General features: G+C 42.6%; 1 protein-coding gene, 2 long non-coding RNA genes and 1 other non-coding gene across 10 annotated transcripts; 3 read left to right on the plus strand and 1 right to left on the minus strand.

Annotated features, from left to right (window-relative positions):
• Nucleotides 1–666: 666 nt before the first annotated feature.
• EVA1A (eva-1 homolog A, regulator of programmed cell death) lies at nucleotides 667–213,621 on the plus strand. 6 transcript variants are annotated; one of them, XM_064650679.1, is made up of 8 exons: nucleotides 667–894; nucleotides 63,160–63,374; nucleotides 75,290–75,413; nucleotides 92,052–92,204; nucleotides 108,344–108,487; nucleotides 201,020–201,184; nucleotides 204,844–205,017; nucleotides 212,156–213,621. In XM_064650679.1, exons 1-8 carry the CDS (start codon nucleotides 795–797, stop codon nucleotides 212,524–212,526), a joined length of 1,446 nt encoding a protein of 481 aa, XP_064506749.1. In that variant the 5' UTR covers nucleotides 667–794; the 3' UTR covers nucleotides 212,527–213,621. The 6 variants fall into 6 exon arrangements, with proteins under 6 accessions (XP_064506749.1, XP_064506754.1, XP_064506750.1 ...); XM_064650684.1 differs by lacking the exons at nucleotides 667–894; nucleotides 63,160–63,374; nucleotides 75,290–75,413; nucleotides 92,052–92,204; nucleotides 108,344–108,487 and adding an exon at nucleotides 138,020–138,095; XM_064650680.1 differs by lacking the exons at nucleotides 667–894; nucleotides 63,160–63,374; nucleotides 75,290–75,413; nucleotides 92,052–92,204; nucleotides 108,344–108,487 and adding an exon at nucleotides 146,845–147,125 and having other exon boundaries at nucleotides 204,847–205,017.
• Nucleotides 132,301–132,372, plus strand: TRNAC-GCA (transfer RNA cysteine (anticodon GCA)). The gene has a single exon. It is a non-coding gene; the product is annotated as a tRNA-Cys (tRNA).
• A 27,064-nt stretch (nucleotides 213,622–240,685) lies between the features above and the next one.
• On the minus strand, nucleotides 240,686–245,257 carry LOC135412178 (uncharacterized). Of its 2 annotated transcripts, none has more exons than XR_010429524.1 (3): nucleotides 245,186–245,257; nucleotides 243,708–243,931; nucleotides 240,686–241,062 (listed from the first exon to the last, which is right to left on the minus strand). It is a non-coding gene; the product is annotated as an uncharacterized LOC135412178 (long non-coding RNA). The 2 variants fall into 2 exon arrangements; XR_010429525.1 differs by lacking the exon at nucleotides 245,186–245,257 and adding an exon at nucleotides 244,954–245,178.
• Nucleotides 245,241–260,421, plus strand: LOC135412177 (uncharacterized). Its single transcript, XR_010429523.1, has 4 exons — nucleotides 245,241–245,421; nucleotides 253,567–253,629; nucleotides 257,602–257,777; nucleotides 260,084–260,421. It is a non-coding gene; the product is annotated as an uncharacterized LOC135412177 (long non-coding RNA).
• Nucleotides 260,422–288,358: the final 27,937 nt, after the last annotated feature.

A 288,358-nucleotide genomic window follows, 5' to 3' on the forward strand; every position in this document is an offset into this window, starting at 1 on the left:
AGGAAAACCACAGGTTTAGATCTGCATGAAAACCCTCTGTTCATTTTGATGGAGGGGAAAGGGGTCCAGTGGGATAAAGGGCACCTGGCATGGCTGTCTGCTGTCAAAAGAAAGGAGGATTTTTGGATACATGGCTGACACCAGTCCCAGTCCTGCAATGAGATCCAGGAGGGTTTAATCCCTGGGCCTATGCGAAGTCTCTTCCATTGTAGGATCACTCTCAACAGGGGACACAGAACAATTGTCCTGTCCCCAGTCTGGCAGGACACCACTGCTCACACTGATTTCAGCAGCAGTCCAAATACCCGTCATGCCAAAAACCCATGTGAATTCAGGTGCTTTGTTTTGGGCTCCCTCCTTTGAAAACTCTCCCATCTTTCTGTCTATTAGCAACACAGACAAGATCCCCGGATAACTAATCTAATAACACAACCGGGCTTCTCCAAACCAGCCCCCCCGGGCAACCCCCACCCCGACTGCCCCCCCAGCAGCTCCTCCGGACAGCTGCACAGGAACAGTCTGCAGCAAATTTGGGCGAAGAGGTGGCTTTTAGGACCCTGGGAACTCCGCCAGGGCTCAGGTAGGTCTGTCTCATTCGTCAGCCGGGATTCATTCACTCCATGTGTGTGTGTGAGTGTGTGTGTGTGTCGAGTGCTTTTTCTTCCCCGCCGCTGGCTGCGAGCCTTCCAAGTAGTGGGACTAGCACTGTTCTCCGGGCAATGAGGAGTGCCGGCTTGGGGCAGAAAACGCTTTCCTTTTCTCTGGAAGAAGACAAGCCGTGAGGACACTTAAGGATGTGCTGCCCAGACGTGTCTCCCACCTCCATCTTCCTCCTGGGACTCATGTGCTTGACAGCTTTCAGCAACTTTGCTAAGACTTCTGCAGACTTCTCAGGTAGGGAGAAACGCCGATCCTTTCATGTGCTGCTCGTGGATAGGAGCTCTTATTCCAGCGCTCAGGAGCAGCTCAAGGAAAGGGGGTGTGAGCAGATCTGGGGTAATTATGTGGGGAGTAATTTTAATCTTCTAAAAATAAGTGGATGAAAAGTGTCTTCTGTAAGGGGATTTTGAGTTTCTTAAAAGCATTTCTCAATAATTAGCAAAACTATTTCAGCAGAGTTAGTCTGAGTAACTTTGGGAACAAGGAAAGGAATACTCTTGTGAAAGTTTGTGGCAGGTTTTGTGCTGTTTTTCTCAGTGGAGTGAAAAGAGCTGGATTAGGAGACTATGAAGGTCTAGGACATAAATTAAAACTAATACAGCAAGCCTCAGTTATTTTGTAACGGGCCAGATTCCCTTCTCTTAACATACAGCTCCTGATGGCTGCAAAAAAGCCCCCCGAGCTGAGATAAAGGAGATGTTACATGCACAGAATGAATTATGTTCTCAGTTGCTGTTTTCTTAAGACAGGAGAAAAAGTGTCTCCTTTCTTAATAATTTCTAGGTCTACAATTTTATTTTGATTTGTGCACAGCAGAAAGTCTGGAGTCCTATATGACTTTTATAACTCTACAGCTGCGTCAGTCGCTTTAAAATTACATTTCTGCTGCTGTTCTCTCTGGATGTGCATGTGGATCTGAGAAAATATAACAGAGCTCGTTTTAAAACTACAGTGTTGATTAGTTTGCTTGGGAATTCCTGGTGAGGGTCACTTTGCTTTTAGGATATTAGTTCTAATTTTGGGTCTTAGTGTGAAGAACTAGTCTGGCATATTCTTTAGGGGTGTGTTGCAAAACTCTTGTAGCAGATAAGAGCTGCCAATTATAATTTGCTGATGAAAAAGTGTCATTTGCAAGGGCTGAATCTCACTGGACTTGCGTTTCAACACATCACAGCATTGCTGTTCACTGCCTGGGAGCACATGTGTCTGTGTGCTGTGAGAGATTTGTCTTAGAAAGAAGCAGCTTGTGCTGGAGTGGGGGGAAAATATATATAGTAGCTTGAAGTCTTAATGTGAATTGAAGGGGGCTGGATTGCCCATGATTCAGTCTTCTTTGGAGACAGATCAGTCCTGGGGGCTCCCCTTCAGGGCAGGTCTGCCTCTGAATGTAAAGGACTGAGGCATTTCCCTGTTTCTAGTGTGTTTTTATCCTTTTATTGGTGTTGGGCTTTCTCTATGCTCCTCCTTGCAAGCAAGTTGATGGAGAAGGGGTTCATGGAGTGGGAACGACAGGAGCTAAAGCTGCAATGGGGAAAGGACTCATCCTTCTGAAATACAGATAAAATTTTCCCAGTCAGGCCAAATTACTAAACATTAAAACATGTACAGATGTCCGAGGGCAATGGTACTTCACATTGTTTGTACAACATAGCCAGAGCAATGGAAGGAAATTCAATAGGCTTTGGTGGTGCTGTCCAGAGAAGATGCTGTCCTTTTAAAAAATGGATAAGAAGGTTGCAGATACCAAAATAATGTTTTTTGCAACATCCAACTGTACTGTCACACTTCGGGAGAAAAGGGGTGGCTTAAATCCCTGTGTATGTGTGTGGTGAGGCTGTACTCTGAAGCAGGGTCTGTAATTCCAACAGCACAGTCTCCACGAGTTTCTACAACTGTTGAAAACTTCTGCCGGGTCCAAGCTATGTTTGCTGATTAGAAGGCTTGGGAAATGTTCCCAGTCTTGTTGGACTGAGTGTACCTTGCAGGACAGGAAACATGGCTTGCTGCAGGAAAGGGCTGTGCCCAGTGTATAGCAGCTCGAATTTAGTTTTGTAAGTTCAGGAGCTGGGTAGCCACAAGATGAATGGGGTACAGCATTTCCCAAATCACACCTCATGCTTCCCTAATACATTTTCCAAATACTCCATTTATGTCCCTCCAGTGCATGAGGGCACGGACCACGTGCCTCTCTGAAGGAGCAGTGGCCCAGATAAACCTACCTCATGGAGCAGCTTGTTTGTCACTGTTACCCCTACATATGAATTGTCAGCTGGCATGAGGAATGGAAGGAAGGGGGGGATTTCTAACCTCTTATATACCTTTTCCATACTTCAGGATATTCTGTGTTCTTCTCTGTCATGGCTGGAATTGAGCAGGTGAATGTGTTTGGGGAAGCTTTATAGCTTTACTATATGCCATCACACCTAGAGGTGGTGCATCCAAAATGTAAATTTTCTGCATCCCAAGGAGATGAATGGATTTGTATTGGTTATTGCTGCTGAGGAATGCAAGGCTTGCTGTGATGCCACAGAGGTTTCTGCAGCAGTTTTGTGCTGCAGGGAGATGACACAGCTTGTTTGGATGTAAAGGCTCTTCCAGCTTGCAAATAAATAGCAGTACTGTCCAGAGAGAGCAGCTGACACTCTTTGGAGAAGAATGGCTTTTTTTTTTAACTCAGTCCTGTAGACCTTGTTTAGCAGAAAAGCTTCTTTGGCTTCTCTGCTTGGTTTGACTCAGCACTATCAGGGAGGTGCTGCTGTTTGTAATAGGTCATGGCCTTGTTGTGGTGGGCCAGACAAAGTGTGTGGATACAGCCCTGGAAAGCTCAGGGATGGCCAGTCTTGAGCTCTAAGCAAAGCACAAGCAGCACTGACCTGACTCTCATGCTGCAGCTCTGCAGTAGGACTCGCTAAAAGGCTTACCAAGAACTGCACACCCACTGCTCCCAGTACTCTCCCACTGGCTGGGTCTTCAAGGTGTGTGTCCCTTGGCTGCAGGAGGTTTTCATTTTTGTGTAGATCATAGCAAAGAACCCTGAGAGGTGCCTTATGATGAACTTGTGATGTGACGAACTGAGTTTGTCACAGGAAAGCACAGGCAGGGCTGGTGGGGATCTCCATTACCTGAGCACGTGGTCTCTTACTGTGGCTCCGTCCCTCCTGTTTGAACAGCTCACACTGCTACAACGGGAACATGATGAGTGCGTGTCCTGCTGGGGACTGGTGCAATCTGAGATGTAAGAATTCAAATTCCTTTTAAGTGAAGTATTTGAACTATGTGAAGAGTTTTGAAGTTGTTTTCTTTAGTAGTTCTTTAAACATTGATGTTTGCATTGGAGTGTGGGGGTAGGAAGCAGGTCCTGAGGGAGAGAGTGAAGTTATCAGGCACTTTGCAGCCACTTCTTAAGAAGGCCTGGACTTTTTCTCTGTGGCTGCTTGTAGAATGGGCTCTTGGTCTAATCTCATTCTGTGATCAGTTCTTCTGCTCAGGACTGTTTGAAGGCTTAGAACCCGGTGTCTTGATGTGTCGATTACCCCTTACGTTCAAGGTGACACTTGAGGACTACGATGAGGTGTGGTGTAAGAGTCTGATGTTTTGAATCCCTGTACTTTAACTGGAAGCCTCTAGTCCTGATCTAAGTCCCAGCAATGAACTCTCCGAAATCCCTGCTGGTTAATAAAACTTTGTTTTAGCCCCTTTTTATTTGCGGTGGGAGTTCAAGACAAAGCAAAGTCCTTGCCTTGCTGGAGGAAGCTATGCCACGGCTCCCCTGCATAGGCTCTGAGGAGCAGCGATCCATGTGCAGTGTACAGGCCTTGCTACTTAGAGGGACTAATGGGACCAAAATTAGGCTTTGGTGCTGACTTTAAATGCAGGCGTTGAAAGTCGACAGCTTAGTCAACAGCTATTGCTCATATCCGGTGTGCTGTCTCTGCTCCAGCCATGATGTTCCTGTCTCTGAAGCTCAATCATGCCAACACATGTTGAAATCTGCTTTGCCTGCTGTCAGCCAAGGTGACCATTTAACTTCCAGCTGCATACATGCAAGGAATTAGGATTATGTGATTATGATGTCGTGCTCCAATTCTCCTCAATAAATTTCCCCTTCTTCGAATTGGACTGGATTTCAGCAAAGCCTTTGACACCGTCTCCCACAGCATTCCCCCAAAAAAGCTGGCAGCCCACAGCTTGGACAGGGGCACTCTCTGCTGGGTTAAGAAGTGGCTGGAGGGCTGAGCCCAGAGAGTGGTGGTGAATGGTGCTGCATCCAGTTGGCAGCCAGTCACTAGTGGTGTCCCCCAGGGGTCAGTGCTGGGCCCAGTCCTGTTTAATATCTTTATCGATGATTTAGATGAGAGAATTGAGTCCATCATCAGCAAATTTGCAGATGACACCAAGCTGGGGGGGAATGTCGATCAGCTGGAAGGCAGGAGGGCTCTGCAGAGGGACCTGGACAGACTGGAGAGCTGGGCTGATTCCAACGGGATGAGGTTCAACAAGGCCAAGTGCCAGGTCCTGCACTTTGGCCACAACAACACCCCCTGCAGCGCTACAGGCTGGGGACAGAGTGGCTGGGGAGCAGCCAGGCAGAAAGCGACCCGGGAGTTTGGATTGACAGGAAGCTGAACATGAGCCAGCAGTGTGCCCAGGTGGCCAAGAAGGCCAATGGCATCCTGGCCTGTATCAGGAACAGCATGGCCAGCAGGACCAGGGAAGTGATTCTTCCCCTGTACTCAGCACTGGTGAGGCCACACCTGGAGTGCTGTGTCCAGTTCTGGGCCCCTCAGTTCAGGAAGGACATTGAGGGGCTGGAGCAGGTCCAGAGAAGAACAAGGCTGGTGAAGGGACTCGAGCACAAGTCCTATGAGGAGAGGCTGAGGGAGCTGGGGTTATTTAGCCTGGAGAAGAGGAGGCTCAGAGGAGACCTCATCACTCTCTACAACTACCTGAAAGGAGGCTGTAGCCAGGTGGGGGTTGGTCTCTTCTCCCAGGCAACTATCAGCAAGACAAGAGGGCATGGTCTTAAGCTCTGCCAGGGGAGGTTTAGGTTAGATATTAGGAAAATAGTCTTTGCAGAGAGGGTAATCAAGCATTGGAATGGGCTGCCCGGGGAAATGGAGGTTTTTAAGATGAGACTGGATGTGGCACTTAGTGCCATGGTCTGGTAACCATGGTGGTAGTGGATCAAGGGTTGGACTTGATAATCTCAGAGGTCCTTTCCAACTTGGCTGATTCTATGATTCTATGAAATGCCCTGTAATTTCAGGCATAGAAAGGTAGTGCCAGCAGATCTATGTGGTTGCCATGAGTTTTGTGTTGACGGAGACAGGTCCCTTCACTACTGCAGAAAGGGTTGTGCTGTGAACTCAGGCATTTGCAGACACCAGAGATTCCACTGCTAGGACCTAATCCAAAAATTTAGGTTTCTAGGCATGGAAATAGCTTGGCTAGGAGCTCATGCCTGTTTTGATACAGGAGAATGCAGCCAAAGGAAAAACAGCCCTGGTAGTGCTGCTCCCCTTAGGCCTGCTTTAATATTTACGTTCTTCGCATTATATTTGGCACAAGCTGGACGTGAGCAGCACAGTGCTTAAGGGAGCTGATCTGGCATCCAGCCAGATGAATACTGATAACTCCCATCCACACCCTGCAGGTGAGCCCTGGGTAGCTTTCAGGATCTCTCCCCGGAGGCTCTTCTTGGCTTTGAAAGTGCAAAGAGGTTTTTTTTGTTGTTGGTTTTTTTTCTTTTTTTTTTTTTTCTTTTCCCCAAGAATATCAGGTTTCAAGTGAAAGCTGCTTTTGCCACCTCCCTGCTAATTGGCTCAGTGTGTTTGTTTGAGCTGATGAAGACTGGGGTTGGGAGGGGAAAGGCACTCTCTGATTGCATTTAATCAGTCCTTAATAAAGGCAATTTGTTTGACAACTCTATTCATCAAATTATCACCAAAATCTACATAGTAACAGCTTCTGAATGTCTAACAGCCCCGAATGGATCCATGGTATCAAGGGTGGCCCTGTGTTGAAGATTGCAGGCTGTGAAAGTGGGATTTTCAAGAAAAAAGCAGAAAATTTCCGGTGTGGTGGTGTAACTCAGTAAGGAGCTTTTGGCCCCAGGGGCAAACAGATATGCTCTAGATTTTGTTTAAAGACTGGGCAAAACCCAGGCCACCTCCATACCTACTCTTGGGGAAGGGCTCTGAGTGATGAGGTTGTTGCTCAAAGAGGTCCTTGCCCCCCAGGTGATATTTTTATCCTCAGCTGGAAGCCTTATGTGCCAACCCATCCATCATAGCTGCAGTTTGGCTTACTGAGGGTCAGTTGTCTGTGCTGGAGTAGAGAAATTCTCCTTTGCAGAGGTGACAAAATCCAAAACCTCATCAAAGCTAGTTAAAAAACACTGTTGGCCTCTTCTGGTAACATTCTGGAGATGTGTCTGCAAGGGAAAGGAGCTGGAGGGTACGGCTGGGTCTGGGAGCCACGGCTGAGGGTTCTCACAGTGGGAAGCTGCAAGTGAGTTTTGTGTCATGTATGTCTGTCTGTCAGAGGAAAACAGTCTAAAGACCTGAGAGAGCTGAGAGGTGTTGGAGGAGGAAATCAGTGTAGGGATGAGTGCCAATTCCGCTGCTCTTGCAAGAGGAGGAGGAGCAGCAGAGAAGCTGGGGCTATTTTGGTGCCTTAGAGAGTTATTCCAGTTTATCATCAGGAGTGCAACTCTGTGGCATCAACATACCATGTTAAGCAAAGATACAGGTGTCTGTGCACCCCTGTCCTGAAGAGAAAACACCGTGGACTTCCCAACAGTTGTGATCAAAAAGGCCATGAGGGAGGACTCAATGCTTGCTGGCTCTAAAAAATATTCAGTGTTTACTTCTACTGACAGCTGAAGGGACCAAACTGAGCTCCAGGAAGAGAAACACGTGTTTCCAATTCCGTGTGTTTGTGGTCCTGGGCTGTGACCAGGGGTGCTGCTGTTACTGCTGTGAAAAACCAGCTGCAGGTCGGTACTTGCGGTGCCAGGGAAAGGAGACACTGTCAGTGAGGGATGGATGGGGCTGCTGTGGGTGCCAGGATGGCTCAAGAGAGGACTGTGTGAAACTTCATGTAGGCAATGACTTCAAGCTCAAGAGCCATATGTGTCCATCTGGCTCATGTCCCAGGGAAATCCACTGGTTTAGCCATCAGAGCTGTCAGCAAGAGCCAAGGGACCTCAGGGATCCTGACCTCTGTGTGATGACTGGCAATATTTATATAATATTTACTAATTGCAGGGGCCCAGAAACTGATCCACAGATGCAAACTTTTGTTAGTACCAGGAACACTTTATTTAATTAGTATTATTAGCAAAAAGAAAAATCCACTGTGGCAATTTTAATTACTTCAAAGTATCCCAGGTTATCAGCGCCCACTAGATGCACAGACTGTTTGAGGAAATTGTCCTTGCAGCATTTTGTGTCTTATTGGGGATACAAATGCTGCAGAATTAAAAAAGGCAACTGTTTATGTCCTCTGGTAAAAATTTTCCCTGATTTAAGATGCTATGAAAGCAGATTTTATATATCACAAAGAGTTTGGTCAATTAAAAAAAAAAAGTGTGAATTTTAACTTATCCCTTTTTCAGATTAGATACTTGGAAGCTAAAAGCACAATATAAGCTGTGAGGGTGGTGAGAATAAGCTTAGTCTCTGCAGGAAGAGGAAAACTATGTATTTATACTTGGCACTTTTGCCGATCCTTTTGTTGATGCTGATTTAAACATGGCCCGATCTCCCAAAGTGCTCGGTGTTCAGAATTGAAGATTGAGCTATACTGTGTTTAGGTGGGTGTGCAGTGATTTAGGTGGCCAACACCAGGACTGTTTACATGTCTTATTTGAGACTGGCTGCTTATGCTTGGCATGGTTGTGCAGGTACAGACTGTTCCAAGATAGCAACCCCAGAGTCTGGGGGAGACCATTGGAAGCAACTACCCCTGATTTGTTTTGGTTTTTTGTACTTCTTGTAATTTCTTTATATAGATACCCAAGACCTTCACAGATTCTGTTCCTTGAAAGGCGTGTGACTGCCTGCAGGAACAGACCCAGTGTGCTCCTCAAAATAGCCTAGAGGACTTTTGGTCAGGTTGGTTTTGTAAAATGCTACGATGTTCCTTGTGTCCTTGCCAGTGCTGTGCCTCACTGATCACTGATCCAGCACTGCTGTTGTCTGGGGGTTTTGTGCTCTTTCCAAAAGACAGGCAAGGGCCAAATTCCGCTCAGCTGAGAGGCAACTTTGCTGACTTGCCAAGAGCTGGATGAACAGAAGCACAGAACTCATTTTGCTGATTAAAACTAGTGTAGAAGTACTAACTGTGAACATCTTTAAGAGAGCTGCTTGGGTTACCTATTATTATTATTAATTTACTTAGCTGCTCCTTTTGCCTGAGGAAGGATGGTGAGTTGTGACTCTCAGCCTGGGTTTGGGCTGATCCAAGTGTGCCTGGCTCAGCTCACTAACTGAGGATATGAGCTCATTTGTAGTAATTAAACTATGAATGTCTGCTCTTTCAGGCATACTTAATGCCTGGCTGCCTGGAACCCAGTGTGTGTCTTCTTACATCAGAGAGACAATGATGGTTTGGTAGTTCTGAGTTGCACAGTAAAATAAATTTTGTCTGAGGTGTTTTAGATATACTTTGTGCTCTTGAACTTGGTTGGTAAATGCTGTGGTATCAGTGTTAATGGGGCTCCTGTGGATATTAAGGCTTGCTACTCAGTAATCACTCTTGGATCCATTTGGATCCTTGCATGAAGATGGAGCCTTGTGTGAGTGACCTGCAGTTTGGGCAAACTCTGAGTGGTCAGGTATCAGAAGTGTGAATGAACAGATGGATGTAGAATGCTGCTAAAGAGTTTGCAGTAGATGTTGTCCAAACACTTTAGTTGTAGTGGGCAGGGGAGGTCACATCCAGCTGCTGGCAAAGTATCCCACATCCTTAACAACAGAGAAAGAAAAATGTAAAAAAATAGTTCCTTTTTTAATTTTACATTAAGAGAAGAAGGCCTAGAGAGCCAGAGGAGATTAATCAGCCATTTGCAATCAAAGAACTTCACCATGTATTCTTGTGCACCAACTTCTGACCTGGTATCAACACACTAGTTGCCAGCAGACACATTTTTCACTCCTCCAGCAGCCCATAAAGGCACCAGAATCATCAGTGTTTGAGAGAGAGCTGACTTAGGTGAGATATACTCAACCCTTGACAGGCTGGGTCTGATGGTGCTGCTTGTCAAAAAGGGGCCATTCAGACCACCTACTCTGAGACCCCCTGTGTGCTTGTGTTATTTTATTTTCATCTGCTATCAGATGCCTGTGGTTTTGCTGCTATGATATTATCAACACGTGTTGTATTAGCCTCCAGGGTTTAAAGTGGGCTTTTACTCCAACAAATAAATATAAAAACAAATGCAGCAGTGGGGGGATTTTCTGCTAATGTTTCCTCTGTGCATTTTGTATCACACTGTGGGCTGGGGTGACCTGCCTCCTGTGCCTTGGACTTGTGGGCTCAGCTGTGATCATTTATTGATTGCTCCTCTGCATTTATATTAAAGTTGCTCTATGGCAGGTGCCATTCCTGACATTTATTTCCCATGTTTGCCGTATTTTGCAAAGGCTTTTGGCTCACACTTCCCTTAAAGTTGTATTGGACCAAGAGTGCAGACACTTAGTGCAATTATAGTGATAGGTCGTAACTTGAGCTGCTGTAGCTGGATTATGGATTATTATTTTGGGCCTCAGTCTTTGGGAAATCTCTTCTCCCTGTGGTCTGTGTGGGGTCTGTACATGCAGTGCTGCTGTGGCCCTGGCGAGGATGTGGGACAAAATTCTGCACTTTGGTTTTGAAGAAGTTTAGCTTTTGTGTGGAACATTCGAATAACAGAATTAGGCTTGCAAATCAAACATTTGGAAATTAAGAAATGTTAAACATAAAAGTAGTTTTACTTATTTAAATCCAGCTTTTTATGTTATGTGTTACTTTTTAATGAGAATATACTGTTTTTTCCACCTCTGTAGGACTCCTGTGTTGCCCATGGGACAGTTGCCTCACAATTGTTTTCTTTATTCTTCTGATCCTTATGGCCCTGGAGCATTATTTACTATGTGTTTAATGCTGTTTAAAACTTATTCTGTTATTTAAACCCCATTCTGCTTGTTGTAAGTGTCCAGCAAGCAGGGATGTACTTACCCTTCTGGAAGGAGAGTCTGAAATGTTACCTGCGTTGCACAGATGAGGATCTGAGGCAGAGATTGACATCATGAGCTCCAACTGTCCACTATTCCAGAGATAGTTCAGTATCTACCTTTTTCTCTAGGAGCAGCCCCTTACCCTTCTCTCAAGTTGTGAGTGGAAGAAATATGTGGTACTCAGTACACAATTTCTTCCGCAACACTATAATACCTGTATGAAAATAGATTGCACAGGTTAAAATGAACGTTATAGTTGCAAAGCCAATTGCACATAACTAAATGGTGTGGATCAGCACCCACAGGCAGCTAAGCACCACCCCTTCCCATCCCCAGTAGGACAGGAGAAAGGAAAGGGGAAGCGAAGAGTAAAAGCAAATAAACTCATGGGTTGAGCTGAAAGTAATGAAAGAAGAGAAGTGGAAGAAATAAAAAAGAAAGCAAAATAAGTGATGCAAAGGCAATCGCTCACTGCCTCCCACAGGCAGACTGATGCCCAGCCAGTTCCCAAGCATGGATGGCTGACTGATCTAAACCCTGCTCCACTCTTTTATTGCTGAACATGATGTTGTATGGCATAGAATATCTCTTTGGTTAGCTGAGGTCACCTGCCTGGTTGTGTTCCTTCCAACCCCTTGTGCAGACTCTCAATCTATTCACTGTGAGGAGGCAGAGAAATAGAGAAAGACTTAACGCTGTGCAAACACTGTCCACCAGTAGCTAAAGCATTAATATTTTATCAGTACTGTTTTGGTTACAGATCCAAAGCACAGCACTGTACAAGTTGCTACAATGAAAATTAACTCCATCACAGCCAGACACTGAGGAAACAGCAACATTATACTTGTATTTTATGTGTAATATGAGTGGGTGGATATTACAGGAAGCATAGTTTTTGTTGCCTTTTTTTGTTTGTTTGTTTGGTTTTTTTCCTCATGCTTTGAGGGTTACTTTATTTGGGATGAGATAGCAGTATTTAAAATTGGGTTGCAAATTTGGGGTCTGTCCTTGGAACATATTCTAAGAGATCTATAAAAATGAGTTTTGAAGACATTCTTCCTCCAAACTTTTTTTGTTTGCTTCTGTCACTTCATAGGAAAGGAAAAAAAAAAGTAAATGCGTCTATTCAAAGGCACAAATAAAGATCCTGCAGTGCAAGTGATATTGCTAAAAATAGAGCCCCTGGGATTTGTTCAGTTGATTTCTCCCTAGATTTTTATTGTGTGGGTAACCCCTTGGAAACCGAGGTTGTTGATCTGACTGTTTCCAAAGCACGTCCGTCTCCTCATGTGTCTTTTGTACAGAGGCTGCTTCTGTTGTGTTAACGCTGTTTGCTTCCTGGTTTATGTGCTCCTCTGAATTCCAGCTCAAAGAAGTTAAAGCTTTATAAAAGTGAGTGGAACAAGGAAGTGGCTCCACAGTTGATGATGAAGCGCACACATCTGTGACCCACGCTGTGCTCACATGTTAGTTTATTGTTGGCCTCACAATAAAGGAGAGCGCTGGGGTTTTGTTCAGCTAAACAACTTTGATGGAATGAATTGTATAGAAAAAAGAATAGATGAAGCCTGGCTGTTATTTGCCAAAATGTTCTTTGTTTTAGCTGCGTTGTGGGGGATGCAGAACTCCCAGAAGAGGATGGTCTCTATAGCAGCCAAGGGAGTGCTGATGGATTGGATGGGGACACAGAGACAGAGGGTCAGCACGAAGGGGTGAAAAATTTTTCTGATTCTGCCTGCTCTTTGGGTTTGCTTGTCTTTAGCTGACAGCCCCAGGCTTTTACTTTGGCTGTACTACAGGAGTAGAAACTCTGCTATACCTATAAGTTGCACTGTAAATGTGGATGGTGTCATTTGCCATGGGTTTGGTTCAGTTAATGTGCACAGATAGTAGTTAGTGCATTTTGGCAATGGTACAGCCAGTGGCTGGAGTGTAAAGGTCTATCAGCAGCTGCAGGAAACTGAATGCTTGGTGTTAGACAATACATTTTTCTTGCCAGATAAATGAAAATCACTTTATCTCTCTTTTCATAAACGTTGTCCATATAATTGGAGGGCAAGGTTCAAGTTCAAACTGATAAGATTATTTTGCTTCCCTAAGCTGCATGACAATAGTCCCCTTGGCAAATCAAGCCATGGACCTCCTTTTGCTGTAGTGGGAACCAATCTCATTAGAAACAGAGCTGGATTAGTGAAAGTCCAACCTACCATGCAGATCCACATTCTGACCCCAGCAGGCCTGAAGTGCCCTTTGTTCCCTCAGCCTCCTCTGAGCTTTCCCATCGCTCTACATCTGTGTGGTGGAGCTGGGGGTGATTACTTCTGCTCAAGCAAAGCCTGCTGAGGGGTGAAAAGGAAACTGATTGGCCAGTGTGGTATCACAATGTGAATGATAAAGTGTTTTTAAAATGTTTCTTTTGATTCAAGGCATGGCAGCACCAGAGCGACCGAGTTTTCTGTTGCACTGTTTTGAAGATTAAGGGCCAATTTTCACTCGTTTGACCTGTGAGACAGAAGTTGATCCTTTTCTGCCTCTCAGTGTTACTGTCTTCTACAGATCAGAAAATCGGGACCTGTCCACACCAGTCTTCACAACATTTAAACACAGGGGCAAAAGAAAGACAAACCTTTTCAACTGTGACCTGTTTGTCCTTCTTGGTGCTGGTTGTTGGTTCCTGGTGGGTTGCATGTGGACTGTCCAAGCTGCTTTATCAGGCAGTTGGGACTGAGAGCCCTGAGATGACTCTGTGCACACCAGTGCCAGCAAGAGAATAGCACAACTGTGCCTGCAACAGGATCTTTGGGAGATGTTGTGGCTCAGGAGCAGTGCTGAGCTGCGGGAGTGCTGCTTATGGATGCTCATGGGCCTGACTGTGTTGGTCCTAACTCAGTGCTGGTGTTGTACCTGCTGCTGTTGTCTGTTGTTTGCTTTCTTCCCTTTGCGTCCTCACATTCTGCTTTTGCCATCCACTCTATCTGTCTATTTGTCTACTTATTTGTATTATCTGCAATTTTTCTTCCTCCTGATTTCCCTCAGCTCTGAGAGATTAAAGGTACAGTCCTGGCTGATTCTAACTGCTGCCATGAGATGAAGCCATGCTAAGGATGCTAACAGGGGCAAATCCTACTTCTTCCTGGCTTAAAGTGCATTTTCTGATCCTTGAGGAAATCCTTGTGCCCTTGCAACTCTCCTATGTCTTCTCTGACTGGTCTTGGAGGTATTGCCTCAAGCTTGACTCCTGGCTTGGAAGTTTGTGCTTGAAGCAATCTGTCAAGGGAGGGCAGACTGTGGCCAGTGTTTGAAAGTGGCACCAATTAAAGAATGAGCCTGGCCAGTTATTGTAGTAATTTGTTGCAATTGATTAGCCTGGAGGCTGATGCTGAAGTGGTGAGGAGGCCTGACTTGGTGAGTAACTCAATATAAAGCAGTGGGGCTATTCACTTATACCCACTCCAGATGAATATGAAGTTGGTTTTCTTTAAATATGTGTCATAAGCGAGAACAAGGGTTAACCAGGGTAATTAGCACTGTTAAGATAGAGTCTGTCTCTCACCAGCCAGGCTGCAAATGGGCAGCCAAAGAAACAGATCTGTTTTCTGTTCTTGCTACATTTCTGGATGTATTTTAAGGTTTCTCAGAAAGACCAGAACAATGAAACACCCGTTGACAATAGCAATCTTTTTTCTTCATGGTGCAGTCTGAGCAAGCATTCAGACCCTTTCCTTCTGGGATTGCTCATATCCTTTTTTTTTTCTTCTCCTGAAATAAAAACAATACTCCCCCAAAAGCACAACTGCTGCAGTGCTGTGGCAGATCCAGCCCCTGTCACTCCATCAGGCAGACATCGGATGGGACATTGTCTTCTGTTTTCCCCCTCTAAGCTGCAACTCAGAGAAAACAAATCACAGCAAAAAACCCCAACCTCCTTTTCATATATTGTTTTAGTGCTGTCAAAAATAGTAACTAATGCCCACCCTGAACTTCTCTCAGTCATTTTTTCAAGGTTTCCATCCTTTATGTACACAGAAGGGAATGAGGCATATGGGAAAGAGTTCACATGTAGTGAAATGAAATATCATCAAGCCAATTGGAGCCACAGTCCTTGGGTGTCCTGAAGTCTGAGGCTGTAACCCCAAGCCTGGTTCAAGTGTGAAGGGAGCCTGTGATTAAAGAGACTGTCACAAACCTTCTGTGTGTCCCTGCCTACACAGCCCTGAAACTCACTGTGAGAGCTGGGGCCTATGGAACCCAGTTTCTGTTTTCATGCCTGTCTCTTCTCATTACATGTTCCCTGATTGTCTCCATGTGTCTTTTACTGTAACTTGAGTCCTTGCTGGTTTTCTTGGAGCCCAAATTTCACTGTTACCTGGATTGTGGTAACTTCTATAGTTTGGGAAGTTGAAGGGTGTGTACTCCTCCACTAATAGTGCTGCCTCCCTGAAGACTTTCTGGGACAAAAAGGTCTCCTAAAGTAGAGAGATAACTGAGCAGATGGTTGAGTAGACAGTCTGTCTATCTAGAAGGTCTATCTGCTGCTTTCAAGTGAATGATCCTGTCTGTGACTAGGTAGATGAAGTTAATCCTGGAAAGGATGCCTTTATTTGTATTGCTGCAGTCCAGAATATTGGAATAGGCTCAAAAGTAGCATACAGAGAGTTTGCCCACATCTGTGAAGTTTGCCCGCATTGTTTGTGATGAGACACTGCAGTAGCAAGTTGCCAGTCTCCAAGATCAATGCTGGCTGTCTGCCTATATCATGCAGATGTGGCTGGTAGGACCATTTTCTTTGTCAGCTGGGCCTGATGATGGACTCTGATATTACTTTCTCCAATATCTCCGTGTCTCTCTTGTGAAGGTGGTAGAGAACTAAACACTTCTACTGATTTTTTTTTCACCACTGAAGCTGTAGTCCATCCCCCTCTGCTCCCCGGTGCAGCATCAGAATTATCTGGGTCCAAACTTAATATGTTGTCTTGCAAAGGACCAAATCAGCCTGACCCAACTTGATCCCCAGGGGAGATCTTGTTGCAGCCTGTCAGTACTTTCTTTTAATAAGAAAGACAGAGATATATTTTTTACAAAGGCCTGCAGTGGTAGGACAAGAGGTAATGGTTTTAAACTGAAATGTTTAGACTAGACATAAGAAAGAAAATTTTTAATGGTGAGTGTAGTGAGACATTGGAACAGGTTGTTGTTGCTTAGAGAAGCTGTGGGTGCCCCATCCCTGAAAGCATTCAAGGTTATGGTGGAGAGCACTTTGGGCAACCTGATCTACTGAAAGGTGTTGGGGAGGTTGGACTGGATGATCTTTAAAGGTCCCTTCAAATCCAAACTGTTCTGTGGTTCTGAGATTTCAGAATTGTCTTTAAACTCAGACTTGTCCCTTTGTGCAAATATCTTCTACTGGTTGAAAACTACTTTTCTGCCATGGGGTTAGAGAGGGCTGCAGGATGCTGTTAGTGAGATTTACCCTAGTGTCCATGCCTGTTGGATGTGGAATTACCTTATAAAGCCCTTCTCAACCTTGTTGGTATTGGTGGATTAGTACAAAGTTGCATTTCTATGTCTGCTGGCCAAAGCAGCCCAAGCTACAGAATGCTGGATGGGGAGGGAGGCTGGCTGGATGCCTGATCCTTTGTTTCAGGACCTTTCTGACCCATTTCCTAGTATGGTTTTCTGGAGAACATCAGAGCTGCCTCCATCCCAGCTGTATGCCATTGGCATAATGGCAGCACTGATGAATGTGGAGAGATCAGGCTCTTCCCTGAACACTTGACCTGGTGATGGGGCAAATGTGAGGTCAACACCTTTTTCTGCTCTCAAAGGATTGGCTAACCAGGGCCAATAACTTTTCACTCAGGGTTTTTTCCATTGGTGACAATAAGCTTGATTTGCATTGTAGAGAAGCTGTCATGTAAATGGTGTCTGGCTCATGTGATAAGAGGGCTCAGCCGTGCTCCAGCCACTGTGGGATGTGCAATGAGGGTAAGAAGTTTTCTTAGACATCAGGCATATGGAGGGAACACATATCACAGAAATGTGGTGGGGAGAGATAGGGAAATACCTTTCAGATGGTGTATTTAAACAGAGACTGAGCATGCAGGAAATTGGTGGACTGAGGTGAAAATTTACTCTCCCAGGCTTTTCTCCACCTTAATCTTGCTTGGCTGTGTGAAGGGAGGATCCAGCCTTCCTAATGTCCATGCACAAGCAAAACTTGGTGTATTTTGAACAGTCTGAGGAAAGCTGTTTTATTCTCAGTCTGATGGCTTGTTTATGCTAGTACTTCAGGGGTAAATAATTTTTGGTGTCTAATGAGGCTTTTAAGATTGCTCTGGAAACTTTTAAACCTGCAATAGTAAAATGTAAGCCTGCAAATTAAACACCTTGGGGGCTTGGCCTTCAAGGCAAGGCAGGCCAGGTGCTTTTTGTTTGTTATTTAACTAAATTTTCTAGCTTTACTTTGTGAGTTGTAGTGTTTCTTCCCTCTTCTCCCTCTAGTTCTGAATTTCCAGCAGATCTCCAGCTAACAAACACATTCAATAAATCTTTCAGAAGTAACTCACAGTTGCAGGTCATTGATCATTCATGGCTGTAGAAGGATTTTGCTGTAGAGAATAAATACTGATAGCACTATTTTGCAGATGAAGAAACTGAGGCACAGATTGTACCATTGGCAGTGGAATTGTTTTCCTTAACTGTTCCAAAGACACCTTCATCTCACCTAAGTTGTCCCTTTGGATTTCTAGGGGATACTTCATCTGATTTGCCTTGCAGCTACATCTAGAGATCACTGGCAACCCAGGGTTGCTGGTTTCTCTCCATCAACTCAAAGAGGATCCACACAGCTCCTTTAGACTAGATGAATCCTGATCAAAACCTTACTAAAGTGGGGAGCAGCAAACCTGACAATCTGCCTTCTAGCCCATCTCCTGGCCTGTTTTAGGTCTTGGCATGTTGTTGAAATGCAAACGGATATAATGGGATTCTGTAACTCCTTCTGTCTTTCTTTTTAGGACTCTTTTTTTCAGGAAACTTCCTGTTGGGGGTATGAGGTATGGAACTGGACACTAACTCTGTGTCCTTACAAGTAATGTCTATACAGTGGATTGGTAGCCTTGCAGTTGCTCCCCTACCCCAAGAAATACCAGGTAAAACTTGTACTGTTTTGATGGAGCCAAACAAGCCCAAGGAGTGACACTGACCTCAGTGGTTTGGGATTAGTACATTTGGGTTTTCTAGTTTTCACTTTTCAGCCTAGGGATTTCCATTCATTGTTTTGATGTATGTGCCATCTCCTATTCTTAGAAATGTTGCACTTGTTTGAAGAACAGAATGATGTTTATTCACTCTGAAACAACCTGGGGATTTGTTTTCTTGGGTGTTGTAAAACAGACTAGGTGTAACTGCTGCAATTAGGAGGTGATGGGCTAATCTCATTAGTCAGTGGGAGGAAACACTGGGATCAGTGGGCTGGATAATGAAATATGAAGATAAATTTTGATGTGCCAGATGGCCTGGCACAGTGGGTCCACTAATTTGGGAGGAAGGAGAGCCAACAGTAGCTTTGAAGAACAAAAGCTGTAGCAAGAGGTGGCGTGTGATTTCTCTGAGCTAAAAACCTGTTTTTGTGATTTCTCAGTTGAGTGGAGGCCTGTGGGATCCATCCAGACCTGCTGTCTTCTTTTTTCTTTTTTTTTTTGCCTTTTTGGCCACTTTTGGGCAGCAACAGACAATCCTCCAGCAAAAGTTAATGAGGCACTGGCAGTATGTTGCTGTGCTTGTATGATCTGTGGCTCAGCAAGAGGAAATAGTCCTGACTGCTCATTCTTTTGGAAGTGGCTGGTTATTTAATTATCTTAGTAGGGAAGGTTGTGTTTATGGTGTCCCCTTATCCACAAATGGGTAATACTTAAGATTCAGAAATCCCAATATTTGTTTTTTGGGATGAGATTGTAGGCTCTTTCAGCATAATCATTTGTCTCGGCTCAGCTCTTCATTTTCTGGGATCAGTCCTTTCATCCTCGCAAAAATAGGCAAGAGATAGAGGTATGGAGGATAAAAAATAGAGTAGAAAAAAAATTGCAGTTTTCAAGAGTGATCTCTGAGGCAGGAACATCTCTGGCTTGGCCCAAGCTGAGATACCATCACCAGGTTTTGCTTTCACAGAGGACCCACTGACTCCTTTAATTTCCATTCAGTTTTTGTGTGCTTGGCACCAGCACACACTGAGGCACTTCCCATCCCGAGTTTCTCTGCAGGGTTGTGCCACAAGAGATACTCCAAAGGTAAGTGGGAAGAAGTTGTAGTCCTTTTGCACTTTGCTCCATGATCGATACAAGCACTCATTCCTTACCTCTCTTACCTACCCTCACCAACACTTTTCCAGGAAAAAAACCAATGAGAAGTGTTTGCCAAGCTTGGCTGTATTGCCTAAAACAAAAGCTGAGGAAATCCAATTGCACATGCTGGCGACTCTACCTGGCAGCGCCCCAGTGATATTTTCTTTTAGTGAGCATCCAGTGCAGGCAGAAGCTTGTCCTGGGCTCTGGGCCATTGCAGCAGCTCTACTGAGGAGTACCCAAACTTGGAACAGTCTGATAAGGGCTCTTAGTCCTTGAAGCAGCGTCCAGAATGGTGGCCAGTGAAATAATGAAAAGTGTATTTATGATAAGAAATCTTATTGAAAAATGTACTTGTAACTGGAACACAGCCAGTCAGCACCTGTATTTCCTGGCAGAAGGGAAAGGAGGAACTTTTTAGTGTGTTTTAGTTGAGTGTGTTTGGTATTATGAAAACTCTTGGGGCTGGATCTTCAGTGGGTGTACAATAAAGTAGGTCTGATGGCAGCGATGCTGCAGTGATAGTGATCTGTGTACAACCTGAGAGTGCCTGAGAGTGGGTTAAACATGCCAGTATCCTTTACCATCTCCAAAGAGTAATAAGGACTGTGGTTTCTTAGCCTCCATCTCGAGTCCTATTTACTTTATCATGGGGCAGAATTAGCAAATTTTTTAGCCATAAGTTCCTTGCACACTGCAGTACTTTGACACAATGCATATGGCTGAGCCACTTCCAACGCAACACCTTCCTAAGACCAGGCCATGTGCAGGAAGTAGAATTTATCATGGAAAACTTTAATCTGGTAAGTTATCTCCTGCAAAGGGTCTGGGTTCTGCTGTTGTAAGGGGACCTGACTGCCTGGCAGTCCAGTGAGTGGAGTCACTCAGCAGTGGCAGGGAAAGTCCCTGTGGAGACACAGCCTCGGGGGAGTTTGTTGTAAGTCACAGTGGCCCCAGATGTCAGGCAGAGCAGAGAGGAGATTGATGGGGTGGGTGGGGGAGCCGAGGCAAGGAGAGTTCAAGCATCACCCTGACCTGCGAGAAGGGAAAATAGCCCCAGCCCTCAGCAAGGTTTGATTGAAGCCTGCTGTTCCCCCGAAGTGGAAAGGTCAGGCTCTGCTCTGTCAGGCGCCCTCAAACAAAAAACCTGTTTATACAGGACCCACCCCTGTACCTTATGAGGTGGGGGTAAATGGGCTTGGAGACATTCAGTGCTCCTCTCTCTGGTAATGTTTGTGTCAAGTAACAGTGTTAATTCAGATTGGTCTGGTAGTAAAAGCCTGGAAGGAATTGATCAGGGTAAACCCCACATAAACATTAACTGGAGTTAGCCCCTATGAGCGCAGTATTGGTGGTCCAGGGACGATGCTGTTCAGCACTCTGGTTCCCTCACAGAGGGGGTGGGCTGTGTTTGGGGTGGTGGTTGTTGCCAGCATGTGCTTGAAACCATGCCTGAAGCAGGTCATGTCTTTACATACATACATACATAGGTACCCACACAGCCTGAGCGTGTGCAGGGGGCTGCTGCTCCTGGGCAGAGGAGGATTCTCACACTTCATTGCCAGCTCTGTGCCTGGGTACCCCAATGATCCAGCATAAGGTTCTGGCAGCCCCGATGGTTTAGCTGGAAGTCAGATGTAAATATGCTGTGTGCCTGGGGACTGTGGTCAGGAGGACAAGCATTTTGAGGTTTCCTGAATTTCCTGCAGTGGAGGTCTTTGCCAGAAAAATTGACCTTCTCTGCTCCCAGGCATCCTCTTTACTGAATCCCCTCAACATGTGGACAGGGAATAGCCTCTGGCCACCTGAACTGTTATTGTGACCTCTCCCTGTCACAGTCTTTCAGAGGGACTCTTTTGGTCCCATGTCACCTGGTAGGCACTTGTCCAAATGTTATATGATGCAAACACAAATGCCTCTGTCACTTGTATATGCACGATAGAAATGTGGATATTGGGATTCAGGTATGATTTTCATGTCCCGTCCTTCATCTGGTTTGTACTCACATTGTAAATAAAGCTGTTTGAAGTGAGCAGCCTGTTTGACTTGTCCTAGCCAAAGGTTGGGCACCTCTTCAACTAAACACAGTAAGAACTGGCAGTTCAGGAGCCAATTTGTGTTTGAATTTGATGTTTCCAACAAAGGAGAGGAGGCAGGAAAATAGCTTCAACCATCTGATTTTAATGTACCACCATCCGTCTTTTGGAGCCCTCCCAGCTGCTTTCCAACCTCTCCTCTCCCTTTTCACCCTTAGAAGAAACTGAAACAAGTACAGTTTAGCCAAGCATGGGCAGTCTGGAGCCTCTGCTCTGGTCCTGGATAGCTTTTATCTGTTTGAAAGTTACCGGTGTAGGATACATTGATTAATGGCCCAGTAAATTAATTGGCAGACTCTGTAGGCTGTTTTGCAGCTGATGGCTTGCAGGGAGCTGTTGGAGTGGAAAAGCCTAACAAAGTGCCAAGTTACTAGGCTGTGATGGTGCCCACTGTACGGCAGGCATTTTCCCAACAGGAAAGGAAACAAAGGCATTTCTCTGAGGAATGTTGCAGGCAGAGATTGACTCACAAGCAGGGTGAGGGAAAAGAGTTTTAAAAAGACTGAAACCAGGGGGAAACCCAAAATGTGTAGTTCAAACACAAAGTTGGCACTCTTCAGATAGTGAAGTCTTTGCCACAGGACTGTAGCTGAAAACTGACTTATTTTTTTACAGAGTTTGATTCTGTGGTGTTTCCTGTGTTGAAGGGAAGATCAAATCCTGCCTAAATTTGATGTTGTGAAGTTCTTCCTCCCGCTCTTTCTTTCCAAGGCAGCAAAGACATAACTGAAGAGGGAAGAACAGGCTGTTGCCTCTGCCAGCTGCTGCTGAGGCACTGGCTTTGGCTTTTCCCAGCTCTTCAGTCATTTCCTGATCAGTAAGCAGAGTAGAGACTGGGAAATATGACGTTTCAAAATACTCTCCACATGTGTCAAACAAACTGATATTAAATACAAAAGCAAAAGAGTTTCTGTTGTCCTGTAACAAACTGATATTCTGATTTGTGTAGGAAGAAAAAGGTGCCATCAAAAAAGAAAACAGATGTGACTTGTCGATGACACATGAAATAAAAGGTATTGCATCATTTTAAAATGTCATGGAGGGCATAATTGTTATGCCTGATGCATTAATTTATCTCTTTTGTGTGGGCCCCATTACTTTGTTACTCCAATTTTGTGTAAGAAGCTATCAAGGCTTATTTGAATTGTCTAGATATTACAGGACATAGAGCAAAATTGCCTTGCTCTGCTTTGGTCTGAGGTGGTGTCTTGTGTGAAAATACTGCTTTGCAATGAAGTCTCCTTACCTGGGGGGCTGGAATTTAGCTTCTTCCACATTCAGTGTTGTTATAGTTCCCTAATGGGCATCAAGGTGGGAAATGCAGTCCCAGAAATTAGTTCCTCTGAATGAGGAGGAACTGAGATTTAAGTAAGATCTAAACTAAGTAGGACCTTAGCTCCTGCTCAGGCTCCTGGCTTCTTGGTTGTTTTTTTTTGTGAAAAGTAAGGGTTTCAAGCAGGACCCAAGAGCTACATATTGTATTGAATCTGGGTCTGAGCTTTAAGTTGCTGGATTATTTGTCTTTGGAATAACGAATGGAACAAAACTTTGCTATGGGAGTCTAATCTTACCAAAAATGAAATCTGACTTTAGGGCTTCTGCAATCCAAATTCTGCAACATTGTAATGTAAGAATTTCCTCCGTGTGTTCAAAGTTGTTAAAACTGAGTTTGATGGGTTTAATTTTATATTAATTCAGAAGTGTGGTCTTGTTCTGCAGTTGGGATGGGGGAAAATGTGTACAGGAGCTGTGGAAAGGATTGCAGCACAGAGCAGATTTCCAACTGTTTCCTGGCTCCATGGCTTTTCCCCCACGATGTGGCTTGCTGTCCCTCTGCCTGCCACATGAGAAGGTTTGTGAATGGGGATGTAAGAATAGTCTGAACAAAATAAAATAGAGCACATGGCTTGGAGGTGAGAGCTAGAGATAATGGGGCAGGTCTGCTTGTTTGATGGGTGTACGGGTTCTTCAAAGAGTGAAAAAAGACCAGTAATATTCTGCCTTCAGAATATTACTTAAAGACCTCACCGTGATTTTCTGCATGTCATACATCCAAGGTGGTTGATTAATAGGATTCATTAGAGGAAATCAATATTAACTTTATTATTTGGTTTGTTCTGATTAGTCAGAGGTCAATAACCAGACTATTCCCTTGGCAAATGGCTTTGATTTGTCTGTTCAGAGATGTGCTTTGGCAGTGCTGGTTATGTGCTCGCTATTGGCAGGACTGATAAAATCTGCCTTCTATCCCCATGGGAAAGAGAAGAGCACCTGAGTGCTTCACCCAGCAGGAAGAAAGAGTGTTTACATTTTCTTTAAATGCTGATGCAGGCTCTTCGCCCTTGAGTAGTCCAGATTAAGGCAGAGTCAAGAGTTCTGGCGTAGGGCCACAAGGACAGATTATTCACTGTACTTTGAAAGGGTGTCGGGTTTCTGGATCTGACCTTTTGGGTGGATAAATGGGAGGATTAGCTGCGAAGGAAGCAATTATCCACTCTCTATAATTAATATCTCCTTCTTACTCTCTGGTGTTACTTGACCTGGAACCAGAACCTGTTGGTGTTGCCAGTTTTGTGTAATTACCACCTTTAAAACAAGGGCTGGAGTCCCCAACCTTTCGAAGTCAGCACAGTGGAAGAGGGGACAAAGAACACAAGGGTGAAGTTATTGAATCAAGCTCCAGTGCCCAAAACAATGGAGATCGGGATGATTAAAGACCGCAGTTTTGTCCCTGAGGTAACTCTCTACCCTTTAATGCCTCTGTGTCTTTTGACATGAAGATTAAATATGCCTGCTATTCTTCTGAAACAAAGCTCGCCCCGTCAATAAAGCAAACAGGTGCCTAATGCTTCTGCACATGCCTTTGGAAAGGTTGCCTTTCCCATCAATTCTGTGGTGTTTTCAGCTGTCACAGTTGAAAATGCTGTCTTGATCAGGTGCAGCTAGAGATTGTCATTCTGCACTATTGTTTCCCATTTATAAACCCATGCAGATGTAGCTGGAAGCCGATGCCAACTGACAGTTTTAGGAGGGGGATATATTCTTTTTGCTCTACTTTTAAAAGCAATCCTGGATTCCTCATTTATCCCTCTGTTAGTTTTGAGGTATCTGTAGCATATATTCCACTTGTAAAGAAGACTGAGACTCAAAAAATATTTAACAGTTCTATGGAAATGCTAAATTTTGGTGTGTATCTGGATTTTTAAAAAAACATATATATATTCAATTTGTATAGAGTTATAATATTTAAACATATTTAATTGTATCGTAAATAAATAAATATTTTCTATATAATTCTAAGAAGAACAGAGCAGCAGCACAGCCAAATCAAATTGGATTTCCCTATTTGGAAGCATTTCTCATTAAACTTTTACACACAAAACCCACTTTTGGAACAAAAATCCAAAGGAGAATAAACTTTTAAAACATGTAGATACAAGTTAAATATTAGCTTATTTTAAAACTTCTAACGGGGTTTACTAGTGCTTTTAAAATGTGCTTGTAAGTTAGAGATTCATTGCAGACTCTTATTTGATGCCGTTGCTGAAGAAGCAGCATAGGTGGAAGTTAGTTATTTTTCTCTTGCACTGTATTTTGAGAAAAAGGGAAATCAGAGTTAATAAATTAAGGACAATTAAACCTTTTATAGATATGTATTTTAGACTATGCTATCTGAATATCAAGAGTTATCAAAGGGATTGTCAGTTAAGTGAAGAGTCAGTGGGGAAATACTTCTGGGAATGATGAGGCTTGGAGCAGGTAAGGTGGGACTTGGTGCAGCACAGAGGTAAATGGGGAAATCACATATGTACACATAAACACATAGTGAGATTATGCACTGCAACCTGACTGTGGGATCATCTTCCTGTCTGCCACACGCTGAAAGCAAAAATAAGCAAAAAGGGTGAAGCATTTACAGGCTGGACAGGAGCATTTACTCATAGGAGACCTCTGGCATTGTCTTCTGGGATCACATCCAAGGAAGAGATAATCTATCAAATGGTTTTCTGCAGAGCTGTAACTCAGTAAAACAGCACCCAATAATCTGTTTACCATGCCTTGAGTAGAATTTTTTATTGAATAGTCAGAAGTAAAGCATAAATTTGCTATTTGTGTATAAGATCTTTTTCCAACTGAGCAGGGAAGGCTGAATTCCCAGGGAAAATACCTTCCATGATTACTGCAGACACTAGAAAATGTTATTTTATTGATAGAAGGGGGTGTCAACTGCTACTAATGGTGTGCAGTCCTTCTCAGGGTGGGTTTCCCCTGCCTGGGGTGGACCTGTTTGTCTGAGGTCAGTGGGAGATGGACTGAAGTGGCACAACTTAACCCTGTGTAGTGCAAGAACCTGAGGACTGTTACATTGCCCTTGAGGCAAATTGAACTGGGAGACAAACACTGACAGTGCAGATTCAGAAGAAGAAAAACATGTGAAGAATGTGAAAGCTGAAGGTCCTGAATGCTCTTGCAGATTAGTTGGTGCTGCCTTTTGTTAAATCAGGGAGGTCACTCTGTGTTATTGTAAAAGATGTTTGTCTTGGTTTTCAGAATCCACATGGACCAGCCTGCAGGGAAGTTTCAATTAGATTTCTGTTGTCTTCTTTTAAACTTACTAGTTCAAATCAAATAACACATTCAAATAATAGAGTAGCACAAGTCGTTTTCAGTTAATGGATTATCATTAAGTAGTAGCAGTGATATTTTATAGTAGTCATCATTTCTCAGCTACTGTGTAGGACTTGCCTGTCCTGTGCCACCACTTGCTTTTTAATATCAGAACAACTGTAGGATATACATCTACCTTGATGTGGTCGAATCAGGAGCATGATGGTTTTTCTGTGTCTCAGCTGATATTGCATATAGGTATAGAATCACAGAATGGTTTGGGTTGGAAGGGATCCTGAAGATCATCTGGTTCCAACCCCCCTCCCATGGGCAGGGACACCTATCACTAGACCTAGTTTCTCAAAGTCCTGTCCAACCTGGCCTTGAACACTTCCAGGGACAGGGAATCCACAGCTTCTTTGGGCAACCTGTTCCGGGACCTCATTGTAAAGAGTTTTTGTAGGTCTTCTTGGCCAGAGAAGATTTCCCTTGGCAAAGCAGTCTTCAGACTTTTCCAGTGATGAGAGTTGATACTTGATTTCCCAGAGTTGCCAGCAATATTGATGTGAGCTCCCTTGGTGCCTGCATCATTTCTGCTCGTGGTGACTGTTCAAACCTGAAAACTCATGGTCATCCCTTTTCCTCTCAGTCCCAGAAGGGCTTTTTGGTTTCCTTTGATATTCTCAGCCTTTAATTGTCTCAGAGATAACTGCAGTCTCTCTCTCTCCAAACACTCAACAGTGGCAAATCATGACATCTGCTATAGCAGTAATAATTACTTTAATGAGAAATAAGTAAAGTGATAATTAATTCAATCTGTCTTTGGTTGTACCCATACATCTGTTACAGTTACTCAAGGTACTTCTAGATTTTTCCATGGTGTCTAAAATATACTTTGAATGTAAGTAAAATAAGGATTCTCCCATAATCACCTGTCTCCAGGAGATGGAGCTCCAAGAAAAACACCAATTACTGTTAGGTTTGTAATTTAAATTATGAAGGTTAGAAACACTAATTCTATGTTCCTGGCCGGGAAGACTTGTCAACAGCTCAATTACCATGAGGGGATCTCATTTTGTATTCCAGAAGTATAGGGAAAGGAACTGAGAGGAGAAAAATACACTCATTTACCTCAGATAGAGAGCGCCTGGGCCTGTATCCAGTTGTGAGTAATTCTCGCTGGAAACGAGATGCGAGCATTTAACAAGGATGGTAATTAACTGTTAGTGTTGCTTATGAAGGTATGCCACAGATTTTTGCTTGTTTGGAGCTTTTCAATTCGAAATGCAAGGGTTTGCTCAGTGAATACTTCTTTTTGAAGTTATTGAACTTCAGTGAAAGGTTTGTCGTGTGAACACCTAAGACCTGTGTTATGGTGGAGGTCTGGCTAAACAGGCTTAATAGCCCTGCCTGGCTTTGAAATCTCCATAATTGGGTCGCACACAGGGACGTGGAGCTTGGATTTGGTTTTTACCGATTAAAAAAAAACTCATACCAAAGAGACCCTGTGTATTTGGAGCTTGAATAGACCACTCTTTTTTGGTTCTGACAGCTTTCAAAAGAAGGTCCTGAAAGAGGTGAACCCCCCGATCCATGGGCAGCAGAGCCCTTGCACCCCGCTGTGCCCCCTGCCCTGGCTGCTTCTCCTCCCTCCCGGGTTGGCCTGGATGTGCTCTCCTGTGGTGTTTGGGAAAGCAGGAGTTTGCCTGGAAAGTGCTCTGCTTCCAAAGAGACAGCTTGCTGTGCACAAATGCAGTACAGCAGATCCTGGGAGGAGGTTTTATGGGCAGGAATCCAGCCTATTCACCACTAGACTTCTTTGAAAATAGATTAATGGAAAATTTGGCTTCTTGAGAGGACGATGACTTCACCTCAGCCTTAACATACTACCAACCAAATAGTTCAAACAGTAGCAAATGACTACTCAAAAACGTCAATTATTATTGTAGTGGTGGAAAAAAATCTCACTTTAAAGTGTAACACCAAGGAATAGACAGTTTTAATTTTAAATAAAAAGGAAAACAAGTTCTACAAGTTTTTTTTCTATGAGTTTTTCCCCCCCAGTTTTTGAACCTGAAAATTCCAAATCAGATTGGAAATTTAAATGAAGAAAACAGACCAGACCCCCTTTTTTCTCAAGAAGATTTTTTTTTTAATTTGGGGGGAAAACTGATAAGAAAATAAAAATCAATAGTGAAGTGCACAGTCATGTTTTTTCATTTGTTTTTATTTTTAATAATCTAAGACAGGTAGGGCCTTTGGTCACAATGAATTTGTAAGTATTTTAGGCGTTTTTAAACCAACACTAAAATCAATAGTGAAGATTATAAAAGATGGCAGTTCAGCCTGAAAAATAGCTATTGCTTGTGCAGGCAAAAATGTTCACGTATACCCAGCTGGAGCCCTGAATTTGTTTTTATGAGTTTAGACCAAACACCTACCCCAATAATAGTCCATCTAAGTGATGAAATCAAATTATCACACAGCTTCATGCTGTTGGAAATGTTCAGAGCCCTTTTTCTGAAGCTGAATAATACAGAAATCAAGATGTCCCTTCAGACAAAGAAACAGAGACCTGCTTTTGTGAGTGCAATATCACCGTCCTTTAATCTTGTTTTCTGACATGTGGGAGTACTTTAATGTGCAGGTCTAGTGGGTTTCTGCAGCTGGGTTTTGGTAGTGGGGGGAGCTACAGAAGTGGCTTCTGCTGGAAGCTGCTGGAAGCTTCCCCTGTCCTGTGGAGCCAATGCCAGCCGGCTCCGGGATGGACTTCCTGCCACTGGCCAGGGCTGAGCCAACTAGGAGTAATAGTAACGACTCTGCGATAACATATTTAAGAAAAGAAGGTCTTTGCACAGAATAAATTCCAGCCAGGGAAGAGCGGAGTGAGAACATGGGAATAACAAGGTAGACACCAAGGTCAGTGCAGAAGGGCAGGAGGTGCTCCAGGCACCAGAGCTGTGGCCCCTGCGGCCCGTGGTGCAGAATGTGGTGGGGCAGCTGTGCCCCTGCAGCCCATGGAGGACCATCGGGGTGCAGAGACCCCGCTGCAGCCCATGGAGGAGCCCCTGCTGGAGCAGGTGGATGCATGAAGGAGACTGTGACCCCATGGGAGGCCCAGGATGGAGTGGGGTCCTGCTGGAGACCTGCGGCCCATGGAGAGGGAAGCCCATGTTGGAGCAGGGTTTTCCCGGGTAGGACTTGTGGCCCCTGTGGGGTTCCCATGTTGGTACAGCTCATTCATGAAGGACTGCACCCCATGGAGGAGTGATCCACAGGACAGAAGTTCAGGAAGAGCTGCTGCCTGAGGGATGGACTCACGCTGGAGAGGTCCATCAAGGACTGTCTCCCATGGAAGGGACCCCATGGGAGCAGGGAAAGGACTCCTCTCTCTGAGCAGCGGCAGAAACAACAACTCACCACAACCCCCATTCCCCCCCCACCAGCTGGGGTGGGGAGGAGGGAGAACATAGAAGGAGGGGTAGGGGGAAGGTGTTTTTAAGATTATTTTACTTCTTGCTCCATTGCTCTGATCCTGTTTGTAATAAATTCAATTTATATCCCCACTTTGAATCTTTTGCCTGTAGTGGTGATCAGTAACTGACCTCTCCCAGCTGTTATCTCAACTCGTGAATCTTTGGCTGATTTTTTTTTTCTCTTCTCTGTCCAGTTGCAGAGGGGAGTAAGATAGTGGCTTTAGTGGGTACTTGGCATCCAACCAGGGTCAGCCCATTATAGCAGGTGATATTTTGAAGTGCTGAGTTCTGTATTTTAACTCTCCCTGGGTTTTATTACTTGCCATAGATTTTGGAGAATGATTTCCTCCAGTCACTTTTAGGCCCTGCACAAAGTACAGTAACAACTGAATGGTGCTCCTGAGAGATTCCTGCTAGGCCCTAGATTTGGTGTTGACTATACTCTCTCTGTGCCTTGTTTTCCTTGTGATTTATAGAAGACATCATGGATCATGACCATAGTGCTGGGTATTTTGACAATCTCTCATACTGTCAGACAGTATGAGAGACAGTTCCCTGGTACTTTGCTAAATAGTTTGTGTGCAACTTCTGGAGTCAGAATGTGGGGTCCAGAGTGCTGGTTTGAAGGCTACAAGGGTTTAACCATATAGCCAAGGCCAGGCTGTGCCAGTTGTCTTGGGGCAAAAGAAGTAAACCCTCCAATAGTTATAATTTTTGAGGATGCACAAGAAAAATGGGCGATCAGGGCATTCTTTCTTGACATATCGCAACATGTGTGAAGCCCAAAGAGCTTAGGAAATCAGCTGGGTCAGATAAAGATGTTGGAGTCACTGGTAGGGCCCATATATATCCAAGCTGGGTGACTGTACGGTGTGGCACCTGGAGCACGTGCTGGATGTGCTGAAATCATGGTGATTGTGGATCTCTCCAGCTCTGGCAGAAGGCTGTTAGAGATCCATTTTAGGAAGATCTCCATGCAGTATCTATCATATACCATTACAGCAAAGGCAAATTGGACAGATAGTCAGAAGTGAAAAAGATGTGAGAGGCATGGCCTTGAGTGCAATTTAAGATTTAGGATGCTCTGGAGGCTGCCTTGAACCGCACAAGCTCCACTGGTGCTGCCAGTGCAGAAGGTCAGGTTCATTGGACAGCTTCAAATTTGGCCTCAAGCAGAGCAGCAAGGCTGATCTTGTGTAAAAGTGTAGACACAGATATTAATACCATTTTAATGATCATTAACATGTTGTTCTCTTCAGGAGCTGAGGGATTGGGTTAACTTTATGTAACCATCAGCTCTGATGGGCTTGTCCTTTTTGGAAGGAGGAACAGTCCCTCTGGCTCTTCTCTCATGGTCTAAGGGCAGCCTGAGGAAGAAATGTCCCAATTGTTGTAGAGCCAGACTGCTTAGAAAATAACTTGTTGTCACACAAAACTCAGACCAGGTGTCCCCAGAGAGTCAGAGGGTCCAATAGCTGCTATCCCTAGTCCCATGGTGTGAGTGTTGTAAGTATCAGCTTCAACTTAAAAAACTTCAGCTGTTTTAATGGTTGGCAAGAGGATGGTTTGTTTTGCCCCTTCTAATTTAGGTGCTAGTGCCTGACTCCTTGTGAATCACTGGTCTATATTGTTTATTATTGCTTAGAACTGTCAAAGGCTTGGGGATCTGGAAAAACAGTTGAAGTGCATTGCCTTTCTCCCTGATTTCCCATGGCAAATTCTACACAAGGTCCCTCAGTGATTGTCAGTGTGAAGTGAAGAACTGGGCTTTCTACAAACCCAGTGTTTCTTGGCAGCCTCTTTACATGGGCTGACTATGTCTGCAGGAAATAGATGTTGCTGCATGCAGATTTTCCCGGGATATTTCAGGGATGATTCAAAGAATCATGCTGGGGTTTCATTCCTCTCCCTATCAGACCCTCTCCCCTACTTCTCCCACCAAAGTGGCGGAGCTGCCGCTAATTGTCCTGACAAGTGGAACAGCTCCTTTCTGGGGGGACCCCACACTCAGTTGTGGAGAGGAATTTGCTTCGATGTTGTCTCCCTGCCCTGTGTTGTCTACACACCTTGCTTTGCGTGAATGTGATAAATGGAAATCAAACAATCTCAGACCAAGGAAATGAATGCAAAGTCCTGCCTCTCACTCCAGAACATTTGCCATGTTTATTACAAAGCTGTCAGAGTTGCACTGTACAGCCAAATTCAAAGCAGCCAAAATGCTGAGTAGCCAAATGCTGCTCTCCTCCCTTTGATTCATTTTTTTTGGTGTAAGAACACATCAAAGCTGATGGAAGTGGGTTGAAATGAGCTTGTTATTACTGATATCCATGTGTGACACAGTGTCAGAAACACTGTGACCTGGCACAGCTATATTGTTGTAGTAAGTAGCCCAAGACAAGGTTTGTGATTAGGATACTCAATTGGATTGTTCCCATTATTACTGCTTAGAGCTCTCAAACTCTACTCAGCCATGAAAAAAAGGAGATTTCATGGTCTAATGGTGAGATGAGTAGAGCAGTCTCAGGAAGGCACAGGGCTGGGCTTCTGTTCCCTGCTACTTGCACTGAATGGCAGTGTGAACTCCCTGAGTTTCATCTCTGTGTCTCTCTTCTTACCCTCTTCCTTTGCCTCTATCATCTGCTCTGAATTAGACCTTATACTTACAGGGGAAATAAATCCCTCCATTTTGTCTACTTAATGCATCTGGGTGTGGAAAAGACAGTGACTTTCCTTAAGGAAAAAAAAGGGGGAAGCACTCATTAAAAAAAAAAAAAAAGGTGTGGGTTTTCAGCTGCAACTCATAACAGCTAAAGTGCCTCTGTGGCTTGACAGGGAACCTGGGACAGAAGGGGGAAGGCATCATTTTTCAAAAAATGAGGCTGCACTACAGGCAAATCATGCCTGACAAATTTGGTGGCCTTCTACAATGGTGTTGTAGCAGCGGTGGACAAGGTAAGAGCAACAGGTGTCATCTACCCGGACTTGTGCAAATCATTTGACATTGTCCTGCATGACATCCTTATCTCCAAACTGGAAAGACATGGATTTGATAGATGGACCACTCAGTGGATATAAAATGAGCTGGATAGTCACACTCAGAGAATTGCAATCAATGGCTCAATGTCCATGTGGAGATCAGTGACAAGTGTCTTTCCTCAGGGGTTGGTATTGGGACTGACACTTTTTAACATCTTTTTTTAGCAACACTGACAGTGGCATTGAGTGCACCCTCAGAAGTTTGCCAATGACACCCAGTTGTGTGGTCCAGTTGACACGCTGGAGGGAAGTGATGCCATCCAGGGGGACCCTGGCAGGCTGGAGAAGTGGGACTGCTTGAACCTTGTGAAGTTCAACAAGGCCAAGTGCAAGGTCCTGCACCTGCATCAGAGCAATCCCCAGCACAAAAACAGGTTGGGCAAAGAATGAATTGAGAGTAGCCCAGGGGAGAAGGACTTGGGAATGCTGGTGGATGAAAAGCTCAACATGACCTGGCAATGTGTGTCTGCAGCCTGGAAAGCCAGCTGTGTCCTGGGCTGCATCAGAAGCAGTGTGGGCAACAGGGTGAGGGAGAGGATTCTTCCCCTTTACTCTGCTCTTTTGACACCCCACCTGGAGTGCTGCATCCAGCTCTGGGGTCCCCTACACAAGAAAAATGTGAACCTGTTGGAATGAGTCCAGAGGAGGTTTTATTTTGGTCACAAAGCTGGAGCACCTCTCCTATGAAGACAAGATGAGAGAGCTGGGTCTGACCAGTCTGTAGAAGAGAAGGCTCTGGAGAGAACTTAAAGCCCTTACCCGTGCCTAGAAGGACTCTAAGAGAGCTGGACAGGGACTTTTTGCAAAGGCATGTAGTGAATGGATGAGGGGAAGTGGCATATTGGCTCAGCAGAATTTTAGCTTCTCACCTAAGAGATTTCTCTTTCCCACCACAGAAGTAAAAGGTGTAAACTGGGAAGGGAGAGAAAGTATGCAGCTGTTCAGCCTCTCCTGCCACTCTGGAAGGGGCACTGGAGGATCTCTCCCAGCTGAAGAGCTGAGCTGTGTGGGGAGGGTGCCGTGGCTCTGAATGCCAGCAGGAATAGTTCTGTAATCCAAACTTTCTTGTTTCCTTAATAACCCAGCTTCTGGGCACAACTGGGCTTAAGTGATGTGGGAGTAATCTTATTAGGAGGCTGCAATGAGGAAAGAAGACTGGCTTTTGTAAGAGGAAAATGGAGTTGTTATTAAAAAGGAAGGACAAAGCTACCAAAAGCCTCATTCATGTTACAGGTTCAGGCATGGGACAGAAGAGAAATCCACAAAAATCTGCCTTTCAGCTTTTTCTATTGCTTGTGTTTGAATGGGAAATTGGATATCCCCAGGATCCTGGGAGACAGCACACATGAAAACAGCACCAAATTCCTTCAGGGGGATACAAGGAGGAAGGGACATCTGTTTTGCATCCAAACATTACTTGAAGTCTAGTTAAAACTGTTGTTGTGACAGGAGAGAGAAAAAACACAGAGAAAATCCTCCTTCTCTTTTGGTTGGGAATCAGTGCAACCAGGCAGGGGGAATACTAATGGAGGTCTCTTATCTTTCCTCCAATTACAAATCAGTGCTGTCCTCATTTTGAACAAGCCACTTAGTCACCCATGGTCGAGTCTTCAGTAAATGTGAAACAACTTGCTAGTGATAGATGGGGTCATTCACATTGGGCTAACTTGGCCTCTCTTTATGAGGAAAAGAACAGTATTAATCTAAGCAGATATTTATTCACTGTTCCTCAGTTAATTATCTTGACTTAATTTGATGTATGGAAAACAGTGGCTCATGTAAGTTAGGGCTGGTATTTCAAAGGCAACATGGGGATTTGAGATATTGAGACCTCTTGGATATGGATGGGCAGAAAACAAATCTGTATGTCATGGAATGTTTTGAGGCTTTTGGCTTTGAAGGTCCTTTAACTTTTTCACAGTCAGAGACACTAACTCTTTTCCCTTACTTCTTTTTCTAGAATGAACTTCTTTTTTTTCCTTTTCTTTTTTCACCTGGGAGCTGGAGAGCCACATTCAAGTGCCTGAAGGCCCAATCTGTAGAGTACATTTCTCTTTTAACCCCCAGCTGAAGCTCTTCTATCCTTTGGTGTATCCTTTTGGTGAATGGGATATTAGCTGGTTTTCACCATTTTCGAAAAAAGACTGGACATGGCACTCAGTCCCATGGTCCAGTTGACAAGGTGGTGATTGATCAAAGGTTGGACTCTGGATGGTCCTGTAGGTCTTTTCCAGTGTAAATAATTCTGTGATAAGACTGCAGTAGTTATGTCAGTTGTCCGAGAGAGAATTCATGGACAAGAAGCTGTCCCAATAGGACAGCCCAGGGACTTCCATATCACCTCATTTATCTGTCCTAAGGTTGTAACTGTTCTAGTGTCTTGCTTTGGGAGTCAGGAAATGTGCCCATCAAAATGAAATCATAATGAAAACAAGTTTGGAAGTGTGGAAATATTGAATTTTTCTTGGATCCTTACCGACAGAAATATCTTTGTTCTTTCAAAATGGGGTGTGGGTCTTCCAGCCCACAGCTACACAGGTAGGCACACCTGCCCTATAAAATATCCCCACATCTTGCATATGCCCTATGCTGTGGCTGCTGTTGAGCCTATGTGGAAGGCTGTGGTGAAAAAAGGGGACAACTGAAGGTTGCATGTGAATGGCTCCTCAGTTAGATTGTGCCAGAACCCTGTTTTGGGGCAGTTAGGGCATCACTTCTCTCAACCTGCTTGTGAGGGGGACTTGAGCTGCTGATCTCTGAATTGAGATGCTTCTAAGCACTCACATAAACAAGGCTGAGAGCTGAATTATTTGGTTTTTTGTTAGGCAGAAGGATCCAGCAGGCAAGTTTGGGCTGAAGATTACTCTGTTTGTGAGGCCACACAGCCAATCTCACCTGCTGTCTGCTAGACAAAACACAGAGCCTGGAGGTGGGAATAAATGCTGGAGGAGGCCAGAATGGGGAGGGACTGCTGAGATTCAAGCAGGGAGATTTTACCTGTGTGGTATGATAAGCAAGACAGCTGTGCTGGGTCTCCTTTTCTTCATACATGGAAATGAATAATCAGCATTATTATCTGTCTGGCATTTATCCTATGTCACATTCCAGTTTTGAATGCACTTTTGATTAGCAGAATATTGAAACAACCTCATGCTGTAAGACTAATCACGGGAACAGGTGTGCTTTCCCTGTTGGTCTGTGCCTAGGATGATATGTGGATTTGTCTGCTAACATCCTACTGTCTCCTTTCTTATTCTTGACACAGTTCCACAGTCTCCCCAGGCAACCTGGAACTCCTCGCTGTGGATGCAGAAAGGGAAGATAGAGCACCAGAGATATCCTGGCATGTGTGGGGCTGTGAGTGCCAACAGACAGATGATGTTAGTGTGAAATTTGAACTGAAGAAGGTGCTGCAGTGTAGTTATATTCAGCTGTGGAAAACTTTGCTAATTTTGTAGTAAAGCTGTGGCACTTTTGCTGAAGAACAGGTTCTGGATCTGAGCTCCTAAACTTTTTTTTTTTTCTGTAAAATTATGTACAGTATTCATATTAAGGATATGGTTAGAAGGTTAGACTTTAGTGTGGTGGTGGGGGTTAGTTTGACTCTTGTGGAATTGAAATGATGATGCCTTGCATGGCCATTCTTAGATTGAGACAGGCAGCAGATACATCTGCACAGACCCCTCTTTGGGATGTAGAAGCATCAGAATTCACCTTGCTTAGCATAGCAGAGATGGTAATTCAGTGCCTCAGATCTGCATAGACTAAGGCCCTGGTCTACTGAAGCAAAGGAGTGAATGCGTATTTGCTTTTTAAAAGCAGTTTATCTAGCCTGAATTGAAGGTCACATACATAAAATATTTGCCTGGACTTAGACCTAAATGGTGTCATAGCATTAGGTTCTGTCTGAGATAGTGTCCAGTGTCAGGAATGACACTGTCAAGTTTTGAACTTGACGCTTGATCAAACTCTGACTATTTCGACAATAGTACTTATAAAGCTCTGGAAGTAAATAGTTCTGTTAAGTTTTAGGTCCTCAAACTGCTCTGCTGTGGTTTTGTTCTCCCAGGGCGGCTCAAGAGGCCTGATGTACTCCAGTGGCTGTTCTTGCAAAGAGCTGGATTATAAAAGTCTCTTGATTCTTCCCTTGTTAGAAGCTTGTGGTTTATGAGGTTAGAAACCTTTCTGGGTTAAGCTTTCACTTTGTCATTATAAGCTGTTTTACAAGAGTGTAATTTATTTCTCTGAGATTAATTTCAACCAAATAGGCCTTTTCACTGTACCTACAGCAGAAGAGTCCATCTTTGGTGTTTTGAAACAAAATCTTGCAAGTGAGCAAGTCAAACAGTGGGCAGCTGTTAAACTTCCCCTGCACAGAAAAGCAGGGGAGGTCTATTGAAACCAAGAGACTTTTTTTTTTGAACTTGGGATTTGAACTGCAAATTTACTTGTTCTATTACCGTAACGGCTTTGCAAAGAAGGCAATGACTGGCACAGCCTTCCTGCAAAGAGTGGATGGATTGTGAGAGGCTGGATTACTCTGGGTGACTCCTCTAGCTCACATATTCTCCAAAACCTGTCTAATAGTTTTCAGAATCTAACTGTTAGTCTTCGTGTAGATGTGTGCTCTTTGTCCTGCAGACCATGAAGGCGACTGCAGCAGGGAGTGGATTTGAAAATTATCAGTGTTGGTGGTGAGGTATTGGTGCTCTAATACTGGGGGCAAAATGGGGGCTGTAGGAGCACCTGGTGACTCAGAGACTTCCAGGGACAAAATCTGCAGCATAAAGAGAGAGGACAGATGGGAAACAACTTGAAAAGAAAGAAGACTTCCAGAACACCACAGACTAGTTCAGTGATATGGCTAGAGCCCCAGAAACCCAGTCTAATTCTTTATCTCTTAGACAGTGGCCCATTCCTGGCACATTCATGTTAAGGTTGCAGCCGTCATATTTCTCTTAACAGCACTATATGTGATATGGTGTGAAGGGAGCTGTGTCCCAGCTGAAACTGGGATGGTCTCTTGTGCTCTCACAGTCTCTTTAATGACCATCCCTGTGCAGATCTTTGCATGGAAATGGCAGAGGTTGATCTTCACTTCTCCATCAGCCTCAAAATGTTCTTGCCCTGGGAGTGACCCAGAAGTGTTTTTTGCCCCTTAGACTCCTGACTAGATGGATGCATGGGCACATTCCCCTAGGGTTTCTTTTTCCCACCTTACTCATTCAGGCAATGTGTGGCCCTGCTGGACGCAGAAGGTCTGGCTTCTTTCTTCTGTCTCCCCAACACTCTCTGAAATTTGGTAGTGAAAGATATGAGCAAAAGAAAGCTAAATAATTAGGTATCCCAGCCCTAATTCCCTGGGCAGAAGTTCACTTTTCAGTAACTGAAACTGGCTTAATCCTAAACCCCTGCAAATCCCACTTCCTAAGAGTCTTTGTGAGGCTCCCTTATTGATAAGAACTTCCAAAAAGACCAGTGCTGCTTTTAGGCTGAATTTTCCTAAAGCCCCTAAATGTTGTACCTGCAGTGTGATATAATACAGGACAGTGAATCTCTGAAGCCACAAACCCCTTAACATGTGAGTGAGGTTACTCCTGCGCAAAACAAACTGGAAGAAGAGCTCTAGTGTTGCAGGCACAAGTCTTCTCCTCTCTGTTATTGCTATGAACCTCATTTCTTGGCTTTCCTGCAAGGTGGCCATTTTCTGGGAGAAGACTTTCTCTGAAACAGCTCCCATGGCCTCTTCTGCTTTGTTGACTGACAGTGGATATGAGGGGGTGCTCTGTGATAACTTGTCATTGCTGCCTAATTTAGCCAGTGAAGAGAGTTTCCCATAGCAGGTACATTTGGCACTTTTTTCTGTTGATCTTAGTGATGAGCTCTACTTCTCTGTGTTATCTGTGCAAGGAACCAGGTCCTGACTGCCCAGAGCAGCTCCTTGTGCTCTTGATGACCACCAGTCAGAGCACTGAGTTAGCCTGTCTGGATTGTAATTCATGGGCTGCAGGTCTCAGGCATGTATGGGAGTTAAAAAACGTGGAAATCTCAGCTATGAATCTGCCTTCATCTTCATGGGGAGGGGAGAGAGAGAGAAAATCAGATGTGTCCTGTCCATTGCCTGGAGTTGATAGTGAGTTTGCTCACTGCTGAGGAAACCTACAGCTTTCTTTTTGCAAACAAATGGGTCAGTTTCCCGTCTCTTCACATCGCTCCTTTACCTCTTAGTTCTCATCCCTATTTGCTCTTCCACTTTTCATCCTGAGAAAGGTCTGGGTGAAAGACTGAGTTGTACAGGTGCTGCCTACGCTTCCTCAGCTGTTGCCTTCTCTTTTCTCTGCCACAGGGATCAGGTGGGGCACACCTAGTCCAGAGGGAAAAGGACAGTTATTTATCATGACAACTTGGTAGGTGAGCACCCTTCTAGTGAATAGATATGCTAATTGAAGGCAGTCTATGTGCTAATTATGTTTTTTCCATTGTAGCCAAGAACTCTAGGAGACTTGCTTGTTTCAGCAATAAAACGAAGAGAGGTTGGTTTTGGGAAACCTATGGTCTAATGCTAAGTGAAACTTTCCTTTTTATCTCTATAGATTCAAGGGATAGTCTTTTTCTGCCGTCTGTTTTATTTGCTTCCTTCATAAACCTTTGGACTAATTAGCTCAGTCTGAAAAAGATTAAAGACCATGAGTAAGGAGATAAATGAACATTAAATGTGCATTTTGACAGTGTTGCTGATATTCTTTTTTTTCCTCCTTTTTCTTTTAAAATCCCAAATTGCATCCATCTCCTTTTCACTGTGCACATCTGATGAAGTGTCAGTGGTCTGATACAGTTCTGAAGCTTTATCCAGGCTTTGAGATTCCCCAGGCCTTGTGACAGCATTGTTTGGTAACTGCTTCTCCTCCATGAGCTCATCCCTCACCCCAGTTCTGCACATTCAGCTTCGAGGAGCAGGGACATGATGGCTTGTCTCAAACCAGGTCCTAGATCAGTGGCAGCTTCTTCAGAACACGTGGGTGGGATTTAAAACAGTCACGGCTCAGATCTCTAAAGGTGTTATTCAGACATGAACAAGATGTTGTTTCTTATCTTTAGAGGGACTTACATCTGTCAAAGGTTTAAACGGCACTGAGGGAAGTAACCTGCTCATTCCTATGTGTAAAAGTGATGTCTGTGTTAGGAATTGACGTCTGTGTACATGGCCTGGGCACACCCTGTGGTCCCTGGAGGGACACAGGTCACGTGAGGCTGATTTGTGTCCCAGGTTGGCTGAAAGACCCTGCTGTAGAGTCCTCCCATCTCCAGGGATGGCAGAGGGATCCTGGGGTGACACAACTCAGTAAATTGGCGGTATTAGGAAGGTGACCCTGAACACTCTGCTATAGCCTGGTCAGGTCTGCAGTGCTGGTTTTAGGGATGCTTTACAAATGCCTAAGTGTCTCTCCCTAACCTAAAATGAGCATGAATTTCTAGATTACAAACTGTCCATTGCAGTGCCAGGTGTGTTCCTGCTATTCCTGCCTTGCTCGTAGAGGAAAAGGCAGTCATTTCCAGGCTGGGATAGCCACTAACACCCCTTATTGCCAAGCTGCCTCATGGAAAGGGGACCATACTCAGCAGTTGGATGTGTCCATGCAAATGCAAATGGTCAGCTGAGTAAGAAGAGAGGGACCCAAATCACACTGGCTCGGATATCTTTGAGGACTTTCTAGATTACTGGCTTTTGCTGCTCTAGCTAAATCTACCAGCCCTTACTCTTGTGCAAAGTGTGCATTGGTAGAGGTTACTGCCCTAAGGTGAGGGAGTCCTGGCACTGGCTTTAATGAGGGAACAGAGTTCAGTGTACTGATGCGCAAACAAAGGCTTTGTGAGAGGACCAGTGTTTCTGAATCTAATCCTTTGTGGTTCACTGCTCCAGAGAATCACTTGTCTGGGGACTGGGAGAGCTGCATATTGTTATGCTTAATTTTTGGAGCTGTCTAGGAAATGACCTTCCCAGCCTCCAGGCTGAATGGGACTTAGACCAGACTCTCCTTGTGTCTGTGGGTCATTTGCATTTTATGGTTAAGGGACAGCATAGCTCAGATCACAGTGCTTTTCAGAGAAAGGTGATAGTTCCACTATCAGCTGAGATTTAATACTTCCACAGAAGGCAAAGCCTGTCGTATCAATTTGTTGTTCTGGCCCATTCCCAGGCAACATGCCATTCCCTGCTACAAAAGCTCCTATTGTTGCCACTGGGCTGGTTCCAATCTAACATGCTATATGCCTCCTTCCTCACAGAAGTGCAAAGTGCACTATGAAATGCAATTTTATAGATTAAAACTAATTCTCAGCAATTCAACAGAGCAGACTATTATAATTATGGAAGTTTTAGGAGCTGCCTGAAGACGAGCAGGAGATAGAATCTTACACCGTGTAGGATGGAGAAATTAGTCTAGTATTACAAGCTTTAATTCTCCCAATTAATCAAAACACATTTAATAAAACGTTCTATCTTTTGGCAAGAGCAACTTTGATTAAAATTGGTGAGGGAAAGAGGAGGTAAAGAAACAGGTCCCTGACTCAGGAAATCATACCTGTCCTGTAGATAGCAGCTGTACCATGTAGCCACATCTGTACAAGAGAGTTAAACACTTTCAAGGGACACCAAGGGACTCAATCAGAGAATCACAGATTAATTTAAAGTGAAAGGGACCATTGGAGGTCTTCTAGTTCAAACCTCTGCTTAAAGAAAGATGGACCTCAAAGTTTTCTTAGGGTGCTTGTGACCTTGCCCAATTGAGCCAGAAAGTATCCCAAGGATGTGGCTTCCACAGGCTCTATGGGCAATCTGTTTCAGGACTTACCCTCCCTGGTGGTGAAAAATTGTCATGTTTAGCTTGATTGGATTTTCTTTTGTTGCAACCTGTATCTTTGCCTCTTTGCCTCTGTGCACTTCTGTGAAGGATCTGGCTTTCTCTTTGATAACCAACCCCATTAGGAAAAGTAAGTCTGCAGTTAGTTCCTCCCTTTAATCTTTCCCAGGCTAAACAAACATACTTTCATTCTTTGTTATGTGCTCCAACCCTCTAATCATCTTGGTGGTCCTTTTGATGAACTCTCTCCAGTTGCTCAGCATCTCTGTTTTCTGTGAGTGCTGTGGAGATAGGAGCCATCAGCCCTTTGGCCACTGAAGTGAGGATGATTTCAGCATATGCTTAAAGTGCTTTCTTGAAGCTGGAACAAAGCTATAGCCACAGAGGTTTTGAAGTTGCTGAGGGTCTTGTTAAGCTGAGTTTTGAGTATCGCCAAGAACAGAGATTACACAATGACATGGTAAAAGGATCTTGGACAGCTCACAGATTGTCCCTGTGAGCTTGTCACCTTGAGGTGACTGTTTCTCACTGTTGACTTTAAAGAGATGCAAACTTTGGTAGTTCAGATTTTGATGTAAATTTAAATGCCCTATTACCAGGTGGATGCCTATCAGGTAAAGTCCTTACACAGTCTGTGCCAGTTTAGATCTGCCGTAGGGGTGGGTGGCCAGTCAGGTGGGAACAGGATAGAGCAGATATGCTCTCATCTGCTCAGTAGTGTGGCAGTTTGGGTTTGAATGAGGATGTTGTATGGGTATTGTAGCAGTAAATATGTTTAGTATTCAAGGCAGGGAAGGGAGAAGAGGGTAAACCTTGTATCACCCATATTAGAACTGGGCAAATTCTCATTTCCTGTGTTTACTCTGGAGAACACCCATTTTCAGGTGTATGGATGTTTTACCAGCTGACTAAAGCTTTTCTAGAAGCAATTTTGAGGAGTGTGATTTGGTGCTGATATATGGGGATTTTTGTCTTTTTTTAGAGCTCAAAGTCACCTGAAAACATAAAACTGGGTTTGAGTAATAAAGTTTTCCCAGCTTTGGGACTGAATTTAAGGTAAAGGGAACAAAAGGACAGTTGCACTGTTTTGAGCAGGCTGGCTGGACAAAGTTTTGTGGCACTGGTTTTGTTAGAAGAGACAGTCCCCAGGAAAACAGCTCTCTTTTGGTGCCATTTTAATCATACAGGTAACTGTTCTTCCTGGGACAGAGTGGATGTTGAACATGGAAGTTTTTTGTATTTGCAAGACTGCATGTAGTAGTTACTGGGATAGAGACCACTACTATATCATGTTCTTTCTTTAATCCCTCTGAAGTTAGATCCTTCCACAAGATTTCCCCCAACTCATGTTGGGAGCTCAGGGATCTGGAAAATGATATAATCAAGACCACCCTATGTTAAGAATGGGGATTTTGTTAATGCCTGGAGCATCTCTCTTTCCCTTGATTCATGTTGGTTCTGGTGGAAACAGAGTCAATATTACACTTTTCAGTGATGGGCATATTAGCTAAGCACTGCGGAAACTTCCAGCTTGCACAAGCCTTCCTTCTACTTTTGGAAAGATTGCTGTGGATCACCTACCTGCAGAACTTTTTGGGAAGACTGTGCCCTTCCATCTTCCCCTATGATTTTGGTTGAGAACTGGGTGAGAGATTGGAATGACCATGACAACCTGATGACAGCCATGTGTCCTGTCTGCACATGAGCTACTTGTACCTCAATATTAATGGTCCTGTCCCCCTCTGTCTCATCTGAAATACGTCTCGATACCAAGACTGGGCCAAGCCTGAATGAAGAATAATTCCATTGCACTGTTGTTAGATCTAATGTCTTGACAGAAAGAAACAGACTTTAAAATTCTTCCAACCAGCCCTTCTGCCTGGGTTGGTCAGGTTGTTGAAAGACTTTTTGCATTACTGTTGATTTTGGAATCATTGAGCAGATCAGTCTCTTTTAACTGGTGTTCCCAGAGGGATCTGCTGAATTAAGTATCCCAAGAGCCTCCCATTTTTGCATTTTCTGTGGGCAACAAGAAGTGCTGGGAGGAGTTGTCTCAGTCTCACGAGATCTTAGAGTCACTAAGCTCTGAAAGCTGCTCTTTGAAATTGGTAATTTGTTTTTAGTGATTTTTTCTTGCTGTCCTACTCTTTCCAGTCCTGAGGAAGATTTCCATCCCACTTAGATGCTCTGTTTTTCTTTGAAGACTAGTTCTGCTTGACCCCCCTGACTTTGAAAACAATATATGGAAGAGTTTTGGTGCTGTTTCCCCCTGCTTAGCCAAGATATAACAGTTCTGTTGTTTCTCAATGCATGGAAAGTAATGTCTACACTGAAATTTTATCCAATAAGTTTTTCTCCTCGTTACGGTGTATGTTGTGGAAACCCAAGCTTTGTACCCTTGGTTTATCCTGTGGGAGGGACAGTTCTGCTCTACAGAACCAGAGGCATTCTGCCAATTCCCCACTGCTGTTTTTGTGTCCTGACCTTTCTCCTGGCTTACTCCCCTCCTACCCCAAGGGTGAGAGACAGCGAATGGAAGATGGAGTTACAGCTTCCTAGACATTTGGCTGTTTTGTCTTTTGTACATCACGTTGTGGCTGACAGGACATTATTTTTTCTTCAGAAAAATACCTTGCATGCTAATCTCTGTGCATTAGCTGATCACAACATGAATGCTTGTCCATTAATCCAATGCCTTCCTGTGTGTCTTTCATCTCCATGCTCTCTGCTGTTCTCCTGTTTCACTTTTCTTCCTCTTTTGTCTTTAACTCGGCTTAATACAATCCACCTCAGTACCATAGCTCTGGGCAATGGAAACAGGGACAGATATTATAATCAGATGGATAAACTGAGTTAATAAACCTTCCACTCGATGCTGAAGTGCTCTGCAAAGGCCAGTCTTCAAGGGATTTTGACAAAGATATTCCTTTCTACTATTTCTTTATCTGCTAGTAAGGGAAGCCTGCTGACTTTTCTACTGCAGTAACAGTAGAATAAGCTCCAGCTTATTTCCAGAGATTTCAACTATTATTATTATTGGTGCTCTTTTACATTCTGATAGATTCGGTAGCTTGAGAGCAAAACTCAATGAAAAGTAGGGTTGAGATTACTCTGTCCTAACTTCTTCTAAGTCTACAATGCAGATTTCTATGTCTGAGATCCTCATCCTTGGCTCCCTGTATAGGTGCTGCAGAGATGTAGGCACTTTCAACATCATGTAAGAGCAGCTGTACCAGCTTGGACCAAAGGATCACCCATAACCACTCTGGACAACCTGTTCTAGTGTTTGACCACCCTCACAGCTCAAAAACTTCTTAAATCAAGAGCTGTGTGTGAGTTCACTGGTTCTTGATGGAGTTTTCTTCCATTCACTGATGTGGTGTTTTTACTCCGTGTGAATGTTTGAGACCTGCAGAAGTGCAGTGGCCATGAGTGCCACAGCCCAACTTCCAGGTGGTAATAAAATGGTTTCTTTTGTTTAACTCATTTGATGCCTCTACACCAACTTTTTTTTTCCTTTTTCTTTTTTTTTTCTTGGTTGAAAGAAGCAGCACTTTCAATCCCTTCATCTCGCCTCCACTTTCTGTGTGGTCTGTCGCACATCCCAGTTTTCTGTCTTCCAGGTAGAAGAGGACTAGTTGCAATTTAACACCTTTCTCTTAAATGTCTCTCAGTTCCGTGCATGATTTCTGAGTGGGGAGGAAGATGGGTGAAGAATCTAGAAATGCAGACAGTCTTCTGGATATTAGTCCTTGGATGGTTATACAGTGACACCTACTCCTTCCTAACAATTGCTAATATTTTTTTCCTGGTTATTAGTGAATATTGTTTTTTATATTTTCACAGAACTGTTACTACTCCAGAACTTCTATCATGTGTTACTTTGCATTTACTTACATTGACTTTTTTTCTGTGACTTATCACTAAACTTCAGTACCTGCAGCATACTGGACAGTACTTTCAGTGTGTGACACTCCAGACCTGGGTTAGATGTATGCTTTAGCATCAGACACTACAGGAATGCCTGCTTCTCTTCACTAGTCCTGAGGGGAGGCTGAACCTTCCTTCCTATGGAGCCCTTTTTGCTAGCAAGTGTGTGTGAGAATAGACCTCAAAGTGCAGAGTTTCTGTCAGCATAGAATTTGCTCACAAGCAGGTTGTCCTTCCTTTTGAAACTGTGTTTGGGGGATAACTGTCTTGGGAGGTCAAGGTGTCTTGCGTCTGCTGGAACATTTTCTGTAGCACTCTTAGCATGGAATTTTTTTCTGGACGTGGAAAGCAGCTCTCTCTGCAGAGGGTGAGGTTTCTTGTGGAAGCAGCAGTTGCTTCCCAGTGACTATGTCACATCATCTCTTCACTTGCCAGGTGATTTTTCTCCTCTTGCTGAGAGATTGTTTGTGATGATCCAAGAAAGCATTTGTTGAGTTTTGGAGAGCAAACTTCAGAAGGAGTAATCAAGCAGACTTGCTATTGGTTGTGTAACATCTGGGCACTAAATAATTTTGTAAAACTCATAACAAATTTTTCAAATTTCATTATCTAAAACTGTGTTGCTGTAGCACTCTCCATGTCTGCATCAGAGTAAATCTAATTAATAAACATAAATGTGAAGACTAAACAAATCCCAAAAGGTGATCTTGTTACAGTGCTTACTCAGCAGTCAGAGTGTCAAGTGCCATTTCCATTGTCTGGAGCAGCAGTTTGCTTGAATGATAATGCTTATAAAGGTCAGTAATGCTGCTTGTCCAGGAGATGTACCTGGGGAAGCCTTTTCTTGCTTCCATGAACTCTGTCGCAGGATAGTTCAAGTATAACTAATAGGCATCTGTGTGAGCAGAGCTGAGATAATGCTGAAATGCACCTGGAGTCATGACTAATGGAACTCCAACTTTAGATAAGGGTTTTTCCCAAGTTATTTTGAAGGAGACTGGGGCTTGTTCAATGCATCCTGAGAGGGGACTTGATATCACAGAATGTCTGGGCTCGGAAGATATTTGTGAAATCATAGAATTGTGAGATCATTTAGGTTGGAAAAGGCCTCTAAGATCATCTTGTTCAACATATCTGCTTAGAGTAGGGTCACCCACAGCAGGTTTCTCAGGGCTGTGTCTAGTTTGATTTTGAATATCTGCAAGTTTAGAGACTCTCTTGGCAACCCATTCCAATGTTTGACCACCCTCACAGTTATACACATATGTTTAAATGGAATTTCCTGTATTTGGTTCCCATTGCCTCTTGTTCACTCACTGGATACCATACAAGAGTCTGACTGTCTTCTTTACTCCCTGTCCCATCAGTTATTTATACATTGACAAGATCCCCCTGAACCTTCTCCAATTTAAACAGTCCCAGCTTCCTCAGCCTTTCTACATGTAACAGTTACTTCAGTCCCTTGATCTCTGTGGCCCTTTGCTGCACTTGCACTGGTATGTCCATGTCTCTTGCACTGGGGAATCCAGAACTGGGCACAACACTCCAGATGGGTCTCACCAGTGCTGATGGACAGGCTTTCCTCTCCTGAACTGCCGTGATACTCCTACCAATGTTGCCTTTGCTGTGAGGGCACCTCACTGGCTTGTGATCACCTTGGTGTCCATCAGCATGCCCTGGTCCTTTTCGACAAAGCTGCTTTCCAGCCTATTGTTCCCCAACATGGTACACAGGGATACTACTCGCCATGAGCAGACTTCCCATTTTCCCTTACTTAAAATTCATGAGGATCCTGTTTGCTCGTTTCTGCAGATTGTTAGGATTCCCTCTGACTGATGGAACAATCATCTGGTCCATCAACTGCTTCTACCAGTTCTGTTTCATCTGCGTATCACATACAGGTTCAGAAACGCTCCTTAGTGTAACAAAAAACTTATCATTAGTCTCAACAGCAGAAAAGCTGCTTGCAGTTCCCCGTCCTATCCCAAACCAGGACAATATAGGAGAGGATACTCATTGATTAAAGCTGTCTGAAGAGAAATAATCAATCAATCAATCAATCAATCAATCAATCACTTTTTCTGGGGAGGGATGATGTGTCTGCTTTCAGTATGAGGTTGGGACACAGCTAGGAAGTGCACTCAATTCCAACAACTGGGAAACAGTCCCAGGTCTTGCAGTTTAATCACAGCCTTTAGCTGTAACACTGTCCATATATGAGCACAATTCTCACTGAGTTTCGCAGCAGCCACCCCTGAAGGTGTTTGAGCCTGTGGTGTGTTTTGGTCCTGTAATACAATAGGTAGGGGGAAAAATGTGTGCTGTGGAAGGAGTTGCTGTTACAGCTGTGAGGCAAAGAGCCCTTCAAAGTGTTACTCTGCTAAAGAAATCCCCTTCTCCATCTTATTAGTCAAAACAACTGCTCTGTGTCAAAGCAGAACAAATACTTTTAGCCAAAAAGCTTTTCTAGCTGCTGTTTTGCTGGGGCCTTTTGGCCCTGCCTGATTGCTGTCCCATACAAGGGGTTAGTGCAGTATGTGCCTTCATAAATTCCACTGTTGGGTTTCTATTGTCCCTTTGTTATTTGTTGCCAAGGAAGCCAAATATTATTTCTATCCTTGAAAGAAGTTGCATATATGGGGAATGGCCTCAGTGAGAGGTGGGGAGAAATGGGACCTTGTGGAAAAATACCTTTTGTGTTCTCTCTTATTGGCTTTGTAGAGATGATTGTGGTGATGTGGTAGAATGGGGCTCTTCTGTCTTTTCTCTGTTAGTCAGATGTCTTCATTATTATTGTTATTAACTTATATTCCAGACTAAGCAGTTCCTTCTCTTTATGTAGCCTTTCATCCCTTTTGTCATATCTTGAAGTGCTACTGAGTGCTCCTGGATAAAAATCAGTATGCATTTACATCTTTTTATCCCCACGCTTTCTGTGACCCCTGTTACTTCACATTCTCAGGTCCTTATTTTTTTTTCCTGGCCTTCCCATGAATACAGAAATGGGATCATCTTCAACTGATATTTGGGAACTTTAACTGATATTTGAGATGCAGATGAAACTGATACCAGGTGAGGTGTGCTGGGAACTCTTCTCTGTCCTTCAGCTGGCAGACTGAGGTGTCAGTTCTTGATCATAGAATCATGGAATGGTTTGGGTTGGAAGTGACCTTAAAGATGATGCAGTTCCAACTTCCCTGCCATGGGCAGGGACATCTTCCACTAGACCAGGATGCTCAGAGCCCCATCCAATATGGCCTTGAACATTTCCAGGGATGGGGCATCTACAATTTCTCCACCATAACCTGTTCCAGTGCCTCACCATCCCCACAGTAAAGAATTTCTTCCTCATACCTAATCTAACCCTGCCCTCCTTCAGCTTGAATCCATTGATGGCAACAGGGAGGAGGTAGAAACTGTCTGAATGCCCCTTTGGTCCTGGGGAACTAAATTAGTATGGTTAAACCTTTATATTAGTAAACTAAATAGCATCAGGGGGATGTGCTGACCACTGCCACACAATTATTCTGTCCAAAGTTTTGTACATACAGGGTCACCATTTGGACCTGAACTAACTAGCAAGTTCCTAGTTGTTGTCAGGGCATGGCTCAAGGGAGAGTGCAGGCTATCCAAATAGACAACTTCACTTGTTTTGGGGACAAGGAGAAGAATGTTGTCATTTTAGCTTATCAGTCAAGCTAATGGTGTTTTGTCCTTCTCCCTCAGGGCTATGGATTGAGTCCGGGTATGTTTTATTTGTTTACATAAATGGAGTTTTTCTTCTGTTTTTGTGTGGGAACCACTTTAGGGTAATTTAAGGTTCTAAAGACAAAAGTTACAGTGGCAGCAAAACTTTAGGAATAGCAGAGACTGAAGAACACCAGAGTCTCTCCAAAGACTCTGTTCTAGCACAACAGCCACTGCACTGCTGTGCCATAAACCCTCCTTCATCTATGGGACCCCAGAGGGATCATGTTTGAGCTCATTAGGTTGGGCTTCCTCAGCAGAGAGGGGTAAACCAGTTTCAGATACAGTTTGAGTGACCTCTACTCCTTTTCTCAGTTCAACATCTACTTTGGAATAATATGTTTCACACCTGACAGTGCTTTCTTCTTTCTCCTGACTTCACAGAGAGAGCTCAAATGGTAGCTAAATCCCATACATGGTGGGCTCTAACGGGTAGTCTTCTAAATGGAAGTTTTCCTGCATGCTGTGGCTTTGCCCAGCTTGGAAGCAAAGCCACCTTCCCACAGATGCGAGAAAAAGAACAAGTCTGAGCACAATGATCTAATAGGTCTAGATAATGAAGCCTAAACTAGGATAAACTAATTTAGCCTGTAATTTTTAAAGCCCCAACAAGAACACTACAAGTTCTGTGGTCAAATGATGTGATTCTTCAGGAAAAATAGAACTGCAGTTAAATTGGTGAGATACTTTGAGACAGGCAAGGCTTTTCACCACGAAGGTATAGCTTGTTTAACAAGTGTAAAGGAAGCCCTGCATTAATGATCTTCAGCCCAAGGTAAAGAGACTATCCTGCCTTTACTCCCAAGTACTAATTTCCTGTCCATTCCTGCAATGTCTTTTCCAAGAGGAGTATGTGATAAATTGAGGTTAGTTGGCTTCAAGCTGGTTGGTCAGCCTGACAGCTCGAGTGGTGATGCTCAGGATGCCTGTCTTTTGTTAGTATTGTTTATATCAAACAATAAAAGAGCAATTTACCTCTGAAATCATCATTCCTGCTACCCTGACAACATTTACTGTGGCTTAAAGTTGTCCAGTTGCTGGTGAATAATAAATTCCCTCTTGGATGAAGTCAATGGCTTAAGCAGAAGATGCTGATCTGGCAGTTTTGCCTGGTGGCAGACAACTAGTTTGTTCTGTTAAGGCAATATTTGAGGGGTTTAGTCAAGTCACCAGAAATTATGGGAGACTTATGAAAACCTACTTTTTTTTTTTATTTCTTCTATTTTCACAGCCAGTCGGAGCTTCCTTTTTTTCCCGGATAATTTTTATCTCTGAGTAACACAGTCCTTTCTGCAAGCAGGTATGATTTGGAACTCGATCACATGGAGACATAAAGAGAGGTCACTTACGAAAGGATAATCTTGCTCAAAATCTTTATCTTTCTCCTTTCTACTATTTTGAGGCTGCTCTCTGTTCCTCCAGTTTCAAGTGACTCAGTCTCCACAATGCTTCCAGCTGATTCTTGCTGGTAGGATAAGCTGCTTGGACCACACTTCTAACTGACAAATGAGAAAGAGATTTTTTTATATGTGTACTATGGCCTGCATCTCCTTTTGTTTTTCCTTTTTAATTTCCTTCTTTTTCCCCTACTCTGCTTTATCCTTTCACTGTTTAGCCTTTTCTATCTTGTCTTCAGTCTCTCCTCATCTCCTTTCCTCTCTTGGGGTTCATAAAGCTGCCAAGGCCTGGCCAAAGCAAAGAGAAATATGCATTTCACAGGCAAAGGTCATGTGGAGGCCAGCTCCATAGTTCTTATTACAGGTCCTGGGGAAAAGGATGCAAGTTTATTTCGGAGCTGTTGTTTTCATTAAATTTGACAAATTGACCCTAAATAAGAGTAAATAAATAAAATATGGAATGTAAAGCAGAAGGAAAAGGGAGATGTTAAACTCCCAGTGCTGGAAATGAGCTTTTGCCTTATTTTTGAATTTTCTTGGAACATGAGTTCTAGGAGAATTAAATACAAGGTCTCTAGTCTAGAGGGAAATCACAAGTGTGGGTTCTCTGCAGTGTCTCAGCAGAGCTCATGCTGCTAGTCTGAGCAGTAGCTGTCCATCCCACCACAGGTAGCAATTTGTCTTTTCCCCCCCTCCAAATTTCCTTCTTCTTCAGTGGAAAAATTGCTAGGTGATAAAGCAACCCAGAGCGATTTGAACTCCTTGTGCATGGAGATTTGCCTATCCCCTACCCTCATTACACAGCAGCAAATGAGGGAGCCCTTGAATTTCACAGTTTGCAATGCAAAAATCTTTTAATAAAAATGACCATTGGAGCATTGAAGTGCTTGTTAAAATCAGAGAGGGAGACCAGAGCCTGATGGGAAGTATTTTCCTGTAGGAAAGCTTTTCACTGCCAAGTTGGTATTTGCATGTGTAAGTCACTCTGTATTATTTCATGCAAGGTAACAGGATTTCAGATTTGCTCTCTGGGATTACAGGAATTTTTCAACATTTTCACCTGCCAGTTGGAATCTGCTGTTTTTAGGGATGTGTGGTCACTCTGAGAGCCCCAGAGCTGGCTCCTGGCGCTGTGTGGAAAGCACTCAAATCTGTTTGTCATGGTTTTAGCAGCAGCTCCTGTGGGGTTATGCACTTTTGCCTTCCCTCCTACCATTTGCCCTAGTCTAAATAAAACTGCCATCTCTCTGTACTCATAGTCCTGCCAGAAGAATTTCTTGTGAATGGGCAGAAATCTGTTTATTTAGTGTTGGTGTCTTTTAGCCCTTGTCAGATTGTCGTGGCTTAATTCTTTATTTGCTAAAAGAATCGGTCAGTGCACATAAAGTCTTCTCTGTCACTTGTGTGGTCAAATAACCACTTTCTTTGTCCCAGAGTGATATGCTATGCAAAAGGTTTCTTTTAATTTGAGTGGTAACAGGATACTTTCCTGTGACTCCCAATAAAGCTCTGGGCAAAGGGCAGGGTGCTTTTAGCCATTTCTTCTGCTATAGCTCTGCTGAGGCTCATGGCTATAGCAAGGCTGATTTATAGTTCCCTTGCTCCATGTTTCCAGTACAGAAACAAACCTTTCCCTCTATGTTTGCAATGGTGAAAGTCTGTGTTTTGGTCAAATTGGGCCATTCCTAACCTTCCCAGGTTGGTGCTCTGTCACACTGTGTGGGGACATGAATGAGCTGTCACAGACATTACCAGAGATAGACAGCAGCTCCTTTCATGACAGATGCCGAGTGTTTCCTACTTCCAGAGAAGATTTGGGACTGGATTTTCTTCAGTTTATGGTGAACTGGTAAGCCTTATGTTTTCAGAATACTAGAGGAAAAAGCAGAAGGTGCATTCATTGGGCATGAGGGTGCACCAAGAAGCTGTTGTCAGGCATTATGCTCACCAGCATTGACTTCTCTGTGGGTGGGATTTGATGGAGATAGAGGTGCCTTGCAGAGACTTAGAGGGTGCTTCTTCTCTGGGTGAGGAGACAGTGATTGTTTGCAGATGGACAACACAGACCATGGAAGTGGAAATCCTGTGCTATGCTGTGCTATTCTACTTTATTCTATTCTATTTCATGGGTTACGTGATGGAGGAACATGTTGCTCCCCACAGAATGTTCTTTGCTGCTTGAATAAGTAGTGAGACCTTCAGTGAACTCAGAGCATGTCCTGAGGGAGGTGCATGGATTCAGCTCCCAACTCTTTTCCCTGTTACATAAGAATTTGTTAATCATGTGGGCAACACATGAGTAAGTTGGTCCATGGCCCTTGAGAAATGGCACAAATTTGATTTCAGAAATTTTAGTGACTGGACCAGAAGGTGAAGAACAGCTGTCAGTCTCTTGCCCTAAGACCCAGCGATGCTAGTAGGAATGCCTGAGTGTGGGGACAGATCCTGTTTGAGCTCTTGATCTTCACCGCAGGCAGTGCTGCTTTCTGCTGCAGGAGGGGGCAAAGCTTTGGGATTGTTTTTTCTTAGCTAGGTTCTTCCCATTTGCATCTCAGGTTTGTAATTATGTTGATTTTCAAGGTCAAATTTGTTTTCCACAAGAATGTTCACCAGAACGGGTGGGATCAAGTGGACTTTATTGTGAAAGTGCAAGTCCAAATGAGCACCAGTGAGACTCGTCTACACAAGAAAAGGTGCATTGGTAGTTATGCATGTACTGTAGAAAATTATATGGGTATCATTATGGCAGCCTAATTATATCACTGTAGTTTTGTTGTTAAAAATCTCTTATATATGAACCACCTAGAGAAAACTGTCCTTTGAAAAAAATAAGCCTTAATTTAGAAGAGCTACGTGACCCTGGTGTTGTGAGCACTTTATTGCTACTTAGAATGCAATGGCAAGGCCAGAGCAAGCAGTGCTGTGATTTATGTGTGAGATGACTGTGTTTTGGAAAGGACTTGGTTGAGAGCCAAGGAGAAAGAGCCAATTGATGCTGCTTAGGAAGTATCACCCGTGTAGTTCCTTCAGCTATAAAGTGATGACCTTAACACTTATTGCAGCTGTATCTCTAGAATGAAATAGTGCCCAGCTTGTCACAGAGCGTGGAATTGACCTTTAGGGGCTGTTAGAAGTATACTCTAAATCTCTCTCAAAATTACAGCTCTCATTCTCTGAGTACTGAACAAACCCCGTAAGGCTTCCTAAGGTGACCTGGCAATTATCTTTAGGTTATGCTATAAGATATATATTATAAATATGATTGTGCTACATGCAATATAGTTTATATGATTGATACATAATACATACTAATGCATGCTAAATTATACTTTTTTCCAATTAAAGTAAGACATTAATATTTATAAGGCTGTAACTTTAACATATTAATTACATAATGTATTAATATTTATAATGCTATAACACTATTTTAACAAAGCATTCTGAGAAATTTAGCACCGCAAAAAATGAACTCCACAGTTATTGTGGTGTTCAGTCTTCTTCTGCAACTTAAATTATGTAAAATATTCTGCAAGGTTGCTTGGTTGTTTTTTTTTTTTAACACACATGTGTATGTATATGTCTCCATATAAATATATTATATGTATAGAATAGAATAGAATTAGAGAATAGAATATGCTGAGTTGGAAGGGATGGATCAGGATAATTGAGTCCAACTCCTAACCCTATGCAGGACACCCCAAGAATCACACTATGTGCCTGAGAATGTTGTCCTAATGCTTCTTGGACTTATATATATACACATGTGCACACACATGGAATTTTTAGTGGGAAGTGTTAGGAGTTGCCAAATCTGGCAGCCTGATAGAGGCAGGGCAGCAACAGCCCTGTGTCCCCAGGTGTGGGCAGCTGGGATGCTGAGCTTCTGTTCCTGACAATGTGAGTCTGCCAGGCCACGCAGATCACAGGCAGAAACACTCGGGACTCATGCAAACACAAAAAGCACCAGCGGCCTCATCCTGTTCCCCTCTCCAGCTGAGCAGGATGAAAGCCTGTCAGTAGAAAATATGCACACATATGGTCATTGTGGATCCTTAGACAGTCCATGCGGCAGCTGGCACAGGGGTCTCTCATCCTTAGTCCCCTCACACACAGACGTGTGTGTGCAGATGGGTTTTCGTTTGACTTCCTGAGGCCTGGTCTTCTCTGGCCTGAACCTCCCGGCCTCTCCTGTCGACAACTCACATCCTCTCTGGTTTCTCCAGTATTTGACCCAGACTTTTGGCTTCTTTCATATCTGGCTCCCAAAGCTTTTATTCTCCTTGCCAGCTAGTCCATCTTGATAGTCACTGGTGATCACAGGTGGATGGACCTACATACTGCACACCCTCACTTGCTCTGGTGGCCCAACACAGTCATGGACCCTCTGACCTGTGGTCCAACTCTGGCTGGTGTCACCCCCATACATGCACATCAACATAGAACATTGGAACAGGCTTTTATCTGAAATAAGGGAGCAGGAATAAGTAGCTGGAAAGAGGATGGCAAGCTGGTAAAGTCCTGGTGCAGTGCCTTCCAGCCAAATTCTCTGTGCTGTCAAATTTCCTTCAACGTCATGGCTGCCTGCAACCATACAGATAGTGAAACAAGAGTTTTTTAAATATTCCATGAATCCAAAGGAAGTGAAGGGTCAGCCCCTTGAATTACAGGCCATGATACTGGTACATGATTATAAGAAAAACAAACTGTAGGGAGTCCAGGGGAGGGCCAGTAGGACAGTTTGGAGCTGAAGAAGATGGTGTAAGAGGGGATGGCGGAGAAGAGAAGGCTGAGCAGTATCCAGATGCTTCCTTCTGCATCCTAAAAATGGGTATAGATACACCAAATCTAGGCTCCTCTTGGAGGTGCAGACTAAAAAAGCAGAAGGCAAGAGATGTGAGTTGGTAGAGGGAAAATTCTGAGCACTTATTTGAAAATACATTTGAATGAGAAGGATAGTGAAACCCTGGCATGGGTGTTTCAGAGGCCGGAGGATCACTGTCCTTGGTAGCCCTTGTTTAGGGCTGAACACAGTCCTGAGCAGCTTGATCTCACTTTGATATTGGCCCTACTCCAAGCAGCAGTTTGGGCTAGGTGACCTGCAGGATAAATATTCCCTGATTCTAGAAAGACAAGCATTAAAAAAAATTAATTTTTTTTTAACTGCTCATTTCCCTTTTCAAAATATGGAAGATCAGAAAAAAAAAAAAAAACCCTTCCTAGCCATAAGGGCTTTTAAAATTTGTTTTGAAAACAAGTAAGTTCTCAAGAAACCATGGATTTAAGGGACATTTGAAGAAAATAATCTAAGATGATGTTCAAATAGCAAAAAAGATTTTTGTATTGAAGTTTTAGACCAATTGTTAAAAGTTATAGACCCCAAATACTTGCAGTTCAAGTTGCTTATTAAATTCTCCAGAGTAACTCCAACAGTTTGTGGAAAGGCTAAAGTGTTTTATTAAATTCTGTAGGAGTTTACAGTTAGGGAATTTAAGGGATTAATTAGCAATAATCCTCAGTAGTATCTGTGTAATATTCAAGCCTGCAGAGTTGAAAATGACCATAATTCATTCCTGTCACCCCTAGCCTTCACCAATCTAATTTCCAGTACCTTCTCATCCTTACACAAACCCAGGAGACCTATGAAATACTGCTCAGCATTTACAAAACCTTACCTTGTTTAGCCTTGAAATGCTGGCAGTCATCTGCAGTTCTAAATTCCCTCTTGTTTCAAAGCCATATTTATGAATTAGCACTGGATGCTATTTGGGGCCATAACTGCAGCACAAAATATCAGATAGCGGACAAGGAACTGTTCATTTAAAATAAGAATATTTTCCTAAATATGCTAACAACATGTTCAAGTTTATTCAGAGCTGTACTGTGTCTGAAAGGTGAAAGGGTTGGGGAGTAGCTGAAGTGAAAGCAAATCTCTCTGTAGAAGGTCTGTAATAGCAAGTTTTAATCTCCTGTATTAGTAACAAAGCAAAACAAACCCTATTTGTCCCTAGTAGTCTGCTCTGTGATTTGAGAGAGCTGCTTTTACTGCTGCAACCACAGGATTATCAGTAATGCCTGGTATGAAATGCATCCATTGAGTTCCCTGCTCTGGCTTCAAGCCTTGCCTGGGGTCACATTTCAGCCCTGTTGGCCCATCCTCGTGGCATGTCACTTGATTCCACTGCCTTAGCGCTGTTGCTGTGAGATGTTACGAGTATCAGTGCTCTGCATATAAAGAATAATCTGAAATTCTCCAATCCGTAGCCTACCTGAAAAACAGTGTGGTTTAGGGTCAGTCTGAGCTCCAGAAAGGTGTCCAATTAAGGTCTCACCTGGTAAAAAGTTCTATTTTGCATACAGTGTCTCTAAAACATGTACAAGAAAGCTGAGGAAACTAGAAGAAAATAGCAGTAGATACTGAAAAAACCAATATGGATTTGGAAAATAAGAGGATTAAAAATAAAAGAGTATGTGTCAACCAGCAACAAGAGAATACTTTATTGACTAGCACAGTTAATTACAGTGACTTCATGTGTTTCAGATAATAGAAAATAGCTAATTTCTAAGTATAATGTCTTTTTTCATGAGGTTGATTTTTCTCTATGATATGTATGCACTTCTGTATTTTTAACCACAAGAGCTCAAAATGGGATATTTTAAGAAGACATTGCAATAGCTTGGATATAGCTTGATGCAGATATTAATGAGGCTCTGGCTTTAATTATATGTAGTTGTTCATTAACCATTAGAATCCTTTGAGTTTTCTTGTAATTTATTAGAAGGTTTGGATCATATCCAAGCTGTAAAAAGAGTTGGTTTTATTGTGATTGTGATTGTTTCTATTCTTCCAGCATGTTCCCACAGAGATGTTTCCTGGGGAAGATGACATTTTTGTTCTGATGATTGGTGAGCTGGTCTGTTGCTATGTGCCTTGTCAAGCAAAACTGGAACTGTTTATAGTGGAAACAGGAGAAGAGGACTTACTGGTTTTAGACAACCAGTGTGGTTTATGGTTAAATAGGATATATGGATGAGTGTTTTTGTGCTCTACTATTATCACAGACTCTTAGAATCATAGACCTTAAAGGCTGTCTCATTTCAACCCCCCTGCCATGAGCAGGGACACTTTCCACTAGACCAGGTTACTCAGGGTCTGGGATGCTCCAGGGTTGTGGCATCTACAACCTCTCTGGGCAACCTGTTCCAGTGCCTCACCACCCTCACAGTAAAGAATTTCTTCCTAAGAGAAGACTCTTTCAGTTTAAAGCCATTCTGCCTTGTCCCATACCCTTGTGAAATGTCACTCCCTAGTCTTCTTGTAAGCCCCCTTTACATACTGGAAGGTATATTATCCTACTTCTGAATGGGGTGGACTCTCTTATACCATCTGTGCTTTTGTGAACCACTTCATCAGCTGCTTTGGTTTCAAAAAGGTAGGGCTGTAGCTCCATGAAAGTAAGTAAAGGATGATGTTTAGATTTACAGTTTCTGTAAAATGACAATATCCTGTATGAAGCTGTTATGTTTCTCTACCTTGCCTATGTGTTAAAGTGTAGAACTGACTGCTGGATGAGAACTGAGAAACAGTTTCCTGTAGAGGCAATAGTTCAAATCATTGTTGGGAGCTGACATTGCTGGGAGGGATAAAGTTACCATCAGCATTAAGCATTGTGTTTGGTGACTAGTGAAGAATAATTGCTGATGACTGATAGGAGGCAAACTCTGCACTTTGGAAAAATAAATTGCAAGTGGTGTTTAAAAGGAACATTTCCTTCTTGTTAGAGGGAAAAATGATCTATCATTTTTGTGATGTGTTTCTTTTGGTTGTTTATTCTGTCTTCAGAATGCAAATCCCCGCTTTGGTAGTGATACCAGTCTTCTGAATCAAGGAGATGTTTAGCTCTTGAGTCCTATACATTGACTTAATTTGGGAGTGAGAAAGCCTACCATCAAAGATTCCATGTCCTTGACACAGTCCTTAAAAAAAAGAGAAGTGCTAACCCCAAAATATTTTGTAATTGCTTTTGTTATCCCAGGTTTTCAAAACATGTAGCATTTGGAAAAGTTTTGGTGAGCTTAACGCATTAGATTTCTTTTACGCTTTTACCATATTTTAAAATGAAATATATGTTTTTAAAGAGAAGCTCAAATTACCTGTTGCTTTAATATTGTCTTCTCTAGACAGGCAGATTAGTGAATAAACAAAAAAAATCCTGATAAAATAATGAGAATTTATGTCACTTCCATTCCAAGATGACAATACAGAGTACATTTGTCTGTAGAAGTACAGATGGGATCTTAGAATCATAAAATATTTTTCTCAAATAATTCCTTGCCTTTGGGTCCTAGACCTGACAATGGTGATTTCACATTCCAGAATTTATGGATGAAGAAAGGAATAGCAATTGTCTTAGGTCATCTTTAAAAGCAGCCTACCTTATCTTTGTTAGGAGCAGACACTTATAAGACTGCAGCTTGTATCCCAGATAAGGATGCAGAGACATAAACTTGAGTGGGAACGATGACATCATCTGATAACACCTTTATCATCTCAGTTTCTTGACTGCCGTATTCTGTGGCCTATAAATAGCTACTGGTGATCTGCTCTATCATTTTACTGAACTAAAATAGGTTCTTGCAGCCATCTAAGAGATTTTTTCATGCTTTCCAGGAAAGAATCAAAGAGCTTTGTAAGCTTTTCCTTGCGTACTTATGGCGTGCTTCTTACCCTGGTATACGAGTGCCATTAAAGTCCTCAAGCACCTTCTTTCACCAAGGAGCATCCCAGTAATTCCCTCCCTGGTACTGCATGTAATGGTACAAAAGGTCGCTTGGAGACTTGTTACTGAAAAATCAGCAAGGGTCCTGAAAATAATTTGGATTTTGGGTTAGTGAACTGTGAATCAGCGGGTAATTAAATGCCAACGGCATTCAAAAGAACTACCAATGATATAGTACAAATCTGGCACACTTAAACAGGAAAAAAAAAGCATTAATTCTCTACAGGTACTTCCTTTTGCTCTTTGAAGAACATCATCTCCTCTCTGACCATGCCCATACCTGATCTAGTATCTTCTCTCTGACAGTGGTCAGTGCCAGATGTTTCAGACATTGTGCTTTGCTTATTATTAGTCAGTCACCATCAAAGCATTCAATCCCTTCAATGTCTTGAGCTTGAACAAACTCAAGTTATTTCAAGATTGCTGATGGAAGACGAAAGGAAGGAGCTGTTTCAACAAGTGATGTGCACTAATTGCAGGGGTTGGAACCTTCTCTGATCCTGAATTGGCAATATGAAAGGCATGCCCTAGGATGGCTGTTCTGACAGAGTAATTGAATATTCAAAGGAGCCAGTAGAGTCTTGACAGCACTTTGGTTGTATTTCTTTGGCTCCCTAATAGGTCAGCCTCAGGGAAAAGTCCTAATGCGCTGGAGTAACAGTGTGGAAAGTGGGTTTTAACGTTTTGTGTTATATTCTGAGTCTGCAGTTTTCTTTTTCTGATACCCATCTTGTATAGTTGCTTTACTTTTGAGGGAGAAGAGCTGATCTAAGTTTGGGACTAGGTGTGCAGTATCCCAGCATGTATTCTACTGACTGGGAAAGGAGATCCACCCCAGTAGTTCATTTTATCCCAGAGTGTTTCCTTGAACAAGTGAGATAAAGGTACTAAATTAAATAGTGCTCTTTCCTGATCTGATGCAGCCCTGTCACTTACTCTAATTATTCGGGCTGTGTCTCAGCCTTTTCCTTATGCTGCCCTGAGGACTTGGAATTTAATATGCTGATTTGAGTAAATATTTATTTGGCACAGACCTCGAGGCGCTGCAGCAACAGAACTGATAAATAAGAACTACAGGCTAAAATTTAGAGAAATCAGAGAACCCAGCCTTTGCAGTGGCAGCTTGGATGTTGAAGCTAAATTACTGTGTATTGGTTATCTCTAAGAACAGTGATTATAGTTGTTTTAGACATGTTGAAATTTGCTCAGACAAGTGTTCTTTCACAGAACTCCTGAGCTAGGTTTCAGTGTTGGTATGGAAGCAGATCTACTGCCAGTAAAACTCTGGATATAGGTCATACTATTTTGGATAGTAAGAGGAAGTTGCTGGATATGGTTTTAGAGACAAAGAAAAAACACCGCGACCGTTTATCTTACTGGGGAAAATATACTCTACAGGTGTGTCTACGAGGATAGCTAGTGTTGATGTGGGAGTGATTCTGAGCAAGCCACGTGAATTCTCTCAAACCACATGTGTTTCCCTGTGTGCATCATGTCTTGGAAGGCAGGATGGTGAGTGTGAGGAAGCAGGAATGAATGGTAACTCATACCAAGATGGGTCCTCAGTGTAGCCAAGGTGTTGAGAGTCTAGATAGAGTGTCTTTGGCTGCCAGGAAGGCAAGAGTACTGGAACACGTGATAAACAATGAGAAACTGAGGGAGCTGATCTGTTCATCTAGAAGTAAAGAATAAGGAAAGCGGGATCTAATTACTGTTTTATATTAACTTAAGGTATAGACAAAACGGAACCAGTCTTCTCCCTGAAAGGTACCAAAGGGTACAAAAATGCACCAATGAAAAAACCAGAGAGAACAAATAAAAAAAAAATCATAGCATGGGAAATTCCAATTGCATGGAATGAAAAAATTTTTCACTGTGGAAGTTGTTAAGCCTTGGCAGAGTTTGCTCAGAGAGGTTGTGGAGACCCCACTCTTGGGTATATCCAGAACTGGACAAAGCCTTGGGAAACCTGGACTAAATTGGCCCCGCTTTGAACAGAAGGCTGGACTAGATGACTTGCAGAGGTACCAACCTGAGTTATTCTGTGATTATGGGCCACCAATACTCTCTTATACGGATCTGAATCATGGGTCATCTACCGCCACCACCTGTGTCTCCTAGAACACTTCCATCAATGCTGTCTCCACGCAGTCCTAAACATCCACTGGTCAGATTATGTAACCAATACATCTGTTCTTGAACAAGCAGCAATCACAAGTATTGAGGCCATGTTGCTGAGAACACAACTGCGCTGGGCAGGGCACGTCTCAAGGATGAAGGACCACCGCCCCCCTAAGATCCTGCTTTATGGTGAACTTGCCACTGGCTGCTGCAAGAGAGGAGCCCCAAAGAGGAGATGCAGGGACTCCCTGAAACAACATCTCAGCCTTGGCCACATTGATCATCATAACTGGTCTACTCTGGCCTCCAATTGGAAGGTCTGGAGACACACCATCTATAACGCTGCTGATGCTTTTGAGAAAGCACACAGGATCACCCTTGAGGAGAAAAGACAACGCAGAAAGAACCGTGCCTTGCAGAATTTACCACCTAAGGAGTCTTTCTGCTGTGCCTTTTGCAACTTGTCATGCCTGTCTCGTATTGGCCTTTTTAGCCACCAACGCGCTTGTAACAAACATGGGTAGAGCCCTTCCCATAATTAAAAAAAAAAAAAAGAACTCTCAGGTTCCCTTTTAGGTATTTGTCCAGGGATTATTTGCTTCTCTTAATGGTTTTGCCTTTTCTCTCTACTCTGCCTCTTAGGAAACAGTCTACCAGCAACCATCCCACAATGCCCTGTCTCTGTCTTCCTCTACAGGTTCCATTTCCTCTGGATCTTTAGTTAATGTAAAACAGTAATTAGATTCCACTCTTCTTATTCCTCATTCTCTTAGATGAACAGACTAGCCCTTAGTTTCTCATTATTTATCATATTCTCTGCAGAGGAAGAGAAGGATAGGGACAGGGGATTGCATAGTGGCTGCTGATAGGCTTGTGTTGGTGGGAAGGGGACTTCCAAACCAATTGCAGAGCGAACTGTGGGGTTGAATGGGACTGTGGCTGACACTGACATGGAACATGCTGTAGTGTTCCCTCCACAGATCTTTCCAGATCAGCAACACAGTGGTTTCCCCTCATGCCTGAGTGTGGCAAAGTCAGAATTGCTTGGGAGTTTCCATGGCAACCTGACAGCAATCAGCCATTGTGACTCAAGTGTAATTTTAATGAGACTTTGTCCCCTGCTTTATCCTTGTCAACAACTTTATTACTGTGGATAACATAATCCTCTAAGAAACAAGGAGAGATTTAGTTCTGCATACTGTTTTCCTTCTAAAAAGATTGAAACTTTGCAAAACTGAAGAGAAAGCAAAGCTTTAGTGTCAAAGGCTTAGAACAGAAGGTGTAGCCAGAAGAATTTAAATGGTATATTGTGAAAGGAGATCAAAGATGTGACTGGTGTGCCAGGATGGAATGTGGCTCTGCATCTGGGCCTTTCTTGCCCATTATCATAATTTTATGGGAAGAGTGAGGTTGGAAGGGATTTCAGTTCTCTAGTTAAATCTCCTGCTCTAGAATGTCAGACCAGGTTGCTCAGGGCTTTATCCAGTAAGATCCTGAAAACCCCCAAGAATGTAGATTGCACAGCTTCTCTGGGCAACCTGCTTCACTGCTTGACTGCCCTCGCAGTGAAGGTGCTGCTCCATATATGCGGTCTGAAACTCTCTTCTTGTATTGTGCCATTGTAAATAAGTTGTATGATGGGACTAAGAGTTTGAAGTATCCAAATATTGCTTCCAATAAGGATTTGTAACATGGTTGAAGGTCAAATCACCAAGCCTCCCTAATCTCCATGTCACTGTGTCTCTTCTTCGCACGTATGTGAGATGAGTAATAAAATATGTGTCCCTCATTGCCTGTTAGTTTTGTGTTTGTTAGGCTGCATTGCTGTAAATCACCTCAGTATTAACTACCTTTCACTAATGATGTTTCTTTGTCATGGTTTTTGCAGGTTACATATCACAGGTACTAAAGAACTACACTGACCATGCCTGCGATGGAGAATATGTCTCCCTGAGATGTCCTCACAGAACCACCATCAGCATCCAGTCTTCTTTTTATGGCCGAATTGTACCAAGCCATCAGATGTGTCCTTCTCGCTATCCCCACTCCTATGCAACTTTAATTAAAGAAGATGTTGCCTGTTCAGTTGGCACTTCTCTTCAGGTATTGCATGTTAAAATGCATCTGTTCATTTTGGACTTCATCTTTCCTTGACCAAGCAGCAGCTCTCTATGCTGGTGCTGCACTGACCTGTATTAATCAGGGCTACCCAGCACGGGAGCTCTGACATCTCACACAGCTTCGTGGATAATTCATCTTTGTAGTTTAGACAGGACTGAATTAGATTTTCTGATGAATTTCCTAATTTTCCTGCATATCTACTCAGTAACAGTTCAGGAATGTGGTTGAAAAAGCATTACACTAAAAGCAAGACTACATTATGTTTTACTGAGTTTAAAGATTATTATTTTTATAGTTTTCCTTTCCAATGATTAGCTTTTTCAACACATTCAGAAACTGCTGTGGCATTCTTTTTGCTTCAGATCCTATTTCAAGAGGCTTTTACTTTGGTAACTTGAAACCCAGAGAGAATCCTTGGCTCTACTTCATGTGACTCATTTGGCTCTTAGGCCACTGTAAGTGATCATACATCACTTAAGCTGGTAACGTCCTCTAGTAGTTAATCGGCTCTGACCATTTGTGTAGGGAATGCTTTCTCCATGTATCCTCCCGAGAGCATGTGTGACGTCAGGAAATCAAAGGATTATTTGGAAGGTGCCAGTGTTACTCAGCTGTCAGTAGGAACAACTAAAATTAGAAACATGAGTTGGCTGATGTTGTTGAAATGAATGGGATCTGCTCATGGGTGTTGAAGTAAGCACAAGTCTTTCCAAGTGCAGGATTTGGGACTGTGAAAATTTTTGGGCAAAGATCTCAAGCATTCAGTGTGTTTATGGCTATGAATCAATAATAACTCATAATAAAAATTTATAGTAGACTAGATTAATGAACCTACAGGGCTAGTGAATAATTTCTTTTGTAATCTGGCTAAAGGCCAGACTTTCCCACATCACTTCTCACTCCAGGGTTTTGAAGAGACATTTACAGCATTTTTTTAAACATTGATGTGAGTGCTTTGGCTTCCAAATATCACTGGTAAGTTCTCAAGAATTTGCACAAGGTTGGTATTTGGCTGTAGTGGAACCCTTAAGGTGACAGATTTGCAGTTACCTTCCTGTCACTTGCACTGCACAGCAAATGACTGAGCTGTAGTGTGGGAGAACATGGTGCTTTATCAGTTTTCCCAGATACAGTATCGAAAGTCCATAATAAACAGACACAAGGTGGTTGTGTTGTTTGGGGTGGGAGAACATGGACTGAAAATTTTGGCAGAGGCTAGCCTTGCCTTCTTTCTTTTATTGATTTACTGAAAAATTTACTTGCAACATTTAGTTTACCAGGGTGATTGATGGCTTTGAGCATCGCCTCAACCCTTGTGGGAGAGTGGCCTACTTAAGGCATCTGGAAGAACTTGAGAACAGGGAAGATATTTCCCTAGGCTTTCCATGCCATGGTTTTATGAGTAGGAGGGATTTAAAAGAAATCCTTACCTGCCTGGCTTGGCTCTTTATGTCCTTAGAGCTGTTACCCATTAGCTTTACCTCCAATACTTATGCTGCTTGCAGTTCCTGCTCCTTATTTATCTGAGTGAGAATTATGTTCCCCGTAGGTAGCCTTGCAGCAGATCCCTTGTACAGTATATTTGTTACATGACTAAACACTTATTAACTGATTCTTGGTGATGCAGATGTGCTGAAAAAGTAGGTAATATTCTCTGTTCTGCCACAAATTTCTTGGGGGACCTTGAGTGAGTTCCTGAGTCTCTTTGGAGTGCTTTTTTGGTGGCCCCAGCTGTGGCTTTGATCCCTCAATGTGCTGTGCTTGCACAGGGTAGGGTGAGTCCAAATGCCAGAGACGAATCTCATCTTCTTTCTCAGTTCTAGGGGGGGTGGGCCTCTCTGAAGGGTAAGCCAGGAACTCCACAAGCTGAATGGCAAACTGCCTGCAGCTTGCTGGTAGGAAATGCATGTGTGTAGGAAAATTGGAAAGCTGTAGACAAGGAAATTGTGTGTATTTTTGTGGTTTTGCAACTCAGATATATGGCTGCTATAGGCAGAATCAATTGTGTGTGTATTCTGTTAGTCAGTAATTGAAAAAGTCAGCCAAACCAAACCTTTCAAAACTAAGTATATAAAATCACTGTGTCTAATCAAACCCATGACAGTATAAATTTGCTGCTTCTCTGGGGAGTGACCTGGAGGGAGTGTAAGCGGCATTTATTTATACTGTTCCCTGCAAACACTAGCTGTGAGTAACAGTAAATTCTCATTTAGAAGCTCTTTCCACTGTAAATGTCCAGTTCAGATATTATTACTATGTTGAAAAGGGAAAAGAAAGAGTTGATTACTCTGAGACAACCACTACTAATCCAGTTTTATGTGATTGGCTGCCAGGATTGCTTACTTTAGTCACTTGTTTTTGTTTGAAATGAAATACAGACCACCTGGGAGAGCCTGTCCAGGACGTTAAGGCAGTGACCCCAAACTACACATTTCTCTTACTCTAACACCGTAATGTCAGATTCAGTGTGAGATTTCCAAATGCACAAAGAATTTGGACATTGACAGAATCATCACAGACCCATAGAATGGTTTTGATTGGAAGGGACCTTAAAGATCACCTTGTTTCAATCCCCCTGCCATAAGCAGAGACACCTTCCACTAGACCAGGCTGCTCAAAGCCCCATCCAACCTGGACTTGAACACTCCCAGGGATGGGACATCCACAGCTTCTCTGGGAAACCTGTGCCAATGCCTCACTGCCCCTGAGTAATGAATTTATTCCTAATATCTAATCTAAACCTGCCCTCTTTCAGTTTAAAGCCCTTCCTCCTTGTCCTATCTCTACATGACCTTGTAGTCCCTCTCCAGCTCTGCTGTAGTCCTTTTAAGTAGTGAAAGGGGCTCTAAGGTCTCCCTGGAGCCTTCTCTCCATACAGCTGAACAGCCCCAACTCTCTCAGCCTGTCTTCACAGCAGAGGTTCTCCAGCCCTCTGAGCATCTTCATGGCCTCCTCTGGACTTGCTCCAACAGGCCCATGACACTTCTATGCTAAAGGCTCCATTGCTGGATGCAGCACTCCAGGTGCTGGATGCAGCACTCCCTCTCACGAGAGCAGAGAGGGAGAATGACCTCCCTTGATTAGGATTTCAGACTGGGATTTCACCTTTTATGTGGTTGGTCTCCTAATTTTTGGATCAAGTCACATGAATATGGAGGGATCAGAACAACAAAGTAATGTTGTGTTGAAAGCCAGACATTATTTGCTTTTTAAATGTCTCTCCCCCTGCTCCACTCAGGTTAACAGGGGAGCCCAGAGTTAGCACCAGGAGCGTGAGGTAAGTGACAGGAAGGAAAGAGTGTATTGTGCTGTATTCATGAAGCATCTTTGAGATATTTTGAAGATGGAAGTATAGAAAATTCTCATTCATCCTTTAACAACAGAAGCTAATTTGGGGCACTAGTGCTGATAATTAACAGTGTGGTCTGGTATTGGCTCTTCTGTACTTTCCCTGGGGAGCCCTGCAGAGGATATTCCTGACTGTGAAGTAATAGAAAGAAATGTCCTTGTCCCAGCCAGGAAAGCTTGACTGGGGACAGGGAAGAGGAATATCTGGAGCTTTGGCATCTCTGGTAAAAGGAACTCATGCAATGCAAACTGTCCTGCCTTGGCTGTGTTAACATGGTTCTGTGTATGTGTTTGGTGTCTTTGTGATGACCTGTAACACTCACAAACCTTTACTCCTTTGGAGCATTTGTGTAGGTGCTGTTGGCCTGAGTATGCAAACTAAAAATTTTGAGAGCCCGAAGATTTTTGGTAGGTCTGTGCATTGTGCTTTCACCATGGAGTTTTTCTCATGTCACCCAGATAGGGTTGGTCAAACACAGCTTTAATCCGCCCACTGTCTGATTTTTCAGTGTGAGAGTATGGAGAAAAGCTAAATTACATTGCTGCAAAGCAGAGGGTGACACAGGAACATCTGGAGACAGCTTTTATTCTGAGGAGATCTGTTGGGAACCATCCTCATCTGCTTTAGCCTCTCCCTTAAGCCATGGTTCTCTTGCCTGTCACTCTACTGCACACATTTGCACTTCCCCACTGTATGGACATTCCTGAGATCTTCCCCCTTGGGAAATAATGAATCTGATTAACAGACCCCGCAGCAGTGTATGTTTATTCGGATGAACACATAAATGTTGGCACAGAGGACTAAGGAGAAATAGAAGTGTTAAGTTTTCTGCATTGCTTGGTGATAAGTGTCTTGTGATAAGTGAATCCATCCAGTTAGAAGCCTAATCACTCCCAACCAAGCTCACGGTACCTGACTGTGCCTGCAAAAATACATGGAGCCACACTGATATAGGAAGGAAGTTTGGAGTTGCTTGCTTATAAAGCTTTCTACTGCTGCTCATGTATAGACTCATAGAATGGTTTTGGTTGGAAAGGACTTTAAAGACCCCCTTGTTTCAGTGCCCCTGCCATGGGCAGAGACACTTTCCACTGGACCAGGTTGCTCAGAGCCCCATCCAACCTGGTCTTGAACTACTCCCAGGAATGGGGCATCCACAGCTTCTCTGGGCAACCTATGGCCAGAGCCTCACCACCCTCACAGTAAAGAATTTCTTCCTAATATCTAATCTAAACTTGCCCCTTTTCAGCTTTAGGTTATTTCCCCTTGAAAAACATCCCTTTCCAGCCCTTTTGTAAGCCCTTTTGATGCACTGGAAGGCTGAATTCTGGATCAGTATTCCCGATGCCACTTGTTTTCAGCAATAAGCCACTCAAGGTCCGTATGGAAGAATGTCTAACGGTTTGCCTAAAATTATTGCTTATTACCAGATTACCTGCAATATTCTCATTCTGGTAAATTGACAGAAAATAAAACCACAGCTTATCTGGAAGGAAAACAGAAATCTCTGGAGAGGCGCTTAGTCTGTTGTGTTTCTGTTCCCCAGAAAATTGTCAAAGATGTTGTAGGCTAACTTCTCTTCATACACACAGGTACTGAAAATTGCACTTCCAAGTTTTACTGAGTGACTTGTTTCCCTAAGAGGGGCTGTGCTTGGAAAGTGCTCTGAAGTCAAGTCCTGCCTCTCTTCTCCTCTCCTCCCAAATTAGTAATTCGGGGAGGGAGTGTGGACACGGCCTGTGCCCTGGGTCTCTTTCAACACTCTCCAGGACAACCAGTCCTTGGTGACAAGAATCACTAGTGCTGCTGATGTGGTATTTCCTTTTGTCCTTTAGGTGAGATACAGGGCATCTTTGCTGCCACCATCTCCTGCTGTCACTCCAGCGGCCCTACAAAAGGGAGCAGATTCCTTGCATGCTATCCACAGGATTCCCTGAGCCCTTTTTCCTCCTTTTTCATTTGCACCTACCAGGAAGGTTTCTGTGACAGACAGCGAAGGGGACCTGACCTATTCACTGATGGAAAGATGAGATAAACTTTCCAGGAGGTGCTTGACTCTCAAAGCATGGACCAGCTGTTGATCACAGAAAGAGAGGGCTGGAAGATGTGTTTGGATGTTACTGTTTCCAAAGAGGTTTCTATTTTCTCCAATTATTATGGATTAAGAGTAAAATACAAAGTAGAAGGAAACAAACCAAACTTCTCTAGCTTTCTTGGCAGGCAAAGGACAATGGCTCCCGATGTGCCCAGTCACACTGGGCATGGTCCCACTGATGTCACAGCCATAAGTGGCCTCAATAGAAATAAGAAAGTACCATTTCTCATGGCTCTGAATGTCTGTAAAATAACAATGGTCAGGGGAAAAGAGGGAGGAGATTGATAGAAAGGAATAATAATGGTCATCAGTACCACTAGGAGAAGAACCCACTGTTTGTCATTTGGCTTATTAGATCTCCACAGCTTAAAGACTGTGTGAACAAAGAAAATTTCAATCTCAGAAATGTCAGTGAATCAAAGAGCAGTTCGGGCAACTCTTTGTCAGACTGTAATAATTACTTCGGAGGAGGATGGAGAACAGTGACCTCAGGGTCCAGAAGAGGTTACTGCAGTGCTGAAGTTGCTCTTAAAAATCACAGAACCAGTGCAGCTTCTTTCATGAATCTTGCCCAGGCTGAAAAAGAACTCTCTGGCAAGCATCTCCCCCAGCTAATTATTTGCAAGTAGAACTGTTGGATGCAGAGGTCATAGATAATCTCTAAATTGTCCTGTCTTTGAAATCTTTGGCTTGACTGAAATAGCTTTTCAGAGCAGTGTGATTATGTCCTGCAGAAGGAGAGGCACTGGAGGCAGAGGTGACCAGTGTAGCCTGTCTCCCTGATGAGGCAGGACTGCTCCCTGGGGTGTAAGCCACCTAATGCTTTGTTTACTCTAAATTTAAACTTTCCAGTCATGGGGCTTCCATCATTGCCGCTAAGACCCTACTTGACAGTGTAATGATTTGCTCTCAATGATTTTTTTCCACTTTGTGTTTTAAACTTTCCCTTTCTTTAATCCCATGACTTTTGGTTATGCATCCTTTTGTATTTCTTCAGCTTAGACCTCCTCTCCCTTTGAAGTTGACCCTGCATAGAGATTAAGTTTCCTACTGTTAGGAAATGTAGGTAATGTTAATTAGGTAATATTTGTAATGCAGCTTGTATCAGGTCATTCTGTTTCGTGCACAGGTTTTTGCTCTTTGGCTGTCTCTGGGCTCTTTCCAGGCCCTGCCAGAGGAGCTCTGGTGAACTCTGCTGTTATGTATTAACATCCCAGCCCAGGCTGCCTGCCCTGCTGCCCTGCTGGTGTTTACTACTCCCATAGCAGACGCTGGTGAGAGGGAATGGGTGTCCAGTTTTCAGCTCTTTATTTCACAGTCTGGTGTGTTAAATGTGAGTCACCAAATATCTGAGCATAGTTTCCTTCTGCTGACAGTGCTGAGAGCATTGCAAGGTCCATGGGAGAGTGATAAGAGATAGTAGAGTACTAAAACGTGCCATAGGTCAATGATCAGGATTCGGGGCCTTTGATCTGTTCTTCAAGTGATGCACAGATGGAATGCAGGTAGTTTGGGCAAAGCTGAACTACTTTCTAGTGAAGCAGGCTGGGAAGATTGCCTGATGAAGCCCTAGGCAGGTAACCTGTACCTCATCAACATGGATTTCACTTCCTCATGTGGTCTGTCCTTCCTTGTTGCTGATTCTTGGAAAATCTTGTTCCATGGACTTTAATAATTTGTGTGAATGAATAAAGATGAACACTCAATCTTCAGATAATTGTAAACAGGACCTGTAAGTAAGTCTGCAACTTGAAAGCACTAAGTTTATAGTGTGTTTTAAAGTATTACCAATGTTCAGGGGTATATAAAAGAGTACAAAAACTCAAATGAAAGGTGAAGCCATTATGAATGCATTGTGCTGTAAGAGAGAATTCATGCTGCCTTGATTGTTGTATTTATTTCCCATTGCAAAACCCATGGAGGTGCACCAGTATATATTGGTGTAACTCCACCATAATGGCCATGCCTGGATTGAATTTGACCAAAAAATGCTCAAAATTACTGGTATCTTCTTGCATAAAGTTCTTAGTACAAATATCTGCCCATCTTCATTTAATTGCACACAGCTCTGATCCATTCATGCAGTTTGTTCTCTGAGTTACTCTCAGCTAGACACAACTTGGGCAATTATTTAGTAGGGTTCCTCTGTGTAATTTCATGCATGACTGACATGCCCTGCAGTCATCCTTACGCTCCTTTGATGACGGAGGCTGTACAGAGAGCAGCCTTGTGGCAAAATCCTAGTTCCCATTGAATTTCACTATTGGCTTCTGTGGGCCCAAAGTTTCACCCTAAGTGTATTAAATATATGAACTGCTATGAGGGACCAAGAACTGAGATAAGTTTAATTGCCTTGGGTGTTAAGCTCAGTTGTGGTTTATTTTAAGCATGCAGGGGAAGTGCTTCTTGAAGAGTGATTTGAAGAGACAGACTAAAAACGAGCACACCCCTGGGAATGGCTGAGGACCCAGTTCCAGATTTAAATGGTTGTTATCTAATGAGCACAAGCAATTACTTGGCTAATGACCTCAACAAAATGAGCACAAGAAATGTGTTTCATCTGCAGTGGCCACTAGGAAGACATGGTTTTGAGCTTGAGGCTGCCCTTGCTTTAAGACCTGGGTCACTGCAGTGAGATTAATCCAGGGCATAAATCACAGGGGTTAGATTAGTGTTTGTTTTACTTGAATTCACATTTCTTGTTCTCTTATCTCCTCTAAATCTTGCAGCTTCTTAGCTCAGTCATGAACTAGGGAATGGATTGGGTTTAAACAGCTACAGCTTCCCTCCTGAGCACTGGCTGTCAGCCCTCAGGCCTGATTTACCACTGCAACGCAATTATAAATTGGCACAATGCAATTAATGTGTCTTCCCTCCCCTTTCATGCCAGACAGGAATTCCTCCTTCACCTTCTTTAGTTGGAGTGATTTTTTATAATATAATCTAAACCAACGTGACTTTATTTGGCATTAGTCATGGGTCTGCCAGATTTGGTGACATAAGGAGCTGATGGTACATCCCAGTTAGAGAGGGTTTTGTGTGTCTACTGCTATTCCTGTGCAAGTTCACGTTGTTTGTGGGCCTCTTTTTGTTTGATTTTCTGCTTTTGTTCTCCTGCCTTTACAGCTGACAGTGACAGCCAGAACAACAAGGCAAATGTAGAATGAATTCCCTACATTTTTCCAGCCATTATGCAAAAACCATGTGAGCTCAAGATATCCCCTCACTACCAAGTGAACTCACAGCCTTCCTGGTGTCAGTCTATCTGATCATCTGAGATACTTCAGAAACAACATCTGACATCTGCCAGAGCTCTGACACTGCCTAGAAGTATGATTTTTGAGAATAAGACCAGAAAGCCAAGGTTTTGGCTTGTAAGGAATCCTGTAAACACCAGAGCCACTGGACCTGCGAGGAACCCTACCTGTGGGAGGTCATCTGGTCAGGCATGTTCTGCATAGCTGTTGTGTTTCAGAGCATTTAAGGAGGTGCTGGTATATAGCACACACTGATGAAAGCAGTGGGGAAGAACATTTCTGTGCGTGGAAGGACAGGTGAAAATTACATGTGCAAGTTTTTAAGTTAACATTAGGGCCAGTGTAACAACTTTGTACTTTATTTTTAACATCCATTGCTAATTTTCTTTGCATTCTTCCTGATGTATTTCACTGAGGATTGCACACATTTTTTGATTTTACTCTTTATGGATATATTTCATTATGCCTAAGACTTTACTCATACAGTTTGTAGGAAATTAGAAATCTTAATGATTTTTTAATATTTTCAGGGAAATTGTTGCTCTTTAGGGGAGGCATAATAGAATTATGTGAATAAAAGGAAATATTGGTTTCTTTACCCCCATGAAACTTCTCGGAGTCATGGCAATTATCAAATTAAGTTGAAACTGTAGCTAAACACTAAAGCAAATTAGTAAAAGGCATATTCAGCCCCAAGAGCATTTCACTTTTTTCTGTGGTCTCACAATGGTTTAGATGACTTTTGCTCATTAATTTAATTACAAACTTCTTCCTAGGGTTTTTTGTTACTTTGTATGCCACAGGAAGTAAACTCAGGAGGTTTTGCTTATGTGGAATACATGGAGTAAGCAAGAGCTTCCAAAAGTTAGAGCAGAGCCAAGATGAAGTGGCAATACCTGTAAACTGCCTGTGTTCATTTACTCTGAGGCCAGTGAGTTGTTGCCTTCACTCCCGGTGATGAGCCTAAGGACAGATGAACAAGTGCTGCTCAGGTGTCTCAGCTGAGGTTTTCAAAGAGGTTTTCTTGCTGGCCTAACTCAGTCTTTGCTGAAACTCAGGATGGTTTTCCCAGTGATTTCAGTCGCACCTATTACACAGTGCTGAAGGCTCTCAAAAAGCCCATCCATCTGCCATGAACATGGACTAAAAACCCGAGTCTGCTGCCTTTGAGAGGAGACAGCTTTCCTTGTGGGAAAGTAAATACTCGGGGTGCTGCCTCTTTCCCTCTGTTCCATATTCTTAGTTCTAGTTGGGTGCAAACACAGCCGTGGCTCTCTAGTACCAGAAAACCCCTTCAGGTCCACAATGATTTGAGAGGATTGCTCTCCATACGTGTAGCACTCCAGAGTTGTTTCAGTTGTTCTTTGCCTTTTGAGATGAAAAGAGGTATCTGTGCTGGATCCTTGCTTAAATTCCTTTGCAACTCATTGGATTTTGCATTAAATTAAATTTCACATGCTGAGTGAGCAGCCAACCCTTATGAGCCTGGAGGAAAGAATATGCTGTTTCTATGCATTTTAACGTGACGGTCAAGCTGGGGCTAACGCTGCCAGGCACCTCCTTCAGCGTTCACCTTTCAGCCTTTCCATCCTCAAGCCTCTATTTTTAAATGAGATGCCTGCATTTTATTACTGCTGTAAGCGGAAAACAACAGCATATGTTCTCTGCCCTCTAGAAAAGGCTTGGATTGTTTTGGTTTGAACTTTAAAATAAAGGTCAGTCTTGAAACAGGCATGAATTCGTGCATGTGTCAGCCCAAAAGGTGAAAGCTTTAGGAAGTTATGAGCAACCGCAAATGAGGCAGTTTCAAATTGCACTTGAAACTGGAACAGCTGTTGTTCAGAGCGTGACATTCAGAGTTATAATGCTAAAGATTCTATATATTCAGGGAGAACTCAAAAATAGTAGTCAGTAGTCACTGAAGCGGAGAGAAAATTGATTTGCATGGCACATGATAGAGCAGGAACAGCCTTTATGTTAATGGCACAGGGAGGAGATTGTGGGAAAGCCCAAATATCAAGGTGGGTGTAAGAAAAGTGAACAGGGAGAAGACAAAAGAGACCAGGGGAGTCTAGGGGAATTTCTGAAGAAGGATTTTCCAGTGCCTCCTTGCAAGTGAAAATTAATTGTTTTGGGACTGGAATTCACAGCTCTGTATTGCAGGGACTTAACAAGGCTGGTGGATTACCTCGCTCTGTGGTCTCAAAATGCTCTGACAGGTTCATATGTGTCAGGCAAACATTATGGTAATTTTAGCACTTTAGGGGCTCTACAGGAGTACATAAATACCACCTAAGCCATCCAGCTGAATTTAAAACTTAATTACTACCCCACTTAATAATATTCTCTCCCACCACCACTGCTTTGGAGGATCATAGGGTTAAAAGAAATCATTAATCTTCCTTAATGAAGCTATTTTCTAGCAGGAGACAGAATGTCTTGCCCCTGTGGATTCTGAGATGGAGTTTTTGTGAGTGTTATGAATGGGGAAGTGGGGAGAGAGCGCTAGAGGAAAAGCAGTGCAGAAAAGGGGATAGGATCCAAAATGTCAGTGGTGGGAGGACCCTCTGACTCGCAGGCCCTTGATGAGTTTATCTAAAAGGAACATGATAGTCATGAAGAAAGAGGAGTGAACCCTATTAAAAACTGATTAAGTTGGCTGTACAACAATGTTCCCACCACAACTACTAATTATTGGAATACCATCAGTTTATATATATATATTTATATCAGCTTTTATGTAACTGAAACAAGAGCTCTCTTGAAACTGTGCATTTCCAGAGAAATCTAAAGCAGAATGGTGGTGGCAGACTTTGGGTCTCTGCTTCTAACTGTCAAAGTGGATCCATGTCCTCAAAGCTGCTTTTCTTGGGATTATATTGTCTTATACATGATTAAATTGCATGCAAATGTTCCAAAATCTCTGTGACTGTCCAAGTGCACATCCCTCCTTTTGCATCCATTCAGGGAAACTAAAACCTGCTCCTTAGAACAGTGCAAGGTTTAGTCCTCTCCTAGTCCATAGCTCCTGTAGTACACACTCCCTTGAGCACCATCATCTGCCTCATGCCAGGGCTGAGTGAGGAGGCTGGGATGGCTTTGTCCTTCTCCAGCTTGTCTTTGTTTGACCATCCCTTTGATGGAGATACTGAAGTGCTTTTGTTTCTCTGTTTCTTGTGTGTGTCCCTGGCTGCAGAAGATGCTGGATGAGTGCCAGGACAGGCGGAGCTGCCAGTTCCTCGTCAATAGCCGGCTCTTCGGGACAGATCCGTGCCCTGGAACCGGCAAGTACCTCATTGTGTGGTACAAGTGCAGGCCAAGTAAGTATCTCCCTATTGAATCTGTCTGCTCTTTCGAGACCGAAGCATTTTCATACTTAGTACTCACCAGAGAGGCCTTCTAGGACTTCTCATTCCATTCCACCTTTATTTTCAGTGTAACATAACCCCCCAGTGCGGAGCATTTCCCCTTTCCCCCTCACTTGCTGCCTTGCTAGGATGCTGCTGCTCCGTATCCTTCCTCCTTGCCAGCAGCCTGAGTTGCAGATTGTTTTTCCAGGTGCCAGTGAAGGCCTTTGCCAACGCTGAGCTCATGCTGTCAGCAGTGGGTGGGCTGCTCCCACTTCTCACTTCCATATGCAGCCAGTGGGGTAGTGGGGCTTGTCCCCTCTCTGCTGGTCCCTCCAGAGGCAGTGGGAGCTCCTTGCATGGGCGAAGACTTCCTTCAGGCCTGGGAGCCTAAGGCAGGCACTGGCAACGGTGGTGTGACACGAAGCTCACCTGCCCACGCCACACCATAATCCAGCTTTTAAGTGCTCCCAGACCAGGCTGGGAAATGTTAACCTATGTCTTGCATGATTTTATTAGCTGTGTTTAAATTAAATGGGGCTGGCACCTGGATACTGGGAGTGCAGTCATGAATACTGGGACTGAGTCATGTGCAGCTTTGACTCAGGACAATCAACACCCTCTTGGCCAGCTCCCGGCCCCAGCAGGGAAGTTAGCACAGCCTAGACACCATTCTCCACCAGTGCTTTGGAAGCAGACACAATAGTTTAGAGATAGATCAGGTTTGATGGAGGACAAACTGCCATTTGATGTCAGCTGGAAAACGGGATCTGTTTCTATTTGAGCATAAGTCTTATGAGGACCATCTGAGGGAGCTGGAGGTGTTTAGCCTGGAGAAGAGGAAGCTCGGGGGGAACCTTAGCACCTCTACTACTACCTGAAAGGAGGTTGTGGTGAGGGGGAGCTCAATCTCTTCTTCCAAGTAACAAGCAACAGGAAAAGAAGAAATGGCCTCAAGTTGTGCGAGGGGAGGTTTAACGTGAGTATGAGGAAAAATTTCTTCACTGAATGGTGGTCAACCATTGGAACAGGATGCCCTGTTCCACCCTTCCTAGGGAAGTGGTGGAATCACTGTCCTTAGGCATGTTCAAAAAACGTGTAGATTTGATGCTTAGAGGCATGGTTTAGTGGTGGACTTGCCAGTACTGGGTTAATGGCTGGACCTTTCCAACCTTTATGATTCTGTGATTCTATGACCTAAAGTCTGGACAAGGCATTTCAGACCAGCCTAATCGCAAGCTTTTTAGATGTCATAACTAACATGGTTCCAGCACCACATCAGCAAAATTTCTGGGGATGAAACAAGAAAGGAAAGTCTGCACAGGGAAGAAAAACAGATCTGACTTCAGAAAAGGTTTGAAACAAAAGGAAAAACATTCAGACTCTGTCAGAAACAGCACAGAATAAGACTTTATACCCCAGCAGGTAGAGACCTGTGCTAATGCAATGAAAGGATCTGGCAAGATCTGTGAGGAATTCAAATCAAAAGTAGGTAATGAAGCACCTGCATTTGTTGTGGGATTTTTTTGTGAGTGATTGTAATATCCCTTGTTGGGTGAGAAATGCACCTCTATGAGACAGGCGATTAACAGGGTGTTCTGGCAAGTCCTCCTGAACCTGCAGGTTTTGCATCAAAGCTCGCTTGAAAAATCTGACTGTTGAGGGCTGTGCTGAACTTACGAAGGTATTTCAGGACCCATCTGTGCATAAATATTTATGGCTTGGAATTCTTTGCTAATTACAGACATACTAGAAAAGAAGCAGTTTGTATGTATGGGGAGTAGGTAATTTTCCTGAAAGAGAGCAGGGGAAGATGCTTAAAAATATTTCCCCAAGACATTTTTCAGGCAGCTCCAACTTTGCAGGGTGAAACAGGGTAACCTGACAGAAATTATTTTCTCTTAGTGACAGGGCAAACTTTTAATCAGAACCCACTGGATTAATAACAATGTTTGAAATAAGTGAGGATTTTCTTTGCACAAAGATACCAGGACATGGTCTACCTTTCTTTCCTTGATGATTCGAAATGGTAATTTTGAGTCTCTCAAACAGAATCTAGTTCTTTTGTGGGTTCAAGCCTTTCCACCTTTCTGTAGGGAGAAGGTTAATGAGGGGATCGAGGAATAATGGATCCATAGAGTGCAAAATACAGCATCATGAGAGATTTTGATGGGCTTTTTGGGTTATTGACTATTTTAGTATTGATTATGAGATTTAAATGAATACATGCTTAAGAGCTGATCCCCAAAACTGTGGTCCTATGAAGTGCTGACCTGCTCCATAAAGTCTGAGCACACACAATTGTAACCAAAGAGCACCAGAGAATCCTTGTTGAGAACTCACTACCTGGCACAGGTTTTGATCCATAAGTTTGTCAAAAGACAAATGCAGTTCTGTTTCTGAATTTGTCTTTCTTAATAACAGACCTGACAGAAGTACTTTAATAGGAAGCTATTTAAGGTCTAAATTGTCCTCCTGGGATATCCATTTCTTTCTACTGCTTATTGAGGAAGCCTGTGGTGACCTTGCTACTGAAGTAGGTGTTTTGGTTAAGCATCTATATAGGTAGAACGAATGTGAATTTTCTTGCACACAGGTATTAGAGATGCTTTGGGAAGTAGCCTGCAGAGTTTGGACAGGACACTTTTAACATAAAATAAGGATGCCCAGGCCCTCCCACTGCCAGTCATGCTGGAGCCTCAAAAGGCCTCTGAACAGATCTAGTTATCTAAAAAGAAAGACTTCCTTGAAAGAAAGCAAAAGTGAAGTTAGTGGCATTTACTTGTACCTTTGCTGAAGAATAATGAGATGGTGCAGTCATCCCCTCTAGCCACTGTCACTGCAGTTATGTCTCTCTGACATTACATTGCATTTGAAATCTAGTGGTTTCGATGCTCACTGGCTGTGTGGGGTTCATGCACAAGGCAAGGTGCTATTTTGGTTTCTCATGGGCAGAATTTCAAGGAGATGGAGGACAGTAAATCATGCTGAAACTGAAAGACCCAGATTTTTCAAATGGTGGGGCTCTGGGGAGCAGGGCAATGGGGGATCTCTACTGCACTAACCCCCCTGGGACTGCTTTTGCTGGAAGCAGGGAAAACTCATGGAGGTGTTGTGGTTCACCTCCTCTGGAAATTACAGAAATAGTTCAGAGAAGTGCATGCTTAACTAGAAATAGTGAGAAATTCAATACCTTTTGTGGTTTTTTGGAAGTCTTATGCTAATCATGGTCCCCTCTGATCCAGTAGATGGGTCTAGGATCTAATGGACACTCATCTTGCATGCACAGGGCTCAGATATGGGCATGGAACTGCTTTTAAAAGTCAGGAGTTTGGCACTTCTGAGTATTCTCTGTGCCTCTAAATAAATAAATACACTATGTCTGTGTGTCCTTTTAATTTTAAGGTATAGGATGTTTAAGGAGATCAGAAATTATCCATAAAATGCTCTATTCTGTCTCAATTTGGGGGAAGTGAGATTTATTTATAGCTTCTATGTGATCTAAGGGCCAAGGTCCATTGAAAGTGTGCAGCGGCTTAGATTTTATTTTTAGTTGACATGGTGGTTTTGGCCAAAGGTTGGACTTGATGATCTTGGACTTTTCCAACCTTAATGATTCTACAATTTATTTTATTTTTCTATAGCATATATGCCTTAGTTTCTAATATACACCAACCTTTGGGAATATGCTCAAGGGCACAGCACAGGTCTCAGCAGAGCACAGCTACGGCTTGTGGTTCTAAACTTGGAGGTGCCTCTGCAAACCATCCTGCTATCTACAAACTGAGCAGTGAGCCCCCAGGAGGATCCCCCCAGGTCAAGGTGAGGATGTGTTGCTGTTGCACTCAAACCTGAAGTTGTTCTCTGCTGATGTAGATATATTCTACACTACATTTAGCACTGGCAGGAGTGGTTTCTAGTGGGAAGTCCAGATATGGTCACCCTGTTCTAGAGGCTAAAAAAATTGGTGAGAGTGGTGATGGGCTGTCCCATGCCACTGGGCCTCAGTGCCAGGGAACAGGCACATTTAATTTATCAGGGCCAGTGTAGCCTGAGATTCTCACCCAAAGCACACTGAAGCCTAGGATCAAGCCTTGAACACACACAGGATTACAGTCTCTAGGATATCTCTCAGGATCATTAAAAAATTGCACATAAATCCAATTATTTCTCAGGTAACATGCTGATTTGATTTAGATCCATTAAGTGTAATTACTGGGTAGGCTACAGGACCACATAATTAGAGGGAATTGACATACTATTTAATTGGTCTAACATGAATTCCCTCAACTGAAATCTGGATTCACCAATATTATTCAAACAATTCAGTGTTTGTTCATCCCCCTCACTTCAGAGGCAGAGAACTGTGTAAGATCATGTGTTATTGTAAGCTAGGAAATATTTGCTCTGTGTGCCAGACTTTCTGGAGGGGCTGTGTGATCTAATCCTGGATGGGAACAGGGTCTGTGCGGCTGCCCAAGTCATGCTGAAGAAATAACTTCACCTCTCTGCATCCCAGCAATACCATTGCAGCTGATTTTACTGGGGCTGGTTGCTGCTCTGGGATATTGTACCAGCAGGGATCCCTCTGCCCCTGCACAGCTGCTCCTTACTTGTAGTGGCTTTTTGGTTATTTGGTTATTTTTTTTGGCTTTGCTGTTTCAGAAGTGCCAATGCTCCTGAACAAAATGGGGCCAAAAGTGCTTGTCCTTCTCTGGAAAGGGAATATTTGGGATGAGATGTGTTGTCTGTGTGGCCATTTGCTGGCAGTGCTGTTGAGAGGAAAAGGCTCTTACTGTATTTATGTGACTTGCTCCATGAGTCCCCCACACAGTGCCCTTCTCTTGTCTCCTCCTTTGCCATTGCCATGCTGTCCTGCTGTCCTGGATGCACTGTCCCCTTCTCAGCTCTGAAGAACCTAAACTGTATCTTCCCATAATGAAATTTTCCCTTTTTTTCTGTTGGGCAGTTACTCCTTTAGCTTATGACTTCAAGGACTCTGGGAGGGATAATCTCCATCCAATGTTTTTTTTTTTAATTATTATTATTTTTATTTAATTTTAAAATACTGTGTGAAACAGCTGGATGTGATAATTGGAAGATGGTGGGCATGAAGCCTGCCTATGTTAATCATCCCAGTGATGTAAAAAAGTGTAAATTCAAACTTTACTGTTCTCTCTTCTATTCACAAATGTAAGCCTAAAGCCTTTGAAGTTTCAGAAAACCTGGATTGTGACCTGAGCTCCACATGCATCTCAAATCCTTCTGTAACAATACAAAAATATATTTAGAAAAGGCACATCAAGGCTCTGAGAAATGTATCAGGGAAGGAAACGTATGGTTGTTGGCAAAGGGTGAAGCGCCAAAAGTTTGTGAGGTGATAGGAGGAGGAAAGAGGGTGAAGGAGGTTGCTTTGTACTAGTTTGGAACCTGTAGCTTTGATTTATGGGAGAACTTTCAGGCTGAGAATCAACCTGGACACGTGTTTGAAGAGAACAGGCTTTCATTCTCTTTGCTACAGATCTAATTAGAATCTAAGGGACCCAGTTAATTCTCTTGAAAAGTCAAACACTTTTTTTCAAACATAAGAATGCTCATCCTAATGTCCTTGCCAGAATCTTACTCAGGTAACAGCCCTAGGCAATTTTGATTAGAAAGCAACTGAATTTAAAAGTCAATTAGGAATTAATTCCAATCAGATCACCTTCTGATGAAAATGTCGTCTTCAAATGTTATGCTCTCTATCATACAGTGATAGAGCTGTCATACTGTGCCCCAGGAGTGTCTGGCATTTGGTGAGGATGCTCAATTTTTTTTGCCAGTGGTACTTCAGAGCCTGTGTGAAGGCAGAATACCATTACTGGTGCCAGAGTTTTTCCATCTATCAAAGAACTGTGAGGAGTCATACTCTATGTTCTGATTCCATGTCTCAGTGAATTGCTCAGATCTGCTCGTCAGATTTCAGTTGAATTGTCCGAAGAGTATGAAAAGGCTGTTTTGGAAGGACCACATAGGCTTGCAGCCAATGCCTCTTGCTCACATTTTAATTTCCCTACAACCCATTCCTTCAGTATTGAATCTTGTGTGAGCTTTGCTGTTGAGTTTGATGGGTTAAGGATTGTATCTTTTCTGTTAAATTTACTAAACATGGCATGAAAATCCTCACGTCATCACACATCCTCAGGGCTTTCATTCCCTAGACAGAATTTGCAGAGCAGTGTGAGCCAGAGCAGAGGACTATAGAAAGAACAGAGGTTTTGTAGAAATTTCAGACAAGAGCAAAGAGGCACCTAAATGTATTCCTGGTTCCTTTAACTGGTGATTGATTTTAGTGCTAGGATAGACTGGTAATTCAGTAGTCATCAACCCTTTCAGAAAAGCATTCATCTCCCTTGTCAGACAGGTTTATTGGTGGCAAGAGAAGTTCACTGTATTGTTTGCTGCATTGCTTTTTGGTGGGCCAGGCTTTCCAAGGCAGCACGATGGAATCAGGGATGTTTAATGGGTACATCCTTCTGGTCCGGCCACCGAGGCAACAGAACAAGCCTTTTGCCTCCTGCATTCATCAGCTCACTCTTGCTTATCTGTATTATTTCAAAACTGTTAAGGTGGTGCAGGGAGTGGAAATTTATAAGGGCAATAAAACCTCGGGCAGCAACTGCTGTGGTGATGAAAAGGTGTAAATAAAGGAATGTTATAAATTACAGAGGACAGATCCATCAGCCCACAACCGGGGTCAGAGAAGCATTAATGCCAATGATTAATATTGTTTTAAGCTGTTGATGCACAGAGGTTCTCAGGAGCTGTCAAATAGCCCTATCTCTGTAACACACTAATCACTTGACTGTCAGGAGCAGGATTAAGAGGAACATGTGATTCTATTGTAGGCAAATGCAAAGATTATTGTCTGTTTAATTATACATATGATTATAATATTAATAGATTAACTAGTGCATCACATGAAATATTATTATAGCATAATAATGTAATTATATTATACTATTATTATTATTAGCATCATTATTTCCTGCCCCCATGGAGAAGGAAACTGCTACTGACCTGGGAGAGTTAAAAAAAAAAATTAAAAAAAAAAATTAAAAAATTCCATTTTTTCTTTCAAACCTAATCAGTCAGCTCTGCTTGACATAACAAAGAGCCAGTGAAGACCATGATGCTTCTTACTATGAAGGTGTAAGGATTCCCTTTGCTGGGTCAGGTGTCCAGTATCCAGATGTGAACCACTGAAAAAGACAAATTCTGAAATCTGCCTAAATTACATAAATTCTAGAGCTGTGACTTTTACAGATCCCCTTTGTCCAATGGCACTTAAGTTTTCCATGGGGTCCTGGAAAAAAAAACCAGGGATAAAAATATCTTTTTTTTTTAAGACATGAATTTTTAGAAAATGACAAGGAAGGGATAGACTACAATCTTTCAGTGCTGGGGTAGATGAGTCAATAGCTTTGCCAGAAGGAGCTGGGAGCTTTTACCCTCATGTACTTCAGGAGATCTAGCCCATCCTTAGGCATTCTGGGCACCTGGGACACCTTTCTGTGCTGATGATGGAGGCTGTGTGGTGGCTGGTGCTTCAGGTATTAGAAATTACCTTGGCTGCTGGTGATCTGCAACTTTTCAGAAGAGCAAGAGGTGTCCTTGGAGCAATTAATCAGAACACAAGGAAACCAAGCTTTTAAAAATGAAACCCATAAACCTAAATCTCAACACATTCCAATGTGGTAGAGGTTTGCAAGCTCTGAACAACAGATTTCAAAATTTTCTGGTGTACTGGTGAAGAACTGTGACAGGAAAAGCATATCCCAGAAACAATATGCTTATAAACCAGACTGAGATAAGGTCTACTTTTGTGAAAGGTTGGATCTCTTATATTGACTCCACAGTTTAAACCATGAGTGTAGGACTCACAGAACAGGGAAGTAAACTTACACAGTGCTTCTGCAGGGGATCCTGTAGATGGACTTATTCAAGACAGAAAATATAGATCAATTGCTCTCCTGAAATAAACGTCTTCAAAAAAAAAAAAAAGAAACAGAGAGGAGTGAATCTTCTCTGGGATGGAGGCACGGAAATAAACTCTTTCCAATACTGTGCATTTCTGCAATATTTTTTCAATATCAATCCTGCATTTGGTTTTCAAATTAACTACACATTTTTTAAAACAGGTATCTCCTGATATTTCAAGCTCTTCATCATACTAATTGTGCATCAAGCTTTTCTCACTTATGCAGTTATTTTTCTGACTATTTAAAAGACACTGGAGGTTGTCACCTAATTGTGTCTCTGGGAGCTGAGACTTCTAAAGCATCTGTGATGAATTTTGGGCATTTGCTTACTGTATTTCTCCCAGCTACATTTTTTTTCTTCTCAGGCAAAACCATTGAGGGAATACTGTGTGTTTAATTATTTAGGACTGTAGTGAACTAGCTTTTAATTTACTAGGCCTCATGTTCACATACCGTGTGTTCTAGGCAACCCAATGGATTATATGTAAAAATATCAATCAGGTATTCTTTAATGTTCCTGTGTCAGAATTATTATCACCATTGTTTTAACACTTGGAGAAGACTGTTTTAATGATATAAGACTGAATTTTCCCTTTCAGCTAGTTTAATAATAACTTTAAGCAGCATTACTCCTAGTTTACACCATCACTGGAAGAGCAGAACAAAAGTGCTGTGAACAGTGGTACTAATTAAGTCTTTTTGCTTATATATTTAAGTAACTTCTAGTGCATCTTTCCCATCTTTTCATTGCAGTAACAAAAGTTGTGGCCATGCTTCCTATGTTGCCTCCTATGGTGTAGCTATTCCAGATTCCATGCTAATCGACCAGTTAGTACATCCAGGCAGGTTAACTGGTGGGACAGTGCAATAATTACAACCAGCTTTGGCATTGATTTGGCTCTCTTCTGATATTGGCTAACAGTTCTCAAAAAATGACTACATTTATCATCTCAATGTTTCTGCTAAATTTCACTGACCTTTAGCCAGCAGGTTCTCAGGAAGCAGGACTAATAAATGGTGAGGCAGAGGCTCAGGCAGCAGAACAACAGTAAGTCACAGCTGCTTCAGAAAATCATCCCAATTTCATTAATAGAAAAAATAGGATGAGAATTAAATTTGTCTTGGGCTCCCAGGTGTTATGTTTAACTCTTGTCTCACAGTCTAGTGCACATATTTTGATATTGTTCCCTTTTTCCTCCTTAGATAACCGTGCACCTCTGTCCAACAGGAAAGTGCAACTAGGTGCATCTGAACACTGGAAATGAAATGTAGCAGTTAATTTGCAACACTGCCAGCCTTTTCACAGGAGAATATAAAAGGACAACTACTTCAGACTAATGAAAGTGACAGTGGGGAGAGGCGCCTTTTAAACACTGCAAATTGGATGGGTGCATCAGGAGTGTAATTTTAAAGGAATCTGACAAGGTTGTTGGCAAAGAACAATCTTCTTACTTGTCAAAAGGGTTTCAGACCTCCAAAACTTGGCACTCTTGAGTTTTCAGGGTACTTCTGAAGTTGGCAAGCTGCCTATTTGATATAACTCTGGACTGTCATCTGAGTTGTATCTTTCAGAGTTTCAGATTTGCTCCTGCAGAAGTGAGCAGTGCATGCCATTGAGGGCAGCAAACCTCAGTTTAAAAGTTAAATTAGAGCATCTTCACAAAACATTTCTGAAGGGAAAATTGAATTGAAATAATGTTAAAAGATATTTCCATGCAAATGTATGAATTTATAACACTTTCACTTTTTTATGCTCCAAATTAAAGGGATGATCTTTTTTACATCCCCTTGAAATGAGGGAATGACAAGGTAGCCCACAGTTAAATGCTTGTGGGGGAGTGAAAGGAAGGGCTGTACTCAAGGACTCTGGAGACCTTTTCCGTCCTGGAAAAGTTTCTTCCACCCAATCCTGCCTAAGGGAATGCTGACTGGATTGATATGGATTTATTCAAATCCTCATATGGAAGAAAGGTTCTCATTAGTAGCAGGTTCACATGGAGAAGAAGGAGGCTCTGGAACTCGGGAAGGGAGATGTGTGTTGTAAGTGAAATTGGACAAAACCCCAAAAAGCGAGGAGCCATAGCAATGTGCACTGGTCTAAATAGTAGGCATTTGCCACTGGGGAAAATTTCTGACCTATGTTGACTTGTCCACTGATAGGACAAGGGGCAATGGCTTTAAACTGAAAGAGGGTAGATTTAGATTATATATTAGGAAGAAATTCCTCACAGTGAGGGTTGTGAGGTCCTAGAACAGGTTGGCCAATGAAGCTGTAGATGTCCCATCTCTGGAAGTGTTCAAGGCCAGGTTGGACAGGGCTTGGAGCAACTTAGTCTAGTGGAAGGTGTCCCTGACCATGGCAGAGGGTTTGGAATGAGATCATCTTTGATGATCATTTTCCAACCCAAACCATTTTAGGATTCTATAAATCTATGATTTATATTTGGGGACTTGGAGGCCAGAATCCGATTATATCTTCTGAAGTGCAAAAGAGGATGCAATACTCAAACAACAAATGCTTTCTTGAAATGAAAAGTAAGTAAATATGTAACACAGGAATCGAAGCATTAGGAAAAAGTTCAAAGGGGTGAACTGACTGGAAAATATACCCATCTCTCACATGATTAACTGTGTCACAGGAACAATTTCCCCAAGGAAATTGTGGAGTTTCAATCCTTGAAGGTGTTAAAAACTTGAATGGACATGGCCTGCAGCTGCCTGCTGCTCTAGCTGACTCTGGTATAAACATGGGGGTTGGCCCAGACATTGTCCAAAGGTGTTTTCTGTTCTCTGTGACTCTGTGAATTGTGGTCTGGAGTGACTACACCTGTAGTAAAGAGTTTGTACTTCCCTGGTTAAGACTTGTTTTGGCTTTTCTCTCAGGCTGACACAAGAAATGGCTATATGGTGACTTTTGCACTCTAAGTATTCTGCCTAGGCATGTGCTGAAATTACCAAAATCTCACCACGAGTTACTATCATTTTTATTATTTGGGGATGGTTTCCGGTGTCCATAAAAGTTTATTGAATTTTAACTTGTGACTAAAAAGCTGCATATTCCACCTGTGCCACCTGGCCCACTGTGCATCTCAGAGTGGCTGAGTGAGGAGTGGGTGGTCCCTATGCCCTTTTTCACAGACCAACACTAACCACCATCCATGGTCATTTATCCTTTAATTAGGTGATGGTGGAATGGCTGGATATAATGAAGAATTATGAGTTTTGAGGTGAGAAATGTTCTTTGTTTTGGGTGATATGCAGCAGAACAGGTAACAAAGCTGGGATGAAGGTGAGCAAGGCAAAAATTTGGCTAAAGAGAAGTTATTGGCTAACATGGAGTTTAGTTCAGTTCTGAAGTGGCATCTCAGGTGCAGTCTGATTAATTTATTTATAAATAGTTATAACCTAGACAGGAAAGTTGTCTATGGGAAACAATCCTGATGTGAGAAGGAATTGGGCAAAACCATCTCTGTTTCCTACAAAATTACTTACTTTGCTCAGATCCTCAGTTCTAAGATTGAAATCCTTTAGGATTTTGTGAGGAAAACAGATTTCTCTTAACATGTATTACCATGTATTACCATTGATCTGGGAAATAGGGTCAGCTATTATGCACTGATTATGTGAAGTATGCATATTTTAATTAGCAAAATTTCATAATTTTTTCCACAAGTTCTCTTCAAAAATATAATTTTAGGCAAGGTAGAACTCTGGCAATAATGCATTCCATCACTTTGTTAGACACAAAATCTTTTGAGGATCTTTCATCTCTAAGGTCTTGAAGAGATTGAGGCAATTGACATTTTGTTTCAAGCTTCAAATCATGATCATTCAGAAAATTGTTGTGGACCGAAAACGAAAATGTTCTTAAAACACTGGGTAATTGTATTTACTATAGGTCATTTAGGTTAATATTATTGTATGCATCCTACGATTACAATGGGTCTTCTTATTCATTTTACTGTTTGAGAGAGCCCGTTTTTCTATTAGAAACATTTATATTTTTTCCCATAATTGTCCAAGCTATGTTATAATAGTGTCATATAATGACCTTTAAAAACGTGTCTAGAAAAGCCTGCAGCTGCTCCCTCCTTGGGTTCTCTCTACTCAGTTATATTTAAGCCAGTGTCTCTGAAACCAGGCAGTAATAAAAGGGATATTATCCTTAGCAAATATCTTAATCATGGTAAATCTCTGTTGCCCTACAAATGACTGCATGGGGGATTAGAGTGGAGTAAGCCATTTGCTGAATATCACTGCCACCTTTCAGAGGCCATTTAAGCGTGTTTAATTTTTCAGGGTGAAACATGAAACCCACTAATACAAATGTTTGCGTTTGGCCTGAGTTATATCCAGACTGTAACAGTTAGAGCAGGCTTAGGACCAGATTGTGAGTGATCTGTAGGAGGCCAGTTCTGCTTGGGAGAGTGAGAGAGAAAAATGCACATTCGTTCCCAGTCCCAGCTCTCTTATGTCACTTGCACTGCCTCGGTTCTTTTCAATATTTATGTCAGGTTGTTATCGGTGAAGTACCAGTGAATATATGGAGGATGCTTAGCTCTGTATTTTTTTAGTATCAGTCACAATCCTTACTGTTGTCCAGTGCCTGAGAGCCACCAGTGTCTGACTTTTGCTCACCCTGGTTAAATGGTAGTGGCAATGCTATGAAGTAGAAAATACTTTCAGAGACTCGTGTCCTCCATATCATCACATTCTTATCTGTTTGTTTATCCATATTTCTATCAGGTTGCCCAGAAACACCAAGACCGTCAGCTTTCCAGTGATCAAGCTTAAAGGAACGTTTTGGGAGACTGAAGTATTACTGTGTATTTCATTCTTCCTTTTTTTAAATTCTTTTTAAGAAATCAGTGCCTCACTCTGTGCCAGACCAGGCAGCTGCAGCCTAACCAGTTTGGGCTCAGCCAGAGCCTTGGGAACTGGCAGCTCCAATAAGTGTTTCCTGGGGCAGAATTTAGTGACTGCGAGGTGACATCTGCATCAAGTGGCACAGCCCTCTTACTTCACACTGCAGTGTCCTGGGAGCACATCACCCACAAACTGCCCTTGTTCCCAAGAAGTGTGCACTCAGGTTCACCTCCCCAGTCTGATTTTTGAGCCATCCATCAGGCAGCTTCCCCCATAAGCCCTGAATATGACTTCCCAGGGTGGCTACAAGACTAAGAACTGCAAATGCAAGAGGCAATGTTTTGTTGTTCATAGAATCATAGAATGGTTTGTGTTGGAAGGGGCCTTAAAGACCATCCAGTTCTAACCCCTCTGCCATAGACAGGGACACCTTCCACTAGACCAGGTTGCTTCAGGCCCCATCTAACCTGGCCTTGAACACTTCCAGGAATGAGGCATCCACAACTTCTCTGGGCCACCTGTTCCAGTGACTCACCACCCTCACAGTAAAGAATTTCTTCCTAATATCCAATGTAAACCTGCCCTTCTTCAGGTTCAGGCCATTCTCCCTTGTCCTATCACTCCATGCCCTTATGAAAAGTCCCTTTCCAGCTCTCTTGTAGCTTCTTTAGGAACTGGAAGGTGCTATAAGGACAAGTTGTTAACTGTCTCATAACTGCTGGACTGACCCTCAGTAGTGAATGCCTGTCCATCCCAGTGGGCTCAGTGCAATATTCACTGTGTTTAAATCCCAGTCAAGTTTCCAAATTACAAGCTCTGACTTTGAATGGTCAGCAGAATTTAATAAATATTCCAAAGACCTTAAATGAGTCCATAGAACATGTGGTTAAGCAATCAGTTATACTTGTTAATTGAGATATGTAGCTAATAATAACCAAATTGGAAGAGGAAATTGAGTTACTGCCTTGTAAGAAATAAGACCTTCACAGAGGACCCTCTCATTAGAGGCTTCAAAATTGCTCTTTTTTTAAAGTTAATCAACTATTTAATATTTCAACCACTTCAGCCAGTCACAAATATTCTTCTTTTCTGTAATATTGGTTTAACATTAACTATGTGTAGCTTGTCCTATTGGAGAGTTTTGTGCCCTTGTGCTTTTAGTTTTAATTTGTGTTTTTTTCGTAAAATAAAAAAAGGTCTAATAGGTCTATAAAGTTCTATTATACTCTGTTAAGTTTTATAGTTTATAGCAGGCTAAAGCTTTGACTTATTTTCCCTCACAGAAGAAACAAAAATCCTATGGGAGACATTTATAGGCGAAGATGAAACCTCTTAGTATGTTCAGTGTTGCATTCAGATGCTTTCATGTTGATTGTGGATGAAATACTTACATAGATAAGATGGTCATAGAATCATAGACTTATTTAATTTAGAAAAAATCTTCAAGATCATGAAGTCCAACCACTGACCTGACACTGTCAAGTCCATCGCTGATTCTTCACAGCTACATGAGGTTCTTCTCTTGTTACATACTCTGAAGTTTCAGAAAGCTTTTATTTCTGATTCCTGTCACTGTTTTACATACTCAGCTGGTCATGGGTTTATTTGTATAGTTATTGCTGAGGGATGTGTGTTCTTTGCACAGACTCTCCCATGAATGAATTAGGCCTTAATTGTGTCTTCATCTACAGCGATGGATAACAAAGTGTTTTCACATTCAATAAATATTTTAAAGCTTTGAAAGTTTCTCTGCAGTGGGAGAAAAACTAGGATCTTTCAGAGTTTCTTGCAAAAAAGTTGCAGAGTGAGAAGGAAGATTATGTACTGGAACAGGGTCTAGGGTTAAGATTCTCACCTGGACTGTGAAGGTTTGGACTAGGGTTTTCACATTCCAATTGATGATCTGAACACCAGGTAATAAGCTACTTTGAGGGGGCTATTTTTTGGCTTCAAGCAGGAATTTCCAAGTTGAGTATGAGGAATAATTTTGTTCTCAGATATTTCTTTTAAATCAGCATGTTCCTGTTTTGGTGTAATACATGTTTTCTCCATGTAGTTTCTTCTAAAAAAATCTAACCTAAAGTAGAAATTAACCCTTCTTCAAACATGGTTTAAGCTAGATGACCTCCTGAGGAGTCTTCCAGCCTAAATTCTTCTATGATTCAACTTTGGTGGAAGAATTACTTTCCATCACCAATAAGGAAAAACAATTCTTGAACCTAGAATTACACTACAGTAAAAAAATGTCACATTAAGTGTTAACTGCCAGGATTTAAAGAGTTGAATATCAAAATATAAAGTAATTATTATCTGGTGCTGTCAGTTACTGAATAGTTTGGTGCATATAGACTCTGTATAAGTTCTCATATATATATATATACACATGTATGTATATATATATGTATGTATATATATATGTATGTGTATATATATATATGTATGTGTGTGTGTCTGTGTGTATGTTTGTGATACTAGACACCGAAAATCAATGCCAGGGAGAGACAAAAATCACGTCTATGCTAGGAAATGATACAGGGCCAGGGGCAGCCTCAGGCACTGGCTGATGGTTATGTGTTTGGTTGCTTGTGTGCTCTTATGGCACAATTTTGACCTGGTACAACTAGAGGCATTCAAGATGAAATGACTGATCATGCCTGGGAGGTTATCAGGGGTCACAGGCCCTTCCCAATAAGCAATCTGGATGCTGTTGTGGCTACATTTATAATGGTAAATAACATAAGCAAGGTCACTCTATAGAGGCTGGGGAGGCTGAGGGTGTATTTCTGGCTGTGCCCTAAGTTGGCTGCAGTGTCCACAGACATGCCACTTCAGTTTTTTTAGTCTTTTTATGCCACTGCTTTTTTCTTAGTCTCTTTCTTTCACAGTTGTGGATGTCTAGCTGTAAAGGTTCAGCTCTTCAAAATAGTATTTGTTTTCATTGATGTGTTGGCAGACACACATGGGCAGGGCCTATTCTAGGTTGGGACCTCTAGAGGTTCCCATAATCCAAATAATAGAAGAGAAGGGAATGACATGCAGTTTCTTACGAAATGATTGTCCAGTCTTCTTGAGAGCTGTAAACTGAGTGACTGTTCTGTGTGTACCAACCTTACAAGAGCAAGAATGTATTTTGCATTCTTGAGCTGATCATTTTGAGAAGAATTTGGGGAGCAGCTTTTGTATATCTGTGTTTGCAACAGGTAGGAGCAGCTTCCATAATTAACCAATTTAGCATAGCTCCCATTGGATCTACCAAGGGAGAGCTGCTGTGAAAAAAAGGCTTTTAAGAATGATGGTTTGAATTTTAGCTTCTGTGATGTAGAATAAATGCTTGGCACATAGAGGGCTGATATGGATGAAGTAGGTTCCTAAAGATAGGCTTTCACCTTCCCTTGCCATAGCACCGTGTGGAAATCACTCAATTGCCATGCATCCTCACTTATTTTTCTGCAAAATGAAATTTTGGCTATTTAACAGAACTGACACGTGCTAGGCTAAATGTGCTGATACTGTCAAGGGAAAATGTATGATGGGAAAGATCCGTGCTCCTCTAGCAAATGCAGTGCTAAGGCTGGGGTTGTGCTGGCAGCTGATGTGCACCCCTGGGCGTGCGCCCAGAATTGCTGCTGAGCTCACACCACGGGGAGGTGAGAGGGCTCCCACCCTCCCTGATGGGTGCCCACCTCTGGATCAGCTGAGTAATTAAGTGTTTGTTTCCTTCCAGATGAATACAAGAGTAAAGTAGCCTGTGAAGATGACAAGCTGAGGCTAAGCTGTAAGAAGAGCATGGTGATAGCCATTTACTCTGCTATCTTTGGGAGGACACAAGGAGGCAGCCTGGAATGCCCATACCAAAACCTAGGGATGCCCATGATTGGTAAGCAGGGGGATGGATTGACAGAGCATGCTAAACTGGGCAGGGTGATTTCATTTACTGTCATCATGGTAGTGCTGGCACAAAACCTGATCAGAAAATTAAGACTGGGACATTAAACCTGCCATGGTAGTGCTCCTGATATGTGGTACCTTGGTGATACCTGGTGAGCTTCATCATGAGCACCAAACTGAGGTTCAGCTTGATGTCCCAGCCAAGTTATCAAGTCACAGGCTTTTAACGGATACATCAGATTATATGCTGGAAGGTGTTTGGGTTTCTTGTTCAATTTTCTGTCCTCTTGGTGGTTCATACACCAAACCTCTGCCTATAACATGAAGGAGCATATTGTCATGTGCCATCTGCGACACTGAAGCCTTGATATTGCATTTAATTTTTTACTGAAGTTAAAGCAAGGGAGCAAATTAAAATAGCAAGTTGTTAAGTTTCATCATGTTATGGTTGGCTTACGATATCTTCAAGTAGCTTCTTTACTCTTAGGTTATCATAGTCTCTTACAGTCAGGAGTGAAAGATAAATAATTGAAAAGCATTCACTAGAACTGTCTGTTCTTGAGCCAATGTGAAATGACTGAATATTTTAGGCTGTGGAAGAGAGAGCAACAGTCTGCAGTACAAAATCCTGTGTTCAGCATTCCTCATGATCCTTCTCTGCAGAGCTGAGAGGGAATTAAGTGATTTCCCAAAGGAATTGCCTCCAGAGGGGGAAAGACTTTAGTGGGAGTTGTACAGGGAAGCTTGATCTGCTGCTCTTGCCTGTGCTGGGATCTGTTCAGCTGTATGAGATCTTCGGCTTCAAGCTGCTGATCCAGTGCCCTTAAGGAGTTAAACGCTATTCAAATGGAAGCATGTGAAGTGACTGCTTGGAAAAATAATACACAGGTGATGGGTGTCAGTAGGAACTCACAGGTGGAATCAGGCCAGTCAAGTTATTTGTGCAGCGTGGGGAGTGCCTTAAATTTGTGTAGCTGTGAAACCCTGAGCACCTGCAGTACAACTGAGCAGTGCAGAGTCTCCTACCCAGTCCCATGGGTGAGGTGAGTGACAGCAGAGTCAACATCCTTTAACGAGTTATCTCCCATCTCTTGAGGTGACCAATGTCCCTGGATGTGTTTCTGTTGTCCCCCAGATACCAGGGTGCAGAAGCTGAAGCAGATACGTGAGGCAGCTTAGCTTAGACCACTTTCGACCGGCGTTTGGGAGGGGCTGTGCGCTGGTTTCTGTGGTGGTTGAACTGCTGAGTGAGGACTTGCTGAGTCATTAAACTGGATGGGTTTCTGAAGTAGACCCGAGCACCCCAGTCCTCTGTCCTTGCTGAGAGAGCAGGAACAGGCACGTACCAGTGACAAGGTACCAGCACAGGGACCTGCTCTTCAGTGTCAGTGTGAAGCAAAACCTTACGTGAAGCTGCAAAGTTTTACTCTTCTTTGCCCAGATGCTAAGTCACAAAACTTGTACTGTCTGGCATACGAGTATGTGACACCAGAAAGCGGGATGGGAGGCAGTGGAGCTGGGAGAACAAGCAGTGGGGTCTGACAACAGGGCTGCACGTGCCATAGCATCTCCAGCACCTGCATGCTCTGCTGCTTTCAAAGTGGCCTTGTGAGCTCTACAAATCGGGATGTTTGCCCAAGGAAATGAGGTGTCGGATCCCAGAGTGCAGCACCCAGTCTGCTGTTGGGATGAGGCAGAGCCTTCCTCCAGTGTGAGCTCTCTCTCTAGTTATGAGAGCTGGCTCAGTACAAGGCACTGTAACAACAAGCCAGGGATGGGAATGCTGAGGGAGCTTTACGATAAAATCCAACATGAGGTTTTAAGCTGTGAACTGATGCTAAAAATCACTGAGATGTTGGACACGAGCAGATATTCACATGTTTGGAATTGGTGAGGTCTCAAGTATCTGTGTTAAATCAGCCTGGAGCTGCTGGGGTGCCGAGGAGGTAGGTAGGTAGGTATGACAGCGGCTGGCTGAATGCCCTCCAGGGCTGGGGAGGAGAGATGAGGAACTCACCATGGAGCAGTGACTTCCCTGGGTCCTCCCAGACATTTGGGCACTGTGTGTGTAGGGTGAAAGACAGACTGTAGCTGTTGACACTGATGTTTCCCTGCATGCTGGAATCCTGAGTGAAGTGTGTGTGTGTGTGTGTGAGCTTAACTAAAAAAAACTGTGAGTGAGCAGGTGGTCTTTTGGCTCCCCATGGTTCAGCTCTCAAATTCCATACTTTTGGGAGTGGTTGTTCAGGTCTCTCCAGCACCAGCTCACAGATCCCCTCAGCATGATGCTGTCAATGTTACAGGCAGTCTCTGCTTATCATGACCTTCCCTTCATCCACCTGTGTGAGCTGACCCAATGGGACAGAGCTCCAGTGATGCAGGAACACAGGAAGGTGAGTTGTGGCTGTAATTAACACACCTTTGAGCCACAGGAGAAACTGGTGTAGGATCCATCTTCAGCCAAAATCAGCAAAAAGCATATTCACATCATACTTCCCCACAGCACACTGCAAGAAATCACAGTCCTGCCTGCAGTTACAGCAGAGAACTGAGTGGGTTGTGCTCCCAGCTGCCACTAGTAATTGTGGGAGCAGCACTCAGGGTCCTCCAACCTGTTCCAGAAGCTGTGATTCTGCCACAGGCCTGCCTTGCCCAGCAGGCAACTCTGTTCCTTTGGAGCAGGTGGAAACATCACAATTTATAAATCAAAGCTTTTGCTAGCTAGAGAACATTTCCCTGCACGTTCCCACGTTTCCACTGTGGGGAGGGCTGCTCCATGACAGCCTTTGATCCCAGACATTCACAGCAAGCTGATCTTACAAATATGACCATATGACTCAGACTTTGTGGCAGCATCTAGTTCCTGTAAGGCAGAACTGAGATATGTTCTGTCTATGGAAGATTTATTCTGTTTGAATTTCATGGGACTGATGATTTGTGTCAAGTCTGAGCCTTGGCAAAAGGCCTTTTGCTGGCAATTAGGTCCTGGACAAGTTTGCAGTGATTATTTATATCCAGGCAAAATGAGCTACTTGATGAGTGAAGGACTCATACTTGCCCCAAAGGTGGTGAAGGTTATCTTTTCTTCCTCTCCAAATGAAAAACAGTTCAGAAAATTTGATTCCTTTTTTTTTTTTTCCTGTGGAAGAAATGCACATTTGGATTGAATTTAGAAATCTACACCTTGTACAGGTGAGGCTTTTAAAGAACTGAGGTCTAAGATGGGGAGGAGAGATGGTCTAATAGAGCATTGCATATATAAGGTAAAAAAATAATTCAATTTGTGTCATTTCTGCTTTGAAAAACAAGACTTTGTACTCCTGTAGAAATGTTAAGGAAATAAACTCTACCAACAGTGAGTTTCCCAGATTCTCCAGAGGCATGAGAGACATCAGGTGCTCAGATGGGTCCTGAGGTATTGTGATGTTGCAGCCCTTTTAATCCAGCTATTGTTGTGCTGCTTTTGGGTGATGTAAGGTCCCCAAGTCAGACTTCACATGCCATGCCATGCCAGATGCATGCTTTCTCTTTGTCTAATGTCTGTATGAACGCACTTGTCATAGGTGCAGAGAAAGCTATTGCTAAGAACTCCATCCTGTCCCTGTCACATTAAAGAGAAAATCTACAAGATCCCCTTTTAGCTGGAAACATGCTAAAACTTGTGTCTCTGACCGTAATGGGAAACACCCGCAAACAGCTGGACCCCTCCTTGAATGCCTTGGGAACTTTGAAAAGCTCCTAAAGGAATTTGACCTTATTTGTAACTCTCTTAATAAAGCCTCCACTTTTCTGCCAGCATGTGCAGAGAGCATACACAGAGCATAGGGAAGTCTCTGGGGAAAGAGCTATTTACAAGCGATGAACCATTCATTTCCCTCAGCCTAGTGAGCCCTTTGCCCCTTTTTCATGCTGTTTACAGCTGCCTCTGCCTGCATCTCTAAGTTACTTGTTTCTATCAAGAGAAGCCAATTTAAAAAATGGCCTCTTCCTATGTGTATCTGAGTGAAAGGTAATGATCTAATTTGGAGGCTGAGAAGGAAGAACTTGTATGGAAAATGATTACCCTTTTTATCACTTAGTGTAGCAATATCTCTGATCATATTCAGGACACCAGACATTTTCGCATTATTTAGTTTTACAGTAGCTACCCCTCTGAACCACAGAGAGTGAGATGGACGTGTTCAGCTGACCTCTAACACAGGATCCAGGACTGCTTCTCAAGGACCCCTATCTCTCTCCATCACATATACAAAAAGCCCAAAGCAATTTAATTGCTCATCCTGGGTAGAAGGAATCCGGGCTTGGCTTTGGAGTCAGTGCAAGATCGTGGGAACTCTGGCTCCACAGCCCAGCTCTGGGTCGTGGTGTGTGGGTTAAGCTGAGTAGTCTGCTAAGAAGTGAAATGTCCTTGTCACTTAACATACAAGTTCTCTCCTGTGCCTCTATAAAGGGGAGAAACGGATGTGTTTACAAAGCCCCGAGGAAAGTCAGATGGTCAGTGGTGCTCTCTAATTCATGGAATCTGATAATGCAAGAGCAGCAAATGAGCCAGTCCTTTAGGTACTCATTCCCTGGCATTTTTCATTCTAATGCTTCTAGTGACAGAAGGTGATCCAACACAGTTTGTTTTGATTTCCTCCTCTTAATGCAGATGTATATGGGACTCGAAGCAGAGCCCTCATATAAATATTTATTACACCATATAAATAATGGACCCTTCTGGTTTGTTTATCTGTGATCAGACCTAGCATGTGAATAAGTATGAAATACATGCAGTAAAAAATCCATTTTATTCCATGGTACTTGTTCCTGCCAGCACAAGAGCTGGTTTTAAGAGACTGCTGCCCCTCCAGATGTGCATTTCTATCTCTTTTCTGCTTCACCACCCGTGACTGTTTTCCACCCTGTTTCCATCAGTACAAGTTTGTGGCTGTGCTCTAATCTAGGTCTTAATCAAATATTTAAAAATAAAAGGCCCCCAAACTGTGGAGCTGGACTGATGAGGAGTAGTAATCTCTGGCACTGAAGGGGGAAGTAGAGGGGGACTGGGATGGCAGGAAAGGATGGGATATCCACTGAAATCTGTGGGGATCAGATAATGCCATGTAGCATGGTCGACCTTTAGCAGATGCAAGTGCTTGCAGCTGGAATGCTCTCATGCTTCATCCTGATTTCACCATATGTCCTTTAAACCAACTGTAAAGCCAGGTCTGTGGGATAAGCAGCAGGTGTAGGAGCGTCAGACCATGTTGTTCCTCTCTAAGGTGCACACCAGGCTTCCAAAGCACCCCTGCTTGTAGATGTGACTCTATATATGCTTCATTTGCATTGAGTGCAGAAACTACATTATTATGTGTATAGCTCATGATTAAGAACATGTTTTTAGAGACCGATCTGCTTCTATGTAGTAAAACTCACAAGTATCCAAATTTGAAGGCTAAATAAATATCAGTTGCTGTTTAAATTAAATGCAATTCTCATTTAGAATGCTGAGTTAAAGGGGGACAAAGCCTGCTTTCAGAAAGTTGTTTTTCAATTTTAGATACTTTATGTGTTTCAATTTTTGCCTCAAAACACCAGGAGGTAATTAAAATCACTTTACAGCTGTTTCTAGAAAACTCAAACTATTGTTGGATTCCATAGAGTCATAAAAGTGATTTATATGAAGTTGTTTTTATATGCACACAATAGCTATTTAAAAAAAAGAAAGAAAGAAAAGAGAAAATCCTTTCAAATGTGAATCTGGGCAAGATCTTTCCCTAAGTTCAAGTTGGTTTTAAAACGCTCTTTACAGTGAAGTGACCCCATGCAGTGATTGTAAATAAAAATTCTGAAAGCAGTGATTTAAACAGCACTAGCAGTTTCTGTGATGCTATTGGTGTGATATTTGAAGAAGTAAAGCAGGCATGTGTATCAGTAGTATCAACTTCTTTAGTAGCTGATTTTATAAAAGATGCCTATTGTCCAACTATTAATAAAAACAAACCCAACAACATAAGGGCAGAACTTGAAAGATTTAAATCTACAGCATCTTAATTTATTTCCATGAATTTACTCTGAACGAAAACCAATGTAACTTGTTCAGGACTGATAAAGTTTGTCTTAAAATAATTCAGATGTCGCTCAGGAATACTGTAAAATTACTGTGATGGTTAATGCTGCACCTGAGAAACAAAGGTAACGTGAAACCTGTGAGCTTGCAGGCACGCCATGCTTTATTTTAGGAACCAAGGGCAAGAAGTGACTTGCAGGCTGTATTAGCTGGGTAATCTCTTTAAAAAATGGGCCAACCCCACAGCTTCTGAAGTTCGGACCTTGCTTCAGCCTAAATCTAGGCACTTGTTGACTGTCTCCATACTCAGGAAAAGACTTTTGTTGGGCTGTAATGAATAGAAAGGACAAATGAACTCAAGGACTCCACAGAGCAGTAGATGAATTGAATGCACCATCCCTATCCTGTACTGAGGGAGGTTGATGCTGTTGGCTTCTTTGCTTCTTATCTTGAATGCCTTACAGCCCATAATCAGCTCTGCTGCAAATGAAAAATTTTTGCTGTCATTGCCAGACCAAAACTTCTTTGTTCTCTGAGACTTCTTGGAAAGCATTAGAAGCTGTCCTCAGATTCTCACTTTAGCCCCCAAACCCCAGAAATGTTATTAATTTGCTCAACTTTACACACTCTGAGTCAGTCTCTGCCTCATATATTTTATATGAGTTCTGATTCCAGATACAAAGGTGATAAGATGATTTAAATTCACATTAATAAACCAAATGTTTCTAATTGTAACTATAGGATTTGTAATTAAACCTGTAATCGATCCATCAGTTGCAGTCTCTAAATATGATTGATTTCTTTTAAGATCATTTTGTCTTTTCCGGCCTGCTGCTGAAGTTTCCAAAGTGTTATGAAGTGTATGGTGACTAATTTTTCCTCTCTCTTTCTTTAAAATGTACTTTTTAATGTAAAGCTGGCCTTCTCTGCACATCCTTCTAATGTTTGGATATAGATTTCCTTTTTAGCCAGTTGTTTTCAGTGACATTGTGCTGCATCAATGTGAAGTTCTCTGCTGCTATTTGTAATAACGATGATGACAATTTATCATTATTACAAATAGCAGCAAGGAACTTCACTTTTTGATTGCTTTGGGTTTCTGCTTCTGAGCATTCCGCTTTAAACATCTGCTTCTGCACCTCTTTTTAAGGGCAGTCATTTGTTTCCATTGGTTGATTTTCACATTGTTTGGTCTTATGGATACATAAGTATTTACAGTTTGGTTTTCTGCCTCTTCCACACTTCCTGTGGATCTAGATCCAAGACACTTCTTGTGTTCTCTGCAGAGGCTTGTGTGCCTCCATGGCAAGGAAGAGAAATTCAGTGTATTTCAGTTCAGAAACCATGTGACAACACCACACTGATAAAGAAATTACCTTCCTAGGCTGCTTACTGAGAGAGAAAGTGGACAGAGTCCATCCTTATTAACAGTCTTCTGCACTGGCTTTTAAAGAGAACATCAAACTTGACGGGCATGGGCTGAGCTGAAAATGCCTGAAATTTGATATACTGCACAGAGTACAGACTGACTCATCAATGCTCTGTGGAGACATCCTTCATAGGCTGCTGGATGGCTAATTTTGGCTGAAGCAGAGGCTTAGACACCTCCAGCAGTTGTCGCTATATGAGGGAGCTGAACTTTGTATCCAACACAACTAATGGAGCATCTTTAAAATACATGAGAAACTGTCCAAAAGTAGGAGAGTTTCCCTCCCTCCTGTTTATGATAGAGATTCTCTTGCAGATTGGGGCAGTTTTGAGTCACTCCTAGGTAAAACATGGAAGGAATTAGGCAGCTGCCTCACCTGCAAGGTTGGAGTTACTTCCGCTTACATCTTTTTTTGCCATTCCATTGAAGTTTGCTTTCTCTTTTGGCAGACGAGTGGATACCACAGCACTGATTCAGGCATCTGCCAGCTTTCTTTGCAGGAACTAAATTTCTCTCCTCTTAGATCACTGACTCCCACATCTTCCGTTTTTCATTCTATCCTCTCTGCTTCACTGCTCCCAGCAAGTAACTTTTCCTCTTTAATTCTTTAGCAAGAAATCAGGCTGCGTGTTTTGGAGAAAAATCCTGTCCTCTGCTTGGGAGGAGTGTCCTCCAAGAGCTGTCAATTGTTTGTAAATGACTTACCTCAAGGGAATAGGTATCTTAGGTTGTTCCTTTCACCTGCTCCTCAAAAGACAGCATGGAAAGCTAGGGGTCTGCTGATTAAATTCGAGATGTAGGTCTGCTCCTGATGACTTTACACTAAGCCAAAGCTTGGCACAGAGTTCGTCTCTTAATCAGGTACCACCAGTCCTGTTCCAGTGCCTAATCACTTACCTCACATGCACTGCTGGAAATAGTATTTCAGGCAGTGATTCTCTTTCTGAAGCCTTTAACTACAGCCAATCATTTGGTCCTTTTGTTACTTCAAGGTCTTATACTTTGTTGGTTGGAAAAGTAGGCTGAGTGCTCCATTTCTTTTTCCCAAATTCACTGACTCAGAGAGTGCATCCTCTGGCCAGTGGGTGGAGTTTTCTTCTCAGGTTCTATTTTGCTTATTTTTAAGTGCACACATGTTAATATTGGGTTGTGCTCCGTGCTCTGCTGCCTTTCCAGATCCATGGAGAGCCTGTGGAAAACCACTACCTGACAGCTTTACAGCATATTCACATGTCCAGGTGTGCTTGGTCCTGCTTGCTCTGGACAGCCTGTCTCATCTGTGCAGGAATCTGCCTTTGCAGGCTCAACATGGCTGTGCCAGGTGAGTCTGATCACAAGGTTAAAAGATGCACAGATGCTCTCAAACATCTGTAATATGCCCAACTTCACTGTGGGATTAGTCACCCTTCTCAAAACTAGGTGTCTAAATCTATTTGTGCATCCATCTGTGATAGCTGATGCCTTGGAAGAGGCTCCAATCTCTACCAGAGCAACTCAGATTTACCAAAATGCAAAATTTAAACTGTTTGGAAGCATTCTTTCAAGCCCAGATAGGTTTTGCAACCACAAGCAGCAATGTGTGGCTTGGATTTCAGATTTAGATGTATCACCCATACCAGAGAAAAACAAGTAACACTGAGTAACCAAAGTTAAGGATGTGATTAATAGGCATTGGCTCCAGTTTCTTTTTTTTTACCAGGAAGAGGTAATAAAGAAATAGTCATGCTGGGAAGCAGCCTTAAACTGACTAAAATCCATTCATTGTGGTGAGCTTGATGATATGGACATTACATCACTGAGACCGACTCCAGTTTTAAAGCCAACTCTGCAAGCTGCAGCTGGTAAGACCCTCCATCATGGCTCTGCTGCCCTGATTTGGGTTTCTACCCTGAGAGAGGTTGGCCTAATAAAGAAAATAGACTAAGGCGTCATATCCTACTAGATGCAGCTGGTAAGATGAATTACCCACTGAGGGCTTGGACTAAGGGTTGTGAAATGAAACTCTCCAGCAATCTGCATTTGTGGAGTGATCCAGGAGCAAGGCTGGAGGGTCGTGCAACTTCTAGAAAGTGGGGCCAGAAATAAAGAGAATAAAGTAAGCTGATCTCACTCCCCCCAAATCCCCAACTTTAGTTTTAAAATACCATATTCCAAAAGCACAGCTGATGCCTTTAAACACTTTCACATGTGGAAGTTTCGCCATAGCCAGGATTCGTGTTTGCTCTCTGGCAGTGTACTGAAGCAAGCCAAGACTAATGAAAGCTGAGGGTAACTCTGGTCCAACCTCTCTAAGTGGGCTCTCTATCTATGAGGTCTTAAAGCAGTTTTTATTGCTCTACTGTGAGATTTGAGCTTTTTGAGCTTTTAAAGGTTCTTGGTAGGGGCCTGGCTCTGCTTAGCAGTACTTACCTCAGACTTAGTGATAGAGTGTTGGCATTTGTGAGTGTCCTTCCCACACCTCTGACACATGGGATCACTTTTATCTCACTGGTGCCAGGGTGGTGTCTCATACAACATTTGTAATTTGCATTTAGCAAGCAAACAAGCAGCAGAAGAAAGGAAATCATGGAACAGGGAATCGTTAAGGTTGGAAAAGACCTCTGAGATCTTAGAGTCCAACTGTAATGTTTCCCTGAATGAGCATGACATCTGGTACAAGAAGAGTGCCATGTCTACTTTCCCACTTCTGAAGACCTGAAGAAAAAAAATGAATTTGGCCAGCTGAAGGGGACCACAGCCCAGTTCTGCTGCTCCACATTGCTGGGCTTGGTTTCCTTGCACCTTTTTGACAGGCTAACTGCATGATTTATGGATAAGAGAACCTCTGTTTTATTCCCTCTCTGAGCTCTGAGAATGGGCACCTGGAGGTGAAGACTTCTGACCTGGAATCACCTCCAGAAGAGGTATTAATATACTTGGAACTCTCACTTGAACAAGTTCTCTATGGACTTATTTACATTTGGAAGTTAAATTACCTACATGCACTTCATAGCAGCCAACAGGAGTGATGTTCAGTGTTTCTATACTCCTGAGACATGGGGGTAGAAGAAAATACCATGTCACTTCTAGAGCTCCAAATGACATGGTGGTGACTGTGAAGTATGAGGGTGCTGTAGTCTCACCTATCACTCAGACACCTCTCAGATGTATTATTGACATCTTCAATTCTAGTCAGTGAGGGAATAAAGATGCTTGAATATGACATTTTGGCATCCAGCTAAATGAGCTCCTTATCACAAACCCTTTGAAGTGTGTAAGGAAGATGGTCACATGGAGGTTTTGATTGCTGCTCTTACATTTTTTAGTTCAATGTGGAGGACAAAGATATTGACAAACCAAGAAAAATCAGAAAGAGAGACAAAGCTGATTTCCATATTGGTGTAGTCTTCCCTCAAAACACTGGTGGTTGCTTGCCCTGGCATTTATGGGAATGCACAAGGCATTTTTGCTTAGAAACTGTGTGGAGGGAAAACCAGGAAAATTTCCCCTTTGTAACCAAAAGAAAATCTTTGAAGTAAATACTTGGTCAAAATTTGTTCCTAGAGCTGATTTTTTTTTTTCAGGGCTAGAAAAATATGACTTCTTCCAAGAGAATGGCTCAAGTCTTACCATGGGGAAAATGAGAAGAGTATTTGGATTTACCATATGGGTAAATGGTAAATGCCTGCTGTTGTCAGTAGAGTTTATCTGGATCTTCTAACATGGGTGCCTCAGATGACTTTCTGCCACTCCTGTATCCACCAGATTTTGGTGCTCGTTAGGATCTGGAGGTCAGTGAAAAGAGTAAGACTTGCCTAAATTGTGGCTGTTTGCTGCAAGAGCCAAGAAAATGGGGTACTAAAAGAAACCTCCACCATGCTATATTGAAGCCAAGCTGGCAGCCACCTAAAAGCAGTCAGAGACCAATATTGCTTAAAATCTTCAGTAACGACCTGGATAATGGGGCAGAGTTTGTAGGTGGTACCAATTGAGCAGGACCGTTGTTACAGTATAACTGGAATACCAAAGTGTCAAATTCAAGGTTCTCCAAGTAAAGTGATACCTCTCCAGGTGAAGGGCAAGTCCAGTGAAGGGCCACCACGCTGTTGAGGGGGCTGGAGCACATAGTATATGGGGGAATGCTGAGGGACCTGGCATTTTTCAGTCCCCGGAAGAGAAAGCTCAGGATTGGACCTTATGGCTGTTTTCTACTACTGCATGGGCTGCTCTGCAGAAGACTCTTCTTGGAAACACACAGAAAAAAACCAGCAAACTAACGCCAAAAGCAATGAACACGAGTTGCAGTAATAGAAAGCTGAGTAGATACAAGGATAAAATTCTTCATTCTTCACCTGGAGATGGGTTTGGGGAATATTTCTCTGTGGAAAACTTGCCTGGACAAATTCTGAGCAAACTGATGTAACATCAAAGCTGGCTGTGCTTTGGGCAGGAGGTTGGATGGGGTAGGCTCCATATATTACTTTCAGCTAAGTTATGGGATGGTTTATGTGCTGCTGTCACAACAGGTGCCTTTTTCCTTGTGTATGTTTCCTGGATATATTACAAGGTTTGTAAAAGGTCCATGTAAAAGAGGCTTTTACAATCTTGGTGCTCTGTTTTCTATGCTAGAGGCTTTCATCCCCATGTGTAATTGAAGCATAGACAGTCTCTTCTGCTTTACTGCTCATTTTGGCTGCTGCAGGTTGAGCTAGAGCAGCCTGGCAATTGGAGAGCTGAGGACTTCACTACTGATATTTGTGAATATGGAGGCCTGGTCTGTGCCCAAAGAAGTTGAGTATGAAGGGTTACATATAGACAGGTAAACTAGCAGTACCAGGGCCTGGGCACAGGTACTGGAAATAGATCTTCTGTACTGAGAAACAGTAGCATGATCCATGGCATAGTTTGTTGGCTTAGTCCAGCTAACACACTCCTAGTCTGTCCCAAAGATCATAGAATCCAAGGATGGTTTGGGTTGGAAGGACCTTAAAGATCATCTTGTTCCAACACCCCTGCTCATGGCACGTTTTACATTAAGCCCAAGTCGCTCAAAGCCCTGTCTATCCTGGCTTTGAATGCTTCCAGAGGTGTTTTGAGATTGGTTGTAGGACAGAGACTGAGTACCATCACTGTTTTGGAGGGTAAGAGTTTTTAATATCATGACTATGGGCTGTTCCACCACAGTTGGCCTCAGGGCCAGGGATGGTCCAGCGTAAGTTTTCATTTACCAGTGAACATGTACCAAAACAGTGTAGACTGGACCTGGGCAGTGATAAAATACCAGTAAGGATTGCAGTGTTAGGACCTGCTCTGGATGATGGAGCTACCTAGAAGAGGCTGAGTATCTAGGGCTATGTGGAAGAGGCTCTTACAACTTAAGCTACATTATTTGTGGGGCTGGTGAAGGGACTAGAGTAGGGTCCCACGGTTGCCTGTAGGTAGTAAGGCATGTTGTTTTCAGTGGATATAATGGGCAGGGCTGTCTTCTCTTGGGCCAAAAAAAATGCAGCTGCTGCCTGATAAAGTGGCATCAGGACTGTGCTCACCTGCCATGTACACATCAGCTGCTCTGGACTGGATATAGTGAAAAGAGCCTGCTACTGCCTGGCCCTGTGGCTGGGTGACCTTGTGTCCATGCTTTCCATCCAAAATACTGTGGGAGCCTTCTGTAAATTGATATTTGGGACTAGCCCTGTTAGATCTCAGGCTGTATTACCTGTTCGGGGTAGTGCTTGTTGGCAAAATCATTCTAAGGAATGGGCAGCAGCAAAACAAGCAGGATAAGAGTGTGTCCAGATTTAAGCTCTGTTTGATTTCCTAATGCAGATGCTTCTGCTAAAGTCAGCATGAATGGAGACCACGGCCTTCTCAGAACTGCATGGGAGGAAGGAAGTCATCAATACCAGGACATGACTACTGATAGCTAGAAAAGCTGCCAATGTTACTGTGAGGATATATGACAAATAAAACTCCTAGAAGTGTTTTCAGTGAGCTGAATCTACAGCTTTGACATCTGAAGAGTCAATCCAGTTCGTTAAGGTGGAGAGCAGAGTCTGTAGTTACTGCACATTCCTGCATGAGGAACATCCCAAAGGCTGATCATCTCTGGGGATGACATATGCAAAAGCCTTGTTGTGCCCCTCACAGGACAAATAATGGGTAATGTTCCTGTGCCAGGGGGCAAGGCCCCTGAGCAGACAGCTGTGGGATGTTCTCTGTTTTGTATGGGAACAATAACAAGTAAAAAGAATAGGCACCCTCCACGAAATCCTCTGCAGTGCTTAGATTTGATGAATTTCTCTAACTGGACATTTGCAAAAAGACAATGAATCAGGATTGCCGCATGCCAGATGTTTCCACTGGAACCTCTGACACTCATTGGATCAGAAATCCCCAAAGGAGGTTTGGGTGGTTCAGTATGAAAATGTTCACATGGAGCCTTGTTCTTTTGTCATTTGCATCATGCTGCCTTTGATTTGAGAAAAAAAACATGTTACCCTCTAGGCTTGGTTTTCTATGGCTTTCCCATGTCTCTCATGGCTTTTGTTGTTGTGCTTGTTCTAGCACTCAATACCTTTTGGGGTTCATTTTCCCTTTCCTTCCCTCCTAATTACTGACCTAAAGGGGTTTGTATGCCTTTCTCTGCAGCTGTCCTGTTGCTTTTAGCAACAATTTGATGTTGAAGAAATGTCTCCTTGTCAGCTTCCCCCTAAGCTTGATCCTGGCTGGATGGTGAAAGCAAACTATCAGTCTTGCACCTAAAAGCTCAAGACCTTATCTCTACAAATTGTTTTCACCCTAGCTGAGAAGACAGGCAAAAACATCTGACAGAAAATAGGACTTGTGAAAATACTTACTTTTGGGGCTTTCCATATTCTAAATTCCTGATATAAGAAATGTTTCTACTTGCATGGAATAAATGCGCTTAAAACAAATTTCTACTTGGTAGATGACAATATTATAATTATTCCACCTCACAGTAACTCATTAGATTTAGAAATGCAACATCTTCTAAGGGCAGACAGGGACACTGATCACATCTGTCTGTAGCTGGGGCCAGAGAGGGGCACTTGACACAGCTCTTATGGGTGTTACAAAGGCTAAAAAAGCCTATCCAAACTCTCCTCATCTCTTCCCCTCAAAATGAAACAAGCTATATTGGATTTGCCTGCTCACATTTTGGTAGCAGGGGCCTACAGGGGTGGCTTCTGTGAGAAGATGCCAGAGGCTTCCCCCATGTCTGACAGAGCCAATGCCAGGCGGCTCCAAGAGGAACCACCATGGGCCAAGGCTGAGCCCAGCAGAGATGGTGGAAGTGCCTCTGGGATAATGTATTTAAGAAGGGGAAAGAAGTTACTGTGCAACAGCAGTTGCATCCAGGAAAGAGAGAAGTGAAAATGTGTGAAAGCAACGGCCCTGCAGACACCCAGGTCAGTAAAGAAGTAGGGGCAGCAGCTGCTCTTCCTTCCCAGTCACAGGAGTTGAGATTCCCATAGTGCAGACCATGGTGAGGCAGCTGTGCCCCTGCAGCCCATGGGGGTCCATGGGGGAGTAGAGATCCACCTGCAGTCCATGGAGAAACCCACATCAGAGCAGAGGGATACCCAAAAGACATTGTGACCCTGTGGGAAGGCTGTGCTGGAGCAGGTTTCCTGGCTGGACCTGTGACTCTACGGGGGCCCAAGCTAGAGCAATCTGTTCCCACACTGGAGCAGGGGAAGAGTGTGAGGAGTCCTCCCCACAAAGAGAAAGGATTGGCTGAGACAACATGTGATGGACTGAATGCAGGCCCCATTCCCTGTCCCCCTGTGCCACAGGAGGGAAGGAGGCAGAGAAAATCAGGAGTGAAGGGTTTTGCTTGCATGGTGGGTGGACCCTGGCTGGACACCAGGTGCCCCCCAGCCAGAGTCCACCCACTACGCAAGCAAAACCTGGATAAACCCAACACATCCAAATCAAATCAGACTTTTACCCTTCCCCAACAAGGCCCCAGTGTCCAACTCCCCTACACTTGTGAGATGGGAATTTGTTAATAACTTTTCATGTTACTGTGATCCATGGCATTATTGGACAGCTAAATTAATCTGCATGAATTCCATATGAATATTATAATTGTATTGGCTTATTAACATATATTCTGTTGCTATGACAGTCTCTTAGTGCATGGGGAAGCTTGTAGTGTTTTTGGATAAATACACTGAAGTAAGACTCCAAAGGTCTGAGACCTTTCCCCATGTTCTGCATTGATTTGCTCTTGTTAGTCTTCTTACTTTTCTGTGAAGCTGTTTCTCTCCATCTATTAAAATGAAGATACTGATACCTGTCTTAGAGTCCTTTCAGATCTTTGTAGAATGATAAGTAATTATTTTTATTATAGATAGCCTTTTCCCTGTGAAAACAAGCCATCTTTTATTTGCAGCCTTCTTTCTGCAGATGCATGGGGGTTTCTGATTCTTCAGTGATCTTTTTGGTAATTTCCTTTCATCAATTTACAATTTATTAGAGGTGTGTTAGAGTCAGATACAACTTCCCATGTAAGCACAAACACTTTTAAATGTGGAAATCCCACATGTATGTGCTCTCAGTCTGCATCTGGTAAATTATTTCTAGGCAATTTCTGTTGTGAATGGACAAATATTCACAAAGAGGTATTGTTTTTCCCTTTTAGAGTGTCAGTCAGCTACTGCTCTCCAGCTCATGATCAAGCGCTGTCATGGGAAAAGAAGCTGCAGCATATATGCCAGCACCTATGAATTTGGAGATCCTTGTTACCCAGGCATCCAAAAGCATCTTAATGTCATCTACACCTGTGGTACGTCACAAAATTCTCTTACTTTAAACTCTCACAGGGGTGTATGTTTGATGAACAGTGGTATGTAGAGAACAACAAGACATTATCATACACAAAAAGTTGTTGAGCTTCCAGTTGGCTCACGGTGATTCTTGTTTAGTCAACAGGGGAAAGTTCTGTGGATCACCGGAGTGGTTTAATTCTGTCACTTTTTGTACTCATTGGCTTGACAGAAAAAGCAAAAAAGGTGGAAGTGATATCTTATGAACACATTCAGCTGTTTCTTCAAGGCAGGAAAATCTGGTGGTGGAATCAATCCACTCAGTGGAAGTTTACACCCTGAATGTTGGCACCCTGCAGCGAAGTTGTGGTTATCAGTAGGATCCTTATTACTTTGTTCTGTATTTCATTTTGTACCCTAGGATCAGATGAATACCAATCCATACTCATCCACTGTGCTAGTAGAAAGTCACTCCCAAAATCTTCAAGTGAAAATTGTAACATTTTTTCGAACAAAATACTGTTATTAAAAAAAAATAATAAAAAATAAACAGTTGGAGCTCTAAGTTGGGAGTTTAAGTCATTGTATTGAGCAGACACTGTGCTCCTACCTGACTAGTCATCTTATTTTGTAACACAAGAAAAATTCTGTTCCTGTCTGAGCCCCGTGGTATAAAAACAACATCAGGTCTGTTTTCTTACTGTGTGATGATATTTTGGTCATTTGTATCTGACATATTTAAAAATATTTTCTTCAGGGTTTTGCTTTCATAGTCGTTGCTAGGATCAGCTCGGTTTATCTCTCTGTTCCTTTCTGCATCCACTTGGAAGAGGAAATTCTGGTGCCACTTTGAATGTGGTGAGAGATGGCGGAGCCTGTGGTAGAGGAGGAATTTTGTGTCCTCAGACAACAGCTTTGTGTGTCACTCCCTGTGTGTAACTGCAGGAGGCTGAGTCTGATGCCATTTGAGATGGAGTCACCACAGCATTTTGTGCAATTGCTATAGCATGGTACATATTCAGAACCTTGCAGAGCAGAGACTTAAATGCAGAAGCAATGAGGCTCTGAGTTCGTCTGGCTGTTGTTTTGTTTGGCAGGAGAGGCAGGAAGATTGGGTTTTCTTTGAAATGATGTAGCAAGAAGTAGCAAGGCTATCCATGCAAAGCCCTGTGAGTTTTCTAGTCAGGAAGGTGAGGTTTTTATATCACTTTCCTCATAAAGAGACTGGAGAGAAGCTTATCCTCACAGGGATTTGACAGAAATGAAGGCAGTGCAGCAAAACAGGAGCTCCATCCCTCAAAAATCCAGGGAAAACAAATAGAGCCCCATGATGTATTTCCAAGAGGATTTCTTCTTCAAAGGCCTCAACAGCCTTATTCTGGCTTTGCGATCCTGGTCTCAAAGTCCACTACAAAAGACATTAATGATCTCTTAATCTGACCTTAGCTTTCCTAGTCCTAGCCTAACTGCATCAGGAAATGAGTCACGCTTGAGAGCACAAAATGGCATGTTTTGCTTTTCCGTGGGTGAAATCTGCCTCGTCCTTTGAAGGTGGCCATGACTCCTTTTCAAAATCATGATCTCAGACATGTCTCTGAGCTGGATTTTGTGATCAACAGACACATATTTCTCGCCTCAAACAGCAAAATCCTTCAAAATGTGAAAACCAAATAAACAAGAAATCAAATTCCAGTCCTGTCTGCTTGTGTCAGACAGAACTAAGTCCTGGCATTCTTTTAGAAGAAATGATAAAACCAAGCAGTTTGATATTCTTATGGTTTAGGGCATGGTAGTGTAGTGAACCTCCTGTTTGATATCTCTTTGTTTCAGGTTTCCATAAAGCTTCAGACATTATTGCTTCTAGTATGGTGCTCTCCTACTTTCACAAAACCTGTGGGAGTGAAAGGGGACAGGCTTTGATGAACAAATGTGATTGCACTTCCCTGTGGCCTTTATCTAGATACAGATACCTGTTCCCCCCCCTTGCAGTTGGAAACATGTGACCCCTGGAATGAAGGATGTGGCTTTGGTGAGCAGTGAAAAATGCAGAATGACCCTGGCATAGCTTGAGAAATGTGATGGGTGTAAAAATGGATTTTTTGAGCATCACTTCAACCCTTCTTCTTGCTGCTTCAAGTAGGTGACCTCATCACTCCCTGAGATCAGGCACTGCAATCGGTCTGGTCCTGTCTGTCACTCCCTGTCTGTCAGACTGTGGCAGAAATGTCCTGCCATTTTTCAGCAGCTTGGACCATGTCACTGGTCTTACCTGTGACAAAAATTGCAATGTGATCTTGATCAGTGCTGACCCACTGTGCTGCTTCAGAAGAGGTGGTGAGAGCAAGCACAGGGGGGGACATGGCAGTGTGGGTGAGACAACCTTGATACAGAGATTTCCCTTGTGAGAAACTACAGTAAGTATGGGGACAGGGCAGCTGGACTCTGCTCTTGCTGCTGAAGCATGGGGAGGGCTGTAAAGAGACTAATATGTCTTCTTCTGATAGCAACTCATAAAAAAAATCTGCTGAGGGAGTAACTTATGAGGTGACAAAAAGTAATATTAACTGAAAACTGGTGTTGTTAGCAGAAATCACAGCTCTTTTGCTGAGATGGACCCTGTGACAGGATTAATGCTGGTGTTGGCTGTGTGGACAGCCTAGGGATGAGCTGGTGAGGTGACTTATCTCCCAGTCCTGGCAGGAGAACATCTGCAAGGGTCTCTCAGGTCAGCAAGTCCAGACTGTTCTCCTCTAACTTGACAGCACAAGCTGAGCCCCGTTCCAGATCTCCAAGTGGTAAATGGATGAGGCAAAAGCTTTTCTTTCTTTAAGCCATATCTTTATTTCTTGGAGGTTTATTCCTCTAGCCTCCACGTTTTATTGGACATGAGAATGCCTGACATACATACACAGTTTTGTTGATGAATCTCATCTTAAATAAAGGTGTCAACTAACTTGTTACCCAGCTGTATAATTTTTAAAATATTTGCTGTAATTACTCCAGCCAGTGGGAATGTCTCAAGCCAGCAGTTCTCCATATCACATTATATCCTTTGCATCTTGGGCTCAACGCCTGTTGGCATCACTTGGCTGAGAGGGAAATGCCCCCAGTTACCGTATGTAACTGGTATGATCGAAACAAACAAGTAACAAACAAGTAAATGGCAGTGATCTCCCATGTGCAGTAGGGTCCCATTAGCCCAGCCAAGGAAAGAGATGAAAAATCTTCCAACATGAAAACATTCCAAACTTTAACCTTGGCAGGAGCTGAAGTACAAAATTTTGGCCCAAAGGCAGATTTAGCTAATGGGATGGTGTGGAAGGTGGGAATTTCCAGTATGTGGGTTCCATTACTGCACTAATAAATACATTAATTATTTTTTCAAAGGGAAAAGGCAAGTTAATTCTGAGAAGCTCATAAGGCATTGTGAGGTTGATCTCTGAGTGTAGCAACTCTAACTAGAGGCAAATATAAAAATTTAAGCTCTTCTTTTCCTTTAAAATGTCATGAAAATCTTAGAGGGTAAAAGGAAATAAAAAATTAATGCAAGTGAGAAAAATAGTGCAACAAAGACTAAACAGATTTTCTTGCCTGCTTGCTTGCTTTTCTTGCTTTTCTTTCTTTCTCTTCCACCAACCATCTTCCTGTCTCTCTGTCTTTCTTTGGTATAAAACATTGTATTTGTAATATCTGAGAGTAACTTGCTAGTGGCTTTGCACTTACTGATAAAAGTTACTGTGCTCTTGACTTTTTCCTTTTTCTTAATTGTCCACTTATTAACTTCAAAGGATCCCTTTAATTCTCTATACCTCTTTCCTCTCTAGTTTGCTAGACTTGTTTTTTTGGCATATGCTGAAGTCCTAACTCAGCACTGCACTAAAACCTGTAGAATTTTTTCACACATATAGTGCCACTTGGACTCAAGGAAGCATTGAAGTGCTTTATTTTAAGACCTATGGATAATTACCATGAAAGTTAAATATTTTCTCAAATCTTTCCTTGAGTGGGGATGAGGGACTTGTCTGTGTGTAAAGTGAAACCTTATTTTTAGCACTTGAAAGTCAGGGTGTCTACTGTCCCCACTGCCAGACCCGCCTCCTTGTGCAGTCCCTGAAGGCTGCTGATGTAAACCCTCTGGTAAGGACCTGCTGTTCTTTAAATACAGGCATTGGTCAGAAATGGTTCCATGAGAGTAAAAGAAAAGGATGGGGACTGTGAATTTCTTTGTATCTAGACATGTTTCAGTGGGTTGGATATGGGTCCTGATAACTGATGACTTTTTAGTGCCATTGTTAGATATATTCTGGACAAAATGGAGGAAAAATGGCCGTGGATGTGTTTTTGATGTGAATATCTGTGAATATCTGTGATACGTTCAGATGCGTGCGTGCCTCCTGCGTGATTCATGCTCGCCAGAAAGGGCTCATTGGGCTGAGAGCTAATGAACTGCCATGGTAACTCATAAATAGCCTGGAAAATCCTGCAGTTCTGCTACATTAATAATCCTGCCATCCTGCTTTATGAGGCAATAAGCTGAGTCCCAGGGGCCAAGCGCTTCACACCCCAGTGAGAGAACTGTGCAGGTAGAGAACAAAGGTTGAGCGTAGGAACAGCAGCTACTGTTGTTTTGGGGTGTCTGGTGCTGCTGGGAGACCAAAGAAGGTCAAGGAGAGGTGGTAGAGGTGCTCTGGGGCTGTGGGGGTGTGCTGACTTTTGCTTTCTCTGGTACTTGGGAAAGCAGTCTGTCTTTCTCCAAAATGTTTTGTTTAAATAAATTTTCTCTCAAGCTGGACTAGAGGCAGGGTCTGTGTTAGACAAGAGAGCTCTGACGTGGTTGCCCTCATGATGGTGATGAGGAGGGAGGCTAAAAAGCTGCACAAATTCTCTACTGTCATCTCAAAGGACTGTGCTCTGGTCCATTAGCTCCTGTGCAGTAAATCTATCAATGCCTCGGGCCGGATGAATGTAATGGTTCCTTCTGCTCTTAAAATGTATGAATTCATGAATGTAAAAAATGCATTTTTATCACTGCAAAACCTCTTTCTGTTGCTATAAAAAGCAATTCCAAGATCTGAAAAGGAGTAGGAAAGGAGCAATTCCAAACTTCTAAGAAAAAACAAAAGCCTTTTACATCTCTTTGAAATAGAGCAATGCAGACAGGGCCTTGCCAGAGAAAGAGAGACACAGAATGTGTAATGCAAACTTTCTTTCTTCAAAAATTGAAATAAAATTTACAAACAAGTAAACATTTTAAGCAGTCTAGGGATGTTACACTGAATGTATAATGTTTGATAATGTTTCTTTAACTGGACTTCTTGTATCATGCTGTGAAGCAGAACTCACAAATGTAGATTTGAAATTCAGAGCCACATAGGTTTGACCTACCAAATAAACAACAGAATAATGACATGATATAATCCCATTATGTGGCTACTTTTATTGTCAAGACATTACGTTCAGAGATGGTTTAGGACATCTGTTCAAATCCTTTGTCTTATTTTCCTAAGATAAGAGAAGTTTGTCCAGTAATTTTTGTATCAAGCCTGTGCTTCTCCTTAGCTATAGAGTATTTTTTAAAAAGCTATCCAGTCCTCATGTAATGACTACAAATAATGAAAAATTCATGAAGTGGGATTCATCTGATCATGTGTAGACACATAAGCCATAGAGATTTATAGTGTAGACATTCCCATCTGAGAAAAATACTTTTTACAGGTAATGGAGAGAAGCAGCTGCTTTTGAGGCACAAATCATCTCATCCTAAAGAAAGTGCCTGAAAGAGATGAACTGCATATTTGAAGTGACAGTTCTCCTGTAATGACTATAAAGGGAGCTTCTGGTGCTTAGCTGACACACTGTTGTCTACATGTGGATAACATTATCTACAATATCTATATCTATACCATCCCACCCCTAAAAGTGTTCAAGACCAAGTTGGATGGGGCTTTAAGCAACCCGGTCTAGATGATCTTTAAAGTCCCTTCTTACCCAACCCATTCTATGATTCCATGATCCTATGAACTGGTTAGATGGCTTCTTTTGGTCAAAATTTTCTTTGTCACATGATGATAATACCAGTGTTTTCTCCTTACATTTATCGGCTTCCACTCCCACTGTTTGACAGATCTCCAATTGTTATAGATTTATCTAAATAAGAGAGGAACATGATGCTTATTTTAGCTCTTGAGAAATTTCCTGTAGCCAGGAGTGTTAGTGTCAAAAAAGTTCTCAAATAGCAGCTCAGTCTCTTGCACCTCAGCTCAAGGTTATATCAGTCTCTACACTTGGGTGTGGAGAGGGATTTTCCTGTTAAATTGGTTTTGCGTGGGATTGAGGTCCACTTTCTACATTTCACCTTTATAAATTCTCTAAATGTTTCCAGGAGCTAGGATGGCATCAGTAGATTTGCTGACTTCTTCAGCTGATTTTCAGGTTGTTCTTCTTTTGGACTTCAGGCCAGATTTGTTGTCAGGGACTGCGCTGGTGATATGGGAGAGTGAGTAGAGTAGATACATTGGGGATGTAACATCTGTTCTAGTTTCTGCAATAGAATGGACCTGTTGAACATCCTTCCAGACTTCTGCATGTTTCCATCCAGGTAAAGGAAAAGTAAGGAGTTTGTTTCTCCTTTCAGAAACTTAGACCTCACTTTCAGAATTCATCACACTTCACAGAACCTGTTAAATAAGCAGTGGCAATGTAACTAATGACTGCACTGTGATGGGTGACCACATAGCTCAAGGCTGATGAAGCTTTATCATCTTCGGTGGTGTTGTATTAACATGCACAGGTCTGTTGGAGATCATGGATTACCTGAGGGCAAAGGCAAGATTTGCTGACCAGTGCTGATCTCTTTTGCTGACCAGTGCTGAAGTGAGTGGGGCACACACTTTACTGTGGGGTTGGAGGTACCTGCTAATAACAGGTACCATCCTACACCAAGAAGGAATATGCTACAGGGATAAAGAGCTTTTTACATTTAACATTAGTGATTGCACAAGAATGTGAAATGTGACATGGTGCAAACAGCCTCATTAATTTTAAGATGAAGCTTGGTAAATTATGTAATTGAAGGCTGTCATTGTGCTGCTCCTGTTTGTCTTTGCTTGCTGCACAACTCGCTGTGGCTTGATCTGAATCACACATCCAGGAGAGTCCGAACACGTTTGGCCTGGCTGGCCCAGACACAGCAACTCTTCATTACCAGGGCAGAACGAGCCTGTGTCTGACACAGATTAAGGTAGATAAATATTCTGAGGAAGGAGAACTTCTGCATCTCAGGTGGAGGAGGAGCAAGTAATGCTGTCACCTCAAGGGAAAGGCTTAAAAGCTCTTTGATTCTTGTAGAGAAGAAATGGAGACCTGGAGATAGAAATCATTGCCTTGGGGATGGGGAGGAAGGAAGATGGGGATGGAGGAAGCAGAGAGGGAGTTCAAAGGACACCTTTTATGATGATCCTAAGCAGAGTTAGCTATAAGGCAAGTGCAGCCTTACAATTAGGCAAGCTTTGCTAGTCTGTTGCTGTGGTCTTCCACCTCTGGGAGGCACACAGAGCTCCTGCTATGGAAAAAGAGTCCCATCAAGAGTTAGCTAAAGTACTGTGCAACTTCTGACCCCAACTGTTCACAAGGTGTGTGCACCTGAGGCCTTTATTCCTTTTATCTCTATCTTTAATATTTTTTTTTTGTTTTAGTCGGTAAGGACTATGGTCTAAAAGTTACAGGGTAAGACTGCAGGGAAGGGTGGTCAGTCTGTCATGGTGGAGTGAGTGATGGCAAGGGTGTGAAGGAGGCGGGCGGGACTTTTACTTGCATTATGGTATTTTCCATATGTTATATGAATTTAGAAATTTAAGAATGCTTTAGGATGGACCCAGAATTTCTACTGTAATAACTGTAACAAAAAACTGTAATATAACCGAGATTTTATGCTGACTTGCAAACCTTTGAGGTTTCTAAACAGATTTGTTCATTGAATGATTTCCTCTGGCATAAATACGCACATGTCCCTGAGGCTGAACAGCAATCTGCCATCTAGAGAAGGGATTTCAGGCCCGGGGTGGATCCAGAGGGCTGTGCCTGGCTGTCCTGAGACCTCCATGATTGAACAGGGAGGGTACAGCCTTGAAAGCACTTGTGATCCATCCATGATTTCACCCCAGAAAAGCAGATCTACCTGAGAATGATTGTGCAAGAAGACATCTGAATGCCATATACCTAAAGGAAATATTTCAGGAAGTCTGGAGAGGGGTAAGTGGAGCAGAATGAAAGCTACATGGGTTATCTATGTGGTGATTTTTTTTTTCTGTAAGCTTAACCCTGATGTACAAACTTTCTATTCTTTGACATACTGAAGCCATTAATGATGGTCTTTTAAAAATTCTGACCATGAGTAAGTAGTATTTATAATTTTATTACCACAGGTTACATTTTACCTGGGAATCTCACTAAATAGCCTCATAAATAGGTTTACTGCTGATTCTCCGTGCCTGTCAAGACCTGTACAGGTTTCAAATATAGTAATTAACAGTAATGCTGCCAGGTATGAGTCTTCTTTACTGGGGAGGTGGTAGGCAGACAGTCTGCCAGCCCCTTTCATGCAGGAGGCTGTAGGCTACAGCCATAGGAATGTCTCAGCAATGAATGACTGACCCTTCATTCAGTGATCACCCTAACTCCTCCTAATTGAGGTTAATGCCAGAAGCATTGACACCTTGATGTTAACTCATTAGTGCCTGGAGGCTACTGGAGATTGCTGACAGCTCAGTTAAACACTCATAAAATCAAATTTAAAGGGAGCGTTTGACACCACGACCAATTAAGATATATTTGCATGGATAACATATATATATATGTATGTATATATTTACCTTTGCTTTTTGAAAATGTATCAAGACAATGCCATTTCCTTGTACCCTTTATAACTTAAATGATTCTACGATCAAATGTGTATTTAATTGCTGGGAAGTGCACTAATGATTCTATGAGTGTTACCTGAGCAAGGGCTGGTTGTGCAATGCACTCGATTACTAAGAAATGGTTCCTGCCATGAGTAATTTAGTGGTTACACAGGCAGGGCCAGCCAAACTTTGGACAAAGTGTTAATCTCATTTTATGCGTGGAGACAACATTTACACAAGGGTTCTTGTCATGGGAGCTGAAACTAAGAACTATCAACTGTCTCATCAATGTATATTTTGTGGTGGCTTTGTCAGATGAGTAGATCCATGCTTTGTTCTCCAGGTGGAATTTTTACCATGCAGGATTTCCTGCCCAATCCTTTCTTATATGAAGTGAAAAGAAAGCACAGGATGTGGCAAGTTAGTTTCTAAGTTATTCCTGTTTTGAACCTGAGCTGTGGCTCTCTATGATCAAACCAACTAGTCCTGCATGGACTACACAGGAGGAGGATGCTGTGCCTTATATGAATTATATGATTTATTACAGCTGAATGATGGCCAACCCGTGTATCTTTAGCCATGTATCACTAAAAAGCATTTCTCCTGTTCCAGTTCAAGTTCTTGTCTGGAAGAGACCAAGTAGGGTTCAAGAGAAACCAAGTGGTAGGGCATAGAGGCTCACATTTTAATGCCTTCTCAGGCAACCTTCTGCAGGTTACCCCATTTCATCTTTAAGTGGTATAACAGAATTCCAGAGAACCACTCTTCCCATCCACTTTGGACATTTTTTTTCATTCCTGCTTGATCTCTGAGGCCCAAGGCATGAATATTTTTTCTTCTGGTTGTGTGGAGGTCCTGGAATGGGCTTTTATAGTCTTGGTGTCTGATCAACTCTACACTGTGCTTAGAGACAGGGATGCCAGTGAGACATTTAAGAGCAGACACCTCCCAGAAGTTCCCTGGGTAATGTCTGCTCAGTGCAGATGACCTTTTGTGGGGCACCTCACCCTACAGTGAGGAGTAGATTGCCATGGAAGTTACACCCCTGCTGCCTTATTCTTCAGGAAACTTCCCTAAACATTCATTTTTTTTTCATTTACTTTTCCTACCTCCTTTTTGTGACCTCCATTTATTTAAAGTATCCACACCCATACAGTTAATGCCCCTTCAGACAGTCACTTCAAATACTGTTGACAGTGGCTACTTTTCATGTCCTGTTTTAGTCACTGTTTAGCTAAGCCATTCATTTCAGCTCCTTTAATCTTTCCTCATAAATCAACCTCTCCAGTCACTCAATTGTCTTTTTTCCACAACTACCTGAATCTTTTAACAAACACTGAAAAGGCTTATGATTATTTACCCCACTCCCTGAGGTCCAGCAGAGACTTACAATTTCTTTGCCATATGTTAGCAATGACTGTTGCTTCAGCATCAAACAGGACCAGCACCATTACCTGTGAAGAAAAGTTGACTTTCTCTCTGGAGTTTCAGTCACAAGTATCCTGCTGCTCAGTATTTCACTTACTACCCCTCATCTGTGCGAACTGAGACAAAGAATATAGCAATTTCTGAATGTCAGAGTAGGGAAGCATTTCTGCATGGGGAAAACAGGATCATGGGGAACAGTATCAACATCCCTTACTGGCTGGTTGTGTTTCCAGCTTTACAGATACAGAGGCCTGGGGCCTTAAGGATTACTGATACTGCATAATATAAACAACAAAGCAAATCCTACTAGATCCCTGTCAAAGATATTTAACTAAATTCCTAACCCATGAGCCCACCCTGGGCCATCTCTTATCTATGAAAGCCATCTCACAGCTGCCTGCAAAGCCTCTGGAGGCTGGTTAATCCAAGAAGATGGACCCTTGGTGTCAGTGCCTTCAGGGGAAGGAGCAAAGGCAGGAGGGCAGAGTCTTGGAGGTCCCTTTGATGGGTGTCACTCCATTTCGGTGAAGCCTCAGGGAGGGGAAGAAGGCTGTTATGCAGCTCCATCTGGAGTCCAGCAAACTTGTTCCCTAGCTGGTCAAAAGTTGCCCCAGCCTGGATGCTCATAGCTTGCAGAGACCAGGAGATAACATATCAAAGACCAGTCTGTAGATGGGACTTGAAGACTTGGACTATTTAGTCCCCAGATCATATGTATTTGCTTCAAGATTTGATGAAATTCTTGCAGTATGCCTTTAGAATTAAAAAATATCTCTTGGAATGGGCAAGACATTACTTTTTTACAAGGGTACATGAAAAATTAGAAAAAAAATACCAGTTTGCGAAAGGGCAACCCCCTAATACATCTCTTTCTCCTTTTCCTTATCAGCAAGCATTGCCTCTATTTTTGGCCAAGCATGGCCCTGTGGAGGGGCAGTGGCCTAAGGCCAAGAGGCTTTCTGCTTAACCCTGATTAATCACCAGCTCTTTGGGCGTCACCGGGCTTCCTCCTGCCTTGTGTGGTTAGACCCCATGTCCTGGGGCTGTTTGCTCAGCATCTGGCAGGAGAGAACAGCAGCCTCACCACCTCCTGTGGGGTTTAGGTTTATGCATGAGTGCAGACATGATCACACAGATATGATGAGTCCTTGCTTTCAGTGCCTACAGTTGTTGTTGAACTTTATTGACATGAAGCTTCGGAAAGATCAGGTGTCAAGCTCCTGCCTGACATGTCCATTGTTGTCACTCAGTCATGAATTCAATGACTGTCTCATGTTTATCTTACTTTGTTTTGTTTCTTCTTATAATATAAGAAGAAATAATACTTATTACTGTGAAAAATAACTAATATTAAAGTCTTTTCCCCTCTACTTTTTTTTTTTTGTAGTGAAAAAAAATCATCTGGGGTTTATCCCAGGACTACATAGTAACACACATTTTTTAACGTGCTGTATATTGATCAAAGGTTCTGATTTCTGCTGTGTGAAAGCTGTACCTGATTCCCACAAGTTAAAAAGGCAGATTTTCTCCTCTGTGCTATTAGAAATGATCAAAACTTTCTGCAGATGCCTTGGGTATCAGTGAAGAATGAAGTATAGGATGTTGGTGTTGTGTTGTGGCTCTCTTTTGAGAGGATTGAGCCCCCTAGTAAATTGGACTTGGAACGCGTGTAATGTAAATTTTCTGTCAGATATTTCTTAGCCAGTTACAGTATTAACAAACAAACTGATTTTCTTTCATTCCTTACCTCATCATTCTTTGTCCTCCAAGTTGTGCTTAATTAAATATGAAGGTGCCTCTGACAGTAAAGAAAATTAAATGGGGAGGGCACAGATACTGGTTTGTACTTTCTGCTTTTCTTTCCTTCCTGTTCCCGTTCAGCCTTGTCAGGGTAGTGATTTTCTCTTAAGCAACACTTAGACATATGCATATGTTTGCATTTAATTTCCAGATGGGGAGGCAGGCCTCTAATAACTGTGTGAGCTGCTGCTTTACAGATCTGGATGGCTGACTGACTTACCTTCCTTTTGCAGCTGGCCAAGAAACTGTGCCCATACCTCGGGACGCCGACACACTCATGGCTGAGCCAGGCTTTTGGCCTCTAAAGCTAGACTGCTGCAAAAAATGATTTACCTCTCCCAGTCTGCAAAAAGCTTCACCTCCTCTTTACACATGTGAGGCTCTTGATTTCAGGTTCACACAAACTGCTTTGCTTTTTGGCATGACCACTCTTTGTAAATTTGTTTCCTGAAGTCTTGAGCAGATTTTATTCAAGGAAATGTATTTCATCATTAGCACTGACATTTTGGTTAGGGCAAAAATATTTTCCTGAGTGAAGGGGCTTGTAATGACTCCTCTCTGTTTCTCTGGAAGTGCTCCTCTGCAGACTTCCTGGAAAGGAACAGTGTGTCTCCAGCTGCGTCTCAGGTATCTTGTCCTGGCTTGGTGAGTTGTGTTTTCCTGAGGGACCTTACTGAGAAAGTTGTAGATCTCAGCATAGCTGGGTCGAACCTACTTTGAAGTTCAAGACTTAAAGGTTTGGACTAGCAAGCTGGAGCGTGAGTAGAGGGGTGGAGTATTGAGTGCACAGACGTATTGATCTGAATAGGAATGCATTTGCAAATAGGTATGTTATTAAACATTCTCTAATGCTGACCAGATGTAGCCGTCTACAGTATAATCAGCTACATATGGACTAGATACGTTGGCCTCCCTTTGTAGTCAGTATATGAAAAGAAAAAGACAATTTCTAGGTTGCAGTTCATCTCATTTTGAAGTAGATATCTCAGGTACCTTACAAGTGTTTGTCTCTGACTAGATCAGATGTGAATATCTGCATTGTTGACACCTAAAGTTAGGTTAGATAGTTCTTACCTTGAGTGTGTTTGCTACACACTGACATATTTTGAAAAACTATTTGTCATTACTTTCCTGAGTCTTCAAACCTCGTGATGCCTAAGTGAATTCTAGTGCCTTGTTGATTCTAAATTTACTAAATTGCTTCAAATCTTTTCTTTTTATGAAACTTATTAGTCTTTGACAGTTTCCTGTCTTATTACCAGAAAAGTAAAAAATTAGGTATGTAGTTCAATAATATTTGATTTGGGTAAATAATGTCTCTTCTGAAGAGTTCTTAGCTTTCTGTGGGTTTGAACCCAGTTTTGCAGGATGGGATTCAGCTTTTGATTGTGATACTGAATGTAGTTGTCCAGAGATATCAAAGCTCTTGGTGTAGCCAAGGAAACTTATTTTTGTACTGACTAGATATGTAGAGCTCAGTAGCCCATATATACACATATAGTGATATTTTAGACAATTGGGTTTATTTATAGATCCTGCCTAATATTTACACAATCTGCCTTTGATGTTTCAGCCTAAGGCCTTTCAAAAGCACTCAACAGTCATATTTAACCGGATCATGGGTATTTGACCAGCTGAATTATTCTTGGATCAGTGCTGACAATAATGGGAGCTCACACACCGAATACCCATGTGGACATTTATATGTTGACTCCCCAGCTTCTTGTTGCTGTGCAAAGAAAAAAACTCTGGGAAGGGTTTGTCTTTGAGGGACACAGTGGTCCTAATATAGTTTTCTTGCTCTGGCAGCTGTCTCTGTAGAGAACAGCAAGAATGCAAGAGAGAAGCTAGTGTTGCTATTTATTTCTTGTTTTTACCCATCTTTGAACACAACAGATCCCAAAAATGGACATGGCAGCGCTATCCTTCTTAACGCACAGAAAAACGTTTCTCTATTTTGAGACATCAGAAGATGTCCTTCTGAAGGGCATTTCCTTTTGCCAGTTAGTGTTAAAAGAAAATCTTTCCTAATCTTTTATTTCAGTGGAAACTTACCTATCTCAGAAGCAAGGGTTTGGCATTAGAGCTAGAGTCTACAACATTGAAAACATGATGATTTCCAGACAGAAATGCTTTAAACCAACACAAGAATAACAGCTTGTCTCAGAGTCAAAACTCCTGGTGATGTTTATGCACTCTAGTAATGGAGAATGCTCCCACAGGTCTGGTTCTATCAGCTCTGTATGGTGTTTGTCCACATGGAAGCAGCTGGGGTGACACGAGCAGAGCCGTGAGTACCTCCACACCCCTCCTGCCTTCTGACTGCCCAGCTATCCTGTGTGTACCCTGGCAGCCCAGTTCAAACACAGGAGGCCCTGCCTCATTTGGAGTACATGCTATGGCCAAGCCCACAAGGAGCTGCTTCCTTGGACAACCTGTGTCACCCGAGGAAGGGACAAGGGCCCCCTCAGTGGAGTGCACACCTCTAGTAACACAGGGAAACTCTCCTCTCCAGCAAAGTAGAGGGTTTAGTGCCTGCAGCTTCCAACTAGACCCCGTGGTTTGGGAGGCTCTCCAAGGACTACCCAGCCCTGATTTTGGCAAAAGCCTACACAGCCTAATTACAGCCTTTTCCAGCTGGCTCCAAACCCACCAGAACCATCTGCCAGTGGATGTGTTACAGCGTGCCATGCTTGGCTACTCCACTGTCCCTGCCCCACAGAGGTGTCCTGGGAGTTTCTGGTGTTGATTTAGTGCCCACTGGTAGGAAATCCCTGTGTCAGGGGAAACACCCCCAACTTGCAGATCCCAGCATGTTCTGCTCTCTTTGTGTCTCTCAGGCAGCACAGAGGGCAGGGGTTGAGTCTGAATATGTCAAGGAGGTAGCTATGACCTGAGGCATCCCTTGCACTTGACAGTCAGTTTGGACATTTAACTCTGTTCTGGAGAGAGTCCCCATGGGCTGCACTTGTGCAATGAAAACATTCCCTGGCCCTAAGGGCAAGTGGCAAGGCATGGCCCGCATCTGAATAGAGAAACTCTCTATACTCAAAGTAGCTACAGTGAAAAGTCCCTGGCTGTGCTGTCCCCTGGGCCATGCCAGGGTGGAGAACAGGCCAAAATATCTCTGGAAATTTTGTTAGTCACAACATGTGTGCAATTGCAAAGCAGTGCTTGGTCCCTTTATTTTATTAATATAGATGTGTCCTGGACTTGAACTTCAGATCAAGGAGTTTTATTGATCATTATTCTTCCAGTACCTCTTTGTTTATTCTTCAGTCTTTCTGGGATAACAGGATATGGCATTCATGAGCCTGGCATGCTTAGAAACATCCCTGCTCCAAATCAGCACAGCTTTCCTGCCAAAAAGGCCTATGGGACTGCAAAAAAGTCTGTTACAGGGGAAGTATTGAAGTATTGAGACTGTCTGGCTCTTGTGTGGTGGAGAGTGAGTCTGGCATTGGCCAGGGAATGGCCAGGGAACTCTGAAATTTGGCTGCCCTGATAGTAGGAGAGCAAGAGACGGACAGAGGAGAGGGCTGTACCCTGGCACTGCAGGGGAAGTTGCCCCATTTTTTTGGTCTTGGGCTGTTCTCAAATATTTTTGTCCAGTTATTTACCTTGTTTTTGTTGCAAAACAAAGCAAAACCAGCTAATACCATTTCCCTCCACACCCAGGACACTGTTGCTACATTTACCTCTGTCTGGTGCATTCAGGGCAGGGGGTTGTCTTCTCTCTGATACTAATGACTTTGTCCATGATTTCTCAGCTTATTTGGAAGGCTAAAAAGAAGTTGTTGGACAACATCCACCATTAATTAGATTGGCAGTGGAAACCAAGTTGGGCTAATTTGATAACTTTGAAAAATACAGACTCCTCAGACCAGTGTTTCCTTTGGACATGTACATTCTAGTAGCATTTAACTCATTTTTTTAATTACCCCGCCAACTTTTTATTAAATGTTCCCAGTTGAGTTTGAACTCTGATTTGCTTTGAAGGTGCTTGGGATCAGATCCCACAGCCAGAAAAGCTGGAGCATTTCTAATCATTAACAGAGAATGACTCTGAAAGGGGCTTTGGGACTCAGAAATATGGAGGTATTTGAGTAACCTTTCTAGTCAAGGTTTGAATCCCTTCATAGGTAACAGCTATTGCAGGGAGAAAGTCCAAACTCCCTGAACATGGTGGGCAGAGCAGGTCAGTAAGAGAGGATGTCTTGTCCAAGCGAGTCCTAGGACCTGCTGCAAACAGGTCAACAGGTTTTGAGTCAGGTCTCAGATGATTCTGTTCTGCAATAAACATAGAGGAACAGCAGTAATTGCAGACCATGGTGCTCATTTTGGTCACCATGATATTATTATAACTGATCCCCAATCCACAAACACACCCTTTTTCCTTTGCTTGCCCAGCAGCTCTTATGAATCAAACATGCTGTTGAAAGGGAGTTGCAGATAATGTGGTTTCCCTGAGCCTTTCAAACATGTTATGAAACCAGAGGAGCCAAAGTAATCATCATTATTAGTAAGCAGACTTGAGCCTGAGTCTGAATCTGCTGTGAGTATAAACAACTTGCATTCGTGTGTGCATCCTCCCTGCCTTTAGTGACGAGTGTTTCACTGTGAGATTAAGGGTTGAAGGCTCCAAGATAATAATTTCAGCTGTGTGCCTCTTAGTGCTTTAAAGCCCATAGAATATCAGAATATTTATTGCTGTGACTTAGTTGCAAACTCCCTGGAGTGGATAAGGGTTGCAGACCTCATGATAAATAGCACACGCTATTATTTAGCAAATGATAATGCAGACCACAGAAAAGTAGGGAGAGAGGAAAATATATTCCCAAGGGCTGATAACTAATGTAAAGAGCCAAGAAATAGTTTAGAGTGGGAGGGAATTTCCCCAGCTTCCCTCCTCCATGGATAAGTCACTGCCTTACGGATGCGCTGCACAGGGCCCATCACTGATCCCTCCAGCACCAAAGTTACTCCTGGCAGGAGTTCAGAACATACAGATTCACAAAGCCCTGTAGGCAGAGCAGACCTGATGTTTTCCAGCCCCAGCTGGAAGGTGATATAGCCTATATTCAAAGCAGATGAAAGGGCTTGTGGCTAAAGCTTAACTGGTTTTTTACAAGGCTTCTCTGATGCCTCTGTGCCATCTGCTCCGTACACAGGGCAGGTATTTTACCAGACTATTTCCCTTTCACCCCTTCCCAGTCAGTCCCTTTCCAGAGACCTAAAAAATCATCCATCTTTTTTCACCCAACCAACAAGGACATATCTGTGCTAGAAATCTCCCTTTACCTGGGATATGCCCTCCTGGAGGAGTCACATTCCCTGACCATAAGCAGAAATGTGCCATTGCAGAGGATGAGGCACATGGAACATGATGTCAGAGGGTGGTGGGTGAGCCCTACTGGAATCAGGATCACTCGGTGAGGTAATAAACACGAGTGTGTACAGACAGCACTGTTCTGATGAGTGTTGTGCCAAATTATGGCAGTCCTTGAGGCAGGAGGGTTTGTGCAGCTGGTAAGTGGTTGGGGTAAGCCAGGGGCTGGGGTGACCCACAGCCTCTTTTCCTTTTTATGGCCTTAGACAGAGGCAGTTGGAATGTGGATGATGCCAACCAGCTGTATCTGCCACTCACAGTCTGGGATGGGGAAAGGGATGGGCATAGTGAATTCCTGGTGAATGAGTAGTAAGGGATGAGAAGGAGGAATGAGAGGGGCAAGCCTTGAGACATGATGGGTCTGTAGTGGATGAGGCACCTTCCCTGCCATGCCTGCAGGAAATCTGTGCCTAATTCATCTCTGCATGACCTGCATTAGCGGTTGGTCTTTTTGATACAGAGAATCTGTTTATTCATCCCCAGTCCTGGCCCAGTGGAACACAAACTCGTGGTGTGTCGTGGGTCATTACAGGGTGATGTTGTCTGTCTTACGGTGATGGAAAATGCCCACCTCATGCAGGACCACTGTGGTTAGTCCACAGGTAAAATCTGGAGAGTCTGGAGACAGAGTGTGACAATGCCTAATGGCTTCAGATGTTACTTTGGGGTAGGAGGTAGAAAATTATGATCATGAAGGGTAAGGCTTTGCTTGCAATGGAATTTGATTTTTCTTTCAGTTGTGAGAAATACAGGCTGTCGAGGATCAGACATACAGTCATTACACTTCTGAAAGACAAGGATTAGAACTACAGCCTTGGGCTCATAGGGTGAGAATTAAAGTTTCCTGTGTGATTATATGGAAACTGCAGTAAAACACACATAAAACCAAATTACGGGTCATGCGTTTCAGATGCTGGAAAGGGAGAAATGATGGATAGCCTGTGGCAAAATCCAATGCATGTACGTGTGACTGCAAAAGATCAGAAGAAGGCATAAGCATCTGATTTAGAATACTTGTACTGCAGAGGCAGATTCGTAGCATATGTTGAGAGCTTATATGGAACAGACCATGCAATATGTGATACCACACGCAGAGAGCCAACACTCTGGAAACTTCCTTCTCCTGGGAAAAAGATCATGGAGCAACATTTATTTTTAAGAGGCACCCTCATGTTTTACATATTCATGCTTTCTGTCATGATATTTGATAGCATTGCATTTCATCACTTGGAGACACAATGCTTGGGAAGACAGGCTTGGAGAGTACCTGTGCTCTGCTCAAACCCATTTCTCTGCAGCTTTGTGCCATACTAGTCCCATTATTTGGCCACTGTGTGTTCTGAGAGCAAATTGTGTGTAGTTGGGCTAAGCTAATGAAGTATATCCTGAGAGAGGTGCACTGGAGGAGGATGTTGTGGATTCATAGACACAAGGAGCAGATCAGTGATGTGATCACAAATAGTAAGTCCAACCCTTCTTCCTGAGTTCAAAAATAAGTTTACATGAAAACTACACTTTTAACCTCCCATGTGCTCAAATCAGAGCAGCAATGCCATGATTAAACCTACTTCTCACCCTGATTCCTTACACATAACCCAGGGGACCTGGCTGTCCTGCCTGTGTCCTTCCTCTGCTCTTCCTGACAGCCCTTTTTATGAGCAGACTGGAGTGCTGTGCATCAGCCTCTGGCTGTGGGTGAGCAGGAGCCTCAGATAGTTACCTACCCTCTTGCTGCAGTGGAGGTGATTGGTGGAGGCACATCCCTACCAGCCAAGAATCTCTCATCTATGGGGACACACAGATCCTTCTGTCAACATCTCCTTCATGCTGAATAAAACATCATTTGGGTGAGGCCAGGGAGAGCAACCCTCCTTCTTCAGATCCTTTTTCCAATGACTAGGGGCTGCTTCCAGGTATTGAACATGCAGCCAAGGCTTCTTACTTCTCTCTGCTGACACCACCACTCATCATCCTCCTGAAGCATAGCTGGGGGAAACAGGGGTTTGCTGGCTACTTTCCAGCCAACAGATGCATGTTCCCCTCCAGAGAAGCAGCTCTGGTCCTAGGGAGATAGCCTGATGCAATGACATTTAGGGAAAGACCTAAGGCACAGCAGCAGAACTGTGAGGAAGGGATCATTGCTGGGATAAGAACAGTGAAGAGGCTACAGGAAGGGAAATGGCAATAGCAATGAGAGACATGATTGGCAATGAGAGGAAGGTGGGGCTGATGGAAAGAGAATGAAAGAGAGAACTCTAAGAGGAGCAGTTCAATCACTCTGTAGATAATATAGGATATTTGAGCCAGGATTTCATTTTTTTTTTATATTCTAGCTCTGATCCATGAGTTACTGCAGAAGAATTGTTTTATTGTTCTGTGGCTGACTTTCCCCATTTATGAACCAGATAATGGCCATTAGCAACCCTACAGCAGGTGAGGGTACCTTCAGATCCTAGCCTGGAAGTGTTGACACGACCATTATTGATAGACATGTGGAGACAGGCTGTCTCAGTGAATACTTCTGCAAAAATCTTCTTGAGTCTCTAAATTTGGCAGGTCCTAGAGCACTACACCAAACCTGAAGCACTTTCAAAAGGTCTGACACTGGTACTTGTGCCCTTAACTGTTCTGCCACCTCATGAAAAGTTTTGCAATGTCTGGTAACATAGAGGATGTTGTGAGGGAAGGGAGCAGGAGAGCTCTCAGCATATCCTTAAGGACCAACCACCCGTAAGATTTGTCTGCAGCTCCAAAAGTACAAGGGAGGTCTCTGCCTGCCTCAGTGTAGGAGACCTGGGCAGACCTTAGACAAGTCAATTTATGTCAATTGTTCTCTCTCTGCTTCAGCTCTGTATTTAAAAAATGAAATGTGAGGATACTTTGCAGAGGAGTGATGAAGGTAAATAAGGTAAAGAGCAGGATGTGATGAGGTGTATTGAGAGTTCATGTAAGTGCTCAGATAGAAATTCTCCAGAAAGGTGGATGCTGTAATCAGAACTCATCATGCCATTCACCTCGCTGCACTCCACCCTCAGTCACTGATCATTAATGTCACTCAGAGACCTGAAGTGATTTTAACAAATTGTCTGAGAAGTGCTGTTTCTCATTTTAATAGGTCTTAGGCAAGACAGCAGAAGAAAGTAATTCAGTGCCACAATGCTGATAGCAAAACAGTCACAGATGCTGATATCAAAAGACTTATTTAGTCCATTTTGATCCTTTTGTCTTGCTTTTCTCATCTCAAAAAACAAACGCTGGTGGACTCCACAACTGGGTCTCTCTGAGATCCTCTCTTAGGATCCACAGCCCAAGGTTGAAGCTCCCTAAAGGACTGGCCATTTTGAAGATCTTCACCATATATTCAGTTCTCTTTTCAGAACCCAAGTAAGTGATGAGGTTTTCAGATAGGAGTCTTACAGAGACAGTTGTGACTGTTGTATTTGTTGTAAGCTGCTTGGATATCATCATATCTGAGCTTGTGCTTCGCTTGCCTATGTGTGCAGTAGGTATGTGGACTGGTGGGATATAGTAGGGAGCCAGAAATGTTCAATAACCTGGTGTTCAGTTTCTTGAAAGTTTCACATCTTCTGAACCAAGGCAGTATTTGGCCTGTATTTTCTCCCCATATTGTTGTCCAGAGCTGCTCTGGCCAGATGCAATGTTCATGCCAGTCTGAGTCATAGGGCAGCTGGAACAAGCTGCTCTCTTCATCACTCTTTGGAGAAATTTGTTTGCTTTGAAAGGGTAGGGCCCTTGTAGAGGACACTTAATTTTCTCCAGTTTACATCATTTTCCTGCTCAGATGTTTGGTTGTTTTTTGGGGTGTGTGTGTCTCTAAACTTCAAGAACTCTGTTGAAACAACTATTTCATGTCTGCTGATGGAAATTCATATTTATGTTTAGTGGAATGACACAAAGAAATGAAGAGTTCTTTCTTCATGACCATGATCCCCCCCCTTAAATCACAAAAAGTTGATGATTCAGACATTAAACTGATCCAGAATCCTGTTCTTATTACTGGGGTCACCCCATATACGTGGTAGAAAAAGAGTTCTGGTCTTTGCCAAGGGTGTCAGTAGGCACTAACTTTTTTACGTGCCCATATACCTTACTGCACTTCCTGTGGGTTAGCTGGCTTTCACCAAGTTGGGAAACATCCATAAAGCGCTGTGAGTGGAAGTGACATATTTACCTCGCCTTGTCTCCTTTCATCCCATTTTAGACCTCAAACTGTCTGACAGCATTAGGAAGCCCCACAGAATGAGAACTTGAAGTACTCCTGGATTTATTGAATCTCTGTGATATCTCCTGATGCTAACATTAACTGAATACATTGGGAATGGGGCAGAATACAACCTCTGTGAGGCGACTTTCAGGGATATGGAAAACAGAAAAATGTTAGAAATGAAACTTGGGAAACCAGATCTGCCTGCTGGTTTTCTTGCAATTAGTCAAGGAACTGGCTCACATAGTTATCTCTGAAAAACAGAGGACAGAGGAAAACGTTGTATTGCTCTTTACAAATAAACAGCAGTCATTAAAAGAGCTAGTAACTATCCAATAAATTTGTCTTCTATCTCTAGTAAAAGAGTCTAAATAAGGAAAGAAGAATAATTTGCTGTGCCATGCATTCACATCAGCCATATGTATATTAACTAACTCTCAAGATAGTTGCCAAGACAGAATGTAAATGATGGAAAAAGGAAGGAGTGAATTTTGTTGGAATGGAATAATGGAGAAAAGACCAAACAAAGTAAATCTGTAAGCAGTTAAAGCAAACCTCTTCCCTGGTGAAGAAAAGTTTATTGAGGTTTCTGTGTGACTCAAAGAACACTTTAGTTATTAATTGGATTCCTTTAGTGACATGTGGGAAGTATGCAGACCCTCTACACATGTTAACTTCACCATTGAGAAGGAACATGAATGATATATACATAGATTTGTAAGAAGCAAATCCAGACATAATCACTTAGTTTGATCCAACTGCAGACCAAATAGATGAATAAAATGTGGTCATTTAATCCGTGTAAATAAGATGTCTGTTCATGTACTGAGACAATTAATATATTATTTCATGAAGACTGAGCTGAAAAATCAATTTAGATTGACTGGAGATGAAGATTATAAACCAGACTGAAAACAGGCTGGAGGCACTAGAAATGCATAGTGATGAATAAATGCCAACACTTGGTGGGAGATACCTCAGGGGAACAGCAGGGAACAATGTTAAATTGTTTTTGTTTAGGATCCTTATTAATGATTTGGAAGGAGGATTGGCTATGATATAAGCTCAGTGCTGGGATGGTGCTCATCATGAGAGAAATCATGCTTTCCAAAGCACTAACACTGACAACTTTTGACCTTACAAACTTTGGGTGAATCAAAATCCCAGAAAAAGATGTCAAAAAGTTCAGTTTGGGGGTCTTACCTAGAGAGTCCCAGTGAATGCACCCATCTGTAGATCCTTCACTTGGAAATCTCAGTCCATGAGGTTCATCATTTAGAGCAAAGTTTCCACTAGGATTCAGCCTCTCCTACTTATTTATCTAATGTTTGTCCAACTTCATTCACACTGGATTCTCTATACCAGAGGCTGACCCATGCTGTTTAATTGTCCTGGTATTTGAACATACATTGTGATTCTAGCAAGTATCTAGATACTATTAAATATTTCAGACAGAGGGGTGGTGAAGCAATAGGGAGCTGTGGGGTCTGTGTTTCCTTGCTAAATTTACTGTTTTCCAGTCTGTTTCCAGAGGCCTGGGATTTACTCAGGGAAAGCTGAACTTCAGGACTGTCCTTTGGAGAATATCACCACTGCCTTGACATGGAGATTCAGTCCCCAGAGTCACTGGGTTATCTTTACCTCTTGAGTTTGATTGTGAGTGTTCAGCTGTCCTGCTGAGGGGAGAAGGGCAGGTGCTGGCTAAGAAAAGGGATGGGGCAGTGCAGCTTGCCTCATTATGTGCATCTGGACAAAAGGAGCTGGACAGGTAACCACCTTCCATATCTGAAAAGAGGTGCAGGGAGAGAGTTATAGGAAATGCAGAGCAATTTTGCCATCATTTCACAATGCATTGGTTGGTACTGTCCAGTTATAAGGCTCAGCAGAAGTTATTAATCCATAAGGTGTTGTGGTGCTGCCCCCCATTCCTACACCACCAAGGCTCAGGAAGAAATACAGTGAGATGGTCTGTGCTGGACTCAGTTCACAGGCAATCAGCTTGACAAGGCTGGTTTATATTCCATGTTGTGAACTCCCTGGGGCAGTGAATGTCTTAATGAGTTTAATTTACACAGCAGAGCTTCTTAGTCAGGGGGTATAGCTCAGTGGTAGAGCATTTGACTGCAGATCAAGAGGTCCCTGGTTCAACTCCAGGTGCCCCCTCAGGAACTGCTTTTTAGATTAGATTTTAGAAAAAAAATCTTTACTTTGAGAGTAGTGGGGCACTGGAACAGGTTGCCCAGAGAAGTTTTGGATGCCCCATCCCTGGAAGTGTTCAAGGCCACACTGGATGGGGTTCTGAGCAACTTGGTCTAGTGGAAGGTGTTTCAGACCATGACAGGGGGGCTGGAATGAGATGATTTTTAAGGTCCCTTCCAGCCCAAACCATTCTATGATTCGTGGTTTTAAGGAAACATACTCAGTGCTTCGACACTGAATAGCAGGATTGACATTAGGAGGCACATTAAAGCATGAGTAACTAAAATAACAAGACACAGACAAAAAGCAAATGATGATGGAGAGGAGTGTTAACCATAGGAACACAATTTATTTCAGCCCCTGCAAGAATCTCAGTTTTCTCTGTGAAGTCTTCTGGTTTGGGTACAGATACCACAAAATATGGCAGTCTGAGGGTCACGAATGCCAAATCTCCTCCTTCTCCAGTGCTTGGCTGAAGGTAACATTCTTCACATATCCCTGTGCTTAAGTGAACATTGGTTTGGGTCTTGAGTAGGAGGAATGACTAAGAACTAAGAATTAATTACTTGATTAATTCTCTGATTATTCTTTGCAAGTATTAGAAAAGGTGTTATTATCTGCTGAAAGTTCATTATTTAAATTGTGCTTTGATGAGAACAGAAAACAAGGGAATCAGTTACTCAGAGTGGTCCATTAGTAGTGTATTAAAGATAAATGCAGAATTCCACGAAACTTTTCCCAAAGATGACATTTATAAGGTTGTAAAATAGCCTCCCACAGAAGCATCTGAAGCCCTGTCACTTCACTGATAGGTTACTGAGACCAAGAGGACGTAATACCTTCCTAAATTAATTGCTGTTTGAACTGGAGAGAAAATTTTAAAAAGTTGGTTTGAAGATTCACAGTGACTGTAAGTATCCCACAGCCCTTGCAAAACTGTCAAAGAAACTGGATTTATTTCTGTTTTGAATGTCTAGGTTTAACTTCTAGCTATTGGCCATTGCTGATCTTTTAAGGCTGAAGAAACCTCATTAGCTAATTCTAATTCTCTCTTAAAATACTTATAATCTGTGATTAAGAAATGTCTCAGTCTTTTCTTTGTAAAATTAAAGAGGTAAATCTTTGCATATCTTTCTCCAGAATGAAGTTTCCTGATTCTTCACTCATTCTTGTGTCTTTTCCCTCAATTCTTTTTAGTTCCATAGAACCTGAAGCCTCTGAAATAGGCTCCGAACATCAGCAGCAGTTGCGCCAATGCCAGGTTGGGATGTGATATAATTTCTTTGCTTCTTCTACTTGATATTACATCTCTAGTACATGCATTATGCTGCTGAAGACGTCTGTATTAAACCACTTAGATTCTATCCCTTGCTAGACTTTTACCAGTTTGCTTCTGGCCTCCTTTCTCATGTTTAAGAAACAAGATCTCTTAATTTTACCTTCAGAACTCTGTACATGTCTGTCCCAAAACACTGTTGTCTCTGTGCAGTTTATTGAATTCCTCTCTGGATTGTTTTGCTTTCTTGTCCTCTTTATTCCATACCACTTCCCAAAATTTCACAAACTTACTAAATAATAGTTTAACTTTTTCTCCCATGCCAGCAATAAAAATAATAAACAGCACCTGGTAAGCCAGCATCTGTATGGGATTGAAAGTTCAGTTGCTGAGTGAACATTTGCCATTTACTATTTAATTTGGAAAGGTATCAGCTGGTCTCCAATTCATCTACACTGTACTATGTTTATTTTAAACCAGCCAAGTTTATTATTCAATAATTCAACTCTGGTGCTCTTCAGAAGCCTGTTACATCAACCCTATTACTTTTTTTCAACCAGGCTCATCAAAACTAGGACTGGATTAATTAATAAGATTCCTTTTCCATTACACATTTTTGACGAATATTAATTGTTTATTGGTCGAGCTCTGCCACAGATGTTCTGTGTTCTTGCCCAGGACTGGTGTGCAGCAGACAAGCCTGTGATGATTACCCCCTTTTTAATGTATGTGATGTATGGAGAGCATCCACTTATTTACCTCCTTCTAAAATCTTCCCAAAGTTTCAGAAAAGCATTGTGTTGCAGTGAGCCGGGGGCATACATACAGCAGCTACTGGATTTCACTAAGGGCTTTTAATTTTTAATGCTATTCTAGATGTGTCTGTTGGTTTTTATTATTGTATCATACTCCCTTCTGAGCAGCAGTTTGCATACAGAATCTCTTGGGTATGTGCTTCTTGAGAGAAGAGGCAGGAGAAATCTTTGGGAAGATCACCTGACCCAGCCTGAACTGTTTTGTTTTCCATTCTTTTCCTGCACCTGTCAGACGAGCATTGGAATATCTTCCAGTAGTGCATTAGGCAAAATGATCATGCATCTTTCAACTGTTGTTTTTACAACCTCCCCTCTGGAGAGGAGTGTATTAAGTGCAGCATATTATTTTCATAGGATTTTAAGGTGGTCTGACTTCTGTGAAATGTGTATCCTCTTACATATTTTAGAATCGTAGAAACATTTAGGTTGGAAGAGACCTTGCAGAGTCCAGCCATTAACACAGCACTGCCAAGACCACCACTAAACCATGTACCTCAGCTCTTGCTGGCAACACTCTGTCTGATACCGGCCAGGATGCCATTGGCCTTCTTGGCCACCTGGACACATGGTGGCTCATGTTCAGCCACTGCTGACAGGCACCCCTGGGTCCTTTTTCAGAGGGCAGCTTTCCAGACACTGCCTCAAGCCTGTAAGGCTGCTGGGGGTTGTTGTGACCCAAGTATAGGACTCGGCACTTGGCCTCGTTGAACCTCATATAGGTCTCCTTGGCCCATCGATCGAGCCTGTCCAGATCCCTCTGCAGAGCCTTCCTACCCTCCCACACATCAACACTCCCACCCACCTTGATGTCAGCTGCAAACTGACTGAGGGTGAACTCGGTCCCCTCGTCCAGACTGTTGATAAAGATACTAAACAGAGCTGGCCCCAACTCTGAGCCCTGGGGAACCCCACTGGAGATTGCCCACCAGCTCGATGTATCTTCATTCACCATCACTCTGGGCTCGAACATCCAGACAGTTTTTACCCAGTGAACCGTGCACTCATCCAAGCCAAGAGCAGCCAGTTTCTCCAGGAGAATGCTGTAGGAGACACTGTTAAAGGCTTTACTAAAGTCCAGGTAAACAATATCCTTTCCCTCATCCACTAAGTGGGTAAACCTGTCACAGAAGGAGACCAGACTATCCAGGCAGGACCTGCCTTTCCTAAACCCATGCTGGCTGGCCTTGATCCCCTGATTGTCATGCAAGTGATTGCATCCAAGATGGGCTGTTCCATAACCTTGCCTGGCACCGAGGTTAGGCTGACAGGCCTGTAGTTGCCTAGATCATCCTTCTGGCCCTTCTGGAGATGGACATAACATTTGTCAACCTAAAATCTTCTGGGACCTCCCTGGTTAGCCAAGACCACTGATAAATGATGGAGAGTGGCTCAGTGAGCTTTTCCCACAGCTTCCTCAGTATCCTCAGGTGGATTGCTATAGACATGTATGTGTCAGTGGTATAGCAGATCACTGGCCATTTCCCCTTGGATTATGGAAGCTTCATTCTGCTCCCTGTCCCTGTATTCCAGCTCATGGGGCTGAGTACCCTGAGAACAACTGGTCTGGCTATTAAATACTGAGGCAATGAAGGCATTGAGTACCTCTGCCTTTTCCTCATTCTTTGCCTTTATGTTTTCCCCTGCTTCCAATAAAGGATGGAGATTCTCTTTGTCCCTCCCTTGGTTGGTAATATATTTATAGAAATGTTTTTTATTGTTTTTATGCAGCAGTAGCTGTACTTTTATTTCACATAGGAGATGCTTAAGAATTGAACCACGTACCTTTAGTGAAAGCAGATGACATTTGAAGTAGTCTGCACTTCCTGAACAAATACATTCCACCATTTTGATGAGACACTTTTTTCTATTTCCACTGATTCAGAGGATCACAGTTGCTAACCATTTTCTTCTTCTGGACCTTGACTATGTGTTGGAGATGTCCTGAGTGCAGACAACAAAGGTGAGGGCATAGAATTTCAGAGTTCTTCAGGAAACTGGAATAGACAGTGGAGGAGAGACTTGATGTGCCATGATGTTCTCAGCTGGATGAGATTCTTTTATCAGGTATCTCTATGTCCACACCTGTCCCATAGTTGTATTTATCTATCCAGCCCAACCTGACAGACATTGGTCAAAAATAGCAGGTATGGGAGCTTAGCACCAGCGTTCATTGTCAGCTCTTCTACTGCATATTGGAAAGAAAGATTCATTCTCTGAGGCACTGGAGATTTCAGGTTAAAATGTTACTGTACTCAAGTCAGGAAGAAGGGATATTTGATTCAGGAATCTTAGAGTCCAGGACATGTTGGCAAAGCTGAGTTCTGGGTATACAGATGGGCCAATGATTAATGGCTAAAACCCAAGAAGAGCTGTGTTATAAATGGAGGGATTCATGTTATTTCTCCCAGAGCATGACCATGCTTCTTTGCAATGACCAGTTTTGATGCCTGCTGGAGTTATGGAGAATAGTTTGTCATCCACTAACAAGTTGGGGCAAAACTTATAGGCTTCAGGTATGTCAGATAGGTTTTATTTGTCCTGGTTTTTTTTCCTGACATTTTTCTTATATAGTAAGCCTCTTGCTCAAATTCATCACCTTCCTAAGAGTAGAAATGCAACTCTGAAATACTGAAAACAATTAGCCCTTGACAAGACATGATCAGAAGCATCTAACTAAATCCCTTAAGAGCAGCAGTTACCAAAGTTTCCTATTTGTGAAGACCTTTTTGTTGCCACATTATGGTTTTCCTGTGCAATTCCAGGTCTGTGAGCATTTCTAGTTCTGGGCTCATGATGCAGCCTCATTTGGGAAACCTTGCTCCTGCCTTGTGGGTTCCCCACAGAGCAAACACTCCTTGTTGAGCCCCTTGAGTCAAGAAGTGTGTACCTCCATGGGACTCTGTTTCTCTCTCCTTTGTGATCTCTGTTAGAAATGAGAAAGCCTCAACAGTGCTACATAAGAGGGATGAAGGCTTTCATTCTTCCTCTGTGTATTATTACTTTTTTAATTTTTAAGAACAGAATCCTTGATCTCCTGTTTTCTTCTCTAGCACATGGGACACAGTCATTAATAAGTAGCTGAGTGGATTTGGGAACACATCTCTGTGCCAAGAATAGGGAGGTTTCCACAGAAGGTCTCCCAGTGCTTTAATTTAAATAACTGCTCATTGAAAATTTATGTCATTATCAACTTAGCGCAGCAAAGATGGTGTTGGTGTCAGTGGTGCAAACTGACCACAAAGCCATCCTATTAATAAACAGTGTCTGCAGCCACAGTGGGATTTTACTGTTTTAAAAAATTTGCCTACTTTTGGCTGTGCAGTGGAAAAATAATGCCTGCTGGAGTGTTTGTGTCTCTGTCTGTCTTCTGATTGTGACCTGGAATGAACTCACTTATGTAATGTTTCCTAGCAGCAGTGCTGCTGCTGGAGACAGGGCTGTTTCTGTGACCAGAGGTAGCTCCACCTTCAATTTTAAAGGTTTTTCTAGCTATTCAACTTAACAAATATCATGTCAGGAAAGAGAAGGTTTCTTCCCAGTCATCACATTACTGTCACTGGAAGCCAGTAGTGCTTTATCCAAGCCTCCTGTGCCAGGTGAGCTTGCTGTTCTTTTGTCTTGTTCTGTGTTGCCAAAGACTCCTCTTTTTCTTGTTTTGCAATTCCTCCCCTCCTGCAGGTAAGGAATTCTGGTTGAATATTGCAGTGAGGTGACTCCTGGTTAATATATGTTGTTTTTTTGATCTTGTGCTGAATGCAGACCAACCATGTGGTTTGGGAAGATTTTGATGTGTAGCTCAGGATGGTGGATTTTTGGTCAGATTTACAGGAACATTGCTATGGCAGTCCAAGGCTCTGTGGCAGACACTTAAAGGCTTTGGTGTCAGACCTTTGAAGGACTCAATCTCAATCTAACATAATAAACAATAATATTTAGTTTCAGGCCAGGAATTTTCTTCATAATTTATGATATTTGTGGAAGTCATGATTTCTTTAATGTAGCACAAATCTAACTATGCAAGGAGAGACACAAGAATAAACACCAGATGTGCTTCCAGGCCTAAATCCAGAGCTAGAAATCTATACCATACTTCATTCAAGAGCAATAGAAAGAGCGCTTGGATACCCCTTTATTTCTTTGAGCTGCCTTCATATTTCAAGAGCAGAGGCTTTGTAGCATGAAAGTGTAATTTAAGGATATTTCTATGCTGATTGCAAGCACTCAATTCTTTGCATTGTAAGAATTAAGTGCTCTTGGGATGGAAGTGATGAGTCTCAGCTGAAGTCTATCTTAAGATAGTCTGCTAGTGATCAGCTGTCTATAGCCAGACATCTGGCAAGGATCATATGGCAAGAATCAGATCTATAAGTCCAACATAACTCCCAGAGAGCAGTTAGACTGCTCCAGTGGAGTGTGCTCCCTGGGACAGTACTTCTGATACACATCTATGCCACAGACATGCATCCATATACAGCAGATCCCAGACTGCAACACTGAGTACCAGATATTCTGCTTTCTTTTTCTCAGATACTAGAGCTTATTTATAGGGCTTTCTGTTCCCCCTTCCCCTTCTCTTTTCTTTCCTCGTCTGTTGTTCTCAATTTTCCCTCCTCTCCACTCTTTTCTTTTCTAAATGGGTAAAATGACACATCTCAGCTTAGAATTTATGTTAACGTGTACTTGTCTCCTGTTCATGCCCATGATGGCTTATAAAGCCTGAAGGGAAATTGTGTAATTTAATGTCCATTCATGTGTGTTTTCAGTACTTCCCGTTAAACAGCTACATGCAGAAATGTTGGCAAGAACAGAAATAACAGAAATGCCATCCCTGCTATTTCATGGAGTACAAAGCAGTCATTACAGGGAAAAATTTGCCTTGTTTTCCTTGGGAATATCTGGTCGCTTCTAAGGATTTCTGCCCAATCCCCAGTTTATACTACAGTACACTATGGACGTGTTTGGGCTGGCTCCACACAGAGTAAGACAACACCCACAGTACATCCAAGCTAATGTGCCTCTGGATAGGGTTCATCAGTTCAACAAGCCATGTCCCTTGCATAATTTCACTGCATCTGGACCAAGCCGATGCATTTCCCTACCAAGTGCTGTCCTGCAGCATGACATAGCACAGCCAGCCTGGTAGGGCATCACCTTGGAGATCTCTCCATGTTGTGATACAAACCAATTAAAACCTACATGTGAAGCACTCAAATTTGTATTTCAGTTGAGTGTCCTCAGAGACATCCAGTGCACTTCTGTCCTTTCTCTCCTAGGTGTCTGGTACCCCTTTTTGTCTTTCATTGCTTAAGGCAAGTTTTCCCTTACTGGCAAGCTGCCTCATTTCAATAACCTTCTATTTTGAATTTGCAGTAAATAAGCATGGCTTTGGTTTTCTTCAGATGGCCAGAGCTGTATTCTGCAGTATAAAAACCACTAGTAGAAGGCAGAGAATAGAACTGATTAATCAGTAATAGCACCTCAAATGCATTTATTTACTTTTTAAGTGCTCTGGGAAATACTTTCCTTGAAAACTGCAAACTGTGATACATGTAGATTGATGGCTGGGTGGCTTTACTGAACATAGAAACCAACTCTGTATACAGAGTGACTGGAGGTGTAGAGACCTTGCTGACACCTCTGTGACATAGGATTAATCAAGCAGGATAAGGTCATACTAGAAAACTTGCTGGAATCTCAAAGCAGAATCTGACAAACCTTGAAAGGTCAAAACTATGAGCATTTTGCATGGATTCTCCTTTCCTGTCTCTGAAGCCTACTTCCTCAAAAAAAGTTAAAAGAAGAAATGTACTTTTAAGTTCCTCTTTGTAAATGAAATCATAATTGATGGAAAATAAAGGCAATTGATGTAATATAAACCTCCTGGTAACTGGAGAAGGTGCTGCAGAGGCTTCCCAGCAGTTATACATCGAGAAAAATTCTTAATCTCTTAGATAATGTGGAAAAGAAATGACATTTATTATCTACAAGTTCTCACAGGCTAAGGATGCAGTTTATAAAACTGTATTTGGCTTTCCCTCCTTTTCCTCCTTTATTGTAATCCTTCACCACGGATCATTTTACATCCAAACTCACCTTCATCTGTTATCATACTTCAGTGATTTATCAACATCACAAAGGTCTGATTAATAAGGCTAGAAGGACATCCATCAGAAGAACTGAGAATGTGTGATCATTTCCTCTCAGGCTCTCATTAGCTGTGCCTGTCCTTCAGGGAGTTTTATCTTTGTCTATTTCCAGACTTAATCGTACGAGGTTTAAAAATAATATCCTCAAATTAATCTTTTGTTTCTCTGGGTTTTTAAAACCTTTGGTCAAGATGGAATATGATCTCCATACTGTCAACTGAAATAAGTAGAAACAACCCAAACTGTCCATGTACACTTTTAATGAATGAGCAGGCAAGTCAGAATAATAGAGGGCTTGATTCAGCTTCCTTCATTCAAGATGAACAATACAAAGATCTACAGATAATCTTATGATCATATAACATATTTGTGGGGTAGGTAGGAATTACACTCTCAGTGTCTTTTCCAAAAGGATTTCCTTTTCCTTTACATTGCTTTGGTTTAAAATGAAATACATCTCTGGTATTTTCAGATTGCTACGATTAAGTGAAGCGGGGAAGGTTTTGTTTCAGTTTCTATACTAAGCTCTTTTTTTAATGAGACACTCCTAGGTTAAAAATACCTTTTGAAAGCAACTTCCCACGTCTTTCCTACATTAGTGACAGATTGGAGAAGAAAATGTGGAGTACGCCTGAAAGTGATAAGTTGAGGTTAGAGGTCTAGCCAAAGTCAAGTGCTAGGGAGTTTCAGCTGTAGAGAGCTGATGCTTTGAATTATAATCAAGTGATTAATGTTTCTAATGTAAGTGGGTTTGGGAGTTACAAGGACTTGCAGCAACAGCTTGGATAAGTATGGTGAAACCTGCTTTTAGAGATATTTTATTTATAGCACATTCATTAGGTCAGAGAGAATGGACAACATGTGCCTATGTGGTTAATGATAAATCCATCTGAGGACTAAACTAGTCTGCCGAGTTATGAGAAAGCCATTTGTAGGTCAGATTTTTGTGGAGAGAGACAGACTTGAGAGAAACAATTCCGATTTGTTTGGGGGTGGGGGTAGAGCAGGGAGAGGGGACAAGATGGAACCAGCTTTTCTCCTTTTGCAAAATACATAGGATGTAAATGTTACAGATCTTCATTAATTTTAAGAGGTCATTTGCCTGTGAGGTGCATGTAGTTGGCTTCATAAATACCAAAAATAGAATGGGAAGGAGCAGGCATGCCTGGAAAGGTATAATAATAATAATTTTTTTATAAAATATCAGATAATCTAATGTTAACATATGAAAACTGCAGTGATTTCTGAAATTGCAAAAGCCAGAAAAGAATACATCTCTGAGGCATTGTAGTTTTCCTTGTAGGATTCAGACATTCTAGTATGAAATGAAAGGTATTCAAGAAAAAAAAATTATGTAAGACTATTCCTTCTGTTTGAATTCACCACACCTTAATCCTGCTGCTGTAAGCAGTTTAAGATACTCTTTCAAATAGAAATAGTTTCGCCACGGTGAGAGCATAGTTAATAAACCCAGTATTTCGGCACATGATTCATGTTGTGGTTTTAGTTATAGGTCTACCAATAAGATAAAAAAAGACTGTCCCTATCCAGGGTTGTGCAGGTCCTTCTGCCACAGCTCCCACAGCTTTCCATCATGGACCATGATGCCATTTGGATTAAAAAAAAAAAAAAGGAAATGAAAGCAACACAAACAAGCAAAATAAATCCCTTATTAATTCCCTTTATACAGCAGCCAAATGCATAAGTGTGTTATTTCACTCTAAAATCTCAACAGTTTCACACTGCAAATCCTCATAAATAAACAGGCAAAACCTGTCCTTTTAAGACAAGCTTTTCCCTGCCACTACACTTATTTTTAGGTAAAAATGGAAATGTGATGTTCATTTTCAAGGAAGCTAATTGCAAAGTGACTACTCTCAAATGTGTTACCCATGCCTTTTCTGGGCATTGCTGCAGGTGTTGTTTGTGAATGAGTTTAGATTATCAGAACAAACTTTCAAAAAAAGCTGACTGATTATACTAAGCATTTTTATATAGAGAAAATGGCACCTAGTGCAGAAATACTTAGTTACACATGTATAAGTACAACAAAACCAAGTATAGAAATCTATTTCAGATTAAGTCACATTGAAAAGTCATTTATTACTCTCAGGATAATGAGTTAATGAAAGACATGGTGGCTTTGCTCCTCTCTTGACACTTTATAATCCAGACTGGACACCCTGCTGAGAAGATGTACTTCAGTGCCAGACAGGTTCTCAGGCTCCAGCAGTAACTGCATGAAACCTAATAGCCTAATCAGAGTCTACCTCATTCAGAGGCTACACAAGATAACTTGTTTCTGGCATCAAAAGGCATGACAATACTATTATGATATTTATTTTATAGATATGAAATATCGATTTTACTATTCCAGGTAAACACATATATTGTTTTTGGTCCTCACGTTAGACACTGAAAAATTTGGTGCAGAGACTGAAAGAGTTAGCTAGGCTCTCTCCATAATCCCTGGACTAGGAGGGGCAGCTCCAGAGGCAATTCACCTCACCTGTCTCAAACTGTGTTTGGATAGGACAAATTATCCTCTACAAGTGCCAGTCTCTCTTTACTAACTACAGAGACAGCACTTATTTAGTTCAGATCTACCTTTGAGGTGGCTCAGCTGAGTGGAGATATATCCACTCCCTGGATTTAAGGACCACACTTGTGCTTTGAATGACAAAGGCAGAGCTCTAGGGGTTGATATGCTCCTTGCCTTGGACAGTTTACAGACAAAAACCAGTATCTGAAGTGCAAGACATAAGGATATTAAAGCTGTGCAGAAAAGTCTGAGACTCACAAGGGCAAGCTTGCATTTATCCAAGGCTTCAGTCTTGTGGTCTTTTGGGCAACTTGTCATTCTGAAATGAGCTATATTTAGTTTATTGGTTAAGTTAATTAAATAGCACCAGGGCCCTGCAACTGGAAAGCTTTTATGGTGTTAAGTGTTATCTCAGTCCCTGTTTATCCCAGTCCATCAGCAGGTCTCTGGCATGGCTTGAACATTATCATGGACCAGAGCTTTTGGGGGTTTAAGGGCATTTAGCCTCCAATATGCACATGGCTGGGCTGTGTCTGATGGCCTCAAGGCCAAAGGCCAGCTCTGCCCCTGTTTAGTTCATTGAAAGGTACACCAGCAGTCTCTTCCTTTTCTGTTTTTATTTTACCTTGCCAAAATCAGAACAGTGGGGAAACACCTGTAGTATGCTGGGCTTGATACAGGGTTAGCCTTACTTTGAGGTACTCTGGTGCTATCTAATTCCCTTCTGCTGTTCTCTCTAATCTGTAAAGACCTCACAAATCTGATTTTGGCCTGGTTACCCTAATCTGCATCATGGGCTGTTTGTTGACTTCAGTGGGCCACACTGGAGTATGTCAGGTTTTGGAGCTGATTGGTTTTTTGAGCTGGTTGAGCAAACAGATCTGCAAGATCTCTTCCTGACAGTACATGAGCTCTGATCTGAAAGGAGACACAGCCTCAGACATCTGTTTTAAGGACACAACTATTCTGATCTTATTTGAACTCAATACAAGGCTCTGTTTATATTTCTTTGATTAATTGAAAATAACCTCTCGTTAAGGGAGTGACAACCGATACCTTACGATTGTGCTCAAGTCATTCACAGGAGTGAAAAAAATACACCAAAGGTTAGGCAGGTCAAAGCCCTTGTTTGGATCAAAGCATATGTTGAACACTGTATAAATGCCAAATCTTAAAGTGTTTTGTATTTAAGGTTGAAGTTTGGAGTAAAATGATACTATAACAATAAATCCCTAATTCAGCTTGTTAGCTCGCTACTGAATTCACAAAGGCACAGCAAAGACAGAGATGCTTCTGATGGAACAACTTCATAGGAGTCCAAGTGTGTTAAAAATTTACAGCATAAGTGAGGTAATACCACATTCAGTTCTGGTAGGCACATTTCAAAAAGGACTTTAATGCAATGGAAATGGATCTTGAAAGAGTGACAGGTACGATTTTGTGGTTTGTCCATAAATCTCTCTTACCGTGAGAGACTAAAAAAGCTCAGCTATTTTTATTTATTCAGGACAAGGTTACAAGATGACTTGTCTGTGGTTTTGTAAGGTTGAGCTTACAAGGTGAGGGAGCAGCAGGCTCCAGTTTCCACTCAGAGCTGCATGGCTTGGGTACTTTCAACCAAAATATTTGATTGAAAGTTATGCCTGGGCTTGAAATATTCCTGCTCTTCTTAGGGTAAACTGAGGTTGGGCTGTACCTTGGTGGGCTGCAGCTTTCTCTGCTTATGCTTGATCTGCAGCTTTCTGGAGTGACTGATGAATGATGGCAAGGGTTGAGGGTAGAGAGTGAGACCAGACAAATGCAGATGAAAAAAGCAGCTTTTTTTCTTGACAGCATGATACCCCCTGACATAACTTATCTAAGATGGCTCATCCTTCCCTGAAAGCCTCTGATTCAGGCTGGGATATCTCCTTGAACGATGTGCCATAATTTGTAATGATTCAGGTGTGGTTTTGGGACACCAGTCTGTGGCTTCAGCTACGGAGGTGATCAGACCAGGTGACTGAAATGATCAAATGAGTCATCTCCCTGGCTTTAAAATATCCCTATTAAATAGGATTATATAAAAATTCTGATTTTAATAGGGATATTATATTCCTATAAACTAACTGGGAAATAAAGAGGTCTCAGGGAGTCCCTCTTTAGCCCGAGAAAGCTCAATTTTTGGAAAAAAAATATAAATCTCTCACCACTTTCAAATTTGTGACCAGAATGACTATGTTCATATTCTCTTTCCAGGAAAGAATTGAATCTGAGCTTAGAATTGGGTTTCACAGTCCCTAAAGTTTACTGTATCTGGTAGGACATCTTTGAGCAGGATGAGGAGTGATACACCTTCTTCCAAGTGAAAAGTTTCCATTTGACCTGCTACTCAGTCTACAGTCTGGACACCTCATCTACCTTTCTTCAGTGGTGTGGGCATCAAATCAGGAAGACAAGAGGACCCCTCAGAAAGTCCTATCAAAGGGTTTATGGCACTGCCTACTGCAATGGCAGGTGGGATTTACAAAGAGCCTAAAGTCAAGCTAGGTCTGGGCTGCCTTTGAGGACACATATTTTGGGGGTTTATGACTAAAGTATGCTTTCAAAATGCCACTCAGTTCAATAGTTGTTGTTCCCTTGTACCCCGTATGTAGAGAGGTGTTCAGAGGATTTGCTTTGCTGGAAGGTTAGAGTGGATATTAGGAAAATATCCTAACAGATTAGGAATAATGCTATTAGGCAATCCACTAGATTGGATATCACGAAAAATTTCATTACTGAAAGGCTGGTCAGGCATTGGAACAGGTTACCTGGGGACATGGTAGAGTCATTATCCTTGAAAGTGTTAAAAATTGTGTGGATGTGGTAGTTGGGGCTATGACTTAGTGGTGAACATGGTGCTGCTCGTTGGACTCAGTGATCTTTGAGGTCTTTTTCAACCTTAATGACTTTATGACTGTGATTCTGAAGTATTCATCCAACTCTGTTCAATTAAGGCAGTTTCTTGCATCCTTCACAGCAAAGGTCTGTCTACATGCGCAGTGTGATTTTTTACGTCTGTGGGTCGTGCCATTGTCACATCTTGCCAGTGCCTGGGCTGCCACTTGCCTTGTCCCCGAGGCGTGTGGACCGTGTGCTCCTCACCAGGCTGGGCACAGGACCACAAGCAGCCCTGGCCCATCATCTCCTCCGCTGTCCCCTTGCACTGGGAGCCGCGGGCAGCGCTGCATTTCGGAGCGACCGCCCGCAGCCCCAGGTAGAATGTCCGGGCTCTTGCCGGCAGTAGCTGCCCCACGGAACGCAGGGAGGGGGACCTTGCTCCTGCTTGCTGCCCTCGGGCACACGACGGAGCATTCGAGGAGCTTAGAAAAGTCAGAAAACTGCTGAAAATGGCATTTTGCTCTCAATGTCTAACATCATCACACCACTGCTGCTCAAATAAATAAACTCTGATGGGAATCCCCCCCGCCCCCCCTTCATTCCTTGCTTTAATAAAACTTGTCACAGCGATGTTTTCTTTTCCAGTCAGCAGATTTTTACGCTGGTTAATGAGGGGGAAAAATTTCTCTCTTCCTCCCCCCCCACCCCCCTACCCAAATTGCCTCCCCTTTCTTTCATGTCAGGGGCCAAGTTTGGATTGGAGCCTGGTGAAGTTTCTGTGTCATTTCCTGTTGCTGCCCTGCTCGACACTCGCTCCCGCGCTCGCTCCGCTCTCCAATCCTCCCGCAGACGCACAGGGCGCCCGCCCTCCCGACCGCCGGCTTTTGGGGAGGATGTGAGAGGGCTGGGGCAAACCTCACGCTCCCGCCTGTCACGGCGCATTCCTGCTCTCACCGTCCCCACGGGCTCAGCTCCCGACCCCGCTGCCGGGAACGCCAAGAAAGCGAGCGCTGGAACAACTTTCTCCTCTCCAGGCAGCTCGCTGTACTTCCCAGGCGGCTGGGGAACCTGAGGCGGTGAGAGCAAAACCATCCTTCTCTTGCAAACTTCGCCACCGACGCCGTGGTCCTGTCCATGCAGGTCGGGATGCTGGCGTTGGGTGTTTCGGAGGTGGGTGGGCGACGGGCTGCGGTGCGGGAGGGACGGGAAGGGACGGGAGCCCGGCGTGCGCCTCGCTCCCCAGGAGAGCTCAGCATCTGCGAGGGCTGGCATTGATACTGTTTTTGCAGACGCTGGTGACTTGATGTGACTGATGGAAAAAAGAGCTGTTTAAGGGAGGGAGAAAGCAGTGTGAAGCTGTACAGAAACTGGGCAGGCAGTGAGTGAAGGTGAGGGAAAGAGCAGGGGCTGCTCAGCGTTTTCTCTTACGTGCTTGCCTTTATGCTTCAGTTTAGCGTTCACAGGTTTTTCCCAGGACTGGCTTGCGGCAGCGCTCACGGGGTTTGTGAGTGTGTACGGTCCCGGCGATTGCTTTTCTGATCAGAAAGAGCTGATACTTGCTGGAATTTGTGTTACACTCGCTCAGAGGAGTGGGCACAAATCAGCTGGCATCCGTAAAATCCCGCATGTGATGCCTTTCCTCTGCCATTGCCTTATTTGCTCGCTGAACACACATATATTTATTTGGTAGGAAAATGACACAAATGCTTGTGCTTTAAAGTGGAGCAACTGTGACTTCATGTACTATTTCTGTCATTTCTGGCTCGTTCAGTCTTGACTGTTTCTTGGACAAACAAGGCGTAACAAACTGACGGATAAATCCTGAAGCATGTGCTGGAGCCAGTTCCCGGAGCTTTCAGAGTTAAAAGGCTTTCTTGAACTCACTGACACAGGGCAGTAAATCTCAATGTGTCAGTAAGTGAGGGGAAAAAAAGCACTTGCAGAGCATTACACACCGGCAGATAGAGTGTGTGCTGCACAAGCCCAGGTCTTCACAGGCAGGATTAGCTCCCAACACCTCCAGCTACTCAGCAGCATTTAGAAAGGTCAATTGTATGTACAATATTTACCAGCTAATTATGAGTGAGGGAATAAAAGCCTTGGAGTTGGCCCCGGGAAAAATAATCCTAAGGCTTTGTGTACAGTGTGTTTACCTCCAAGTCATTGCTCAATTCACGTTGCTCCCTTAACTCCCCCTCATGCTAATTTTGAAGTAGAGTCCTCTGTTCCCTCCTCCCTAGAGGGAATGTGGTGGAAGAAGGTAGAAGATGGGAACATAGGAAGGGGGCTTTGGGCTCACCCTGAGCACAGCAGTCCTTCTCCCCAGCCTCTAAGAGGCACCTTCTCCCATGGCTGGGGAAAGTTCAAGCTCCCTGACCAGCCTTGGCATCCCTTGTCTTGCTGAGCAATGGGGGACCCAGGAGACCTTGCTGACAGCTTTGCCTGAAGCTGGTTTCTAAGTAAAAGCTCAGTTTGTTTCACAGTTCCTATATTGAAAGCCTTTTTTTTTTAAATGGAGTTGAGTAGGAAATCCTTTTTTGTGTCTTCCCATCTCCCAGACTCTTTCCAAGTACTTTGCTACTTCTTACTGATTTATTAAAAAGTATTCACTTTCAGTATTCATACAGCTGGCTTATATATGCACTGTTGAGTTGGTCTTGAGGGTCTGTGCTACCACGCTGGTGATACACATTAGCTGGTCTCAGATGACCTTTGGGTATTGTTGGGATTTAGGAAGGGCCAGGACGCTCCAAAAGGCAGTTTGGATTTGGCGACCTTGTTTGAGAGTGTAAGAGAGTTTAATAATACACAGGCGTAGGGCTGTGCCAGTTGGCTTCAGGGCTGAAGAATGGGCTCTGGCATGGGTTAGTTTACTAGCAGAGACATAGCCAAGAGAATAATGAGCTCATGTAACAGAGGGAGGAGAGAAGCTGTAGTAGGAGTTGCTCCCAGCACCTCTTAGGAGCCTAAGAAACAGTATTTTTATCTAGAGCTGTGCTCTGTATTTCTCAATATGAAAGGAAATGGCATGACAAACTGGCATTTTTAAAGGGATCCAGTAGTCAAGTCAGCTCTGAGGTGAATGGAATCATTGCCTGAACAAGGGGACTGAGGGGCTAACTGTGCTTCAGGGGCTGCTTTGGGTGCTTGAAGGGGGATTGGAACTGAAGTTCTCAGAAATCCACCCATATATATGTCTATACAGGTGTTGAGAGATGAGCCTCTGTCTCAAATGTGGTTTTTGGGAGTCTGTTTCTAAACTATCCTAAAACTTTACCTATGGGAGCTATAGTTGGAGATGAACATAATTTCATCCCTAATTTTTTTGGATTTAAATGTGAACACACTTCACTTTGAGATGGCATCACTCCACTGATTTCAGTGGAGTTACTCCTGATTTATGGCAGTGGAGGGCAGGTAAGAATCAGCCCCTTAATCCTATTTTTTTTCTACCACATGCAAAGGAGAAAACAAGATGAGAAAAACCCACTCAGGATGAGATCATGACAGGAACTGAAGGGTCTCAAATACCACCAAGACTTTCTTGGATTTCTGACTTGCCCTAAATCTCAGTATTTTGTTCTGTTAATGGAAACTTGTTCTATGTAAAAGCAAATGCTGGGTCCCTGCTTTTACATAAAACTGCTGTAAAAGCAAAGACAGGTCCCTGTCCCATTCCTCTCCTTGTGTGAGCGTGTTCTCCACACCACATGGTGCTAGTGTAGCCTTGACAGATGAGTCAAGGAATGGCAATTCCAGTTCTGCTCCTTACCTTGGGAAAGTGCTCTGGAGCCCAACAGACTTTACTGTCTGGAAATATTTCCTGTTGCACAACATAAATTGTCTGTTTCAGTTTAATCCTGTTGTCTTAGATTACCTCACCAAAGTACTACCTTGAGTGAAGCCTCTCTCTGCGGCCACTCCACTACAGTGGCGGAACCAGTATTGTGAGAGGCTGCAGGTTGTGAAGATTCTGCAAGAAGGTGGGATGAGCACGTGCTTCCCTTCCCCCTTTCCCTGTCTTGCACAAGGGCAGGGTGAACAAGTCCGGCTTTGTAACAGTGGGTTTGTGCTAAATTTAGACCCTGAGCCAGATCCCTCTGCAGCTCCGCAAGCCCATGATGGCCACTGAGACCTCTAGGAGAGATCTCTTAGCCCTGGTGACTTCTCATGGCTCTGGTGGTCCTTTTCTCTGAGCTGCTTCAGTGCTTGAGCTTGGCTCCTTGTTCTGCCTGAGGCTGCTCCAAGGATGCGCTGCTGCTGCCACCGAGCCATCAGCAGCATGTTGCCTGCCATCAGCTTTGCTTTCTGATGGAAGTCTCCCAGGGAACAGCAGCAGCATTTGGGGTAGCCTTGGCCCACTAATGCTTGTGGGTTCTTCCCGGCTCCCTGTGCTTCCCTGTCTCCCCAGGCTGAGTCAGACACACTGTGTTCATCTGCTTTGCTTATGCTGTAGCTCCAGCTCCAGTTCTTGTGGTATTTAAATGCTGATGCACAAATTAAGGTAACATTTACACGCTCTAGTGAGTCTTCAGCTCGCCTGCACAAATCTCCTGTTTTCCTTCTTCTAATGCAGTGCCACTACCTGAGGACAGTACTGCCTCCTTGCTCTGGGGAGCTGCTGATCCCTGCTCTGTTTATGGGACATTGCCATAGCAATGAGGATGTGTAGTGGGGATGGTCAGGATCAACCAGACTGTATCCCTGCTGCTGGCCAAACATAGCCAAAAAGGTGCCTGCCTCCTCCCCTCCCCAAACAGAACCCTGTTTGCTTTGGCTATTTTTAAACATGCTTGCTGCTGGAGCCTGAAGTTCACTATCAGTCTGAGCATTGCCGCTGTGAGACTCAAGCTGTTTAAAGTGGGTTATTGTGGGGATAGGAAGGACAGTTTTTGTTCTTCTGTCCACTGGCTTGGAGCTGCCTGACGTGATGGTGGTTGTGGCAGTCCCTTGCTTCCCAGTAAATTGGCTAAGGGCACAGAATTGCTCAAAGCCAGAGGCTTTGCCTTCTTCCTCCCAACTTTTGGAGTTGAACTGGTGAGAAGGAGGTGAGAGGCCTCTGTAGTCCATCAGCAATTCCCTCAGTCATGCTCTCCCTCCCTGAAAGTGTTATTTTTGGTTAATTCATACAAGTCTGGGCTTCCTTGGTCTATCCTGTGGGAGGAAGCTCGAGGCTGGAATTTTGTAATAAAAGCCAGATTTTTCTCTGGAGGCAGAGTGGAGGAGGCCACTCCTGTTGCTTCTCCAGTTCTTGTTAGTTCTTCATCTGCCTAATTTGGTGATTGTGAGAGGTTTCCTTTCCCTGCTGAGAATAAATTTGGCCTTTGAGGAAGGTCAGTGTTGTGGTGTTCACTCTAAGATGCTTGATTTCTGCAGAGCTGCTAGCAGGAATCACAGCTTGAGCTGTTTGGACCTCATCTTCCTGATGGAAATTCCCAGCAGTTTACTGGGGATGAATCTCTGAGTGTATCCCAGGCCATTGCAGAACCATGGCATTGCTAAAAACAAGGAGTCTTCTTCCAGTGTCCTTGACCAGAGTTAGTTTGCTCTTAAGCTGAGGAGCACAGAACAGTCTGTCCCCTTTCACACCAGCAGCAGCTGATTTTCACTGAAGCGAACACGTCTTTGTACCTGCAGTTTGGAGACTTCTCAGAGGTGTTCTGTGGTTATGAAAAAAACACAGATTTGGCCTCTGATTTCCTCTGTGACCACAGTATTTCAGCATTCTCTCTTCCACTGACCGTTGGCAATGGAAAGACCACCATTCTGTCTTTGAAGTGGAGGTTGTTTCTAGAGGGACTGGTGCAGTGGAAAGCTGAGAACATCTGAAATTGTCATAGTTTAAATATGCAGGCTGTACCTTAAATATATACAGGGAGCTTGCTAATTAAATCTGAGTTTCCTTCTTGGTCATCAGACACCATACTAAGGATGGAGATCTGATTTCTCATCCTCACTGGTACTTGACACACTACCTGTAAGAGTCTTCTGGCGTTTCCCAGCTGGACTTAATTCACTAACTTAATAAAATTTATCTTGTGCTCCTTTTATTTTACTAGTTTCTGTGATTCCCCTCTGACATAGCCTAAATTATGCTTGGATTACTTTTTTTTTTTCTTTTTTTAATGCTTCCATGGACCGTATAGTCTTCAGAGATTTATTTTTCTTTAATGAAATCAGCCTCATTTTCCTGGCTAGTGTACTTCATGAATGTCACATTTAAATATGTGCTTTCAAGTCCAGTCCTTTCCATCAGATATATTACACATAAATGTATTTACACTACATTTGCCTGTGTTAAGCTGCAGTGATGATTTACTATATCAGTGACTATGAAACACTCCACTTCCTCTGACTCCTGTTTTGTTGTATCTCATTGTTTACTATCCACAGTCTCCAATTTTTTTTTAATAATTCGCAGATTGTAAACTGAAATTTCTTAAATCTTTTCCTCTGATTACAATTAGATTAATATGTATTTAGTAGATTTGGATTACAGAGCAAGTACAAAAAGCTCTCCTGAGAGCCATGATGCCATGAATGACACAGCAGTGTGTGGTGCCAGGTGCCAGATGTGCACAGGAGTAAAAGGGTAAAGATATGCCTGAAGTGTAGGAAAGATCCCTTATCCCTCTTCCACAAGCAGGAGGTGGAAGCAGAGAGTGATCACCTGCTGGTGACCAGTCCTTCTTCCTTCCTTTCTTTTTCTTGAACAGGTCTGTAAGTGTTTTCTTTCTCTGCTCCAACTCAGAGGTCAGAAGGGTGCTCTTCAGCCTGCTAAGGAGGTTTGAACAGCATTGAGCCGGCAAGATTATGGTATGAGATTTGGTCAGCAGGAGTCTAAATAGCTTTCAGTCTTATTGTTTAAACATGCAAAATTGGGAATTCTCTCCATTCTGTTTGCTTACTTGAAGAAGCCTAGTCTAGGCAAACCTGCCAGGCATGCTAATGCTTCCTGACAAACTGCTTCAAAACAGGGGTTCTATGTAATGACAGTTAACAGTGGCAGCAGAAACCCTTCCCAGAGAAGGAGAAGTACACTGTGGCCTTATCCTCCATCTTCAGGTTGTGCTTCTCTGTGTGGTTCTGCATCACCTGTCCTTCAGGTGGATGCTGTGCCAGGTGGTGAATATCTCATGCACCACTAGTGAGAACTTTCAGATGATATTTAGGAAAGGCTTCTGTGCCATTTCAGCCAGCTTCTGAGAGTAGCAAGCCAGGAGGTAGCTGCCTATTCAGATATATCCCTGGGCTCAGTGTTTCCAGCTGGCTGGCTCTCAGCAGTTCCTCGCTGGGCACAAGGGAACACCTAATTGCCTTACACAGACACCCTGTCTCCCTGGACCTGCATGTACTCTCACAGGTTCTGAGTCACTCAGAAATTTGGTGCTCTCCTGGCTTATGTTGAATGCCTTAACACTTGAGATAGTTGCTCCAGGTCACACTGATGGGTGGGGTGGCTCCAGGTTTGTTATTGTGACACCCAGGTAAGCCTTTCATTAAATGTGGCCTCAAGTCAACTTTTCACAGCTCAGGTTTTGCAGGTGCAAAGGACAGGCTACAGTTCCAAGAAGGATTGCTGGCCTTAATCAGTACTTGCAAAACATTGTGCAAGGCAGTGCCTGTTGTTGTTCCTAAGAGAAGTGATGCATGTTAGAAGGGGGTCATATGGCTATCATGCCATGCAATCTGGCTTTATTTTCCAACAACACTAAATACTTGCTGATTCTACCCAGCCCTTGCCTGTTCTGTAGTTTTCTAGAGTTGTTTCTGAGGCAGGAGCTTGCTTGCAGTAAAAAAAAAAGAGAAAAAGTATGCATCAATGCCTTCGTTTGCTCTCTGCACAGCTTTGACTGTGCAGCTGGCTGCCAAGCATCACACAGCAAGGCAGAGCAGTGCTTGTGAATCACCATGGAACAACATCAGACGAGCCCAGCAGAACCATGTGATTTTAGGCAGGGCTCAAGAATTTTGTTCCTTTAGCTTCAACCCAGGGGGCAAATTTGTTCATTTTCTTGGCATTGCAACAATGGTAAAGCCTCTGCACCCATTTGCCCTGAACTAGTACGGTTTGTTCTCTGAAACATTTGCTGTTCCAATTTTGTGCGATAAAAGCAGTTAAAGGAAAGGTGGAGGTTTTGTGGGACCAATTTTCAGGTACACTAAGCTGCTTTTACCCCCTCTTGAGTATATAAAATGTCCTTAAAGCAAGTGTAAGTGGTGCTGTCAAACTAGTCCAAATGGATTCCAGAATCAGACAAATAGGTTCCCTACTCTGAAGTGAGTATGTTTTGCAAACATTTGTGGGGAGATGGATGTCAAACTGTGAATCGTCATCTGTCCCTCTGAGACAGGTGCTTAGGACAAAGTGCCGATGTCTGGTGGCCACAATGGATGTTTGGAGGGAAATTTTAGGAAGGTTGAGGCACCTGTGTCTGCAGACAGCGAGTGCTCCTGGTGTTCATCTTTCCCATGCACTTGACACATGCAGGTTGCAGAGCCTTATGTGAGTGGGTACCAGTAGGCTTGGACTAAAATCATGGAACCATAGAAACATGAAGTTTGGAAAAGACCTCTAAATTCACGGCGTCCAACCATTAACCCAGCACCACCGTTTTCATCACTTATCCATGTCCCTAAGCACCACATCTACACAATTTGGAATACTTCCAGGGATTGTTATTCCACCAGTTCCCCAGGCAGCCTATTCTAATGCTTGACCACAAATCATGTGAGATAGATGGTAAAGTTCCAGAACCTATGCTTGTGTCCTGAAATGTTCATTACTATAGAACTCACTACCACAGAAATACCACAAGAGCTTTCATGACCTTTGATTCTTTCCCCTCATGGCAGAGGTCATATAGTTTGAATCAGCTTGGGGATAAAATGAAAGCATACAGCAACCAGCAAAAGACACTGTGAACTGGAAAGAATGAAGGTATTTTCTGCAAAATAAAGGAATGCAGGCAAAGATATGAAGAAAACCACTTACTTGAGACAAGCACCCTGGAGAAGTGAACATAAAACTTCCTGTACTGCCTTTCCATGTCTCCTGGACAGCCTAGAGTTATTTCACAAAAGCACAGCATGAAGCAGGCACCCTAAATTATATCCCTATTGCAGTGGCTCCTTGGGACCTAATGTGCCCCACAGAACCACTATAGATCTGGGGAGGAGACTAAGTACAGCTGGAAGAGCAAAGATGCTTATGTCCTCCACCACTCCAACATCCATGACACAAGGAAGGTCATCTTATCCAATTGTAAAATGGGGGTCCTACCTCAAAGCTGTCTGTCAGAGGGTTTCATTCCTTTTTGCTTGTGATACGCTGGAAAAATGAGAAGTTCTGTGTGACTGCTTTGAGTTAATAATGAGGGAAGGGTGAAAAGAATCCCCATGACTTTCTGTTGTACATGTTACTTGAGAAAACATGTGCTGTCCGTGGCGAGACCTCACAGCACGCTGTTTCTTAAAGCATATATGCAAAGTTTGAAACTGGAGGTTTTGTTGACCCTGGAAGAAAAAGCAGTTTCCAAACAGGAGCTCAGGAAAAAAATCTCCCCTTTCATCCATATTTGCTTTTACTTTACTGATGAATGGATGCAGTTTGCCTGTGTTGTGGTTTTGTCCTGTTTATCTTCTGAATCTGCATATATTTTATTTCTGGGCAATTATAGTTTCAAGACGTAGTCTCAAGGTAGGCAGCTGAAGAGCTGCATCATCTCTTCCATCCTCTGTTTCACGCAATTTCTGATCTTGGAGACTTTCTTTTGAGCAGAAATATTGTGATGGATACTGTAAGGACTAGATGACTACATGGAAAATGTGAACCTCCACCGGGATGTGAACATTTGTCTACAGAAAACAGCCTGGTTATTTCAATCTGAAAAATCAGTTTGGGCCATAAGGACCTTCAGATTAACAACTCATAGTATGGGAAAACTTAAAATAAAATCTCCATATCTTTTAAGAGAATTAGTTGTACACAGTTTCTATTGAACTGTGTGACTTAGAGAAGTATGGAGTAAGCCTGCTCAGAAATCCTCAGGAGCAGTCATGGGCTGCTTGAAGGTATCCGTGGGGTTGTTTCCTGCCTTGTACATGGATGGGTCATGGATTCAGCTGTAGCATTGCCATGATGCAATATACAGTGAGAAGTCCTTCCTGTAAGGTTCAAAGAAGAAGGAGGAGAAGAAGTCGGTGCTAAGGCAGGCTGCACTTTTTTATGGGGAAACATCTGTGATCTCTTGTTCCTTCTTTTAAGTATTTTATGTATCACCCTGTAGAGTCTGGTACTGTAGGACAAGACCAAATTGTTCCATTTGACTTCAGGTTTTTTTGGCCCCTTCAGTCTGAACATCAGGCTCATCAGAGCTGCTGTTTACCAGGAGGCGCTGTAGAAAAATTCTAGCATGCATTTATTTAAATTACATCTGATATATTCTGAAGGATAGACAGCATAGCGTAGCTATAGTGGTGTTTCCAAAGAGCATCCTTGGCAAGAAAATGGAGAGGAAAGAAAGATTCATTACATGTGCCTGTGTTGTTGCCCCTAGAACAGGATCAAAGTTATGAAAAGAAAGTCTGTTTTTGTTTCTCCACAGTCTTCCCAGGATCTACATTTCAAGGCTATCATCAACCAGATTTTGTACATTTACATTTGTTCAAAATAGTTTCCAGGCGGTGAGTAATTAGTGGTTAGAAATGGCTTACAGTTTGGTGATAATTTGATTAAGTGAAATCCTTAGGAAAATGAGCTTTCCAGGTCTTTTGGGTTTCCCTGCTTCACCTGTGGACCACAACTCTTTCCCCACCCAATCTCACAGGAGACATCTCCTTTATCTCCTGCAGTTCAGTAAGGAACAAATGAATGCTGGTCAGGAAAGATAGGAGGATGCCTCCAGCCAGAATGAGCAGCAGGAAAAGACATTAACTCAAAAAAAAAATGCCACTTTAATATTTTTCCAGAAGAACTTAAAATGCAGTAATTATATCCCTCTTCCCAAGAACTCCATGTACTCTAGTTCTTTGGAATTAATTAATCTGTAAGTCTGAAGCATTCTGCAAACAAATGAAGGTTACCCGTACCTGTACATTTCCATGATGGCCACGGAGGCAGCAAAGGAAAGGGGGGAAATAAAAATAAAGAGGTAAATTTTCAAAGTTTACATGGTTTTTTATGTATGTATAAATGAAAATAATTTTGTAATGTTGGGCAAGCTAGGATATGGATTTTTTTAAAATAAGATGTTGAAGTGATGTAAGAGTATCGCTTGACCTGTCCTTGCTAATAGAAAGACCATCTTGTGTCTTGCTTTTTCATTTGGAAGTGGGGACAGCGTAAGGTGGAGTTAAGTACTTAAGTACATTCTTTTATAAAAAAACTTTTGCTTTACCCATTTACTTCAGGAAATTTTGATTTGAAATATTGATTTAAAGAAAGGATGATGTCTTTCTGCATTCCTGTAAAATTGTGGGTATGTGCCTGTCATAGTCGCTGACTCACGTGTTTCAAGCTGGTGGGAGTGGATTTACAAATGTTTGGACTTAGAAACACACACATGGATTTGCAAATAGTTACTTGAAGTGGTTTTGAAGATCTCCTTGTGATAATGACATATGGTTCCTGCTTCCAAACCATAGGCAATGTTACCTCAGGTTACAGAAGGAGAGAAACAGTCTCACTTTCCTTGCTCTCTGCAACTACCTGAAAGAAGGGTGTAGCCAGGTGGGGATTGGTCTGTTCTCCCAAGTAAAAAGTGACAGGACAAGAGGAAATGACCTCAAGTTGCACCAGGGGAGGTTTAAATTGGATATTAGGAAAAATTTCTTTACAGAGAGGGTGGTCAAGCATTGGAACAGAGTGCCAAGGGAAGTGGTGGAGTCACCCTCCCTGGAGAGATTTAATAAACGTGAAGATGCGGCACTTAGTGATGTGGTTAGTGGTGGACTAGGCAGTGCTGTTCTAGAGCAAGCAGCTATCACAAGTATTGAGGCCATGCTGATGAGAACACAGCTGCGTTGGGCAGGTCATGTCTCCAGGATGAAGGACCACCGCCTCCCTAAGATCTTGCTTTACGGTGAACTTGCCACTGGCTGCCACATGAGAGGAGCCCCGAAGAAAAGATACAAGGACTCCCTGAAACAACATCTCAGCCTTGGCCATATTGATCACCATAACTGGTCCACTCTGGCCTCAAATCGGGAGGCCTGGAGACGCACCATCTATAACGCAGCTGTCTCCTTTGAGAACACACGCAGGATCACCCTCGAGGAAAAAAGGCAACGCAGAAAGAACCGTGTATTGCAGAATACACCATCTAAGGAATCTTTCTGCTGTGCCTTTTGCAATCGGATATGTCTGTCACGTATTGGCCTCATAAGCCACCAGCGTGCCTGTAGCAAATGTGGATAGAGCCTTCCCAAATCTTCGTTCGCGAAGCCCAGCCATGATGATGAGGCAGTGCTGGGTTAATGGTTGGACTCTGTGATCTTGGAGGACTTTCCTAAGTTAAATGATTCTATGATTCCTTGTGTCCTGAAGCCTTTTCCAGCACTTGGCAAGCCAGCACGGTCCTGCATGTAGCACCCATCACTGGCCACCCTCTCACATCCTTCTGGACACTGTCTCACAAAGTAGGCAAACCCAGCTGTTTTCACAGGTACGTAAATGAAAGGTGAGAGCAATCAGTCCATCTTCCTGGATATCAGCAGCCACAGACTTTTCTTGAATTAACTCCCAATACAATTACAGCAGGCATCCCAGATCTGCTTTTCAAGTGGTACCATTCTTGGCAGTGTATTTCCAACACTACCAGCAGCTGATGTGGGTACAGCCTTTACTGTCTCTCCTTTTGGCCCTGTATCCCTTTGAAGCAGCATATGTGACATTAGTGGTCCATGTATCCTTGCTAGAGACCCCCTGAGCTGCAGTAGATTCTCTCAAGGAGTACATCCAACTTCATTTGCAGGACCCATGTGTGAAGAACATGTGAGATCCCTCAGGAAGATTTTCAGTCTAAACCTATTTAAAACTTTATATGGAAAAAGAAAACTCTGAAAGTCCACACTCAGCAATATTGTATGCATGAGGCTCGGTTAATTCACCTTGAAAGAGGCCTTTAGGAGAACTTGCAAATTCCTGATGCATTTGGGATAGGACATGGGTGAATGCACAAGAGCAGCACCAGATAAACAGAAAACATTGCAGCAGCCTGGTGAGGAGGTCATGGGACCCGTGGGGCTGGCGGTATTGCCAAGTGGATCGGTTTGCGCTGCGGCCACTTTTTCTCACAGATGGGATAAAAGTAAGATAGATTAAGTATATCCAAGAAAAAATAGTTTTGCAAAGGCTCGAGCAAGCTGCCAATGTCAGCAAAGGGAGGCAGTAATGTAAGCAAACTTCAGAGAAGCAAAGCTGCAGAGCATCCTGCCGGAGTGAGCAGAGGGGACCAGCTCTGCATGCCGGCTGGATGTGGGGTGAGGGGCTGGCCGGGTGGTTCGGTTGCCTTCTGTGTTTACCAAGGCAAATCCCAATGGAGGGGGAAGTTTTTCTTTAGCTGATAAATATTCCTACCTCTACAGTGAAATTTTTTCCCACTTCTGTGGCTCTCTGTATTAACTTCTGCCATGTCGAGTCATTCAGGCTGATAGGTAGGTGCTGAGTTCCCTGAAGAAACCTGGAGCTCCATGTCACTGCTGTTAATGTCTGTTCTGCTCCTCCAGGGGTAGATCTACACTTGGCTTTCATCTGGCACCCCGTTTTCCATCAGATTCTGAGGAATGGCCAGTTTAGGCAAGGTAAGGAACTGTTCGCTTAAACTGGGTCTTGTATCAGAGAGAGAGCATCAATGACTCAGCTGTCAGTGCTCTCTGGTGAGCCCAAAGCTGCAGTTCTGATGTCTGATGGAGCAGAAGCAGGTGGAGTATCAGGGTTTTGCAGGGCTCAGATGAGCAGTAGTTACTGCTTCTTGGTGGCTCTGTAGTAACTGGCTGTGAGTTTGGTCTCAGGCAGTGGCAGACTATCTGCCTTCAGCTGTGAACATGGCTTCCTGTAGGTTTCTGCTCCTCCTTTCCTTTTGGAGAGTTACTGTAACTGGGTCAAAGCTAGTGATGTAAGGGCCTCCATACATCGAGTCTTCAGGGGGCTGATGCATAGAAAAACCCCTTACCTGGCAATAAGAAGGGGAGACTCTTATAAATAGGATATATGTGTATGAAGGGGGAGTGTCCGAGCATGGTGCCAAGCAATAGGGCAAGAAGCAGAAGCTGAGGCACAGGAAGTTCCACCTGAACATAAGGAACAACTTCTTCACTGTGCAGTGACCAAGCATTGGAACAGGTAGCCCAGAGAGGATGTGGAGTCTCCCTCAGTGGAGATATTCAAGAACCATCTGAACATAGTCCTGTGCCATGTGCTCCAGGATGACCTTGCCTGAGCAGGGAGGTTGGACCAGATGACTCATCGTAGTCCCTTCCAACCTGACCCGTCCTGCGATTCTGAGACCAAGTCTGAAATGGTGCTTCTCTGATTTGGCAATAGTTACCCTGCTTTGAAGAGATGTTAACAGAGGGGCATGGCCAGAGGCAATGGAGGCTGGAGGATGTCATTCTCCAGTAAGGAACAGTTATTTATTGGCTCTGGAGTAGTTACTTAGACAGGTTTTTAAATGCACTTAATTTAGACAGAAAAAAATCTTGCTGAAAGGGGGGTCGGGAAAGTGTAGGGAACATTCTGGGGATAAACATCTGCCTCTTTTTGGTTAACAACCATATTTATTACATTAAAACAAATACCACTATCTGACCCGGAGAGCTTGTGGAAGGAGGCCAGAAAATAAACTGTGTTGCTACTGATGAGATAATGGATCAGAAAAAAAAAAATGGCAGTGCTAAAAAAAACCTCAGTCAAAAAGCTGTTTCTCATTTCTTTTTTATGTTGCTCTGAAAATTAAGACAAGTGTAGTTTTTCAGCTTAGCCTCGCTTTTTAGCTGGTGGGCTTTACACTTGGCCTAAGAGAATTATAACTTTTCTTTCCCACATTATTTGAGAACCACATTAGAAACATGTCTGAGTAGCAAAGTTCACTCCCACCATGCATTAGGGCCAGGGGCTTGATGCTCTTTGTATGAGAAAGAGTAACCAGATACAAAAATTGTGTCAAGACTTTTGGATGGCCAGGAGGGAGGTGGATCTGGGCATTCTGGTTAGCCCTCTTCTTTAGAGCTGTGTCCATCTGTCTGGATCTGTGGAAGCAATACCACTGATGCCAACGCAGTGATCCCTCTGTCTGCCTGGCCAGCCACACTGGGTATGATGCAATTTCCTTTGTTTCTTTATTGGGAGATTAAAGAAGCTATTTCTTCTCCCTTTTCCTTGTAGATAATTTATTGTTTCTGGATTTAACAACTTTTTGTATTTGAAAGTTTCCTGCAGATGGATTAGGAGCAAATGCAAGCATTACAATGACAGCATTTTCAAGGCAAGTATCTACAGTATAGGCTACCTGTTCTCTGATCCCCCTATTGTATACACTGGGATTTGTGTATATATACTGTCTGTCATTTCAAAGGCAGCTTTGGCTAATGGGGATTTTGTTTGCTATAGTAAAGTTAAGAGTGAAATCATCTTAAATGTCTTTCTGGTAGCTTTGGGTAAATTCAGTGGAGACATTACCTACCTGAAGGGAGATGGGAGTCCATCTCTTCTCCCAGGTAGTGAGGAAATGGCCTCAAGTCACACCAGATGAGGTTTAGATTGAATATTATGGAATATTTCTTCACTAAAAGGGTGGTCAGGTGTTGTAACAGACTGTCCAGGGAAGTTGTGGATTCACTGTCCCTGGAAGTGTGAAAAAGTTTGTAGATGTGTCACTTAGGGACTGGTTTTACTAGTGGACTTGGCAGAGCTGAATTAACTGTTGAACTCAATGATCTTAGAGGTCTTTTCCAACGTTAATGATCCTATGATAAAGAACTGCTTCAAAAAATTCAGAATTCTCCTCTTGGTGCTTGGCCGATTGGTAACATATGAGCTCTCAAAAAAGTGGGACATTGCTCCTTGTCACCAAGTTTTGAATCCAGGGGACCCTCTTATCCAGAAGCTTCTTTTGCCTCTCTCGTAAGCAGTAAATGGCATCTGCCACAACGAGTTAGTAGCGTTATGGAAGGATTTACATTAATAAGACATTGAGCTGGAGATTTGGCTGGAGTTGTTAGCTCCAGCCCACCTGCTGTGGGGGCCAGATGTAAATCCATAAGGTCTCTCAGGGCTATGCTGTCTTAGCACATGCCATCCCATCCCCTTGGAGCTGACCCTGCAGCTGTGGGTTTAGCTGTGCTGACATGACTGTGAGCAGTGGTTGGGTCCTCACAGGGCCCAATTTCAATCCTGACACCGTGGGGAACTTGTTGCATGGTGTGGCTGTTCTTTCAGGACACAGCTAACTACAGCTATTGATTTAATTTTCATTGTTAAGCACAGGAGTAGCATGAGGGAATACAGATCTGTCAGCTTTGCAGCAAGTTCCAGAGATTACTTTGTGGCAAGTTTGTGTTGCTCCCATATTTCCAGTTGTCCCATTTTCTCAGATGTACAAGACTTCCCTGAATCTGAAATTCTGGCCTTAAGCTTTTCAAGGTCTGTTTCTTTCTGGAACAGTTCTGATGGATGTTTTGGATTTTTTTTTTCCTAAGCAAAAGTCTGCATGGGAATGCTCCATATATGAAGCCCCATAAGGGCTTGCAAAGTTCCTTCTTTGAACACACGGACACTTCCCCCTGTGGTAGGGTAAAGAGTGATATGCAGGGTTTAGCACCCAAAATAAGTCTCCGTTTGGGGTGGGAAGGCACTTCAAATCTGTCAAACACAGATTTTAGGGGTTCCCTCTGGTGGAAAGGTGAACCCACATCTAGTGGTTGTTCATAGCCCTACAAAGAACACATCCTTTGTAATGACACCTTTTTTCTTCCTCCTCAAATACAGGGTTGCTTTACTTAACTTGATTTGCAACTCCGTCAACCAAACTCTATTAATACATTTTCCCAGTAAAGATGTAGCTAGTCTCTGCCAAGAAGTTTTCTTTTTTTTCTTCTTGTTCATGTAGTTTAACTCTATTGCTTAACAGGAGAAACTAAGCAGCAAATAGAGTTCCTGGCCCCAGCATGAGTTACTGTTTGCTTAGCCCTGTCACCTGTGTGATTTTTCACACATCTCCTGGACCAAGTGTTACTGGCAAAATGTTTATGTACAAAATGAGCCAATGTCACGTACCTTCTCTGTCTGCTGGAGAAGGTCCAGTCCCACTCACCCGCCTTTTACTAAAAGCTTTACAGAGAGAGCTGCAGAGCTGGTGGCATGGTGGCATATAGAGAACAGGAGTTAAATGCCAAGTTTTGCTGCAGAGATTTTCCTCATCAGGACCGTGAAAAATGGAAACACAGAGACTACCTAAATGGGTCTGATGATAGTGGACTGTGAGCAGGTTTTAAACTCCCAATCTCCCCAGCACACTGTTTAGCCCTCAGTCTCCTGAGTTATACAACATTACACAACCCTCTTAAATGGGCCAATTATTTCTCTATGCAAGAGTGACTCAGAGAGATTTTCCTGTCTGTTGCCTATGAAATATATATTTAATTTTCTTCAAGAAAGCCCATTTTTATTTGCAATTTGAGTGAAATCAATATTCCAAAATGGCATTTCAATAAAATCAAGGTTGTAAACAGGGTAATGAGAAGAAAAGTGCTGTAAATAGATTTTCAAATGTCAGACAGTTGATATATATTTTCAAATATATAACTTGATTTCACAGCGATATATATGGGAGACTGATAGCGGGTGAACAAGAACCACAGAAGGAGACAAATGATCTGAAGCTGCCTATGTTTTTCTCCTTAGCTATGGCAACTTTCAGACATGTGGGGTGGAAGAGGGAGGACAAGTATTGTTTTTATCATAGAATCATAGAATGGTTTGGGTTGGAAGGGACCTTTAAAGGTCATCTAGTCCAACTACCCTGCAATGAGCAGGGACATCTTCAACTAGATCTGGTTGCTCAGAGCCCTATCTAATTTCACCTTGAACGTTTCCAGAGATGGGGCATCCACCACCTCACTGTGCCAGTGTTTTATCATCCTCATTGTAAAAAAAAGAAAGGCTGAAAAAGGGCAATTTTACACTGTACTTAGAGTCTTCAATGTTTCAGCAAGTCACCACCTGAATTCTTTGCCTCAGCAGTGGAATGCAGAGGGGTTAAAGGAGGAAGAGGGCATTAAGGAAGAGCTCTGGGGGTCATTGCAGGAGTCAGTACTGTTGAAGCCAATGGTCCTGGAATTGCTATCTCTTCTATACCTGCAAATCCCCCACCTTTACCTAGCCTTTCACATGCTGCACAAAGGACTCCCTCTTGCTTTTCCCAGAATTGTGCCGTGTGTTTCTGCTCTGCTGAGCAGTGGCCATGTTCCAAGCAGCAGTGGCTGCATTTTTACACTCTTGTATTGGAACAGGACTTGCATAGTTTGAATTGTCACTTGCAGTCACCCTCAGCAGAAACCCTTGTGATTAGAAACTTGTGAGATCAGTCCTGCAGCTTGAGAAGAGGGTTTGGAATCTCTCTGGGGAGAAGAACAACTGGAAGACTGAAGAAATTTTATGCACCGAGATGTGAAAGCTGATGCAAAGGAGGCAAGTGTAGAAGTGCCATGTTAGCCCAAAATGGCTTTGAGATGGTGCAAGAATAGCAAACAATGCTATATATATTTTGTGCTTTCTTAATTGCAGAATCCCTCCCTAAAATGTGATCCTGATTTCCCAGGGGTATTGTAAGAGTCAAAGCTGGTTGGTTTGCAGGTTGGAGAAGTGTGAATGGGCCTAATTCACCTTTCTAAAGCTTTCTAAATTAATTGCTGTTATTTTGATTAGAAAGTTTGGGAACAATTTAACAATTTAATGAAAGAAGCTTACAAGAAAGTAATTGAGTTAATAATATGTTTGAGTGGAGAATTGAAATATGATTTCAAAATGGTTAAAAAAAAAAAAGACAAGATGTGGAGGCTGAGAATTAATACAACCAGCATCTCCTATCCTTGGAGAACTGGTAGGCTGGGATGAGACCTTTGGTGGATGAAGAGAGCATTGCTTGCGGCCTGGAGTTCTCCATCCTAATGCATTTTTCAGGCTTTTCAAGTCACTACCTGAACGTGCATTTTTGAGAGTGGGAAGCTTCCCCTCCATAGGTGAGTGATCTGGGGGGTCGGTGTGTCTGTGCTGTGACATCCAGCAATGGGCTGAGCTTGGCTGAGCTGATGTTTGTTACCTCGCTGGTAGCTGGGTGCTCTGGATTTCTGAACAATGGTGATTTTTTAATTTGGGAAACTCCTGTTAACATTACCTTAAAAGTGGGCTTGGGCATTTTCTAGATATGGGAAGCAGATGTGGTGCTGTCACACTTTGCTGCCAGGAGTCCAAGGTAAGACTTAGACCTCCCAAGCTTTCCTGTTGTTTTTTCTTAATCCAGGAAATTCAGCTGGCATCTTTCTTATTCCTGCTGGTTAGAGAGACTTAGAGCTTTCATTAGATGCTGGATTTTGATCTTAGCTAATAAAAAGCAAAGAAAAATCACACTCACAGTCTGGCAGGGGGATTGAATATTTGTGCAATACGAAAGGTCCTCTCAGGTGCAACTTATGCTATGTGGTTTGTGTAGTGCTCAGCAAGGCCCTGTCAGTGCTGAGGTTTCCTGTTGCTCATGGAATTCTTTTACTATTACTTTTCTTTTTTGTCTTGCTTTGTAGAATTTGATCCCTGCTTTAAATTATGTCTCTGGTAATGTGTATGCTTTGATTATTGCAATGTGCCTTGCTGAACAGGGATCATTCCCTTCCTCATTCTCAATTTGCTTCACCTTCACTTCTAACTTTACTTTCTGGAGAAAGGAAAGGTTTGTTTTCCTTTGGGATTGCCAGAGATGATGGTCTTTGATTTCCATGTCCGTGGCCTGAAATGGTTCTCAAATCCAGCCTGTCATATTGAAATGATTTACTTCTTTCATTATTCAAATCTCCCTGTTATTCCTTGCCAGTTCTGTGTGCGAGAATGTTCATTCCTGCATTTACCAGGGCTTTCTGCATCTGACTGGACTAGCAGGTTCACATCTGTCTTTCATAAGGAGAATTTTATAGACAAGAACTCCTTGGGAAGGGGTTAAGGTTTTTTTCTTTTTGTTGTTGTTGTTTTTCCTGAGTTTGTCGCTGCTGAAAGGATGCTAAATGCTGTGCAGGAGACAGACCAGGAGGATGGATGCCATTGTCTCTTTGTCCATTGTGGCAGTTTGAGTCAATTTCCAGGCTTCCCCCACCCCTTCCCACAATTTATCTCAACACCGAAGAGAAAACTTTCAGGCCAGAGGCTTCTATAGGGGAAAGGGGAAGTATTTACATTTATTTACACAAATAAATATACTGTACAAACTAAAAGCAAATATATATATATATATATTACACTTCTATCAGTCCCTTCAAAGCTTCTCCCTCAATTAGTCCAAGAAAAACCTTTTCAGGCTGATAAGTAACCAAATCTCTCTCTCGCTGGAGTGTTTGGGGCCCCTGAACACTCCCCACCAACCTTCAGCTGTTTGCTGCAGTTCTTTCTCCTCATGAAGTCCAAGATAGCTCCGAGTCCTTTCTTTTTGGTTTTGTGCCATCTCTGTTCCATGGTTCTCTCTTTTGCTTTCATACCTTGGTTTGCTGCTGCTGTAGTGTAGCTTATCACAATATGTGTTGGAATCTTCATTCCTCCAAGTCAGTTTTCGGCTGCCCCTGGTCAAACCTTGGCAGGGCAACTCCCGAGCCTCTCTCTCTCTGGCCCGTCTCCAATTTCACCTGGGATTCTTCTCCCTAGCGCTGAGCTGCTTTGTTATCAGCCCGTCCACTTGGCTCTGCTTCAATGCTGAGCCTTCACCACTCCCACTAAACAGTGAGAGGGAAAAACAGCCCCCTTCTGCAGCCTGGCTGCAAAGGGGGGGAAGAAGAGGGCCTGGCCGCAAGGCCTGCGTCTCTCTCCCACTTACCAGTTGTTTGTGAGTCGCGTCCCTCACAAACATACACTCACTTCAATGAGTGGGGGGCCGCAGGGCTCCCCTTCCCCCTCCCAGAGGGAGGAAAAAGGAGCCCAGCCACCCCTTGGCCTTCTCCATCTACACGCAGGAGATACCAACAGATATTGCCAACAGCTTCCGGTGCTGTATATATATGATTTTTTAGCACAAGTGAACAAGACGAGTGGTGATTGGCTCTCCAGGGAACACTGCCCTGGCACCCCATCACCTCTGAGCCCCCGACTCTCGGAGGGGGCCAGTCTTAACCCATGACATCCATCATCTCCTATATTACAATTTATGTTAATGAAATGAAATGATCCATCAGATCTGGGATCACATAGGCAGTGTGGGGTGGAGCAAGGAAGAAGCTTTGCCAGCTTTAGTTTACTCTGACACTGATTTGCTTTGGTGGCCTTGGGCAAGTCAATGTCAAACTTCCATGTTTTGGCTTTCTCACTCGTGAAAGGTAAATGCTATACTGGTTTTACAACATTGATGGTGTTTATGAGAGTTAATTAGTTGGTGTTTGAGGCACAATAGTTTTACATAGGGGTTATTCACTGAGTTCTTGGTCCCTTTGCTCCAGAGGGTGTTAATTGCTGTATGCTTATGGGATGGCCCTGATGAGATGAGGGTAAAGGCATACGGAGTTGAGTGTGTGATTAACAAAACAAGCCTGAGGTAGAATAGATTTCCCAGGTGAGAAATTGAGTTGCTGTTGGCTGCTGGCTTTCTTTTTAGCATATATTCCCGAAAAGGCCCCAGTGCAGGAAGCACCTCTGATGAATCCCATCCTTCATCTATCTTGGAGCTTTCAGGGCTGCTCACTTGCTTTGAGAAGTTCTCAGCCACGTAAGGGCAGGAAGGATCTGAAATTCCCTCCCTCTCCTATCTGTGTGGCCAGGTGAGGAAGTCAGGAACGTAATTTCATGCACCATAAATACTAATAATTCCAGGTACTTAGGATTCGAGCCTGCACATTACTGTGGTGTGAGCTCTCTCCCCTGGCTGCAGTTGGTGTAATCACACTTAGGACCTGTTTGTCTTGGCGGAGCTGCCCTTATGAATGAGGTAACTTTGGAAAAGACATTCCTTCACTCATGGCAAATAGCTAAAAATATCTGAACTTCCACAGGCCTGGGGAGGAGAGAAGGAGTCGGGGTAAAGCACAGAGCATGGACCTCTGGAGATGCAATTTTGAGCTCTGTACAGGGCTGAGTAGGTGCTGCAGGTCCCTGCCACCCTACCACACCACCTTTGTTGGACCAGGCATTACCATGGAGCTTGTCACAGTGCTCAAAATGCTTTGCTGAATTTAGCCACTCAGAGCAGACAAGTTACAGCAAATGACCTCTATCTTTGCTGAAACCCCTGTTTTGCTTCTCACTTACATGTTGAGGTGTACAATAGTGATACAAGAACTCTGCAAATAGCTGTGTGTCCTGGACAGTGCTTTGGGATAGAGTACACAGCATTCTTGTTAACCAAAGATGGATTGAAATGTTCTTTTCTTTTGCCCTTTAAAATTAAATTTAAGCAGCCTTCCATTTTGCTGATAGAAGAGATGCTGGTAGAGGCTTAAAGTTAGGGCTGTTGAACTATTTGAATATGCAGGGATGCTGTAGTGTGAACTGACCAAAGGCTGATAGTTGCCTTTCATGTGTGTGTGACTGTGTACAAAAGAAGCTTTTCAAAATGAAACAAAAAGGGCATAATTTCACAACTTGAAGGAAGCTAATGAAGTGATACAGTTATGCCTCTCCCTGAAGATCTGTCCACAAGCCTTCTCAGAGAAAGCAAAGGGCCTCAGGTAGTTTATTATGCAGTGAGAGTTCCTGCTGCTGCTTTTCCTGTGCAGCTGGAACCCCAGCCCTGGGTGTTTTCATGTGTCCAAGCATGTGCTTACTTAGAGGCACTTCATAAATCACATTTGGAAAGTGCCTTTTTGTGTGTATGTGTTTTGTTTGGTTTTGTTTTAGAATTTGGCAATAAACAACTTAGAGAAAAATCAAACCTGGGATTGGTTCATTCACCAGCTCTGGGGGAAGGGGGGGTTCCAGAGATCAACATATTTATACATGTGCAGTAGTTGGATTGGGTGTATTGGCTACTTTTTTGGCAACGCTGATGTTGCTTGATTATTAAGAATGATTCTATATTATTTATGTCACCCATCTGAGGTTGCTGTATCTCTGCAGATGTGCCCTAAAGCAGGGAAGCAGAGCACAGGCAGTGCAGCCAGACTGCTTAAGTTTTATTGGAAAGCACTGCTTTCATTGTAAGAACAGCTTTTTACAGCCAGCCAGCTCCGTCTGTCCTTGTTTTCATTCCAGGAATGCAAGAGGCTGGGGAGAACGAGAAGCAGGGAAATGCAACTTTGATTGAAACTCAGGGGAGCATGAAAGAGAGCAGAAAGGAAAGCAAGAAAACCATAAAAATACTGTAGTGGGGGCCAGTGAAAGCATGACACAGTCCTGAGAGCATGACAGGGCTGTAGGAGCTGTAGCTCCTCTTTTCTCATGATGCTTTTGGACTCTTGCTATGAAGACTCCTCCAACCAGTAACTGCACAAAAGAGATTGGAGAATTTGGTTCTTTTTGAAGTCCAAGGGAACATGAATGTGGTTTCACTTGTTTCCTCCTATAGTGCTGCAATGGGAAAGGCTGTACCTGTCTATAAGAGTGACTTACAGGTCCCACTCACTGTCATTAAAAAGCTTTGTCTCAGCTTTAGTTCCTCCCCAGAGCTGCTGAATGCGGGACTCAGGCCAGAAGGGGTGTAAATCCTGATCCCTGTGAGCTCTTATGTGCTTGTGTGCATCAGCCAGGAGTCAGAACCACACACCAGTTCTCCCAGTCCCAGCTTGAAGGCTGCAGGAGCCAAATGCCATGCTGCCAGCAATTTTTCTGCCTCCCTGGCCTGGCCCCACTTGAGGCACCCAGTAGGCGTCTGCCTTGTGTGGCTGATGGCTGAAGCAAGGAACTGTTCGTGGTCTTCTTTCCCTCGCTGGGGTAGCTGGGATGGCCAAGCTTTTGTTGCTAATCTTGGAAGAAGAGCAGCAGTATGGACCATCCTGGCTGCTGTCAGGACACAGCCCTTCCTCACTGGGGCCTTCAAAATCAAATCCACCCATGTGGTGATGAAGCTTCACAGCAGGGCTCTGAGCCCAAAAGGCACAGGGCTGTGCAGCAGCTGAGCTTTCCCAGGAGGAGAAAGCAACTCCTCCACCAGGGCTCTCTGGTCCCTTCAGGGTGTGGAAATTATCAAGTCCTCCTGAGGCTGAGCTGATGTTTGGAAGCACAGCTCTTGCCTCCTGAGCTCCACTGACAAAGTTGCAGAAGGTGGCTGTTGTGTGCACTGGTTTGATGGAGAGTGGCTGTGACTGCTGGGCTTTGCTGAAGCCGGTGCTGTCAGTGTGACAGGAGCCCACTGGAGGAGATGGGCCCTTCAGGGGCACTAAGCTGAGCTAGTGGCATTCCTGGGCATGCGCAGGGCGTGCCAGCCTTAGATGTCAAAGTAAGTCTAGGTGTGAAGAAATTTAGTGAGGTGCTTGAGCAGGAAATCAGTATTTTTTTTGTGACTCATTTTGTTAGTGTTAAGCACTTACCTTCTCCCTGAAGTGAAATTCATGTGCCTGATTGCTGCATCATGAATCCTACTTTCAATGGTGCTCCTGGAGTGAGAAGTAAAATGAGGGCAAAGAAAAAGCAGGCAGAGTCCAAGCTTCTGCTCCAGGGTTTTCCTACTCCTGGGGACCAACCTTATGGCTTTGTCTTTGCTATGGCTGATGTGGTAACACCAATAAAATCCTTCATGCCGGTGGTCACAGCTCTGGAGTTCTCCTCTGTCTGTTGTAGTGTCTGCAGAGAAAGGCCACCTTGTCTGCTTCTATTCTTTTTCTTCTTGTTTGCCAGGATGATGTATTTATTTGGGTTGAGTGTCAAGCAACATCCTCTGCTAGAACAACACCTCTGGCTGCCAGAATTGGGTCACTGCTGGTCACTTGCTGAGTCCTTGGTTATTTCAGGCTTTGGCACTCTGCAACATTTAGATGACGATTTTAGAAATGTCTCGGTGTGGAAACTTCCGTCCAAATCACGCTCCACTTTATAAGACACAAGGTTGAAAAGTGTTTTGGTTAAAACTCCTGGTCTGCTGGTAACATGATGCCTTGGTGACTTACTATAGACCTTAGCACTGACACTTTGGAAAACAGAGATGATCAAAACTGAGTTGTCACATCCAGGTAAGAGGATTTGATGACTGAGCAAACAACTGTGACTGAATTAGCCTGAATTAAGTCTGGAAGGCTGTGGAGATATGTGGAAAGCAACTGGGAAATCAAGAATTATTTGTAATAGTACTGTGTTTATGACTAGCAACCAGTTTAAAGGTGCTAACAGTGTTGGACTTTGTCAGCATCTTCTTGTTCCCAGTTCACTCCTGAGTCATGCAACTGTGAGCTCTTTTTAGGAGCTCATTAGTCACCAAGCAGGATGGACATTGACCACTCCTGACAGATATTCAGTCAGGGGAGGCTCTTCTGGCAATACACTTCCATGCTTTCCTTTCCATTAGAAGCATTTTCCTAGTGACTAACCAAAATTTTCCTGATGTAATTTCTCACATGACACATTGCTTGCCATGTGTCCAAATGAGCACAGAAAACAGAATTATTTCTTCCTCCTGTCTAGCAACCTCTATATTTTTGAAGACTGTTTTCATGTCTCCCAGGTCCTTCTCAGTCTTCTGCTGTTTATGGTGACAGTATAAGTTCTGTCTAAAATCAGTGATAGTTCTTTTCCTTTCCTCTGGAATGTCTCCTGGAGGTTTCAGTTGCAGCCAAGAGCTCCAGAGCAGGCATAGTACTCTAACTGAGATTATCTTACACTTGAGCAAAAGGAAAGGGTTCTGATCTGAGATCCATCAGCCACTTGACATCACTGGTTGATGTCCTAAGGGATCTGCAGGATTGCTATGTGGAAAGCTGATTTTCATCCTGTATTTGCCTAGTAGAATTTTCCTGGCTGATTTTGGTATTTTGGTATCTTGGACTTGCCTGTATGTCCAGCCTCTCAAGATAACATTGAATTCTCTCCCTCTTACTTTTTTGCAGTCTTTCCTAGTATGGTGTCATCTGCAAATGTAATAAACATTATCCATATTCCAGCATCCTGGTCATCATCCAGGTACTCTGTGTTCAGGAAAATGAAAATATTTTCATTAGAACAGGATCTAGGACTGACCTTTGCAAAACCCCACTTGATGTATCCTTTCACTGTGAAAAATGAATCCTTGATAACGACATGCTAAACACTTTTCCAGCTAGTTTACCTCCTGCCCTAGTAGCACACTGTGCTTCTGTAGTTCGATTTTGGGAAGGTCCTGAGAGACACTGTTCTTTTCAGGACACTGCTGATGTGGAGCCTCTGAATAGGGAAGGTTCAGATTAGCACCAAATTAATCCTCTGGTGAAGGCAGACTGTAAATGGAATGCTAGAACACACAGTGGCCACACTGAAGGCTACTGCTTATTTTTGTTAACCTCATTTTCTGAGCAGCAGCACAGCTCTGTTTCTCAAGACCACACAGCATTTGATGCTACAAGGCAAACAGTGCATCTTTCAGAACATTTTATGGACTTTCATACTAGAGGCACATGGAGTCTTCCCTCTCCAAAACACCTTTCCCAAGACAGGGAAATACTGTGTAGAAATGAGTGTTGGTGTTCCCACACCTTTCTGAAGAGCTGCACAGTTGGAAGCCGACAGTCAGCCTTCCCTGGAAAATGAGGAAGAGGGATTTTTTTATACGGGCAGATAGTGACAGGACAAGAGGCAATAGTTTTAAACTGAAAGAGGGCAGGTTTAGATTAGATGTCAGGAAGAAATTCTTTACTCAGAGGGTGGTGAGACACTGGAACAGGTTGCCCAGAGAGGCTGTGGATGCCCCATTCCTGGAATTGTCAAAGCCAGGTTGGATGGGGCCCTGAGCAACCTGGTCTAGTGAACGGCATCCCTGCCCCTGGCAGGGGGTTGGAACTAGATGATCTTAAAGTTCCTTCCAACCTAAACTATTCTATGATTCTATGATACTGCATATAAATAAGTGCTCAGCTGGAATATGCTGTTGGTTTTTGTTTATAGTGCAACTGCATTAGCTGGGAGATGGATAAAAATTAATTTTCTTTCTGTGGTGTTTGCATTGCAGATTCTGAGTTTAGCTCATCGCTGATCAAAATTTATTCATATTAAATATAAAGACACATGGCTTTTTGTCTGTGTGTCTGACTACTCTCATCCATACCAGCAAACTGCATAGCTCCAAGGTGTGGGCTCAAGCATCATCCAAATGGTTTCTGTGCTCTTTGCCCTGGCTTTGCCCACTGCTGTATAGCCCTTGTCCATCCATGGTTCTTCCCAGTAAGCAGTATGAATAAAGCCATGCCACATGGGAGGATGCAAGGGAGAAAGTTTAGCCATATGGACACAAGCTGGGCTGTGTCACTTGCCCTGAGGGTCAGAGAATGAACCTTAACCTGTCTTATTTATGAGCAGAGACCTAATGGCTGCAGAACTCTTGCATTGTAAGAAAAGGTACAGAACACTTTAATACACATTTTCAATTATTCGCAGGGTCTCCTTCCCTTTGTGCTTCCGCCAGGCTTGGTTTTAAGTCCAGATGTTAATACTTGCACATAGGTGAGTTTCATGACTGTTCACATGAATGTGTTTGGACAAAGGTTCTTTTGTGATGGAGGCTTAGTGCTTCGTGAGCCATAGGTTTGTCTTCAAAATAGTTTTTTTCGCGAGTGTTATTAATACCTAATTTATGGTGTGGAGGAAGAGAAAGGCAAGTTTGTTGTTTAGATTTTTGACTCATTAACTTTATTGCGCGAACAGCTGAGTAACTCTGTCTACACGTGCTTCATGACATGACTTGAGCTAATTACAAGCTCTTGAACACCAAAGCAGGGCAAACCTGGCTGCTTGCTCCTGCCAATTGTTTGATAAATTGGCTCGTTCAATTAACTGAAAAGGCAGAAAACTAAACAGGCAAAAAAGTGTCTCTTTGGATTTGTAAGTAAAACCAGTGTACATTTGACTGGGCAAGAGGGAGAGATCAAGTGTGGGTATGGGGATAGCTAGAAGAAGGTAAAGAAAGGGAATCAGGGTCAGAAGGAGGGAAAAGCAGGGAAGAAGTGAAGGAAACAACAACCTCCTTCTTGTCAAGGTAGACTCTTTAATGGCTGATTTGTTTTGGTGAGAACTTGCTTTTCTAGGTGATGGAGAGAGGTGGCTGACTTGAAAGAAAAGGTCCATCCAAGAATCCATAACACCTATTGTAGGATGGGCTGAATTGCCTTGGGAAGGTGTCTTCACTAGTTAGTGACATAGGAGATTTTGTCATCTAGTTCAAACTAACCCTTTAAATTTTAGACTAGGCCTGACAGTGGGTGAAGCATCATGGTAGACCAGTACACGTGTAGCATTTATCAGATTGGTGCTTCAACATTAAAAAGTCAAGACAAAGATGAAGCGAGACATTTCTTTATGTTTAGTTTCAACCTAAATTTCTATTCCTTCTGTTAGCGGAGCTAATTTTTGTTACCTTGAATGATAGAAAAACTGATTAGCAGAAGCATTTCCTGATGCTAAAAGCCATTGGTCGCCGTATGCTCCCACACCAGACATGTTTGATGTTGTGCCTCATTTGTGTCAGCTGGTTTGTAGACGACACCTAGGAGAGTGATGCAGTTGATTGGTTTGAGGGAAGCGATACCAGCCAAAGGGACCTTGGCAGGTCCCATGAAGTTCCATAAGGCCAAATCTAGGGTCCTGCACCTGGGCAATCTCCAGTACCAATACAGACTGGAGGGTGAATGAATTGAGAACAGCCCTGCTGAGAAGGACTTGGGGATGAAAACTGGATGTGAACCAGCAATGTGCACTTGCAGCCTAAAAAGCCAACCGTTTCCTGGACTGCATCAAAAGAAGTGTGACCAGCAGGTTGATGGAGGTGATTCTCTCCCTCTATTCCACTCTCGTTAGACTCCACCTGAAGTACTGCATCCGGCTCTGGACATGGACCTGTTAAAGATGGTCCAGAGAAGGGCTTTGAAAATGGTCAGAGAGCTGGAACCCTTCTCTGAAGAAGACGGGCTGAGGAAGTTGGGGTTGTTCAGCCTGGGGAAGAGAAGGGTCTGGGGAGACCTAATTTCAGCCTTTCAATACTTAAAGGGGCTTATAAGAGAAACAGAGAGAGAGTTTTTGTGAAGACCTGTAGACAGGACAAGGGGCAATGGTGTTAAACTGCAAGAGGGTAGATATAGATTAGATATAAGGAAAAAAATTCTATTATGAGAGTGGTGATGTACTGGAACTGGTTGCCTAGAGAAGTCATGGATGTTTCATCACTGAAGTGTTCAAGGTCAGGTTGGATGAGGCTGTGAGCAACCTGGTCAGCCCCCATGTGAGGAGGTTAGAAATACGTGATCTTTAAGGTCCCTTCCAACCCAAACCATTATGTGATTCTATGATTTGGACTCCTGATAACAAGTCTTGAGAGGTTTTCAGTTTATTTTATTTTATGCATCAGGTATTTTCGCAATTCTCTTTTGCAGATTTCACAGAATCACAGGATGGGTCAGGTTGGAAGGGACCACAGTGGGTCATCTGGTCCAACCTCCCTGCTCAAGCAGGGTCATCCTGGAGCACATTGCGCAAGGTTGTGTCCAGATGGTTCTGGAATATCTCCAGTGAAGGAAACTCCACACCCTCTCTGGAGAATCTGTTCCAGTGCATGATCATCTGCACAGTGAAGAAGTTGTTCCTCATGTACAGGTGGAACTTCCTGGGCATCAGCTTCTGCCTGTCACCTCTTGTCCTATTGCTTGGATTTAAGGCTTGCTGTTCTTAAGTGTCTCTATTGGGTCAGGAAAACAGTCTGGGAAAGCATGCAAAGCCAAAAGGTGAAAGGAACTCACCCTAAGCTATAAAGGAAACATTTCATCAGAAGAGTGGTTTCTGTTTGGAGTTCAGGTGCATTAATGGTAACCTCAGCCCCTGGCCTGTTCCCAGGCTATCATTCCTTGTACTAGAGCTCTCAGCATTGTCTGTCTGTTCTTGCCTTGAGAGGCCATTTCAGGTCATTAGACTAGAGGTGATAATTGCTTTTCTTCTGACATTGTGTATGTAGTGGTCCTGAAAAGGATCTGTGTACCAGCACCTGCTGTGTCACACCAGCACCTTTAATGAGGCATACAAACTCCCATGGGAATTACCTAATGGAACAGAGTAGAACTGTATTGGGGTATTTGGTTTTTTTTCCAGATGATGCTTCTAAAAATTCGCGGGTCTCTGAAGTCCCCACTTTGATCATTGTCTATTAGACAAACCTTCTGAAATGTCCTTAGAAGCTCCAACAGGAACTGATACAACTCAAGATTCACCAGCTTCCTGATGTTGATTAAAGATTGATTTTTTTTCAGACTTGTGATTGATTGGCAGTTATGAGGTGTGTCTGTTACAGGTTTCCAGCATAGAATCAGTGATTATTTTTCTCTGTAGACGATGTTATGAGCCAAGCTCTGACCCTCTGGCAGTTTTCTGAATTGCTCATCATCATCTTGGATTTAGATTTCATGATAATTAGGATGTCTGAGTTGGGCAGTGAGAATGATCTAACCCTGAGCTAACCCTCTACCACATAAATTGCTATTTTCAAGCCATCTACATGCTGTGAAAGCAGACTGGGAAGCTCCTCAAATTGTTAAAGGTGAAGAGAATAAGTTTTCTTTAACAAGCCATTTCTGAGTGTTTTGCAAACCTCATCTTGGATGTCAGCAGGACATAGAGGGGTGTGTGGTCATACAAAGATAGAATTAAACAGACTGTGTTTTGTAGATGCACGATGCTGAAAGTTGTTCCCCACTTGCTTTTGGGAAGACTCAAGCCCTGCTCCAGCACAGCGTGGGCTGGTTTGCCCCCTCTATCGTTGCTGGTTCTCAGTGCTTTCAGATGCTGTGGGAGCAAAGGAACCTCGAGCCAAAGCGGGGCACTAGTCACAACCAGATGTGGAGCTGCCTGGTGTGCCAGGAAGTGGCGGGTGATAAATCCCAGTCAGGACTGTGCTGGGGTGCACATGTGATTGCCATTAACGACTCGCTTTGCAAGTGCAAGCGAGAGTGAAGGAAAACAAAAGGGCAGCAAACAAAGAGGGGCTTGGCGTCAGTGGGGCTGCGTTTGGGTTTTCAAAGGCGGCAGGGTAAGACACGGTAACTGGCCTGTTGTCTCCATGAGACAAATGCAGGCACAGCAAGGTTTTAAGTGGGCTTCCCAAGACAGGAATGTGAGAAAAGAACATGAACTTGAAATAAACACATGCAAAATGCATTTATTTAGGCTGAAGGGTCTCCTTAGCTCATCTTAGAGAGAGGTTTATGTGGAAAAGACTCCATTGCCTGCTTAGTATACTATGTATGATCAGGTGAAACTGCCTGCCTTTTTCCTCATTTACTTTTTCCCCTCCAAGTATGTGATCTACAGTGTTGAGAGCAGGAACACACCCAGAGCCAAACCAGGTAAAATAAACCCTAATTCTTGCAAGTGGCTTCAGGCAGCACTCCATCACAAATAGGCAATGAAATAGGATCATAGGATCATTTGGCATATGGTAAGTCAGGTTGGGAGGGAGCTCTGAAGGGCTCTGGTCCTACCTCTTGCTCAAAGCTGGATCAGCTATGAGGGCAGATTGGGTTGCTTGTGGCTTTGCAGCAGGCAGCATATAGGACATTGGGGAACAGGACAAATGCTGAGATGGTGTATATAGCCTTTCTCTCTGCTTACTGAAAATCTCAGCCTTTAGCTTGGGCCCAGTCTGGTTTTAAACTAGGTGTGTCTATTTGAACCACAATTAAATAGCTTTGAACTAAGACCCCTTACTGTATAATCATCTTCAGCCACTACTCTGCACATAGATATGGATACAGCATAACTTGTGCAAAGTGCCTTAAATTGTCTGTGTTGGCAATGCAGAGTCTGGAATGGGAAGAGGGAGAGGATTAAGAGCTAGGGAAGACTCATCTGTCTGTGTACTGGGAGAAATCTGGCTCCTGGAGGACTGGCCTGAAGTAAGACAGAGAGCTTAAGGAGTGATGTCTCATTTGGGGAATTCCTTAGAGACAGCAGGGTGGAACAGCAAGAGAGACACCAGTTAGGGGGAACAGGAGAGGGAAGAGTGTTGGCTGCATGAGTACATGGGGAAGAGCTGGGAGGGTACCAGACAATTTTGGCAGAAAAGAAAGGAGTCTTATGGTGCTGAGATCACAGGAAACATTACCTTCATGTGAATATAAATCGTAATGGCAATGAAGAAGCTGATAGTACGGGAATGTAAGCAATGTTTGGAAAAACATGAGGTTAAGTGATGTTAGAAGCAGAGTTGAACATGCATACTTTAGCATAATGGGAAACTCATTATACATACATTTAAATATCTTCTCTAGTACAACCCGTGCTTTACAAAGGTCATAGGCTCATTTGTGGAGTTTAAAAGCCAGAAGAGACCGTGGGATCATTCAACATGATCTAATACATGTTATTACATCTTATCCATTTGCTTTTATACTAAGCTCAGTACAATAAGCACATCCCATCTAGGGGTTTAGAACTGATTTGGACAAGATACCTGTGACAGTGATAGTAAAGGTTAGTGATCCTGACTGTTTAAGACCTGAACTGTTTCTATACTTTGGGATATGTGTTATGACTCTTGCTAGACTGAACTGTTCATTGGAAGCTGGCAGTTTCCTCATCATACATCAAGGCCAGTCATATTTCACAGATTCCGTGTTCATCACTAAACATCACACTCTTTCCATTTTCCAGCCTTAAGCATTTTATTTAGGTCTTGAATCACACCACAAACTCACCTCTGTCTTCATTCATCTTTTTTCCGAGTAAAAGCAAATGGACTGAAAGAATTATACGTGATGTTCCAGTTTCAGTCTCACCAACTCCATGTAGGAGAGGTAACATGCCCTTCCTTTTATGTCAAGAAACATGCAGAGCATTGCACTGTGTAGTCTTTATCTACTCTGACCTCTCTGTTTCTTTCTAGTGCTGCTGCTCCCAATGTATAGAATCATGAAATGGTTAAGGTTGGAAAAGGCCTCTGAGATAGAGTCCAACTGTTAAGCTAGAACTGTTGTGTTCACCACTGAACTGTACCTCTGAGTATCACATCCACACCTTTTTCAACACTTGCAGGGATGGGGATTTCACCATCTCCCTGGGCAGAATGTTCCAGTGCTGGAACACCCCTTCAGTGAAGAAAAACTCCATCCTTTAGATAGGATTCGACTTGACTCCTACCCTGTTGCCGTGCTGAGTGATGGTTTGCTGCCATAGTTACATGGGCACAAGCAGACTGAGGTCATCAACCCAAGAACACTCTGGGGCCAACGACCAGCAACAGATTTTCTCTTTGGAGGATATGTTTTTTATCTGAACAATTCCAAGATTTATTGCTTCCCCTGAGGTTCTTTTAGGACCAGATTTTTTTTGTCAAATTGTTTGTCTAACTCCATCCTCACGTGCAACTTTCTACCCCTACACAAAATCAACTATGTAGTGTTTATATTTATTTAGAAATGTTCTGTTCCCTGGGTGGGTTTTTTTTTGTTCATTAGCATTAACTTTGCATTTGTTACAATATAATCTAGGTCTCATAATTTCTAAAATTGTAGTCCTGTAGATTGGCATAAACTGTCTGGTATTCTGTAGATATGCTGGAATTATGCTCACCTCTACTGTGGGATTTATTTGAATTTGAAACCATGGCAGTGTGGGACATATAAATGTTGCTAAAGCATAAAATTGCAACAAGCAGGGAATTTATATGTGTGCTAATGTCAAAAAGAATGAATTAAATTGATGAATGATTGCTCAGTGAAACAGATGGACGATAAGGAATGCACATACAAACTGAGAAGGCATTTTTAGAAAATCCTAAATTTGACCATTCAAGTAGTTATTAATGGTTCTGTCTGAAAGAAATTTGCATGTACAGTAAATTTGATGTGAAGAATCCTTTCAACTTGTGTTCATTGTTATAGTTTGCATTGCAAGGGAGGATGCATGTAAGTGCTTCAAGTAAGTTATGATCATTTTGTCTCAAGCTCCTGTAGAAAAAATATGAATTTTGGAGAGCTTTGAAAAATGTAATTAATCATCACTGCTTCTCCCACAAGGAAGAATGGTTTTGAGATTAGGGCTTTGGAGGGGCACTTGGAGGATCTGGTTTGTGTTTCCCAGATCTGTCACAAACATCCATACATCTTCAGGTTGTATTTCAAAATAGTTTATCTAGCAGCTCAGTAGAAGCAGAAATAACCATATTTTCAAATGCAATAATTTTGTTAGGTACTAAGCCCTCTGTAAACTCCTTTGCAGCTGTGGGAGTTCTTGAAAAGACTAAACACGTCTCTCTGCACCAAGCTCCTACCTTTAAAATAGGAATAATATATTTCTTTGACCTTTTTACTTTCATCTTCCCTTTACTTTCTGTGTTGACTATAAACATTTTGGAGCAGGGACCTCTTAAACTGTGTTTATGTGGCTCTACGGAGGACCTCAGCCTTGTTTTTGCCTTTGGGTACAATTGTAATATGAATTCTAATTTGTAGTCTTTTAGCCCAAAAGTCTGGGAAGAGAGTAGGTTAGTAGTTTTCAGATACATAAAAGACTCTGGCAGAGATGGGGAGGACTGCCTATTGGTCACCTTGCTGGAGAGAATAAGAACATAAATTGTAGCAGAGGAATTTCAAGCTCTATATTCAAAAAAATGTTATAGTGGTGAAAAGAAAGATATTCTGGAACAGTCCGAATGGTTATCGTGGGGTAATTTGCAGCCCTATTTTTCTGTGACACTCAACTTCGTTTTGCAGTTGCCTCAGGTTGAACTAGCGACTCACCTAAAGTACGGAGTATGTTGTTCAGAGGGCCAGGATCTGCTGTGCTTCTCCTCTGACTATTTGCCAGTCAAACTCTCCTTGGACTTCTCTTCAGCAGTGCCAAAGCTAATGATGCTCTTTCGCTTTGGGATGTTTTTTCCTGAAGCACAAAACTATGTTGAAATATGAGTTTTCCAACTGTGAAGGCGGACGTTTGTTTTCACACAGAACTTGAGGCAGGACAGGAGAAGGTGTTTGGTTTTTGGTGACGCTACCCACATGTGATTTTTGGCTGGGTACGCAGAGTGTGCAGTGGAGTTTTACTTTCCAGCTGGCTTCACTCTATAGCACAGGACTCCCAGCCAGATTTCTCAGGACAACTTAAATCACCTCAGACTCTGGCTTGCTCTCTCTTGTGCAATTGGGAAGGTATGAGCATGTGTGCTGGGGGTCTTACTCCTTACTAAAACTCCTTGAGTTAGGGTGTTAATGAATGATGATGAAAAGGCATTGTTCAGAGCACAGGGACTGCACCTCTCCTGTAAAATAAGACATGCCAAAGCCTCTATCCTGGGGATGAGTGGCGTAACAGGACTTGCATCTAGCTAGATGTTTTTCTTTCAGAACAGGGCAGTCACACGTACCCCAACTACTGAGGGCAATGATCCAGTCTGTGGCCAGCTGTGACTGGGGAGAGCTCTAGCTGGCATGGGCCAAGTTTCTGTCGAGCACTGTGTGAACATTTAAAGAGTACAAATGATCATCTGCTAGTGCTTGGACCAATGCCCTGGGCCTCCTCAGTTTGCAAGGGGGTGTAGCTCATGGACCTACAGCAGGAGTGCCAGCCCACCAGGGAGCTCAGTGCTGGGAGGACCACGCAGCATTGCTCCATTGGATGCTCTGGAGTTCCATCCTGGGGGAACAGTCTGTCACACAGCTGAAGCCTGTACTGATGCAGCAATTAATGACTCAGAGTAGAAATCTGGGGTTCAAACCTTCTTCTAAACTCATGTCAAAAGCTCCATGCTGTGCTCCCCATGCTTTAACCAGATATCCAGCCACTCAGCTGGGAGCACCCAGGCAGGCTTGGTGCCAGGTCTAACCCCATCTTCCCTTGTGTTGTGGTTACTCTGAGAGCTGACAGTGCTTGTGGTGTGAGCCAGTGCACCTTTGAGACCTGGTGGCTGGGCTGAATGTACCCATGGACTTAATGCATGGTTCTCTTTGGGGAAATGTTTTGATTGGGTTCATTTTTGAGCATAAGCAGTTGGTAATTGTCAGCTATGGACCAAGTCTGGTTGAAGACTTTAAAAGGAAATGTTTTTTCCTTGACAAAAGAATGCTTTCATTCAATCACAGGATTGCAGAATATGTTGAGTTGGAAGGAACCCACAAGGATCATCAAGTACAACTCCTGACCCTGCACAGGACCATCCCCAAGAGTCACATAAGTTTTGATGGTAGTGCTTGTATGGCACTGGAATATTTGAATCTAAAATGCAAATCAAATTTACTTTGTTTTTTTATGGTCACTGACAGCCCTGTAGCTTGGGGTGGATGTGCTCTGGTTATTTGCAGAAATGATGCAGTCTCAGACATGAAAGCTTCACACATCACCTGCCTGTCATGAGCTTGTTTTGGAAGGACCATCTCTGCATATGAGAGTCATGCTGTCCCAGGGTATAGGGGACATTGATTATGATTTTAGCATGTAAACCATGACAACCAACAAGTCTTCCCATTAGCACTGTTTGTAATTATGACTTTTCCTACTGACTCCTGGAACATTTCATCTAATTCATCACTCAGACATAATCTTTTGCCTTTTTTATATATTTTTTGACTGACATCTGTGTAGTGCTTGAATCCCAATCTGTTGATGCCTTTTACATGGCCAGCTGACTGGCTGTGTCCACACAGGGAAAAGAGCAATTCCTGTGTCCAGACATTCCTCCCAGGAGGCCAGGACGTGATCTGGTTCATGCTGACCTGGCAATCAGAAACCTCAGCTAACTGTTCAAATTCCACAGTGTTTACTTCTGCACAATGAATGCACAAGGGCACAACTGTTTTAAATTTACTCTATATTTGTAAAAAGAAAATGATTCCTAATAAAATAATTATGAGTGCTTTGTTTGATTAAGGCCCACATTTATTGGCAGAATTTTTACAACTCTTTTCTGCAATTAGTGTTAAAGCTGGAGCACAGAACAAAGGAGAAGAAGGCTGCATCTACTGGCACAGCCAGCTTTTAATCTCTCTCCTGACAGTCCATCTTTGGCCTATGTCAATCTGTGTGCATGTGCCAGCACTAGCAGAAGCCAGTGTAAGATGTCCCCTTAAGCTCTGTACCAAGGTGTTCTGGGACAAGACTTCCATTTATAATTAGTTCTAGGATGAGGTTGTGCTCTCCAGAGTTGGAGTCAGACCTGGGAGCACAGATGTGGTAAGGTGTACCTGTATTTAGGTTGGGTGGGATATTTCTGTCTCAAGAGAGTTGGAGTGCTTATACTTTTTGGCTGTTGTGGAAGTGGGGAGATGCAGTTTGTCATGTCTGTGGGTGATCATCTTGCCAGAGCTGTATCTCTGCTCCACATGCTTAGTGCTGATGTGGCTTTACTTCTCTAAGACTGTTTCCTCTGTTGTTTTTTCTGATAGTGCAATTAGGGTCTTCCCTGCCAGGAAACCACTGATAAGTACTAATAGAAGTACAAGAAAATAAGTAAATGCAAAACATTCCTGTAAGAGTTCATAGCATTATAGAATCATAGAATGGTTAGGTTTGGAAGGGACTTTAAAGATCATCTAGTTCCACCCTGCTGCTGTGGGCAGGGACACCTTCCACTAGATGGGGTTTCTTGAAGCCCATTCCAAGAATTCCCATTATAGAATCACAGAATCATAGAATCAGCTGGGTTGGAAGGGACCTCCAAGATCATCAAGTCCAACCCTTGATCCAACGCCGCTGCGGTTGCTAGACCATGGCACTAAGTGCCACATCCAGTCTCATCTTAAAAGCCTCCAGGGATGGAGAAGCCACCACTTCCCTGGGCAGCCCATTCCAATGCCTGATTACCCTCTCTGTAAAGAAATTCTTCCTAATATCTAACCTAAACCTCCCCTGGCAGAGCTTAAGACCATGCCCTCTTGTCTTGCTGATAGTTGCCTGGGAGAAGAGACCAACCCCCACCTGGCTACAACCTCCTTTCAGGGAGTTGTAGAGAGTGATGGGGTCTCCCCTGAGCCTCCTCTTCTCCAGGCTGAACATCTCCAGCTCCCTCAGCCTCTCCTCATAGGACTTGTGCTCGAGTCCCTTCACCAGCCTTGTTGCTCTCCTCTGGACCTGCTCCAGGACCTCAATATCCTTCCTGAACTGAGGGGCCCAGAACTGGACACAGCACTCCAGGTGAGGCCTCACAAGAATCACTTCCCTGGTCCTGCTGGCCACACTGTTCCTGATACAGGCCAGGATGCCCTTGGCCTTCTTGGCCACCTGGGCACACTGCTGGCTCATGTTCAGCTTCCTGTCAATCCAAACTTCCAGGTCCCTTTCTGCCTGGCTGCTCTCCAGCCACTCTGTGCCCAGCCTGTAGCGCTGCAGGGGGTTGTTGTGGCCAAAGTGGAGGACCCAGCACTTGGCTTGTTGAATCTCATCCCATTGGAATCAGCCCAGCTCTCCAGTCTGTCCAGGTCCCTCTGCAGAACCCTCCAAGGAGGGGGTATCAACAACTTCTGTGGGGAACCTGTACCAGTGCCTCACCACCCTCACAGTAAATAATTTCTTCCTAATACTCAATCTAAATCTACCTTCTTTAGGTAGGGCACTCTTCTTTAAAGAGCTGGAGATGTTGGTCTGAGGGAGATCCACCAGAAAATGGACTTCTGTTTTCACTCAGTCAAATAGAGAGGAAAATGCAATCATGATTAGTTGTGTCCAAGTGTGACTTTAAAGCCTTGTCTAGATGGGAATGGCTGGGGGATGAGAGCATGAACATAGGAAGTTGTCTTTTATCTCTACAACTGTTTCTACCACAGCCATGACTGGAGAAAAGCACTGATGGGAAACAGTCTTGGGGTAGCTTGTTAAATCAAAGGTTTGATACAAGCATGGTTTAAGAATAAGTTCCACTGTAGTTTCAGAGAGTGGTTGTAATGGTATTTAAAAGAGAAATCTTAGGAACCCAAGAACATGGGGGTGGTTTAACCGTGCATCTATCATCTAATTTAGCTATCTGTCATTTGCATCGTTTAATTGAAATATGGAAAGATTAAAAGTCAAAGCCTTCCCTTTGACATAAAGAGGAACAACATTTATGGCTTGAATTTGACCCAGGAGACTATTTTATCCCACAATCTTTCGCTTAAACCCTGCTGGTGTCCTTGATGGATGAGGTGCCCAGTATAATATCCTTTCGCAATCGCATGAGCCTGCTGGACTCTCTAACACAACCTTTGTGTTTCTTGTGTTTAAAGGGAAAGGAGGACATTAGGGAAAGATATGGTAATGCATGTCCTTCCTGTTTCTGGGCAGTAGCAGCTCTACACTGTAGTTTGATAACAGTGTTCAGCTTGGGCTGGATCAGTTCAGTCTCTTCATTCTCGTATTTGAACGCTGCTCTCTGTGTAGCTCTGACAAGTCAAAGGGATGTGTACTGCTCCAAGAGGGCAAATGGTGCAGCACAGATGGGCAGTTGGAGCAGGTACCTCTGTATAAATCAATTCTTTGTCACAGACATGGCTGGAGCATGTGTGCATGGACAATTCAGGGGAGTCCACACAAATTTTTTCAGCCATCTTCTTTGCCTGTGGAGCATTTCAGCATTCAGTGTTTCTAAAGGGCTGTCTATTCAGATAACACACAGCTGATAATATTCCTGAGCTGAATGTGTGTCACAGCCCTGTCTCTGGGTACAGTCCCACAGGGCTATTCCAGCTTTCTTTGCTGTGGACAGCCTGAAAATCCAACTCTGTGCTTGGCCTGACACATATCAGGTCCCATGTCTGTTCTGCTGCCACAGACCTGTGATTTGATGTCCCACATGTTTTGAGCCCTGAGGAGCAATGGTGACCTCCCAAGCTTGGACAGCTACTTAGTCTTCTGTTTGACCTCTGGGCTTCACTGAATACGTCTGTACTGATGAACAAAATAGAGTCAACCCCAGGAGCTCTTGACACCTTGGCCAGGTTGGAGGCGGCCTGGGCAACCTGATCTAGTGGGTGGCATCACTGCCTGTGGCAGGGGGCTTGGAACTAGATGATTTTAAAGCCCAAGCCATTGTAGGATTTCATAATTCTATGATCCTATGACACTGGAACTCAATGCACCCTCCTGCCAAATTGTAGAAATGACATTTGATGTTGCATGGTCCAGACATGGCTTAGAAGTTAGCATGGACCACATCCTATTCCCAGCAGGCATTTTGGATGGAGTCACCTTGTTTTGAACATGAAGAGAGTTTAATGATGTGAAGGTCACACTGTATCAGGTGAATGGTGTGTTTAATTTTCTTGCATCACAGTAACCACAGTTTACTTCTAAGAACATGTAAGAGTGAAGGTTAATGCCTCTTTTGTAATGTATTTCTGTAAACAGTTTCAAGGATCAGATGATCTTTATTTTATCTATCACAAAATCTTCACAGGTCTAAACAGAACACTGGAAGGACCACACACACTTCCTTTCCCAGGTTTCCTCGTTGTTTAGGGCAATGAAACTGGTGAAGAGTCTAGAAAACATGTCTTATGAGAGGCAGCTGAAGAAGCTGGAGGTGTGTTCAGTCAGAAAAAGAGGAGGCTTAGGATGAACCTCATTGCTCTCTACAACTACCTATAAGAAGGTTGAAGAGAGGTGGGGGCCAGTCTTTTCTACCATGTCTCAAGTGAAAGGATGAGAGAAAATGGCCCTAAGTTGTGCCAGGGGAGGTTCAGATTAGATATTAGAAAAATTTTTTTCTACTGCAGGAGTGGTCAGGCATTAGAATAAGTTGCCAGGGAGGAGGTGGTGGATTCACTGTCTGTGGAAGCATTTGAGAGGCTTCTGGATGTGGCACTTGAGGATATGGTTTTGGGGTGATTATGGTGGCGCTGGGTTGATGGTTGGACTAGTTGATCTTGAAAGTCTCTTCCAAACGTGATGATTCTGTGATTGTGTGATCACTTCAGGCACCCGTTGCTTGAAGGTCAGAGTCTGCTGATGAGGGTAGGGTCATCCTTCCTATGTGTGGGTTCCTTTCCAGATCACAGCATCCCTCTTCCTCTACAGCCAGGTGCTTGTTGCCTGCAGATAGCTGTAGATACTGTATATTTAGTCTCTGACCTTTCAGAACAAGCTAAACAAAACAAAACAAAACATCCTCAGGTGACATCAAGACTCCACTGAGGAAGAAGAATCCTTTCTACCTCTGAAGACTATCAGCAGAAATACAAAATCTGAGGGTGGACATTGTCTTCATGCATAGCAGTCAGCACCAACCACTCCATTGCCTGCTTGGCCTGCAGGGAAGGAGGTAGGCTGGGTCTCAGACTTCGAGGCCAGGTAGATAACCCTGCTCATTGCAGGGGTTTGCATTAGATGACCTTTAAAGGTCCCTTCCAACCCAAGCTATTCTATGATTATACGAAGAGTCAGTCTGACTGTTCGTGTCACCTCTGTTATTTCAGTCCTGTGACAGCAGATTTACAGTGTGGTACAAGCTGCATGAGGGCTGGTGCAAGACCCTGCTCTGCAAACTGCTGTGATTCCCTTTGAAAGAGCCTGGGAAACAAGTGAGATATCAGAGTTACCACTCACACCATTAGATGTCTCAGTCTGAATGATGTCCCAGCCATTTCATTCCTTTTATCAGCCTCCTATAGGGAGACCAGATTGATGATGGGTTTTGATTTCTAGCTCTGTGAAACTTGGCTGCAAATCAATACTTAGGTGCCTCCAAAGCTTGTGTTGCTGTTTGGAAACTGGGCAGGCAGTTCTTTGCACCAACTGCTGAACAAGCACAAAAATGCCGTTTCTTCTACATACTGTGTTTGTAATTAGTGTGCCTCTTTCACAATGGGCCTTACTTTGAACTCTATTTCTTTCCATTACCTGGAATGTAATTGAAAGTGAATTATTTGCTCAAGAGTGAAGAAAATAGCTTTCATGCAAGACTTTTTAAAAAATACATATTTTTTCAGATAGGTTCTTTATTTTTCACAGAGAAAAGTCTGAAGCAACAAACAGAAAGACAGAACAGTGACTAGACAGAACAGTGATCCAGTTTTCACCTGACTAGACAGAACAGTGATCCAGTTTTCACCCTCCACTGTAACATTGATTTTAATGTAATGGTAGAGGTGTAAACAAAGGGTCGATATAACAGATTTCTACATGGGACTTGAAGTTCTTGCTGAACTGGGAGAAAGTTAGGAAGGAGATTTACCTGAGAGTAAATGAGATTAATCTCCTGTCTTATTCCACTAATAAAGCTAATGCTTTGATCTTTGTTCAATTATTTGTTTGTACTCCCCCTGTGCCCAGGAGTTATGGTCATGAATCACAACCTTCTCCTGCCAGGCTGAGGTCAGTTTTAATACTTCAATATCTGATATATCTCCTATCAGCAGTCTGCATCTGGCAGTCAACAAGTTAACAACTATTTTTCTCCTCTAGCTGTTATGATTCCATGCAGTTATTAGAGTTAGGGTAATTAAGGTGGATTACTTCAGATTTTAAGTTACATGGAAGGTTATTGGAATTGCAATTAATTACATCTTGTCCCTATAACCTGAGCAGGTTGTGAGGTAGATTTTATCCAGTGCAGTTGCATTGATAGGGATTAATTTTCCTTTGGAGGACTGGCAACTCTTAGTAGTGAGCTGAGCAAATTCTGAAGAATGTGTCTTTATAGAGATGGGCAGTGGCTCTTCTGGTATGAACAGGGATTATCCCAGCATGGGACAGAAGTGCTTTGAAGGACTGTGTTTATGAGTTTCTTTGCTGTTTACAGGGTCTCATAAACCATCCCTGCCTATATCCCCTTCAGGAAATTTGTTTGGTAAAGGTTTATTGTTCAAAAGATGTTCACAGCCTCTTTGTGTTGGATTAATCCTTTCATCTGATAAGATATCAGGGTTGGTGGGTTCAAGATATCCAGTGGAGGGAACAAATACTCCAATACAGAGCATTATATTCCACTTGAAAGAAGTGGCAACTTAAACTGAGTGCATGCCAGATAAAGGATCTGCCCTGGGTTCAAGTTGCTAGCAGCAAAGGTATGTGTTGAAATCTTCAATTTTTTTCTAAGAGTCCTAAAAAAGAAGCCTAAAAATAGAGGTCCTACAGTATGAAGTGAATTCCTTGGCTGTGAGTTAGCAATCTGCATTTCCTACGGAATATGTGATAACAAACACTTTCAAACACATGGAAGGTTAAGACGCGTCTTCATTTACACTTTTTAAGTGACTGAATTCAGTAATTTTGAAATGTGAGAGATGCCAGTGGATGGGCCTTGCTACCCAAACAGGCAGAAACTGGGCTGTGCTTGGCAAAGGCCAGAAAGAGGGAATTGCTGACATTCCCAGAATGAACCCCTGGGGCTTGGCTGGGGTGGCAACCTGGTGAATCAGGTATTACAAGTGGTCAGGATCTATCAAAGACCTGGCAGTCTGTTAGGGAGGACTCAAGGGAGTTCCAAGTATTCCTGAAATAATTTATGTGCTAATTGGTGGGTAGAATTTGATTCAGGATTGTTTAGCTCTGTTAAATTTGGAACAAATGAGATAAGCTTTTTACCCAGCAATGTCCTACATCTGAATACATACATATATATAATTTACATGCTTGAAGCTCAGTCTTGCAAAGCCTTACTTACACTAATGCAGGTATTTAGCTGAAGTGGTTAAACTGAGGGATTAGTCAGCCTATCTGTATAATTGATGAAGGGACAAATTAACCACCTCCCCTCCCAGTAAAATACCTTCCATTGGGTGGCATGAATTCAGGTCTCATTTGTGATGGAGATATTCATAGAAGTGAATCTTAATAACACGTGTGAAGGTGGAAAAGAACAGACTGGTGTGCATGAAATGTCCTGGCTGAACATTTCATGAAGCCTGATAGAAACAAACGCTTAGCTTAAAAAAACTTGTGTTCTCTTAAAAAAAAAAACCAACCACTATTAAATACTGGAAAGCTGCCACAAGCATCCAGCACTTGGTATTCCCACAGTTTCTTTCCAGTGCTCCCAGACTGTAGCTGCAGGGCAAGTTGCATAAGAGTGTAGGGTAGGTGCTCAGTAACATCCTTGCTGGGCTATAACAAAACCCTGGCATTGTTTTCCATGGTGTGTATTTGCTTTTATGTGGTGTCAGGAAAGTGACTATAATTTGCTGTTTCACAAAACTGGCAGTTACTCACAGTAGCAATTGTAGTAAGATTTGGGCTTGCAGTCCTTACTGCTCCCTCAGGATATGCATGGAAGCAAGATGATGCATGCTACGTGTTTTTCTATCAGAAAAATAAATAAAATAAAATACATGAACCATGCAAAGAACTTTTCACAGTCTCCAAGCCAAATGATTTAAAGCTTATGCTGTGTGTTGGAGAGGTTCTGCCTGTAAATGTACTTCTTTGAAAAACAGGGGAGGTTTAATACTCTCATAATTAAAAAACATCTATAAGGTTTTTCCTCAAACTTTCCACTGTGCTCAGGAAGTCTCAGCCCCAAAGGAGGATGTCTCACAGGTTATGACTATGTGAATGGAAGGATTTATATTGAAAACAGTTTTGCCACTTTGTTCACAGATCCTTGGATTTCAAGTTTGTTAGTGTAGCCTGGCTTCTGTAAGCCAAGTGCTGAACCACTGAGGAGCCAGTGATCCCCACACTGAGTTCTGGATCTCAAAATAAATTGTGTTTTTGTTCAGTAAATACTGATCTGCATTCATCTATATATAACCGAAGGGCATTTAGCACTGTAGCTGCCTTACACAGTTTTGTTCATTCCCAGTATTTACACCAATGCAACTGATAACCTTTCCTTGTGCAGGATTCCCAGTTTGGGCATCTCATGGGATCCTGAGAATTGCCACACTAAGTCAGCCATGTGACCAGACAAAGTTACTGCCTTTAATGGCAGAGGTTACCAGCTGCTTTCTGATGACATTCCTGAGCTCCTGCTATTAAGGCACCCCTATATATGTGGGAAAAAATTCTAGTCCCTTGTCTAGTTCTCTGCTGTTTGATTGCAGAGAGGAAAAGCTGATGGACTGGTAAAGAACTAGCACACACTGTTGGTTAAGTAGCCCTTAGATAAAAAGAAAATATTTTTGTACAGAGCGTAGTTTTACTGCTGTAATTACAAACATTTTAATTAGGCAGGGAGAGCAGATGGGAAGAATCTCCTGGCTGTGCCTGCAAGCAGACAACAAGACAAAACATGGGGGAACATCCAGGGGTATACTGGTTGTAGTTTTTTCTTAGAATTAGGGGTTTTTTTCTGGATCACTTTTCTGGTGCCTCACAGGTCACAGTGGTCTGTGGACTACAGAAAGGGTGATATTGCTACAGAGATGGGCGCAGGAAATTCCCTAGGTGTCTCTCTTGGTCAGTAGTCTCAGAGGAGAAATGATATTCCTAAATCTTGGAATATAATGGTTGGATCATATCAGGCTAGCTGTTGGCTCAGATGATGAAGCATGAGGCTTCTTATGCTTTATTCAAATATTTAGGCAGTACGGTGTAGCTGTAGATGTTGTTTTCCCTGGTACCTTCCTTTCCTGTTGGAGCTTTGGCTTCCCTGCCATCCCTTTCCTGTCCTTGGTAGAGGCTGGCATGGCTTCCCATCAGCTCTTGAGTGCTTCAGAGCTTCTGGCCCTTTATTCCACCCCTTTCTCCTTACTTTGTCTTGGATATCCTTGCGCTGGCTTTCATTTGAGTGTCTCACAGTGATACATAGTTCTCACCCACCACTAGCTCTGGGTGCATAGTAATAACATCTCCAAGGGACACTTTCCCTGACAGTGCTTGTCTATACTTTTCACTGAAATTTAAGGGAGTATCTTCTGCCCCATGTTTTATGGAATTGGTTGCTGTAACTTAGCTGATTCCTGATAACTTGCAGAGCTGGAACCACCCTGAGCACAGAGACTCTCCCTTGCTGGTGAGCAGTTCCTCATATGAGCAATGCCCTGGCTCTGGATCAGGCACACTTGAACACACAATACTTGCTACTCTTTTGGCATCCTCCTGGGAGCCACATATTATGTCACACACTTTCCTGAAAAATAGATAAGCTGCACAAAGGAATTTCTGCCAAGCTCTATAGCCTAAATAAGTCACAACAGTTCTGTACTTTGAGTAATATAAAATAATAAAATCTTGCAGTGTTAAATGTTTGATTAAACTGAGTGAACGTGATGAGAAGAAATAGGAATTGTATCAAAGTGCGAAATTTAACATTACTCTGCTTTGATCCAAAGTCAAGTGGGTATACTTAGAGCACTGCATAAAATTACAGTCTGTAATAAGTCTCCTCTGAAGAGACCAACAAATGAGTATCCAATAAATGCCAAAGAAATCCATTCATGAGTGGGCTGGTGTGTACCAATGGAAGTGTGTGACAGATGCAGCCCAAATACAGGGAGCACTGGCAGAATGATCCTGACCTCCTTACTGATCTTATTCTTCTGAGCCTCATGGAGAAACGATGCAGCCGTACTGCCAGAGAGGTCCTACAGCTACAGCTGGCAGAAGGTCCCATGGGGGATGTAGCCGAGCATGCTGGAATTTGGACAAGACTCAGCTTGAGTCTCATCCTCCTCAAGATGAAATATCTTGTGAAAATGGAGACTCTCCTGACTTTGGGAGCAGTCAGAAATCTGCCAGATGAAAGTAACTCTTTGTATCTGCAGGTATCTCTTACAAGGCTTTCTTCCTTTTGATCCATTTTTCTTTCCAAGTAGAACATGTAGGGAGCAGACTGGTGCATGTGATGCTTTCCCCTGTGCCCTTTGGAGACCAAAAGCCACATCAAGCAGGAGATTTATGAGTTGCTGGCAATAGATGCTTCATATTCTGTTATTACATTTAAGACGATGAAAGAAGAACAATGACTTTCAAGGCTATGAAAGCAGTAGGAAAACTGCCTGTGGATAGATCGAGCACATGCATCATTGGGTAGAAATTAGGGTGTTTATAGCTTCAAATCCTGATTTGGAAAGTTCAAGATAGAAGAAAAATATCTGAGTAAAAGATGTGAGGCATTTTGTAAGATTTCAACTCAGATACACTCAGGAGAATAAATCCAAAGGTAACATTATGATTCATTAACTATCCCTAATTAGGCTCCTAAATTTAAGTAGACAGAATCTCCCCTGGAGGCTTTCAAAGGCACCCACCTTTCACTGTTGATGATACAGGGAGCTTAGGAACATAGCTTATTTAAGGAGGACTTCTTCCCTAGATACCTACAGGGCATGCTTGGGTTGAGTTTCCAGATTAGGCAAACTGGCTCTTTTAATAAGTTTATTGCATATCTGGGCAGGCAGAAATCAGAGGAGTCAGGGGAAGGTGCTCCTGCTGCCCTGTGCAGGAGGGGGAGAGGCTGGGAGGGAACAGTGCTCTTGTTTGTCTCTGCCCTGTGGAGTCTTGGTTGGAGGTGCACTGTTTCCTAAATCTCCTTCATCTCCTAAAGCCTCTCACATCGCTGGGCCGTATACCTGCGAGAGATTTCACTGGGAGGAATGGTGAGACTGGGCTAATTCATGTTGCATGGGCTCTGTTTCTGGACTGGAATCGTTTCCACTTCTGAAATCACTTCTCTGGTTGCAGCTGCATGAGAAAAAGATAAGCATGTCCTTTTCTGAGGAAAGCAAACAAGAGAAAGGGTTGTCTCTATTGTATTTATATTCTTATTGCACAACTTTTCTGTAGTTCACTGCTGTCAGGATATACAGTAAAGGGCAAAGCATCTGGGCTGTCTGAGGAGGAGTCTTGGCAGAGTTTGCATGGGTTGTGTCAGACATCCCAGCTGGTACTTCTTCCCACCAGCCCCAAAATCACCAGCAGAATAGATGGATTTCTGCTTCAGGCAGTGTCTGGAGGGAGGGGCAAGGAGGATGGCCCTGGCACAGGCTGTGGGCTTGGGGAGGTGTAGGTGGCTTTGGTTATTACAGGGCTATTTTCCCAGACAGTCTCACTTGCTTTCTGCATGGTGCTTGGAAGTGGACTTACTGTAATTGGCATGAGTCACTTCCTTGTTATTGGTGGTTTGGAACCACCATGCCTGGAAAACATGCCTGCAGGAGGCTGAGGAACTCCCTCTTTCTCTTGGGTTTTGCATTTGGTTTCAGAATTGCAGACTATATTGATACTGGGTGAAAAAAATGCCTTTTTAAAAATAACTGAAGAAGAGAGAAGCTGAGGTCTGGACCACTTGCAATTGTTGAGCCTCTGCTCTTTTTTTTTTTTTTTTTTTTTTTGAGAAATGAAGTTTTTTGTGGCAGCTTGTTGATCAAATCCCAAGTTTCAGACTTATGGTTTGCACATAGTCCTTTCATGTCTTCTGTTGTCTCCTGGGACTCTTTACACTTCTTATGTAAACTGTACTATATATTTACTCTAAATATGATATGTCTTTGCAGACAAAGAAGAGAGGTGATGTTGGGTGCACTCAGCCTTTTCCATGGGGATGTTCATGGAGACATTTTAAGAGCTATAGGATCTGATCATCTCCTATGAAGTGATTATACTTATATCTGACCAAAAAAGCCCCCCTGTCAGAATGTCTGGTGTCAGGTCAGGACTTGAAGGTAGACTTTGGATGTCTGATGTGACACAAGAAGAGGCAAAACCTCTTTCAATGTGATGCAAAAGGTGCTTTATTCACTTGAAAGGGGCTCATCCAGCACTGAGCTACATAGGGCATGGGCAACTGGAAAAGGTTTCAACTTGTTCCTTGGCCATGTCTGAGACCCTTGGGAAAAAGCCAAGGGGGTAGGTTGTGCCTCAATTTGCTTTTGTTAGTCAAATTAGCATCTCCCACCCCCATGTTTCTAGCTACACAGTGATGTTAGTGTTAGTGATGTTAATCACCAGGTGCAGAGTCTTCTTATGTGATTGTATTGTGTTATTTTGTGGTCTGGCACAGCCAAAATCTATTATTTTAATAGGCATTGTTGACTGAGGGTTTAGTGAATTTAGGTTTTACAGCACATAAAAAACACTTTTAATTCTGCAATCTGAGAGAGCCACATACCATACATGTGTGCAAAGGAATTACTTTCTTGTGATAACTCAGAATCATGAATGATCCCATTACAGGCTGGATGCTAGGCATTTTCAAGTCTTAAACAAAAATCCTTCAGAGCTGCTCCCTCTAAAAACCTGCAGTAGTTTATACTGGGTGTTTACTCACAGGAGGATTTTTTTTATTATTATTTTAAAAATTCCTGGCCCCAACCTCCCCAGATAAAAGGCTTGGTTGTAATTTTCCTAGGTGAGGGAGTCATGTTTTCAAATTACACTCTGCTTCAAGCAGGCTCAGGAGGATTTGCTGAAGGTCCTGCAGATCTGCTTTAACCATTCTGAGCTTTGAGAGCAAACCTTATGGGTTGGAAATGCACAGGAAGATATACAGCAGAGTACTGGAGAATGACAACCCCCTTGCCTGAGCTTTCACTGATCCGCTCCAGTTGACTGATGTGTATATATAGCGAAGGTGGAGGTCATAGGATAATTTCTTCCTGGGAGTGGAAGTCTTTAAGCATGTTTAGGACTGAGCGAGTATCAGGAAACACCAAATGATCAAATTAGCGAAGAGAGGGAATGGTTTGAGTACAAGGCTGAAATACAGCGAGCGTCAGCTTGTTTTCTTTCTTTGGCACAGACTCCCCCTGTGAGATTGGACAAATAATTTTGATATTTAAACCCTTTCAAAACTCTGTCCCTGAGCCAATTCCCCACCCATAAAATTTGGGGCCTATAGCATCCAATGTTTTGATTAGGGAAATAATGTATTTCCTTAAATTAAAACACTCAGCAACATATTTGAAAAGAATTCCTCAGAAAGAGCAATATTCCTCTGAAAATAATATGTTGTGGCAATTGGTCAAATCCCCAGGATTGGGGTGTTTAAAACTAGATAGATAAACGTAGTAGAAAACACAGCAAATTATCGTATTATGACCTTTTAGGACCTGAAGGGGGCCTACAAAAAATCTAGAGAGGAATTGTTTACAAGGACATGTAGTGATAGGACAAGGGGGAATGGCTTTGAACTGAAAAAGAGTATTTTAGATTGGATATTAGGAAGAAATTCTTTACTGTGAGGTGGTGAGGCACTGGAACAAGTTGTCCCAGAGAAGATGTGGCTGCCCCATCCCTGGAAGTGTTTAAGGCCAGGTTGGATGGGGCTTGGAGCAACCTGGTCTAGTGGAAGATGTCCCTGCCCATGGCAGGGGGGTGTGATGATAATTTTTAAGGTCCCTTCCAAACCATTCTGTCATTCTCTGCTCTTGATGAACAGAGGCGAGGTATCTGCTGGCCTTTTCCTTCTCTTAGCACTGTATTTCAGAATGTGGCTGCTTGTACACACAGTAACTTTTTCTTTTCATCAGCCCTCGGTTTTCTGGCCACACAAGAGAGTGCTTGTGTGAAAATCCCAGGAGAAGGAGTCTCCACCAAGTACAAATAACGATAGTGTCAGCAGCACCAGCATGTGCCTTTTCACACTGTCCTGCTGGTTGCTTGCACTGACTGATGGATCTCCTCTGCCCATGAGAGCACACTTGATTTTCCTTTACCCTGTTCCTGCTGGGGGAAGGAGAGGGGGGAAGGTGCCAGGCAGTGGAGGAGAGGTTTTGTTGTGAGATTGGTACCATTAATTCATTGCAAATGGGTATTGCAGGTCTTGGTTTGGGAACTGGTATAAATTATTGCTAGCATGACGTTGATTCAGACAGATGAGCAGTAGGAGCTGGGAGCTAGCATTGCTTTTAAAGCAGACACAGAGGGATTATATAAGGACTTGAAAACCTGTAATGTCAGAGGAATGCTGTTCTGAAAGCTGCCTTGCAGATTTATAGCAGAACCAACTTCTGCAGGTGCCTTCACAGAGTGTCACAATGATGGTGACACTTTGCTCTCCAGATCAAGTCCTGGCTGACGTGGAGTCCGTGTGGTGATGCCCCAGTTGGACCCCGGAGTGGGTGGCAGAGCAGGGCTTGCGATTGGAAAATTACATCTCTGCCTGTGCTGCTCAGCTGCCCAGCACGAGTTACTGTAGAATTTTATCTTTTGGATAAATATCCATATCTCAAGGCTGACTGCTACCCCTTGAGTGACTGAAAGTCCCTAGAGGTCCCTATAACAACTCTTTTCCTCTCTTCCAGAATATCCCAGCTCATTTCTCTTGTGCATTTTTAGGTGCAGGGCTCCTGACTATGAGGTGTGTTAACACTTTGATTGAATCCCTCTTTCTTCCCCTCTTGTCCACATACATCACTTCTTCTGCTGACTGAGTTGCTTTAACTTCTCTGCTTGATTGAATGGAGCAGGCCAAGTGCCAACTCTTTACTGCCGGGATTTCTGTGCTTAATACTGAGATAAGACTAAAATCCTAGGTACTTTTTTCTGGTGCTTTTAATAATAAATAACTTTTCTTGACATCTTGCTTCAAATCATGCCATGCTTTGTGTCAGATGCACTCCTCTCTGGAGAATTTAAGGAGGGCATTTCAAAGGAACCAGATGTTAAATCTTTCTTGTGGAGTTGGCTGCCACACAGGAGCTAACTGGAAATTGTGAGGTGTTTTACACTTGAGAAAGGCTTTCCATTTCATGGTCTTTCTAAATCAAAAGAAAGCTGTGTATTGGCTCAGCATCATATAAACCAGAAAAAGAACAGACTTGCTGCATGCCATCTCTCTGTTTACTCTTTGCAAAGATGGGCCTTTCCTAGCAAAATGTCCTCAAGACATTTATGGAGTCCACAGAGAAAAATGATCCCTTGAAATGGAAAAGTCCAAGGTTATATGCTGTAGACATCCTGTGTTGCACGAAGTTGCTTCCAGGGTTTTAAACTGATCTAGTTGCTGAAGTGAAGACAAGCACCTCTTAGGATTTTTGAAAGTACCAAAGGGTGTGCTAATCACGTATGTTAAGCTTTTGGGAATCTGTCCTCACAGCCATCTGTGTTTTAAGGCACCAAATGACTACTTGATAGTCTTCTTACTTCCTCAGCTATCCCAAAGAGATGAGCACAGCCCTACTCCAGTAAGGTGACAATAAATAGTCTCTATGAATGCTTCCCCCTTAACACTTCTCCATTTCTACTCTTCCTTGGGATGCTGTTGACCAATTGCTGACTGATTTAGCAATGTTTCACTTTACCTGACTCATCCCCTAGTCCTGTAGCATTTGAATGGTTGTGGCACAGATGCCAAGGTGGAAAAGCCGTAGCTCAATTCCCGGGGTGTGCTTAGATGGTGTTAAATGTAGAAAAGATGATGTTTCTTCCTCCTACTTGTCTCAAATGTTTAAGTGTCTGGTGGTGTCACATTTTCTAAGAAAGATGCAGGTCCACCCAGCCTGTGTTGTGCCCTGGAGATGGTCATGAGTGCTGGGAGGTGAAAGTAGATGTTTATGAAGAAAAGTAAGACTGAAACGTGAAAGACTTGTCAAAACCTGCTAAAAAATTGTCTTTGTGTCCCTTTTGCTTCATTTTCTTCATTGGATGTCTATCAATGTGTTACTGGGATGCAGTTTGGATGAAACCTGTGTAAAGGAAAAATGCCTTTCAGGTCCTCAGTCTGAGATACAGTAATAGGGCAATTTATTTTTGGAGAGTGCTGAGCTCTATGCCCTCTGGGTCCCTTTGGGTGTCTTGAATTAGGCACTCAGAACTGCAGTTCTTCCTGCTTACGGTTTGCTGGATAATCTCTGTTCTACTCACCTCCTCCCCAGACTTTCTGATATTTCCCTGGCACAGGTATCCTCCTCACTCCTGTCTAGTTCCTACCAAGGGTTGTGTTTCTTTTTCTGCCTTCCAACAGTTGCCAGTTCAGGATTCGCTAGAAACCGCCGTGCCAGCTCTTTGATATTCAGAAGCTGAGGGGTTTTCTGTCTGTTTCCTGACCTAGCATGACTCTACTAATAATGCAAAAACTTCAAGGCTGATGTCCTGGCAGCCTAAATCAGGAGGTCAGTCTGTAAATCTAGTTACAGTTTTCTTTGCCTCAGTAAAGGCAGTAAGTCGAACATAATGTAAACAAGGTGGTTGGATCACCTCACCCACCAGTAGTAATGTGGTGGGTGATGCAGGCAAATTTAATGGACATGATTAAATCTCCTGTTCCAGTCTGGCAGCTGATTAGCTGCAGGGGGCAGGCAGGAATTTCCTTTCTGCTCTGGAGTTGCACTCTTTCCAACCCTCCTTCATGCTTCTGCCAAGCATCTCAAAGTGCTTTGCATTTTTAATTATGCTTCTTAACGCCTCCGTGAAGAGTGGAGATGAGAGATAGTATGATCCCAAATGGAGCTATGGGACAACTGAGGCACTGGGAGGTGGCAGCCAGCTTGGAATGAGAGAGGTTGGTGCCATTAGACTTGGAGAAAGGGGAGATGAGCATCCCAGAAACCTTCTCTTGGGGTTCATGTTGGTCTACTGAAATTGTGCCTGGTTCTTAACAGTCTGTGTCTTTAACACACTTAAGTCTTGGTTGTCTGCTTTTATGTATATATTAGTATATAGTCACTGATGGGGAAATAAATCTTTCTGCTCTGGAAGTTTTAATTTATTTTTGTCTTTCATCACTCTCTTCCTCTGATTTCTGAACAGAATGGCCTGTATACGTGTTTCTTCTCTTTGTATGGAGAAGCACTTTGCTCTGAAATAGCCTGAGGTATTGGCTGTGGCTGAGGCAGAGAACTGGTTCAGCTCTGTAAATGACTCTGTGCTTTGTCCCTATGGGGGAAATTAGTGAATTTACTGTGTGGGTTCACCTTCAGAGGGTGTACCTGGAGGTACACTGGCTTTGATTTCTTTACCTGAGATGTACAGCTGAAGAACTGGTCTTGCAACATCGAGGAGGAGAAAATACTCTTATTGAGGCGTGCTTTGGTCCAAAGAGGAGACCAGAGATGTCCAAAAAAACCTGTCACATATTAACTTGTCATCTTGCCCGCATGTTGCTAATGCCATGGCTGACAAAACGCTGAGAGCAGTAGTGATTAGCTGAGTCTTCACCCTCCTCAGCGTGGTGGGAGTGGGCCTTTTGCAGCTTACTTACAGCCCTAAAGCCCAATGGGGAACAGTGTATTTTGGATCTCACGGGGTGGGGAGCGTTTCTTACAGGTGGGATTTTTTACTTTTGTGGTGGATGATTTAAGCTTTATGATTTCATGTGAACAGCATCCTCTAGAGTCTGGTTTTGTGAATCTGGAGTGGACAGAAATCTTTGATGTTGAGGCTTGAGCCAGCAACTTCATGGCTGGAGAGAGGCAGTGTTTCAGGCATAGCCTATAGCTCCCACTGCTATAGAGCATCCTGCCCAGCACCCTGTCATGGTAGGAATAGAGATGTCTTCCTGAAGTGCTCTGAAGCTTAGGGCTGAGGCCAAAGTCTGTCTTACTAGGCATTTAAGTTTCTAAGATGTGTGACTAAATAAAATGTCTGAATCTGATCCTTAGCCTAGTCTCAAGGCTTAATTGTAAATAAGCAATATCTTAATCACTTTATAGTTTCCAGCATTCTCTCATTGAATGTCTCTGTGCTGGCACTTGGAGAGCATTCATCATAGTGGAAGATGAATGTCTGTTTGGGCTGCACATGGTGTAATTAAGTATCAGCTGAGCCTGTAGCATAATGTGACAATTCTCATTGTGACCAGCTGAAATAACTCACTCTAACAACTGTGCTCTTCTTACTCCTCTATTTCAGTTCCCAAGAAGCTTCTGCATGAAACTCAGCCAAGACCAACCAATTACCAAGGATATCAGAAGCCACATTTTCCACTGCAGCCAAGAGTGTTTGATCTCAATGTTATAGGGGACGGAGTGCTCCTTTCTGATGTCTCTCCTTCCAGTATAGGACGAGCTCTCCCAGGTAGCTGTGACTATTGTGATGTTGCCCCAAACCTAACTGTGTTGTGATAACTGTTCCTTTCTATCTCCTCATTTCTGTCTCCTGGATTTCTCTATTGTACCTAAACCCCATCCATGTCACAGTCAGAAAGGAAGCTTTGAGCTGTGATCAGTGACGGGCTAAAGTGAACTGTGAAACTGTTCAAGAAACGCTGAGTTTCCTGAAATAGCAGTCGTGGCCATGCATGTCAAAACTCATCACAGAAATACTTTGCAGACCTGTCTAATACAGTGGCAAAGGAAAAAAAAACACACAGGGCAGAGACAGTAGAGCTGCCTCACAGGGGATGGAGAAGTTTTGAACTGAGCTTTGAAATATGATGCTATTTTCATAAAATGCAAAGTGAAGAGATGTGAATGAAGTCTCAGGTATCTGTAGGGATAGGTGAGTAGAAGGAAGAGGTGCTGTATGAATAAGGGAAAAGCACAGGTGAGCGTGTATTGGGTTACTCAGTGGGTTTGCATTGTTTCCCAACGTGCAATGGATAGTATATGACACTACTGAAATTTCCAGCCTGTGCTCCCAGAGGTTCAACTCTAGGGTGGATATGGGCTAAGCTGCCTTGTCTCTGTCTACACTCCTGACAATGTTAATCTGCAGCTTGGATAGTCAATCCACAAATAATTAAGAACTGACAATAACAAATTTGTCCCTTTGGAGGCCTTACTGAAAAATTGCCAAGGAAAAGAATTTTGAGTTAGCACCAAATAAATATTGTGATCCTGGAGATACTTTTAAACAAGAAAAAAGATATCCTGAACTCATTTTCATTCATCTAAACATTTCACTTCAATAAATGACACCTTTTATTTAGTTTTCACATTGTTTATTCATTCATTTTCAAAATATACACTACTTTTCAAACAAAGATGTCATTTTGAAATTAAAAGCTAAAAAAATGTTTGAAAAATAACAAAGCAAATACTTGGACATTTTCTGTTTTGTTTCTCTTATTAAAACTATTTGCTAAAGTCAGCCTGGTATCATGAATAACCTCTCCTGTGTTTATACTGTGGTGTTGGGCAAATTATTGCTGGCTGAAATAATTTTGCTCAGCTTTGGTGTAAATTCATGGAGAAACCATTCAAGTGACTGGGAACAGCTAAGAAGGGTGAGGAGAAAACCAGTAGTAGTGAGCTGATTAGGCATAGACAAGTTTTCCAAGCTAGCAGGGAGGAAAGGAGATGTATTCTATTATGGTCCTGGAGTGACTTGTGGGGCCAGGGAACCACATAGTGTAGCAACACATGGCCCTTGTGAAATTGTGTGTGTTTGTTTTTTTCCTTCTGCATAAGTCCAGTTATTTTCTGTCTTCCATGTCTGTGCTTGTACAATCCTGCCAATGATAAAACCAGTTCTGTGGTTTTGTGGTGTTCTTTGCTGGAGTTTAGTGTATGCAGATGAGTATTCATTTAAAAACTGGTTTGATTGCATCTCTTCTTTGGATAAGTTAGAAGTTAAAAAAAAAAAGGTTCTTCTATGTCTCACTTGAGAAGTGTCTTAAATACACTATTATTGCACAGTGTGGTTTACAAGGGATGCATCATACCTAGCAGAGGTGTCCATCTGACATATGGCTATGAAATATATATGTGATTATGTCCTGGAGGTGCCCTTCATTTATTGTGAAGGGATTTTGAATTAACCAGTTCAGAGCCAGACCTCAGTAAGGACGCATCTCAGGCAAGATCAGTTATCCCCATATAAATGTGTAATTTGTGATGACCTGGGGTGTTTACCTGGCTTCTAGAAGGGTGAGAGTTTCCCCTACATCATACCTGTTATCTCTACATGGATGTCCTCCATGGGGTGTCTTAGATGGCTATGTATGAGCAAATACATCAAGCTTTAAGTGTCTGCTACAGGGAGAGCTGAATGGCTTTCGGATATCCCTCAACTAATAGCAGGATTCCATTGCCTAAGTTTAGATGCATGGTGCTACTTGAGTTCCTCTGAATTATCCATGTTTTAGGTTCAGTTTTTAGAAATGAAATATTTATCCTGCTTCTGTGGATTTCTTTGGAACAGTGGTAGGGAAATATTCAACCACTAGTACAGACAAATTTACTGGACAGGGAGAATAAAGGAAAGATTAGAGGGCACATTAGTGCCTACATCTGAATTGAAAGATTTTTTTAAGACTTTGCTATTGGTTTCCTGCTGAATGTACCCTTGACCTTCTGTGTCCCATTGCCTCCATTTGCAGAGTGATCTCTAGTCTCCTAAAGCAACAGGTTCTTGGAATATTTTATCCGTTGGGATATGAGCCACCCATGTTTAAAAACTTTGCTTGAAGGCCAGTCATTAACACCTTGGTGGCCTTTAACATGTAGGTTTCCCAAGGCCATGCAGCTATTCAGTGGCAGAGATGCAGCAGCACCCACATTCCTTCAGGCTGATCCCTTACAGTGACACCTGGACAACCATCCCCATTGCTTCTCCTCTGAGGCAGATGAGGAGTTGGCATCACAGCATGCACGTTCATGCACTCAGTCCCTCTCCATCCAGTATTACCTGTTCTGTTTGACACCCCTCACTTTCTGTTGCTGCTTCCCTGGGCTGAGCCGCTTCCTGGCACCTGCAGTGGGAAGCTGAAGGTGACGTTTGCAGGGAGAGGAGACAGATCAGGCAACCAATGAACAAAGACCATCTCGCATCATGACTGCTGACAGAATGCCTTTGTATGTATGGCACTGGTGGCACCACTGGAGATGGAGCTGGCAGTTTCCTGAATTTAATACCTGCAGATAAGTGGAAGCCTGGTGCAAGTCTGTGATTTTACAGAGCGATGCTTGCTTTTGTTCGGAACTAGACACCCAGGGAAGGGAGCCTGAAATTCTGTAATAACTGCAGTTAAACACTCACGTGGATGACAGAGCTGCATCCTTTGCACTGACTTTTTCCTGTGTTGAAAACAATTAGTGTTTTGTCAGTAGGGGGGTGTCTGCCTGCAGATCAAGGTGCAGGGAGCCCTCAACAGTGAGGTGATAAGATCTGAAAGGGTCTCTTTGAGCCTCCTGGAATGAGCTGCCTCCTTAGCTTCAGTCTTCAACAAATAAAATCAAATCATTAACCCATGTTCACTCACCTCTCCAAAGGGGAAATGGTGTCTAGGTGAAATACAATATGAGCAGGCTTCTGAAGGAAGTCATAAACCAAGGTCTGCCCTTCCCCACAAAGGCTGGAGAGAAAGCCCGTCTGTTTGCCAGGTGTGGATGGGTCACTACAGTGCGGCACTGGCAGAGGGTTGCTGGCTCTGCCTGTGTTTCCCAGTCCTCCTTACAAGCTTAGCTGAACCCACTGTTGATAAAGGCTCCTTTGATTTACATAAGAGAAAAGAAACCTGATTATGTATTTGCTGTAGCGTAGGTGGGTGTGTCTAAGTGGTGACATGAAACAGCAGGAGATGGGGGAGAGAAGATGATGCCTGGATGCAGGCAGAATATGTGCTCAGCTGAAGCTACTTGAGAAGGTTTAGCTACCCCCCAAAAAAGGGCAAATCTGTGTGGCTTGCTCTTGAGCAGCTCCAGATTTCTGAACACAGATGCTGACCTGGTGGGGCTAGGGCAGGGTAGGGCTGGGTCACGTTCATCGTTCCTCATTCCATTTCTGTTTCAAAGCAGAGAAGAAGAAAGGGAGATCTGCCACTTTCTACCCTCTAGACAACACCCCTCTCCTGCTTCCTGTGGATGAGACACAACCGCCAGTGCTCTCCAGCAGCATGGAGCCTGTGGGCGTCAGCACGGAGATGGCCCTGCTCAGCAATATCCTGGCAGCCTATGCCTTCATCACAGGTAGGTCTTGTGGCTGCCATCTCTCTGGGCTCTTGCAAGCTTTTTGAAGACCCTCATTTTGCAGTCACCTGAGGCTAAATCTGCCTCTTTGAACTGCTTACGTATTTCATTCATCTCTCTGCAAACTCTCCCTTGAAAGACCTGACCGGGGCAGCTCTAGCAGGCAGTATATATACCAGAGTTTATTGTGCTCTGCTTTCCACTGGATTTGCTCTCATCTGCAGTTAAGTACAATGTAATCTTACATGTGGTATTATTCCTAATGCTTCATTTTCCTGGAGATCAAAGCCTGGCTCATCAGGGAGGCAAGCTTGTTGTCCCGTAATTTGGAAAATAAGCAGCACTCAGAACATTACGCTGCTTAAGAGAATTTGGCCTATCTTCAGTAGAAGTGTGAAGATGAAGTAACTTGAGAATCTACTTAATTGAATATTTAAATTTAGTTTAGAGTAAGATTTCCTTATCTTTCACCCACATATATCTTTCAAGTAACAGAGGAGCAGTCTTCTAAAAAGATTCACTTTAAAAGGTGAAAGAAAAGTGATAAAACCAGGGAGAATGACTTTAAACTGAAAGAGAGCGGGTTTATATTAGATATTAGGAAGAAATTGTTTACTGTGAGGATGGTGAGGCACTGCCACAGGTTACCCAGAGAGGTCATGGCTGCCCCATCCCTGGTAGTGTTTAAGGCCAGGTTGGATGGGGCCCTGAGCAATATGGTCTAGTGGAAGGTGTCTCTGCCCATGGAAGGGGATTGGAACAATATGAGCTTTAAGATTGGTTCCAACCCAAACCATTCTATGATTCTATGAAATAAAGATTGTGTGCCCTACTGAGTGCTTGGGGTTGGTACCACTGGTAGTGACAGGACAGCAGAGGCAGGTGATAGACTGCAAATATTTCCCACAGCATGAGATGCCTTGTCAGCAGTAGGGATTGCCTACACTAGTTGCCTACATTAGTTGAAGGAACTAACCCAAAAAATGGAGGATAGAGGAGCACTGGCTGAATAGCATCAAATGCTCTAATTTAGCATATTTCAGGCCAATTTCTGCTGCTTTCCCAAAAGGAAGGCCCTGGTGACTGTGTAAATAGCCTCTCAAGGCAGAAAATACTATCTCTGGTCACTTTTTTCTTGGGTGTCTGTGTGCCATTCAGTCCTGCTAATTCATTAAATACTAGTGCAATCCTGGTGCCTTGCTCTTGATCTTGCTGAGATGCCGCCATGCTGCTACAGACAAATGTTTGGATTTGAAGCAGCTAACTTGGGCTTCGCATTTTGGAGTCACTGAGTAGTAAGTGTTTCTGCACATTACTTAGTGAAGCATCATTCTAAAAGGACCATGAGTGGTTATACAAAGTTCTGCTCTTCTGCACATCCAGTGGTGTCATCAAGATCCATCCTTTCATGACACCTGTAAGAATCCGGCACATTGAGTGGAATTAGTGGTGTTCACAGAAGATAGCTGAGTAGGGTGTATTTTTTTCTTGCGTGGGTTTCTCTAAGGAAAAATTACAAAAAACAAGCCTTGAAGAAGTCTTCTGTCCTATGCACTTCTCCCTCCCTTACCTCCAGCTGCCACTTTTTGACATGAAAATACTTGCATTCCCAACCTTACTATAAAACAAAATGCTCTTAATATCGTATTCCCCATCTGAACAGTAACAGGCAAGAGAAGGTTGTGGGATTTATGGTCAGGGTCAGTTGGGACTATGATTCAGAGCTGCTGACCATCCCACGTGGACTTTGCTTTCATTGATCACAGCAGAACTCTTTGACTCTGTGTTGGTTTTTTAGGGCACCTCCCCTTCCTGAGGTGTCAGTCTTGGAAGGAGCCTCTAGATTTTACTGTAGCACAAACAACTTTAACTGTCTTATTGCTGGGGGATTTGCTTTGCTTGCTGTTGCTTGCCCTCTCATGATGTGGTCTCCTTGTACTGAGTTCACATTCACTGGATGTCACATAGATGAAGTGAGACCTCATGACTCAGTTCAGGAGCTGGTTGCTTGTGTTTTCCAGTGTATCGTAGAATCATAGAATGTTTTGGGATCACAAAAGGGGGAACCTTGAAGATCATCTGTTTTCGATGTTCTTAACCATGGCTGTTAGATGGGTTTTAGACTCAGTGATATATATATTCGGTTTGTTAGTTACTACAAAAATAATTGATGGACCTCCTCATGGATTGAAACAGCAGGTGTCCTAAACCCTCTTTATCTGCTACATGTAATTTAGCCCTCTGCTTTTAGCAGAAATGATGGATTTGTCATGATTTTTGGCTCAAAACAGGAGCTTGCAGAAGAAAATTGTAAATAGGCAGGGGCAACATAGAAAACTGTTTTTTTTCTTGTGGCAGAGGGTCGTGGATACCCTCAGACACACTGCAGGAAAAAGAAGCTATGAGCTTCACCTATTTCATAGGTGAAGTGAATGCTTGAAAAGATGATCCACTGTGCTACTTTTCCTGCCTCCTGGTTCTGGGCTGTCTCTTAGCCTGAGGAGAGTATCCACAAATGGTGGGATCACTTCTGTGCTCAGTGCTGTCCGTGTTTTCAGCACAAAATGGCAGTTCTGGGTGGGCAGCTGCAGATGAAGAGTCTGCAGGCTTGGTCACTTCCACATGCAGAGTCTTGTGGTGCACAGAGTGGAGAAGTGCCAGTACTAGTGAAAGCCTCCGTGCTCATTTCCACCATTTTTTTGACTGATGTTCCCATATAAAAGTTGGGAACGTTCATATGGACAACTGAGTAGTAAAAATCACAGCACAGCAGGAAACAAAACTTCTTTGCTGGAATCTTGATTTGCAGTTGTCATCATGGTTAGGTATCAAAGCCAGTTAGGTGTTAGTCTTATCCCAGCTTCCAGAATCTATTTCTTCAGAAACAGGGAGAAAGTGTGAACAGTGTCAATTAGGAGCGAATTTAGTAGCTGATCAAACAGATGAACATTATTTAGAGTTCAGTCTTGCACAAGACTCAGACATAGCTTTAATTTGAAAGCTGATTATAGAATTAGGTTTTTAACTGGATGCAATCTCTGCCTACAAACCTCAGACCTGTTATTTGTTGTGGACCTGTTCCAAAACTTGCCTGAGTGTTTGGAAAGACTTCACCAGTCTCAGTGACAGCTGGAACAGTCTTTGCAGTCACAGTCTATCAGCAAGAGCAGAACCATTCTTCATGCTTTTGTAAATATTAAACATTCAAATTGTATCAGAGCTCTTCCAGTGCCTCCTTTTTGGGCAAGGGACTTATTCCAGTTTTGTCATTGCACTCAGGATGAAGTGGTTGGAGGGAAAACTCCACAAATCCCTGTTTTATTCTTCTTCCATAAACAAAGCTTTGCTGCCGAGGTGTTAACAAGGGGCTTCTAAAATACAACCCAGGAGATATCATTCCAACTTTTAGACTGCTTGGCCTGAGCCTTATTAATAAGGGGCTCCTGGAGATCTTCTTCTATTCTACAAGGGGATTTTAACAGCCTGTGGGGCTAACGGCGTTCCCAGGAAGATATTGCTCCTACTGTTTGTCTGGCCATGCTTAATGCTGTACCTTTTGCTGGGGGCCCTCTGAAATTTTCCTCCCAACTGAGGTTTCAGAATGCATGAAGCCATCACAGGAAGCCAGCAGCGTTAATGTCTTGATTGTTTTTTATTTATTGAAACAATTTATTATGATAGCAATAACAACCTTGGCCTGTGGCATTTCCTGGGGAATTGATGAGAGTCTGGGCTGATGCTCCCAGCAGTTTGTTAGCCCTCAAGAAATAGGCTCTGTAATTGCTGTTGGTTTGGTTGGAAAAATAAAATAAAATGTGATTCTAATTTTTGGCCAGTTTAAGTCCCTAGAAAATGGTGGCTTTTGTATAGAGGGTTATATAGAGCATATATATTTGTCTGCATGGATTAAATTCAGGCTTGAATCAGTGACATTTTCATCAATGCTTTCAACCAAGAAAGAGAAAGACAAGGAAGGGGAAAGGTAACCCCAGCTAAAGAAATTGATGGCAGCTGGGTCCTGCTAGAAGCTCTCAGCTGTCACCCACAGCAGTGGAAAAGCTACAGTGGTTAAAATCTATGTGTTAATGAGTGTACACACACACACATATGAATAAATATCAGAATTATGTTAATTCCTGCTACTGATGTCCATGCACTTTTAAAGAACTTTTTTTCAAGTATAATGAGTGTGTTGAGGAGCTTCAGTGTTGATATGATGAATCTGACCCACTTTTGAGCTTTTGGAAGCTGCTGAGCATCCATTTGCTGAAGAGGGTGCCCCTCTTGGTCTTCGCAAGTAGGACATGCAATGGGGGAGGCTCTCAAAATCACTTATGGACCGTCAAACTGCTAAATCTAGGCTATTGCTGACTTGGCTACTTCAACTGAGAAAAAGCAGATTGAGCCCATGGTTTTTAGCTTAAGTTGCTCTTTCTGCTGTAAAAAAAAAGAGATGCTGCTGCTGTGCAAGTGGAGTGTACGTATGATAAATGCCAAGACTGCAGTTGAATGTAAGGTTATAGCTTTGTGAGGAAATCCAGACAGTGTCTCAGATATTGACAGAGTAGCTGTAGGAGCTCATAAATGCCACTGGAGCCCAAAGATTCAATTACAACCATCGTGCTGCATGAAGGGCTGTAGTACAAGCACGAGCAGGGGATGAAAGATGGTTACTTAAGTAGCAATCGAAGTGAATTTTGTTCATGAGCTGGATACAGTAGCACGAAAAAAAAAGTGTGGAGGAGAAAGGAAAAGCAGGACGCGGGCAAAACCGGGGGCACAGAAACTGCATGTGTCTGTGTCTCAGGCTCCTATCCATGTTTTTTTTATGAGTTGCTTTAAAGGAACAAGCAGTGGAACTAATGCAACCAAATTAAGCCCATGTGTGTGCAGAACGTGGTACTCAGGAAAGTGTGCCTGGTGTCCTGTCAACCAGGCAGAGCCAAGGCAGGGTGGACCCAGCGCCTTCCAGTACAAGCACATCAGTTGTGCTTGTTTGCTCTTCTCAAACTCCCAAGCTCCAGATGTCCCCAGAGCCCTCCTTAGGGCTACTTGCAAAAGGACCTTGGTGATTAGTGTCCTCAGCGTCCTCAGTTACATTGCACATGGAAGTAAAAGTGTCATCAGGAGTGATTCTGCTTTCCTTGGAGTTTTCAAATCTCTGAAATTTAAGCCACTTCTTCACTGTTCACACAAGACCAGATGGACAGCAGCAACAGCTTTGCTACTGCACAAACAAGGCTGAAGTTTTAATTTGAGTCCTGCCCCCTGAGTTCAGGGTAGCCATTAGCTTCATTGGAGCAAGGGTTTCACTTGCCAGGCTACTGCAGGGGTCGTTGGCACATCCTTCATGCCTGCTCTGGTATCTTCTCTTTTACCTTTGGATTTTGGCTGTCTCACTTTTGTCAAAATATCTTAGTTTAAAACCTTTGGCTTTGGTCTTACTTGGCTTTCCAACTAACTACTGCTGCATTTCATAGAATGGTTTGGTTGGAAGGAACCTTAAAGATCATCTAGTTTCAACCTCCTCTTCATGAGCCCACTGGCACATTCAGTTTAGTGTCCAATTTGTTGTGTCACAGCAGAGTTTGCAGGAGGCTGATCCACCTCTTTCTCTTTTTGGGCTTGCTGAAGGTATCTGCTGCACTTTCCTCCTCCTTTTTTCTCCCTCTGTTCAGCCTGATTTTTTTCCCATGTCATCCACGTCAACCACTCTTGCATCAGTTTTATGTTTTATTAGCCAGTTTTCAGACTATCTTGACATCTTCCTTCACCTTGGCCTGTCAGTCACCTTTGAGATTCATTTGGGAGAGAAGTGAAGAGCACAAAGCTGTTTTGTCTCTGTAACTGTTCCGTGAGCACATCCAGACACCAAACTACACACTGCCTTGAACGGTACATGAAACAGTGTTTGGGTTCTGACCACAAAATTAGAGAATAATTTAGGTTGGAAGAGGCCTCTGGGAGTCTTCCGGTCTAACCTCCTGCTCAGAACATGACTAACTTCAGATTTAGAGCCAGCTTTGAAATTAGAGCAGGGTTTTGTCCTGTTGAGTTTTGAACATCTCCAAATAGTCTCCAGTTCACCTTCTGCAAACTTTAAGGAGACCAGCTGGAAAGGGCAGCTTTTAAAAACACAGTGGGGGAAGTGAAAGTAGAGTGTAGTCTTTTAGCTACAGAGGTCTTTTGAGGCCAAATGTCAGGCTCTCAGCTGATGGGAGCTGTTACAGATCCATCACTCAGTTCAAGGGAATAAAACTCATCTGAGGAACTGACTCCATGCTTCAACTCAGGACACTCATCAGACACTGCAGAGTAGAGCTGGCCTTGGCACTTCTGCTGGGTTCACCTTTAGCCATTTAGTGTGCCTATAAAAAAGGTGATTCAGCCCAGAGGAATTGCAGTTACAACATTTATGATAATTACACTTCCAAGTAGTCCCATGGAAAAAAAAAAAGAAAATAATGTGGTAAATAAACAAGATGGCCTAGTTTGAAAAGCATTGTGGATCCTTTGGAGTCCTGTTATATCACCTCAGAAATGTGGCTATGCAGGATTCATCCTGTTAGTGCACTGACTCCAGCTATGCCTGTGGAGCACAGGTATACCTTTTGGTGGTCTGGGCGGGAAGCCAGCACACTTGCCTTAGATAAGCAAATGAAACCTATGAATAAATAATATGCATTTTTTCCATACTGCCAAGCCTCCCATTTCAGCTGGGCCAGAGCACAGAGAGCATATAAAGTTTTGTAATCATCTTTATGCCTGTTATGAAGATAGTGGATGTGACAGCAAGATGCACTTACCTGCTGCTGGGTGTGCAGCATGCTGGTGAAAACCCCATGAGAAATAGCTTTTAATTCCATGGACTGCTCACTTGCCTTCCAGACAACTCCAAGACATGGCTGCAGCAAACCCACATTCTGCATGTGGGCAAATGCCTTGGCAGCAAATCTACCGTTTAAATTCTCCTTCCTGATTCCCTCAGGGGGAGGAGGCAAAGAAGGGCATAGAAGTAAAAGCAGTCATTGGAAACTCTGCCCCTCCAGAGACCGTGCCCGGTGTGAGCATGGAAAGGCTGTGTGTGTTCTGTTCTTTTGAGGATTGTTCTTGACCACCATTTCCTTTCTCCTGCCAGAAAACCCCGAGCGGGCTGCTCTGTATTTTGTCTCCGGAGTGTGCATTGGACTTGTCCTGACCCTGCTGGCCCTGGTGCTCAGGGTGTCCTGCCGGACGGACTGCAAACGCTCCTCCTCCAAAAAGCCTCCTCGGGAGCGGGAGAGCGACAGTGACAGCAGTGACAGCGACGACGATTCGGACACCACCTCGGACCTGTCTGCCCGCAGGCACCGCAGGTTCGAGAGGACTTTGAACATGAACGTCTTCACTTCGGCGGAGGAGCTGGAGCGGGCACAGCGGCTGGAGGAGCGGGAGCGCATCATCCGGGAGATCTGGATGAACGGCCAGCCCGACATCCCAGGGACCAGGAGTCTCAACCGCTACTACTAAAGTGATTGGGAGTCCAACTGTCCTGCCCTACGCCCTGGGGCTGCTCCACACATGATAGAGGAGGGGGGGGGGCAGAATATTTTGTGGGTGTATCCCCTTTTCCTATCAGGTGTGCCACCTGGAGTGGTGTGGATGGACAGCAATAAAGCTTTCCCCATCTCCTTCTCCCTGACATGTTGCTATCACCCCTCTTCACGGACACTTTCTGGTTTCAACAGAGGTGGTTGCCAACTTCATTTCTTAGTAGCAGGCAGGAAGGTGACAATTACAGTCCTCCCACATGAGATATGGTGTTCAGCACGCTGCAATATGAGTACTCCTCTCTTGGCTGAGGAGAGAAGTCTCCCAGGAGTTGGTTTTCATTTAGGATTTTTTGGTTTCCCTTTCCTGAGGACTGTGGGAGCACTATGAACGAAATGACAAATCTGGAGAGATGATTTGAGGAGGGAGGGGGAAGTGCATCCTGACGGATTGTCTTGTGACTTCAGAAGCCATGAGATTACCCTGATTAAACCCAACAGCAAATATGACTTGTTAAGAACTGCGGGGTGGGGGGGAGGGGGATTCTTCCATCGTGAAATCATCTCGGTGCTTGGATGTTCGCCATAGTGTATTCAGTTATTTATGGCTGTCTTTTCATCTTCCTTTTCAATGGGAACATTTAGTTTTTTTACTGACACCTCAGGGATAAAATCCTATTATTTTTTTGAGTCTGTTCTCCCTGCTGGCCCCTGTCAAACACAACCCAATCCACCTCCAACAGTGAAATTATGGTAATATAAGAGATGTGTCAGTGACTGGTGAGAAGTTAACAACCTCAAAGAGGTTGAAAAAGGTTTTCTTTTTGTTTTGTTTTAAATATATATATATATATTTGAAGATGCTGCACAGGAATGTGCCTTATTCTTTTTGTTGTTGTTGTTGTTAAACTACAGTTTTCCTATGGATAGCAATGCACAATGTTTTATATATTTTATTAAAAAAAAAATAAAAAATAAAAGGTCTGTGTTTACCAGAGGAAAAATCAAGACAGAAGAAGTCACATATGACAACAAAATGGGTAATAAATGCTAAATAAACTCTGGTTTGCTTCAATGGGTTTGAATTTGCATCCTCGGTTTTGGCACAAGTGTTGCTTGAGGGAGATGCTTTAAAAGAGCAGCACACCTCTGCAAGCAATCAAGTCTGATGTTTTCTGCATGCTGGAAACTGAAGGCACTTTTTTTCTTTGGCTACAGCCCATCAGTCCACTTCTGTGGTGTACATGGGCAGGAGCAGCTGAGCAGTGTGGTGGTTCTCAAGGGGCCATCCTAAAGCCTACCTATCCCCAAGACTCAAGTCATAGCTGGGCCAGAAGCAAATGCTAAATGAACCAAAAAAAAAAACATATGCAAGAAAAGGTGCAATGTTTTAGTGCTTCTTCAGTTGTCCCATGGAGTATTCCATGGGATATCACCACTGTGCTCACTCCCAAGTGCCAGTTCACATCACTTCAGTCATAGAACTTGCTGTTTTTAACATCTGTGTGACACTGCTGTCGCCTGCATGACTTTGGGTTTGCTCCTCTCTCTTAAATAGGCATGTTAAGGGTTATATATATAACATATATATATTAAGGGTTCACCAAATGCTGACAGTGCAAATAAAGATGAAAAGCTCTGACTACCCACAGCTTTCCCTGAGTCTTAAGGAGATCTTAGCACAAGATAACTGAGGATGTTTGAGTGGGGCTGTAAGGGTTCATGTGCTGTGACAAACAGCTGCATGGTGGGACTGTTCCCTGGCACCAGGGGCCTTCTTGGCGCTCTTTGGGATCACCATGGGGCTCTTTCCCTGGCTAAGGAAAGCTGCATCTGAAGTGCCCACAACTACTACTTCTGGCTCTTGCAGGGTGAGAACAAAGTTGAGTAACTGCAGCTGGTCATACTGGTTGATGAGAGGTGGCTTCACTTGGGAAGGCAATTCTAGCACTGCAGGGCAATTCTGGGTCCTGGTGCCATGAAGATTCAAATGGAAATACTCAGTATTGGACTGGAATGTAATTTTGCAGCTAATATTTAGAAATAAAGCAGGAGGCAGGTCCCAAGCCCTTGATTCCCATCGCCAGGTGCTTTAGCTGGAATGTTGATTGTACTCTGCTGAAGGTGTTGAGGAGCAAAATGATGGGGTGAGGTCAGAGGGATCAGTTTTGTTGGCCATGTGTTTTCCCCTATAACCATACAGGTCCTTAGCCTTGGTGACTAAAGAACAGCATATTTACAGATTTAGAGTGCTGTGTCCTGGGAGATAGCTTGCAAAACTGATTTTAAAAATGTTATAAATGAATGGATTTATGGGTATGATTTTCCCAAAGGATTTTTTTTTGACCAGAGGAAAGAGCAACAGTGGTAAATCTGAGTATACCTGATATGCATCCGAGGGATTAAAATATCTGCTTCAAATGTAAATCACAACAGAACTTGAGTTACAAATGGATGAGCAGTTCTCCCTTAGCATTGCTAGTGCTGCTGTAAATCTTCCAGATGAAGTCTGCAATACAAAGGAGCAGAGTTGAGCAGACAAGCCCATCCCAAGCTTGCCCTAGGTAAGAAGATGTAACACAAGTAGTCTCACTGCCTTCATAGCACGTGCAATACCTTCATGTACCTTCTGGCTCCTGTTTTTGTTCTCAGGGAGCTACATTTCTAAAAAGACAGAAGAAAAAAGAAAAAGTGCAATCCTTTGAGCAAAATAAAAAGACTTTAAGTCATTCTGTAACTATTTCTGGATTTGTCCTGAAAGTGCTGAAAAGTTTATCTGGGGGACAAAACACAGTCAAAATTTGTGGGGCAGGAGTTGGTGGTTTGCTTTTAGATCTATCAGTGGAGCAAAATCAGTCACCTAGAGTATAGAAGAGCTGGATTCACTGGGGGCAGGGTCAAATCTGTATTTGTTACCCCACAAAAAAGTATCTTAAGTTTACAGAGGTTTGGACCTGTCTAGTTTCCATCTTTTGTATTGTACTCACCGTGTCATATGAAGTATTAAAACACTCATAGAGCTAGAGAGCAGGGAATAAATGCTTTTCTATCAACCTAATGTGAATCTCTCTTGTAGGAGATTATGCATAGCTCTTCTCTCTTACTTCCATGCTTACTTAACTTTTTACAGTAAAGTGAAATAATATTTCCAGAATAATACTATTCAAATTCCCTGCGACAGATAAAGGAGTTGAAATAAATTTGTCCTGTTTCATGAATGAATTTCTTAATCAGTGACCTTTTGGATAAAAAGATGCTGAGGTAATTTTCCATGTGGATCTGTTCTTTATGCCTCAGTTTAAGTTTAGAATTTTATAACTGAGGATAACAGAACGATCCTAGACTCTGAGTTGTTCCGCCATTTGATAAAAGGGGGAAGCACATGACACTGTATTTAAAAGAGTCAGCATTGTGGTTGCCATGTACCATCAGCCGGGCTGCAGGCTTGGGGCAGATGAGCCTTGAGAAGTAAAATGCCTGTGCTGGATACTTTCTCACCTCTACAAGTTACAGGATTAGTGGCCACAGAATTGTGCAGTTTCGTAGCTTGTACCATGTTGGCTTTGGAAATGAATGTGGTGGGTTGGAAATTACAGTTCATCCTTCTGGGAGAAGCCAAACACATGGGAGTGATGGATCAGGCTTTCAAAGCATCTAATTGATGTTCGTTATCCTCCTGTCTGGTGGGACAGATGAGGCTGGTTACAGAAGTCACAGCTGTGTGTGGAGAGATGGCAGAGAGGAAGGTTATTCCAGTCAGATACCCACTCTGCTCTCCTACTCACTCCCCATTACCCCTGACTTCTCAGGGCTGATTTCCCCTCCCACTATCATTTGGCCCATCAGCACTGACCTCTTTTGCAGACCTGTGTTCAATGTACCCTGAAAATCTCAGTAATATGGTGTTTGCTGCCTTTCCCATGTCCACCCCAGTGTTCATATCCTCGATGAATTCCAGCTGGTTAATGAGGCATGACTTTCCTTTCCAGAAACCTCAGTGCCACTACTTAACCCCTTGCCTGCCATCTTTCCCAGCACCCCAGGGGCTACACAAATAAAATGAGCTCTCTGAGCTGCTGTACTGCCAGGATATACAGCATATGCCTGTGGTGCTGCAGGGAATCTGAATTTCCTTTTGTGCTGCATGGAGTGTCTTGAGTTTCTGGAGGTGTCACAAGCAATTAATCATCTTAGGCTGGCCCAGAAATCCTTCTGCTCAGAATCATTACGGAGGTCTTCATCACAGTGAAGTTTTAATAATGCAGTCTGAGGTTCTAGTGTCCTTAGATACCCCCAAAAAATAATTCTTGGTGGTTTTTGCTTTTTCTTGTCCACTCATTAGAATTGGTGCAGCTTGCCCCTTCACGTAATTTCCTCCTTTTTTTGTCCATTAGTCTATTTTTGTGGTTGTCTCAATGACTATCAGTTAAACAGAGTGAATCAAAAAGGCAATAATGGTTTTGGTTCCTCACATGGCAGCTCACTTTTATGTTGCACTATTTGTGCATTGCTACACCCCTGGTCTGAAGGTCTTCATTCACTCTTAGTGGATGTGGTGGTTTAGGAGTATTTAAGCAAATCAGTTGCTTTGGGGGTTTTTAGTTACTCACCACTGAATGGATCTGTGACAGTGAGAGTGATGCAATGTCACCATTTGGAGTATTGCATCAGGAAGCCCTGGGGCACTGGTGTGATGTCACTGGGAATTACATGTGGGCTGACCCCTGACCATGAAAGCTGCTTGGAGGTGTATGTGCCATGGATGCTCTGGGAGGTGTGTTTTGGTGGACGCTTGCTCATATCATCAAAGCCTATCAGTTCCCATGTGAACCTCTCTGGAAGGATATGTGGCTTTGTCCTCAAGGCTAGAAGAGTGCAACTGGCTCATGATTTCCCTTCGGAGGTGTCTGCTTGCTGACATAGATACATTCCTTGTTTGAGTACCTGGAAATTTGGACAGAACTACTCCAGTCAGGTTTGATGGGTGTCAACACTGATTCTCTTTTCCCTCTGTCTGTTTACTAGTGGATAGCTCCAGAAGGTCCCCAGGAGAGGAGGTCCTGCACCAACATGCTCAACACTGAACTTCTGATCAGACCCCTGGACAGGTTGGGAATGGGGGACGGGATTCCTGCTGCCAGACCTGTAATCACCAAACAGGGTTTCCTGGCACTGAAGCTTCAACAAGAGCCAGGGGAATGGAGACACGTTCTGATGGCAAAAGGCTGTTGACGTAGTACTGGGGTGCTGTGGTTATGGACAGGCACCTGTGATATTCATCACTACTACTACTGCTGCTACAACCTGCCAAAAAGGGCAAGATTTACTGGCCTGCTCTTCTAGAACCAGTTCCTGAAGGACCTGAGGGACAGTCTGATTTTTCAGTGCTGGAGAAAACACTAATTTGGGGTATAAATTACCTACCTATATGTATTTGTCAGTGATGGCTTCACAGTGCATTTGTGCACTTGCAAACACGTGGTTGCTTCCCCAACCACTCAGGTGTTTTGTTACAACTGCTGTCTCTTCTTCCCTCCCATCCTAATGACAAAATGAATTGGTAAAACTAAAGCCTCATCAAGATCTGAGCAAATAAAAGTATGTTTTATTTTTTTTCATTCTACAGTAACAGAGTCTAAATAAAGCACTTGGAAAAATAGTCAGGTAGAGATTTTTTAATTTTGATTTAAAGCTATTAATTTTAAAAGAGGGTTCACCAAAGAATATGTCATGTTTTCTTATCAGCTGTCCTTCTAAAGGAACTTCTAATCAGTGGAGGTGGGCCTGCTATTGTGCTAAAGCCCAATCCATCATTCTTTGGAAGTGTTTTTTCTTTTATATGTCCCAGTCGCTCCTGTTACTCCTTTGCTGAGTAACCCTTCAGCATTTGCCTCCATTTACCCCATAGATTGCCCAGCTATGGCTGCAGCTGTAATTTGTGGCAGACCACGTTCCTGTGGCTGACCTCTCCTCCTTCTTTACTTCTCCTGGATGGCCAGGGACCTGTGCTACCTGTTTTTCACTTGCTGCTGAGGAAACATGGAGTTGTGGCACTGGAATGGATCTTGTATTTCAATAGTTCATCTGCCATTGTTCTGTTGTGGACTGGGGGCAGAGATGGGGGGGAAGGAAAAATCTCAAAACTTTGGTTTGGATTGGTTTTTTTTCTGTTAAAGGACATTGTTCTGAGCAAAGCTGGGTGACTGAGAAGGAAATTCTCATGTTGAGGCTGAGCTTGAACAGGGCAAATGCAGTCTTGAGGGGAACCTATTTCTGCCAAGGCTTTGTGTCCTTTCCTAAATGAAAACATTGCCACTTTGGCACCTCCTGAGAGCTTCAATCATTTCTCCTGCATAATAAGCTTATGCTTTTGAACCAGAAATTTTCCGAGGAAAAAGAGTGGCAGCAGATGGGAAAAAAAGTCAAGTTTCTTTCTTTGAGCTATGAGAAAACACCTTTCCCTTTTCATTATGACATCAAGAAGAAATATAAGTTATAGGGTTTTGATGGAAAGTGTCATTTAAAAAAACTTGAAATGGGACATTTACGTGAAAAGGTATATTCCTTTGCAGTTTCTGGCAGAGTATTGACTTGGCTTGTTTATTTTCTGGTTGTATTTGGAGTCTGATGTGACTCTGTATCATGAGTGAAACAAAAATTCCCTGCAGCACTTTTCTAGGGATGCGGTGCCATGCTGGAAAAACACCCTTTGGCTTTTGAAAAGGCAGTAATTTGTACATTCCATTTCTCGCAAAAGTCTTTAAAATCTCTTTTTTATGAGGAATGGTCCTCTTCTCATTCCCAGTGTGAGGGGACTTGTTAAATGAATGAATTGTTTAGAAAGGACAGAAGTAGTTCTCCTTCCTCCAGCTCCTGCATTTTTGAAGCCTCTAGACCACCCAGGAACAGCAGAGTTCAGAGGCATCTTATGGTTTTTCAGAACTGTTCTTTGTATGAATTTCTTTCCTTTCTGGAAAAAGCTCTGTGCTGCTTTGAAGGAACAGACCCGGCCATATCTGTGTGTGGTTGTCCTGAGTGTCCAAGTTCCCAATGTGATTACGGTACCAGTAAAACATCTGTGCATTCCTGGCATCTTTTGAAAGGGCAGTTTAAGAGAAAAAGTTCAAGAAGGATCAAGCAAACCAACGTGAGATTTTTCTCCTGCAACTGGAAGTGGTCTGGCAATGACAAGTTTGCTTCTGAGAACTGACTGAAAAACCAGAAAAAGTGATTTCTAATGATACTGCCTTGAAGACTACAGACCTCACCAGACAGAACTTCCAGAGGATGCTTTTCCTGGAAGGGAAGGTTAAATGCTGCCTGACAAGACCCTGAAACCTGCCACCCACAGTCTTGGTGTACTTTGGAAACTCCCCTGATGTTTCTTGTACTGGGGTTGCTGGTGGAGAGGAGAGGACAGGACAGGACAGGACAGTGTCAGGAACAAGAGGTCTGGGAAACAGAGAGCCCCTTGCATTTAAGCACCTCACTTTGCAGCATCCAGGTCCCTCTCCGAACCTCCAGGCATTCCAAAATCCCTCCCAGCTGAAGTTCGTTTGCCTGATGACATAGGTTATGACACAGTCTCCAGTAGGTTACTTGATCCTTTTGGAAGAGAGGTCAAACCTTAAAAGTTTTATTTCCAGAGCATGACCCACTTTCAGCAGTGAAAACTTTTTCTGGTGCAGAATAAGTTCTCTTTACCTTCTGCAAAAGAAAGATCCTATTTCTTCTTGTAAGCAGCTTGGTGTGGTTGGAGCTGTATGGCCAACTGATGGGATGTGATTTACCACAGGCATATTTATACTCTGGCTATGAAATATACTCAGTTTTCCAGGATGGAAAAATGCCATTTGAATGTGAACAAATTATATTTACTTCCTTATTGTAAATTGCCGTTGAAAACCAAAAGCAGCGGTGACAGCAGTTAGTGTTTATGTCTAATACACCCACACAGATCTCTTCCAGGGAAAGGATGAAGGAGTAAATAGTTTCTGAGTGTATCATTTTAATTTGGACCATTTCTAGTTCATATCAAGTTATTATAGTGACATAGAAAAACAGTTTTTGACTTGTAATCTGGAATATTTCAATTAAAAATTGCCTAACAGGGATGAATCAAGAAAATCCATTACAACTAACCCTTTTCCACAAAGCTGCTCTTTTTTTTTAAGCTAGCAAATCTTTTGCTGAAAACTGCTTAAGTAATCCTATTCACCAGGAGCCATTGAAGCTGAAGTTACAGTCAGGCTGCACGTAAACCAGACTTTTTAAATAACAGCAAAAATTAGGGCTTGGAAGAAATTAACATGTGATGGTTTCAATGTGATGGGAAATTTTTAATCATTGTAGGGGATTCCTGAATGACATTCTTCCTTCTGGAAAAGATGGAAATTCAGAAAAGGTCTTGACATGTGGTACAAAAGTGCTATTAGGTGGTCTGAAGAGCTCTTTCCGTCCATAAAATGTGATGAGACCCTCTTCTGTGGGTAATACACTGTCCTCAGAGAAATGCAGGGGTGTGCTATGGCCCATATACTGGCAGTAGAGCAACCCAGCAACAGAGCTGGTCAACGCCCTCTTCTAGGTGGTGGTCCTGCCCATGAGGGGAGACTTCTGTCCCTGACCAGTAGCTGGCCCAGTTAAGGGAAACTGGCTTGTCATAGAAGTAGTCACTGGAGATTTTCCTTTCATTTAAGTGGTTGAGGAGCTGGAAGTCCTGAGCTTACTTTCTTGACATCGTGTTGACATACTCACTGGGGGCCCTGATGGGATCTGGGTCCCCTCAGTGCTTCCTAGAGTTTGTAGCCATCATTCACATAGCTCAGGGAGGAAAAACGACATTTTGTTTTCAAAGCATATTTTGGGGCTGAGAGAGAGGAAGGTGGGAGAGGGAGAAGTTGGTGTGTGTGGAGCACTTTCTCTGCCACCACTCAGAGGTGGAGCACTCTCCTCCAACCTCTGTGAAAGCCCTTCAGGATGTTTGGATCAGGCACCCAGAAACAAAACCGGAATGGAGGTTGACAGCTACCTTTAAGTCCCTCAGTGAACAATATTGTTAATAACATGGTTGTATGCTCTGGTTTCGTGACTCCAGTGAGTTACAGTGAGGTATTTCTTTGCAGATGCTGCTCCCTTGGGCTTGATTTTCTGGAGTTGCCTCTTCAGGCATTTGCCTGGCTATGAAACTGTATCATATCTGGCAATGGCTCCTCCTCCCCCTTTGCAGGGTCACTCCTTTAGATGTCCAAGCTACAAGAGTGTCTAAATACAAAAGGGTAGTGAGATACCAATTAACAAAGTCTATGAAGTGGAGTAACCACAAGGCTTAAGATAGGTCCCTTTTAGGTCATTGAAACATGGCCTTTATATGTTTTACCAAGGAGATGTTTTTCCTAACTTTACTTAGATGGAAAAGCATTAGCTACTGTTCAGATAGGAAGACATCTGGGATGTTTCAAGAAGACTCTAACCAAATTCCCCTTGTGATGATTGTGAGCTATTTCCTGAACGTATTGATGATGTGGAAGAACAATATTTTTGATTTCTAAATGGGGATCTGAATTTGTTGCTGATCCTATGGAAAAAACTAGAAGTACAGATGCACTCCTGTGTAAAATGAAACTACTTAGAGCAAAACAGTTAAAAAAACTGGTAGAACTTCCATCTGAATGTATGAAATATTGATGTACTCGAGGTCAAGGGAAGTGACTTGCACTGATTAGTTCATTGCAGGACTCTGAATATTGCTTTAGAGTCATTTGTCTCAAAACCCACTATCTCTTCTGAGAGAGAAAACTGCAATGTGATTCATAATTGCAAACTTCTGAATACAAGGTTGTCTTGATTGTGAGTTTTTTAATCTTTCAACCTCAATTCCATGTCATGTGGTTCTAATGTCATATTTTATCTCTGATTTTAGTCATAACATGACCATAATTTCCTTGCTGACCTTCTATCAGTGTATTCATTATGTTCCAAAGGCACATTGTCCTTTGCTGCCTTATAACTGTAAAGGCAAAATAATTTAATGGTGGTGGATATTTTGAGCAATCACTGGGCAGAGATGCTCTATAAACATGACACATTGCGTGGTACAACTATGCAATGTGCCTTGAAAATAATGAGTGTCCATGATTTTTCAGTCTACAAATTATTTTGTGACTTATTTTAGAAAGATCTCCCTAAGAATTAGCAAAGTTTTTGGTGTCTTTCATATCCAAAGTCCTCACTGTGATTGCTGCTACAGAAGTTACTCTTGCCTTTGTGCATGGGTCTTCCTACCACTGAAGAGTTCAACATCTCAAACAGAGGCCAGCCTTTGTTAGTGACAACAGCCTGGCTGCTGCTCCTCCTTTTCTGAGTGAGAGTTGTGGTGATTTATTAATATTGGAGTCATAGGGGTCTGAAGAACACAACTCATCTTTTGCTATAACTTTTAATTCTCACATTTAATTCATAGAATTTAGAAACATTTTCAAGATCACTCCTGGTTTCTGTCCCAGAGAGAACTCTGTTTTCCCATGTAGAAAGGAAAACTTCATCTGGAAAACAGAAAGCACATTAAAATGCATGTATATGCATACACATATACAAAAAAATAATCAAAACAGAGCACACTCAGACCTACATCCTGATGACTCCTTTGGAAAATGAGCACCGTGTACTTAACCACAATAATATCTTAATTTTATTTCATGAGGATCAACCTCAAAGAATTTTCAGGCTTTTTTGCCTTACTACATAAATTTTGCTTAAGGATTTTGTATTCAGCACTTGAAAGCTGTTGATTTTGGCAAGAAAGAGTTTGTCACCAAAACTGGAGAGCAAGAGTTACTCTGTGTAGGGGAGTTCTGGTGGAGCAGGACTGTGTGTCTCAGCATCCCTTGGGGCGGCAGCAAACAGCTCTCCTTTCAAAGACTGCTGAGGTTTGTGAGGAGCAGTTTTTGGCCACAGTAAGGCTGCAACTTTTGAGAATGTCACCATGCATTTGTAGGAAAAAAAAAAGAAGGTATATCCAAATCAGGGCTTGACTGCTGGTCTCTGTGAGCTGTTCCATCATGTTTAACATTGCAATCTTCCCAATGATTCCATTGTCATTGTTCACTCAATTGTCATTGACATTTGCTCATGAATTTCAGGCTTAACCCTCCCAACCTCCATGATGATGTATGCAAGAGCTTCTCATTCAGGTACAGCAGATGTGTGTGCTGTGGATCTTTCTTCTGAATAGAGAACAAATAAGAGAGCAGATGGCAAAGGGCCTGAATTTCACTTCATGCTGCTTTTTTACATCACATTTCTTTTAGTGATTGATGTTTCATCTGTTTTATGAATGTATACATAAAAGGTTAAGAAGGTCCTTGCGATTGATTTGGTAATCAAAAGCAAATGAACTACAGAGAAACTCCTACACTGCTCTGTTACGAGATGCAATTGAATCATTAATGTTGAGAAAGACCTCTAAGATCACTGAGTCCAACCATTAACCCAGTACTGTCAATTCCACCACTAAACCATATCCTTAAGTGCCACATCTAAGCATTGGCTTCAGCAGAGTTATTCTGATTTAGGTTATACAAGAGAAGGTGGCCAATAAATGCATCAATGAAACCAGTGAAAACTCCAGTGCCATCACTGAATCTGCAGGAGTGAAAAGTATAATATTCTGGTTTTGCTAAGAAACCCACTTCTGTGCCTGAAGCAGACGTAGTTTTCTGGTAAACTTCATGTACAAAATGATGAGATGGGTCTGTTAGACTCACCTATGGCTTTGCAAACAGGAGGCAGGAAGCAGGGACACGATTAACACCCCACTGACGTGTACAGACTGGGGGACAGTGTCCGTGACTATAGCAACGTTTGTCTAGCTGGAAATAACGTTTGCAGAGTGTTTGACAGGCAAACACAAGCTTCCCATAGCTTTTGTCTGAGATCTGTGCTCTATTGTGCTATATCTGTGCTATATAATTTCTTCTGTGGTGTCCTTGAGCTAAAACGTCATGCGGAGATAGAAATTTGATGCTTTTGTGCTACAGTCTGGCTTTGTGGGACAGAGATAGCTAATTCAGAGCATGGGGTGAGAGAGCATGTGTCTGCCTGTAAAAGTCTTAGACCTGCTCATCACAACTGTTTATTTTGATATCTCTGTCCTTCACTATCTCAATGATGCAAAGTTTGCATTCAGACCATGTTTCCCCTTGGTTGTGTAGTTCCTGGGACTTAATCCTCCTTAGAGCTTCTTACTGATGTTAAGTGAGAGTGCCAGTGCTAATCAGAAGCCTGTTTAGTGGAATATTTCAGATTTTGTATCCAGTGCTTTATTAACAATTGTGTTGTATATTGTCTTTTTTGGTGTCCCATTAGAGCTGCAAGGCAGGGGCAGATAATTTCCAAGAAGCAGCAGTTATGATTCTGGGACTAGTTTGTTTGGGAACTGATTGCTTGGTTGTGGAAGTAGATATGCTCTGTCTGAGATACATCCTTCAAGCCTTACTCATGAGCAGCAAGCTGATCTCCAGATGTCCTTAGAAAGTTCCTGCAGCTCTGTACCACATGTGGGCTCTGTCTGTCTGCCCACAACTGCTGTCAGCTCAGTATCACTGGCTTCTCACAATGAAGCCTGAAGCTGGGCAGGCTGCATTCAAGTAATGGGCTGCTGAAAAATTAATCCACTCTGACAAATTAACAAAAAGAAGCTTTGGATCCTTCCCAGATCTGTGCTGAAAACATCATTTGAGCTAAGCAATGTCAGCTCTCCGGTGTTAATCATAACCAGAAAAACATGGCATGGACATCATTAAGTAGGCTGTTTTCCTGGGTTTTCTCATAAACTCTGTTTCACTTTTTCAACGGCAGAGCTATGTACACAGCTTAGTGGCATTTCCCTGTGTGTAGCAAACAATCTATATGCTCATCCTGAGCTTTGAGGAAAAAAAAATCTTTTAAAGACAGAAGCATAAAAACAGAACTTAGGAGTGGTGGGCACTACTTAAAGATATCAGTGCTTTTGCTTAGACTGAAAGAAGTGAAGTGATCTGAATAATAACCTTGAAACTGAGCTGGTGCAGGGAAAATACTTTACCATAGAGTTACTCTCACTATAACTATTCGGTCAGATTAAACTTGGGCTTGAAGCAGTGTGTTGAAAACTTTTTCATTGTTTTTTTCCATTCCCCTCTTGTGAAGGTTCTAGAAAATGTGTCCATAATGTGTTTTAGGTATTGCAATGCCCAACTCTTGGCAAACATAAAATCTAGGTAAATTCACAGCCCCGAGTAGAAGTCTAGGACAACAAAGTACCCGTCTGCAGCATCACCTTCTCATCACTTGCTCTAGGACTCCACGTTCAAAACAATCATTGCATACTCTGAGAACTGGCTGATTGTCTGGCTTATGTTTGGTGTGGGGCAGACCTCGGCACCGTCTAGCAAAGCCTGAGTCAGAAGAAGTTGATTGCTGTGGTCCTTTTCCTGTGACAACCTGCTGTTCATGCACCATGGGCAGGACAAAGGTGGTCATATGTCTGTATTTTGGGAGAACAATAGGCACTACAATAGGCACTACAATAGTCTTTGGATATTTTCTCCAAGTGTAACCAAAGCACATGAGAGTGTTGCAAAGGAATTATCCATCAGACACATCACACCCAAGGGTGGGACCAGTCTGCCCTAAGATAGACCAAGATTAAGCCATTTAAGTGTGGGTTAGTTTTTGCTGGCCCCATAAACATATAGAAGTGAGAAGCTCTCAAAGGTGCTTCAGCTCATCCTGAGATAGGTATCTAAGGCAGCACGGATTACTTGCTCACTGAGGGCTTTTCTGGGCACCATAAAGACCTTGAGACTTCAAAGTCTGGTTTGTCTCTGATCCAAGCACTGGAAGGTGGTGTAAGGTCTCAGCACTTTTGCTTATGGCCAGTGAGAGAAGTCTGAGGCTCTGGAGAACTTTGGGTTGAGGTGGTTCAGAGAGAGCCTTGGTGGATTCTGAACACTGAGCAGAATTAAATGTTCAGGGTAGGAACCTACTTCTGTCTGCAGCTCTAGCCCCCTTTACATCACATTTTGTAGCACTTTACCTCGGAGGACAGTGAACCCAATGCCTTTGACAAATGTTGCTTTTGCATTAATATTTTAGCAAATCTAAGAGAGAAAAACTTTGTAAATGTTGCACTGAGTCACCAGGCTGATGTAACAACATGGAGTTTCTACATAAGTGACATGATTAATTTTGACTAAATGAAGCTACATTTCTAATTAGATCTGGGTTTCTCTGTATCTCATATTTCCTGGGCTTTTGGAGCAAGACTTCACCATTTCATGCTAAGGGCAGCTTAATCCTGCCAGAGAGACTCAGGCTGTGTTCTCTTCACAACACTTTGTTTTGTTTCATTTTTTATGATTCTGATTTTAAAAAGAGGATTTTTTTTTTTTTAATTTAAAAACAATGAAGAAAAGCTGCAAAAAAAGCACTAAAGCCTAAAAAAAAGCCTAAAAATTAAGACAAAAGTGTCTGGATGAGAAAGCACAGCTTGCATGTCTGTGCTGAGAAGAGTTTAAGGTTAGACATCTGCCTTGTAATAGGTTGCGTCTGGACACAGAATGCCAGTGCTCACCAGTAAGCCTCAAGAAATGCAAAGAGCCTAAGCATAAATTTTTTAAAGTCTTCTGTAAATCATGCATTTTATTTCCAGGTGCTTTTAGTCCTGAAAACAGATCTTCTCCCTCCTTTGGGAAAGAAACAAAACAAGACAAAACAAAACCCCAGAACATTCCTGTGGAGATTAAAAAAATCATAGTACTTTATTAAAAAGAAGAAAAAATTATGGGAAAACCTGATTATTTCTGATGAGATCTGGCACAGGAATTTCATTTTATCTAATAGACAGAAAATATTTCACCTTTGGAGGACTCCTCAGCTCTCCATGCTAACTTTTTCTGAGGTACCTGGGAGCAAGTAGCCTTGTTCTTCATCCCAAGACAACAGACATGCGCTGCAACCGATGGAGCAAAATGAGTTTTACAGGCTGATCCTTTCCTTGTGTCCAATAGGGAGTGGAATCTCCTTGCCCTGACTTCCTAGCCATGTTGACTGCCCCTCAGCAACACCAGTGTCCCCTCCACAGCACCTCTGTTTCCTCGAGAAACTCCTGAACTGACCTGTTGTATCCTTAGTTTGCCATTAGTAGCTCCTTCTATACCAGCAAATGGGTGAGGAGCTGCCTTTGGCTCTGAGGCCAATTTGTGCCATTTATGCTTATCTTAATCCCTCTAATCCCCAAACCAGGATGGCTGCATCCAAATCACCTACTGGTCCCTGTGCTAACCTGTGCATTGTGCCCGTGTTCTGCAAGCTGGCTCAGGTCTGACCTGTGCCAAAGGGGATGCAAATAACCCAACAGTGTGGATGATTGAGTGGCACTTTGGGGGCCCGTGTCCTCATTTCATTTAAGTTATTAGCATGGAGAATGAGTCCTGACAGGTACAGAGGCAAGGAGAAGGCAGAAAAACTGCTCTGAGTGCTCAGATATAACTGAAGGACTAATTCTTCTTTCCAGGTAGTCTCTAAACAGAGAGATGGACACAGACCCCCTTTCCACTGAAGGACTTTCATGTCAGTCTAAGACAGCAGCTGCAGGGTGACTATCCATTGCTGGGATTCTGCAGAGACCTGGCAAATCAAGTGTGACCCGGATCATCTTTTTTACCACCAGACAATGAGGGAAGGAAATTGCAACCAGACGTTAATGAATGGGGAGAAATTCCCCCATCTTGATTTCTCCAGCCTCTTACAATGAAAGGCAGGATAGAGGTGATATGATGAGGAGCTGTCTGTGGAATAAGCAGACATGGAGAAAAGTGTAGAAGAACCCCCAGATGAGGTTTAGCTTAATCCCCAAAGGGTAAAACTCCTAATGCATGGGGCACTGGGAATACATTTAGCTGTGAAAGTGTTTAAATGAGTTAATCGTCGCTAAGCTCCTTGTTGAGGATTCAAAATCTTTTCACTAAAAAGCAGATCATGTTAATCCAAATAAATTTCTCAAATCCATTTTTATTCAGATTATCAACCTTTAGGGCACATTAACTGTTCTCTAGCACATATGTGCAGGCTACATGGCAGCTCTCCCCTCGTTAAATCTTTTAAGCATCTGGATTAAGGGACAAAGCAGTGTTTGGATTAACTGGACATTTATCTCTCTTTCCTTCCAGGCTCTCTCTCTTTTTTGGGGTTGATTTTGTGTTCAGCTATGAGGACGGCCTGGCACCTGATCTTTTGGAGATGTTTTTGGCAGAAGGGGGATGAATCACTCCACCCAAAGGAGCTGTGAATCGCATACGTTCACAACCTGCTTCAAGCTTTGTTTTGCAATCAGAACAAATCCTGGAAGGCACGTAACCCTGTTGAGCTGAGAACAGGCACTCAAACCTAGGCTATTTTAGTTCTGATTCTAGATGGTTGTCTTCTGGAACAGGCAACATTTGCAAGAGCTTAACATCATGACAAAATGTCTTGTGTAGTTGGACAAGCTATTGGATTTATGGTTTTTTGAGGCAAATTTCATGTTGGTTGGAAGGACTGGTCTGGCTTCTCTTGACACCCATATCCTGTTGACTTGGGGAGAAGGACTAAAAATTTCCTCATTACCTAATGTGCTTTAACCAACTTATTCAAAAGTGAATGTCCAGACATTTTAAGTAATGCAATGGGCTTGTTCAAAGCTCCTGTTTCTGGGTCCTGCATGAATAAGTAATGTGTATACTAAAATAAAATGGACAAGAATTTCTAAGTTTGTTTTGAACTACATTAAGTGATTGCAAATAAATTAACAAACATGGTTGTCAGTGCTGGTTTGGGAATTGAAATATTCTGAGACACCAAACAAGTTGAATCACAAATATGCATGTCCTGAAATAAGCATCTGTAAAATGTCTGCATTAGCATTGCTATTATATATATACTATTATATATTTATTATTATATGAATTAGTCTGAAGAGACTTTCAAGACTTTCAAGGGACCACTAGATCATTCGCTTGACTATCTCCATAACACAGGATGTAGAGTTACAATGACTGATTCCTGTCTTGAGTCTTCAGGCTGTGGCTGAGCCAAAGCAAAGGGAGGTGAAAAAGAAAAGATGAATATTTGCAAGGGCTTGGATGAGAATAGAGAGGGGAAAACTTGAACAGTGGAGAGAGTTGAAAGGTAAAGCTCCAGATCAGCATCCGAAGGTCAGTCACCATATGTTGGTTTAAGGTCTAAGATGCAACAATTGACCTGCAAAACAGCAAGGAAAGTATTTCTGTCTGTGGCCATCAGTCACATTGCTCAAGCAACTGTCTCTTCCCATCATTGACTTACTGCTGTGGAGCCAGTTCCTTTCCCATGAGCCATCAAATGGGAGCAATAAATCTGAATTGCTTCTGGGATCAATTGACAACCACATGCTGGGAGAGGGAAATCCTCTCAATTTTCTTTTCACTGAAGTCACATAGTCCAGATAACTAGAAGTTGAAATTAAGGATGGGACTACAGCAGAGAGTTGGGAGTAGGGTCCAAGTTTTCAAAAAAAAAAAAAAGGGAGTGTTTGGAGGCAGGCTGAGCCAGACATGCAAGATATGAAGATAATATTCTGGACACCTACTTTGGAAAAATGTTCATTGTCACTGCAAATTGCCAGACTGGACAAATCCTGCTGGTTCCCCAGCATGTCCCTGTAAACATATCTCAGAAATGCCCCATTAGCTTTTCTTTTTCTTTGTGAGCTTCTCTCCTGTTCTGTTCCTTCCTGGAGATCTTCACAGATAGCTGGGAATGGATAGGAACTTTTGTGTTGTAAATACCAGTCTGAGACCTCATGGTCAAAACATTAAACTAAGTCTTCAAGCACCAGTCTTCTTCATCACTCATCTTACTTGATTAGGTTAGAGGTTTTGTTGAAAACCACAAATAAAAAATGGAGATTAATAAAAAAAAATTAGGCAGAAAATAGACAATTTTACAGAGGCAGAAATTAGGGAGATCTGTTCATAAGTTTCTTCCAACTCTTTTTCAGAATATAATTGGAGACAGTTTCCTTATCCTTGTAATGCCTAGGTGGTCCAAATGAGATTCAGCTGCTATTGGTGCCAGACTGGTATCCTAATTCGTTTTTTCCATGCTTGGGCAAAGAGAGGTTCTGGCAGCTTATAGGGGCGTCTGGCACAATGCTCCTGAATCCTCAGTTTATCCCACTGCTGCGTGGTCTGAACAGAACTCTGCAGGGAGACAATCTCCAACCCAGTAACAACAGCAATGTAAATATGCCAGGCAGACAGGAGAACTGGGGGACTATTATTCTTATCTTATTGATAGAGAAGAGAGACCCACAAGATGAAAGTTAATTGTATCCTGGGCTGCATCAAAAGCAATGTGGACAGCAGGGGGTGATCCTGCCCCTCTACTCCACTCTTGTGAGACCCCACCTCGAGTGCTGCCTCCAGCTCCGGTGTCCCCAGCACAGGAAGGACATGGACCTGTTGTAGAGTCCAGAGGAGGCCACCAAGGTGATTAGAGGGATGGAGCACCTGTCCTACATGGAAAGGCTGAGAAAATTGGGTTTGTTCAGCCTAAAAAAGGAGAGGCTTCAGGGCGACCTAACTGCGGCCTTCCAGTACCTGAAGGAGCCTACAAGGAAGATGGAGAGACTTTTTACAGGACCATGTGGTGACTGGACAAGGGGGAAAGGCTTCAAACTGAAAGACAGTAGGTTTAGATGAGGTATTAGGAAAAATTCTTCACTGTGAGAGTGGTGGGGCATTGGAACAGGCTGCCTCAGAGAAGCTGTGGATGTCCCATCCCTGTAAGTGTTCAAAGCCAGGTTGGATGGGGCTCTGAGCAACCTGGTCTAGTGGAAGGTGTCCTTGCCCATAGCAGGGGAGTTAGAATAATTAGATGATCTTTAAGGTACCTTCCAATCCAAACCATTCTGTGATTCTATGAATACAAAGGATCCAAACGACTGAGAGGTCTCAGAAAACTGGAGACCTACATTCCCACTTGAAAACCAACACCTGATTCCCCACTGGTATGTGTGGAAGTTCAGTGCCTGGGTGTTATGGAAGATAACGTGCTGAAATACGCCCTGACCCGAGCTAACCTACAGAGTCCTGGCTCAGTGCCCTAATTACAGGGTCACTGTTTGCTCTTTGGTTGAGACCCACTCTTCTGTGTACACAAACACGATGCCACAGGTGCTCACACACAGGCGTGTGCAGGAGCATATAAGTTTAAACCTTTCACCCCTATTTGGCTTCAGCCTCTTATGACACTAAACCTTCTCATGGTCCCTCTGCTTACAAGCAGGTCCTTTTTTTTTCTCCCTGCAAGAAACTTCTGTTCAGTGTTTTGTCCTCTGGAGCTGCTGTCCTAGAGCTTTGGTTCTGTTTCATTTCAAAAGCCAGCTAAGAAATATCTCCCTAGCCTTCTGTTTATGTCTATGACAATTTATTAAGTTATGCTTCAAACATTTCAGATCACAGTTGGGCTGCAAGGCATTGCACAAAATAGGAACTTTTTGCTTGCTGAGTGCACAAGATGTTTCTTTGCTTCCAGGATTCTTTGTGATGTTTGGTGTGTCTCTTGTTTGGTTTATACTGATGGGCAAATATCCTAGTTCTTTTATTTTGATGTAGATTGTTTCCTGGACTAACCCCATATTTTAACTCAATAATAGGAGAGTGGGTGGAAGCAAAGAACTGATAAAATCTCCCTTTGCTGCTGGTGCATTTCTGAGATGTTTTCTTCAGCTTGAGTTTGGGTTTTTTTTAATATTCTGGTTAGTAATCCACATTTAGTTCCACATTATCTGATATTGAAGAAGCTCTGACTGGGGGCTGGTTTGGTTAGAGACATGAGGATGCCTGGAAGGCAAAGTGGAGGTTTCACTGAAGTTCATGGGTATGTTCAGTGTGCAGGGATCATTCATTCATATGGACACATCAGAACGGCAGTGAACTGACAAGTATGTGTAAAAATTATTTGTCTTCAGGTTTGTGCTGATATTTGGAGACTCCTTCTCCAAGAGCTGGACAGCTTGCACTGGGATAGCTACAGAGGATTTCTCGGATATTAAGAAGAAATTTTTCACTATGAGGCACTGGCACAGGCTGCTCAGGGAAGTTGTGGATGTCCCATCCCTGGAAGTGTTTAAGGTCAGGTTGGATGGGGCACTGAGCAACCTGGTCAAGTGAAAGGTGTCCCTGCCCATGGCAGAGGGGTTGGAACGAGATGACCTTTCCAACCCGAAGCATTCTATGATTCGATGATTTGTCTCTCCCTGTATTGAACCCCCTTTGCACAGACACCTTGGGCACTCATCTGGCAGTGCCTGAACATTCCCAGCATCACAAAATCATGGCTTTTAGGGTAAAACAGTATAAAATTCAGCTTGCTTTGAACACAGGACTGTGATGGTATAGAGGCAGCTTGTCTGTGCAGGAGAACAGGGCAGACAGCATAGGGTAGGAGACTTGTCAGCTGGTCTTGTTGTCTGGCCTTGGTCAACACTGCTTTGGCATGGGTTGTTCCTGCACACAGAGTGGAAACCAAAACACATGGAGCTTCCCTCAAATGTAGATTCACCCCATGCTTCCAAACATCTACCTTGGATGCAGGCAACATGCATTCCCCAAATCTTCCTTCTCACACCCATGCTCAGAGGGTCATATCCAAATGTCCTTGCTGTGTAAGAAGAAGGAGGACAGTGATGCAAGCTGTCCCCAGACATGGAGACTATTCCATAGGCTGCTTTCCTTTGAGCTGGTGAGGTTCACAGAGCTCTTTTGGGGGTAAGAGAAGGGAGGAGGTGCAAGTGAGGCTGCCATATGGGGATGTGTAATCCCAAACATGTGCACTGATTCTTCTAGTTATTCACTGGAGAGCAGAAATGTCGTGCTCCTTGACAGCCAGGGCAGGAGGGGCCCCACATCTGAGCTGGAAGCAGCGCCAGGGACCATAATGGAGTCCAGAAGACGAACTTCCGTGAATCAAAGGCACATGTTTATTTACAGTACAGTCAGCAGCGGGGAAGCTGCCCCAACAAGCTCATAAACATATTTACAGGGATTTCACAGCAAGGTTTGTAAGAAACAATAAAGCAATCACTCAGCACCTCTGCTTAGGAGCTCTTTATGCATGGAGTCTTACCCAGAATTGCAAGGCACTCACTGAGTCACTCTTTACAAGGCCTGCGACCCAGACTACTTCACTGAGGTTTATTGCTTTTCTCTCCCAGAAGTTTTCCCAATTCCCTCTGCTCCTGGAAGGAGATGATCTGTTCTTTAACCCACCTGGGGCTGGGACAACTCAACTGCCCTTCCTTCTCCAAGGGGTGGAAAAGCATCTACCCCCTACATGTACTGTCTTTGACATTCTACACTTCTGCAGATGTGTGGGCATTATGTCCAGTCTGGGTGCCAGTACTCCTGTAACCAGCTGCTTTCCAAACACCAGGACCCACTCAAGCTGTTCTCACAAAGCCTGTAAATCCAAGGGCCTTGGTCCTTGCATTGGTGCTTTATTAAACATCTTATTCCCACAGCACTTTCCCTCACCTCTGTGCCTGAAAAAGGAGCCAGGTTAGACTATTATCATCAAGTTTTCCAGTCCAGGGGATGTTTTCTTTCTCCAGTAATTGTTTTTCTGTCTCTGCGAACAAGTCTTGAGGGGGAGATCATGGCATGTGAAGAAAAAAACCCAAACATAAGACTTTGCACCATGGTTACAAAGAGGGCCAGGAGGAGTGGATTAAATTAAGGCAGTAGCAAGAAGGAAGGGGATAAAAAGAACCAAGAGGGAGAACCGCTTTTCTCCTTCATCCACCCCTGAGCTGCTGGCCATCAAAGAACATACTGTGCTGTCACCTTGGCTCGGCCAGCAGCCTCTGCTGTAGTGTGCAGCCTGGTCCACAGCGCTCCTCCCTCTGACAGGGCACGTGAGTCAAAGGGGTCTGTGGTATTTTTAGCAAAGAGCACAAAAGTATATGGGAAGGGTCATGACACGAGTTGGCTTGTGGAACAGCAGCTGTTTCTCAAGACATCCTGTAAGAGGGCTGCTGGTCTGGAGGAGGAATCCAGCCAGGCTCTGGTGTGCATGGAACCCCTGGGAAAGGACTGGTCTCTCTGCTGTCTTTGAAGATAAGTGTTCAGAATAAAAACAAACTGAAGGGTTTTAATGGTTTCAAGCAAAAGGCAAGCTGGGCCCATTGCACTTTGGATATCATGCATTACTGAAACAATTCAGTGCCCCATTTTATTTTGTTTTCTCTCTGAAGTGTCCAGCTGGCAGCATGACCTTCCTAGACCTTTAAAAATGGTCTGTGTGTGAAGGGGAAAAAAGAATTTTGTCCAAGATGTTTTTCTGACTTCAAGCTGTGGAGTCATTGGGGGTTATTGGGAGAGTGCCCCATTTCCCATGCTAGATGTTGCTGTTCTTCTCTTTCTGGAGAAGAACATGGTGGTGGCAATGCTTGCACCTAAGGCTGGAAGCAGGGCAGAGAATGAGAGGTTAAGTGCAGCTTGGAGGCTCCAGATGGTCTCTTAGATGAGACCAATGCTGGCCTCTTGAGTCATGGCTCTGCTGGAAATTTGGGTTCAAGGTTCTGGGTAGTCTCCTCCAGCATCCATGGTTCTCTGCAGAGTCAGCTTATTGCGTACTTGAACACAGAATCATATAATCATTAGAGTTGGAAAAGGCCTCCAAGATCATTGAGTCCAACCATTAAACCAGCACTGCCAAGTCCACCACTAAACTATGTCCCTCAGTGCCACATCCACGTGCCTATTAAATACCTCCAGGGATGGTAACTGAGCCTCCTCCCTGGGCAACCTGTTCAGATGCTTGATAACCTTCTTGGTGAAGAAATTTTTCCTAATATCTGATCTAAACCTTTCCTGGTGTAACTTGAGGCCATTTCCTCTTGTTCCATTGCTTGTTGTCTGGGAGAAGAGACCAACCCCCACCTGGCTACAACCTTCTTTCAGGTAGTTATAGAGAGCTACATGAGCCTTCCCTTAAGCAGTGAGGCCAATGGAAAAGTCATGAACTGAGGCTGGAGCCCTTCCTCATATAGAGGCAACTCAAGATGTCAAAGGCCAATATCAATATATCTGCTGTCTTGTTAACCTTGGTGACATTTTGCTTCCAGTCATCTTGAGGTCACTTAGAAGCCTGAGGCTGCTAATCTACATCCTCTGCAGTTTAAATCAACTTGGTAGCAGCTGTGGATGGACAGGGTCTGGGGTCCTCTGATGCTGTAGCTGTGCCATTGCATATCTTCAGGGCTCTGCAGATCTGACACTGTTGTACAAAGATACCAAGCATGTTATTCAAATTGAACTGTAAACATTTAGAGTCTTTTAAGATGCATATTCTAACAGGACACTGGACAGCTGTCTGGGGTGGTCAGAGTAGGAGCAAGCTTTTGTTCCTGAGAACAGCTGGTGGCTCTGGTGCTTCATGTGTTGTAGTGATGTGCAAAATCCTTGGAGGCTTTTTCATGCTGCATTTTGTGGCTGTTACTGTAGTTTCTAGCTAATGGTTATTAGCTGACAACTAGCACACTTGGAGTCATTTATGGCAGTTTGGGGAATTCCAAAAAAATAAAGCACTATTTTAAAGGTCCTTTTCTACCTTGGCTTCAGAGTTTGAGGACATCTGTGGGTGTGGGTGTCTGTGTCTGTGATTCCCAGGTTCTAAGCATCTAAGCAATCTGAGCAAACTCATAGTAAATCATTAGTAAAACATTACTGGAGCAACATATTGTTTTTTCAACCAAAGGGTTGTTTAGTATTGGAACAGGCTCCCCAGGAAAGTGGTCACAGCAACAAGCTTGAGAGAGTTCAAGAAGTGTTTGGACAATGCTCTCAGCACATGTGTGACTCTTGGGGATGGTCCTGTGCAGGGCCAAGAGTTGGACTCGATGATTCTGACGGGTGCCTTCCAACTCCACATATTCTGTGATTCTATGTTCTCTTGCCCCTGCTCATTGCAGGGTGTTGGACTAGATGACCTTTAAAGGTACCTTCCAACTGAATTATTCTATGATTCTATGAATTCAGATGCCTTTAAATAAGCTAAATGTGCCAGGAGTTCTAAGATGGATATTGATGACAAACAACAGTCTTATATGCCATATGTATGCATGCTCTTTAGGAAGGCAAGTTCCTATTAAATCCTCCTGAAACCGTCTGAAGCATTACTAGTATTAAGTAATGGTACAGTCAAGTTTGGAAAAATGTCTTCTAATTCTGTTAGGGTTTTTTTGTTTGTTTGTTTTTTTGTTTGTTTTTTGGTTGGTTGGTTGGTTTTTTTGGTGTGTGTGTGTGGGGGGTTGTTTTGTTTTTTTTTTTAATGTTGTCTTTATTTTCAATTATTAACGATGTATTTGATTTGAGGGTTTTACTTTTATTTTCTTGCTCGTGTTTTCCTTATTTTCCTGTATTTTTCATTGGTTAGGTGCCAGTGAAATGAGGAGTGTGTTGCTGATACGAAGTATATCAGAGAGAGTTAGCTTCAAAGCTGTTCAGAGGGAAACAACTTGGGTAATTTCTATTTCATTTTGAAATTTGTTGAATTGTATTTTCAGCCCAGAAGAGACTGGAAAAAAAAAAGAAAGAAACCCAAAACTGTGAGAAATTTTTGCTAGAGAAAACTGACTTGTCAGCTACTCCACCCTCTGCTGAGGGTTCCATTCAGTTCTGAAAGGGCAAGCATCTTCTATTGAATGTCCTCAGTCAAAGATTTCCTTGAAGGCTTCCCATGCTTCCTTTAGTTCTTGAGAGGTGCTAAGAAGATAGTTCTGTAGATACTGTTGAACTGGAAATTCACATCTTGCAAACATTTTTTAAAAGTCCCTTTTCTCACTCCCAGAACCCTTGCAAATATTTTAGGAGCAAGAAGACATTTGGCCAAGCAGACGCAAACACATGGCTGCATGGAGGCTGTGACCCCTCAGGTAGCAGCTCATTCACTCCAGAATTGTATGAACTGTGATTTAAATGAAAAAAATAACATCTTGCTTCCTGAGGTCTGCTGAGGCACTGATATGTCCTCTCTCCTCCTTGGAATGAGAGTGCAAGCCAGACAAAGGTGAGAAAATACGGTCCCTCCCTGTGCTGCTCTTCTGTAGAGGAAAAGAAAAATTGTTGCCTAAATTCAGTTTATTCTGCATTCTGTCCCTCAGTCCCAGGCTTTGCTCTGTACCAGCCAACCGTAAAACCCTAAAGAGCACAGAAATAAGTTATTTTTGGCTTTTGAATTGCATAATCTTTCAGGTGAGGTGTTTAGTAGATGACAGTGCATTAAGGGAGCTGCCTGTGCAGCTCATCCCGCTATGGAGCTGAACGTGCTGGAGAGGAGTGGTGTTAATGAGCTGTAGCACATAGGAAGCAAGTAGGGTGAGTGATAAGGCCTGGATCTGGGGTCTGACAATTCCCTCAGATCCTTGAAAGATCCAGAGTTTCTACCTGAGCTGTTAAAGGGTCTACTGCAGAAGACAGACTGTACGATTATTAGAACCATCTGTTTTTTGCTCTTGCCACAGCAAATTCAATATTAAGGACTCACAGGGGTTCCAGCTGGGTCCAAAACACCCTATTTGCTGATGTATACCACATGCAGTAGCAGTATCTAACTGGCTTCCTCTGACAGCCTGTTGGTGGCTTTGGGGACTGTAATGTGCTCTGCCAGTGTGTGACAGGCTACTGAACAGGGCCAGTAGGCTGTACAAGCCCTGGAGAAGTTATGGGCTGTGTGACCCTGTCCAAGTTCACTGAATTCCTTGGATAATGTAATTCATGGCTGGAGTTCTTCTTGCTTATTCCCATCAAAAGAGACAACCCTTGATACATGGCTAGCTCATGGCCGAAGAAACAAGGCACCGCCTGGGAAATCCATTTCCATGTTTGACCATCAGGGCTAGAAAGATGGGAAAGGGCCATATCTCTGCTTCCCAGTCTACCATGTCAGGCTAGTAATAGAATAATGGAATAGTTTGGGTTGGAAGGGACCTTTAAAGGACTACTAGTCCAACCCCCCTGCAATGAGCAGGGGCATCTTCAGCTAGATCAGGTTGCTCAGAGCCCTGTCCAACCTGGCCTTGAATGTTTCCAGTGATGGGCCATCTACCACCTCTCTGGGCAACCTGTGCCTGTGTTTCACCACTCTCAATGTAAAAAACATCTTCCTTACATCTAATCTAAACTGACCCTCTTTCAATTTAAAACCGTTACCCCTTGTTCTGTCACAACAGCCCTGATAAATAATTGTTACCACCTTTCTTGTAGGTGACCCTTGTAGGTACCCTTTAGGTACGGGATGGCTGCTATAAGGAGACCCCAGACTCTTTTCTTTTCCAGGCTGAACAACTCCAACTCTCTCAGCCTTTAATCATGGATGACTGTGGTATGCCTCCTTTATTTGAAAAAAGAAAAAAAAGAGGAAATTCACCCAAGATGTCTAACTTTTTGGCTGCAGGAGTCAGCACAGCTGTTAGCATGGCTTTGACCATACGCCAGTGTGGTTCACTGCCAACCTCAGGTGGTCTCTGCTGGTCTCCCACCTGAGAGCTTTTTCTCATTTTGTGTTTGCCTGCCTGTCATATCAGCACTTTCTTTCTCTGTTGACACCATTGCCATCCTGCTGCAGTGGTTCCCTGGCAGAGACATCCAAATAGAAAATCCTCTCCTCTGCTGCTTGTGGAAATGCCCTGTGTAATAGATGGCTCTGACCAACCTGCATAATAGCAGCAATTGAGAGAAAACCCTGCTCCCAGATGCATGTGTGGATTATCTGCTGTCCAGGGGGAATAAAAAGCTGTTTTTCTGTGCTGTGTGTCATGACAACACCCTCCAGAAGCCATTCTGGACACTCAGAGATACAAAGCATGGAAATCACCACCGCGGTGAAATGATGCCAAGCAGATTACGAAAATACTAGAAAATATTAAAATCCAGTGCTTAGAAGCAGGCACTGAGTCCCATATGCAGGCATTTAAATGAGTGTGATTTCACAGTCAAAGGTATTGAACATCCAAAGTGGCCATGAAAGAGGAGGATATAAACCTGATTTACAGATTCAAACAGAGCTGAATACCTACTTGATCGTGCTCTTATCAGCTAAATCAGAACTTCTATTGCAAAAGAATTATTGTCCTTCTACTTAATGCATGTTAATCAACACAGCAAATTACTCCATTCCCCCAGGTCTTATTAAGAGCTAAAAGCAATTTTCAGCAAGTTACCAGACTGGGAAGGCTGTGGCTCTGACAGAATATATAAGAAACTATTCCCCAGCTTATATAGAGTAACAACCATGACTTTAATTGTTAGTTTGTGTAGTTCTGTAGTTTAATAATAAACATATTCCCCTGTTTGGTGATCCAAGCTTGGCACTGAGAAGTGGGTAAAATTAAAAATGAGTCAATTCCAGTTAGATGTGAGCTTCTTCCAGCCCGCCTTGGGCTTTCCACTAACTTAGTGATTTAAGAAAGCCACTCATTCATGGTAAGGTTTAGATACAGCAAGAACGACTAGCTATGTTTCTAAAGCAATGCATTAAAACAGGTATCTTTAGGGACAGCTAATGGCTATGTCAGCTCTCATTTTCCTGGAGTACAGAATTGTCCCACACCACCTTTTTTCTGCCCAGCTGCTTTGAATTAAAGGCATCTCTTCAAGGGCCCATTTTTCTCTCCCTCATACCAGTGTAAATCAAAAGCTAACAGTGTTAATGTCACTGGTGTAAAATTGGAGGAAATGAGAGAAGAATTAGCCTGGGAAAAATCTAATTTGCTTTCCAAGTAACAATCTAGATTAAAAATATTCACCTATCTAAACAAATGGGAAAACAGCACATCACACTGTCTGTCTGTGAATGGCAAAAATTGGATTTTTTCCTGAACTCCCAGTCTTCTCATAAAGCAAGCAAAAATAGACAAGACACTTCACCAGTTTTGTGCTAAGAAAACACCACAAGAAAGCTGCACAATACCTATGGATTTCAGTTCAAGGTGTCTGGTATAACCCAGGCTTTGGTGTTAACTGAAACCTTGGACCTGCAGGGTTAATGTGTGTTTATAGAAGCACTACAAGCTGTCATTTTACTTTTCTTCCATCCATATTTGCCATGGCCCACATGTACAATAGAGCTCTTTTCAGAGATGACATCATGCAGTGTTTCGCAAAAAAAAAAAAATGGGGTGAAAGTTTTCTTTTCATCCTTCCAATGGGAAATGTGTCTTGTGTGCTTCAGCAAATTACTGCCTGGAGGCAGAACAAGCTCTTTATAATACTTTGGTGCTAAAACAGGTACCCAGTCATCTATCCAGTGGGGTCTCACATAGCTGTGTTCTCTGGAGAGAGCTGGATGCCTTTGAACTTGCTTTCCCGGCAATGCTGCTGCATGGAGTTATGCTCTGAGATGCCATTTGTCTCTCAGGAGCTCTGCTACAGCTGCAGTGCACATTTTATGGGTTCTGCAGTAAGAAATAGTCCCTCAGAAAATACAGTAGCTACATTCAGTTGTGTATTTTGCTAGCCTGTCTATTCTTCTGACATCCACTGACAAATGTGAATGCTCTGGTTTTGACAGGGCATGCTTGGTGCATCTTTCTCTTTATGAGGAGCTTGACTGCAATAAGTCACATTTTCAAACTGAGTTTGGGTAAGCTGGAGAGGGGAGGATGACCAGCACAAGGAGTTTAATGGCTTCCATGAGGTTAAGTGCAGGGGGTGCTCAGGGTGGAATACACATATCTAATGTCACATCTCAGTGGGACAAAACAGTGCAGCTGAGCTATTCATCCTAGTGCCTGAAAACACACTGGGAAAATGAGGTCGGACCCAGACACTTCCAAGCCCTGAGTCACACCAACTATTTAGGACTTGTCTACTTCAGAAAAAGGTGAATTGCCTGCAAAGCAGTTGTTCAGGCATCTTCCTTGGGCACAGCAGCTGGGCTGGGATGCTCTTGATCCAGCCTGGCCTCACACTGCATATGGTGGATATGGCCAGAGGGAATGGGATGGCATTTGCCAGAGTAATGTTAACCCATGTGAGTATATTTTGGGGTTCACATCACCATGGAAAAAACCCACTCAACCTGTTGTTTCTGAGGAATTTGTGTAAATAAATACCTAACTTGGAGTAAAAAGAGACTGAATGAAGTGAAAATGGTCTTTGAATTATCCAAGGACAGACTTGTTTTAGAGGTCATGATCTAAGTATGTGACCAGGACAGAGTTTGTGGACAGAGATCTTAACTCTCCCCACAAGATTTGTCTCACTCAAAAATCGCAGCATTTAACATTCTTGTCAGCAAAGCAGCCCTGGTCTCTCATTACTGGGTCACTATGTGGGAAGGAAAATGCTTTCATCTTGCTGTGGCTCAACTTGATTTTCCAAGTTTCCAGTTGATTACCAAAATGACTGATTGTGCAGGTTTAGTGATTTCTACCAGCCATCCCTTACACAGTACCATGTAACTGAAAATTGACTTGCCACTGAGGATAGTTACTGGATAACTTGAATTTCTCTCTATCCCACTGTGTCCCACAGCAGAATGTATTCCTCGGAGATGGAGAACCGGCTGTCAGTTTGTTTACTTTTAAACTGCCCTTTCTTAAAGCAGCCTAGGTTAAGGAGAACAGGTTGTTTAGTTCTTGTTCTTAATATGGCCTTCTTAAGAGCTCTGAAAGCTCGTCAGTATTTTCTGATATTTACTCATAAAGGGGTTGGTACTCTCAGACACTCTCCAACACTTCACACAAAATGAATTCATGGAGTTATACAATGGTTTGGGTTGGAAGGGACCTTAAAGATCATATAGTTGCAGTCAAAGTTCTTAAAGGATTCCCAGTGTAAGGTGTTTTTCCAAATCCTTCAATCCATGGCCCCTTTCTGTGCTTACTGCCATTGCTTTTTCAACATGGTTTTAAAACCAATATGTGTCAGGACCCTTTGCAGAGCTCTATCAGCTGTCTCTGAATATCTATTTAATACTTGCCCATCAAATGAAGATGTGTCAACTCTCCTGCTCAGAACTCTCTAGAGTTTTACAAGACCATCTAATTAAATATCACAAGACTTCTATGAAACGAATTCATGTTAAAGCTTTGTTTTCATGTGGTTAAAATAAAATATAGGTAAGTGACCTGCCCAAGGCAGAGACCAGACCTGTGCCTAGTGGTCCCCTCCTTTATGGATTAGAAAACAGGGTTGCCCACATGCCCTTTTACCTTGAACTCCAGCCAAGTGACTTATATTCATCCCAGAAACGATCAATTTTATTGCTTTCCCATGTAAATAAAAGCTGCATATCGCCACTGGGTGACAAGCAATTTCCTCCTACTCCCCCTCTTATAATAAAGGAGAAAAGTTGCAGATGACATTGCTGCAGAATGACATAGAAAACAGCAATTTGTACATTTCCCAGGGGAAAAAAAAAGGACCAGGGAAAAACGTGCCTCCCTATTAAAACTGCAGCTGCAATTTGTCAGTGCAAAGCTACACTTACAGAATCTTTCTTGGAAAGATACATTTATTTTTATTGCCTCATGACACCTATAGAAGGAAGGGAGAGGAATAAATGTGATGGAAAAGTGCACCTCTTAGTGGGAACCATTGCAATTGCCACCCCAGGCCTGCCTGTCAGCCCTGGGCAGATTTCTCATGCTCTCTTCCCACAGCTCTGGTCCCTCCCTCTTACTCACTGTAATGCCCAGACCCAAAACCATGCTGACTCTCTGTCATCTTTTCCTCCGGATGTAATAATGTGTCAAAGCAGAACAAGTCTACACAGGGATAAACGTGTGGATTCAAATGTTGAGCCTGTGGGTCTCATTGGAGTTACTCTTTAGGCCAACAAAGAAAGCCTCAACCACTGAAACTGGACTCTGGGCCACACTTGAGCCATATCCAGGTCATTCTCAAAATGAATCTTTTCATTACTAAAATGAACCTACTACTCCTGTGGGTTGTGAATACAATGTCCTTACAGGTTTACCACAAGAAAACAATGCTATCCTTTTCTGTCTGTTTTTTGCCTATGTTGTGCCTGGTACTTAATGCAAAAAAAGTGCTGTTTAGTTGCTATGGAAGTTTTGAATGTTATTCATCTCACCTGTTCCAGTCTGTGGAGGGAAATGGGGCTTTGCTTGTGGTGCCAGTGCTGCTCTATTTCAGATATGTACTTTAGGAGGAACCATCCTTCTTTCATTCCTTTCACTGTACGTCTTTGATTAGTTCAGACAGCATTACCTACAGATAACTCCTGCTCCCTGCGTCTCAAAGGTCTGTTTAATGCTCTTGCATGATTTGTTTTATATTCCACTGAAAGGGGCCACTCTGGGCAACAAAGAAAGGATGGTGAAAAAGTGAAATACAACGAAAAAAGAAGGAAAGATATCAAAGACATTACAACAAAGAAGGGCATTCTTCTATCCCAGACTGCAATCACTAAATTAAAAAAAAAAAAGAAGAATGCTATGTTTTCTCTTCCCATATTGTCTCTTGACTATAAGGCAGCACAGCCTCTGCCAGAGTAGCCACTGAGGTCTACCTGCAGAATCCCTCTCCACCAAAACCTCGACCTTAAGAAGTTGCATTAATCCAGAGAAAGCCCACGGCACCATCTAGAGGGAAGAAGGAAATACTGAAGCTTCTGGATTGTAATGTTTCCTCTCCTCCTGTGAGGAGTACTGTCACCTGAAGGATCAGATGGACATGGAGATAAGCTGGAGGGAAATCAGAGGAGAGGCTTTTTTAGGTGTAAGAGGAGGAGAGGAAACTGTGAGAAGAATAAAAAAGATCCAATTACTTTCTCTGGGGCTGCCTGCGATCAATAGTGCAGTGGTTCAAGGATTAGATTTAAAACAATCTGTCTGGAGATGATGGAAATGTCACAGGCAAGAAAGTATTCATGAAAGTCATCCTCTAAAGATGTGTCAACTTCTTGAAAAAGTCTGGACAGCCACTCTGTTTTTTTCCAGCTCTTTCACCTACAAAAATTTACTGAAAGAATGATGGTTTCCTCCAGCAGTCCTTCCCACCTCCCCTTTGGTGATATCCATATCCTATTTTGGTCCTTTCCTTGCCTTATAAGTTCTCCAGGGTAAAAAACATATTTTAACATTTCTAAGAATCTCTGTTATAATCAAATACCCTGGAGAAAACCCAGAATTAGATGTTGGGAATTCTAGAGTAGAAAATCAGTAACATTATCAAGTTCAGATGATAACTTCTGTTTGTGTCGAGTTTCCGAATGAGTGATGTCATCTGCATTCGGCTGCTTCCCAGAGCTTGTACATCTCATGATAAAGGTCATTACTGAGTTATCCTACATGATGGGACATTGGTCATCCTCTTACCTCTACATTACTGGGCCAATGCACTTAGCTGCTGTGGGGTGCTATGCATCCGTGTGTAGGTTCTGTCTGGAGCCCTTTCCCCATGGCAGCGCCGCTGCTTTGCCATGCCCTTTTGGGAAGGACCCAGTGTAGGCACCAGTTACCCAGGAGGAGCACAGGTCAGGGAGGGTGAAGATGTGCATGGGTAAGCTCAGGACATTTCATCCTCATCCACAATCAAAGTAAACCTCACCTGACAAGATTCCCCTTTGCCAGGAGCTTCTCTGCAGTATTGGTGAAGCTGGAATCTCCCATCTCCGTGATGCCCATGAGATGTCACAAAGGGTTGGTGCAGAAGGCAGAGCACTGTGCTCCTGCCTGGATCCATCCTGTGCATCAGCCCATCTTCAGGCAGATGCAGTGGATCTATTCACAGGTCCTGCCTGTGAATAGATCTGGGTCCCTACTGCTGGCCAGGCTCATGGGAGGGTGAGGAGGCTGGGAATGCTCAGAGAGGGTGGTGGCAGTCCTGGGGGTCTTCCCTTCATCACAGAAGTCCACGTCACATCTTCATGGTGGCACTCCAACTCAGCCTCAGTGTGGCTTTTTGCTGCTGCTGGCCTTCAAAAGCTCTGACTGAGTGGAACAATACTACAGACACACAAAAAACCCCTGAGACATAGAATCACAAAGGTTGGAAAAGTCCTCCAAGATCAAGTCCAACCTTTGAATAAATACCACTGTGCCCAGTAAACCATATCACAAAGTGATCTACCGGTTTCTTGAACACTTCCAGGGAAGGTGACTCCATGACTTCCCTGGTGAGCCTGTTCCAGCACCTTACCACTCATCCAGTGAAGAAATTATTCCTAATATCCAACATGAACATCCCTTGGCACAACTTGGGGCCATTACCCCTTGTCCTATCAGACATCTTCCAAGGTGTTAAAGGGAGCAGGGAAATTGGTGGGATCTGAAGGATTCTCCCTCACTGTAAATTTATCTTTGGTTACATCTCTGTCGTGGTGACCAACGAGACTGATGTGGTGAGGCTGCATCACCACACGGTGGCACACGCTCCCTTCGGCAGATGTTAGTGACTGTGTGTTGCAGCACAGGCGCTGGATCTGCCGGTCCAGCAGCCCCGAGCATTTGTTTGTCTCTTGAAAAGCAAGGATGAACTTTACAAAGACATAGGGAACTGCAATTCCAAACAGAACAGTTTACACAGGACTTCAGAAGTTTACAGAGACTCCACTTCTGGCTGGAAGAAAATACTGAAGAGCACAGAAATATTGCTGAGCTGAAATGTTCTGCTGTACATGTACAGTCAGATCTTTCCACTACCTGCTTATCAATTATATGTTCAACACTAGGAGAATTATGAATAGGGTCATTGCAATCCTACATTCCTTTGTTTTGGTTTCACTCCCCCTAATCTCGGCTGATGCAGGTGAAAGTCTCTTGAATGTGTATTATATAGTGCTTTGCACAAAGTGGTTTTGGCTGGTTTGGTCCCACTGCCAATGTACATGTCAAATGAGATGACAGAGTGGATGCAGCACAAACTGCTAAAGATGTTGTAGAAGTTTTAATGCTGGAACTAGTGCTGATCTTTGGCATCTGTCTACTGTGTGGGAAGATGATTTAGGGATAATCCTGTCTACCATTTTATTTTGAGATGCTGCAAAAAACCTTCACTCCATGTGCTCAGGATGAAACCTGGCATTTTTTAAATGGGAAAGTGCAGTTTCATCAATATAAAAACTTTCCATAGGAACATGTCGATTCAATTACGTTATACTCAGAAAAGGCATACCAAAGCCAATGTTCTCAATTCCAGCTATTATTGGCAATGTGCTTGGAATGGAACCCTGTGATTTTTTCTATTCCCAAATGATTGGTTTCTAAATCACTTTCATTTAATGGTTAAGTTATGCATTTTGACAATAGCCTCTATTTGCCTTTCTAGGTAGGCTGGAATGAAAAAAAAAAGTGATTTTCAAGAGTTTGATTCCCAAGTAAAAAAGAATGGAAAGGATTTTTTTTTTCTTTTGCAAGAGAGAAAAATCTGTGATTTTAAAGGTAGTTTTCATTCTGAAACTGAAACTGTAATGAAAAGTGTTTGATGAAGATTGGATGTGTATTACAGGGCCTCAGGGAGTAAATCACTCTGCTGTGCTGAACTCAAAAACAGCAGAATGAAATACAGCAGGTTTCAGGACTGTGACCATTCACTGCTTCTTACTGCAAGCATGGGCAGCCTCAGCAGATCTGGAAAGTTGGAAGGGCCTCGTTTTGCCAACTATGTAACCACAGTGGATGTTTAACCAGAGTTGTTCTTCTTATCTTTGTAAGGAAGCATCTGCTTCTTTTCTACTTTAATTTTGCATTAGCTATGATCTTGAATTCAAGTACAGCCAGCCATCATCACCTTCCTCCTTGCACTCTTTCAAAACCGCATCAGACAGAAAAAAACCTATAAAAATCCATGTATTTGCTGACTCTCCAGAGATGATGACTAGGAAGAAATTGCCTCCTGTTAAATACACCGAAAGAAGCAATTAAAAAGCAGTTCAGCACCATTGCAGACCTTCTTCCAAGTACAATTCCTGCTGCATGAAAAGCCTATGATGAATGGATTGCAGAAATGTCATCATATTATACTACTGTGTAATAGTAACAGGATCTGTGGAGAGGTTTAAATAATGCTGATATGGCCTTGGAACAAATATAAAGTAGGTAACACATTTCATCTCTATTTTTCATGATTCTATGGATTTTTTACAAGTTTAAAATGTGAGAATAACCATTCTGGACCAAACCAAATACCTATGAGCTATAGTTATAACTAGTAAATTAAGTGAGGACTGTTCATTTTTACTCACATGGCTAACCCTTCTAACACCCTGCTTTTCAAAAGCAGTGGCCATGTCCAAATTTTCCAACATCAAGAGTGGTCCCTGATCTGTGCTAATCCGTGCATAGTGTAAGCATATCTCTGGTATAGCAAATGCTCAGGAAGATAAAATAAAAAGACAGGAAATTCTGAAGGTATTTCACCGAGGGTCTGGCAAACTGTGGTTTAGTGATTTAAGGAACAAGAGGGATTTGGTATCTGCTTCACGTTTATAAGCTCTAAACAGACCTGCAGCCACTGATAATAGTATAATTAAACACTGAGTCTTTTAATTATAAAAAAAAGTTTGTGGTTAAAGACTCAGCATTTCCTGTTTACTGAAACCCATTGTCTGGGTGTCACTTTTGCCACTCTTCCTTCTAGAACCTCTAGCCACATCTATGTCTGATGTGATCCATGTGTTTTTCTTGTCAGAACTGTTGTCCAGAGTGTCATCATAATCTGTCAAAATTACTAGGCTATACTTGTTCAGGAATCCCAGTTCAACTACACCATTCAATTCTATTCAATGAACTCCCGCAAACACATTTTGTCCCAGACTATTGTCACTGTTACAACACTCGATTTCTCTTTGAGTTCCTCTTCTAAGTCCAGGCCTTTCCTTCCCTGTGACATAGTAGGCACATGGGACAATTAAGGGAACACGTGGGAGTTGTTTGTAAACAGGTAAAAGACAAATACAGAAAGAGGAATGGAATCAATGACTCTAGAGGTCCACTGCCACCTTATACATAAATAAAGCCCAGTACAGTGTAAGGCAACACACAGACTCTTCATACTAGTATGATGATGTAAAAGATATTAAACAGGAATAACATATTAGAGTAGTGTTTTTAAAGTCCTCCTTCTGTCTTAGATGTAGGCACCTATACAAAAGGTAGATTCATGTACTTGAATTCTACTTTTGCATACACACAGCTGGCTCATTTTCCATTTGAACAGAGAGGCAATAGAGAAAGAAGGTTGCTTTTTTTTGTAAGAACTGTGATAGTTATTGTTTTCAACAAGGATGGAGGACATCTGAGCTCCTCAATCTGAAGTTCTTCAGCCTCAGCTACTCTTTTTTCAAGTAGAAGTGCTTGAACCAGCTAGCTATTAACTAAAAACATCTGCAGGAACTCCCTACTTCCTACTAGTTGAGACTGCGAAGACAAGCCCGCAAAATTTATTGGGGACACAGGGAGAACAAGAAGTGAAAATTTGGTCATGAGACATGACTGGGGAATGACAGGCTCTGCTCCCTGCTCCCAGGCTGTTTTATTAAAGAGGCCTAAATAAAATACATGATACTCCTTGAGGTTCATGAGCCCAGTTACCAGAGGCAACAAGCAGCAGATGTTGAATGATGTGCAGCAGCCTCTGATTTCTGCTTTGGGGGCTCCTTGAGGGGACAATGAGAGTAGTCAGCTGCCCCATCCCAGAGTTCTGGGAGGCTTTGGTTCAGCTGCTGCTGAACAGGGAGGATCAAGCAGCCTTTGAGCTGCTGTTTTCCCTAGGATGTACTACATTATGTGCTTTCAGATCCACATATAGAACTGTTCTTCCTTCCCCGAGGAAGCATCGGGTTGGGAGCCATAAAACTGTGCAAGCCATAGCAAGAAATCCTAATTATCTTGTCCTTTCTTATAATCAGGTCCTGATTCTTACAGAACCATGAACATAAATGATTAGAGAGATATACCTCTCTCTGCACTGCAACTGTTTGAATTTTAACCTTTCTTTTAATACCTTCTTATGACAAATGTGCAGTTTTTGATTTGCCCTGTTTATTTTTAGGTGAACATCAAATGCTCAAATACTCTGGTCTTCGGTGAGAAGAAACATTATGAATGTCTACAAAGTGACATTGCTGACTTTAGAAGATGTGCATGTTTTGTAGTTGGTCCAGAGATGGCATTTCTTATATTCAGGAGGACTCACTTCATGTCATGAATTAGTGATGCTATTGTACATTTTACAATATTTTACATAATTAAACGTGACGATGCCATTTGATATGGACAATTAAGCTCGTATTTGTGAGCGAAGTGTAATTAACAGTATAGACACTGTGCCATTTTGGAGTTTGCTTTCAGTGACTATAATTACCTCACATAGCTTAAATGCAGTTGAAAGTTTGTCTTTAATTTAGTTCTATCCTTTGCAATTAAACCTTTTAAGACAGCCAGATTAGAAACAGAATGTTCAAACATGATGACAGCTAGAATGCATATCCGAAAGCTCCCAATTTTAGGCTATTTCAGTAACAGATATTGTAAAGAAATTATACTCCTTGCAGAAAATGCATTTTATGACTTTATAGATGAACATATTTCTTTGGAAGATCCTGGGGAAATGTACTTTCTATTCGTATTCTATGTCCCTGACTACTTCTCTGTACACCTAAATGTTTCTTTGAAATTATGAAAAGATTTGGCTCAAAGTGTGCACCAAACTTGTTACTTTATTTTTTATAAATCAAGGATATTGTCTGCAGCTGAAATGATAACTCATGCAGGAAACCTTGGGATATTTTACAGGTATATCTAGAGACTGATTCTCTGATTCTATGATTCTAGAGGTAAAAAGTACCATGGGCTGGGCATTGGAATTTGATTGTCAAATACTCTTAATGGGGACCCCTGATATTTTCCCATGTGATTCCTGTGCATGCTGAAGAGTTGTTATAGACTGTACATCATCCCTAATAAGCAATTTGAGTGCATTTACCCATTTTTTCTGATTAAATCAGAATTTAATGGCATGGCTGTGGTCATATTGGGCCAGTTAAGGCAATGCTACTAATTAGTCGAGCAGTACAGATGTCAGCTGCCTCTCACAACAGTGAGCTTCATTACACAGTCAGCTGATGCCATAGGGTTTGATAGGTTGAAATGAAAGGTTAGAAAATGTATAGCCATTGAATCATCTCTGCCACAATTTTTAGTTTCAGTATTACTGAGTTAGGGCATAGCTGGGAATGGCATTAAAAATAATTAACTGTTGTGGTTTTTCTTATCTTACACAATATTATTGAAAAATACAGACCAGAATTTTTTAAATGCTATCAATTTTAAACAGAAGCTCAGACAATTAGAGTATTGCTTCTCCACCCAGTGCTCCGAACAATGCTAATCAAATGAAGATGTTTTCAATATAAACATCTTCATTTGAGTTGATCTTCTAGGCTTCTTTTATAGAAAACAGAGAAAAGTAAGTACTTTTAATCTCCTTCCTTCTAGCTTAAATGTCCAAAAAAGCTCTGATGACTCACAGGACAGTAAGTGCATATTTATGAGAAAACCAAGAAATATTAACTGAGAAAAAAATTAAGCTGGAACTGATTACTGCATGCCATTTAGAGCACCCCTCTGCTCAAAGCAAGAGGAACTGCAATGTTAGACCTAGTTGCCAAGGGCTCTCTATGTACTGTTTTTTACTGGCCTAGAAAAGGCAGTGATTGGCTCAGATGTGGGTGCTCATATTGCATATGTACTCATGCAGGCAGAGCAACTCTTTCTCCTTTAGCCTGGTTTTTGTGTGTGTTTGATGAGTGCTCAGATGGCATAGTCTTCTAGCAGCTGTCAGGAACATCTGGAGGACAATTAAAAGTAGGAGAAAAACTGTGATGCTTAATAAAGAAAAGCTATATGTCAGCCCACCAGAAACACGCACAAAGTTGAACTAGTTCCATAATAATTTACTGAAGAAACACCTTTCTCTAGAGAAGTCACATTCAGACCTTTGTCAAATGCACTTGGCATGTCAAGTGAAACAATTTATGGGCTTTATGATTTTGGTTGAAATTTAAACTAGATTTAAACAGTTTGAAGTTAAGTGCCTAAATTTAGCTGCTTATATAAAGGTATATATAGGCTCTTGAGGCTTAGCTGTGCTGTAGTCAGCAGAGTTTAGAGACATTTGTGTACCCAGTGGCTGGGGCTGTGGTATAGATGTCCAAACACATGTCTTGTGTCACTTAGGATGCCCTATGAAATCCTGTCTATCCCCATCTATTGTTCCAGAAGAAGTCTTTCCTGTAGGTTTTATCTTGTGCCACATATGCCAACTATGCACTTGCTGGAGTCCTTCATGTCCTTCCATGATGCTGGGTGTCTTGGAAGGCCACCTAAGGTGTCTTGATATTGAATTACGAACATTTCCACATACCTGGCTTTTTTTCAGGTGGCATGACTCATAAGTACCATTACTTTTCTCTGAAAATTGCTCCTGAAAAATGCTCCCTCTGGATTATCCACATTCCTGGTACAAGCTGCAGGAAAGTACATAGAGTATAAAAGTTTCCCTCCTGAGACCAACACAGCCAAGCACAGTGTCATAATAACACAACTGAACTCCTTAGGCACCTTCCTCTATTCCCTGGGAACTAAAAAAAAAGTGAAAGGCTTAGTGAAAGCATCTGTGTGATGAAATACAGAAGATCGCAGTGCCACTGACAATTTTGCCACAGACTTACTGGTTAATTTTGGTCCAGTCACTCTATTGCTTTTTATCTTCATTTGCCTGTAAATTAAATTGAGCTGATACAATTTCTAAAGTCTTTGAGATTCTTGAATGGCAGTGACATGTAAGAGATGAGTAAAATTGTTTAATGCTTAAAATAATGAATAAAGATTTTAATTCAAACTGCTGCTGGATCTTTTGAGACCCTGAGAAAGAAATGCCGGGGAAGTGAAATTATGCTACAAAAGCTTTAGGAAAAATAATTAGAGAATCATCAAACAAGCAGGAGAGTAGAGGCACTTATATTACTCCAAGTAAGTAATTCACACAAGTGAAAAAATTAAGCTCATTATTTAGCTCAATATTTTGCTTGACTGATAAAGAAATAATGTATCGTTTTTCATTAAAATACTGATAGGAATTTTTTGTAGGAATTTTTTGTAGAAATGACAATTCAGTGCTAACTTCTTGTGACAACATTTATAAATGTGCAGAACAGTGCTGGAATATTCACAATTTTGGATCAATAAGACCAAACTTACAGTGTGGAGCTTTGGTAACTTAGTATGAGTCCTTCCTGACTACAGGACTCTCAGAACGGGTTAATATTTAATTAAATGCAATTACATGTAATTCTTCTCCATGAAATTCAGAACTAATGTTACTGATATCAATGGAATGAGATGTTACTCCATTCTTACCGGATGAGATATGGGACAAGGTCTTAATACACAAAACATTTTTTCCTGCTTTCTTCAGTCCCATAATTTATTCTGTCAACTCTTTGAATGGCCATGCCCAGAAGATGGTGATAAGTGGAACAAAGTCTAGTTGGAGGCTAAGAACTAGATTTTGCCCTATTTTCAGCACACACATAATTTGAAACATATAAAGAATCCTACTGAAATCAGTCAATATTCCTCAGTATTTAAAATTATGTATGTTTAAGTGTTTTGGATGAAAGAGCAATTGCAGATTAATTAAAGCTCAGATGCACAGTGGAAGTCACTGGGACAGGATATGAAAAAAATGCCTAATTAATTTATTGTGGAACAGAATATACTGAAATATCTGAATAAGGAAAGCAAATTTCATGATTGCCACAGAATTTGAGGCTACTTATGAAATTCTAAAATAGAGCGTATTTGAAATGCAGTAATTTTCTTTTTTTAACTGAATAACAGGAAGTGAGTTTTGCTGAAAACAAATCAGCTATTGGCATGCTTCTTCAGCAATCTATCATAGCTCTTCAACTTTATTTTCTTTTACAGCATGACAAATAAAAAGAGAACAGATATATTTATTCACCTCCATTACTTCCCAGACACTCCAAGGTAAGAGTGTGATTTTGAGCAGAGGTCAAAACTACGAGCATGTGGGACTGGTATAAATGACAACTGGGCTCAAGAGCACAATGGGGCTAGACAACCATGTTTAAGGAACAGAGCTGAGATCTGTGCAGATGACAAAAGTTGCTTAGACACTTCCAATGCCAGTGGACTCACAGGTATAGACACCTCCATGGAAGGGTCATTCTTGATGTCAGAGTCACAGAATGGTTTGACTTGTAAGAGCTATGAAATATCATCTACTTCCAACTCCCCTGCCATGGGCAGGAATGCCATCCACTAGACCAGGTTACTCAGAGCCCCATCCAGCCTGGTCTTGAACACCTCCAGGGATGGTGAATCCACAGTCAGTTTGGGCAACTCAATCCAGTGCTTCACCACCCTTATAGTAAAAGAACTTCCACCACCCTTAGAGTAAAGAATGCCCACTCCAGCTATCCTGTGATTTTTCCTTCATCTGCAAGTTCTCCCAAACCAACACCTGCCTTTTCAGTGAAAGTAGGAGTGCTTGGACTTAGTTGTATTATTTCCACAAATTTTCAAGGAGATCCCTTTCATCCCTGTGTTCAAGTCCTCATGTCAGCTTTTACGATTTTTAGGATTTCAGGCAAGGATATTTCTAAAGCAAAAGTTGGTTTTAGAGCTCCTGTGATATACAGGACTAGACAGTTGCTGCAAGTCTCTAGAAATATCAAACTACATGGAGTTATGCAGTTTTTCCAGCTGGTCATCCTTTCTGGGGACTAGAAACTTTGAAGTCATATGGTAGTGTTTCTGTGGAACCTTTCTGGGTTAATGTTTCACTCCTTAGTTTCAGGTACATGTACCAATCACCCACCTGTTACCATGCTTATCTGGTCCTCCTTCTTATAATACCTACTTTCAGTTGTTCAACTGAAGCAAAATAAAATTTTCTCTGCCAATTTCTCCTTTAGAATTATGACATTGCATTCTGTAAATGGAACTAGGCCATGGAGCTTGTCAATATTTTAAGCATGTTAAGACACGAAGGGATTAAAGTATTAAACACATGCCTTACAAACAAGAACACAATGAATTATAATAAACTTACACTAAAATATAATTTACTTAAAAAAAATTTCTTAACCTATAAATGCACGTAGCTTTCAAAAAATAATATTTTTTTTCCTCCTATAAGGTAGCTTGATGAGTTGAAACAGTAAACCTTTACTTGAAAGTAAAGGATTGTTCAGCTCATAGAAGAGAAGGCTACAGGGAGACCTTAGAGGCCCTTAAATGCCTAGAAGGCTACAAGAGAGCTGGAGACAGACTGTTGTCAAGGGCATGGAGTGATAGGACAAGGGGGAATGGCTTCAAACTGACAGAGAGCAGATTTAGATTAGGTACTAGGAAGAAATCTTTTTCTCTGACAGTGGTGAGGCACTGGCACAGGTTGCCCAGAGAAGTTGTGAATGCTCCATTTCTGGAAGTGTTCAAGGCCAGGTTGGATGGGGCTCTGAGTAACCTGGTGTAGTGGAAGGTGTCCCTGTCCATGGCAGGAGGGGTTTGGAACCAATGATCTTTAAAGGTTCCTTCCAACTCATCCTTTCTATGATTCTATGACTCATTTTCTTCATCTGCACGTGTGTCAACTGTTATTGCACCTAAGTTGATATGTTTAGTCCGTTACTAAATGTGAATGAACCCATGATTGATCCCTCCACTTTCCATGTTAAATAAAATATTACCCTTCATTAAGGGTCAGGATCTTACCAGATAAGTTTAGCTATCTAAAAGCAGTCATCTGGTCTATACAATGCATATAAGCTTTCAGATGTGAGCTAGACAGCCAGAACCTCTGTCCAAACATACCTCATATGTTACCTCCCTTTCCTTGTCATTTAACCACAATTTACACTTTTTGCTCTGTAGAAGTTCAATCTTGACCTGTGTGTGTTTGTATTGCTACTGTTCAAAGTCATATGCTACAACAATTCCCAACCTGATTGGATTCATTAATGATTAAAAGCATCTTACTCCTGCATGGTAATCCTTGGGATTTATGGGAGCTGAGACGCTGAGCAGCATAGGACAGGCTGGCAAACTCCAAAGTAATTTCCATAGCCATATAAGGGAAACCTCTCTTAGACAATGTGTTTCTATTATTTTCAGACACTGAGATATAAGGAGTTTTCTTCTGTAGGCAGTGTTGACTTTGAGTATTTGAGGCAAATTCAAGAGGAGATTTTAAGAATTAAATGTGCAATGCTCAGAGGCAACAGGATTGATTTAAGATTCAGACAGGAGGCAAAAGCCTTTAAATGAAAAGGTCATGGATTCTGTTTTTATGAATAGCAAGGCATCAAGCCAAGCAAGATAGAAGCATTTCTCTGCATTTCTTAAGATGACTTTGCAGAATTGCTAATCCAGTAAATACATATCCCAATACACTGACCTTCCAGGTCCTTATCCACTGATCTAGGAAGCCAAATGTCCTTCCTTGTATTTCTGCAGTAGAATGAACACGTGCCAAGTTCAGACCAGAAGTATGAAATGTGTGCTGCTGAGGCTTACATTAGGATATTAGGATAGTAAGTAGAGACATTGCTGACCAGACAGCTCCCAAATAAGGCAGTTATTTTGATCTCATTTCTTTCAATTATATCTAATAATAACAATTCAGTGCTATTTTATGTCCACGGCAGGTTCCAACATGATGTAAGGTGATAACAGTGTTTGTTTTCACATAAGGTAGATTTTAGGTTCTGATTTAGAAGTGAGTTGAATATTGTTGAGCAGGGCTGAATTGAAAACACAAAGATAGTCATCCACTGTTGATCTCAAGGTCCTATGCAGTAAATGCTGTGATAGCAAAGTTTCCTTTACCCATGGCCATTAAGCCTCCACTGAAGCACTTCTGTCATAGAAGCAGCTCCTTAAACCTGTCAGCTGACAAAGTTAGCAAGGAAGTTGTTTTCTTCTAAATAACTAATCTTTTGTGATGCCACAGAAAGGGATCATATTTTTCAATTGTTATCTCAAATAACACTTACCCAAGATTAATCTATGCCTACTGAGGTTTCACTAAGGGCTTAACTAGAGAAGGGGAATTTGCAGAGAAAGCACATACTTTGATGCTTGAGTGTGTGTACATTTTTATAAACACAGGAAGATGCCTTTGAAGCATCCAGAGGGAACTTCATCTTCCTCATTTTGAGGGTTTAACTTAGTCAGACAGATGACTGCTATGGAGTTTATATTGTCTTATTTGCTGTGTCATTTCTCAGTGAGTTGTGACTCTTTGAAACTCAGGGAGTTTCATGCTCTCTCTACTGCACTAAGCCATGCATGGCCTGTCTCTGCTCACATCTTCTGGCACCTTTTTAATGCTGAGTATAGGGACAAAATGCATACTTAGAATCATAGAATCATTTATGTTAGAAAAGACATCTTAAGATCATTGAGTCCAACCATTAATCCAGCATTGCCAGGTCCACCACTAAACCATGTCCCTAAGCACCACATCTACATGTTTTTGAACACTTCAAAGACAGTGATTCCTTTGCTTCCCCGGACAACTTATTCCAATGCCTGACCACGCTTTCAGTGAAGAGATTTCTTGACAGATTCCACTGCATCAAATAACTTGGCACATGTGTAATAGATTTGGAAAGTGGAAGTGAAAATTAGTATATTTGGGTGTTCTTGCCCATATTTAAACATACTTGTTTGGTTTATTTATCAAATCAGACTATTGTAGAAATTTCAATTTGAACAATGATAATATTAACACAGATACTATTTTAAATCTTGGTCCTATAATACCTAATTTTCTTGAAGCTCACACTTTGTGAAGAAGATCTATTAGTGTGTTAAGAAATACATTCAGTGAGGGGAGATGAAAGGTTTTCATTGCTCCTACAGGTGTTATTTTTGATTTAACTTGTCTTGCACCTTTTCTCAAAAATCTCACCTGTTTTTGCTGCTCTGTTCTAGCAAAGCTGTCAGCAAATGCCAATCAACTGCTAAATGGAAATAGTGCACACTATGAAAAAACCTACAGTAAAGTAGGATGTAGAAGCCTGGGCACTGCAATGTCTAAAAAACTGATGACTCTTGTGCAAGTGGGCAAGTTAGAACAGTATCTGGCTGGAGAAGGAGGCTGTGCAGAAGTAGGATAGCACTTTGTGGGGGTCAGCTTCCCTTTTTTGGTCCATTGAGGGATGGGGTAAAGGAGCAGGCAGGATGAGTCATCAAGACCAACAAAGAGGGTCATCAAGACCAACAAAGATGCTGAAAGCCCTTTGGCCCATTTTCAGAAAAGTCTAGAAGAATGGACTGTGCATGATAACTCATTTGCATAAGAAGTAAGAAAACCAGCCCCAGGGCAGGGAAAACTTGTCTATAAAAAGGGTTACCCACAGAGTTCAGGTGCTGCCCCCAGGGCCCTGGACATCCCATGGGCTGGATCAAGTCTGGACCCATGAACGGTGTTCTCCTTTTCTCTCCTATTTGATCTCTCTCTCTCTCTCTTCCCTCTTTTCTCTTATTCTTTCATTTATCTTACTATTAGAAGGAGCAACACATATACCAATTTCCATGCTGAGTGTGTAATTTGCTAACCAAATTTGTAGGGTCTTTTGGAGCCTTCTGGCTTTTGCTGTTCCTTTTGCTGTTCCATCTACAAATCTTGGGTGCTCCCTTCTACTTAGGAGTGAGACATGACAGTGGGGGATTCCAACCCCAGTCACTCAGGACATCCTTCATTTTGTTTTTAGCTTTGCTTCACGGTGATTGGGCTCATAATCTGACTCCTGGAATCTGTTTTGATTGTACATCACATGGTGAATGTCCAGGTCACACACTGAACAGTCTTAGAAGCAACACCACAGCCACATTCTCCAAGCATTTGTTCTTGAGTGGAATCGATCATTTTGAAATCAAAATAAATGAATTGACTGAATGATCTGAAAGTTTAAAATATGTATTCTGACAAACACATAGGTTTGATTTTTCATTTGGTGTAATGATAATTTATTTTTTTTCTGTGAGAAGCTGAATCAGATTTGTGATTTGGGTTTGTTAGCATTAAAAAAAAACCAATAAAAATACAAGGAGTGAATGGAAGCTTTTATGTGAAGAAATAAATAAGTTAAAAAAGTTAAATTATGTGAGGTCTGACGAGAACATTTTCTGGCAAAAGTTTTGTTTGCACTTAGCATGACTTTGGATTTTATTGGTTTGGAGACACCTGAAAGAAATTTCAAATAAATATAAAATAGATCTGCTTCATATTAGAAAACAATTTAAGTGCTTGACTTTCTCAAAGATCATCCTTTCACCCCAAGGGATTCAGAGAAACCATATCCTTCTGAACCACCTTCAGGACCACTCAAAATGGTGGCCAGGTAAATACAGATCTTGCTCCCAAAAGAGATCCAGATGTTTCTTTCCAAAGCACTTATTTTGTTGCTCTATGGACATTGTCATGGTACCTTTGGTCAGATAACGAAGCAGGAGATGGGGAACAGACTGCAGCTGGAGGCTGCTGGTCTGGGACAAGACTACATTTGTACCTGCAATCAAGAATGAAACCTGTAATATCTAATGGGTCTTTGCACTTCAATGAGTTAGTGCAATACTTCCACTCAAATGCATTTTCCTCTTGACTACTACTTACCTTATAAGACTGTTACTTACCTTATTTATTAACTCCATGAGGCAAAAGCTAAAAGTGTCCCACAGGAAATCTTTCAGAACCTACAGTTTCAGTTATGGGAGAATTTATAGCTCAGCAACACTTCAAAAATTTAAAACAACACTTTAAAAATCCACTAAGAGAACCACACAGGCACCAGTTAATACACATTTTTAATGTCCTTAATGAAACTGTACACAGCAATCTCAACAAGGGATTTAATAAAAAACATACGGTTTATATGCATAATATCTTAGAATTAATATAGCACAAGCAGTCAGGTGAAATCAATGTAAAAAATATATGTGACATATCTCATATTAAACACCATTTCTGGCAGAAGTCTGTGTTGAAAGCATCTTATAATAATCTTTCTGTGCTGTGATATTTCTTAGCAATTCTTTGTTCCAAAATCCTACAGCAATACTGAAAATGAGAACTCTGCTAACATGAAAATGAGAACTCTGCTAACATGAAATTGATGTGTTGCTTAATGGTTCATATGAACATCTCCATCAGGAAATAGTGGACCTGTAGTACTTCCCATAATTGTTATATGTAGATATTTTCTACACTAAGTATTGTGTGTTCCCCCATTAGCCCAGAAACATTCTCAGCTTCCAAAACTAGGACTGCAGATCTTAAATGCAAACTCTACATAAAACCTACCAGCTCAAATCCAGTTAAATAACAAAGATCAAAAGTCATTTTCATTGAGGCAAGCTTTGAGTTACTATTCTACTGAGGAGAAAAGACTTGTGTAATTTTTATTTATTTCAGGCTGAATCCTTTGATCCGACATCTCCTTCGAATCTGCTCCAATGCCTGCTGTAATATGAAAGTTGAGAATACTATTTTTCTAGAAGTGACGTGGTTTCTGTTCCCTTTGAAGCTGTCCGTCGAAATTCTGATGTCAACACGGAACTGCAGAGAGGAGAATCATATTAGACTTTTCTTGGGGCACAGAGTGAATTGACATAAATATGAGTTATCTGTTAATATTGTTGTTATCGCTGCCGGGTCTGATGACTGTGACTCCTATCTCCAATGCTGGACATTATATTCCATCAACAGAGTTATGTTTTACCCCTTTGGACAATAGAAGTTGTTGCTAATAATGTCTTTGAGTCAGTTGATTCATTTTTATTGCCACTTTTGTTTTCTTTGTGGTGATGTTTCTGAAGTATTTCATTGACTCTGGAAAAACTATTTGAAATAAATGTATTTAATTTTTTTTGTATGGAAAATCATACTGTGACTCCAACTTCAAAATGAACTGACAAAAGTTAAGAGTATCTCTCTTTAAGTTAGAATTGCTCTTCACTTCTATCTGCAAAAAATTTTAAAATTTCTTAAATATCTTTTAGTAGAGTTAATTCATAATTTTATTTCAAAAATCCATCATCATTGTAAATACTTGCATTCTTTATCTCTTTTCTGCTGTAGAATGAGAGGCAGAATTTTTAATTTTATTACAGGACAGCCACTGCTTTGAGTGTATCTAATGTTTTTAAAAGATTTCACAATTTTCCATTGTTAGTGCTAGAAAAAAGGATCACAAAATTAAAGAGTTTCTTTAAAGGTATTTTCTTAATTTTTCCGAGCCTGACAGTTTATTTTTCAGTTCAGTAGAGAAATTCAGGTTTTTTTCAGCCAAATTTTTTATATTAGAGCTATGGTTGTACATCCTAAACTTGATCTTATTTCTTTCTTCTGGTTTACTGTGATTCTTTCATATTACTGTCAACTGAAAGCACAACCCCACACTGCTGGATGCTTAAAGTAAAGCAACCATCATCTGGAAAATCTCCTAATCTAAATCACCCAGGCAAAAGAAGAATGAGAAGAAATAAGTCTGATCCTTGTTTTATTGCTCAGGTACTGAAACACATTGGAGATTAATGGCAAAGTTCATATTAGAATGCTAGGAAGATGAACAGTTCTCATGGCTGCAAGGCTCCCAGAGCTTGCACTGAAGGACAGATTAGTCCTGGATAACCAGCTATGGGTTGTGGCCCCACAGATTCTGTTCCAAGGTGATTGGTCTGCTTGCCTCTGCTGTTACGATAGTCTGAAACATGGCAGTGAGGAAGAAACCAGAATTTTCTGTGGTAAACATTTGCATAATCACATATATTATGTATTTCCCTTGTATCAGAGTGTAATGAAACAGATTTACGAGTACTTTCAATTATTACATTCACAAGCCACAAGGTATCTATAACACATTAGGGTTATTTAATGGTCTCTGAAGTTCTCAGAAAGCATCGTTATTTTTCTGTCTCTCTTCTCTAGACCCTTTGATCATTCCAAAAAAAGATTCTCATAGACTGACATTTCCCTCTGTCAAAATATATTTCCAGAGGAAAGCTGGGTGACTGCTGCAAGCAACTGTACTCTAAAGAGCTGCTGGGAAGTTAAGAACAAGAGTAGTGTTTTTCTGGAGGGGTTCTTCTCTGAATACTGATTCTTCTTCTACCAAGTAGAATCCATTGGCATTCACATTGCTCCCTTCTGAGACGGGGTCAGATGCAGCAGCCAGCCCTATAACTGTGCCAGCTTCTTCCAGTGTGAGAAAAGGGCACCTGCTTGATTAGGCCAGATAAGATGCTGAGGAGCAAAGGTCCTGCAGCTGAGAAAGCTGTTAACCCTCTGGGATCAGGGATGGGTGGCAGCAGCTCTTATTTTACTTATTGTACATACAGCTCAGGCAATACACAGTTACCTGAGTTTGCAGTGGAGAAGTCCCTAGCACAGCTTTGGATGAACTGTCTCAGGGAGGGGCAGCAATCCTGCTGTGACATCCTCAACCTCAGTGAGGATAATTTACTCTTGTTCCCAGCAGGCTAAAAAAACCCCCATTCAGGTTCTCTATGGCTAGAGCTTGTTTTGCATTTTGAGTATTTCTAATTTATTTTGCAGCATTTCCTGCAGACATGCCTCAGGTTGCACAATTTAATTTGCTTGTGCTGTGCCCTGGGCATCTGAACTCATGTGGCATTACAAATGGGAGAGATGGATATTTCTGCATGGAGTTTACGGCTTTGATAATATCTGGGTTTCCTTTTTAATCCCTTTGGGTGCACACGTGTAAGATCTGCTGAGCAGGAGGGAAGGGAGGTAATTGATCACCTTGCACACATGCTGCCTTTCCCCTTGCTATGAGTACTTAACTAATACTGCTAAAAGCAGAAGGGAGATTGAAGCATGTGGCAGTTTTGGAATTGAAGGGTTTTATTCCTGACCTCCAAATTAGTGATGAAGATTCCATTTCCTTGAGTCCTTAATATTCTCATGATCCTGCAAGAAGATAATTACCTATTTAGTAAGAATTAAGTTGCAGGCTGGGCAGTTCTGCTGACTGTGTAGACAATACATCTGGAAGCATGGCTGGAGAGCATCCTCTGGAGCTTCCAAGACTATGAGCAGCTCTCTTGAAAAAGGCTTTCTCAGGCATGTTCAGGGAGGCATGGTGGTCTACAATCTGCTTTGGAGATATCCATACCTACTTAAAATGGGGAAAGATGGGATGAGACTGAATGTGGTACCTCTTTTGTTCATTCTTGCTTTGTAAACCTGGTCTTGGAGGTGGGAGAGACATTTCTTTTGTCACAAATGGTAATTGAGTATCTACCAGAAAGTCCAGAGGAGAGCCAGGATGAGAGTGCTGGAGCACCTCTCCTGTGAGGAAAGTCTGAAAGAGTTGAGGTTGTTCAGCCTGGAGAAAAGAAGGCTCAGGGGAGACCTTCTAGTAGACTTCCAGAGAAGGGGACTTATAAAAAGAGAGGGAGAGACACTTTACAAGGACACGTAGCTTTAGGACAAGAGGGAATGGTGCTAAACTGAGAGAGACCAGATTTAGGTTAGATATTAGGAAGAAATTCTTCCCTCTGAGGGTGGTGAGACACTGGCACAGGTTGTCCAGAAAAGCTGTGGATTCTTTCAAGTGTTCAAGGCCAGGTTGGATGGGGCTTTGTGCAGCCTGGTGTAGTGGAAGGTGTGCCTGCCCATGGCAGGGTGGCTGGAACTAGATGATCTTTCATATACCTTCCAAGCCAAACCAATCTATGATTCTATGATACCAGGCAAATTATGCAAATGCGTTCAATAATTACATCTAGACGGTAGTATAATGTTGTACTACTGTTACTAATTCCTGCACTTCCATAAACTTATTAATTTGTCCCTCTGGGATTTTAGTCTTAGGAATAGTATTCTACGCCTTACTAATGTTGGACTTTTTTTGTCTGAGGACCCTGACTCTTCTTTCCAGCTTGCTTTGAACCTCTGGTTCCCATATGATGCATGTGGGGACTGGTGCTCTTGAGGTTACTGCTCCAGGATAACTTGCTCCTGACATTTGGAATGTCAGAAAAAGAAAAAAGAAAAGCAGCTGAATCAGCTCTTAAAAAAAAGGCAGTTCACTTTCATAACAGGTATTGCTGATCCAGTGATATCATGGATGTATCACTGACTTCCAAAGGAGCAGTTACTCCGTAAATTAGGCATAAAAAATGCCTAAGGAGGATTTTCTCCTGCCTGGATAAGAAATGCAGAGCAGCTGACTGCCTCTTTCCTTGTCAGCAAACTCCTCATAGAAGCTCTTATTGGCTGAGAATGGCAGTTCCATGAAACCTTCAGCCACTCAGCCCCTGGACAGACTCTGTGCAATACTCCCTGCACTTGTCTCCAATGTATGGGAGAAACATGAATAAATGAGGCAATATAGAAAGAAAGAGGCATTCTGGAGCTTTTTCACTGATTGAAGAGTGTGATCACACACAAGTTGGATGTGTCAGATGTGTCAGGTCCAGCAGAGAAATGGGAGACCCTGCTGCTCTCCAGGTCTGCTTTCAGCTCAGGCTCGGGGAGAGCCTCTGGCTGAGGGATCGTTGGGTTCAGAGTCGGTTTTAGAGCTGTGCAACTTGCTGAGCTGACCCAGAAGCCCTCTCCCATGACTGGCAGTGAAGCTGGAAAAGGAGTTGCTTTTGTCATGATGTCTTGATCTCTGAATCACAGAATCATAGGATCATAGAATCACTAAGGTTGGAAAAGACCTCCAAGATCATTGACTCAAATGTTTGACCAACACCACCCTGTCAACTAGACCAGAGTGCTGAGGGCGATGTCCAGTTTTTTCTTGAACACTTCAAGGGACGGTGATTCCACCATTTCCCTGGGCAGCCTGTTCTAGTGCTTAACCACCCTTTCATTGAAGAAATTCTTCCTGATGTCCAACCTGAATCTCTCCTGGTGCAGCTTGAGGTCATTTCCTCTTGTCCTGTCATTCATTACCTGGGAGAAGAGACTGACCCCCACCTGGCTACAACCTCCTGTCAGGTAGTTGTGGAGAGTGAGAAGGTCTCCCCTTGAACCTCCTTTTCTCCAGGCTAAACAGCTCCAGCTCCCTCCCTCCCCTGAACTGAGGGGCCCAGAACTGAACCCAGGATTTGAGGTGAGGCCTCACCAGTGCCCAGCACTGGGGGTGATCACTGCCCTGGTCCTGCTGCCACACTATTGCTGACACAGGCCAGGTGCCACTGGCCTTCTTGGCCACCTGGGCACTCAATGGCTTATGTTGAGCCACTGCCAACCAGCACCCCTAGAGCCTTTTCTGCTGAGCAGCTTTCAGGGCATCTTTCCCCCAGCCTGTAGTTCTGCAAGGGGTTGTTGTGACTGAAGTGGAGGACTCGATAGTTCACCTTATTGAACCTCACACCCTTGGCCCTGGCTCATCCAGCCTGTCCAGATCTGAAATGCATTCAGCTTAGGGGAGACCACAGAGGGGCAGAGGAGACCTTTCAGGCACTGAAATCTGGATTTTAAAATGTATTTTGGTACATTTAATTGTCAGCTAGAGGTCTTGAAAGGCTTACAGCACATTCTTCACATGTTTTGCAGGTGGAATTTTTTCGCATAATCATAGATATCTGTCTGACCAAATGTCTGTCAATGGCAATAGGAGAGAAGCTGGTGCTTTTAGAGAAAATTTTACCCTGATTGCTAAGTAGATGAGGTGAGAAACTGCTCATATGTATCTTTCAGTAATGATGCCCACGCCTCTTTACTGACTATCACTAGATGATATTTAGGGACTTCTAATATAGATTTCTGAAGTTATGGATCCCACATTAAGTAGTGAAATAACTTCAGAAATCAGGCTCTTGGTGAGCTGAGGTTGCCCTTGGACTTCCTCTAAAGCAAGCAAGGAGTTACTGGGAAAGAGAATGGGCAAATAAGCCAGCCCAGATGAATGATAGAAGAAATGTGACTACCAAAGGACAGTGTTTGTTTCTACAGTTCCTATCCATAGATGCTCTCAATATACTTTATGGACTGTAGTGAGTGAATCCTGACAAGTCCCACCTGCAGCTGGTGTTTACCAGGGCTCCTAGCTCAGTTGGGGCATGGAGACGTGCAGCAACTGCATTTCCATAACATTCAGGAGACAGAATTATCCCTCAATCTCCCTAAAAGCATCCTGGGTGACTTCTGATGAGGTCACATAGAACTGGATGCTGTTAAAGATACAGATGAACTTCAGAGAGAGGGAATTAAAATCAGAGCCCCTCAGCTCCCTCTGCCACAGCTTTCTGTATGAAAAATGGAAATAGTTTTGCTGTTGATAGCCTTTAACATTTTGTGCATGCAGATCATAAATTCTTAAGAATAGGTATTATCTCTTGCTACTTGTCTGTACAGTAAGAGCTTAATCTTGGCAAGAGCCTGTGGGTTTTCAAGTAACTCAAATAATGTGTTATGTGATTTACTTACTTAAAAGGAAGCAACTCATCTGATTCTGTTCTAGAATTTAAAAGGACCATGTACTGATACTTTGTCCACCACAATAATGACAATAACAATTCCCAAACATACCATATAAAATGGTTAGATTTATGAGAGTGTCTGGTTCTTTTTTGGACTCAGTTCTCACAGATGTCTTGACAATAATTCAACTCCACTCTTCCCCCACCCCTGCCAAACCTTAACAAACCTCACTGTGTTAGAACTGCAAACAATTTCTTAGATATATAGCCCTGAAATAAGTATTCCAGGCAACATGCTTTTTATTAACTTGAAAAAAAAGGTATAAAGTCAGAGTTTCAGTACTGATAGCTCACAGCCAAAAAGCTTGTTTCTTTTAAAGTGGTAGAATATGTAATGTTAATTTAAAAGCTATGGTGTCTCTGCATTGGGAGTTCAGGATATGTGCAAGGTTCAAAAGAAGTTATTCAAAATCAAAAAGTTAAATACAAAGTTAATAAATTGAAAGGGAGACATACAAATGCAGACAGAAAAGATGACTTTAGAATGAAGCAATAATTCCTTAAAATGTGACTAAAACTCTGTGCCTTAATGAAGTGCCATAAAGAGAACTTCACAAGGAACCCCTTCAGCCTTGGGCACCAGGAGATGAGTGATCAAAGGCTCAATGTCAAGGGCAATGCTATGTTCAATTCCCAGCAGAAATTCATTGTAGCTTCCTCTCAGTCCTTCCACCACCTTGGATTTGATCTGTGGACTGATGGTGGTACTCTATCCACTGGGAGACGCCTCTCACCTCCTCTGTCTGGGAGGCTGGGAGGTGATGGGGATCAGGCCTGGTCTAGCTCTGAAGCCTGGCTTAAAGCCTTGCCCAGACTGTCATTGAAACCTCACAACATTTACTGTCAGGGCTGTGCTTTTTCTGGATAGTGTCTGACTTGGTGGGCATCTGGGACACTTCACAATCTGGGATTTACACCTCTGTGTCTGCTGGAAGGTACAAATGGACCATAAACCAATTGCAAATGAATACTGAAAGTCTTCCCTAACCTTGACTACATGTTCTGCTTTCACTGCTCACCTCCTTGAGGAAAGGGTGTATTGGAAAGGAAATACTGCAGATGTACTCTCAGCAGGGTGAAGCATGGCTCCATCACTCAGACAACGGGTTGTAGCAAGGGTGAAGTGCAGAAGTTCTCAGTCCTGAGGGGATGAATGCAATTCTGGGTACAATTTCAGTGGCTTGACTTTAAATGTGTGCAGAAATATTAGAGTGATTGAGTTTGGATGCAGAGACCAAGGCAGGGCTGGACGTGTTTTTGAAAGGTGCAGTTTTGCACTATTGGCACTGCTTTCAGTCCCATTTCACTTTCCATCGTGGCAGACCTGCCTTTTAATAATAGCACAATCTTTTCCTTGTAGCAAAGGAGGTGCCTCTGGACTTCCTCAGCTCAGAGGTTCTTAGCAGAGTCCCTGAAAAGTTTATCTTGGATTTAAGCAAGATATACCACAGCTTAGCACAGTGACAACAAAGGTTGGATCTTAGAGAGCTGGAAGGCACTCTTAGGAAGGAGTTGAACTCGTGATGAGTTTGGAGCATTAAGTACATTTGCAAAATTGAGAATTGAGTGGATCAGCAGGAGGTGTTTTGTTCTTGTGTAAGCAGCTACCACATTATCTTAACCATAAATCTTGCCCTCTCAATTTTGTAAACACTCAGCATGCGGCAGAACTTGCTTAATTTTCTCATTCGATTACCTGTCTCTACCTAATAGGAACCATGGAATCCACAAACTAATACAAATACATTAAAAAACTAATTAGGTGAAACTACTGTGCTTAGAAAAAAATGTAGGTTGCCATATGCATATGGCATCAAATACCCACTTTGGTTTCTATTATGGTGATGGCTTTGTATTAGCAGCAGACACAGATTGGCAGACAAATAAGAGAGGATTGCAAATGCAGCTTTAATTGATGAAATAGTAAATCTGGAAATTAGGATTCTGTTTCTCTGCAATCGTCAGTCACACATGGTAAGTTTTCAGCTTTTGAAGTACATTTTGCAGATTTTCTGCTGTGCATAATTTAATACAGTTCTCTATGCACCTGCCTCCCAGCCTTGTCCTCCCCACAATGACTGACAAATTCTGAATCAAAGTGGGAAAGGAAAAAACCTCTGCTTCTAAAATGGGCGGAATTACCATCTGGATCAGAAAGGGTTGCTCCTTAGTTGTCTCCCAGAATACAAATTGGCTGGCTCATTCTCTGGTTTATACCAGTTTTATCATGCTTGTTCAAACCACCAAAGAAATTAAAAATGGGACATATTCTCAGCAGGTGTAAATCCATACTATTCCAGTGACTTCCATAAACCTATTCAGATTTACACTAATTGCCCCACAAATAATTTAAGGCTAGAAAAGTTTATTATGTTCATCCAGCCTTACAACACAGGCCATGGAATTTCATCCAGTAATTCCTGTGCTGAATCCCAAAGGTTATGAATGAAATAGAGCATAGCTTTTAGTAAGACATGTAAGGCTGGAAGATTGACTGGAATAAATGACTATAAATCCAAGATATGAATGGTTGCTGTGAGCTGATGTTCCAGAATTGAACCCAGCTTAAGGACTCTAACAAGGAGAAAGTTCATCACATTTCCCTGTTAATCTCTTTGAATTGCCTCAACTATAAAAATACGCTTATGTTTGCAGTTAGAAATTCCCCAGGGCTGAGATCCATCTGTTGGATTTGATTAGCCCTTCATCAGTGATATTGGAAAGCTCTCTTTTATCAGATATCTTTTCCTTGCGCAGGGTATTTTAGTTCCTGATAAAGATATACCCTTTCTTTTCCCTTCATTATTAGGATTCATTGAGCTCCTAAAGTCACAGAGAACTGGTTCCTTCTTGAACCATCGAGAATCAGCCCAATTCCGAGTGGAGAAGATGAACTTGAGGAGCTGTTTAGAAACTCTGTACTTGACTGTGGGTGGCCCCCAATCCCCGGTGCTGGTATTGCTGTGTTTGAAACCCTCTGGGGTAACAACTGGTAGAGGAGAGGGAGCTGTGAAGCAGTTTGTCTTTTTCCTTGAGTTTCATGAAGTATTTAGCAACACAGAAGGGTCCTGGCCTGGCTGCTGTGCATGTAGGCAGTGTGACTGCATGGCGGCCCAGATTCCCATCCCTGGAAGTGTTCAAGGACAGGTTGGATGGGTCTTTGAACAGCCCGGTTTGATGGGCGGCATCCCTGCCCATGGCAGGGGGGCTGGAACTAGATGATCTTTAATGTCCCTTCCAACCCAAACCATTCAATGATTCTATGATTTTATGTCAGACTGTTATGCTGGGGTGTGACTGATGTAATTGCTGCCTGAGTCCCTTCACTGCATCCCTGGTGCCCTGGCCAGCCACAGCTAGTGTGGTCTGCAGCTCAAAGTTACAAATAGTTAGAAATGGTGCTTCAGCAGCAAAATATTCTAAGAACACATCAGTTAACTGTTGGGGAATTTACCTTCTTGGTGCACACAGTTGGTAGTTTTCCAGCTGTTGTTGCTTCACTTTCTCAATGACTCAGACTTCAAGCTTGGGAAGGTCATGATGTTGAGAGGGGACTTGAGGCTCACACCTCTGGAGAGACCTTGCTGTTTCAGCCTCTGGTGAGAGCTTTAACTTTCTCTATGTGCTAAAATTACCACCATCAGCTCAGAAGAACAAATCCAGCTGTATCACTTTGTGGTGGCTAATGCTTGGGTAGATTCAATGTGTCAGGTACTCCTGGAGAAGCCTAAAAGAAAAGGGAGCTAATGTGAATGTCTCAAACACCGATAGCTGGATAGCTGTGGAGCTAACCAAGGATTGGTGTAATAACAACCAAAGGTTGTTGGTAATAACACACTGTGAGAGATAACAGGATGTGTCTGCAGAAGGGGCTGTACAGAAGTAGGGCAGCATTTTTTCTGGGACATAACTTGTTCTGGTTCGTGGAGATAAACATAACACATTACAGGGCAAGAGCAGGAATGAGGTAGAGAAGTGTGCATGGACTGTAGGAGGAATCAAGACCACGAAAGACCTCGGAAGATCTCCAAGGCATTTACAGACAGGTCTTGAAGAAGGGACTGCACATGATAAATAATTTGCACAGAAAGCTGCCAGCAGACCGTCAGCTTACAGAAGCTGGCACTGATTCGGTCATTGGAGCTACATATTGATTTTAGTGGAAATATGCCAACTTCCATTGCTCAGGATATGGCTAGGATCCTCCCCATTGTCTGTCTCCCAAGCAGTGCCACTTCATATCTGCTTTGCATAGCTGTCAAAATCAAGCTGAGGGTGCAGGGCAGTGAAAAGCCAAGCTATTTATTTTTTATTTAATTTTTTTTTGATTGGTTGAATGACAATAAAAGTGGTATCTCATCAAACAAATACAGCTAATGCCTGTGCCAACAGGCAGGGCTGAATGACAGATCATCTGCTGGTGCAACCAATGTGTAGAGTGAGAACATGCCTGACCAGGGAGAGATGGATTGAATTGGCTGCTTTGCTCCAGCTTTGCCCTGAGCTGCCCTCACTTCCATCTGCTCCATGTGCACCATCCTCAGGAACAGCTGATGCAGAACAGATCGGACACATTCACGAGTCCAAATTGCTACAAATCAAGTGTCTGCCATTCTGGAGTGCTCTTTGGGCAGCTGTGGGGGCAGCTGGATGGGGCAGCTGTGGATGGAGCCAACTCACGTGGTATTGCACAGTGAGACACGGCTCCGTCCGGTTTGGGAGATGGGATCAGTGATGCTTCAGCAGATGAGGACACAGCTCCCTGGTTAGGAAGTGATGAAGGTATGGGCTCTACCTAATTTGCAGCAGAGAACTGATCCAGGACATATACTTGCTTATGGAGACAATTTCTGTGGTTGTAGCTGCTCTGCTTTGAGACAGTGAGATATTTATTTGCTTACTGACTGATAACTGTTCCTTGTCAGTGGCTGAGCACTGGTTGCATACAAGCCAGTTCAAATCCATCCTACAAAATCTCACAGGTGAGATTTATATCTGGACTGCCTACTTCCCACATGAATATCCTAGCCTCAAGGCTTTTGCTTTCTGCACGTTCTGGGATTTTTTGGGTTTTTTTTGGAGGGCCTAGATGACTCTGAGGCACATGGTGTGATTCTTGTGGATGGTCCTGTGCAGGGCTAAGGGTTGGACTCGATGATCCTGTTGGTCCCTTGCAGCTCAGCATATTCTTTGATTTTGTGAAGAACAAAATTAGGTTTTTATTTTTTTTAAATGATATTTAGTTGTCATAGTTTTGGTCAGCCCTTTTTCTCAACCAAGTCAAACATCCTTGTGCACATGCAAAAAATAGAAAATAAATATAATAAGAAATATAATACAACAATAAATAATATAATATAACATAATATAACATAATATAACATAATATAACATAATATAATATAATATAATATAACATAATATAATATAATATAATATAATATAATATAACATAACATAATATGATAGAATAGAATAGAATAGAATAGAATAGAATAGAATTTAATTAATAGAATATAATAGAATATAATATAATGTATGCAAAAATATTAAAGTGACATTGTGGTTAATGTGACTGCCTAGGTACTGGAAGGTTTGAGTGTCTATCATATCCCTGACCTTTATTTCCCATCACTGCCTGTAAAATAGATGTTTGTCCACTTCTTGGAGCTGTTGAAAGACAGCTTACCTGAGAGCTTATAAGTTGCTATTCTCTTGTGTAGGTGACAGCTGAATGGTGAGTACTTAGTCACTTTTGCACATGAATAGCTGTTTTTACAGACTCACACAGACTGTTCTGATGTGTCAGCTGTATCGATGGCTTCATGAATGAAAGATAACTCTTTGTTTTGGTTCCATCTATCCATGCAGTTTCTGCTGAGTATGAGGAGTTTCATTAGAAATACACTTTTCTGCTATGTACAGTCTTTCAAAATGGTGTAATTACCCCAAACACAGCATGTGCTAAAAGTTCTGTAGAGAATATTGTGAAAATTCCTTCACTGTTTTTAGGCCTTGAACCAGAACTACATTTTAGTGAAATCATTGTTTGTAAATCTGTGCCTTCTGCAAGCCTGTTGCTTGAGCATCAGGAGACATTGGCTTTCTCTGGACATGTTCTGTGAAAAACTTTCCATCGACACCAGTAGCACTTGCACCCCAGTGACTCCACTGTTTTTTCATTGTTTCTCCCTGGAATGCAGGATGTGATAGCACGTTTTGGAGTGGTTCAAACCTGTGGAAGGGAAAGTTTACACTGGACATTAGGAAGCATTTCTTCACCAAGAGGGTGGTTAAACACTGAAACAGGGTTCCTAGAGACACACTCGATGCCCCAAGCATTGTAAGAGGCACGTGGACAATGCCCTTAACATGCTTTCACTTTTGGCTGGTCCTGACATGGTCAGACAGTTGGACTCCGTGATCACTGTGGGTCCCTTCCAACTGAAAATTTCCTATTCTGTTCTGTTCTATTCTATCCTATTCTATTCTAAGCTAGATCAGGAGCAAGGGATATGTGCCTTTGATCTCTCTCATGACATAGGAAGGGAGCTTTTGGCTAAGGAGTATCAGCAGAGCAAGTGGGATTGTTCCTGCATAGGAAGGTAAGGTCCAAACCTAACCTGTGAAAATGTCCTCCTCTTCTAGTTACTTAAAAACACCTTAAACTCTGTTCAAATCAAACTCTCTCACCCTCTTCAAAATTTTAACCGAAGAAAATTCTGGTTTTGACCAAAACTCTACAGACCAGGTACCTGAGTCAGTATTTCACCATGGCAGATATGCTAAATTTTGCCATGTTCCTTTTTTAGGTTACATTTTTAAGAATGGTTTCACGTCCTGCAGTACTGTAGCTAGTCTGATGACACTGCTCTGCCTAAGATGGGACACATCTTCGAGGTTCTCTTGGCTCTGACTTGCCTCTGGGTAAGATTTAGGGCAGAGTTAAGTTATGCTTGCTGGCTGGAAGCAACCTGAAAAGCAATCCCCCTTACACTAGATAGGTTCACCTCCAGAGTAAAAAGTGAGTCTAATGTTTCACTTGCACCTTCTTATCCTTTGACCCAATGGTTTACTCTCTGATGGTACAGTTGTGTCAGTCCAAGAGATCTCTGCTCTCAGATCCCAGCTGCTCATCACTGCTGGATGTTGCCATCTTATGACTGCATAGGCTTCTGCACCGTGTTCCATTGCTTCCTGTCCTTTCAACGCCCAGAAGAGCCAGGTACACAGAGGCCCCTCTGCATAAAACCATTTACACTGACTGTAACAGATTTGGATCCTCTCACATGGTAAGTGCATTCTGCAGATCCCTGGCGACAGTAAATATCTACTCTGGATGCTGAGAAGTGGCTGAAGAATCTGTGGATTGCAACTTCTTTAGATGTAAAACTAGACCTGGAAGCAGGCATGCATCGTGATCCCAGAATTTTTAGGGTTGGAAGATCATCCAGTCCAACTCCCCTGCCAAGGCAGGGTCACCTGGAGATGACACAGAAAGACATCCAGCTGGGTTTTGAATGTCTCCAGAAAAAGACTCCATGACCTCCCTGAGCAGTCTGTTGTTCTTACCACCCTCAGAGTAAAGAAATTCTTCCTCATGCTGAGGTAGAACTTCTTGTGTTTCAGTTTATGGCCACTGCTCCTCATCCTGTCACTGGACACCACTAAAAAGAGTCTGGCACCATCCTCTTGGTACCCACCTTTGAGATATTTGTATGGACTGATGATCTTCTCCATACCCACAGGCTAGGGGCAGCCTTTGGAAAGGAATGATGTGACCACTCACATCAGTCACAAAACCCTTGTCCAAACCCTTGATGACCTCAATTGTTCCATGTCTACCTTTTTCTACCAGAGTTTTTTCCAGCTAGTGCAGCACTTAGGATCTTTTTCAGCACTAGCACACATCTAATGTGGGGGAAGGAAATTATTGTTCAGATTTGTTTACTCTTGCACCCTTCTGGGTTTGACAATATGCCAGGAAGCAGGTGCATCATTTGACAAATGCCTCACTGTGGTGTCTGCCTCCTCTGTATATCCTCAGCTTGTAATTTTCAATGGATTGATGTATGGCATCTAAAACACAGGAAATGCAGCTTCTTGACAATTCGATTTTTCAGTTACTAGAAATAAAAAAAAAGTAGAAAAGGTACTGAACAACATTACTGGACCAGATGGGGAATTTACCAGGTGCAGCTGTAACTCTGTAACTACGGAATGTTCCTGTGTAGTTACTTTACCCATTACTAACTGCATCATGCATTAGCAAAATCCTTGAATACAAGATCTGCAGAGAAAGGATATTGCTGAAAAAGAGTTGTACACTCTTCTACTCAAGGAAAAAGAGAGGTCTGCACATCGATGACTTTTTCAATTTCCTGGCCGAAGGGAATGGAAGATAGTGTGACTGATGAATTTGGTGAGCAGAGTATAGGGAAGAGAAAGTAAGCAAAGTGCTATTTTGAAGCAAAATTAGGAAAATGGGTGATTGGGGATGGAAATTCTGATTTCTGTCCTCAGTCTCTCTTTTTTTTCTTTTCTTTCAAAATTTACTCAGTTCTTTGTCCAGAATGTTTTGCTTTCCTTGGCTTTCATGACCCCCTTGTCTTCATTTCAATCAATCTCTTTCGTGTATCATACAACTCCTTTTATTCTCTTGCTTGTTTTGTTTCTACCTTATCTTCGGGAGATTAGGAGAAACACATGTTGCTCTTCCCACCCAGATGGAGATCACTACAGCTGCCTCTTGTTCCATCCATGTCCAAATTGTTTTCCCTTGTGTATTGGGCTCTTCACATGGTCAGATCTTTTTGCTTTTTCTGTGTGATACAACTACACTGGTTAAAAAATCAAACCAAGATATGAGCTAGGGCCTTGTACCACTGATTTTTTGTGCTACATAACTACCTGCATATGCCTAGGACACTTTTATCCCATCTCAAGGTGCCACAGACCAGACAAAGCCTAGGCAAGGTTGAGGGGAAATCATACATCAGGGAAAAAAACTTGCTGGGCTATATGTTCAAGATCAAACTGGGTTTGGGACCTGCCTTTCTACACCATCTCCAAAGCTATCCCTGCATGCTTTGTCCCCTTGAATATCTCCCGCATATCCTCAAGCCAATGCCACGATCTGCAACACCCATCTTGAGTTTCCTGCTACTGAAACAATAATGTCCTGGGATGCAACAGCCCTCACACATCTTGAGCTGGAATATATACAGTAAATAATAATAAATGTATCTTCAAGCCATCTCGGGGGGCACAGAGCTATGAAGTGTGCTTGTGGTTGAGGACAGCTGTTTTTGTCTCCTGGTTTATTTAGCAGCAGAACCACAGTTTGTGTGTCTGCAAGCCTTGTTCTGCTTGTGATGGGGACCATTGCTGTCTTTGTGATTGTAGCCACTCTCCATTATCTCTCTTTCTTTTTGTTGTATTTTTTTTTAATTTCTTTTTTATTTCTTTTACTTGGATGGGATTAGCCTGGTTTTGTGGTTCCTCAGAGAGCTGATGTCAGGTAAAGCCCAGTACCCCAATGCCTTAGAGCATCTGTGTCTGTGATTTCTGCTCTAAGCAGACTCAGATGAAAGAAAAGGTTGTTGTTCTAGCAGTTGCTTAAAATCATCAAACGATGTTTTCCTAGATGAGGGTGTGATTAAGCAATAATTTTAATCTATAACTCTTTTAATCAATAAAGAGCTATTTTCCAGCAAGATTTAGGAAACCATGGGAGAGGTAAGGCATTGGGACTGCCCCTGGTGGTGCCAGACCCACAGATTGTGTCCATCAGAATCTCAGGCCCATGTTCTAGTATGGTCCTTGCTGAGTGGTGCAAATCAATGTGAACAAGCCACGCTATTCCTTCCCTGTTGTGATGTGTCCTCTCCCATTTCACATCAGTGCCCTTCCCCCGAGGTTCTGCTTCAGCCCCACTCACAGTGTGGGTGGGAAAGGCTCTCTGACAGAGAGTAGAGCTTTGGAGATAGATCCTTTGCCCCTCATACCTACCTCTGTGTTGTTTCATCATAAAAAAATCAGAGTAAAGCAAGCTGAAGCCTTGTTCATGGGCACAAGAAGAGTGACAGTGCAGTTAGTGGTACTGTGAGGAGATAGCTGACCCCTGGTTTGATCCCTGTCCGTGGTGGATGTGGAAAGATGAGGAGAAATCACACAAAGCTGCCTGACATGGAGGTGAAAAAAAGAAAGCAGTTATCCGAAAATAGAACAATATATTTCTGCTATTAATAAGTGAGGACCCACTCACTGGCCTGAAGGCCAACTTGCACAGTCTGGCAATAAACCTTGTAGCTTTCTGACATCAAGGAAAGCAAATTTAATGTGGAGCTAAACTCATGCTTTTCCTTTGCTGATAAATTCAGCTTGTTTCCTGCTGTTCAGCTGGAACAAATTCTTCCATTCCCCCTGCGCAGACATCAAGCTCAGGAAATAGCTGAAAACCTGGAAGGGAAATTTTTTACCTACAATGTATAAAGAAGTGTTGTGGAGCTTTTTTTTTTGTCAGTTAGCCTATCTTTTTTTTACTGGCAAATACCTTTCATCTGGTAATTTCTCACGTTCATATGAGTTTTATTTAAAATGTAGCTATGTATGAGGAGTTGGGTTTACTGACATCAATAACAGAATCAGAGAAGCAATTATATAATGTCTTTATTTCAGCTATTCACACCTGGATTAATCAATTAATATTTACAGTGGACAACTAACTCCCGTGAGAGCTGATTGTGCTAGACTTGCAGTTTGAAAACACAGCTGCAATAATTTTATTTGTTTGCCTCCAGCAGCAAAGATATTTGTTTTCTTGTAGCAGAGAAAAGAGGAAATAATGAAAAAAGGAGGCTAATGAGAAAACTAAATAGTCTCATATCTATACACTGATGTGAAAATATGAGGAATCATCTCCCTGTGGATTTGCTCTGCTCTTAAGCCATTAGAATTGTCTCAGATCTCTGCATCTGCTCTCTGCACACACTGAAAAAAGGAAACTGAGCTAGAGACTGGGTCTTCGCTTCTGTGTTCTTCTTCTCTGACCAAGGCTAAATGTGGCTTTTAAAATAGGAAAATAATTACCATTTCCATTTAAATTTTCGGGGGAAAGAACAGTTATTAAAAGATGTTCTATTATCAGTCTGGCATTTTTTTGAAAAACAAACAGATATTTAGAACTGTGGATTTCCTACACTGGAAGCAGTACCAGTATCTTGGTCCCAAATCTTCTCACTCAATAGAAATCCCCATCAGACCATAAATTTTTTTGTAAGGGCAACCTGCTTTCACTAAATAAACAGTGTCTTTTTACAAATGACTGCAACGTTTTCCTGAACAAACACTTTGCATTTCAGTCACTGAACACAGTATTTTCAGGTGGCTGCCGCAGAGAAAACCTGGAAAATCCCAGTGGAGGAATTTTACAAAGAATAATTCTGGACTAAGCTGTTGAGCCCCCTTTGCTGAGGTCTAAGGGGAACTGAGAAACTAAGACCATGCTCAGTCTTGTGAATCACTGCAGCTTTCCAGATAAATTAAATGAAATTTATAACACAGATAAAAAAATTAATTTGTTATATATGACATCTGTTTCTCTACTTGTTTCTGCCACTGTGGATCAGGTGTGACTGTACTCAGATCATGAGAGTCATATTGCACTCAGTTTGATAAAAGATTTTGACTCTAGACTTTGTTTGACACTACCTCTGCAACAGTGCAGATACTTGTCTTGAACGGCTGTGGATGAACTTTGGTTGTGCTCCACTGCTCACTATCCTGCAGCAACCTGCCAAAGATGAGATGGAAATAGTGAATTAGGACATCAATCCCATCCAAATAAAATTCACAGATGAGGAGAAGTCTTCCTTCAGTAAGCTTAAGGATTGCATTTTTATAGTATTAGATGTTCTTCCAAGACATTGTGGCACAGTGTGATGATTATTAGCTCAATTTGGTGACACAATTACTACAGGCCATTTAGCACAAATGTTTCCCCTGTTGCTATCCATTATACCAGGAACTTTAATAATGTCAGTGGGTACAGCTGAGAGCAGTGAACGTCATGAAAGAAATATGATTATATGTTGCCAGCACAGCTCAGCCATACATTTATAATGCAGAACCTATGACAACACCGTTATGCTTGAATATTTAGGAAAAGGCTACCTGGCATCCCAGCTGCAGGCTACGGAAATCAGGTGTTGGGCCAAAATTCAGGTTTTTTCTATCATCATTGTCAGTTGCTTATCACATGGACAGTTGCTCTGTCCTCTTGGATCAGGTTCTTCTCACCTGTTTTCTTCATCCAAAATGTCACTGTTGAAATCTGAGCTAATCAGCTTGGACTATATATAGAGTCAGTACAGAGAAATATGTATCTCCAGAGGATGATTTTTCTGCTCCTTAAATAGATGTCTAGGATGGCACAAAGGACCATTTGCTTACAAGTAATTAGGTGAATCTTCTGATCTAACTATAAATAAATAAATAAATAATACTAATTATTTATAATAATTTATAATAATAATAACAACAATAAGTAGTAGTAGTAGTAGTTTGTGTTCTGGTCAAATAAGTTCACTCTTTTCTCTTAAAGCCTGCCTAGCACCCAGAGTCACCTCAGTGTGTCTGGGAAGACATGGAAATTCAATTCCCACAGGAAGAGTGATCAGAATTAGAGGCACTGCTCCATCCTGGCATTGCACAACATCCCTCACTTAGATCTCTGGGATCCACAACAGTATGTGGGGTGTTACTCCACTAAGATGCAGAGGGATTTGGGTACCTAATGCTAATTTATGACAGATGTCTTTCAGTGTCAACAATCAGCTGGAGCATTTCTTTTCAGTAGAATAAGGAAAAACACACCTGAACTTCCAACCTCTCTTTGGGATTGTAACAATAGTAACTCTATTTGCTTTACAGAATTAATTTGAATGTTTAAATTAAATATATTAATTGAGACCTGGAAGTAATCTTTACTGAGGATTTTAAACTGTCTACCTTGAGATGGAGTACAAGCTAACTGTGCAGAATGGCTTGCAGAGATGGGCACTGAATTTCTCCTCTAAGAAAGGTCAGCAGGAATGATCATTCTCTCTAAATACAAAAGGGAGCTAAGGTTATGAACCTACAAGATGCTTAAATCTCTCTAAAAAGGTTTTTTGGAGATGAGATCCTGTGTGATGGCAAAGTAATGACACTCGATGCTGGAAGCAAGGTCATTGAAGAGCCCCCCTCAACACTGCAACCATCACACTGTCACAGCCTCAGAGAGCATGGAGAGCAGCACACAGCCTGATGCACGAGCCTCCAATCTTGTGCTTGTTCAGCCTGTGGTGCCCAGAGATGCTCCCACCTCTCCTGTGCAATGCCCTTGATGCAGAAGGGGAGAAGGGAACAAACACTGATGCCCCTGCAATGCCAGCCTGCTCAGTGGCCAGTGGAGTGAAAAAGAGCATTAAAGCACGTTGCATGAGAGAAAATGAAATGAGGGTTTGCTAGGTAGGTCAATGATGATAGCCTTTGCAAGTCCTGACTTTAAAGAAATTACTCAGGAACCTACTCCAAAGAAAGCGCTGAGGAAGCTCTTGAAGAAATCCCATTTCAATTTGCTTATTTAAGTTAGTAGAAAAAAGACCTCCTTGTTATCTAATTTGTTGATGAGTTCAGACACCTTCTGGAATGATTTCTTGCATAATTTACCTTATTGATACATTATTTATAAGTCCTCATTCAATTTCAGGCTCGGGGTTTGGATGTAAGTCTTACATAAGGAGTAGCTGGTGTCACCTGGTATCAGAAGAATCAAAAGTGGTTTTGACAACCCTGGGATTGTCACAAAAGCAGCAATTTAATCAGAGTTAATTTTTCACTGCTGAATCATTGCAAAATGCTCCCTTGCCATTATCTCACAGAATCTAATAAATTAAAATGTCCCTTATTGTTTGAAGAAAACAATTTCCTGAGGAACATCAGTTCCTGGCGAAACTGCTCCCTAAGCTGAGATCCAATATCTATGACTGGCAGATGTACTTTCATGACTTTCTAAGACAATACATGAAGGATCCTTTAAAGTTTAATCTGGATACACAGATATGGGAAGACTTACAGTGTTTGCACCATGGGCTTCAAATCATGGGTGTTCTCCAGACTTCTCAGTGATACACATTGAATTTAAAGAATTCAGTGAGGCTTTGGCTTCTACACTGCCCCTCAGAGCTCAGGATTTCCTTTCACTTCCTGGCAAAGTAGTTAAAAAAAAAAAAAATATATCCTGAGAAGAGTATATGTATATTGACAGAGTCTCCATTTACTGTGGATGGGAGATACCCTTTAGTGACAGGCGGATAATACGTTTTGATAGAGAAAAGGGATAGATTGGTTACTTGAGATAATAAATCACTTCCTTTTGTTTGAAAGTCTGGTGCTAAATTGCAAAAAACCTGCTTACCCTGTCCTGCTGTGAGCTGAAATATTCTGTTTCTGCCTTGTTGTTTTGTTTAGTAGAGCAGGAAAAAAAATTATTACTTGAGGTTTATTCCTTGCGAGTTTGTTATTTAATATGTCAAACTTTGAATCAGGCTGGCCTTATTAATGTAAAAATCATTCACAGTGTTCCCTGTGAAGTGTGCTGAGTATTTTAGATGGCGTCAAATCCCCGCCTGTCATAAGATCTGCTGTAGGAGCCTTTGCTGCTAACTTCAAGCAAAGTGAGTTTTGCTTCCAGCTGTATTTCAGTGCCTGTTTAGAAATAAAGATATAGGTTTGAAATGGTTTTTCAATTTCCCTCCAAAAAGAAATCACTGCTTCTTACTTAAAAATCGCTAAATCTTTAACTGTAGTTACCAGTTCTCACGGTGTGGTGCTCTTCATGAGCTGTATGTGAAGAATCACACCTTACAGTTCCCATTGATGCCAAAGTATCAAGTACCTTGTGATTTATTGTTTCTGGAAACAAATGTTCAATTCTTTTTGTCTGATGACTTTTGAGGGATTAGTGGACACTGTGGTGACATTTTCAAAAGTCTCCGCACCGTTCAGCACATGATACACTTTTTGCAGAAAAGGGACAGTGCAGATTCCTTCTAATCCTCAGGCTTGTGCTTTGAAAATAGTATCTTTTCTCAGACTCCCCCTCCCCTTTTCTTCTTTTTTTTTAATTATTATTTTTTTAGAACTTGGGATTGGATTGGATGAGCATTCACACTGAACATCAATAAAACCCCCCAAACTCCACATAGACATCATTACCCACTTTCAAGCAAGCTGGCAGTAAGTCAGCTGCCAAACATTAATTGCTGTCCCTTTGCTGAATCCCCATTGAAGTCTGAGGCGCATCATTCCCCAGCCCTGTTTATAATCACCCTTCCACACCATGGCCTGGTGGGAATTCATTAAGTGGTGTATTTAATTATGTAAATACAGTGGCTTCTGCCTGCCCTCCATTTGCACTTTCAGGTTTGTTTATCCACTGATGGCTGCTCCCAGCTCCAGGCTGTGCTCTGCACGCCTGGAAGTGAGCAAACACTTGCTCTTACAGATCAGCAGACAGCAATGCAAACAAACGTGTCCTCATCAGCAGTATTCCCCCAGGTAGAGACCATGAGGAGAAGGAAAAAGTGAAAAGTGGTGGTGACTGGGACAGGTACTTAATTTTGAATACCATCTGGCACTGACAGTGAGATGCATCTTTCCAAGTCCACCCTTTCCTGTCATTCACAGGACACCCAACCTTAACACCAAGTGTGGATCTAGGCCAAACCAGAGAACTTTTGGAGGGGAGGACCTTGTGCACATACTGTACTTAAGGAGGGATGGATGAGCTACAACTTTGGCCACCAGCAGCTGCCCTGCTTTTGAATTTCCCAGTCACCGTGTGAGCTCTGTGTCCACCTACAACAGGCACAGAGCCAAGACTGAGAACAAAACACGTGCAGGGCATGGATACACGTTTCCCAGAGTTTTCCAGCCACTTTGTTGCAGAAATGTAAGCATAGAGGGCTCTGGAATGTTGTTTGCTCCTATATTTTGAGACTGAGATAAGGAGAAAGAGCCTAACTGGAGGTGACCACAAAAATTAGCTTTTCCCCCCCCCCCTCTTAACCACTAGCCTTCATTCTAGCACAATGTTTGCTGCAAGAGGGTTTGAAGAACACAATTTAAGGAAGTTTATTCGTATTTATGGGGATGTTGTCAATGTAGACAACAGCAGATAAAAGTAGGGGTGAAGTTCTATTGCATGGGAGAAAACCAGCAGAGAATTGACACATGCTGAAGGTGCCCACGCCCACTGTACTCTGGCAAGGGAAAGATGCAACCTGAGAGTCAAGGGATTGCAGATGAATTACAAGATGATAATCCAGAGAGGGAAGTCCCCTTGTAAGAACACTTCAGTAGCTGGATGCAGGTCAGAAGCAGGTCTCCAGTATGCTAGTACAGGCTGCCTTGTCCCCACAGCTTGGGTTCCAGAGGCTGGCTCCTCTGGTCACACTCTGCAACCACCCTACTTACAGTTTGACGTTCTGGGTGGTGCTATCCTTCCATTGTTTAAGGCATCCCAATCAAGACCATTCCTAAATGCTTCTTACCCCTTTATAATGCACACTGTATTCCTGTTTATCCATTCAGAGGGGTAAACATTTTTCAGAGGGCCTTGACTATGACCCAATGTGCTGCAGAATTCAAAAGGATGATGGTGTTAGACTCCATTTTATTAGGGTTTATGAATACCTTAATAGCAGAAAAAGGGTGAAAAGAAGAACTATGGAATTTGAATTTATGGACACACATTAGCTGAGTCACTGTGACTAATTCTTGTCTTTGGTCACCTTTAAAATTAAGGTTCTGAAGATTTGTGTGCACAGATTTTAAAGATTTATTCTTTTCTCGTGTGTCATTTATGCACAGATTTATCTTCTCCGCTGGTCCTACAGAAGAAGACAACACAAAAAATAGTCCCATGGATTGGAGTGAAAACTTCATTTAGACTTGCTGGATGCAAGAGACTTTTCTTTGAGTTCCTGAATTTAAACAATAATTTATTTACACCAGATATGTCAGCAACTTGCTTAATGACACAAAAAAAAGCAAACCCAAAAAACCAAAGAAGGTGCTGCTTAAGTTACTTTGATTGAATAGGAAAGGAAAATAATACATTGATGTATTGCTGGGTGGTTTATTTCATGAAACTGGTAGAATGCAGCCAATTTTGCTGTGTTACCTGACTGTGACTGTCAGTTTAATAAAAGAATTTTGATTTGCACTGGAAGCTGAGCAAAAAGTTCTGAGCTCAGTTTTTGGAGGATGTGCATTCAAACCATGTGCCTTGGCTTTATCCATCAGATGGATAATCTCTGAGGTTTGGTAAATGTAATCAAAACCGCACAGATATATCTTGCTGTACCAGTTTCTAACAGCATGAGCACCTGGATTTCGTGATGATTATGAAACAATTCTGTCACATTTGCAGACCTATTTGCATTGCATTTGCAATAAAACTGAAGCAGAAAAAAAAAAAAGAAAAAAAGAAAGGAGACACCTCAAAGGAAGAATAAAATCTAAAAATACACCCACTCTCTCTGTGTTTTCAAACTAGAGCAGAGCACCAGAGATGAAAGGATCTGCTTTTCTTTTAATCTCACAGTGCAGCTGTCTCATCTGTTGCCTGCAATGTGTCCGTGTCACAGTAGCAAGTTTCATCTTTCCCCAAAAGCTACCTCCTTCTGACAGCAGTGATGAACAGTAGGCAGACAGCCAGGCTCACAGGATCTTTGGAAATACCAGCTCCCTGGACCCAACACTCATTTCTCCAGGATACCTGTAAATCATACTCCAACTTTTCTGGCTCCCAGGGATCTCAGGGAAGCAGAGAATAGCAAAGCAACCTGCCCTTCCTGATCTTTCCAGCTTGTTGCTGTGTGAGCATCCCAGTCCCAAGCAGTGACAGTTTTGTCTTGGCCTTTTTCATATAACAAATACATTCAGTTGAAAAGTTTCACAGGAGAGACAGGGTTGTTCCTTTTTTCCTTAGCCCTGCCAAGGGGAAGGCAAATCTCTCTGGGATATGACTGATAGCCATTCTTATCCTGTTCTGAGCTTTCACCATGGGATTACAGCAGGAAAAACATAAAATGGAGCTTTTTGAGCATATTTTCTGAATTCTTAGTGCGTAAGCTCGGGGCCCTCCTACGCCTTTTTTGAGGGAAGAACATCAGAGAATGGTGCTCCCTTATCAAATGCCAGCCCCAGTGTGATCCAACACATCAGTGGATTAGGCACAATAGTGGAAATTCAGTGAATAATCACATCCTCGTGATCTGTGTGAGCTCCACCAAGACAATATTTAAAGATTATAAAAAAATTTTCATTGTGTCAAAGGAAATAAAAAGAGTTTCTGATGCAAAAACTTGATTTGTTGGAACTTTTTCTCTCTTTAGGAGTAGGGCAAAATTGGTACCTGGGGGATACAGTAAATTTGTCTAGCTCTGAGTGTGACACATTTGATAAAAATTAAATGAATACCACAAATCTTCAGCAGTAAACTAGTTAATAATATATCAATCCCTGAATTGAATGGTAAAAGTACAATATATCTTTTTTGGAGGGCACACCTCCATTTTCAGGCATTCTTATTTACCCTGGACACATAAATCTGCATTACTGAGAAGAAAGTTCACAAGGTAATAGCGGCTACTGATCAAAAATTTATTAAAGAATGACTTAGTCACGTAATTGGAACCAGCACAGGCAAGAAAGAAAGAAAAGATTACATTTACATTTTCAAAGTAAATGCAGAAATGCAATATTTCTTCTGATTCGTATAAGGAATAGCAACTAAGTGCCAATAAGGCGTAGGCCAATTTTAATATTCTTTGTTTATGCAAATATTTGTTTTGATATACAAATATATGCATAGTGCTTAATTATAATCAGAAAACTTAATTATAATCAGAAAACTTAATTATCACAAGCAAGAATTAACTTTCTGTTTCCAAAGCACTGCCATAGTGAAGCAACTGGAATGGAAACTTGTTACCACTGAAATCATGGATTAAAAAAAGTCATTTAGAGGCAAAAATCAGGCTCCTAACTCTCACCTGAGTTACTTCATGGCTGATGCAATTGCTCCTGGTTCACCAGCCCTATGCTTGTCTTTCCAGCTTATGCAAAATATCATCGTAACTCACTGTTCATTAAAAGCGAGGTAGTGGTTTGGGCTGCCTTTTTCTCCCCTAGTTAACTACGATATTACAGCACAACAAACTGTAGTGGACACCTCCTAAGCTAATGCCAGCTGAATTCACAGAAAATATCCCTGCAGAGGCTTGCACAACATTGATGATGGATGCACAGGAAGGTTTGTGTTAGTCTGTTGAGCCAGTGCTAAACGTTACATTCAGGACTGACCATAGAAGAGGAAAATATATAGAGGGCTGACAGAGCAGTAATTGATACCAGAGGAGAGGTCTTCTTCCTTATCTCCACTTTGCTTGAATATTTTACTAACTTAGACTTTCAGTTTGCTACAAAACTGTGTGAAACTTGAAGAGAGGAGAATAGGCTGCAGAAGGAAAAGTTTGAAGACAGGAAGAAGATAGTTCTTGTTGCACTTATAGAATCAATCACAGAATTGTTTGAGTCGGAAAGGACCTTATAGATCATCTGGTTCCAACCCCCTGCCACAGGCAGAGACATCTTCCGCTAGACCAGGTTGCTCAAAGCCCTGTCTAACCTGGCCCTGTCCAACTTGGCCACTTCCAGGGATGGGGCACCTACAACTTCTCTGGGCAACATTTTCCAGCATCTCATCGCCCTCAGAGTAAAAAATTTCTTCCTAATATCTAATCTAAACCTACTCTCTTTCAGTGCAAAGCCATCACCCCTTGTCAAAGTCCCTCTCCATCTTTCTTGTAGGTCCCCTTTAGGTAGTGAAAGGCTGCCATAAGGTCCTCCTGGTTTCTTAATACTTCTAATACTTCCCTAAATAAAGTGTCATTTACCTTACAGTTGTAAAATTCTCTTATGTCAACTCCTAGCACATGGAGAGAAGACAGAATAAAACAAAGTGTGTGCTTTTCTGCTCAGAAAATGCTGAATAAATGTGTTTTTGTGGTTAGCAACATATTACTTACAAAAAACCCACACAAACCCCAAGACTGACTTCAAGAGCTGCTGATAAAAAATGGAAACAATTATTCTCTCTATGTTTGCAAAGTAGTTTTTGTAAAAGTGAACATTTATATTACCAGAAGTGTTCTTTGGCTCTCCTTTTCTGTATTTCTTGTTATTGCTGCAGGGATTCTTGTATTACAGAGGATTTTTTTTTATATCCCTCTCTGTTTGCTTGATCATAAAAGGAAATCATAATCCTGATTTGGACATCACTGCTTATTGCTGTAGATGTGATGGGGTGCTACAAACAATACTATAACCTGCATAATCTGATGTGTTCCTTAGTCCTGGGTGAACATTCTATGATGTCAAGTTAATTATAAGCTTTTACAGCAAAGCTTTACCCTCATCTCTATTGTTGTGCTACCTTGTAAAACTTGATGTCATTTTTGCTTCCTGGACAAATAAAAGCAAGGAAAAATGAACCAATTAATTCTTGGGAAAGGAGGTTGTCCTGTTCAGAAAGTCCTGGATCAAAAGGACAATTTCGAAGTAGCCTGGTGGAACTGGCCCTTGAAAGGCCCTTGTGGTGGAAGATAAGTAGAGTGTCCCATTATCATCTTGGCCACTAGCAGTATCTCAAAAATGGTTGCAGAAAGACTTGCTCTGCTCTTGTGTTGTGTGTATGTTAAATAGCATAAAAGGTTTTACTCAGGCCTAGGATCTGATTTGACAAATGTGCTGTGAAAGGACAACTTGCACAGTGACTGATCAATTGGTCTGGCTATGTTGGTTTAGATATAGAGACCTCTTCTATGTTAAAAAGAGAAAAAACATCATTTTTAATATCACTGGGGAGCACACTGAGCCTTTGCTGTTACATTTGACTAAGAGTCATTGCAGGAGTGTTTCTGTGCAAAACCTCTCTGCATTCCGCCTTTTAGTGTACAAATTATGTTAGAGAGTTCATGTGTTTCTGATAGTTTTTCTTCCTCCTTTCAGGAAAGAATAATTTCGTCAAATGAGGAAATGCAACTTGTTCCCACCTCTGTCTAACTCAGCAACAAAGCTGTTGTTTACACTCAAAACTCCCAGTAGCTTTGTCCTGGTTTGTGTTCATAGCTTGAAACATGTCTCCATTTCTCCATATTTGGTTTGTGGACAGCTCATTTTTCTAATGGTTTGAAAAAATCTACAAGGGTGACACTTCTGCAGAAATGCCATCAGTCTTCAGTAGGATGTTCTATTGATTTCAGATTAGCAAACATCATCTTAGAAAGGCTAAAGTTAGCCTGGGATAAAGAAAGACAAACTGGGGGAAACGGTGGCAAGGATCTTGCAAAACACAGTTTTTCTCAGGCTGGGGACACAAGTTGGCTAATTGAACACTGAAGGTGTCTTTCATTGCTGAGCATGGCAGTGGGGTTTGTCTGCTTGTATCTTTATCATTTGTCAGCTGGATGGATGTTCCATATATGTGGAAGGCATGATTTTAGGTTCAGAAATTCATTGTGATGGGAAAATAGAGATTTCTCTCTCAGAGTGAGGATGTACTGAGGAGTTCTAGTTGCCCTCCAGAAAGACCAGCCTTCCCTGGGGTGTCATCTGACAAAATATTTAGGTATGAGCTATTCAGGAGGTCTTAAGCATGTGGGTAAAGTTAAGCACCAAGCCAATTTTCTGAAAAGATGAGAATTGCAGATGCAGGCTCTAAGCTGTGAGAAATAACATTATACTCTAAAGACAGATCTTTTTTATATTTATATTCTGAGCACATTTGGAATTTTTCATTCCTCATCCTTATGATGTTGGAAATAGCACAGGGTGAGGCTAAACTGAAGGGCAGACTTGAACCTGAGCACTCTGATGCCTTTATCTGTAGATTTACATAATCTCGGATGTGTACTCCTGCAGTTAATTACATGTATTTATCACCTTCTGATGGCATATTTCCATTACATGACATCTTTTCAGTATCATTATGTGCCTCTTGGCATAGATTGGTTTGTTCTGAAGAATAGAGGAAATAATAACAGTCTTCCCACCATCACCCTCCATGACCTGAACTTCAGTGTCCATAAATAAAAGTGGCAAGGACTGTTGTGTG

Source organism: Pseudopipra pipra, chromosome 3, assembly GCF_036250125.1.
Source record: "Pseudopipra pipra isolate bDixPip1 chromosome 3, bDixPip1.hap1, whole genome shotgun sequence".
NCBI classification, from domain to species: domain Eukaryota; kingdom Metazoa; phylum Chordata; class Aves; order Passeriformes; family Pipridae; genus Pseudopipra; species Pseudopipra pipra.

Coding starts and splice junctions, on each gene's coding strand:
- EVA1A (XM_064650679.1), top strand. CDS start 795: ATGTGCTGCCCAGACGTGTCTCCCACCTCCATCTTCCTCCTGGGACTC. Junction 75,414..92,051: donor GTGGTACAAGTGCAGGCCAA/GTAAGTATCTCC, acceptor GTTTCCTTCCAG/ATGAATACAAGAGTAAAGTA. Junction 205,018..212,155: donor AGCCTATGCCTTCATCACAG/GTAGGTCTTGTG, acceptor TTCTCCTGCCAG/AAAACCCCGAGCGGGCTGCT.